Below are 288,358 nucleotides of genomic sequence, written 5' to 3' on the forward strand. Positions count from 1 at the left end.
CAGTGTTTCTCTCATGTATTTTGTGGCACCTTGATTGGGTGCATAGACATTTACGATTGTTATTTCTTCTTGCTGAATTGCCCCTTTTATTAGTATGTAGTGGCCTTCTTTGTCTCTCAAAACATCCCTGCATTTGAAGTCTATTTTATCTGAGATTAATATTGCTACACCTGCTTTCTTTTGGCTGTAGCTTGCATGAAATATTTTTTTCCATCCTTTCACTTTTAGTTTCTTTGTGTCCCTGTGTCTAAGATGAGTCTCTTGTATGCAACATATTGATGGTTCATTTTTTTTGATCCATTCTGCGAATCTATATCCTTTAACTGGGGAGTTTAATCCATTTACATTCAACGTTATAACCGTGAAGGCATTTCTTGAATCAGCCATCTTATCCTTTGGTTTATGTTTGTCATATTTTTCCCCTCTGTCTATTAATATCCTTTATTGTACCCATACCAAATCTCTTTAGTACTGAACCTTTCTCCAAGTCTCTCTGTCCTTTCTTTGTTTCTCTGTCTGTAGGGCTCCCTTTAGTATCTCCAGTAGGGCAGGTCTCTTGTTAGCAAATTCTCTCAGCATTTGTTTGTCTGTGAAAAATTTAAGCTCTCCCTCAAATTTGAAGGAGAGCTTTGCTGGATAAAGTATTCTTGGTTGGAAATTTTTCTCACTCAGAATTTTAAATATATCGTGCCACTGCCTTCTCGCCTCCATGGTGGCTGCTGAGTAGTCACTACTTAGTCTTATGCTGTTTCCTTTGTATGTGGTGAATTGCTTTTCTCTTGCTGCTTTCAGAACTTGCTCCTTCTCTTCTGTGTTTGACAGTGTGATCAGTATATGTCTCGGAGTGGGTTTATTTGGATTTATTCTATTTGGAGTTCGCTGAGCATTTATGATTTGTATATTTATGTTGTTTTGAAGATTTGGGAAGTTTTCCCCAACAATTTCTTTGAATACTCTTCCTAGACCTTTACCCTTTTCTTCCCCTTCTGGGACACCAATGAGTCTTATATTTGGACGTTTCATATTATCTATCATATCCCTGAGGTCCATTTAGATTTTTTCAATTTTTTTCCCCATTCTTTCTTTTATGCTTTCATTTTCCATTCTGTCATCTTCGAGGTCACTGATTCGTTGTTCAACTTCCTCTAGTCTTGTACTATGAGTGTCCAGAATCTTTTTAATTTGGTCAACAGTTTCTTTAATTTCCATAAGATCATCCATTTTGTTATTTAGTCTTGCAATGTCTTCTTTATGCTCTTCTAGAGTCTTCTTGATTTCCTTCATATCCCGTACTATGGTCTCATTGTTCATCTTTAGTTCTTTGAGTAGCTGCTCTAGGTGCTGTGTCTCTTTTGTTCTTTTGATTTGGGTGCTTGGGCTTGGGTTATCCATATCGTCTGGTTTTTTCATATGCTTTATAATTTTCTGTTGTTTTTGGCTTCGTGGCATTTGCTGAACTTGATAGGGTTCTTTTAGGGTTTGTAGACCTATTGAAGTCCTTATCTCTAATTTATCAGAGCTATAGCTTCGTGGAGTACACTTTCTCTAACTAACCAACAGGTGGCATCCACGAGCCACCTGTTCTCCACAAGCCAGTTCTCCCCTGCTTAGCCTTTTTGGTGAGTGGGGGAGTGAGTCTTGTGGGGTCCAATTGGTGTACCAAGCTTGCGTGTGTAGTTGGTGTTGCCTGCCCTGTATGTGGGGCGTGTTTCTGGGCATTCGGGGAGGGGGGGTGGCCCTAACAATCAAATCTCCCTGATGATCCTAGAGTTTTAAAGCTGCTGCAATAGTCTAATCCTTCAGTTCAGTCCTGCCACAGTTTGTCTCTGCCACTGACCCACAAGTCTTTGGTATTGGCATATGGCTCCTGAGACTTGCAAGTGGGCCCCTCTTCCAGGCTGTGCACCCCGGGTCCTCTGTTGAGGGATGACTGTGCTATGTCACAGGTGAGTGCCGTCCCCCCAGGGCAGTTCTGGGCTGCTGGGCTGTGTAGGGAGGCTCCCAGTCTGCTCAAATGATGGCTGAATGGGGCTTTGTTAATTCACACTGCTCCACCTTCCCAGCTCTGGGACAATCAGCTGAGGTTGCAGGGAAGGCTAATGCCCACGCCCAGTTTTGTGGTGTGTGCCTGTTATTTGAAGCACTTCCGTCACACTGGGTTGTCTGGGGCAGCTCTGGGCTATGGGGCTGGCAATGGGCAGGAGTGTTTCCTGTCCACCAGGATGGTGGCTGTGAGCGGACACCCCCCTTTTCTTGGGAAGTTGTGGTGTTTAGTGAATTTTCTCAGCCACTGGATTATTGCCTTTTGTCTCAGAGCTCTCTTAGTTCTGCTCTTGACTTGATGTGCCCAAATTGAAAGTCTTTGAAGCTTTCTGTATTGGGCTTCTTAGAGTAATTGTTTTAGAAAAAGAAAAAAGGATTTAAAAAAAAAAAAAAAAAAGAGCCCTCCTCAGAGATCTAATGGGTTATTGAAATGCTAAGAGACAACGCAACCAGGGCCATTAAGGAAAGGTCCACAGGGCAGAGAGATCAGCTTTTCTTCTGGATTTGCATATGCGCCTCAAGGCCTGAGCTCCACCCTTCCCCTTTCTGTGTTCACCAGAACTCCAAAAATCCTCCGTTTTTATTTTGGAGTTTTTCGTGTTATTTTTTTTTTTCTATGCCTGTCTCCTCTCTCCTGGGCTGGCAGCTCTCAGATTCTCTGGTGTCTGGTCTCAGTCTATCTATGGTTGGAGTTTGGATCAGTAGAATGAGTTTCTGATAAGGGCTGCCACTGCAGTTCTCCCTTCTCCTTCCCGGAGCTGGCAGCCCCTCCTCCCACGGGACTGAGCCTGGCAGGGAGGGGGCGGGTCCCCTGGCCACAAAAACTTACAGATTTCGCTGATCTCAGCAGTTCCACGTTTTCATGAATGTTGTATGAAGTATGCCCAAAGACAGATTGCTCTGTGGTGTCCAGTCCACGCAGTTCCTGGCTTTTTACCTACTTTCCTGGAGGAGTAACTAAAACTTACAGCTCACCAGTCTCCAATGCTGATTTAATAGTCAGTCTTAATCTTTTAAACTTTTAAATCAGAATTGGTCTGGGCTGATTTGCTTAAAACTCTTGCTTATTGTAATGAGAAAATATCACAATTATCACAATTACAGCTGCTCATTGTAATGAGAAAGCATCCCAACTCCTCAGCATGGTCTATAAGGCCCTGCCTCTTTTTCCAACCATTCTTTCTGGTGACTACTACATTGGCCTCCCTTTAGATCCCTGAATACCAAGATTTTCTGTTTTCAGGGCTTTTGTTTGTACTTGCTTCCACCTCTGCCTGCAACACTCCTACCTGGGATCTTAAATGGCTGCCTTCTCCACAGCCTTCAGGGCAGCTCCTGAACTCACACTTTCCACATCCAGTCACCCAGAGTTCAGCTGCCCTCTCAATTCAGTCTGGGGAAGGGACTCTGATTGGCTTAGCTTGTGTCACATGCCCAGCCGTTTCCAATGATCTGGGACCAGAAGGTAGGTCATGTGGCAGAAACATGACTGCTAGAAGCACCTGTTCCTTTAGGGATTGGAGAGCCAAGGAGGGGGAGCAGGTCTTAAACAAGGACGGCTAGGCAGTGGACCCCAACATGCTTTCCCTACATCTCTGCTGGGTCTTCAGGGTGCTCGACTTTTCTGCAGTTAACCTATTGATAACGGCCCCTTTTATTTTTCCAATAAAGGTTTTTTTGTTGTTGTTTTTTGAGTTCTTTTTATTTTTATTTTTATTTTTTTTTATATTGCTTGAATTTTTTATTTTATTTTTTATTTTTTTATTTTTTATCTTCATTTTATTGAGATATATTCACATACCATGCAGTCATACAAAACAAATCGTACATTCGATTGTTCACAGTACCATTACATAGTTGTACATTCATCACCTAAATCAATCCCTGACACCTTCATTAGCACACACACAAAAATAACAAGAATAATAATTAAAGTGAAAAACAGCAATTGAAGTAAAAAAGAACACTGGGTACCTTTGTCTGTTTGTTTGTTTCCTTCCCCTATTTTTCTACTCATCCATCCATAAACTAGACAAAGGGGAATGTGGTCCTTATGGCTTTCCCAATCCCATTGTCACCCCTCATAAGCTCCATTTTTATACAATTGCCTTCGAGATTCATGGGTTCTGGGTTGTAGTTTGATAGTTTCAGGTATCCACCACCAGGTATCCCAATTCTTTAGAACCTAAAAAGGGTTGTCTAAATTGTGCGTAAGAGTGCCCACCAGAGTGCCCTCTCGGCTCGTTTTGGAATCTCTCTGCCACTGAAGCTTATTTCATTTCCTTTCACATCCCCCTTTTGGAGTTCTTTTTAAAATGAGAAAAAAAGCAATATATAGTTACTTATGAGTTAAAAATATGGAAAATAAAGGGAAAACCCCCCACAATTCCACCACCTGATGGCAATCACTGTTAATCCTTTCAGAACTTTTTAAGACTCTTTCCTTGATTTTGACAGTGTCTCTACTGGTCCTGATATTCCCTCTGTTCAATCTCCACCATTACCCTTGAAGGGCTCCTCTCCTACCACTCCTTCCTTCAAGGTTAGTTCTGGATTCTTTTTCCCCTTTTCAACTCTCATTCAGATTTCATCCATTACAGAGGCTTCACTCAGCATTTTCAGGGGGTGATTCCTTTACTGGGCTCTCCTGCCAATTTCTTAGCTTCAAATGTGTATCTCTGGCTGCCGGGTCTCTCTCCATGGATGACTTGTGGGTGGCTCGAACTGTGAAGCTCATGAGTTCCCTCCACACCCTTGAATCTCTTCCTTCTTCTCCTGGTTGAAGCCCTTATTATGGCACCATCTCCCCCATTGTTAATACTAGAAACCTGGAGGTTGTTCTCAGTTTCTTTCACCCCATCTCCCTCAGGCCCATCACCAGTCCTGTCCATTGTGCCTTAAATGTGTTGTCACTCTGTTCTTGTCTTTCTGTCCCCAATTCCACAACTTTAGTTCATCCTGTCTTGTTATAACTATTGTAACCTTCTCCTCACTGACCTCCCTCCTCTGGTCCTGTCACCTACCACCCACTCCTTCATCCCCTGTAATTATCTCTCTGCATTGCTACTATGGGTAACTTTCTTAAATGCCCAGGTAATTATTCTGTTTTCCTGTTTTCACATTCTACAATGACTCTCTGCTGCCTGCAGGATAACACCCCAACTCCTCAGCATGACCTTTGAGGCCTCCACAAACAGTCTGGAAGATCAGACTGGAAAAGATATTTCTAATTCTCACTAGGCACACCCAGAGCTGCACCCCCACCCCCACCATCCTTACGCAACAATCATGCCTGTCCACTGGCTGCTCATCCATGTAAATGGACCTTTGCACAAGTCTATTCCTTTGGCCAGGCACCTTCACCCCAATCTCCATCCGCCTCAAAAATTCCTCATCCTCCAACTCTGTTCAACGATTACCTGTTCTGTTGCATCATCCCCAAGAAGTTGCTCTTTTCTGTGCTCCAGGAAAAGGCAATTTATAGGGAGAAACATAAATAGAGATTATTTCCGTAAGAATAAATGTAAAAGGCTGGATTTGCTCCTTGGTACTCTGGATGCCACTGTTCAAAACCACTTACCTAGTTACTGATCCTCCTCCCAAACAGACAGCCCTGCACACAGAAATGCTAAAGCCTTTATCCAACAATCCTTTCCATAAAAGTGTTTGCTTGAGATGACATGAGTTGGGCAGAAGGGGAAGGCGGAGTCAAAGTTTCAGCCACATCTACACATCTCTGTCCCCCCATGTGACAGGTTGATGCCAACATTAGGGCCACATTAGGACCTTCATGGGCCGTAGTCACTTTTGCCTTTGTGGGCTCCTTCCTTTATATAAAAAAATATATAAATAAATTTTTACAACTGCATTGGTATAAAGATGAATGTAATCCAGCCTGTTTTCACTCTCACATATTCCTTATTATTATTAAATTTAAATTAAAATGTTTTTATAGACCTATAAAAGGATTGTGATCCTGAGATACTGCACCTGCTGTGCCTACTGGATAAACTGACCCTCACTGAGGACAACAAAACTGCAATTCATCGAAAGCTGGAAGTTCTTGGCTCTTCTTCACTGCACTTTGAGACGGTGAAGAAGAAATGTAGGGTAGTGCTTTCTGCTCCAAATCTTATCAAGAATCACTCAATAACACATGTTGATTCTCTCCTGGCAAATGTTGCTGAGGGACTTACCATCAATATAACTGCAAACATCCAACATATAACGAAGTGTGTCTTGTTCAAATGAGTCTTGTAAATACATAATAGCCCATAGAGGTTGGCATTCGACCTTGCCTTCTGCAAGGAGTTAGGATTGTATTATAGGGGCCAGAGGGGCTGCTGGATTATATATATTCTATTGTTTATACCCGATTTACAGTTAAGGAGACTGAGAATCAGAAAAATTCAGCAACTTAGCCCAGGTGACATAGAGAACAAATGGAGAATTTGAGAATTCAACCCATCTTATGAGTTGTCTTGTAAAGAATGAGTTTGAGATGCCTGAGGTCTAACCAGGGGAGAGAGATGTCTCACAGGTACTTGGATAAACTAGTTCAAGGCTCAGGTGAGAGCTTTAGCTCATGACATAGATTTGGGTGGTATTCAAAGTGCAAAGTGGATCAGCTCCTTCACTCCTTTGCAAAGTCTCTGTACCATGGGGCCCAGGCCAGCAGGCATCTCCAGAATTGTTCCTGTGCCTTTCAAACATTCTGATCCAGCTTCAGGCCCCTGAGACCTCCCTTGCTGGTTCCCACTTCCTACTTTCTTCCAGTTATGCAAAGCTTTTGACTAACATTTATGGAACTTCTTTCCACAGGTCCACTGGGCTTGGGCTCCTGTTTCAAACCCACTGTTACTCACTGGATTAGGTGACAAAACTTGGCTTTCCTCACCTTGACACATGATGTGCTCTCAAGACCCAACTCCTGGATGACATGATACTCACTCACTCATACACTAAGTATTTGCTGAACACCTACAACATGCCCAGGCTCTTTCCTCAGTACTGGGGATACAACTGTGAGCAGAGTAGACACAGTCCCTGACTCCAAGGAGCTTATACTCAAAGGGGCAGGAGACAGACAATAAACAAGTAACAAAACAAATAATAATAGTGATACACATCATGAAGAAGATAAAGCAAGTACTGTGGTGTGACGGAAGGCATGGAAAGGGCTGGGCAGGAGAGTAACTTAGGTCAGGGGAGTCAGGGAAGGACTCTCAGGGGGTAACATTTGAGCTAAGACCTGGATGAGAAGGCACCAGCCATGAGAAGATCAAAGTAGGACTTTCAGGCAGGATCAGCAAGTCCTGTGGGGAAACTGGGCTTTTGTCTGTCTGAGGGCAGGGAGGGTTGCAAAGAGAGCCCAAGGTGAGGGTGGCAGGATTCCTACACTGGGTGAGAAGGCCCAACCCAGAGGATCCCATCCAGGGTGGCCGTTGAGTCAGCTGATGCTGTGGGAAAATTTGGGGAAGACAGGTCTTCTCTAAGAAAGGAGTAGCAGCAGAACCAGGTACATAATTTGTGGGGCCCCAGTCCAAAACAAAAACATGCAGCCCTGTGATGCTTAAGTTCTTGTGTCAACTTGGATAGGTTATAGTGTCCAGTTGTTTGGTCAAGTAACTGGCCTGACTATTACTGTGAGGGCATTTTCTGGATTTAAATCATCAGTAAGTTAGATGCAATCAACTTGCATCTATGGCTGATTACATCTACAATCAACAAAGGAGATGACCTTCAGCAATTAGAGAAGTCTCATCCAATCAGTTGAGGACCTTAAAGTTCTCATGATTTTAGGAGTCAGAAAGAAGAATTTCTATCTCTACTTCTTCCGGCCAGCTTCTGACAATCTGGGGAAATCACTGAAATCTTCATTGGAGTTTCCAACTTGTAGCCTGGTCTGCCCTATGGAATTCAGATTTGCCAATCTCCATGGTCGTGTGAGCCAATTCTTATAATAAATCTCATATATATTCTGCCAGTTCTGTTTCTCTGGAGCATCCTGACTAATACAGGCCCCTGTTAAAAAACTATTAAGAATGTCAAGACAGTGACAGCAGAGCATTAAGCCAAGCCCCATCCCTCAGAGCCCTGGGCTGTACATGACTGTGACACTGTGAAAACCCTGGAGAAGATGAGGCATCAGAATCCAGGCCCTCCTTTCATACACAGGCTGAGCTGGGCCCCACAGCCTTGGCCTGCTTGAAACACAGTAGCAGGCCATGGTTTTACATTTTCTGTCTTGATGAAATTATTGCCATTTTTACTCTGTAGCAAAGCAAACATACTTTATGTAGCTGATTTCATGGACTTTTGTTAATTCTATTACATTTCTGACAGTTGCAGTGTTTGCTGTTTTTTGCCTTGGAACATTTGGGGTGAGTACTTTCTCCTCCTCCCCTCTGGTTAACATCATGTCAGATATTTATATCAACTACCCCTCCTTAATCTGAGGCTAATTCCCCAGCCACTCATGACTTTGGTAAACCATTTACCTTCCCTGAACTGCAGACTTCCTCTTCTGTAAAATGGGCATAATCATACTTAGACTTCATAGGGGTACTGTGAGGACTGAATACAGGAAAAGTTTTGCAAGAGCATCAGGTCTGAACAAAGCCAGCTCGTGTTACCACAGATCCACCTGGCATTGCTTCGTGGGTGCGGATGGGGGATCTTGGGTGGCCAGACCTGCCGGAACCTCTCGCGCGGTACCCTCCAACTCCCTGGGCTCTGATGCTGTTTTTAACAATCAACTTCTGAGCTTAATTCAGTTTCTCAAGCAGCTTTCCTTCCTGGGGAGATCCCCTCTGCTTCTCAGTTACGTTCCAGATCACAGATCAATAATCGGGGTTTACAACCTGTCTCTTGTGAGTTGGGTGGGCTTCACAGTCTCCCTGGGGTCCAAGAGTCCCTAGATGACCTAGGAATCCAGACCCTGGGCTGAGGGTCACCTGGAAACAGGTGATCACTCTTGTTTCTTGTTACATAATATACTTGAATAATACTTTTATTCTTAAAATGTGCTCAAGGCAGATACATTCACTGCAAGAGTGACAAATGATACCATAAGCTTATATTGGTGCTATGCAGGGAATCCACAATGAATTCATGCCTCATTCCTTTGCAGTGGCTGTTCCTTCTGCCTGGAAGCTCCCACATGGGATGTCACCTTCTCTGGGGGGACTTCTCTGCCCACCCCATCTCAGAGGGCACCTTTCCACTGTCCCCAACCCCAACCTCTCTGGCCTTCTTACCCTGCTCAATTCTTCTTAGAATATAACACCCAATACATTATTTATTTATTACTGGAATCTTCCAATCCAAATGTTAGCTTCAAGGAAGCTGTGACATTACTGTGTTCACTGCTGTGTCCCCAGGCCTAATGCTCAGAGCCTTTGGCAGGCAATGGTGTCCAGCTAGAACTTAAGAATACTGTTTTGCTTTCATTGCATTCATTAAAAGGAAACACCTTCTATGACAAATGATATTCATTTATGGTTGTGATATAAAGTTTCCTTTAAAAATAAAGTTAAAAGTCTAAGTAATTAAAAAATATTAAGAAAATACAGTGGTACTCAAGATGTCAATATTTGGGACGATGAAACAAACAACTGATGGCTGGGAGCTGTGCTCGTGTGGCTGCCTTCCCAGGAGTCTGCCTGGCCTGTAAACACATTCTTGTTTTCTCTGGGAGCTGCCCACCTCCTAATTTACAATCAAACCTCAGGTGTGGGGATCTAGTTGCTTCCTCCAGGTGGACTAAGAGGCAGCGAGAGCCAGTCCCAGAACCCAGGACCCAGTGTGGATGGTGGGTGAGCTCTTCCTGGCTCGCCCAGGGCTCTCCTCTGTCCACATTACTGAGGCCCCTCCACATTTCTGCCCCAGGGGTCCGTGAGATGCTCTGTGTCCTTCTCTGTATGTTTTATTATGTAAGTTAGGTTGAGCTGCTGATACAACCATAGTCCTGAATTTGAATGGAAGTTGTGTGTCAGTGTGTGTGCGTGGGATGCGGGCAGAGCTGGGGGAGGCCAATTAGACACTCTCCACATCTATGGTGCACTCACCAGGGGTCAGGTGCTTTGCCATTCGGCCAAGTGTTGAGAATACAAAGCTGCCCCAAGGAACTCATAATTTAATGAGCTCGATTGAGTGTCAGCCTTAACTCCCCAATAAACTACTGACTGCCTACCTGACTGGTGCGCTGCTATGGGGTGGTGGGGAGCAAGGCTGAAGGGAGTTTATGGGGCTTGCTGACAGCAGGATACTCCAGGGCTTCCACCATTCCTGCTTATCCCCTTGGAAGTATGTCTCTGATGTGCTTTTACTAGTAAGTGTTTAAAGTATGGGCTCTTCTGAGGATATTTAAATTCTGATGGGGAAATTCAATTTCAGAGAAAAGCAGGGAATGAATAAATGAATGAATGAAATTTAGAACTCACCTCAGGGCAAAGATGCCATGCTTGAGCCTTTGGTCAAGGCTACTGGCTCCTGTATCCCAGTGTCCCCCACTGAAGCATGGAATCAGACTGTGGTTATTTGTTCCCAAACTTGGTCATGCAGTGCATTCCGCTGACTGTAGCCAAGAGAAAACATCCAACCTTGAATCCAGAAATTGAAATAAATGAGGCAGCTGTAATGCATCATATTAGTGTTTTTTCACCTGGGAAATTCACCATCAGCATTCCTTTCAACTCTCCACTAAGGAACTCAAATCATAATCTGCAGACCAAATTAAGAAGCATATAAAAATCCGCAATGCATCAATGCAGCCAGGCTCTGAAAATAGCAGCTGCAGCCACAAACCAAAGAACAGGTCTTTGTGAACAGAGTGAAAGAAACTGTTTGTCCTATGCTCATCTTTTAAGCCACAGATAGAAGTCCCCATTATTACTAAAGTAATGTCTTTAAGCAAGGAGAGGAATAAGCTATATGAAAAATGTTCTAGTATGCTCTTTTTTTTTTTCCTTAGTAGTTTTCAAGCACTAATTTTTCAATCAGAGTCCAGGATAGTATAAACTTACATGGAGTGATGTAGCAGATTCATCACAAAGTACAGGTTTAACAGCATGAGCAGATGCTGATGAACCATACAAAACCAGGTGAATCAATTTCGTGTCTGTGGTGTGGGAAACCCATCTCTTTGGTGATCGTGTTACACCCCAGCCTGGGCACTGCCTTCAGGAACATGGCTTCACTCCATTTAAGACAGTGCATCTATCTCAAATTAAACTGTCTCTCATTTTCCAAACAACACAGAATTTATCACCTCAGCCAAATTAACACTACTTAGGAAGTTAAGTCAGTTTCAAAAACACTTCTATATTAGACTTGCATCTAAACCACACAACTTCCTGAACAACTTCACACCTGGAGCTTTCGTGCATTAAGAATATCAAGAGATACTGTTTGGAGTCAGACTAATAGTTCAATTGGTATGTAGTTCTGAGTAGTACCAAAGTTATACTTTACTAAACCCTGAATATCTTTGTCCTCTGCCCCACCGTTAGTGAGTCCAAGGCTGAAAAATTATGTATAGTCCCTTGCAAAGCACAACTTGGTCTGACATAAAAAGTCAGAAGGCAGAGGATGATTGCTAAACAGATGGCAGGGAATAAAAGGGAGCAGGGGGCAGGAAGAGGCTCATCTTTTATATCTAAGCTCAATGCTCAAGCCAGGTGCCAGGAAGATGGAATAAAAATTGTTGCTTTTGCTTTGAAATTCTTCAAGGATGCCAAAAGGTCATTAATGGGGCATTTAATCTTATGTATTCTTCATTTCGAGAGAATGCAACACTATTACAGTGATATAATCTTTTTCAATTTTAACTAAATTGAGAATAATGTCAAAAAGGAGCTCCCTTTTTCCCTTCCCTCCCATCCTTCCATCTAAAACCCATTAGGTGGAACCAAGTAAGAAAGGCAATGTCAGCAAAAGGGCAGGGAGGCCAGTGGCTCCATGCTGGGCCCTGGACTCAAGGCAGGTTGAGGAGGGTGTTGAGAAAGGTGGCCTGGAGTGTGGTGTCAGAGCCCAAGAGAAGTAAGGAGAGCATCCATGTGTGGGTGATGGAGAAAGGAGATTTCTATGTGAGGTGGTTGATGCAACAGATAAATATACTGAAGATCATCGGAGCCAGGCTTCTCACTGTTGGAAAAGGGAGTTACAAACACAGAAGGGGAGAAAACTAGAATATATCCTATGGTGTTTGGAATTAAAGGTAACGATCTGAACTCATGGCTTTTTCTATAGTTCTGTAAACATGTATGTGTGTGTATGAATGTATCTGTTTAAACATATAGTCCCTCGTCCACGGAGAGGACCTGGAAAAAGCAACACCTCAACAACACCTAGTGCCTAGCTCTTGGTTTCTAAATACCTTTCTCCACTAAAAGGACTCAGAATTCCTTGAAAAAATGGCTGATTTGACTGGGGTAAAGAAAGTATAAGATGAGCCTGGTAGATCTTGTGCTTGAAAGAAGTGCTGCAAGAATAATGGGGGCATGTCAAAAGGTCAGAGAAAACAGTTTGAATTCCCACTGGTCAAATCTGGGCAATATGAGCATCAAAATGATAATAACGGATGTAACCACTGAATAAAATAGAAATCCATGAGTGTACATTGAGATAAGTAAATGGAAAAAAGAGATTTTCCTTACACTAGAATAACTAATAAAGTAGATGAAATTAGAAAATCACTACTTAGCAACCATCATAATTCAGCCAAGAAACAGCAATAGATGCTGAAACCAGGAGATAAAAGTTTAAGGAAGGCAATATTTATATAATCTCAAACCACTTCCTTAAAATACTAATTACTAACTTCACAGTGGAAAAACCTGGCAGGCACCACCCTAATTAAGTGATCAAGGTTAATGTCACCCAAAGTGGGGAAATTCAGTCTGACACGATGCAATGGGAAGAACACAGCAACACTTCTGATATCCCCACCAAAAATGCATAATCTGAATCAAACCACAAGGAAACATCAACTTGACAGAGTCTACAAGTGTCAAGGTCATGAAAGCAAGCCAGAGAATGTTTCATATTGAAGGAGATAGACAACAACTAAATGTAGAACAAGAGATTTTTTTTTTTTTTTTTTTTTTACAATAGAGAACATTATTGGGACAATTGGGGAAATGGAATAGTGTCTGTGGACCATAGCAATGTTTCAACGTTAATTCCTAATTTTGATGAACCTATTTTGGTGATAGAGCAGAACGTCCTTGGTTACAGGATTACACAAAAAACAGGTATTGGATCATCATCTTGCAACCTATTCTTAAATGGTTCAGAAAAAACTGAATTCTTTGACTACTGCAATCGTCCTGTACTATAATTTTCTGTAAATTTATTTTAAAAAAAATAAAAGAAAAAAAGGGGAGGAACCAGGCATTATTTTGAGGCTTGAGGTTATTTTTCTTTTCCATGTGGAAAATAAACCTATTTCCTGATTTTTAGGTTATTACAGAGAAAAACTGCTATGTCTTGCTGCATTTTCATAACAATACATGAAATAATGAGTATTTAATTTGAATTGAAAATCCAAAATGCAGGAATGTAGAAGTGAAAATTTCTTAACTGCTAAAATTAAGAATACGTTATATAAGTGTATGTACCATCAAGAGAAAAACAAGTAAAAGTGTTAATTGAAAAAAAAAAGAATATAAAGTTTCCAACACTCATGACAATCACACACAAAATGAAGTGATATAGCTAAAATTAAGAAGTTCTCTCCATTCTTTATGTTTCAAATATTTAAGGGCACAATTAAAAAGAAAAACAGACGACTTTGCTAAAAGTAAAGAAGATCCTTTCACTTAAAGGGGAAGTGCTTACAAATCCATGGAACTAAGATTAAAGTGGAGACCATAATCAAATCCTTAACAAGTATACCACATTTTGATACTCTTTATAAGGTTATTTTTGAGTCAGGAAAATATCCAAAGACAGATGATTCTTCCCTGTGTGCTTCCCCCACCACTTAATAAGAGGTTTATCCATCTCTTTGTACCATCAAATGCAGCTGACTACCCCAGGTATTTGAATTCCCAAATAATTTAATGCAATGTTTAGTCAAGGAACACTTTATCACATATAACATAACATCACATGGAAATAAATTCTTGGTATTTTTAAAATTCAAGTTTTCCACAAATAAAATTTCAGTTACTAGTTACGAAATGGCAAGACTGATTCCTTGAGATATCAAAGAAAGAACATGAGAAAAGTATAGATTAAAGGGCTTCACAAATATAAAGCACAATTAAATTGTTAGACTCTTGATAAAAAGTAATTTTTCCTAGGTTCAAGGCTCAAGTCTGTTTGAATTCTTGAACTGTCCAACATCAACAAAACACTAATTACGAATATGCTTTTTAAAAAGCCAGAAAAACAATGAGCTGTCATCGTGTCAGGAGAAGATGCCCCCTCAGCTGGTGCTGGACAAAAGAGGCTTCCGGTATTTGCATTGAATCCAAACTCGGTACATAGTCAGCTGTTTCCCCCGGTTCACTTGCAATCGATGATCCACCAGGTTCTGAATTTTTTCCAGCCCAGCAGTAGTGAAAAGTGTGTCCAATTCCTCTAGTTTGGAAAAGAGAAGATGTTTATTTTTTTCCTCTGAAGAAAAAGCATTTTGTCTACCACTTAGCACATTAAATGAGGCTCCCATGAGATTGCTGTCATTATTTATATATTTTAAGTGGCCTGAGCAGAGCATTTTGTTATAAATGTAGTGTTTGGTAACAGCAAGTTCATCTTTAGATAGGGGAAGCCAAACTACCCGGAAAGAGAAACCTGGCACTCCTAGAGAGATCTCAGTGTCAGCTGAATGGGGAGGAAATTTTTAAGAAGATGAAAGCTGATGGGCTTCAGGCCAGGGGGTTTTAAACTTCTGGTCTGTTTTTCTTTTAGGGCTATGTGGACACTTTAAAGTTATATGCAAAAATCTGCATACACATATGTCAAATCAACTTTTTAGGGAGAGAGATTCGGTAGCTTCAACCAAAGGCTTAAAATGTGAGCTAACAGAGAAGTCAGGGGCCCAGGAATGGAGAAATCATAAGGCACTTGGGGGAGGAGGGGAAGGAAGCAGAAATAACAGAGGACAGAGTTGTATGGATTATACCTGGAACCCAGTGAGAAATGCGTTCACCTTCATGCACAACCCCACTTAGAAGGTAAAACAGGCTGGACTGGAAAGGAATCTTGCAAAACAGGTTGGTTTCCCATTTTGGACAAGGTGGAAGAGAGGGACGAGAAGACAGTGGAAGAGCAAAGGCAGAGGACTGCAGGCACACACAACCCGAGAACAGCTTGGGTTGGCCTGAGGGTGGGCAACTGCAGGAAAAGGCTGCAAAAGGTAGGAGGGGCTAGATAACTATTTCTGAATGTACACTGAGGACCATATAATCTGGTATTTGGGGGCTCTTTAGCCTAAATAAAGATGAGTTTTCATACCTTGTGTGAAGAAGTAAACTCTAGTGCCATCACCTCTTACATAGAAATTTTCAGACAGACATTGACCTGCAGAGTGACATTGAATTCCATCGATATCAAATGTGCATTAAAATATCAATTTCTTAGGCAAAGAACACAAACCTTTCTTGGTTAGACTTGGTATTTTGGAGGAGTTTGCAATTTCTCTCCTACAAAGTAATGGTGCTTTGAAGAACAGCAGCCCAATGGAAATAACAATACTTCAAAAAAGAAAAAAATCAAGCAATAGAGCTAAGTTTGAGGAAATAGCCACCATTACCACTCTGACAATCCCTTGACCTGTCTCTTCAGGTGTCTACACATACATTCACAAGCACCACACACACACCATTTTTATCACGGACACTCCTCTTTTGCTGCTAACCTCCCAACCTTACCTCGATTTAACAACTAACTGTGTAATACTTCTATGCTTTTTTGAATGTCAATATAGTCATATACATATACACCCACACACATATGTATACGTATGTATTTTATATATATTTTTCCTTTTCTTTTCAGTAACTGTCATACAAATAAGGGATTGAGTTTAAAACACTCATCTGTATACCTCTTTGCTCACTTAGCAACAAAATGGAAATCCCTCTAAGCCTAGTAGTGCAGGTCTACCCACAAAATTTCATGATCCAGAAGCATTCATTTTGTTTCCAGTTTTTGCTTGTACATGTTAGGTACTGCTTCTTTGATCTCTACAGAGAATTCCCAAAAGGACCACTGGGTTAGATAGTGCCAGGGTGCTTAAAAGAAGGCCAGGCCTTCTTCATATCTCTACTAATAATGGAGAAGCAAATCTCTTTTTTAGTGTTATTTTTAATTCATTTCATTGCCTATGAGTGAAGATGAGCACATTTTGTTTATTGGTTGCTTGGACATGCTCGTCTATAAACTGACTCTAAGTATTTTTTGCCTATTTTTCAGTTGGGCTGTTGATATTTTCCTTCTCAATTTGCTGACAGCCCCATGAACAGCACAGATATTAACTCTTTTATCTGTTAAATGCACTGAAAATATTTCTCCTCAATCTATTGTGTCTTTTAACTTTTTTTTTTTAATTAGAAAAGTTGTGGGTTTAAAGAAAAATCATGCATTAAATACAGGGTTCTCATTTACCACCCTATTATTAACACCTTGCATTTGTTACAACTGATGAAAGCCCACTTTTATAACTATACTATAACTATACTCCATGGCTTAACTTAGGGTTGTACTGTTCCACGAACTATTTTTAAAACTTTTTATTCTAGTACCTTTTAATGGTAACTTTTGCCATACCACATTTAAAATTAATTAGGTAATCAAATGTCTTTTAAAAAAGATAATTCTTGGGTTTTACAGCTGTCTTGGTTAAAGAGACCTTTACAATGCCTAGATGTACAATGGTCTCAAGTTTTCTCCAAAAATATACCAGCCTTGTCATATATTACATTTATTTATGTAGAGAGATCTAAGTCTAGATTCTTTATTCTGTTCCACTGATCTGTATGTCTATTCTGATGGTGGTGAAATACCTTTTTTAAACCGGAGCTGAGCCATGTCATAGCGGCCATAATCTCGCAGAAGCATCAACCCTCCAGGCCTCAGAAGGCTGCTCAGTCTGTCAATCGCCTTCTGCATCCTGGGGGGCAGCAGGGAGGGAAGATCAGGACTCCATAAGGACAGGGTTCCATTCCACCTTGACACACTAAGCTCCCTGAAATCTTGGCTTCTTTGCCCTGAGTACAAATCCAAACCTCTGACGTGCTTTTGCTTCCCGCTTACAACTGTGGGCCCCCACCCACCCCTGTCAGTATGAAGAGGCCTGAGGACTACTTGTCTTTGCTGCTGAGCCCCACCACGGGGAAAAAGGTTATGCGCCCTCCGCCGGGCTCACTTCCTACTCATCCTGGCACAGCCTCCATGGGAAGCTGTCCCTGCCCTGTACTCACAGGGCTCTCTGAGCGGAAACTTGACCACCCACTACAGGGACTACTAGTTGACTCATCTGCCTGCCACACCAGGTGTGACCTCTTTGAATGCAGACTGTGTCTTTCACCTTTATATTCTTAGCACATACAATGCTTAACAAACATTTGTTACATGGAAACTTCAGGAACCGACAATCTACATGGTGAGACAATAAGCACGCAAAGGAGTACTATGGACAGAGTGCTTTACACTCATATCTGCACTTTCCATAAACAGGGTATCCTGAAAGTCTTGGTGCAGGTTTAAGCTTTAATAATTCAGAAGTACAAATGCTACTAATGTATAAAAATCATCATTTGAAAGTTTAATTATTTACATTTTGAATGAAATTTTAATTCAGTGTTTTGTTTCAGTCCATGTTAGTTTTTAAAATGTGTAGCATTTAAACCTGTGAAGTCATTAAAGCTTAGAAGCGTGCCAGGCTATCCTCTACATGCCTTTATTTCACCCTCGTAACATCCCTGTGAGGTCCAGGGAGTAAGTCTATTCTAGAGGTGTTCACTCACTCGCCTGCAGTCTCACAGCTCCTGCCTGGTGGAGCCAGCACAGGGTCCTTGGCCCACCATGAGTCCCACCAGGTTCTAGGCACACCAGAGATGTTTCCCTCTGGCTGACACCTGCTAACCTTGACCTTTAACACTGACTTGACTTCATCATCCTTCCCACTATCCTAATCCCATGGTTCTGGGGGTGTGGTTTGCCCAGACCACAGGTCCCTGACAAGCCCCTGGCCTCAGTCCTGACTCACTGGTGCCTGGCAGTGACCAGGACTAATTTGGTGTCAGCTGATGGTGCCTGAATATCTTAGTCCCCATATCTGTTACCAGCTCTGCTTCCTTGAAATAGGAGTTTCACTGGAATTAGTGCCTGCCTGATGTGTATGAGGTTTTAATCGTATATTTTAAGAGACAGCATTTAACTTTCTACCTAATCCTGACTTTATGGAATTCCCCTGTTCTGCAGTTTACAAAGAACATAAACATAAGAGAACAGGGTTACCTTAGTTAATCGTCAATGCAATCTCTGTGTTCTGTTAATAAGCTTGATTTATTTAATGCATTTAAAAGGCCAACAATGCAGTGTTATCTAAGAACTGTGGCACCCACAGCTCTAAAACAACATGCTATGAGATTATCAACAGTGGGGAATTTCTTCACACACCTCTCCATTCTTTGTGACTGTTAAACAGTAAAATGAAAAGAAGAACCAACCATTATGGTCAATGAGCAGAGGTTTGGAAGCCAAAACAGAAGGTGGACTTAAATGTGGCAAATGGTTGAGACACTCATGTTATATTGCTATGGATGTGTCCTCTAGTAAATCTAACAGACCCAAATAAAGTCTTTTTAATGTAGTGCCTGACTTTGATATACCAAAGTCCCTGACCAAAGCTTTGTTTTGTTACACTACTGGTATAGAGACCAAAAACTTACTTGTCTGGAACAATTGATGAAAGAACAAATATGAGAATGATGATATCAAGACTGCCTTTTGGCATTGGGTAATTCTTATCTTCATCACAGAGATCATGAACAAAGGCAAAACACCGAGAAGGCTCATACTCTGAATTTGTCTGCAGTTAGCAGATGGAAAAGAGACAAATTGGTTAGAAAAAGTTACTGTGGCCTCAAGACAAGCTTATCTTATTTGAAATATAATTACTGCTACTGTTTCCTGAGGGATATAGTTCTAATGCTTATAATCTGTGCCTTTTAAGGGCAAATCCAAAAGGTGACAATCAGAAATAACTGGAAGGAACCCCTTTTCCTTTAATCGGTGAAAATACTGACAGGAGCCACAGCACTCACCTGGACCAGCTCCACAGCTGTGGAAGAAAAATCACAACAGTAAACAAAGAGTCCTGGGTCACTGAAACGGACAGGAAAAAACATAGAACAATCAGTTTACAAACTGGACTATATGTACTCCCTTTCCTGTGTTAACAGGGTTAACATATCAAATGGCAGAAATGGCAGAGTACCAGTCGTCCAAAGAAATCACACCTATCAGTTACAACGTACTTCATTCTGGTTAAAATCTTTTTTGATTAATATCCTCTTTCACGCCCTATGGATATAGCTAATACAAGGTCTCATTAAACAATCAGTGAGTTCCAAAACAATGTCTTCCTCTCTTGCTCTATCTACAGAAACCTTTTCTTTCAAATCAACCCTTGCCTGATGGCACCATGAGAATTCTTGCATCTTCTCTCCAAGCTACCTCAGTACTTTCTCCATGCCAGGAACACATGTGTACCCATCTGACTCACCTCCACCACACTGTGAATGCTATGACAGCAGAGATCACATCTTTCATTTATTCATTCACCAAACATTTACTAAGGGTCTACTATGTATTAGATGTTATCCTAGATGTTTAGGGAGACAAAGATAAATAAGACAAAATCCTTGTGCTTATGGTTCTCATTATCCCCAATGTCTTGCACAAGTCTTGGCACATGGTAGCAACACAATAAATGTTAAATTAAACCAATATTAATAATTACCAAAATTACTTTCAATTATGAAATGTAATACATATTTCATCTGAAGAGACTACATAAATCGTGTTGAAAATATAAAACAATCTGTAATTCCAGAATTTTTTTGAGGGGGAGGGGGGGCAGGTCAGCAGAGACAAGGACATAACAAATATTATTGTAACAGTGATTTAAAAAAATATATTTTATTTATTTAATTTTATTTTATTTTTCCACAGTGGTTATCTTTGGATGGTGGGATGACTGGTGATGCTTGTTTCTTCTGTGTTTATCTATATTTTCCAAGTTTTCTATTCTGAGCATGTACTACTTTTGAAATCAGAAAAATATGGTGAAGATTTATGAGAAAAAACACATGCAAAGAACTACATACACTGAGGTCCTTAATTGGGCTTTGTGGATAAAACTGCATTTCAAAATAAGTGGTTTCCTCTATTTTATTTTATACATTTAAAAAAACATTAGGCTGAGAAAATCTATAGAAAGGAAATAAATTAGTGGTGGCCTAGGGCTTGGGGCGCGGGGAGGCAGGAAAAAGGGAGTGATTGCTAATGGGTATGGTGTATCTTTTGTGGGTAATAAAAATGTTCTAAAATTGATTGTAGTGCTGGCTGCACAACTCTGTGTATATACTAAAAACCACTGAATTGTACACTTCAAATTATAACAAAGCTGTTATATATAAAAACAAACAAAAAAACACATCAGCCTAAAAAGGGATCCAAAGGTTTAACCAGATATGGCACAAAAAAATGTTACAAACCTCTTCTATAAATGGTGTGCATTAAGGCAACACAAGAAACATATTAGAGGGCTAGAGACTACAGAGCTGGATTATATTAATTAGGGAAGTTTTCTGGACATTTACAACAAAATTTGAGGAAGGAAGGAAAGATAGTCTAGTAGAAAAGGTAGAAGACATTTGGGGAAATTTGGGGAGTTAGGGAATCAGTGTGTCACCAGTTAGAATGAGGGATAAGAAAAGGACATTCTTCAAATTTAAATAAAGGATGAATGAAAGCATTTTTTTGAAAGGAACAGTTTATGGCTCAAAGAAACACAAAATGAGTGTTTTTAAAAAACGGCATACGTTGTGGAAAACAGTTTGGCGGTCCTCAGAAAGTTAACTACAGAACTGTCACATGATTTGGCAATCCTACTTCTAGATATATACCCAAAAGAATTGAAATCAGAGACTTGAACAGATATTTGCACACCAATGTTCACAGCAGCATTATTCACAATGGCCAAAAGGCAGAAGCAACCAAGTTCCACTGACAGATGAATGAATAAACAAAATATGGTATATACATATGATGGAATACCATTTGGCTGTAAAAACGAATGAAGTTCTGATGAACATCGTGGATAAACTGTGAAGACATCATGTTGACTGCTATAAGCTAGACACAAAAGGACAAATAGTGCATGATTTCACTTATTTAATATAATTAGAATACGGAAATTCACAAAGCTAGAAACTAGAATGCAGGTTACCAGGGGATGGGTAGAGACGGGGAATGGGAAGTTAATGCCTAATTGGTATGGAGTTTCTCTTTGGGGTGATGGAAAAGTTTTTGTAATGGATGGTGACAACGGTGGCACAACATTGTGGATGTAAATTACCACCACTGAATTGTATAATTGAAAGAGGATAAAATGGGAAATTTTAGGTTGTATGTACATTATCAGAATTAAAAACAAAAAATGATAGAACTGTATAACACCAACAGTGAGCCCTAATGTAAAAGTCCTAGTTTACATTAATAAGTCATAATTATGAGTTAATAGTATATTTATAACATTGTTTTATCAAGTGTAACAAAGTCACCACACTAATGCGAAATGCTAATAATAGGGAAAGTATGTGTGTGGGGGCAGTATATGGAAATTCTGTAGTTCTTGCATTTTTCTGTAAACCCACAACTTCTCTAATAAAAACAAAAATCTCTGATAAACAAAACAAAACAAATATAGGGCATAAACTTGTATAGAATTTTGAAAGCCATACAACTGATTCCTAGGTAGTAGAGAGCCTTTCAATCCCAAGTAACCAAATTATATGAACAAGCAGTTTCTAGCAAGACACCGAACACATCAAGAGCAGAACAATCTCTTCTTCATCTTAAGCTACTACAAACTTGTCAAGTTTTCTTATAAATTTCTAACAACAAAATGTGTATTTTTAATCAGGCTGTCTCACTAAATCCAATTAATAAGTATTGTAGGCTAAACTAACAAAATTATTTATGTGGAACCTTTTCTATGAGTAGCTTGAAAAGAGACAACCATCATGTACGTCAACTTCCTTAACTCCAACAGGGGTAACGACAGCCTCGCTACAGGATGTTCCTCAGATATCATGAGTGGAGAAACCAAACATGTACCTTACAGAAAGGCACTATAAACATTGTAAGAGACTTCAAATTTTACTGATTTCCCTGATGACAAAGGTAACTTATACCTCAAATTAAAACAACCCACAAATGGTTATTGTAGAAATTTAAATCCCCTGTAAACCATATGTGCTGGTTTGAATCTATTATGTACCCCACAAAAACCATGTTCTGTTAATCCATCTTGCGGGGGCAGATTTATTGTGGGTGGGACCTTTGATTAGGTTGTTTCCATGGAGTTAAGAACCATTCAATTGTGAGTGGGGACTTTGATTAGATTATTTCCATTGAGATGTGACCCCACCCATTCAAGGTGGGTCTTAATTAGTTTACTGGTGTCTTCTCTGAGACCATAAAAGTCAGAGACATTTTGAAGAGACCAGAGAGACACTAGAGAGAAAACGCCCAGAGACATTTTGGAGAAAGCCATTTTGAAACCAGAACCCAAGAGGACAAGCAGATGTTGCCATGTGCCTTCCCATGTGACAGAGGAACCCTAGATATCATTGGCCTTTCCTCAGAGGAGGTATCTAAATCTTGATGCCTTAATTTATACATTTTCATGAGCTTAGAACTGTAAATTTGCAACCAAATAAATCCCCTTTGTTAAAAGCCAGTCCATTTCTGATATATATTGCATTTTGGCAGCTTTAGCAAACCGAACACCATGCTTCTCCCAAACTATGCCAATAGTTTTCAGAAATAACAACCTCTCCACTTTTCACCTCTTCACTGTCATGTAGTTCAACTTTACAACATACTTACTTGTTAGTTTGTAAAATTGGAAAGACTGTGTTTCCCACACCACAACCAACCTGCAGATAGAAATGAACTATTACTCACAGAACTTTTCAAAGTTTTAATTTCCCTGAAACTGGGTAACCAATAATAATTTTGTCTCATTATTTTAGGGAAGGTATAGTGTTCAGACCTGAATAATACCCAGCATATTCCCTGATCTTGACCTTAGGAATGGAAGAGGTGGTTATAAAAGACAAGACTATGGGCTACCACTAGCAAAAGGGAGCTGGTCTAGAAAAAAAGGGCATGGTTTTCTTCTACTTTTTGAGTTCTATCAAACGGTCCTAAAGATGCAATATTTTTTTCACTAAGCTCCACAATATTTGTGGGAAAAAGTTTCTAGTAGAATGGGCTGAAAATATTCTTGAGAAGGGGCCCATGGTAACCTTATCCATATGGTGTTGTGTGTGGTAATAATAAAAACAGTGACCATTTCCTAAAGGATTATTTTGTGCCAGCCAGTGTTCTTAGCCATTTTACATACATTATCTCAATTAATTCTCTAATAACTATGACACAGAGAGACAGCAGCCCCACTCTGCCGGAAGGCGGTAAGGGACTTTCCGAGGTCACGCCGCCCAGTGGAGTGTAGAGCCTCCATCTGTGAATTTACATTATAGTATTTATCTAGACACTTTTCCCATTCTGGGCTCACCTTTACAATACCATCTATTCTCAGAAAACAGGAATTCACCCAGGCCTTAAAAACAGGCACCATTCATGTACCTCTGCTCATCTAACTGTATTATAAATGACACAAGTTGTCATGTGACTTGGCATTCTCTTCCAGGGTATCAGCTCTTTTGCCTATATAAGACAGTAGCAAAGTGGCCAACACAGCATGTCACTACAACATTTGGATGCAAAATGGGCATTCCCAGATAGTTATGGTCCACCTTTGTCTGCCATGATCACCAGATACCTGGTCTATATTTAGGACATTTCATTAGATAAAAAAAAATGGAGGTGTTTCCAGGCCAACCCAAGAGTCAAATCTAGTCAGGTTCATCATCAGACAGAAGACACATTTTTGTGGTTACCCTGAGTCACCCCATGCACACAAAGATTAATAACTCAACTAGGGTAATGAAGGAAGGTTACCTCAAGTATTCGGTAGGTAGCTGAGGATCCAGGAAACTCTTCAGCACAAATATCAAGATGTCCAAGTTTCTGAGTTATATTCTCCCCAGGAGGCATCTGTGTTTTATGTCCAAGGCTGTTTGAAGAACACTGGTGCTGTTCTATTAAACCAGGTCTGTCCTCATTGCATCTGCATTCAGGTATTTCACTCTTATTTTCTGAGAGCAAATCCTTCAGGTGATTTTGGTTTTGGCTGGGTGCTAGTTCTGGGAATTCAGTAAAAAGCCAATGTCTATCCTTGAAAAATCCATTTTCATGGATTTTGTAGAAGTCATTCCAGTATTTGTGGGCATTGATCTCATAATCAACTGTGAATATTTTAAAAAGAATCTTATGAACCATCTCTCAAATATTTTATTTGTATCTAATATCAATTATCATTTTGCTTTACCAAAAGCATCTTGAAGTAGAGCCTGGAATCTCAGGGCTGGAGACACTTGAGACACTTGAGATAATTTAAAGGCAACAGATTTCAGTTTTCTGCTCTTTGTTAATACAGTAGTAGTGTAGTAGAAAGAATAAAAATCTATGAAATTGGATTTTAGTTCCACCACTGCTACTACTAACTGCTTACCTCTGGGCAAGGCACTTAATGCTCTGAGGTCCAAGTTTCTTTAACTGTAAAGAGATCCCTTCCAACTTGCTTTGATCTAGTCTCTGTTTCTCAAACTAGGTTGAGAATGTTTTGTAACTAGACTCTTCTAACTGTTGTACACAACTCTTTCAGTAGTCCTACCCTCAATTGTCTCTTGGAATACAGCACTACCTAATCTTAGTTTTAGTGTCCAAGGATATTTTGCAGTGAAATCAACCACCTCTGAAGGAGAAACCTTCTTCTCTGGCCTGATTTATCCACCTTTCCTTGGCAGAAGTCCTAAATCTTTACAACAATCACATAAGGAAAAGACATAATTCACCAGTCATTAACCCCCTCCCCCAATGATGTAGAGAATCTGATCACTTGCATCTAGCTTCAAAGGAAACATTTCCTCAGCTCAAGTGTGAACACGGAGAAAACTCAAGGTCTAGGATGATCACGTGACCACAAGGGTGACATGAGATAACCACATTATTATGGACTAGTCAACTTAATTTAGGAAATAAGATCAAGTCACAAAAAGTACCTTCCCCAAATAAAAACAAAGAAGAAGAAAAAACACAAACTTAAACCCCCCTCTATTTCCTAACAAGATTTGCTAAGGTACAGCCCTTCCTTTCTTGTCTCTCCCCTCCCCCTCCCGTCCTACTCCTGAGTTCCAGATAAGGCTAGAAACAAAGGCTCTTGGCGGCCCCGGTTCTCTGGCCTCTCCGGGAAGACGCGTCCCGCAGTACACTGGCAGTCGATGACACGGAGGACCACCTGGGCGCACCTTGCTTCTCCTGGGGCACCCGCTGGGCACTGTTCTCGCAGACTTTCCTCTCCGCCGCCGCGGCTTGCTCTTCTGACCACTCCACATTGTCCCTGAGCAAATCAAATGGGCAGCTTAGGGGCTTCCCGTCCCAGTTGAGGGCAGCGTGAGTCGCTGGCCCGAGAGCGCTTTTCCCCTGGGAGAAGAGCGTCTCGGGTAGGGCAATGGGACTCACAGCCGGCGGGGGCCGCTCACGGGCTTCTAGCAGCGCTGCGGGGCAGCGGGACAGAGAGCGAGCCGCCGACTGGGCGGAGGGGCAGGCGGTTACCAGGCATTATGGTGGAAGATGCGCGCCGGATCGCTCAGGAACCGGCTTCCGAACTTTTGCCTCTTCCCGCTGGGGTCTGCAGGCCAGTCCTCAGGACAGGAGGCTGCCATGATGCCGGAACCGGAAATACATACCTTTCCGTAACACGCGAGCTTCCAACGAGGCCACGCCCCCTTCCAGAAGGTGTGTGGTCCGGGCGGGAAAAGACGGGGCGGAGGGAGTCGGAGGGAGACCGGGCGGGACGGCTGCGGCACCTAGCGTCTGGGTCGTGCAGATTTCCCAGGAGGGGCTGGCAGTGAGTTGGGGAAGAGCTATGTGGGTAAAGGTCCTGAGCAGGTGAAATTTCGCCTCGGAGTCGTTTCGATAGCTAGCGAAAGTGCAGGTCGGGAAGAAAATGGGAAACATTCCACCGAGTTCAAGGCTGGGGTCTTATAACAGGTTCTCCAATTTATCTCAAGTTGTAGGGAAAATTTTTGAATTAGTTAAGAGTTAAGTGTACCTTTTCCCACTTGGAGCTGGTGGCCAGAATTAAAGGCAACGGGGTGAGGAAATGGCACTTTTCCGGGTTCTATAGTCAGCTCCTTTTTTTTTTTTTTTTTTTTTTTTTTTTTGTATGAAATGAATTCCTAGAACCACGGGGCTTACCCGTTAAATAAATGGAATATCCAAGGACAAGTTAAAAAATGTTTATAATCATCTACCTTTTAGAATTATCCATTCTATATTAGCACAATCAAAATTGTAATATGTAGTTTTATTGAGCTTATTAGTTTATTATATTAATAATTCTCTATTTTCATAATTACTGCATATTGATTCTCATAATAATTTAGAAAAATTGATTTTCATAATAGTTTACAAGAAAGTATGTCTTCAGTGTAACACAAGGTTAGCTGAGAAGACTTCCAAGAGGAGACATATGACTACCCCTTGGAAGAGAAGAAGGAGAGTTTTTTAGTTAATGTAGTGCTGGACTACATAGTCATTGTTTATTCTACTGCGGATTCTTTCCCTAGGAAAACTGAAGGAACATTGAGAGTGTGGGAACCCAGGGCCCAGGGCATTCCCCAGGGGCCTTGAAGACTGCACACAGCAGCTTGTGAGACCTAGGTCAGTTAAGGTTTGACCTATTCTTGTAAAATCAGGCCTCCGGTGCTAAATGTAATCTATACTCGAAACTACCTCCTCCCTGAGACTCCTTGAGATACTGTTATCTACAAGATAATCTATAATCCTCCTCTCCTCCCTGTTGATTACAAGCAATCCCTACCTACTTTGCAAGACACCCCCACTGCCACTTTATGCTTTCATACCCCTTATAACCAGCTTATTTAACCCCCCCGCCCCCCCAGAAGTGCAAAGTAGCTTCACATTGAGCTCTGAACTCGCCAACATTCAGAGCAGCTCCTGAATTCAGGGCAATGTGACTTGACTTCCCACCTTGTAGGTAAGCTCCACAATAAAAGCTCATGTCTCAGAACTGTCCCGTGTTTTCTTTAGTCCTTTGGCTACAAAAGCCCTCTTGGGCTGTAACAGAGAGATTCTGTACTTTACTCACCAAAGAAGTGGGAACAGGTCCTACACCCTCTTTAATCACAGCAAAAACAAAACAAAAAACACCAAAAACAAAAACAAAAACAAAAACGTGAGTTAAAAAGATAAGATAGTAAAGAACTTGTACTTTATTTGAACACAAAATACTTTTGCCATTCTCAAGGTCTTTTGAAACATCTCGAACAAAAGCTCTTTTCCTAAAAGCATGTACAAGGATTATCTTTTCTCAAGGCCAGCTGTTTACAGATATGGTGGTTGATTCCTATTTATTCTTGGTGCGGGATACTGATTACGTGCTTCGACTTGGCGGGCCTGGGCTGGGGGACCTGATCAGCCCCTGGGGAGGGTGGTGGGCACGGGCGACAGCGCCCTCCACAGCCCCCCAGGCCTGGGAAAGTGAGGCCGGAGGCAGGCCCCATTTCCTCACCCAAAATACCACCGTTAGGGGAGGCTTGCCGGAGGGAACCGCCTTTTCCCCACCCCCTTATCTTGCCCGGACACTCCCTGTTGCCAGTGTAACTCCCATCACCACCAGTGCGCATACATTGTTGCCAGACACCGTTGCCAGAGCAACTCCCGCCCCTTTTCAAACAACCTCCGTGCTCTCTCAGAACCAATCCTAACCTCCGCACCCTCTCAGAACCAATCCTAGCCTTTATCCCCTCAGCATTGGCTTGTAACAACCCCCACCCTCTATGCCAGCCTATATAACCTGTGCTCACCCCTAATAAACTCTCTTGGCTTCTTCACCCTCAAAGAACCATGTCCCGCCTGTTCCTTCTCGCCGCCCTCCACACCTTGCACGCCTCCGCCGGGGACCGGGCCCAGTCCCCCGCCTCGCCCTCGCCTCCGGGAAAGAGCCCCCGCCGCCGGTACCCTCCGAGCAACGCCGAGAGCCGAGGGTTCAGCAACCGGCCGCCCCCCCCCCCCAGATAAATCAACTGCGACCGCAACTGGCGCCCAACGTGGGGCGCGACCTCTCCACGCAGCGATCCAGTACACCGCCCGCTCGCCCGGACGCCTCTCCAGCTCCCCTTCTCCTCGCCTGCAAGGTAAGGGCCGCCTCTCCTTCGCCGCTCCCGGAGCCGCCTCTCCCTCGCCGCTCCGCGTTAGGGGCCGCCTCTCCCTCGCTGCTCCGGAGCCGCTCCTCTCTTCCCCAATTATCCCGGCTGCCTCTCCTTCTTTTCTTCTATAACCCCCATTCCTCCTAACGCTCTCCCTCTTTCCCTCCATTACTTTGCTGTAGTCCTTTGTATGTTTCTTTCTTTGTTTGGCGCCGTGTACCTCTTTGCAACTGCCCCCCCAGACTGCTCCAAAATGGCGAACTTCCTCCTTCTTCTTCTACTGAGGGGAGGAAGTGCTCTAGTGATGACGTCAGCCCTAAGCCGGGCCAGAAACCGCATGCGCTTTACCCCGCCCTTTCACAGGGCGGAGCTAGTCCGCCATCTTATGCCTTCGGCCCCGCCCTTTCACAGGGCGGAGCTAGTCCGCCATCTTATGCCTTCGGCCCCGCCCTTTCACAGGGCGGAGCTAGTCCGCCATCTTATGCCTTAGACCCCGCCCTTTCACAGGGCGGAGCTAGTCCGCCATCTTGTGTCTTAGCCACGCCCACAGCGCCGCCATCTTGCGACGCTTGGGGCCTCCCACTTCCGCCTCCCCCTTCGACAAGCTCCCCCTCGGAGCCGCTACCGGCAGTTGCCGCTACTCCTCCCACCCTGCCGACTGACAACCCCTGGCTGCCTTCTACACCTCAAGGCAACCCTTAGGACAGCGCTGCCCCTACCCCCACTCCCGTGCCAGGCCCTCTACTTTGAGTGCACCCTGCTAAAAGCCGGCTTAGGAAAATTTGCCCCGCAGTGCGGCTCTGGATCAGCCTAGCTTCAGATCTAGTCACCCTGGCTGTTCATGTATTTGGAGAGCCGCCAGAAAAAATTGTTTGGCCCCTGGACGCAGGCCAAACCCGCCTGCTTATACGTGATAACCCGGACATGCAAATCCTCTTGGAAGGATTTCAGGGGGAATTCAGCTGCCACTATCCTAGCCATCGGCTGTTACAGGGGCTCGCCAAGCTTCCCTTCCATAGCCCCTTCCATCCTTTCCCCTCCTCTGCACCCATCCCGGGTGCCACTACCGTCTTCACTGACGCCTCCAAAACCCGTTTCGCCTTCCTCTCTTATTCTCAGGACCACCCAAAACCCCGCCTATTCAGTTATGTCAACCTTCATTCAGTCCAAGTGGGGGAAATTCTGGCAGTGTCATACGCGCTAAACGCCCACTGCAGCCACCCAGTAAACATTTTCACTGACAGCCTCTACACGTATCAGGTCTGCCGAGTCCTCGCATTTTCCACCTTTTTCCCCGGGAACTCGGCCATCGATAAAGCACTTTCTGACCTCAGAAGCATCTTAGAGCATAGACAGGATCCTTGGTTCGTTAGCCACATTCGTAGTCACTCAGGCCTTCCGGGGCCCTTGGCTAATGGCAACAGTATAGTAGACCAAGTGGTCTCAGCTCAAAATATCCAAGCTATGCTAACCCACACGGCAGCCCCTCCGGGGGATGCTGTTAACCAGGCCAAGTTATTGCATTCCAGGTTTCACTTTTCGGCTACGTCGTTACATCATCTATGTAGCCTCCCCCTAGATACCTGTAAACATCTTGTCCGCAATTGTGCAACTTGTGCGCCCTTTGCGCCGCTTGGCCCCCTGCAACCTCAGGGAGTCAACCCACGAGGCCTAAAACCCAATTCTAGATGGCAAATGGACGTAACTCACGTTCCGTCCTTTGGACGCCTCAAATATGTGCATGTAATAATTGACACCTTCTCGGCCATGTGTTATGCAGTCCCCCTTGCCGGGGAAACGGCCAAACACTGTATCAAGGCCCTAAGACAAGGAATTCTCTTCATGGGAGTCCCCTGGGACCTAAAAACAGACAATGGGCCTGCCTATCGCAGTGCCTCCTTTGCGGCCTTCCTTCAGTTATATAACATCACCCATCATTTCGGCATCCCCTATAATCCTCAGGGTCAAGCCATTGTGGAAGCCGTCCATCGCCGCTTAAAAACACAAATTGAAAAAGAAAGGGCAATGCTCCCCCAGGCAACTCCAGGGGACCTTATCATAGCAGCCCTTATTCACCTTAATCTACTCACATTCAATAAGGATGGGCTTTCGCCCCTACATAAACATTGGGGGCCCTCGTATAGGCCCACCCAGGCCCCGATGGTCTACTGGAAGGACCCAGAGAATAATGCCTGGAAGGGTCCCTCCCCACTCCTCGCCCAGGGGCGCGGGTTTGCTTGTGTTTTCCCAGATGATGCAGCACAACCAATCTGGATCCCAGGAAGGGCAATCCAGCCCGCCACCAGCAACCACGCGTCTAACGAGACGAGAATGCCGTCGTCTCCGCAACCTGGTGCACCGGATGACAACAGTACACCTGGGCCTGGACCCCAGTCTGAGTGAACCCCCTTTTTCCACAGCCCTCCAGCCGCACCTCAGCTCCAACCAGCCGCACCTCAGCTGCAAACAATGCATCGCCAACCCCACCACCCCGACCTCCTCTACCCCCCTCTCGCTACTCCTCTCGCTACTCCTCTCCCCTCCTCGGCCTTATCCAAGCAGCCTTCACCTCGGTGAATTTCTCCAGCCCTAATCTTACCTCTTCTTGTTGGCTTTGCCTTTCCACCTCCTTCCCCCTATATGAGCCAGTTGCCTCCAACCTCTCCTTTTCGGAAAACATAGAGGACAGCCCTTCGAAATGCAATTGGAATACCTCTGCCGTCCCCCTAACCTTTCATTCAGTCTCCTTTACAGGAAAGTGCATCCACCCTCGCTCAAGCAACTCTCCCAGCCTCACAGCTTGTGCCAACTACTCCTCTCCCAGCAGCTCTGCCAAGTTTCTTATTCCCCACAACTCCTCCCAATGGCTGTGCTCCTCTACAGGACTTACCCCCTGCCTTAATGTGCAAACCCTCAATACCACTAATGAAACTTGCCTCCTAATTGTCCTTATCCCTAGGGTCTTATACCACAGCGAGGAAGACTTCTTCCTCCGCCTAGAAAGGACTGCAGATCCTGCCCTTCTACAAAAGCGAGAGCCCATCACCGCCCTCACAATTGCCTCCCTCCTAGGTCTTGCAGGCGCTGGCACCGGAATCGCTGCATTAGCCAGTCAAAGCTCCGCCCTAACTCACCTCCGGGCGGCTGTTGACGAGGACATTCGTCACCTACAAAACGCTATTTCCCATCTTAAAAATTCTGTTAACTCCCTCTCTGAGTTAGTGCTCCAAAACCGCCGAGGTCTTGACCTTCTTCTCCTCAAAGAAGGAGGCCTTTGCGCCGCTCTAGGAGAAGAATGCTGTGTCTATGCCAATTCCACAGGTCTCGCCGAAGACAGCCTAAAAAAAGTCCGAGAGGGACTAAAACAGCGCAAAAAGAACCGTGAAGCTGCCAACTATTGGTCCCACATCTTTACCTCCCTCCTCCCTTACCTCCTCCCCCTCATAGGCCCCCTACTAATAATTATTCTAGCTCTCACCCTAGGACCCTGGGTTATCCGCAGACTTCACCAACTTGCTAAAAGCCAGGCCAATACCAATGCTGTCCTCTCATCATTTGTGCAAGTCCAGTATCAACAACTTGCCTCCACTGAAGAAGCTAACCCTCCTCAGCGTCGCCACCCTCGTCCATCCCGCAAGCAGCAAGGCCCCTGTCGAGCGCCCGGGCGCCACACCAACGCCGAGCTCCAGCCTCGCTGAGCCACCGTCAATCCCTTTTCCCCTCCCCGGCCTCCCCCTTCCCTCATCCCTTAGCGGACCTCTCCGGTAAGCTTCTTCCTTTAATTAGAAAAGAAGGGGGAAATGCGGGATACTGATTACGTGCTTCGACTTGGCGGGCCTGGGCTGGGGGACCTGATCAGCCCCTGGGGAGGGTGGTGGGCACGGGCGACAGCGCCCTCCACAGCCCCCCAGGCCTGGGAAAGTGAGGCCGGAGGCAGGCCCCATTTCCTCACCCAAAATACCACCGTTAGGGGAGGCTTGCCGGAGGGAACCGCCTTTTCCCCACCCCCTTATCTTGCCCGGACACTCCCTGTTGCCAGTGTAACTCCCATCACCACCAGTGCGCATACATTGTTGCCAGACACCGTTGCCAGAGCAACTCCCGCCCCTTTTCAAACAACCTCCGTGCTCTCTCAGAACCAATCCTAACCTCCGCACCCTCTCAGAACCAATCCTAGCCTTTATCCCCTCAGCATTGGCTTGTAACAACCCCCACCCTCTATGCCAGCCTATATAACCTGTGCTCACCCCTAATAAACTCTCTTGGCTTCTTCACCCTCAAAGAACCATGTCCCGCCTGTTCCTTCTCGCCGCCCTCCACACCTTGCACGCCTCCGCCGGGGACCGGGCCCAGTCCCCCGCCTCGCCCTCGCCTCCGGGAAAGAGCCCCCGCCGCCGGTACCCTCCGAGCAACGCCGAGAGCCGAGGGTTCAGCAACCGGCCGCCCCCCCCCCCCAGATAAATCAACTGCGACCGCACTTGGCATTTGGTTCTCTCATCTAGTGGCTTTTCCTCTCCTCACTCTGAAAACTTTAGTGCTCCCAATCAACAGTCTCACTGAGTATTTTCTTGAAGATAGCTCACTTTTTGTCTTTACTTGAAAAGTTTACTGTATTAATTCCAATAATTAGAGCCATTTAAAAGGTCAAAATATGCCCTTTTTGTGAAATGTGATGAAGTATCACAAACAATTCCTTATGGAACTTTGGTTGGCCTATACAGCTCATTTTTCTTCATTTTTTACAGCACCTACAATAAGTTTTTTGGGAATAAGTTTGGAAGATTTGACTGTGAGGTCTGTGTAAACAGCTATCAGACTTTTTCATTGGGTTGTAGCTTCAGGAAGTGCTGTTTTAGAGGAGCTAAGAGTCCCCCTGCTGGTGAGTTATGGGAACTCATCTAGCTCACTGGATGGCGTTGGTTCACAGTATGCAAAGGTTAAACACTTAAATTCCAGATTAGAGCCTTGAGTGTTAGCCGAGGTCAAGGGTAGCTAATTGCTTCATGCTTTTTCATTTGGTTCTGGTCAGTGGACATTTGGGGCTGTGTAAGTGTGTGTTCTGGAACTGAAGGGCTGGGGAAAATATCCTGGAGTCCTAATATGCTCTCTGTTCTAGTCTGCGAATGCTGCCGGGATGCAAAACACCAGAGATGGATTGGCTTTTATAAAGGGGGTTTATTTGGTTACACAGTTACAGTCTTAAGGCCATAAAGTGTCCAAGGTGACACATCAGCAATCGGGTACCTTCACTGGAGGATGGCCAATGGTGTCCAGAAAACCTCTGTTAGCTGGGAAGGCACGTGGCTGGCATCTGCTCCAAAGTTATGGTTTCAGAATGGCTTTCTCCCAGGACGTTCCTCTCTAGGCTGCAGTTCCTCAAAAATGTCACTCTTAGTTGCTCTTGGGGTGTTTGTCCTCTCTTAGCTTCTCCGGAGCAAGAGGCTGCTTTCAATAGCTGTCTTCAAACTGTCTCTCATCTGCAGCTACTCTCTCAGCTTCTGTGCTTTCTTCAAAGTGTCCCTCTTGGCTGTAGCAAGCTTGCTCCTTCTGTCTTGAGCTTATATAGTGTTCTAATAAACTAATCAAGGCCCACGCTGAATGGGCAGGGCCACACCTCCATGGAAATTATCCAATTAGAGTCATTACCCACAGTTGGGTGGGGCACATCTCTATGGAAACACTCAAAGAATTACAATGGAAACACTCAAAGAATTACAATCTAATCAACACTGATACATCTGCCCACACAATATTACATCAAAGATAATGGCATTTTGCGGGACATAATACATTCAAACCGGCATACTCTCCTTAAGGTTTTACAGAACCTGGACAGCCTTTGTAGCAGCTCTAGAAAATTGTGCAAACCGGTTTAACAGCTTTAATTTTAAAACAATTTATTTCTCTTATTGCAAAGTAAGTATATGTTTATTGTATAACATTTAGAAGATATAGATAAGGCAAAAGAAAAAATAAAAGACCCTGTTCCCACTGATCAATTAGCCCATTAAAGTTTTAGTTTATATCCTTTAAGTCTTTTTTTTCTAATTTATTTATATAAATAACTTGTAAATAAAAAAATTGTAGACCAAACTATTTTGCACTTTGTTTTATTTTTTTTACAGCTTAATTGAGATATAATTTATTTTCATCTAATTGTATGTTAACTATTAGATTTAATTGTAACCATCTACCTTAAATGTACAGTTCAGTGAGCTTTTATAAAACTTTATATTCATGCAACCACCACCATAATCAAGTTTTAGAAACCCATCAAGTCCCTCATGCCTCTTAGCAGTTAGTTGTAGCCTACTTTTTAACTTAATAATGGAGTATGAAATTATTCCTTTGTTTTAAGTATTCCTTTACAACATCATTTTAGTGACCTTTGGTATTGTTTTGTATAGATGTACCATGATTTTTTTTGGACAAATAGGCTACTTTAGGTTTCTTACTATTAAAAATTCAACATGATAAACATCCTATAACTACATCTTTTTTTTTTCTTTTTTTGCATTCCTGATTATTTCTTTAGAATTACTTTCCAGAGGTGGAATTGCTGAGTCAATGGATATAATTTGCTTCATTTATAAGTAATGTGAGGTCAAGGCATTTAATCTTTTTTTGTTCACTGTTCCATCTCCAGGAACTTGTAGAGGGTCTGGCATGTAGTATGCAACTCAATAAATACTTGGTGGTGAAAGAATGGAAGTGTATTGTTATACTGTCCTCCAGCAGATAGGTATTGTCATCAATAGTGTGCGAGAATTTAATAGAAGGAATCTATGACTGTACATTTTAGATTTTCCATGCCAGACCTACCTAAAAATATTCATCCTGTTATTCCATTGATCCAAAGAAATATTCCAGGAAGTCTAATATTTTGGCATCCAAATTACATCTCCTATATTGCCTATCATATCCAGAAGCCATAGGGAAAAAAAATCTGTCAAACCATAGATCTTGTTTTTTTTTGGCTATAAAATATACTTAACTATAAGGTTAGTTCTTTTACTCAACATTGTAATTTTATAAAGAATAGCAAATGCATTTAGACTCTTGAATATTCAAGGTAACCCTCACAAAATTACTTCAAGCCTATTTCAGTAAGTAGTTTTGGGGATCTTCACTATCTTCATTGCTTTTTCCTGACTCTTTAATTTTATATTATAAGCCACTGTCACCATCAAAAGTGAACATGTCTTTTCCTTTTTCTGGGGCATATTTTTCTAGAATAATGATTAAAAAGCATTAGTTCTATATGTTGATTGTGTTGAATTTAATCACACATCTGCAAATCTCTCTCTTTTATAACTTTTACAAATAGCCGATCTCATCCATTACATTTTTTTTATTAGAGAAGTTGTGGGTTTATAGAGCAATCATGCATAAAATACAAGACTCCCACATACCACCCCACCACCAACACCTTGCATTGGTGTGGAACATTGATACAATTTATGATAGCACATTTTTATAATTGTACTATTAATTCAAGTCCATGGTTTAAGTTAGAGTTCACTGTTTGTGTTGTGTAGTTCCAGGGATTTTTAAAAAGAACTTCTATTCTATTTCAACATACATTTCTCCCTTCAGTCATATTCAGATTATATTTTAGTGCTGTTAATTGTATTCACAATGTTGTACTACCATCACCACCATCCATTACTAAAACATTTCTATCATTCCAAATAGGAACCCTGTACATTTTAAGCCTTAACTTCACATTCTCTATCCCCACCCTGTCCCCTGGTAACTTATATTCTAGATTCTGACTCTATGACTTTGCTTATTCTAATTGTTTTAAAACAGTGATATCATGCAATATTTGTCCTTTGTGTCTGGCTTATTTCACTCAACATGATGTCTTCAAGGCTCATCCATGTTGTCATGTGTCTGGATTTCATTCCTTTTTATGGCTGAATAATATTCCATTGTATGTACAAACCACCTTTTATTTATCCATTCATTGGTCAATGGACACTTGGGTTGCTTCCATCTTTTGGCAGTTATGAATAATGCTACTATGGACATAGGTATGCAAATATCTGTTTGAGTCCCTACTTTCAGTTCTTTTAGGTATATACCTAGAAGTGGGATTGCTGAGTCATATAGTAGTTCTATACGTACCTTTCTGAGGAACCGCCAAACTGTCTTCCACAGCAGCTACACCATTTGACATTGCCACTGGCAATGAATGAGTGGTCCTATTTCTAATTGTTTCAAGACAATGAAATCATACAATATTTATCCTTTTGTGTCTGGCTAATTTCAATCAACATGGTGTCTTCAAGGGTCATCCATGTTGTGGCATGTCCAATACCTATTTTCCATTTTTTTAAATAGCAACCATTCTAATGGGTGTGAAGTGAGTATCTCGTGTGTGTGTGTGTGTGTGTGTTTGCAAATGCTGTGTTTTTTCTTTATTTAAGTTTACTAAATACATGCTTATAGAAAATTAAAACATTATAGAAATATATAAAGTAGATCATTAAAATTCTTCCACAATTTCTCTTGCAAAGCCATTGATAACAAGGGGGTGTAATTTTTCCAGTTTTTTTAAGAGCATCAACAAGTTATTTTACAAAAACGCTTGTGCAACTTTTTTAACATGACTGTAAAGTTAGATATCTTGCCATCATAGCCCAGAGCATTCCTGTCTCTCTTAATGGATACTTAGAAATAAATTTTTGTGTGAAGGTACCATAATCTATTAAATTAATCATTTAATGATGGACTATCTGGGTTAGTTGTAATTATTAAAGAACAAAGGTGCAATGAACTTCCTTGTGTACAACTGTCAGATTATTCCTATTAGGCAGTTTCCTAGAAATGGAATTACTGGACCAAAGGGTTCAAGCGTTTTCAATAAATCCCATAAAACTACATGTAACAATTATACTCCCCCATATAGCATGCAAAGTGGGATATGTATAATTTGGAAATGCTCCCAAAATCATGGTGCAATATTTTAATTTGGAAAATTTTTAAAGATTGTTTTTTTGACTGTGTTTTTTTAAACTACAGAAAGAGAGGTGTGACACAATCTTTTGACTGATGGGGAATCAGGATCCCAAGGGCAGGATTTGTAAGCCTTGCATTAGCAGAAGGTGGCATCAATATTAGAAACTTAAATAACACTTTTCCATAAAATTTCCAACTATTGGTATCCTACTGCCTGTGGAATAAAATCCAAACTCAAAATGTGAGCTTTCCCCATTACAAATCAGTCTTATTTCCCATTACCAACTAGAGCAGAAAACTGCTTGTTCCAAGAGCACACCACACACTTTCCCATCTCTGGTTTCATTCACTTTACACCTCATCTTACAAAACCCTTTTCCTTCTCCATGCTCTCTCACTTCAAGGTTCAGTTCAAATGTCACCTACGCAGTGAAGTCTTCCATAATCCTCCTTGTGAAAAATTAATGGTCTTTTCCTATACCCCCCCTTCACTTGCACCTCTATTATAGTGTTTCTATAATAAGCTACTACACTGGAAGTCTTGGAGGACAGGTACATCTGTCTATTTCTCGAACAGTATCCAGTGCAGAACTCTGAAGAACACGCACACAAAAACTGTTTGTGGAATACATATATATAAGTTAAATTAAGACTTCAAATCCTTTAATTCCAAATTATCAAAGATATTAGTTTTTAAAGGATTAAAAAGAAACTTGTGCTCCTCTCAAAACATGGCCTATTATAATAATCACTTTGTAAATTTAAAAAGGGTCTTCCAATAAAACTGACAAAATATTCTATCTTTAGAATAGTTATGATCAATGAACCTGCATATTCTGGCTAGCTGCCATCTTCTTAGGAGTGCAAATTGTTTATCTCAGAAATGAAAACATGGGAGGGATAGAGATGGGGGAATGTGGGGGCAGTTTATTATAAAATATAATGAAACAGCAGTGATTAGAGCAGGGGAGTTTCTGCTTTATATTCCTAGCCAGAGTACAAAGTGACAGTATATCCTTATCAAAGCCAAGCGTAAAAAAAAAAAAAAAAAAGAAAGAAAAAAGAAAAGCAAAAAGAGAAGAAAAGACCGTGAACACATTAAAATTTCTGGTTTCCAACTAACTGGATGAGTTTTTTCTGTCACTGTATCATCCTCTCTGTATGCTTTAATGGTTTTATAAGCTTAGGTTGTTAGTAACTGACTTTCCAAATGATCAAAAGCACAAGTGAATATTCCTGATTCACTGTTCAAAAACCCAAGTTGCAGAGCTGCATGAACTCTCTGGAAATTATAGCCAGTCCTCCAGTCCGAAAGACACATAGTGCCATTGTCAGCTCCAGATACCAGCACTCCATCAGAATTCACTGTCAATATATTAATAATAGCATTGTGACCAGAAAGATTTTGAATGAAACTTCCATCAGGGAATTTCCACTGTTTTATGTTATCTAGAGAACCAGATGCAAACATGTAATGTCTTGGATGTAAAATCACAGCCCTCACTGACTTTGTGATTTGTTAATGTGACTCTTATTTTTCCAGCCACCAAATCCTATAATCATAATGTAGTGACATGGCTTCCAGTAATAATTTGTGGTTCTGCAGCTTGACACCTCACTGTAGCAACTGCATTTGTATGTCCAGATAATAAGTGTACACTGACTTTAGTTCTCACATCCCAAAACCGTGCAATTGAATCTTGACTACAGGTTACCAGCGCATCAATTGTTGGGTGCAAATCCAAACCATACACTGCATTTAGATGTCCATGACAGTGCCTTATAACCTCATTATGTTACAATCCCAGCATTTTACTTGTTTGTCTTCTCCACAAGAGAATGGGTATGGGCTCCTCGTGCTCACTATTACCCCATGCACTGTACTAATGTGCCCAGTCCATGACAGTTTTAATTTGCAGCTAGCAAAGTCCTAGATCTTTATAGTTCTTTCAGCATAATTAGTAATAAACCACTGATTTCCAGGTTCCACAAGCAATACAATGAACCCAGCCAAGATACCCACTAATAACCCTGTAGAGTTTTCAAGGTGGGTGCCATTGGGGTATTGGCATTGTGGGGGCTTTTTTGGCCATCAGTGCAGAGTTCTCCATAATAACTGAAGTCATCACTGCAGGCTGTGAAAGATCAGAAGCCCCAGGATGGCAGTATTCACTTCCACCAGGTACAATACTATTTCCATCAGCACTGGCCTGAGAAGAAGGTAATGCCACAGCTAAGGACTATACAGCTGATCCACTCGGCATCCTTTGGATTTTAGTATCCACTGTCAAAGCAACCCCAGGCCCTGGTGGATACTGAAGTGCACCCATCGCCGAATAGTCAACCTCTTGTCTTTGATTGGCAGGATATTGTTTATGAAACATATGAATCTGCTGCACTGAGGGCCCACCTCTTTAAAATTTTCTTTCGAAGTAGGCGTTATGCAACACAGGATCATATTCATTACAAAGCTTGATTGACATTTTTCGTTTATGATTTTCTTCATCCAAAGGCACAGGTTTCCCAATATCTGCTACAAACATGTCATGTGTCCTCTTCAATGACCTAAACACAAGTGAGTGCACAGAATGTTTCTGCCCCTCCTCGACCATGATGCAACCCTGTATCCCAACCCTCAGGCAGGAAAGAAACACAAAACACCAATGCAGAAACCACTGCCACAACTGAGCAGCCCCTTCTGTAGTCTGGCACCCTGATGCTAGATGTCTCATTGTGGCTTTGATTTGCATTTTCCTGATGGCTGATGATGTTGAGCATCTTTTCATATGCTTTCTGGCCATTTGTATATCTTCTTTGAGAACTGTCTGTTCTTTTGCCCAATCTGAAATTGGGTTGTTTGTCTTTTTGTTAAGTTGAAGGATTTCTTTATATATTGTTCTGGTTTGCTAGAGCTGCTGTTATGCAAAATACCAGAAATGGATTGGCTTTTATAAAGGGGATTTATTAAGTTAAAAATTTAAAGTTCTAAGGCCATAAAAGTGTCCAAACTAAGGCATCAACAAGAGGATACCGTCATTGAAGGAAGGCTGGATGGCATCTGGAACACCTCTGTCAGCTGGAAAGGCATGTGGCTGGCATCTGCTGGTCCTTTGCTCCTGGATTGTGTTTCAAAATGGCTTTCTCCAAAATGTCTCTGAGCTTCTGTCTTCACTCCTCTCTCTCAGCTCCTGTGTGTTCTTGCTTCTTTCTCTCAGGGCATTTCTCTCTAAGCAACTGGGGGTCCTCTCTTAGCCTCTCCAGGGCAAACTCTGGACTTCATTTCTTAGCTTAGTACCTCCAAATGTCCTTCTGTCTGCATCTTCAAAGTGTCTGGTTCTGTGTTGGCTCTTAGTTTCGCTCCAAAATGTCTCTCTCAGCTTCTCAGGGCATTTTGTCTTCTCTGCTTCTCTCTGTCAGTTCCTCTGAACTCCTTCTCTCTGTGACTCTCTCAAAGTACTACAGTGAACTAATCAAGATCCACCCTGAATGGGCAGGGTCCACACCTCCAAGGAAATAATTTAATCAAAGGTCTTGTTCACAGTTGATTGAGTCACATCTCCGTGGAAACACTCAATCAAAAGTTCCACCCAAGAAGATTCGATTGAAAGATCATGGCTCTTCTGGGGTCCATAACAGTTTCAAATTGGTACATATATTCTGGATATTAATCTTTTATCAGATATGTGGTTTCCAGATATTTTCTCCCATTGTGTAGGTTGTCATTTTGCCTTCATAATAAAGTCCTTTGGGGCCCCAAAGTTTTAAATTTTGATGAGGTCCCTTTTGTCTGTTTTTTCTTTTGTTGTTTGTGCTTTGGGTATAAAGTCTAAAAAAACACTGCCTAACACAAGGTCCTAAAGATGCTTCCCTATATTTTCTTCTAAGAGTTTGATAGTTCTAGCACTATTTAAAGATATTTGATCTCTTTTAAGTTGATTTTTGCATATGGAGTTAGGTAGTGGTCTTTCTTCTTTTTTTGTAAATGGAGATGTAGTTTTCTGTTGAAGAGGTTATTCTTTCCCAATTGAGTGGTTTTTGCCATCTTGTCAAAAATCAGTTGGTTATGCATTATATAGAAATCCCTTTTTAGTTTTTAGTGTATTAGAATAGCTAGAAGGAAATACCTGAAACTGTATCCAGTAGCCTTGATTCTTGAAGATGATTGTATAACTATACAGCTTTTATGGTGTGTCTGTGTAATTATGAGAACCTTGCAACTGACACTCCCTTTATTGAGTATATGGACAGATGGGTAAGAAAATAAAGACAAAAAAATAAATAATGTGGGGAAATAGGGGGAATGGGATGTTCCGGTGTTCTTTTTTATTTTTATTTTTATTCTTATTTTTATTTATTTATTTATTTTTTGGAGTAATGAAAATGTTCAAAAAGTGATTGTGGTGATGAATGCACAACTATATGATGATACCAGGAACCACTCATTATACACTTTGAATAATTATCTGGTATGTGAATATATCTCAATAAAGTTGCATTAAAAAATCCGTTGACCATAAATGTGAGGGTTGATTTCTGAGCTCTCATTTATATTCTATTTATCTATATCCCTGTACTTGTGCCAGTACCATGCTGTTTTGATTACTGTGGCTTTGTAATAAGGTTTAAGATTGGAAAGTATGAGTCCTCTAACTTCATTCTTCTATCCAAGATGGCTTTAGCTATTTGGGGCCATTTACCCTTCCATATAAATTTGATGATTGGCTTTTCCATTTCCAGAGAAGGTTGTTGGAATTTTGATTGGTATTGCATGAAATCTATAAATTGCTTTGGGTAGTATTGATATCTTAATGATTTTTAATCTTCCAATCAATGAACACAGACTATCCTTCCATTTATTTAGGTCTTCTTTAATTTCTTTTAGCAATGTTTTGTAGTTTTCTGAGTACAAGGCCTTTACATCCTTGGTTAGTTTTATTCCTAGATATTTGATTCTTTTAGTTGCTATTGTAAATGGAATTTTTTTCTTGATTTCTTCTTCTGATTGTTCATTGCTTGTGTACAGAAACTGCTGATTTGGGGGTATAGAACTTGTACCCCACTACTTTATTGAATTTATTTGTTAGCTCTAGGAACACAGTGTGTTTTTCAGGATTTTCTATATATAGGATCATATTGTCTGCAAATAGGGAAAGTTTTACTTCTTTCTTTCCAATTTGGATGACTTTTATTTCTTTTTCTTGCCTAATTGCTCTGGCAAGAACTTCCAGTATAATGTTGAATAACAGTGGTGACAGTGGGCATCCATGTCTTGTTCCTGATCTCAGAAGGAAAGTTTCAGTCTTTCACCATTATGTAGGATGTTAGCTGGATGCTTTTCATATATGCCTTTTATCATGTTGAGGAAATTGCCTTCTATTCCCAGCGCCTATATCACAAAAGGGTGCTGTATTTTGTTGAATGCCTTTTTTTTTGCATCAATTGAGATGATCATGTGATTTTTTTCCTTCATTCTGTTAATATGGTGTGTTACATTAATTGATTTTCTTATGTTGAACCCACCTTGCATATCAGGGATAAATCCCAATTGATCGTGGTATGTAATTCTTTTACATGCTGTTGGATTTGGTTTGCTGGTATTTTGTTGTGGATTTTGCATCTATATTCATAAGAGATCTGTAGTTTTCTTTTCTTGTGGTATCTTTATCCATCTTTGGTATGAAGATGATGTTGGCCTCATAGAAAGAGTCAGGGAGTATTCCCTCTTCAATTTTTTGGAGAATCTGAGCAGAACTGGAGCTGAGTACTCCTGGAATGCTTTCATCCATTACATTTTTAGGTCAGATTTAGGCAAAATAAAACAGGTTTGCCATCCTGACATTAGATCAAAGTTTAATATAGATTTGGTCCTGGTAGATCTAAATTTCCTGAGTCCAAAAGTGGTCTGTCTCTCTGTGGTCAATCCTTGAGAACCACAGTAAAATTTCCTGGGAACTTCAAAACTTGAACTAGGAAGGATAAACATGTAATGGGTGAGATCAGCTATTTGTAAGATTTGTCAAGAGATGGGTTTTTAGATGTATGGCTAAGGAGCCTTAGGAACACCCACATTTTTTTCCTATAATACTTTTTTTAAATTCAATTTTATTGGATATATATTCACATACCATACAATCATCCAAAGTGTCCAATCAATTGTTCACAGTACCTTCATATAATTGTGCATTCATCACCACAATCACTTTTTAAACATTTTCATTATGCCAAAAAATAAAAGTTAGAATAAAAATAAAAGTAAAAAGAACACCCAAAACATCTCATCCTCCCCATCCCCCCTATTATTCATTTAATTTTTGTCTCCATTTTTCTACTCATCTGTCCATACACTGGATAAAGGGAGTGTGAGCCACAAGGTTTTCACAATTACATGGTCATATTGTGTAAGCTACATAGTTATACAATTGTCTTCAAGAATCAAGGCTACTGGTTTGCAGTTCAACAGTTTCAGGTATTTCCTTCTAGCTATTCTAATACACTAAAAACTAAAAAGGGATATCTATATAATGCATAAGAATAACCTCTAGAATGACCTCTCAACTCCATTTGAAATCTCTTGGCAACTGAAAATTTATTTTGTTTCATTTCTCTTCCCCTTTTTGGTCAAGAAGGCTTTCCCAATCCCATGATGCTGGGTCCAGGCTCATCCCTGGGAGTCATGTCCCATGTTATCAGGGAGATTTACACCCCTGGGAGTCATGTCTCATGGCAGAGGGCAGTGAGTTTACCTGCAGAGTTGGCTTAGAGAGAGACAGGTGACATCTGAGCAACAAAAGAGTTTCTCTGGGGATGACTCTTAGGCACAACTGTAAATAGCCTTAGCCTCTCCTTTGCAGTAACAAGCTTCATAAGGGCAAGCCCCAAGATTGAGGGCTCAGCCTTCTAAACTGGTAGTTCCCAATGCTTGTGAGAATATCAGTAATTCTCCAGGTGGGGAAGTTTAATAATTTCCACATTTTCCCCCAGTCCCTCAAGGGAGCTTTGCAAATACATTTCTTTTCTCTGCCCAAATTACTCTGGGATATATCGGGACTTCACACTAACCTGTACTAACCAACCAATCTCACTCCTGATTCAAAGGAGGAACACCCAAATTTAATCAAGTTTTCCCAGGGGTTGGTGCTATTGTTCCCTGAAACTGAAAGGCCATTGTCATCCCCTGCCTCTGCCTCTTTCACGAACAGCTGAAACCTTAATGCCACGTGTAGCCACTTTAACTCGGAGTCTTATTGCTTGGAGGGCTGTTAAGAGCTCAGAAGAGCAGCCTAGTGCTTAGGTAACTGCCTGCTTGCGGCTTTTCTCCTTGCTGAGACTCAGGCAGTTTTGAGCCAAGTAGGGGCAGCAGAGCGCATCTGGTTGCTAAGGAAATAGCATTTATTTACTAGAAAAGAATTAGGAGAGGGAAACCATTTTATGACTTAACTTTTTTACTGGTCAGAATCCAGAAGATGGCAACATTTCAAACGCAAGACACCATATTTTTGATTGCTATGTAAAAGTAGTTTACGATGAGCTGTTTAGAAAATGTAAAAATTTCATTGTCGAGATATTTTGTAACCTTTCCATTTTCTTTTTCTTCCTGTATCTGTGTCACATTCACTGACATCTGAAGAGGAAGAGAATCTTGCATTGTGAAAGAAATTTCTATTCATGCAGGCATCATATAGCCTTAAGTCTTTAGGGGAGAGTAATTCTTGGCAAACATTCCAGGACCATGTATATGTAGAAAAGGTGTCATAAAAGGACTCATTTTTAGTGTCTATTCCAATCAAATCCCCTCGGATCTTCCTCCAGAGGTTTAGCATTTCTTTCCGATGCTCAAGGGCAATTCCTAAGTTATAGTTATCTGTAGCTCTCTTCACCTGCAGTAAGAGAGCACAAAGAGAGTGTTTGAGAGAGAGAGTGAGAATTTACTGTAGTCACCTTAAAATGTCATGGATTTAGGGGCCACAATTATGGATATCCCAAGAGTTATATTCCAAGGCTTTTTGAAAATCACTGAGTTTATACATTGGGAAGTGCCTCCTGAAGACCTGTAAGCTAGGAGTAGATGGACAATGAAAATGTACTATTTGGGAATAATGAGATAAGAAATTTTATAAGAATATTAAAAATACAGCTGAACTTAAAATAAGGAGGACATGTGGAATGGATATAGGATCTGGATATAATAGGAATGCCAAAGATGGCATCCAGTCCAGCCTAGCATGGGAGGGAGGACTGTCTGGGAGAAGACGCTGAGCTGAGGAGGTCCTCAAAGATGTGATGAAATTGAGGGAATGGGTGGTGACGGGAAGGTGTTTCGGGAGAGAGGACAGCATAAACAAAGGCACAAAGGCAATAAACATCCTGAAATGGGAAAGAGGATTCAGACACTTCGGTACTGTTTAAAGTGGGAAGGAAGGAGTGATGATGGAGGAGAGGCAGGCAACTCATTGTCTGCCCTACTCAGGCTCTTAGACTTAATCTCCCAAGTCAGAGATCTCAGTGAGGTTAGGGAGAGCCCTTTCCTCACTGAAAATCGTGCTGTAGTGAGTCACTGTTTGTGATAGAAGTGAGATAAATGCCTCAATTAAGTGGAGCAAAAAATAAAGTTGAAAAACCCTGCCATTGTTGAGAAGGAAGCATCATTTTTAAGCAGGACAGTGGCATGTTTGGACCTTCATGTTGGATCACTAGCAATTGTGGTGAATAGTTGGAGGGGAGCAGCTACAGGGGTAAGGGTACCAGGTTGGAGACTATTGTCCAGGCAAGAACTATTGAGAGCCTCAAATAAGTGGTGGTAATAGAGATGGAGTGGAGGGCACAGATCTGAACACTAGGAGAATCAGAGTGGCTGGATTTGGTGATTGATGGATGTCAGGAGTGAAGCAAAAGCATAAGTTAAGGATGGCTCCTGGCTTTCTAGATTCAGTGACTGGGTGGATGGTGGTGTGAACTGAGATACAGAATCCCCAAGGAAGAGAGAGTTTGATGCAGAAGATGAGGAATCTGGTTTTGAATATGTGAAGTTTATGCTGTGAGACAGCGAGGTGACAATGTTCCTCATGGCTGGTGAGGTAAGACAGAAGTATAGGAAAGAAGTCTAGACTAGGGACAGATATAAGAGTTATCACTACATGGCAGCTGACGCAAAGAGAGCAGATTGAAAGCCCAGAAAATACTCTCTCTCCCTCATGGTTCCTTCCCCCAATGCATGGATCCCCAATGTCATCCGTGACTGGGTTACAGGGAGGCCAAATTATTGATAGTCTCAAACTTAGCCCTTGAGGCAGTTGGCCTCTCGCCATGAGCAGCTTTCATTTACTCCCATGGAATATATGCCATGACGAGACTTTTAGAAGTTGGTAGCCCACTCTGTGTTCTTGTGGCTTGTAGCATTTAACACCTGTAGTTCCCTTTATCCCAATGTATTACTATAGCCTGCTTCCTTCTCACTTAAAGCACATTGAGGGTAGCAACCGTGTTTTACTATGTGGTAGCTCCTAATCCCAGAACTTTGTTAACACAGTATAAACATTACTGAACAAATGAATGGATGAGTGTATATAATGAGAAAAATAGTAGGATGAAGTTAAAAACTAGGAATTATCAAATTCTTAAGGGATGAACATTCAGGAAAGAGAAGAGGAAGGAAAGAAAACAGAGCCATAAGGAGAAGTGAAGATGCAGTATCATAGAGGCCAAGGAAGTAGAAAGTGTCAAATAGAACCTGATCACTCATGTGAAAGGCAGATAGGAGGTGGAATAAAATAAATACATCCCAGTCTGTCTCTGTAACAGTGCAAAAGCTAGACTGGCAGCATAGAGTTGTAAATGTGTGTATTCTGGAGCCAAGTTACCCATGTTTATACTCCTGGCTGTAATATACTTAATGGCTGTGTACCTTTGGGCAAGTCACTTAACCTCTCTGTACATATCTATAAAATAACAAAGAATGAAAACAGTGCCTACCTCAAAGGGTTGTTGTGATGATTAAAGGAATTAATAACTGTAGAGCACTTAGCACAGTGCCTGGCACTTAGGAAGCACACTTAAGCTATTATTATTCTTTTAACTGCTATAGTAAAGATGCTTTCACAAGTCATGATTCTCTGAGTACATGACTACTGTGACTATTGGTTTACTACCTTAACTAATTGTTATTTCCAGCAGTAAAAAATGACAGTCTCAGAAATGATGCTGGGTATGGCTACATAGATGATTGGCAGGATGAATTATAATAGTTAACATTTAAATCCATTTGATTTTAGAGCAAGAAACATTGTCATTACAATGGGTAAAAATGCGAACAATCCTGTCTTACGTTAATGACATAGAGCAGAAAAAGTTCTTTTTGCTTTAAGGCGTATTATTGAAATGGAAAGTATTTTTGTCAATGATTTCTGGGAAAGCATTCAACAGTGATTACTCACGTGTTGTTTAAGAGCAGCTGCCTCAGTCACTGTCCAATTCTGTTTTCTCTTGAGCATATGGTCAATGGCGAAGATGTCATTTGGATAGCCTGAGACAGGGTCGATAGGCTTTATATTTGCTGCCTTTATGCATGTTTTAAAAAGAAGGTTAGTGATACGTTTTAGTTTGACTCATAGAGCAAAGATCTAATAAACAGAAGTGTATTTTATTATGAAAGATTGTAAATTATTTATAAAGTTATTAATAACCCATTTATCAGTTGTTTTGGAGCATCTAGCATAATGCCATGTATAAGGAATTGGGCATATAGGAAATTCTCTTTAATAATGATGAAGGCTACTCATAAAAGAAGGATGGGCCAGAAGGTGGCTTATCTGTGGAATGGATATGGAGGGTATAGAGGAGCCAGCTCCGTCCTTGACAAACTTCCTACACCATCACAATCCACTTGATGTGTCCTCCACAGGCCACAACCTTCTAAACTTCTCATGAGGAACTAGCCATCTGTTTTCCTTGTTTTTCGGCTGCTGAACAATGCTGGTGGAAATCACATAATATGCTGATTTCTTTCTTTGACTGTGTGTATTACCCGTTCTCATTTAGGTCGTCAGTGCTGCTGACATTCCTTTTCCTCATTCTGACTAACTCTAACATGGTCCTCATAGTGGGACTGAGAAACCAGACCTTCAAACTCCCTCAGCTGATGATCTTATCTCTTCAAGGCTATCCAACATGAATTCTCTTAACTCTTCTTTCCTTCTTAAGATTTTTTCATCTTCTAACTCAGCTTTTCCTCCTTCCCTCTTACATGTGAGTTCCTCAGATTTTCAAGGCTATATTCTTTATTTATTCCTCTCCTGGATCTTATCCTTCAATTTCTCCCCTTCTCCAGGGACTGTTTCGTGGTTGTGCTACCTGTGCTCTTACACAGGGCCCTGTGCTTCGAAGGGCCCCATGTTTGGTTGAATGCTCTGCTGCTGCCATCATGAAATTCCGTGTTTTTGAAGAAGGTGCCCTATATTTTCACTTTGCACTGGGGCCTGCAAACTGTGTAGGTGATCCTGCCCCTTTCCTACATCTTCAATTTCTCTATCCCTTTGAGAAGTGCTTTTCAGCCTTGGCTGAAACAAATATTGGAACAAATACTGAGGCCTAGTTCTATCCATAGAGGTTGATTTAATTGCTGTTAGGGCTGTGGCTTGGTGATGGAGATTTTTAAAGCTCCCCCAGATGATTCTATTGTGCAGCCAAGATTGAGAACCACTGTTCTAAGGGGTCCTTCCTTCTGGCTACAAAGCTACAAATGTGCTCAAGTCTCCCATGCCCTGAACCAACTTTTTCTAGACTCATTCTATAACAAGCTATAGTATAGTTCTACTTCTGTCTTCCTTAATAATTAAATTTTTTGTGAGAGGAAATAATTTGCCTTTTCTTTTTTTTTTTTTTTTTGTCTGTTTTATGAGTTTTGGGTGAGATACGATAAGATCTGCTGTGATCATGGATTTGCCTATTCATTTAGCAATCATCCTTACATTTTTTAACATATAATATCTGAAGAAGTATAAAGCTAATCCTTATAATTCTCTTAGTTGTCATCTTATCTGTCAATTTACTGGGTGCATACAGGTTCAGGATAGGTATATCTTCTTGGCGATTTTTAAAAATCTTGAAACACCCTCTTTATCCTTAGTTATCTCTTCCTTAGAATTTACTACCCTCCCCCCCCCCATACTAATATGTTCATACCAGCTTATTTTGATTTGTTATTTGCCTGGTAACTCTCTTTTTGTCCTTTTACCTTCAAGCTTTCTCTTGTGGTTTAGATGTGTCTTCTTTAAACAACATATATTTGAAATTAAAAAAAAAAATCTCAGAATTCCTTTTTCGGTCTTACTTGAAAGAAGATCTATTGTCTTTTTTTTATCCTTGTTTTTAACCTTTATTGTGATTATTGATATATTTGGATTTTTCCACCTGTCTTGTGTGCAGTTTCTATGTATTCATGTTTTCTCTTTTTTCTTATTCTTTTATTTTTTCTCCTTTGACTGGTTTGGCAGTTATTCATTTTAGTTTTTAGAGATTATCCTTACACTTTTAACACTCATAATGTAACAAATTACAGATTTAACCAATATCATAAGCCTCAGCCCAGACAATAAAAAGCAACTTGGAAAGCTTTATCTTTCCCCTGCACCCCCACTCTCACCATCTTCCATGTTATTGTGTTATAGTATTTTAGTTCCTCATGTCTAATATTCCCCAAACCAGTAATTATTATGTTTTTTGATTAATATTTTATCAAATATTATGTGCACGTGGTTCAAAATTTAAAAAGTGTGATGAGTAGAAACTGCAACCTCCCTGCAACTTCTTTCTCCAACCCACTAGTTTCCCTTTGTAAAGGCAATCAAGATTATGATTTTCTTGGGTCTCCTTCCAGAGATATTTTACAAGAGAAAAAAGTACACACATATAGAAATATTTAATTTTTCCTCCTGTTTACGCAAATGGTAGAATACTATACATACTGATTTGTATCTTGATTTTCCATTTAGAGATCTTTCCACATCATCATACAAAGAGTTTCTTCAGTCATTAAAATGGGTACATTTATTATTTCCTCAGTATTCACTGTATGGATGAAACATAACTTAATGAACTAGTCTCCTATTAGTGGTTTTTAGTTTTTTCCCAATCTTTTGCTAGTATAAATAATGAATTGTTCTGTATGAGTGGCATTTGGAATATATGCAAGGATATCTGTATATCCTGTTTGGTACCCTAGGAGTAGACTTGTTAGGTTGAAGAGCATGAGGTCTATCATTTTGGTATAATGCCAAATTTGCTCCATAGAGATTGAACCAATTTATACTCCTACCAGCAATTTATGAGTGTACTCATGTGTTTTTAAGCTTTTTGATATTGGTCAATTTAATATGGAAAGAATAATATCTCAGGATAGTTTTGATTTGTATCTTTTATGAAGAGCGAGATTGAATATTTTTCATATGTTTCTGAGAACTGTCTGCCCATATCTTTTGTCCATTTTTCTATAGGTTGTTAGTCTTTTTCTAATCAATTTGAAGCTCTTTGATGTATTTTGGAAATTAGCTCTTTGTCTTATGAATTGCAAATATGATATTTATTTTGGTCATGAAGAAATTTTGGACTTTTAAGTAATAGAATTAATATCTTTATAATTTTATCTATGGAGTCTGATGGTCTCATTAGTATGTGTCTTGGAGAGGGTCTATTTGGATTTATTCTGTTTGGAGTACGTTGCATTTCTTGGATATGCATGTTTATGTTTTTTATGAGTTGGGAAATTTTCGGCCATTATTTCCTCAACTATTCTTTCTGCCCCTTTTCCCTTCTCTTTCTGTGACATCCATGATGCATATGTTAGTGTGCTTCATGTTGTCAATAATTTCCCTCAGATCTTGCTCAAATTTTTCCATTCTTTTTTCTATTAGTTCTTTTGTCAAATTCAGACATTCTGTCTTCTAGCTCACTGATCCCTTCTTCCGCCTCTTCAATTCTGCTGTTGTATGCCTCTAGCGTATTTTAAATTTCATCTATTGTGTCTTGCATTCCCATAAATTCTGTTATTTTTCTTTGCATGCTTTCAAATTCTTCTTTATTCTCACCCAGTGTCTTTTTAAATTCAATCTTATTGAGATATATTCACATATCATGCAGTCATACACAGCATACATTCAATTGTTCACAATACCATTAGTTGTGTGTTCATCACCAAAATCAATTTTTGAACATTTTTATTACCACACACACAAAAGTAATAAGAACAGAAATTAAAGAAGTGAAAAAGAACAATTAAAGTAAAAAAGAACACTTCACTCAGTGTCTTCTTAATATCCTTTATCTCTCTAGCCAAATTGAATTGACTTAGGAGATCTGTTTGAACATCTTTGATTAGTTGTTCCAAATTCTGTATCTCCTCCGAATTTTTAATTTGTTCCTTTGACTGGGCCATACCTTTCTGTGTCTTAGGGTAGCTTGTTATTTTTTGCTGATATCAGGGCATCTGATTATCTTGCTGGGTTTATTCTGAAGGTCAGTTTCTTTTCCTTGTCTAGGATTTTGTTGTTAATTGGATTTCTGTTAAAGCTCTTCTTTGACAGTTGGTTCATCAGTATTTCCCAGCCAAAAAGGGCCAGGTACCCATGCAGGAGGCACAGACCAGAATCAAAGGACCCTGGGGAGAGGTGCAGGAAAGACTCGAAGAAGCCTTTTTTTTCTTCCACTTCCCAAGGTTGTACTTCCCTGGCCTGTCTAGAGGTGGCACTCATTGGCAACCTAGTCCCCTCAGCCCTAGGAAGGCAGGCATTTTTGGCCCTTTGACAGTTCTGCCCCTGATGTGATCAAAATAATGGCACAGCAGCGCCTGACCAGGGTGGCTAGAACAGTAGGATTCAGTGATCTAAGTTTGCCAGCCAATAGCTGGATCAGTACTTGACTGTGTCCCCCTCTGCATTTGAGGTGGAGGACCCCCATGGCCGTCCTGGTCTGCAGCAGCCTGCCACGCAGGATCGCCTGATGCCTCTTGCCTCGAGGGTGGGGGATAGGTGCCAGTTGACACAGACAGAATCACTCAGTCTCTGACCAAGGTTTCTTCTCAGTCTCTACATCCTGCACTTCCCTGGATGCTACATGGAACTTCCCTGATCTCTGGAGCCCCAGAACAGTTGATTTGGGTAGTTTCTGCCTGTCTATTTGCTGCTTTTGAGGGAGGAGTGGGCCCTGCAACACCTCCCTATTCCTCCATTTCCCTGGAAGTGTTAAGTATCTTTCTAATTTAAAAAATGATGTCTGGCTTTTATGTCATATTTAGGTAGGCCTTCCCAGTATTTCTTTCAGTATTTTTAAGGTTCCTTTTCTTTTCTTTTCTTTCCTTCTCTCTTCTCCCTTTCTTCCTTATACATTTATATCTTTGATCCATTCAGAATTTGTGTAAGTATGAGGTATGGATCTCATTATTTTTCCTAGATAGCTACCCAATACTCTATTTTTAGAAAAATCTATCTTTTCCGCATTGAGTTAAAATGCCACATTTTTCCTAAATTAAAATTTTATATATATCTTTATCTATTTTTGGACTAGTTTGTTCCTTTGATCTGTCTATTAATTTGCCAATATGATACTGTTTTAATTATGGAGACTTTAAATATACTTTAATATTTAGTAATGCTCACCCCTGTCTTCATCTCATTTTTCTTTAAGTTTATTCTGTCTGTTATTGCTTATTTATTTTTCTATATGAACCGAATGTTTAGTTATAAAAATCCTTTGGGTAAATTTAAAAAAATCACAATGAATTGATAGCTCAAACAAGAAAGAACAACATCTTTGTGATGTGAGATATTCTTGAGGACATGGTCTGCCTTTGTTCATATTTTCTTTTGGGTCCCACAATAGCATCTTGACATTTTCTTTATATATAGATGTTTCACATTTCTAAATAATCTCTATGTATTTTTTTGTTACTATTATAAATGGAGTTATTTTATCTATTATAGCTTCTAACTGGTTGTTGTTTTGTGTCATTATTATTCAGTCAATTCTTATTGAACTAAACCACATGTTTTCTATTTCCTTTGTTCACCATTCATTAATTCATGTAAAAATATTTTTTGAGTACCTCTTCTGTTCCAGGGGCTATTCTAAGTATCTGAGATGCATCACTGAACAATACAGAGTCCCTGCCCTCATGGTGCTTAAATTCCAGTGGAGAGATAGACAATAAGTAGATGGATATACAACAGTGAATGATGATACATGCTGCGCAGAAAAATGAAGCAGGATAAGGGGAGAGGAAGTGATGGAAGGTGTTATTTTAGAGGGTGGTAACAAGAAGGCCTCTCTGAGGAGATATCATTTGAGCGGGGGTCTGAACTGAAGGAATAAAACATGCAAAATACGGAGAAAGAACATTTTAGGCAGAGGGAGCAGCAAATGCAAAGCTCCTGAGTTGGGAAGTATTTTACTTTGTCTATTCAAGAAACAGTAAGATCAGTGTGTTTAACTCCTTGCATTCCCCCTTTTCCTTTTGAGTTTAGTCTCCTCCTTAATAAAATGTATACTTTAATAGGATCTACTTTCTTTGAAAATGAAAGTGTTTTTTATTGTGCCTTCATTTTTTTTTTTTTTTTTTTTTTTTTTTTTTTTTCCATTGACAATTTTTAATGTTTTACTTGCGTGGAACTGAAATTCTTATTTAAAGGCACAGAAGGAAAGGCAGTTATCGCAGCATGAATTCACAGATAAAGCACAGTGGATAAATAAAATCATAGGACTGCTCCTCTTTAGCCTTAGGAAATAAATAATGTAGTACTAAACTAGATTTTTATTATATTTCCATGTAAAGACATCACCCAAATGTCAGCTGAGCAAAAGGCTTATGAGCAGACACCAAGGGTGCACAGTCAATCCCACTTTGGAATAAATGCAGAGGAAGTATACATTATCAGTGTATCAGTGAGTAAGAGCTCTAGGCACAAAGTTTTTTTTCAGAGTGGAGAGAGACTTGAAGCAGTCAAAAGTACACCTTTTACAATTGGAAAAGAAATCTTTCATGCCAATTTGTTTTGAAATTAATTATCTGCATAGTAAGAATTATAATTTTTTAAAGTAGAATTAGGACTGATTAAATAGTACTTATAACTTGCTGATAAAAGTTACAAAAATAAAAACTGAAACTTTTCTGTCTTTGAAAGAGATAGAAAACTATACTTTTCCTGTAATATTAAGAGAATCATTAACATTTCACCCTTACATCTCTTAAAATATCATTTCTTCTTCTTTCCATGTTTTGTCACTTTTAAAATAGCAGAACCTGTTCAATATGCCAATTTCTGCTAACTGGAAGAATGCACTACTTATCGAATAAGAGAATATGAATGAGAAAAAGTTGAAAATTTTGAAAAATAATAGTTTACCCAGTGGGACCATACCTATTGGGTGGAAAGAAAGGAAAAGACTGAGATCTTCTTAAAAACAACAGTGATTTAAAACATTCTATACATAATTTCTAATTTCAAAGCACTACAAAAACTCCTGATCAGTGTGTAGTAAGAGAGGAAACAGAGAAATCTGGTAAAACGATATATTTCTAACTAGTTTCATTTTAATAAAATCAGCCTTGCCAACTATCTTTCTTCCTTATTTAAAACACTGATTGGCCAGGTTAAATCGTAACAGTATGAAAAGTAAAAATAATCTTCAACTTATGTATGCACACAATGATTTGGAACCACTGCTTCTGCATTACAGAGAGGACTCAGAGGTGGTACCTCTCTTTCAGACATATGCACTCAAACACCTTGTATGCAGATTCTATATAAATTTGTAAATAAAACAAGTTCTGTATTTTCTCAAATAATTTTACAAGTTGATGGTAAAGTAGATGTCAAAGATAAAGAAAATTATACCTTTAAAAACATTAAGTCTCAAAATTGCATCCAGTGTTTTCTCTAAGAAATGGATTATTAAAATCATTTTTAAAATGAGATATTAAATGTATTTAATCTGGGCTTTTCTGTACTTAATAATTTTTCTTAAAAAAAAAAATTAAAAATATCAAGAGCTGGATCATGCTGCCAGGACAAAAATAATCAGAAATGTCTTCAGTTGCAGACTTTGGGCATCTCAGTCTTGTTTTGTGTTTTTCAAAGCTTGGAGTCTCTCTAGTAGCGGAGGATGAGAATAATGCCACATTGAAAACAACCAGTCAGAAACAGGGAATCCCAGGTTATCTTTGTTTAGTTTGATTAAAGCAGAATATAAGTCTTTAGCCTTCCCAAGTTTCTTGGCAAATGCATCAGCTTGAAACTCAAATCTGCGACTTAGGACTGTTAGGCAAAAAGAAAGAACCTCATTGTAAGGTGAAAAAATAAACTGGAAGATGATCAGTAGTCCAATTAGAGTGGGTTGGCTGTCAGAAAAACCAAATGCAACAAAAAGTTCCTTTCGACCAATTAATACAGCAAACAAGAAAAAACACAAGAAAGAATTCATCTGACTAATAATGATATTTTTGACTGTGTGTCCCAACTTCCAGTGTCCCAGTTCATGGCCTAGTACAGCAAGCACCTCTTCATTTTTACACCCTTGTTTCTTATTTTTAACTTTTGCTTTTATTTCTTCACTGTCCCCTTCTCCATCATTGTGGGATTCCACTCCAGACTCCTGGATGTCTTTGTTTAGTACAGAGTACTCTTCTAGTAGAGTGTCAAACAAAACTATTCGCTTGTTCTTGAAGAAGCCATAAAAATAAGCATTGCTGTGGGAAGAGCGTTTAGATCCTTCAACAACATACACCTTAGTCAAAGGAAAGTCAATACTCTTTGCCATTACTTCAATTTCTTGTTTAAGCTTTCCCTCTGGCAAAGGTGTGAATTTGTCAAATAAAGGGGCAATATAATCAGCATAGATTGTGACAAGCACCAGAGAAACAACTAATGTGAACAGCCAGGCATATATAAAAAAATAGTCACCCCCAATTTTAATAATGTAAAGTAGAAGGGAAGACACAGGCAATAAAATACACTGAGTCACAATAAATTTCTTGATTGCATCTTTCATGAAAAATCCCAAGGTCTGTTGATTAAAACCATGTTTTTCTTCTATTACAAAGGTATTATAAAGACTCCATGGCAAACCAGTTAATGCACTGAAAAGTGTAGCCAATAGCAGAAACACCAAGGACTGGGTGATCTCATACTCTGGTCCAAAGCCAGCATATCCACAGACCCGTCCAGAAAGTCTCCAGAGATAAGGTATTCCTCCAAAGAGAAGAATAAGAGTGCCTTCAATCTCTGAATAGAGTCCTGACCAGAAACTGAAAGTACTTTTATCCAGCTGATACAGTCGAGATTTCTCAAATGTTTCTGAATCCATGATCTGTCCTAACTCCAGTGGCACATGAGTTGTTGTTTTATATATCCTTCTCTGCCGCTGTGCTAGGTAGGTCTCCCAAAGACACACTGTCCAAGAGAACAGCAGCACGGCCCCGAAGATACGCTTCTCGGCCGGCATCTCCCACATCGCGTCCTGCGACACCCACGTCCCCATGGCCACCCAGTTCTGCCCGCTCCTTCAGCGTGCCTGTGCCTTCATTCTTAAATGAGAGTTTAGGTAGGAATTCTATTCTAAGTTGGGAATTATTTTCTCTCCAGAATTTGGAAATATTTCATTGTCATCTGGCCTGTATTTTTGTGGGCATGAAGTAATCTCTTTTTTTCTTTCTGGTTGCATTTAATATGTTTTGGGCTCTTTGATTTCACTGAAATGTTTCAATCAAGTTGGATTTGTTTGTATATATTTTAGCTCCAGAATGTTTTCTTCAATATCTTTCATCAGTTTAGGAAAATTCTCAGCTGTTATCTATTTGAATTCTGCCTCTCTCCCTCTCTCTCTATTCTTTCCTTCTAGACCTCTTTTTATATTTGTTGGAACTGTTGATTCTACCCTCCATAGTTGTTAACTTTTCCTTTAGTTTTTCTGTCTCTGTGTTGCATTCTAGGTAAGTTCCTCAGCTCTGTTTTCCAGTTCACTAATTATTTTCCCAGCTGTGTCAAATTTGTTTTTTAATCAGTTTCTTTTTTTTTTTTTTTTAATTTCAGTCAGTATATTTTGCATCTCTAGAAAGTCCATTTGGTTCTTTTCAAATCAGCCTGTCCCCTCATAATACATAACTTTCTTATTATGATTGCTATTCCTTTTCAAAAACTTCTTTTATCATTTTAAATGTATTTATTGTCACTTTTAGATTATTCTATTACATCACATTATTGTGATGATACTCCTCCTGTGTTTTTTGTGTACTGACTTTTCTTCATAGTGAACTCATTTTCAAAGGAGATTTTGTTTTTTGTATGAGTTGTGTGAACCCTAAGATTTGCATGTGCTTGTGTTTGTGTCTGGCAGAGCTCTGGTCTGAAACCAGTTTTTAGGGTGATTTCATTGCTTAAAGATTTTAACCTACATGGAAATTATAAATTCAGATACCTTATCCATGCATTCCACAACATGGAGTTTTAAATTTGTCACACGTTACTTTCTTTTCCATTCAGAGCTTTGGGCAGGTCAAGCTTGGGCCTATTGACAGAGTTCTGTATGTCTCCTTTCAGTAAGAGGCAGCCCTTCCAGATTCTGTTTTTGTATAGGCTTCTATTCCAGTTTCTCACCTCAGGGGTCTGTGTCTCCTGACCCTGAATGCTCATCAAAAACCCAAGCCCTAGCCATCAAGGCCTAGATCCATGTGCTCTACCTCCTACTCCTTCCCTGGCCACTTCTAGGGTCATTTTATGAGGCTATCGTTCTGGCTTGAGGTTCTCCCTTGCTTTCTGAACATTGCGATTTCCCTTTCTTTTGAATACATGTATTGAAAATTAGTCATTGTTTAATTTCATCCAGAGTGTTTCTGTGGTCATGGGGAGTCTGTGTGGGGGGTGGGGCATGGGGAGTGGGTAGATGAGTAGGGTAAGGGTCATGTTTGCTCAGTCACTTTGATTATGAAACTTGGAAGCCCCATTTCTTGGTTTCTAATTAACATTTATAAATAGAATAATGGATTCGATGTTGTAGTATATTAGATTAGATATAATATACTATTATATTATATATAATATATAATATACTATGTAGTATATCTAATATATCAAACATTTATATATATTGTATAATTATTAATATAAACATGTAATTTAATAGTACAGCATGTTATACATATTTATAGCATATTAGATTAGTATATTATACACATTTATAAATGTAGTACATGTATTAAATGCAGTAGATAGACTAGATATACATATGTACATATGTAATATGTATGTGTAATATGTGATAATAAATATAAATAAAAATGTTGGGTTTTCACATGATGTTAACAACACATGGTTGCCTGGAATCCCACAGGGCAAGCTTGTTCCAGTTCAATCTTGATCCTGTTTCTCAGACTAGGACAGCTGAGTCAGTCCTGGGGTAAGGCTAAAGCTTCCTGACAGAATATCCAGTATCCAGCACCTTGAACACACTTGCCTAAGATCATAAAACTCATGATGACAAAGGTATCTTGAGAAGGGCACAAATAGATTAGAGGCAACAGAGCTTGAAAGAGGGCTGGCAGGGCAGCAGGGACCATAAATGGGGGCCTGGTCCGAGGGCAGGATGGCCCCTTCATCACAGCCTTGCTCTACTGGGTTATGGACCTGGTCCTCTCATCCCATGATGGCTGAGGGCTGGCCCAGCCATGATCCAAAGCTGGTTGAAGGAGTACAAAATGCAGCATCTGGTCCCTGAGTGGATGGGAGAGCAGTTGGAGCGAGGATTTGAGGTCCTTTTTATAGCCATTATTCTTATATTTTCCACCCCCAATCCCAAGCCTATAAAAGTATTTTTCAGTAAATCAAACTATTTGTTGAAATTAAATGAAATATTTACACTTGGGCTTAAATTTAGACAAATGGCTATGGAATCAAGTTTGAAATATAATGACTGAAAATATGTTATAAAAAGCAACTATTTAAATTAAACCTGAGTATTTAAATTAATAGTTGTGACATAATCTAAATCTCACCTGTGTTCTCCACTCTCTTTTATGGAAAAAATAGTCCTCAAAGAAATTCAGAGGCTCCTTTCTCCTTAGCATCTCTAATTTCTGCATATCTCTGAATGGCTTCCCCATCACCACACCATCCACATCAGGAAACAACGGAAAGATGGGTATTTTTGAATATGGGCTATCTGAAGGGGGATTGCATCCTAAAAAGGTAAAAACAAAAGTGATTTCACAAACAATATAAGAAGAAATTCACATATAAGACCTATACATGATGCCTATTTTTCTGTTTCTTCTCCCCCTTAGTGGCCAGGCCCCCCATCTCCTAATCTCCTATGCCCATTCCCCACCCATCCACAGACTCTGGGCTTCATCCAGATGCCTGAGGATTTAGGTAAGATGTACATTTGCTTTCAAATGAAATCTGTATCACAGAGATCAGTCACTCAGAATAGGCTGTGGTTCTACTTTTAAGGCATTTGGCCCCTAGGATTTATTTCTGACCAGTCATATATAAATAAATCCTTTTAAAACAGTGGGGAAAGAATAAGTGGCTCTTACTCTTGAGCTCTTCAAGAAATTTAAATAAATCCTTTTCCTTCATTATTGCAACCCGGGAAGCATTAGCAAAGGCTGCCGTGCTTGAACTTGGAGGCGTGCATATGTCTGGTTTGAATCTCCGTTTTCCATAACCCATGGCATAGGGATTCCATAATATTCCTGCAGCAGTTTCCTGGAATTTTCTTCGGAAATAGCTAAAAAGAAAATCCAGAAATGGATAAAAAGTTCCATAGTACTACTGAAAGTTGCCCACATGTTGGACCAAAAAAAAAAAAAAGTCAAGTTGTAAATTATGTATGCTAAATTAATTTATTTTAAATTTAATTTGTGTATTGTTTATTCATTCAACAATAGATATTGTGTGCCTATTTCTGTGACATTTGTGACATTTATGGAATATATACTGAAATGTACCACAGGCCATTTGACTATTTTATATCTGTAGTCCCTGGGCTTTGGTTTTCCTCCTCTTCCCTAAGACCTTCCAGTCTTGTCTAGAAAAATCTCACGATCCTAAACAAACCCTAAAGACAAACCCTAAGGTCCTATCGTCTACTATTATATTACTTTGTGTTTTTTTTTTCAATTTAGTTTTATTGAGATATATTCACATACCATATAATCATCCATGGTGTACAATCAACTGTTCACAGTACCATCTTATAGTTGTGCATTAATCACCCCGATCTATTTTTGAACATTTTCCTTACACCAGAAAGAATCAGAATAAGGATAAAAAAAATAAAAGAGAACACCCAAATCACCACCCCTCATCCCATCCTACTTTACATTTAGGTTTTGTCCCCATTTTTCTACTCATCCATCCATACACTGGATAAAGGGAGTACAATCCACAGGGTTTTCACAATCACACTGTCACCCCTTGTAAGCTACCTTGTTATACAATCATCTTCAAGAGTCAAGGCTACTGGGTTGGAGTTTGGTAGTTTGAGGTATTTACTTCTTGCTATTCCAATATATTAAAACCTAAAAAGTGTTATCCATATAATGTGTAAGAATGTCCACCAGAGTGACCTCTCGACTCCATTTGAAATCTCTCAGCCACTGAAGCTTTATTTCATTTCATTTCGCATCCCCTCTTTGGTCAAAAAGATATTCTCAATCCCACGATGCCGGGTCCAGATTCATCCCTGGGAGTCATATTCCACTTTTCCAGGGAGATTTACACCCCTGGGAGTCAGGTCTCATGTAGCGGGGAGGGCAGCGAGATCACCCACCAAAGTGGCTTAGTTAGAGAGAGAGGGCCACATCTGAGCAACAAAGAGCCACTCAGGGGGAGACTCCTAGGCACAATTATAAACAGGTTTAGCCTCTCCTTGCAGCAAGAAGCTTCACAGGGGCCAGCCCCAAGACAGAGGGCTCAGCACATTAAGCTGTCAGTCCCCAATGTTTGTGAGAACATCAGCATGTGTTGGGTTTTAAAACGCAACTTTTTTTTTTTCAACTAAAAGAAATCCTTATTGCAGAGAATTTGGAAAACATACAAAATATTACCAGTAATCTTACTCTCCAGAGCAAATAATTTTTGATTGCATTTCTTTCCAATCTTTTTTTTTTTTTTTTTTTGAGTTTGGGTGTGCATGTGCACATGTGTATGAACAGATTTAGGAAATACGTTACTGTGCATTTTAGGTTATACATTCTTTTAGAATAAGTACAACAGGATAAGGGATTCTAATTCACAGTACAAACATCTTCAAAGGTAAAAATGTCTGATTTATAAACATTCATGCCTTAAATATCAGTGACTGTAGTGGTAAGAAATCAGATTCCTTCTTGCTACTGGAATGGTGAACTTCTCTTTGCAACTGTTGTAGGGATCCAGTTGATCACTGCTGCTGAGGTGGCAGGATTTGTTTCTCTCTACCTTGGTAATGGGGGCTTCAGTGTCAATGTAGAAGACCTCACTTCTCAGTATATTGAGCAGAGTGTCATCACTTCTTGCTGTCCCAGAGGACAAGGTGCAGGATCTTGTTTCCCATGATTATTCAGGCAGGCTTCTTTCTATTACAGCAATGAAAGGCTTTATCTCTTTCTGGGGTGGTGACATACAACCTTTCTTTTCCTCTCAGGAAGAGGGAAAGAACCCATGCTAAATGATGGAGCTGCAGCAGTGGTTAGGTAGATGTGCTAATAGTGTTCTGATTGGAGTCTAATCTATAATCAGATACTTCCTTCCCTAGTCATGAGCCCAACCATCTACAATTTTTTCCATTTCTCCTCTGAAAATACTTTAATGCTAGTTTCTCCTAATTAATTTAATTCCTACCAGATCCTTTCCCTCAGCGTATTCTTTCTATACTCTATGGTTCTCAAGGTGTGGCCCCCAGAGCAGCATCAGCATCACTGGGAACTTATTAGAAATACAAATTTTCAGTCCTCACCATATAAATCTACTGAATTAGAAATCCTGGGGCCAGCAATGTGTCTTAACAATCACTCCAGATAATTCTGATGCACACTCAAGTTTGAGAACTGCTTCTCTAGAGACTTCCTCAAAGTCTCTCAAATTCTAATCTTTGCTTGATGATTATGTACCATATTATATTTCTAGCTAATTGTTTCATGTATGTTTAATACTGGAGCCAGTGTCTTAATTTTGTTTTTATTTGATCTAAGTAATTATACAATTTTGCTAGATCTGCATATACCTGTTTCCCAGAATTTCTGGGCATATCTAAAAATACAGAAGACACATTCTTTAGTAAAAAATACTAAGTTTAATAAATTAAAATATTATTTAACATATTAAAAATCTAGGCTGAACAGAGGTCCTGTGATAGACTGGACAAGCCCAGTCTTTCATTCATAATCAGTGATTCTCTGTCTTGGAAGTGGGCTTTTTCTTTGTTCAGGTTTCACTTCCCTGAAATTCCAGTGAATTCGCTGATACCATGCTAGCTGTATGACCCTGGGCATATTATTCAAATTTTCTGTGCCATAATTCCCTTATCTAGAAATGGGGATAATAATAGCATCTACTTCTTAATGTTGTTGTGAGGATTAAACAAAATAACACATGAAAAGACTTTAGGACAGTGTCTGGAACACAGTAAGCATTCAAAAAATATAAGCTTTTGTTTTTTCAGTCCCTTGTAAGGTCCATTTTCTTGAATATATCTCTCCTGAAGTCCTCCATCCCTTCCACCTGGAATGGTTTCTTACTAGACAATGCACGGCTATTAACCCAGACTTTTCTTCACCATGATCCTGGGGAGGAAGTCCCTTTGTCTCTCTCCTGTTTGGATTTTGTATTTTCTGTATCCTGTGTCTTCCTATTTATTATGTGTGCTCCCTCCTCTTAGTCAGGCATATCCTGGAGAAAGAATGCATGAGATAGCCGGGCAAGATGGTGGCATAGGGAGGTATGGAATTTAGTTAGGCCTCTGGAAAAACTAGCATATTGCCAGAAACAACCAATAAATAGTCTGGAACAACTGTTGAGGGACATCTGTGACCGGTCACACATCATACATCAGTCTGGAATGGGTGGAATGGCTGGGATCACAGCATAAGAACTGTAAGTAAAGCTCCCCAAACTGTGGAGCTGGCGCCCCTCCCCACTGGCATGGCAGGCTGAGCTGAAACACTTCCCTACGGGAAAAAGAAAAAATCTACTAGGAGGAAGAGAAGATAGCTCAACCAAGCTCCAACTGTCATTTTAGTTAATGAATTTGGACTACTGAATACAAACTACGGGCACAGATAAACCTGGAGCAAGTAGGAAAGGAACTTGAGGTTTCTGCTGGCAGAGAGGAGGCAGGGCTGATGGAAAAAAAAAATGTGTAAATAAATAAAAACAGAGGCTGTTGGAGTAAGCAGAACTCAGAATACTGAAAAAGGGGTGTATGCCAAGAAAAGGGGCACACAGAACTAGGCACCAACTCTAGTTCTTGACTGGTAACTGGGGAGCTGGGGACTGGCTCTAAAGAGGGGATTTCTTTCATTTTTTTTTTCCTTTTTTTCTTCTCATTCTAAGTAGCTCATTAGAGAAAGCCTCATGCATTTTCAATTGTCAGTGCTGACCCAGGCAAGGGTGGAGTTAAGATAGTTAGAGAGACAAAGGAAGTAGTCAAATGTAAGAGATAAATCCCTAAAGGGCTTATCTTCCCTGAAAAAAGGGGGAAGTGGGGCCCAGCTCAAGTGGCTGCCCCTCCTCAAAGAACTCAGACCCTAGGGCCTGGGGAAAAAAACACAAATAGAAAGAGCTTAAGCTTGGCTTCTGACACTCTCAGCCCCTGGCAGGGACAGGGTCTACTGAGAATTAAAGGCAATACACCTCTTTACACCAGTGGGGAGCTGTGGGCTGACAAGCACCATCTGCTGGGCAGGAGAGGAAAAGCACAGATCTAGAGGCCTCACAAGGAGAGTCTGACAATCTGCAGGGTCTCATCCTCAGGGAAACCTGATACAGATTATACCCTCCTGAGACCAGGACCCATCAGGCTTGGGAAAATATGTTTGAGGTAATCAAGGAAATCAGATGCCTAGACAACAAAAAATTATGAATCACACTAGAAAAAACAAAGATATGGCCCAGTGTAAGGAACAAACTTACACTTCAAATGAGATATAGGAGTTGAAACAACTAATTAAAGATCGTCAAACAAATATGGTAGATTCATTCAAAAAGCAAATTAATGAGTTGAGGGAAGATATGGCAAAAAAGAGGAAGGACATAAAGAAGACATTGGGCAAACATAAGGATGAACTTGAAAGTTTGGAAAAACAATTGGCAGAACTTACGGGAATGAAAGACACAACAGAAGAGTTGAAAAACACAATGGAGACATACAACACCAGATCTGAAGAGGAAGAATAAATGATTCAGGAACTAAAAGACAAGACATCTGAAATCCTACATACAAAAGAACAGATATGACAAAGAATGGAAAAATATGACCAGGGTCTTAGGGAATTGAATGACAACATGTAGCACATGAAAATCCATGTCATGGGTTTCCCAGAAGGAGAAGAGAAGGGAAAAGGGGCAGAAACAATTATGGAGGAAAAAAATCACTGAAAATTTCCCATTCTTATGAAAGACATAAAATTGCAGATCCAAGAAATGCAGCATACCACAAACAGAATAGATCTGAATAGACCTACTCCAAGACACTTACTAATTAGATTTTCAAAAGACAAAGAGAGAATTCTGAAAGCAGCAAAAGAAAAGCAATCCATCACATACAAAAGAAGCTCAATAAGACTATGTGCAGATTTTTCTGTAGAAACCATGGAGGCAAGAAGGCAGTGACATGATATATTTAAGATACAGAAAGATAAAAACTGCCAACCAAGAATTCTATATCCAGCAAAACTGTCCTTCAAAAATGAGGGAGAGTTTAAAATACTTTCAGACAAACAGACATTGAGAGAGTTTGTTAACAAGAGATGTGCTCCACAAGAAATAGTAAAGGGAGCACTACAGGCAGATAGAAAAAGACAGGAGAGAGAGGTCTGAAGAAGAGAGTAGAAATGAAGACTATCAGCAAGAGTAAAAAGGGAGAGAGACAGAATATAAAATATGACATATAAAATCCAAAAGTCAAAATTGTAGACAGTAGACATTACATTGAGTGAAATTAGCCAGAAGCCAAAGGATGGGTACTCTATGGATTGACTAATATGAACTAACATTGATGAGTGAAATTTTAGAGTTAAAGTTGAGAACACAGGTTATCAGGAGATAGAAAGACGTTAGAAATTAGGCATCTGATGCTGAAGGAATACATAAGGGTAAACAGGAATAATTGTATAGATCCAGAAATGGATAGCATAATACTGTGTGATGGTAGCATAATATTGTAAGTAGTCTGAACAAAGATGAGTGTGAGTACGGTTGAAAGAGGAATGCTAGGGGCATGTATGACACCAGAAGGGAAGACAGAAAATAAAGACTGAGATTGTGTAACTTAGTGAAACCTAGAGTGGTAAACAATGGTGATTAAATGTACAAATATAAGAATGTTTTTTTAAAGAGGGAAAACAAATGACTGTCAACATTGCAAAGTGTTGAAAATTAGATGGTACAAGGGAAAAAATACAATCAATGCAAACTAGAGTCTATAGTTAATGGTAATATTGTAAGATGCTCCCATTAATTGTAAAAAAGGCAATATACCAAAGCTAAACAACTATAAGAGGGGGTTATAAGGCAGTGATACGGGATTCTTGGTGGTGGTGGTGTCTGACCTTTTCATTGTATTTTACTTTATTTTTATTTTTCTTCAATCTTTCATATTTTTATTCTTCTCCCCCCCCCCCCTTTCCTCTTTCTTTGCAGAAGAAATGGAAATGTCCTCATATAGGTTGTGGAGATGAATGCATAACTATGCAACTATACCAGGAATCATTGTTTACTTAGACTGGTGTGAGAATAAAACTGTTTAAAAATAAACAGAAGGATACAAGTGCTAGAGAAAATGTGGAGAGAGGGATGTACCTATTCACTGTTGGTAGGGAAGTAGAATGGTGCAGCCCATGTGGGGGCAGTGTGTTGATTCCACAGGAAGCTAAACATGGTGTTGCCATATGGTCCTGCAACCCTGTTATTGGGTATATACTTGGAGGAACTGAGAGCAGGGACATGAATGGACATTCCACACTGGTGTTTATGGTGGCTGTATTCACGATTCACAACAGATGGAGTTAACCTAAAGGTATGTCGACCAATAAATGGAATGGTGAACTGTGGTGTATACATTCAATGGAATATTGAGCAGTGGCAAGTAGAAATGAAGTTATGAAGTATGCTACTAGTTGAATGGACCTTGAGGACAGTATGTTGAGTGAAATAAGCCAGAATCAAAAAGATAAACATTATAACGCATCACTAATATGGACAAATTATAATGAGCAAACTCTGAGAATTGAATCTGAGAGCATAGGTTATCAGGGGAAGGCTTATGGTAAAGGTTCCTAGATTGTAAGCTCTTACAGCATCACATCTATTCATGAGTTGTAATGATTATTTCTAAATTCTGAGATGATGAGCTGTTTGTGTAAAAACTGGTCAGTCGGGAGGCGGGGCAAGATGGCAGACTGGTGAGCTGTATGTTTTAGTTACTCCTCCAGGAAAGTAGGTAAAAAGCCAGGAACTGCGTGGACTGGACACCACAGAGCAATCTGTCTTTGGGCATACTTCATACAACACTCATGAAAACGTGGAACTGCTGAGATCAGCGAAATCTGTAAGTTTTTGCGGCCAGGGGACCCGCGCCCCTCCCTGCCAGGCTCAGTCCCGGGGGAGGAGGGGCTGTCAGCTCCAGGAAGGAGAAGGGAGAATTGCAGTGGCTGCTCTTACCGGAAACTCATTCTACTGATTCAAACTCCAACCATAGATAGACTGAGGCCAGACACCAGAGACTCTGAGAGCAGCCAGCCCAGCAGAGAGGAGACAGGCATAGAAAAAAAACAACACGAAAAACTCCAAAATAAAAGCAGAGGATTTTTGGAGTTCTGGTGAACACAGAAAGGGGAAGGGCGGAGATCAGGCCTTGAGGCGCATATGCAAATCCCGAAGCAAGGCTGATCTCTCTGCCCTGGGCACTTTTCCTTAATGGCCCTGGTTGCTTTGTCTATTAGCATTTCAATAACCCATTAGATCTCTGAGGAGGGCCGTTTTTTTTTTTTTTTTTTTTTTTTTTTTTTAAATCCTTTTTGCTTTTTCTAAAACAATTACTCTAAGAAGTTCAATACAGAAAGCTTCAAAGAATTGAAATTTGGGCACGTCAAGTCAAGAGCAGAACTAAGAGAGCTCTGAGACAAAAGGCAATAATCCAGTGGCTGAGAAAATTCACTAAACAACACAACTTCCCAAGAAAAGGGGGGTGTCCGCTCACAGCCACCATCCTGGTGGACAGGAAACACTCCTGCCCATCGCCAGCCCCATAGCCCAGAGCTGCCCCAGACAACCCAGTGTGACGGAAGTGCTTCAAATAACAGGCACACACCACAAAACTGGGCGTGGACATTAGCCTTCCCTGCAACCTCAGCTGAATGTCCCACAGCTGGGAAGGGGGAGCAGTGTGAATTAACAGAGCCCCATTCAGCCATCATTTGAGCAGACTGGGAGCCTCCCAACACAGCCCAGCAGCCCAGAACTGCCCTGGGGGGACGGCACTCACCTGCGACATAGCACAGTCATCCCTCAACAGAGGACCCGGGGTGCACAGCCTGGAAGAGGGGCCCACTTGCAAGTCTCAGGAGCCATACGCCAATACCAAAGACTTGTGGGTCAGTGGCAGAGACAAACTGTGGCAGGACTGAACTGAAGGATTAGACTATTGCAGTAGCTTTAAAACTCTAGGATCATCAGGGAGATTTGATTGTTAGGGCCACCCCCCCTCCCCGACTGCCCAGAAACACGCCCCACATACAGAGCAGGCAACACCAACTACACACGCAAGCTTGGGACACCAATTAGGCCCCACAAGACTCACTCCCCCACTCACCAAAAAGGCTAAGCAGGGGAGATCTGGCTTGTGGAGAACAGGTGGCTCGTGGATGCCACCTGCTGGTTAGTTAGAGAAAGTGTACTCCACGAAGCTGTAGATCTGATAAATTACAGATAAGGACTTCAACTGGTCTACAAACCCTAAAAGAACCCTATCAAGGTCAGCAAATGCCACGAGGCCAAAAACAACAGAAAATTATAAAGCATATGAAAAAACCAGACGATATGGATAACCCAAGCCCAAGCACCCAAATCAAAAGACCAGAAGAGACACACCTAGAGCAGCTACTCAAAGAACTAAAGATGAACAATGAGACCCTAGTACGGGATATGAAGGAAATCAAGAAGACCCTAGAAGAGCATAAAGAAGACATTGCAAGACTAAATAAAAAAATGGATGATCTTATGGAAATTAAAGAAACTGTTGACCAAATTAAAAAGATTCTGGACACTCATAGTACAAGACTAGAGGAAGTTGAACAACGAATCAGTGACCTGGAAGATGACAGAATGGAAAATGAAAGCATAAAAGAAAGAATGGGGAAAAAAATTGAAAAACTCGAAATGGACCTCAGGGATATGATAGATAATATGAAACGTCCGAATATAAGACTCATTGGTGTCCCAGAAGGGGAAGAAAAGGGTAAAGGTCTAGGAAGAGTATTCAAAGAAATTGTTGGGGAAAACTTCCCAAATCTTCTAAACAACATAAATACACAAATCATAAATGCTCAGCGAACTCCAAATAGAATAAATCCAAAAAAACCCACTCCGAGACATATACTGATCACACTGTCAAACATAGAAGAGAAGGAGCAAGTTCTGAAAGCAGCAAGAGAAAAGCAATTCACCACATACAAAGGAAACAGCATAAGACTAAGTAGTGACTACTCAGCAGCCACCATGGAGGCAAGAAGGCAGTGGCACGATATATTTAAAATTCTGAGTGAGAGGAATTTCCAGCCAAGAATACTTTATCAAGCAAAGCTCTCCTTCAAACTTGAGGGAGAGCTTAAATTTCTCACAGACAAAGAAATGCTGAGAGAATTTGCTAACAAGAGACCTGCCCTACTGGAGATACTAAAGGGAGCCCTACAGACAGAGAAACAAAGACAGGACAGAGAGACTTGGAGAAAGGTTCAGTACTAAAGAGATTCGGTATGGGTACAATAAAGGATATTAATAGAGAGAGGGAAAAATATGGCAAACATAATCCAAAGGATAAGATGGCCGATTCAAGAAATGCCTTCACGGTTTTAACGTTGAATGTAAATGGATTAAACTCCCCAATTAAAAGATATAGATTCGCAGAATGGATCAAAAAAAATGAACCATCAATATGTTGCATACAAGACACTCATCTTAGACACAGGGACACAAAGAAACTAAAAGTGAAAGGATGGAAAAAAATATTTCATGCAAGCTACAGCCAAAAGAAAGCAGGTGTAGCAATATTAATCTCAGATAAAATAGACTTCAAATGCAGGGATGTTTTGAGAGACAAAGAAGGCCACTACATACTAATAAAAGGGGCAATTCAGCAAGAAGAAATAACAATCGTAAATGTCTATGCACCCAATCAAGGTGCCACAAAATACATGAGAGAAACATTGGCAAAACTAAAGGAAGCAATTGATGTTTCCACAATAATTGTGGGAGACTTCAACACATCACTCTCTCCTATAGATAGATCAACCAGACAGAAGACCAATAAGGAAATTGAAAACCTAAACAATCTGATAAATGAATTAGATTTAACAGACATCTACAGGACATTACATCCCAAATCAACAGGATACACATACTTTTCTAGTGCTCACGGAACTTTCTCCAGAATAGATCATATGCTGGGACATAAAACAAGCCTCAATAAATTTAAAAAGATTGAAATTATTCAAAGCACATTCTCTGACCACAATGGAATACAATTAGAAGTCAATAACCATCAGAGACTTAGAAAATTCACAAATACCTGGAGGTTAAACAACACACTCCTAAACAATCAGTGGGTTAAAGAAGAAATAGCAAGAGAAATTGCTAAATATATAGAGACGAATGAAAATGAGAACACAACATACCAAAACCTATGGGATGCAGCAAAAGCAGTGCTAAGGGGGAAATTTATAGCACTAAACGCATATATTAAAAAGGAAGAAAGAGCCAAAATCAAAGAACTAATGGATCAACTGAAGAAGCTAGAAAATGAACAGCAAACCAATCCTAAACCAAGTACAAGAAAAGAAATAACAAGGATTAAAGCAGAAATAAATGACATAGAGAACAAAAAAACAATAGAAAGGATAAATATCACCAAAAGTTGGTTCTTTGAGAAGATCAACAAGATTGACAAGCCCCTAGCTAGACTGACAAAATCAAAAAGAGAGAAGACCCATATAAACAAAATAATGAATGAAAAAGGTGACATAACTGCAGATCCTGAAGAAATTAAAAAAATTATAAGAGGATATTATGAACAACTGTATGGCAACAAACTGGATAATGTAGAAGAAATGGACAATTTCCTGGAAACATATGAACAACCTAGACTGACCAGAGAAGAAATAGAAGACCTCAACCAACCCATCACAAGCAAAGAGATCCAATCAGTCATCAAAAATCTTCCCACAAATAAATGCCCAGGGCCAGATGGCTTCACAGGGGAATTCTACCAAACTTTCCAGAAAGAACTGACACCAATCTTACTCAAACTCTTTCAAAACATTGAAAAAAATGGAACACTACCTAATTCATTTTATGAAGCTAACATCAATCTAATACCAAAACCAGGCAAAGATGCTACAAAAAAGGAAAACTACCGGCCAATCTCCCTAATGAATATAGATGCAAAAATCCTCAACAAAATACTTGCAAATCGAATCCAAAGACACATTAAAAAAATCATACACCATGACCAAGTGGGGTTCATTCCAGGCATGCAAGGATGGTTCAACATAAGAAAAACAATCAATGTATTACAACACATTAAAAACTCGAAAGGGAAAAATCAATTGATCATCTCAATAGATGCTGAAAAAGCATTTGACAAAATCCAACATCCCTTTTTGATAAAAAACACTTCAAAAGGTAGGAATTGAAGGAAACTTCCTCAACATGATAAAGAGCATATATGAAAAACCCACAGCCAGCATAGTACTCAATGGTGAGAGACTGAAAGCCTTCCCTCTAAGATCAGGAACAAGACAAGGATGCCCGCTGTCACCACTGTTATTCAACATTGTGCTGGAAGTGCTAGCCAGGGCAATCCGGCAAGACAAAGAAATAAAATGCATCCAAATTGGAAAAGAAGCAGTAAAACTGTCATTGTTTGCAGATGATATGATCTTATATCTAGAAAACCCTGAGAAATCAACGATACACCTACTAGAGCTAATAAACAAATTTAGCAAAGTAGCGGGATACAAGATTAATGCACATAAGTCAGTAATGTTTCTATATGCTAGAAATGAACAAACTGAAGAGACACTCAAGAAAAAGATACCATTTTCAATAGCAACTAAAAAAATCAAGTACCTAGGAATAAACTTAACCAAAGATGTAAAAGACCTATACAAAGAAAACTACATAACTCTACTAAAAGAAATAGAAGGGGACCTTAAAAGATGGAAAAATATTCCATGTTCATGGATAGGAAGGCTAAATGTCATTAAGATGTCAATTCTACCCAAACTCATCTACAGATTCAATGCAATCCCAATCAAAATTCCAACAACCTACTTTGCAGACTTGGAAAAGCTAGTTATCAAATTTATTTGGAAAGGGAAGATGCCTCGAATTGCTAAAGACACTCTAAAAAAGAAAAACGAAGTGGGAGGACTTACACTCCCTGACTTTGAAGCTTATTATAAAGCCACAGTTGCCAAAACAGCATGGTACTGGCACAAAGATAGACATATAGATCAATGGAATCGAATTGAGAATTCAGAGATAGACCCTCAGATCTATGGCCGACTGATCTTTGATAAGGCCCCCAAAGTCACCGAACTGAGCCATAATGGTCTTTTCAACAAATGGGGCTGGGAGAGTTGGATATCCATATCCAAAAGAATGAAAGAGGACCCCCTACCTCACCCCCTACACAAAAATTAACTCAAAATGGACCAAAGATCTCAATATAAAAGAAAGTACCATTAAACTCCTAGAAGATAATGTAGGAAAACATCTTCAAGACCTTGTATTAGGAGGCCACTTCCTAGACTTTACACCCAAAGCACAAGCTACAAAAGAGAAAATAGATAAATGGGAACTCCTCAAGCTTAGAAGTTTCTGCACCTCAAAGGAATTTCTCAAAAAGGTAAAGAGGCAGCCAACTCAATGGGAAAAAATTTTTGGAAACCATGTATCTGACAAAAGACTGATATCTTGCATATACAAAGAAATCCTACAACTCAATGACAATAGTACAGACAGCCCAATTATAAAATGGGCAAAAGATATGAAAAGACAGTTCTCTGAAGAGGAAATACAAATGGCCAAGAAACACATGAAAAAATGTTCAGCTTCACTAGCTATTAGAGAGATGCAAATTAAGACCACAATGAGATACCATCTAACACCGGTTAGAATGGCTGCCATTAAACAAACAGGAAACTACAAATGCTGGAGGGGATGTGGAGAAATTGGAACTCTTATTCATTGTTGGTGGGACTGTATAATGGTTCAGCCACTCTGGAAGTCAGTCTGGCAGTTCCTTAGAAAACTAGAGATAGAGCTACCATTCGATCCAGCGATTGCACTTCTCGGGATATACCCGGAAGATCGGAAAGCAGTGACACGAACAGATATCTGCACGCCAATGTTCATAGCAGCATTATTCACAATTGCCAAGAGATGGAAACAACCCAAATGTCCATCAACAGATGAGTGGATAAATAAAATGTGGTATATACACACGATGGAATACTACGCAGCAGTAAGAAGGAATGATCTGGTGAAACATATGACAACATGGATGAACCTTGAAGACATAATGCTGAGCGAAATAAGCCAGGCACAAAAAGAGAAATATTATATGCTACCACTAATGTGAACTTTGAAAAATGTAAAACAAATGGTTTATAATGTAGAATGTAGGGGAACTAGCAGTAGAGAGCAATTAAGGAAGGGGGAACAATAATCCAAGAAGAACAGATAAGCTATTTAACGTTCTGGGGATGCCCAGAAATGACTATGGTCTGTTAATTTCTGATGGATGTAGTAGGAACAAGTTCACTGAAATGTTGCTATAGTATGTAACTTTCTTGGGGTAAAGTACGAACATGTTGGAAGTTAAGCAGTTATCTTAGGTTAGTTGTCTTTTTCTTACTCCCTTGCTATGGTCTCTTTGAAATGTTCTTTTATTGTATGTTTGTTTTCTTTTTAACTTTTTTTTTCATCCAGTTGATTTGAAAAAAGAAGGGAAAGTTAAAAAAAAAAAAAAGAAAAAAGACAAACAAGGAAAAAAAAAAAAACAAAAAAAAAAAACGATGTAGTGCCCCCTTGAGGAGCCTGTGGAGAATGCAGGGGTATTCGCCTACCCCACCTCCATGGTTGCTAACATGACCACAGACATAGGGGACTGGTGGTTTGATGGGTTGAGCCCTCTACCATAAGTTTTACCCTTGGGAAGACGGTTGCTGCAAAGGAGAGGCTAGGCCTCCCTGTATTTGTGCCTAAGAGTCTCCTCCTGAATGCCTCTTTGTTGCTCAGATGTGGCCCTCTCTCTCTGGCTAAGCCAACTTGAAAGGTGAAATCACTGCCCTCCCCCCTACGTGGGATCAGACACCCAGGGAAGTGAATCTCCCTGGCAACGTGGAATATGACTCCCGGGGAGGAATGTAGACCCGGCATCGTGGGATGGAGAACATCTTCTTGACCAAAAGGGGGATGTGAAAGGAAATGAAATAAGCTTCAGTGGCAGAGAGATTCCAAAAGGAGCCGAGAGATCACTCTGGTGGGCACTCTTACGCACACTTTAGACAACCTTTTTTAGGTTCTAAAGAATTGGGGTAGCTGGTGGTGGATACCTGAAACTATTAAACTGCAACCCAGAACCCATGAATCTCGAAGACAGTTGTATAAAAATGTAGCTTATGAGGGGTGACAGTGGGATTGGGAATGCCATAAGGACCAAACTCCACTTTGTCTAGTTTATGGATCGATGTGTAGAAAAGTAGGGGAAGCAAACAAACAGACAAAGGTACCTAGTGTTCTTTTTTACTTCAATTGCTCTTTTTCTCTCTAATTATTATTCTTGTTATTTTTGTGTGTGTGCTAATGAAGGTGTCAGGGATTGATTTAGGTGATGAATGTACAACTATGTAATGGTACTGTAAACAATCGAAAGTACAATTTGTTTTGTATGACTGCGTGGTATGTGAATATATCTCAATAAAATGATGATAAAAAAAAAAAAAAAAAAACTGGTCAGTCCCTGGAATTTTGGGTATCCATGTGACACCTGAGACTCAGAGCCAGAGTTTGGCAGCTATGAATGTCAGCATTACCCCATACAGCAAATGTTAAAGAAGTGGAAAAAGAGATCAGACTTCAATTAGAGACATGAACAAAATGGACTTGGTTAAGATTAATATAAACCAGGCTAAAGGGAAAAGATTGATGTTGACTGGTTTTTTTTTTTTTATCATCATTTTATTGAGATATATTCACATACCACGCAGTCATACAAAACAAATCGTACTTTCGATTGTTTACAGTACCATTACATAGTTGTACATTCATCACCCAAATCAATCCCTGACACCTTCATTAGCACACACACAAAAATAACAAGAATAATAATTAGAGTGAAAAAGAGCAATTGAAGTAAAAAAGAACACTGGGTACCTTTGTCTGTTTGTTTCCTTCCCCTATTTTTCTACTCATCCATCCATAAACTAGACAAAGTGGAGTGTGGTCCTTATGGCTTTCCCAATTCCATTGTCACCCCTCATAAGCTATATTTTTATACAACTGTCTTCGAGATTCATGGGTTCTGGGTTGTAGTTTGATAGTTTCAGGTATCCACCACCAGCTACCCCAATTCTTTAGAACCTAAAAAGGGTTGTCTAAAGTGTGCGTAAGAGTGCCCACCAGAGTGACCTCTCGGCTCGTTTTGGAATCTCTCTGCCACTGAAGCTTATTTCATTTCCTTTCACATCCCCCTTTTGGTCAAGAAGATGTTCTCCGTCCCACGATGCCGGGTCTACATTCCTCCCCGGGATTGACTGGGTTTTAAAACTTTAACTTCTATGTGAGACCAAAGAATTGGTGTTTATTTGGTGGAAAATCTATATTTTCTGTAGCACGCTATACAATTTAAATTGTATGGTCAGTTTATTCAAACACCATAATTTCATGGAACCTTGAATAGGGGGTGAGATCTGGTTGGTTTGTACAGGTTAGCATGAAGCCTCAATACATCCCAGAGTATTTGGGCAGAGAATAAAAATATATTTGCAAGGCCCTCTTGAGGGACTGGGGAAAAACTGGAAATATTAAACTTCCCCACCTGGGGAACTCTTGAAACTCTCGCAAGCATTGGGGACTACCATTATAGTAGGCCAAGCCCTCCAATCTTAGGGCTTGCCCTTATGAAGCTTGTTACTGCAAAGGAGAGGCCAAGCCTACTTATAATTGTGTCTAAGAGTCACTCCTAGAAAACTTCTTTTGTTGTTCAGATGTGGTCTCTCTCTAAGCCAACTCTGCAGGTAAACTCACTGCCCTCCCCACTACAGGGGACATGACTCCCAGAGGTGCAAATCTCTCTGGCAAAGTGGGACATGACTCCCAGGGATGAGCCTACACCCAGCATCATGGGATTGAGAAAGCCTTCCTGACAAAAAGGGGGAAGAGAATTGAAACAAAATAAAGTTTCAGTGGCTGAGAGATTTCAAATGGAGTAAGGAAGTCATTCTGTAGTTTAGTCTTAAGCATTTTATAAATATCCCTTTTTAATTATTAGTGTATTACAATAGCTAGAAAGAAATACCTGAAATTGTTGAACTGCAATCCAGTATCCTTGATTCTTGAAGACAATTGTATAACTATATTGCTTATACGATGTAACTGTGTGATTGTGAAAACATGTGGCTCACACTCTCTTTATGCAGTGTATGGACAGATGAGTAGTAAAAAGGGGGACAAAAAAATAAATGAATAATGGGGGGGGGAGTATGAGATATTTTGGGTGTTCTTTCATACTTTTATTTTTATTTTTATTTTTATTTTCATTTTTTATTTCTTGGAGTAATGAAAATGTTCAAAAAATTGATTGTGGTGATGAATGCATAACTATATGATGATACTGTGGACAGTTCATTGTACACTTTGGATGACGGTATGGTATGTGAATATATCTCAATAACATTGCATTTTAAAAAGTCCACTGCTAAAATACAAATTCCATCCAAGGTTTAGGAAGTTCTTTTATTTAGTAGACTGTGAATGGATGTTTCTGCCAGAATTTAGTATTCTAAATATCCAGAATTTCTTTGGGAAATATTTGGGTATATTTTCACTAAAGTAAATTAATAAAATGCTGATGGATATAAAAAAAAGAATGCATGAGAAGTAAATTTTTTTGGTTCTTGCTAGTTTGAAAATGTATATTCAACCTTCATACTTGTTCATTTGGCTGGGTAGGTTGGAAGTCATTTTTCCTGAGGCACTGGGCAATTGTCTTCCTGCTTTCAATGCTGCAGCTGAGAAGTCTTTTATAACTTTTTTGTGTGCAAACAATTTTTTTCTCTTATTGGAAGATTTTAGGGTCTTCTTTTTTTCTCCCAGTGTAGTGAAATATCATAGTGATGTGCCGTGATGTGAGTATGGGGGTTTTATCATTCATTGTGCTGGACATTCAGCAGATGCTTTAAACCTGTAAACTCATGTCTGTGAGTTATGGGAAGTTTTCTAGTATTATTTCTTTGATGGTTTTCTCCCTACATTTGTTTATCCTGTTCATTGTCTAGAATGCTGATTATGTGGATTTTAGACAGACTTTCTTGGCTTTTCTAATTTTTTTTCTCTCTTTCTGTTTAATTTTCTGAGAGAGTTCTTCAATTGAAATTTGCTATCATATTTTTAATTCCCAAGTGTGTCAACTTTTTTTTGTTCTTCTGAATATTTATTTTATTTATTGTCCTCATTTCATGAATGCAAAGTCTGATCTCTGGGAGAATAGTATATTATTTTTCTGTATCATGCATTATCCCTGGTTCCTGAGTCCCTTTCCTTGCCCTTCCTGTTTTAGTTTCTAGGCTGCTTAAACAAATACCATGAGATGGTTCAGCTTAAACATTGAGAATTTATTTGCTCATGGCTTTGAGGCTGGGAAAATGTCAAGCTGTCATCAAGGCAGGATGCTTTCCTCCCAAAAATCAGCTGCTGGTGATCCTGGCTTGTCTGTCACATGGCAAGGCATGTGGCAGTGTCTCTTGATCTCTCCCCTCTCTTCCAGGTTTCATTGATTTCAGCTTCTTGCTTCTGTGGCTTTCTCTCTAATACCTGAATTCATTCCATTTATAAAGGACTTCAGTAATAAGATTAAGACCCATCTTGATTGAGGTGGGTGACAGCTTAACTGAAGTAGCCTCATGAAAATCTTCTACTTAAAATAGTTGACACCCACAGGAATGGATTAAATGTAAGAAAATGTTTTTCTGGGGTACATCCAACTTCAAACCATCAAACTTCTCTTTTCTTCCTTTCCATCCCCCTCCCTTCCCTTCCCTTCCCCTTTCTTTTCTTATTCCCTTCCTTTCCTCTTTTTTTAAAAATTTCTTTTTCTTTTTGTTTTAATCTTTCTTTAGTGACATAGGTTTTCCTTAAATGTCTCTTGATCTTTGGATGTCTATTCACATTTAAGAATGAGAGTAAGCTCTCTTTAAGGCTAATTGGAATCTCTTTGGTGTGGTGGGTCTTATTTGAGTGAGGCTTCCCTGTCAGACAATTGGTCAGAACCTAGTTGTTTCATTGAGAAACCTTTTAACTGTGAGTACCTGTGAGGTTTTTTGTTGTTGTTGTTGTTTGTTTGTTTTACTTTTTGGGAGAGTCAATATCCCTGGAGAGGAATCTTCTAATATTTTACTGGGGTAGTATAAGTCTAGGTGTCAATATGTTGGGAACTAGGAAGGAAAGGGGACTGGGAAAGAGTCTCACTATTCAATAAGTTGAGTGTAATCCCCTATTTTAAGTGTGATACTCTCCTCCTCAGTTGTGTATGATATCCCTGAGTCCAGAGAACCCTTCTGGTACAATCTCTTCAGAGAGTAAACAGCCAGGACAGTCACCTGGCCTTAAGGGGTTGGGGAGGGTGATCTAAGGGCTACTGTTAACTAGCCTTTCTGCTTTGGGCCCCCTATTCCCCTGCCTTCAGAGATTCCTGATGCCTCAGTTCCTGAGACTTTCAAATGTTCTACAGTGAGAACTACCTTGCTTCTTGACTTTCTCCACTGCAGGCACTCAAGTTTAGGCATTCTCTGATCTCATTAGCCAGTAAACAGTCATCTATTTGCTTTCTGGCTTCCAGAATGGTGTTGACATGGGGCATGGGAAAGCAGCAGCCCAGGATGATGCTGGAACTTGGGTTTAGGCAATTGGGGTAATGTAGTAAGATGGTAGAGCCATTCACTGAGATTTGGAATTAGGAGTGAGGAGAAGAAATGAATTAAGATTTGACATTTTGGGTTTGAGGTGACTGTGGGACTTCCAAATGAAGATGCCCAGTAGGCAGATGGAAACTTTAGAGAGGGATCTGGGCTGAAGATACAGAAGGATCTTCTTTAAACCTCATTCTCCTTGCCTGTAAATGTGGATATTGGAACCTAGCTTACGGGGTTGATTTGGGATTAAGTGAGATCAATAAACTAATATTTACTGAGTGCCTAGTATGTGTTAGGCATTTTTCTAGACCCTGGAGATACAGCAGTAAATGAGAAAGACAAAAAAAAAAAAAAAAAAAAAAAAAAAAAAAAATCCCTGCTTTCATGAGCTTACATTCTAGCATGAGAAAACCAATAATAAACAAAATAAAAAGTAAATTATATAGTATATTGGAAGATGATAAATAGTATGAAGAAAAATAAAGCAGAGAAGGGAAGACAGGGAGTGACAGAAGGGTTGTGATTTTAAATAGGATGGTTGGAGAAGGCCTTCCTGAGAAGACGATATTTGAACAAAAACCTGAAGGTGGTGAGAGAGTGAGTCAAGTGGATATCTGGGGGAAGAGTACTCTAGATGGAAGGAATAGCATTCCAGGTACAGGGAACAGCCAATGCAAGGGCCTTGAGGTAGGAGCATATCTGAGGTATTCGAGGAACAGCAGAGAAACAGGAGATAAAGTCAAAGAGGTCAGAGGGGAGTACAGATCATGTTGAAGACCCAGTAAGTCATTGTAAAGACTTTGCTTTTCTCTGAGGGAAATGGGAGTGTTTTGAGTGTTTTGAGTGATTTGACTGTTTTAAAAGGATCATTTGGCTCCTAGAGGTCAGGAGTCAGCTAGGCATAGAGAGGGTTGCTAACAGACTATGGAGCACGGAGGGGAAGTCAAACATGGAAGCAGGAAAACCAGTTAGGATAAAATAATATAGGCAAAAGTAAATGTATATTCCTACCCATGGGTATAGCCAATTCCTGAAAGGGTGAGAATGTCAGAGAGAAATGTTGATTAGCCCTAATGGAATGAACTTAGGAAAACAAGGAGAGCCAGATATTAATCACATTAACTATGGAATGAGTAATACAGAATTTGGAGAGAAAAAGTCAGCAAACGAGGGTGTTGCAGATAATCTCTCTCCTGAGGAATCTAATAAGGATTCTGACTCCTCTCTATGCTGCTCTCATAGACCACCTGATGTCTTCTGTTCTGATAGTGAAGAACCAGTTATTCCTTCTGATATAGAAGCATATTTAACAAAACTTTCACCTAAAAACACTCAAGTACAATTTCCAGATTATAAAAAGTGGAAAGGCCTTAGTATCATAACTGGAACAGATGATTCATATCCTTCAATTCCCTTATTAGAAGACTATACTAAAGGAGAAGCCAAATAGTTGAAAGAACTATGAATATTTTCAAGAAAGCAAAAAGGCCCTGTTAACCTTCTTAGATATACAAAACATGTAATCATCTAGTTCTCTGTGAAAACAGGATAGGCTGCAGCTGTTACTTTAATCATAAATAAGTCATAAATAATGTAACAAAGCTGAATACAATCCTAATCAAATGTATGTTTGTCAATATAATGTAATGGCTATACTAATCATAGAATAAAATGAAAAAACTATATTAACAAGTTAGAGACAAGTAATAGTAACCTTTTTCTAATTTTTATACAAGTAAAAGTATGTTAAATTGCTCTTACAGAAATCATAGCTTAATTAGTAAAAAGACTTTTAGTAGAGTTTTACAGGCATTCAAGGCTAAAGTCTTAGATAACGCTGTGGATACCCTCCTTTGATCTTAAACCACTCGTGTTCACAACACATCATTTACACTCATAGTTTAAATGTAAACATAGAATATGACTTAAATATAAATCAAGATGCTATAAATTCTCTGTAACTGAAACAAGAGGGCACCCTCTGATCTCCCTGTTATCTTTAGTGATCCTTTAATAAAAATGTGTTAAAGGTAAAAAAAAAAAAGCAAATGTATATTAAGCACTTGCTGGGGAAGTCACAGATACACCTATCTGCCATCTCCCAGCCCCTCCTTTTCTATTGTGTGCAGATATTTCAATAGGTTTTCACTCTGCAGCCCACGGTGGGGTGGCAGTGGGATGTTAGATCTAACAAAATGGCCTCATCTTACCTTAAATGGGGAAACAAGTAACAAGCAGCCCAAACTGCTTATAAGGGCAGGAACTCTCAGTGGCAGGGCCCCTATCCCTAGGCTGTATAAATACCCCACCCTTGGGTGGCACAGATTTGTCTCTCCCTTCCCACTTGGAGCTGCCTTCCACCGACCCTGTCCCAAGTAGTTGGTGTCCCTGGGAGACTGGCCATGATGGAATCTCTTCCCCTGTTTTTTCGGGCCCTTTGTGCTGTGTAAGTAATAAGGAAGTCATTTGCTGAAAGCCTTTGTTGTGCCTGAGCCTGCGTCCCCACAACTCATCGTACAGCAACTCACTCCAGTGTTTGCTCAGAGCTTTGCACCCAGTAAATGCTCAATGAATGGCGAAACTAATGATACTAATATCTATCAAATTCTACCATATCCAGCTCTAGACCTACTTTCTCAGGAAGCTAAAATTGCCACTTATTTGACAATTAGTTATGTAATATAGTTTGTATCATTTCAATTCTGTATATTTATTTAGTTATCTACATATTTATGGCTTTTCTATCCATTTAGAGTTTAAGCCCCTCAAATGCAAATACCATGTCTTACACCCTTTTTATCTCTCTAGGAACCAGTTTCTATGATAAATAACAACCACAACTACAAAAACAAGAAAAACAACAATAACAGCTAATATTTCTTAAGTATTTCCTGGGTATAAGAGGCAGTACAGAGTAGTAGATTAGAGCATGGGTTCTAGAATCAAACTGTGCTAAAATCTAGGCACCACTAGCCCTTGAACAAGTTACTTAACTGACCTTTGCTTTGATTTTTTTCATCTGTGAAATGGGAATGATAATAGTACTATTAGGGAGGTGAGGATTAAATTAGATAATATGAGTATTTCATGCTTATTCTAGTCATTTCTATGTAATAATAACAGCTCTTATGATATGCTAAGCACTTCACATGCATTATTGCATATAATTCCCACAATTGCCCTATAAAGTTGATAGTCTTCTCATTTTATAGATGAGGAAACTGAAGTTGAGCGATTAAGAAGTTTGCCAAGTTTGTGGACTGAGAGCAGGCATTTAATAAATGTCCTTGAATTAGAATGAAGAATATAATTTTATGCACTCTTTATTCCACATCTGACAGAGATGTAGTAGAGTGTAAAGGGACTACCTACAGAGGAGCAGAAGGATATTTTTATATTTTTGGTGGTATTCTGTAATTTTAAGTCCCCCTAAGTAGAGTAACATAATGCTTTGAAAGAGTGTGAATTGAAGATTGATAATGGCAACATTAACTTATATCATACAATGATAAAATAGATGTATTTTGATATGTTTGAGGAAATTTATCTTTTGTGATGTTTGCTGGAATAAATAAAAACTTGGGTGTTAGAATGCTTCTTTATCCTCTATTCTGAAGTCTAATTCTGGCTCTGCTCCAGTCCAAAGGTTACCTTGGAGGTCTGGATTTGCTTTACCTCATACCAGCGGCAGAAGCCCTATTGAAAGCACCTGGTATTTCCAGCATGAATGGATTTCAAATTCTATTCCAAACCAGATTTCCAAGCCCACCTAAAATCATCTCTGGAAGAGCCTCATTCCCTAGGATTCTCTGGCCTGGGGTAGGAAAGGCTGAACTTTCTTGGCTGTCTTAGGCAAATGGAGCCTTGAAACGATCTTGCAATTTCAGAGCAGAGTAGCACCGTGAGGATGGAGGAATAAGGTCTCAAGTTATGGCCTGTGAGCATCTGCCCAGACACCTTCTCCTCTGTTTTGGACCAGATCCTGTTGAGTGGGATGTTAGTGAGAGATGTTTATCCTGTTAATATTCTCATAAGTGCTTCTCAGAAGGCTGTTTTTGCCCTTTTCCTTGCCACTTACCTTACTATTTCCATTATAGCCTTTCTGGGTAGGGCTGAAGTCTCTACAAGCTTTGATAGGATTTCGAACAATAGGATCCCAGAGCTGCCAGCTAAATCTCTACTGGTCTCCTTTTCTGAAGCTATGGAGGGATTAGAAGACAGATTTCAAAATGCCTTCTCAACAAATTATCTAAAAAAAAGCAATCAACTAATAGTCTTTTTACTGAGAATTTACAATATTAATAACAAATTAGGGATTATGAAATCATAGTAAAACATTTAAAATCTCTACTTCATAGAAAGTTCATTTTGATTTACTGAGCAAACAAAATAATTATGGAATATAAAAATAATTTTAGTTCAATGACTTCTAAGTAAATATAGTAATAATTTTAACATGAACATGAGTTATATGTTAACTATTCTGCTCTTCTAGGTAAGGAATTGTTGGTGAACATTATCTCTGGTTTGCAGGCCAACCCTTGTTACTATAGCGGCATTTGTAAGCAGTAACTTCTATTTATCCTAAGGATAGTTCATAGTTTATGAATGGATGTGGTTTCAAAACTTTAGACAGTATTTGGAATTTTTTATGTATTTATCATAGAAAACATGATATGAATAGTGGCTAGATTTTTTTCGAGACAGCCTATTAAACTTACAAACAAACAATTAGTAATAGCAATATTTCAAGCATACCCAGGCATCTTTTAAAAGCTTTTGTGAGAGCATGCTCTCTTTAATCTCCAATAGACTCTTCAGCCCCGGCATTGAGAGTAGTTGCTTCATCCAGGAGAGGAAAGCATTTCTCAGGACCAATGAATTATCTATACCTCAAATTTGCATAAGAGATAACATTTTTCTTTCTAAAAATATTTTTTTTTCTTTTGTAAAAGGAATACCTCCTCGAAGTAACACATGCACTTGGTAATTCAAACACCATAAAAGTAGACCACACTTTTCTAGGCCAGTCACTCCCTGAATATACTCATTGGTGACCAAAAACAAACCTCCTGCAGAAGGATTATAGGCAACTCTAGTGCCTGTTGGATGTGTTTAAGTTAAAATTCTAAAGCTGCCTGTATCAATTTGCTTAGTGAATATCTTTTTGGAGAAGCAGTACAAAAATAAATTACAGCCCAGACTATATCTTCCTGATTTGTTTCCTGCTTAGAGGCCTAAATGAGTAATGTTTACTACGCAGTGAATCGCAGCTAACCTACTGCCATATATTTGGTAACATCTCTACTCACCCACAGCCTTGAGGAAGCGGTTCTTATCTGTTAACACCTTTATAAAGTCTGAGAAGTTCACTTTTCCATCTCCTGCAACAGAAAGCTAAGGCTCAGAACAAGGATAAGATGTATTTTAATTATCAGAATAAATATGTTAAACATAAAAATTTAGATCTTAGATCATTTAATACTTAAAATCAGAGCATTTTAGGGCTAAAGAGATGTACAGGTAAGCACTGGTCTTCTTAAAGTGGTAACCAAAAATAAACAACATTGCACTTAGCAGCATTACACTCATCACCCACAGTCAGCAGGAGGTGATTTTTATGAACTTCAAGCCAGGAGGCTTTCAGTCACTGCAGTCCTGTTCACCCACTACTTTCCTAGAGACTTGCCACTTTTGCAAGGAATCTACCCGGGCCTTTGTACTCCATAACAATCCTTATTATTCCTATTATAAACTTCCCAAGTTATATCCCTTTCTTCTAAAATTAAAGAATAGTGAGTGTTAGTAGAAAAGTGTGCTGTGTATGTGTGTGTGTGAATAGAAAAATTGGGGAGGGTTAATGGAAACAAGTGACATCTTAGTTAATTGGTGACTAGTGACATTGAATCTCACGTGAAACAGATGCTGAATAACTGAGGCACTGGTAATTGGGTGGAGAGAGGCAAGAGGAGATAATGTGCTAATTATATATTCTATACATACAAAAAATCAGCTTGGGCGACTAATCACTAGGTCTGAATATTCAATAAAAACTTTATCTATATGCTTTAAAAATATCAACAAAAACACTCTGACATTTAAAATTCAATAAAGGTAGGCCCTAATGATGGAGAGAAGAGTGTACCATTATGATTCAAACAGAAACAAAAGGTTTGGATTTTCTTGGTAACGTCATTTTTGAAATTGTCAATGCCTTGCATCTGTCATTTCAATGAACCCTTCAAAATAGTACAACATGACAGGTAACCTATACACTTTTGGCAAATAATAAGTGAGATTTATTTCTCATGTTTATGCAACCACTAACAGCAAAACTATATATATATATATATTCCCCCAAAACTTTTATGATAAAAAGAGAAATCAAAGTACTCACGATCAATATCAGCACATCTTAATTCATTATAGACATCATGCTTGGTTAGATTCATTCCCAGTTTAGCTAAAGTGCACAACATTCCATGTAAATCAATACAGCCAGTTTTATCCTTGTTAAAGAAGTTGTAGGCATTTTGGAAGGCTGGGGAAATGGGATTGTTAGCCATTAGTCAGTACAGTTATTCAAGAAGAAATTCATATGCTAATGAAGGTAAGGCAGACAATATTATTGATTGCAGACTGTGTTCTGAAAAAGTGTTGAGAAAAATGAGTACTTAAAAGACATTTCTTATAACGGAGAGCGTCCTTTCATAGGATTTGAATTAGAATAAACTAATTAGTGACAAATGTGGTAGAGAGAATGGCCTCCCAAAGATGTCCACACCCTAATCCCTGGGACTTGTGAATACACTAAATTACATGGCAAAAGGGGCCTGGCAGATGTAATTAAAATAGATTATCCTGGATTCTCTGAGTGGGCCGGTTTAATCACAGGAGCCCTTAAACACAGATTTTCTCTGACTGGAAATGAGAGATGTGGCACAAGAGGAGGTTAGAAAAGATTAGAAGCATGAAAAGGACTTGACCCACAATTGCTGATGTAACTTAGAAATTAGGATTTAGGGGATGATTATTATTACCGAATCATTATGTAGATGTTTTCTTTCTATATTGTAGAATAGACAAAAGTTAATACCTGAAATTACGGAAACTCAACTAGTCTCAACCTTGTTTATATTTTCTACTGTAATGGTCATTCTAGCCTGGTTTCAGCCCTGTGTATACTTACTATTGTAATGGTAACAACTCCATTCCCCCTTGTTTGAATCCATAAAAACCCTGAACTCCTTAGATTCTGGGAGACAGATTTTTAGGCCAATATGCCATCTGATCTCCTGCTTTGTGCCTAGCAATAAACTCTTTCTCTCTTTGAAACCCTGGTGCCTCAGGAATTGTTCATTTGGGCACAATGGGCAAAGAATCCACCACTTTTGATCGGTGTCAATTGCTTGAACATGGAATGCAGGTGGCCTTAAGCTTAGGGCTGAGAGAGAGAGAGAGAGAGGCTCCTGGCTAACAGCCAGCAAGAAAAAGGGGACCTCAGTCTTACATCTGCAAGGAAGTGAATTCTGCCAACAACCCGAATGAGCCTGGAAGCAGATTCTCCCCAAGAGCCTCCAGGCCAGCAGACACCTTGATTTTGGCTTTTTAAGAACTGGAGAAGAGGAACCAGCCAAGCCCAAAGGGACTTCTGACCTAACAAACTGTGAAATCATAAATTTGTGTTTTCAAGCCTCTAAGTTTGTGGCAATTAGAAAACAAATACACCACAACAGAACCAAATTTATGTGTATATATATTTTGTATAGACCCAAAGTTTTTTCAAAGAAATACTCAAGGATTCCTGGAGCCAAAATTATACATATGCATTTTCTAAAATTAGTAAATGTGGAAAAAACCCCAAACAAAGTATACCCTAAATGGCATAAAAATAAAACATTTCATATTATGTTCAAGTGTCAGCATTTCTGTGTACTACAAGAGAGTGATTAATCCTATAACAGTAATATTGATACTGATCAAAAGTGGAGTTCTCTGAGACACCAAGGTTTCAAAGAGAGTTTATTGCTAGATGCGAAGCAGAAGATCAGACAGCCTATCAGCCTAAAAATCTGTCTCCCCGAACTGCAGTAACTCTGATAGTTTCACAGTATCAAAAGATGGGAAGGTTTTAGGATAAGGAGCACAATGGCTCAAGATGATGAGGTTAGAGATGCTCTACTTATTGAGCATGTACAGATTGATTACATGCTTAGTCACAGAATGTATGTAAGAAAATGGCAGCCTTAATATGATGATGGGCATGATTTTTAGTATTATAAGTCACTTACAGGTTAAAGTTTAAGTTACTGTGCATGACAGGCCGGCCCATTTGGGTTAGATCCAGTTAATAAAACTAACTATTAAGATAGTTTTGGAATTGGGATGGGTGAGTTCTGGGCTAATTCATTAATAATTTTATTGTGGTGACATGTATAAAATATGAAATTTCCCATTTTAACCATTTTCATGTATATAATTCAGTGATATTAATTACATTCACAACATTGTGCTACCATCATATCCTTTTGTTTTTGTTTTTTTCTTTTCTTGAGCACCACTTTTCTTTCTTGTAGTACAAGATGCTCTAGGCTCATCTTGTATATTTTCTACCCTAGCCCTAGAATCAGGCATTTATCCAAGGATCCCTGGTTCTTTTATTGGAGAATGGCATTAGATTTCAAGGTCTGTTTACTGGATATGCTTGTTTCTACTGGAATGTCAATGCTTCTAGACCTTTTCATCAGACAGAGCTAGGAAACATATGTATGTATACTAACCCATGTATATGTACATATGTATAATTATTTCTGTATCTATGCAACTGTAGCTTTATTAAACTAAACATGTTTAATAAACATTTATTAAACTAAACTACTGGTGTCCCTGACTCTAATCTACTACTACATGGTTCACTCTAACCTTCCCCCAGTTGCCTATCTGTAACTGCCCTCTCCAACAGTGAGAAAGCTGGCTCCCCCCACCCACTATCCATTTACTTATTTGTTCAAGGCCAGTGTATATGTACACCAGTTTCAGACTTGTTAATCCATACCCTTTGACAACTTGACCAACCAGAGCATGTTACTTATATACAGTTCCTTTTGTCTTTAGGCTTACAGTTTCCAGTCAAAATATCATTTTCAAAGTTACTTAGGTCAGACCCCTCCCCCTTTTATCCCACACTTGACTTATGTTTTAGGAAGATCACTCTGGCTGCTGTTATAATAGTGGAATATTGTGAGGGTTTTGGCAGACATAGGGAGACTAGTGTCAGTTAGGAGGCTATTGCAGGTGAGAGATGATAGTGCCTCACACAAAGGTTGTGGCAATGGAGAATATAAACGTGGTTGACTTCTAGATATACATTAAGGGTTGAGCCAGTAAGATTTCCCAATGGATTTGGAGGTGGGGTGAGGGAGAGGAGTTAAGAGTGATTCAAGATTTTGTCCAGAACAATAGGAAGGAAGAAATATCATCAACTGAGATGGGAAAACTGTAGGCAGAACAGGTTTTTTTTTTTTTTTTTTTTTTTTTTTTAATTTAAACTTTTTAAATTGAGAAATATAACATATATACAGAAAAGTGACAAATTTCCTAATACAGTTTAACAGGTAGTTATAGAGCAAATTTCAAAGTATACTATAGGTTACAGTTCCAGAATTTCAGGTATTCCCTTCTGGCTGTTCTAAAACACTAGAAATGAAACACAAATATCCATATAATGATTCAGTAGTTATAATCATTTTTTTAAATCCTAACTTCTCTGTTACAACTCCTCCCTCTCATTTGATCATTTTCTTAGTCTTCAGGGATATTTGGGCAATGACCATTCTAACTTCTTCATGTTGTAAAGGGGTGTCAACATTATGGGGTAGGGGATTGCAAACGGTTGGTGTAGGAGAGAGTAGTACCTCTAAGTTTCAGGGCATAGGAATAACCTGGAGGTTTTAAGTTTCTGGAATATAAACTTAAGAAGTAAAACTTTTATAAAGTCTTAGATAGAGCCTTGGGTTTGCAGAACAGTTTTAAGGGTAGGAAGAAATATCAGGAGTTCTGCTTTGGACATGTTGAATTTAAGGTGTCTATTAGACATCCAATTAGAGATGTTGAATAGGCAGTTAGATATATGAGCCTGGAGTTGAGGAGAGAAACCAGGGATGGACAGATACATTGGGAATTGTTGGCATATAGATGGCATTTAAAGCTTGGGACCTAGAAGACGTCACCGCATGTGTGAATGGGATAAGGAAGAGAAGAGAACCAGGGAATGAGCTCTGGGGCACTCTAGCATTAAGAGGAATCAGAAGAGGAAAAACTAGCAAAGAAGACTAAGAAGGAGTGATTAGTGAGGTAGGAAAACAAAGAGTGTGGATATCCAGGATGGGAGAAGAGGATTTGGAGATAAGTATAGACATCTTTTTTGAAGAACTTTCCTGAAAAAGGGAGCAAAGAAATGTTCTGGTAGCAGGAGGAAGAAATGGAGCCAGGATACTTTTTTTTTTTTAAAGGGAGAAATAATAGCATTATATGATAATAGGAAAGATATAATAGAGAGTGACAAAAACTGATGTCGAACAGAGAGGGGACACTTGCTTGGGTAATTGCTTTGGATATGTGAGAGGGGATAGGTTCTTATCCACAATAGAGGGATTGGCTTTAGATAAGAGTATAAACGTCAGCTTTAAATACATGACTTTTATGGTATGTGAATAATATATCCATAAAATAAATAAATAACACTGGGAACAATCTGAAAAAAGAGTATAAAGCTCATTTATGGAACAGGGGCATGAGTATGTGGGTACAGATTTTGATAAGGGGTTAGATAGGAGACAGGAGTCTGTGGAAATTATTCTGATTGCTTCAGTTTTCTCTCAGGGAAGTAGAAAGCAAGGATATCAATTCAGAGTAATGATGTGGAGGAGATGCTGGAGATCTGGAGGTGTTCAATGAATAATTGTAGGTAAACAAATTAACAACTTATAGGAAAGTTGTGAGGATTAAGCACCAATGTATATTAAGGCAATTTAGAAACCTAAAAGTTAGAAACTTTAAACATTTATAAAACTATAAACTATTATTATTAAGGCATTTATCTCAGTTTTACATTTGAAAATGCAAATCTGATCTTTACACTTCTTTGTGTTTTCCAAACCAGTTCTCCCAGCAATAAAGGTGCTTGTTTGATTCTTCTTTCCTGGGTCCATTTCTCAAATGGTTCTAAATTTGCAGCGGTGAGGCATTAGCCTCCCTGGAACCCAAACACAGTCATGCTTAACTTCTTTTAGTTTTTCTCAGGCATTATCCTTGCCCTTTACTCTGGGCCTTTGTAGATTCTGCTCTTTTGCCTGAACGTTCCTTCCTGCTCTGTTGGCATGCTTCGCTCCTGCTCTCCGAGAAGGGGACTCTTCTCCTCTCCCCACAAGACGAAGTTAGGAGACTTTCATGTTCCTACAATACTCTAGACTTTCCCTATCGTAACACATGTCATATTGCAATTTAAACGATTCATTCAACAAATTCATGGTCTACCTATCTGTCTTCCTTGATAGACTTCCTATCAGGGACCATGTCTGACTTGTTAGTAGTTCTGTTTCTGATTCCTGCTACACTGCTGGCTTTAAATAAATATTTGCTGTTTAGATGAATGCACTTAGCCACTTGAGCTCATTTTACCATTATAACTTTTTCCTCTGAGAAATCCTGGGATTTCAGATGTGTTTATATTGTTCCATTACTTGATTTCCATTTGACATTGCATTTGTTCTTTTACAGACCCATACTTTCTTCTCTTAATAAAAATACTTGGCCAGGACTGCTTAAATTCTAGGACAATGTCCATTTGAAAGAAATCCCTTTTCTTTTCTACAAATTGGACATTGAATTAAAAAAAATTTTTTTCTCTCTCAAATAACAGGGTAGACACCTCTTGAGATCCCAGATCCCTTTTATTTATTTATTTTTTTAATATTCATTTTATTGAGATATATTCACGTACCACACAGTCATATAAAACAAATCATACATTCGATTGTTCACAGTACTGTTACATAGTTGTACATTCATCACCAAAATCAATCCCCAACACCGTCATTACCACAAGCACAAAAATAACCAGAATAATAATTAAAGTGAAAAAATGTGCTTCAGGTTTTAAAGCAGGGAAGGATAGTGAGGCATTTACCTTGTGCCCCAAATTTAAGGGGCACCAAAAAACTCAGGAAATAGTATTTGAATGCAAGGTTTTAAAAAATCAAAAGTAATGCAAAAAGTCCATGGCCAGATCCCTTTTAGAGAAAAAAAATGATCAGATATATCAAGGCGCTTTTTTTTTTTTTTTTTTTTTTTTTTGCATTAATTTGGGAATGATTTTTGTTACCTTCCATTTGTGACATGGTCAACTTCTTTTCTTTGCATTCTAATTGGTTTTGGAAAATTTCTGGTAAATCTTTATCCCTGGGAAGAGATATGAAAAGATTCAATACATATGTGAAACAAGCAAATATGAGACCCATTTATCAGTTTCTGCTGACTGGAATGACTGTAAGCATCACAATATTTCTGGAGTCATACCACCTAAGGGACCTGTCCTATACTTGCCAATCACACTTACTCCATTTAAAAAACCTGACCATCTGATTTCCCCCATTTTACAAAAGAGGAAACTGAGGCTCAGAGGGATCAAATAACTTGTTCTAAGTCACACAGATAATAAATGGAAGTCCTGGCATTCAAACCCAGGTTTGTCTGACTCCAAAACTAAAGGCCATAAGCCTTAAACTATTCTTATTAGAAATATAAGTTGTTTCATATTTTTAACTAGTATAAATAATGTTGTGGCGAATATCCTTATAGAGAAACCTTTGTATCCATGATTATTTTAAGATTTTGAAACATATATGACCAAATTGTATTTCTACCAGCGGGAGGGAGATGGAGGAGGAGGGAGGGAGGAAGGGGAGAGCATGAGGGAGAAAATGAACTGCTGGAAAGTTCGGAGTTTGGAACCCTGAATGACCTTTCAATTTCTTCAGGAAAATAAATTCTGGCAAAAAAGGGAAAATAATAATAACTATGGGGATACTTTGTATAGATATGTATTAACTTATTAATTTAGGGACATAAAAATATATCATATAAAACTGGGTTTATAATATGGTAATTTGAAAGTTACACAAAATTTGAAAATTATACAAATAATGATCATAATTTTATAAATTTATTTTATTTAAAATACCTTCAATTTTCATACCAGTAAAACTAACAGTTTTAAGGAATACAGTGTCTCTTAGTTTTTGTTTTTTAAAGAAGTAGTTAAAGAACTGAAACTAGAAGAACTACTAAACCTTGTATCAAAAGCAAAAAATTATTATGGTTTATGAGTTTAATAAACTATAGAATCCGTAGGTTCAAATTCTTTTTCAAAGAAGAACCTGGGAAAAAAGGAGGTGATAATCTCTCAAAATGCATAGTTTTCTACTTTTTTGATATGGACTTTTTATCTAATTATTCTTATTTTCTCAGCTTTCACTAACAGTGATTTCTTCTGGCATTTCCTTTTCATCAGTTACTTGAACTTCTGAAAATTCAGGTTTGCCCTTACTCAGATAGGTTATTATATATTTACTACTTTTCTAAATATGAATAAATTTCTTTTGCAGGATGTAAAGGATGCAGTAGATGAAGCAAAATGAAGTTCTCAAGAAGGAAGAGGAAAATGGAAGGCGAAGCGGTGTAAAATCTTTATTGGCTACATTAAAAGAAGGATAATCTTGGCATAAGTTCAAAGTTAGCCAGTATTGAAAATTGGAAAAAGCCTTTTTATTTTACAATATTTCAAAGAATCAAAGAATCTGAGACTTAGAATGAACCCAGTCTAGCCTCTCATCCAATGTAGGAATTCCCTCTATTTATGGTATTATCTAGTCTTTGCTTGACTACTTTCAGTGACAAGGAACTCACTACTTCAAAAGTCAGCTTGTTACATGCCCACATTTTCACATTGAGAATCATTACTTTATGTGTAATAAACTGTAGTATTTGGAACTAAATAAAATAAAATAAAATAAAATAAAGACCCAAACAGCACAGCTTGTGATGCAGGGAAAGGGAACAATGTGATTAAGCGATTTAGTTGCTAGAAGGTTTTCTTACCCACCTCTCTCTAAAAGTCAGTAATACATTCCTTTAGCCATGGCATAAACAAGGACACGAGGAGAAGTGCTCTCCAAGTGGCAAAGAAAATGGATAATTGTGGGAGATGAGAGAGGCTTTATAATCTGATAAAATATAGATTGAGGTCTCATATTCAGTCATTAGTAGTTGTTGGGATTGTTATCTGACTGAGAAAATCTATGGTTAATGTCATAGGCAAACCTCCCTACCCAATTTAATTTTTCCAAAAGTCTAATTTATTACACAATTTATTTCATAATCATAAAAATTCTAGGAAATCCAAATGCCTCACATATATTTCTCTTTTTTTTTGACTTTTTAATTCAGTTTTATTGAGCTATAGTCACATACCATACAGTCATCCACAGTGTACAATTGTTCATGGTATCATCATATAGTTGTACATCCATCATCACAATCAATTTTGAACATTTTCATTAACCCAAACAAATAAATAAATAATAAAGAACACCCAAAACATCCCACCCCTCCCCCCACCCCATTATTCACTTAATTTTTGTCCCCATTTTTTTACTCATCTGTCCATATACTGGATAAAGGGAGTGTGAGCCACAAGGTTTTCATAATCACACAGTCACACCATGTAAAGTATACAGTTATACCATCATCTTCAAGAATCAAGGTTACTGGGTTGCAGTTCTACAATTTCAGATATTTCCTTCTGGTTATTCCAGTACACTAAATACTAAACAGAGATATCTACATAATGCATAAGAATAACTTCCAGAATGACCTCTCGACTCCACTTGAAAATCTCTCAGCCACTGAAACTTTATTTTGTTTCATTTCTCTTCTCCCTTTTGGTCAAGATCCCACAATGCCAGGACCAGGCTCATCCCCAAGAGTCATGTCCCACGTTCTCTAACCAATTTTAACCCAGGGTTAGTCATGGACAATTTACCCAATTTCATCTTACTGGCCAAATTTGAGCTACAGACCCTTTCTCCATACTCTGACTGACTTAGGGGTTTAAGTCTTCTTTATGATCTTCTAAATTTATTCTTCTTTAAACTGGTACACAAAATATCTCAATATATAACTGACAACTTCTTGAGCTGTTTAGGGTATTCTCTGCTCTAACCACAAGAATCTCTCATTTGGGAGAATGGGAAGGAGAGCCCTTTATTTCTCCAGTCAGAAAAGATATATATCTTTTTCTTTTTAAAAAAATTTTGATATTCAATTCAGATATTGTGTTTTATAACTAAACTTATCACCGAATAGATATTTGAAGAGCATTCTAATTTGTTACATCATAGCCTTTATAGGTATCTAATATATATTCATCAGTTTAATAATTTATTATTATAATATATTTATCAGATTTAATACATCCATTACCTACCTCCTGCCATGGGAAATGGGTACTTTTGTTAGAGGATTCAGCTTAAGTTTTGATTTAATGTCAGCAACTGCCATGTGGCCAGTGACTCTGTCTGGAATTCAGAAGATACAATTAAGGATCAGTTTTTTGCAATTTTCCCAGCTCAAGGTTCTCTGGAGTTTGCAGTCCAGAGCCTCAAGGAATGGTAACACAAATTCAAGTTAGAGGTATATGCAAAGCTGGAAGGCCATGTGGAAGGGCCCCTTTATTGACCCAAATCTCTAAGCAAAATTGTTGCAATTGTTCCCTCTTCAAATAGCATCATGTCACTCTGATCCTGTATAAAAATAAACGACATCCAACAACACAGATAAAGCATTATGGAAATATGTGAAAAAAGTTATATAGAGACAAAATTTATTTATGAAATCAGTAGAACAATCTATCATAATTGACAGGGAATAAAATGTTTTCGTATTTCCAAATACTTACCTGCTTGTTTACATCTTGAGCACCTGCCAGGTAGTAAGTAGATTTCCCAAGGGGCTTCCTTATGGTAGGTCCATCTCTGCCTTGTCAGTTCCTATGAACCCACTGCTCTTTCTTAAATGTAGGAATGGGGGTGGGACACAATTCTATTTCGCTACACCAGACCCTCTTGAGTGGACTCTTTAAACACCATGGCCTCCCTATATTCCTCCCTTTCCAATTCTGCATAGAGTTTGAGAAACAGGGTTTAGGGACGAGAAGCTGAGTTGGTAGGGCTTCCCCTTTGTTTTTTGTTGGTTTTATCTCCAATATTTTTCTGAAATGTAGGGTGTATTAGGTAGTTCACTGTCAAGAAAACTGGGTCGATAACCAGGAAAGTGTATACAATCAAATACTATTAAATTGTAAAGAAAAATGGCTGTGAATGTTTGGTTAGAATTTGATCAATTTTCCCAGGTCTTCATCGCAGAGCCTGGAAAGCAGTTTTTTCTAATCAACTCGATTACATGTGCTCAAAATCTGGAAACCTATCACAGAGCCAGAAACTCTGGAGAGGCTCAACAATTTAGGCAATTGAAAAGTGCTGTCAAATCAATCTCATGGCTCAAAATAATCATTACTTTTAAAACCTTCAATCTCTCATAGAGATCAAAGATTTTAAAAAAGGACTCAGCACAGAGTCCAACAAAATCCTGATATTTACCTATTTAAGCCGTGTTACTTACCACTTCAGGCTTCACTTGGATCAAGAATCCAATAAAGGGTTTGTTCCATCATACAACTGTGACCTCATTCACTGCTGAGGCTCAGGCCCAGGGACAGAATGACCCGCAAGCTCCATCCAGCCTTAGAACAGCTGTTTTCAATGTGGTTCATTCAGAACCACTGGGGTATTTGTGGGAGTGAATTATAGAATCAGAATGTTTTGACACTGTTGGGATTTCAGAGAAGGGGAAGTTTTTTCTTTATTAATTTTGTATTAATATATTTTCATGTTAAACATAGTGAGTTGAAAGTTGTTCAAGTAAAGCATTTTACCCAGCTGCCTTGATTGGATGGTAAGAATAATTTTGTTTAAGCATAGAAAGATGGGCAAAAAATTGAGCTCTCATAGGCTTGTAGACTTTAGTATTATTGGAAAAAGTTATTTAAAAAGAGCAATTAAAGGATTATGATTGTTCTAATCAGAAACCATGGTATTCAAGCTCTGACATGTCTCATAGCAAGGTAAATTTTCTAGTACAGGAGTTAGGGATATCTTTAGTCCTCATTGTGGCTAAGCACAGATACCAATGGCAGAGTCCCAAGGCTTGGCTATTTAGGTGTGTCAGGCCCCCCAAATTGCTTCAGGCTTCACTTTGTGGCAATAATTTTAGAGGTTGCTTATTTCTGCTCTGGGAAGTCATTATAACTATAATTTGACTTTATCCTTGTCTTGTCCAACTTGGAACATTATGGCCAGGGGCACAAAGAAAGAAAAAGGAAGTTTAATTTTAAAAATAATTCATCAAATATTTTTTAAAGACCTACTATGTTAGGGGATACCAATAATTAAAATAGGGATAATAACAGTTCCTACTGGATGGGGTTGATGTGAAGTAGAATTTTAAAATGTAGTATGTAACACTGAGGAAGGGGTAGCCAGGTTGGAAAAAGAACAAAGGCATGTAGAGTAATCACAGGAGATTAGGACATAAGGAACAGTACAACTACATTAGAGGATAGGTTTGCATGATGTAAGATATGGGGGCAAAAAAGATTAGTTAACTTATATAACAACAAGTGAAAACATGGATAAATTTGATTTACTAATTTTTGACTTTGTGAAAAATCAAGAGATGAGAGAAAACAGAGTCTGTCTTCCTGCTTAGCAATAATTGGCTAGGACAGAACAACTGTTGACCCTTTTCCTGATTGCCACAGACCCCATCATTTTTCCTAGTCGCTTATTCCAAGCCATGTCAGTCATTTACCTGTCTTTGTTGACATGTTTACATCTGGATTGTTAAGCTAAGGGAGTCGAGACTTTATTAACATTGGAGAGCCCTTGAAGATTTTTGAGGAGGTGAGTTGCATGAATATAGCTGTGTTTTATAAGGGAATTAATTCAACCATATCAATCCAAGAATCACCTTGACCCTTCTGACTTTATGGAGAACAAAAAGGAAGTGAATACTAGATGGGGCAGAATATCTGGATCTGTTTGACAGAGGAGCAAAAGGAGCATAATGGCAAAAGTTTATGTCTCAATGTGATTTATAATTTGTGATCGCTGAAAATCTAATATCCTAGGGAATTATTCTAATTCATCTCAGACAGCTGAGGATTTTGAGCCTTGAGAAGAGAATTTCACCAGTTCTTTCAGTTACCAGATTGATGGAAACTGGATTTTTAAGAAAGAAAGAGAAAAAGAAAATTGTAGCTACTTCACTATAAGAGATACTGCCGCTGAAAGTACCAGTCAACTCTTTACAGGCAGATTCCCTCCAGGGCTGTTTTTTTGTTTGCTTTTTTTTCCCCCATTGAAAATAAGCACCTTGAGGACAGAAGCCAAATGTTACCTCTATTTCTCTAACATTGGTTTTGCTCACAGGTTTGCAATGAATGAAGGGGCAGAGACATTGTGTTTCTACTGCCTCTTAGGATTTTCTCAACTGCCATCACCTGGAAATCATCAGAGTGTGGTGACATGAACGAACTATTATTATTTCCTACCACACCTTTAGTGATCTGGTAGGCAAATCCTCTGGGATCGCCCAATACCGAGGAGCCCCCATTCCTCTTTTGCTCCCTCCTGATCTATTAGTCTGGACTAGTGATAATGGAAATATTTGCAGAACTTAAAAGACTTCCCTTCATACAATATCATTTTAGTTGTTAATACTCAAGTAAACCAACTAATTATAATTTTAAAATTAAGTATATCTCAACATGAGTGGTTCTTTGGAGCAGCAACAGTGAAAATGCACAGCAATGAACTTTTATCACCTTAACATCCTGATAAGTTATAGAGTGCAAGAATGTGAGGGGATTACAAGAATCAAAATACATAAGTAAAATATTAAGAAATATGTGACAACCACTTGCTAATTGTCATTGATTTACTCTTTTTTTAATAAATGTAATTTTATTGAAATATATTCACATATTACACAATCATTCAAAGTGTACAACTGTTCACAGTATCATCATATAGTTGTGCATTCAATACCACAATCAACCTTTGAAAATTTTTATTACTCCAAAAAATAAAAATGAAAATAAGAATAAAAATAAAAGTGAAAAAGAACACCCAAAACATCCCACCCTCCTCCCCCATCATTTACTTTTTAAAAAATTTTATGTAATTTTATTGAAATGTATTTACATACCATTCAATCTTCTAAAGTGTACAACAGTTGTTCACAGTTTCATCATATAGTTGTGCATTCAACACCACAGTCAATTTTTGAACATTTTCATTACTCCAAAAAGTAAACATAAAAATAAGAATAAAATAAAAGTAACAACACCCAAAACATCCCATACCCCCATCCTCCATATTGTTCATTTACTCATTGTCCTCGTTTTCCTACTCATTTGTCCATACACTGGGTAAAGGGAGTGTGAGCATAAGGTTTTCACATTCACATGGTCACACCATCTGAACTATATAGTTATACGATCACCTTCAAGAAACAAGGATGCTGGATTGCAGTTCAACAATTTCAGATATTTCCTTCTAACTATTCTAATAAACTAAAAACTAAAAAAGGATATCTATATAAAGCATAAGAGTTACCTCCAGAATGACCTCTCTACTCCATTTGAAATCTCTCAGCCACTGAAACTTTATTTTGTTTCAATTCTCTTCCCCCTTTTGGTCCAGAAGGCTTTCTCAATCACACAATGCAGGGCCAAGGCTCATCCCCGGGAGTCACTGCTGGGGAGATTTATACCCCTGGGAGTCATGTTCCATGTAGCGGGGAGGCTTAGAGACAGAGGTCACATCTGAGCAACAAAAGAGGCCCTCTGGGGTTGACTCTTAGGCACAATTATGAGTACGCTTAGCCTCTCCTTTGCAGTAACAAGCTTCACAAGGGCAAGCCCCAAGATTGAGGGCTCGGCCCATCAAGCTGGTGATCCCCATTGCTTGCGAGAATATTAGGAATTCCCCAGCTGGAGAAGTTCAATATTTCCACATTTTTCCACAGTATCTCAAGGGGGCTTTGCAAACACTTTTTATTCTTTGCCCAAATTACTCTGGGTTGTATCGGGGCTTCACCCTAACCTGCACAAACCAACAAGGTCTCACTCCCCAGTCAAGGCTCCATGCAGAAATGGCATTTGAGTAAATTGACCATACAAGTTAAATTATATAGTGTGCTACATAAAACATAGATTCTGCCACCATATAACCATCTCTTACTTTGGTCCCACACAGAAGCCAAAGTTTTTTTTTTTTTAACTTTTTTTTAAAATTCAGTTTTATTGAGATACATTCACATATCATACAATCATCCATGGTGTACAATCAACTGTTCACAGTACCATCTTACAGTTGTGCATTCATCACCCCAATCTATTTTTTTTTAATCTTCATTTTATTGAGATATATTCACATACCACGCAGTCATATAAAACAAATCGTACTTTCGATTGTTTACAGTACCATTACATAGTGGTACATTCATCACCCAAATCAATCCCTGACACCTTCATTAGCACACACACAAGAATAACAATAATAATAATTAGAGTGAAAAAGAGCAATTGAAGTAAAAAAGAACACTGGGTACCTTTGTCTGTTTGTTTCCTTCCCCTATTTTTCTACTCATCCATCCATAAACCAGACAAAGTGGAGTGTGGTCCTTATGGCTTTCCAATCCCCTTGTCACCCCTCATAAGCTACATTTTTATACAACTGTCTTCAAGATTCATGGGTTCTGGGTTGTAGTTTGATAGTTTCAGGTATCCACCACCAGCTACCCCAATTCTTTAGAACCTAAAAAGGGTTGTCTAAAGTGTGCGTAAGAGTGCCCACCAGAGTGACCTCTCGGCTCCTTTTGGATTCTCTCTGCCACTGAAGCTTATTTCATTTCCTTTCACATCCCCCTTTTGGTCAAGAAGATGTTCTCCGTCCCACGATGCCAGGTCTACATTCCTCCCCGGGAGTCATATTGCACGTTGCCAGGGAGATTCACTCCCCTGGGTGTCTGATCCCACGTAGGGGGGAGGGCAGTGATTTCACCTTTCAAGTTGGCTTAGCTAGAGAGACAGGGCCACATCTGAGCAACAAAGAGGCATTCGGGAGGAGGCTCTTAGGCACAACCATAGGGAGGCCTAGCCTCTCCTTTGCAGCAACCGTCTTCCCAAGGGTAAAACCTGTGGTAGAGGGCTCAACCCATCAAACCACCAGTCCCCTATGTCTGTGGTCATGTTAGCAACCATGGAGGTGGGGTAGGCGAATAACCCTGCATTCTCCACAGGCTCCTCAAGGGGGCACTACATCTTTTTTTTTTCCCTTGTTTTTCTTTTTTCTTTTTTTTTTTTTTAACTTTCCCTTCCTTTTTTTCTTTGCATTTTGTTGCCATTTATTTTTTTTTTAATTTACTTTTTTTAATTCAGTTTTATTGAAATATATTCACAAACCATATAGTCATCCATGGTATACAATCAACTGTTCACAGTATGATCATATAGTTATGCGTTCATCACCACAATCTATTTCTGAACATTTTCCTTACATCAGAAAGAATCAGAATAAGAATAAAAAATAAAAGTGAAAAGAGAATACCCAAACCATCCCCCATCCCACCCTATTTGTCATTTAGTTTTTACTCCCATTTTTCTACTGATTTTTTTTCAATTTTTAAACTTTGTTTATCAAAAAATTAAAAAGAAACAGGCAAACAACAACCAAAAAAACCCCACAACATTTCAAACAAAGCAATGGATTAAGGAAAACAAATAACCTAAAATAACTACTTTGCTTCCAATATGTTCCTACCATACCCCAAGAAAATTAATAAACCATGTCCAAACACAGGAGTAAGAAAAACAAATAATCTAAAATAACTACATTGCTTCCAACATGTTCCTACCATACCCCAAGAAAATTAACAACCCCTAAGAAAACAAAGGAATAAGAGAAAAAAAAAACCTAAAATAACTCTATTGCTTCCAACATGATCTTACTATATCCAAGAAAGTTTACAAACCATAATCATTCCTGAGCATTCCCATAACATTGAGATTACCCTCCATAGTTTATCTATTCTTATTAGATTATCATTCCCCCTCCACTAATTGGTATCTCTAGGTCCCCTACATTCTACAGTATAAAACATTGTACATTTTTCACAGAATTCACATTAGTGGTAACATACAATATCTCTCTTTTTGTGCCTGGCTTATTTTGCTCAGCATTATGTCTTTTTTTTTTTTTTAATCTTCATTTTATTGAGATATATTCATATACCACGCAGTCATACAAAACAAATCATACTTTCGATTGTTCACAGTACCATTACATAGTTGTACATTCATCACCCAAATCAATCCCTGACACCTTCATTAGCACACACACAAGAATAACAATAATAATAATTAGAGTGAAAAAGAGCAATTGAAGTAAAAAAGAACACTGGGTACCTTTGTCTGTTTGTTTCCTTCCCCTATTTTTCTACTCATCCATCCATAAACCAGACAAAGTGGAGTGTGGTCCTTATGGCTTTCCCAATCCCCTTGTCACCCCTCATAAGCTACATTTTTATACAACTGTCTTCGAGATTCATGGGTTCTGGGTTGTAGTTTGATAGTTTCAGGTATCCACCACCAGCTACCCTAATTCTTTAGAACCTAAAAAGGGTTGTCTAAAGTGTGCGTAAGAGTGCCCACCAGAGTGACCTCTCGGCTCCTTTTGGATTCTCTCTGCCACTGAAGCTTATTTCATTTCCTTTCACATCCCCCTTTTGGTCAAGAAGATGTTCTCCGTCCCACGATGCCAGGTCTACATTCCTCCCCGGGAGTCATATTCCAGGTTGCCAGGGAGATTCACTCCCCTGGGTGTCTGATCCCACGTAGGGGGGAGGGCAGTGATTTCACCTTTCAAGTTGGCTTAGCTAGAGAGACAGGGCCACATCTGAGCAACAAAGAGGCATTCGGGAGGAGGCTCTTAGGCACAACCATAGGGAGGCCTAGCCTCTCCTTTGCAGCAACCGTCTTCCCAAGGGTAAAACCTGTGGTAGAGGGCTCAACCCATCAAACCACCAGTCCCCTACGTCTGTGGTCATGTTAGCAACCATGGAGGTGGGGTAGGCGAATACCCCTGCATTCTCCACCGGCTCCTCAAGGGGGCAATACATCTTTTTTTTCCTTTATTTCTTTTTTTTTTTTTTTTAACTTTCCCTTCTTTTTTAAATCAACTGTATGAAAAAAAAGTTAAAAAGAAAACAAACATACAATAAAAGAACATTTCAAAGAGACCATAACAAGGGAGTAAGAAAAAGACAACTAACCTAAGATAACTGCTTAACTTCCAACATGTTCCTACTTTATCCCAAGAAAGTTACCTAATATAGCAACATTTCTGTGAACTTGCTTCTACTATATCCATCAGAAATTAACAGACCATAGTCATTCCTGGGCATCCCCAGAACGTTAAATAGCTTATCTGTTCTTCTTGGATTATTGTTTCCCCTTCCTTAATTGCTCTCTATTGCTAGTTCCCCTACATTCTACATTATAAGCCATTTGTTTTACATTTTTCAAAGTTCACATTAGTGGTAGCATATAATATTTCTCTTTTTGTGCCTGGCTTATTTCGCTCAGCATTATGTCTTCAAGGTTCATCCATGTTGTCATATGTTTCACGAGATCGTTCCTTCTTACTGCCGCGTAGTATTCCATCGTGTGTATATACCACATTTTATTTATCCACTCATCTGTTGAAGGACATTTGGGTTGTTTCCATCTTTTGGCAATTGTGAATAATGCTGCTATGAACATTGGCGTGCAGATATCTGTTCGTGTCACTGCTTTCCGATCTTCCGGGTATATACCGAGAAGTGCGATCGCTGGATCGAATGGTAGCTCTATATCTAGTTTTCTAAGGAACTGCCAGACTAACTTCCAGAGTGGCTGAACCATTATACAGTCCCACCAACAATGAATAAGAGTTCCAATTTCTCCACATCCCCTCCAGCATTTGTAGTTTCCTGTTTGTTTAATGGCAGCCATTCTAACCGGTGTTAGATGGTATCTCATTGTGGTCTTCATTTGCATCTCTCTAATAGCTAGTGAAGCTGAACATTTTTTCATGTGTTTCTTGGCCATTTGTATTTCCTCTTCAGAGAACTGTCTTTTCATATCTTTTGCCCATTTTATAATTGGGCCGACTGTACTATTGTCATTGAGTTGTAGGATTTCTTTATATATGCAAGATATCAGTCTTTTGTCAGATACATGGTTTCCAAAAATTTTTTCCCATTGAGTTGGCTGCCTCTTTACCTTTTTGAGAAATTCCTTTGAGGTGCAGAAACTTCTAAGCTTGAGGAGTTCCCATTTATCTATTTTCTCTTTTGTTGCTTGTGCTTTGGGTGTAAAGTCTGGGAAGTGGCCGCCTAACACAAGGTCTTGAAGATGTTTTCCTACATTATCTTCTAGGAGTTTTATGGTACTTTCTTTTATATTGAGATCTTTGGTCCATTTTGAGTTAATTTTTGTGTAGGGGGTGAGGTAGGGGTCCTCTTTCATTCTTTTGGATATGGATATCCAACTCTCCCAGCCCCATTTGTTGAAAAGACCATTATGGCTCAGTTCAGTGACTTTGGGGGCCTTATCAAAGATCAGTCGGCCATAGATCTGAGGGTCTATCTCTGAATTCTCAATTCGATTCCATTGATCTATATGTCTATCTTTGTGCCAGTACCATGCTGTTTTGGCAACTGTGGCTTTATAATAAGCTTCAAAGTCCGGGAGTGTAAGTCCTCCCACTTCGTTTTTCTTTTTTAGAGTGTCTTTAGCAATTCGAGGCATCTTCCCTTTCCAAATAAATTTGATAACTAGCTTTTCCAAGTCTGCAAAGTAGGTTGTTGGAATTTTGATTGGGATTGCATTGAATCTGTAGATGAGTTTGGGTAGAATTGACATCTTAATGACTTTTAGCCTTCCTATCCATGAACATGGAATATTTTTCCATCTTTTAAGGTCCCCTTCTATTTTTTTTAGTAGTGTTATGTAGTTTTCTTTGTATAGATCTTTTACATCTTTGGTTAAGTTTATTCCTAGGTACTTGATTTTTTTAGTTGCTATTGAAAACGGTATCTTTTTCTTGAATGTCTCTTCAGTTTGTTCATTTCTAGCATATAGAAACATTACTGACTTATGTGCATTAACCTTGTATCCCGCTACTTTGCTAAATTTGTTTATTAGCTCTAGTAGCTGTCTCATCGATTTCTCAGGGTTTTCTAGATATAAGATCATATCATATGCAAACAATGACAGTTTTACTTCTTCTTTTCCAATTTGGATGCCTTTTATTTCTTTGTCTTGCCAGATTGCCCTGGCTAGCACTTTCAGCACAATGTTGAATAACAGTGGTGACAGCGGGCATCCTTGTCTTGTTCCTGATCTTAGAGGGAAGGCTTTCAGTCTCTCACCATTGAGTACTATGCTGGCTGTGGGTTTTTCATATATGCTCTTTATCATGTTGAGGAAGTTTCCTTCAATTCCTACCTTTTGAAGTGTTTTTATCAAAAAGGGATGTTGGATTTTGTCAAATGCTTTTTCAGCATCTATTGAGATGATCAATTGATTTTTCCCTTTTGACTTGTTAATGTGTTGTAATACATTGATTGATTTTCTTATGTTGAACCATCCTTGCATGCCTGGAATGAACCCCACTTGGTCATGGTGTATGATTTTTTTAATGTGTCTTTGGATTCAATTTGCAAGTATTTTGCTGAGGATTTTTGCATCTATATTCATTAGGGAGATTGGCCGGTAGTTTTCCTTTTTTGTAGCATCTTTGCCTGGTTTTGGTATTAGATTGATGTTAGCTTCATAAAATGAGTTAGGTAGTGTTCCATTTTCTTCAATGTTTTGAAAGAGTTTGAGTAAGATTGGTGTCAGTTCTTTCTGGAAAGTTTGGTAGAATTCCCCTGTGAAGCCATCTGGCCCTGGGCATTTATTTGTGGGAAGATTTTTGATGACTGATTGGATCTCTTTGCTTGTGATGGGTTGGTTGAGGTCTTCTATTTCTTCTCTGGTCAGTCTAGGTTGTTCATATGTTTCCAGGAAATTGTCCATTTCCTCTACATTATCCAGTTTGTTGGCATACAGTTGTTCATAGTATCCTCTTATAATTTTTTTAATTTCTTCAGGATCTGCAGTTATGTCACCTTTTTCATTCATTATTTTCTTTATATGGGTCTTCTGTCTTTTTGATTTTGTCAGTCTATCTAGGGGCTTGTCAATCTTGTTGATCTTCTCAAAGAACCAACTTTTGGTGATATTTATCCTCTCTATTGTTTTTTTGTTCTCTATGTCATTTATTTCTGCTTTAATCCTTGTTACTTCTTTTCTTCTACTTGGTTTAGGATTGGTTTGCTGTTCATTTTCTAGCTTCTTCAGTTGATCCATTAGTTCTTTGATTTTGGTTCTTTCTTCCTTTTTAATATATGCGTTTAGTGCTATAAATTTCCTCCTTAGCACTGCTTTTGCTGCATCCCATAGGTTTTGGTATGTTGTGTTCTCATTTTCATTCGTCTCTATATATTTAGCAATTTCTCTTGCTATTTCTTCTTTAACCCACTGATCGTTTAGGAGTGTGTTGTTTAACCTCCAGGTATTTGTGAATTTTCTAAGTCTCTGATGGTTATTGACTTCTAATTGTATTCCATTGTGGTCAGAGAATGTGCTTTGAATAATTTCAATCTTTTTAAATTTATTGAGGCTTGTTTTATGTCCCAGCATATGATCTATTCTGGAGAAAGTTCCATGAGCACTAGAAAAGTATGTGTATCCTGGTGATTTGGGATGTAATGTCCTGTATATGTCCGTTAAATCTAATTCATTTATCAGATTGTTTAGGTTTTCAATTTCCTTATTGGTCTTCTGTCTGGTTGATCTATCTATAGGAGAGAGTGATGTGTTGAAGTCTCCCATAATTATTGTGGAAACATCAATTGCTTCCTTTAGTTTTGCCAGTGTTTCTCTCATGTATTTTGTGGCACCTTGGTTGGGTGCATAGACATTTACGATTGTTATTTCTTCTTGCTGAATTGCCCCTTTTATTAGTATGTACTGGCCTTCTTTGTCTCTCAAAACATCCCTGCATTTGAAGTCTATTTTATCTGAGATTAATATTGCTACACCTGCTTTCTTTTGGCTGTAGCTTGCATGAAATATTTTTTTCCATCCTTTCACTTTCAGTTTCTTTGTGTCTCTGTGTCTAAGATGAGTCTCTTGTATGCAACATATTGATGGTTCATTTTTTTTGATCCATTCTGCGAATCTATATCTTTTAATTGGGGAGTTTAATCCATTTACATTCAACATTATAACCGTGAAGACATTTCTTGAATCGGCCATCTTATCCTTTGGTTTATGTTTGTCATATTTTTCCCCTCTGTCTATTAATATCCTTTATTGTACCGATACCGAATCTCTTTAGTACTGAACCTTTCTCCAAGTCTCTCTGTCCTTTCTTTGTTTCTCTGTCTGTAGCGCTCCCTTGAGTATCTCCAGTAGGGCAGGTCTCTTGTTAGCAAATTCTCTCAGCATTTGTTTGTCTGTGAAAAATTTAAGCTCTCCCTCAAATTTGAAGGAGAGCTTTACTGGATAAAGTATTCTTGGCTGGAAATTTTTCTCACTCAGAATTTTAAATATATCGTGCCACCGCCTTCTCGCCTCCATGGTGGCTGCTGAGTAGTCACTACTTAGTCTTATGCTGTTTCCTTTGTATGTGGTGAATTGCTTTTCTCTTGCTGCTTTCAGAACTTGCTCCTTCTCTTCCGTGTTTGACAGTGTGATCAGAATATGTCTCGGAGTGGGTTTATTTGGATTTATTCTCTTTGGAGTTCGCTGAGCATTTATGATTTGTGTATTTATGTTGTTTAGAAGATTTGGGAAGTTTTCCCCAACAATTTCTTTGAATACTCTTCCTAGACCTTTACCCTTTTCTTCCCCTTCTGGGACACCAATGAGTCTTATATTCGGACGTTTCATATTATCTATCATATCCCTGAGGTCCATTTTGATTTTTTCAAATTTTTTCCCCATTCTTTCTTTTATGCTTTCAGTTTCCATTCTGTCATCTTCGAGGTCACTGATTCGTTGTTCAACTTCCTCTAGTCTTGTACTATGAGTGTCCAGAATCTTTTTAATTTGGTCAACAGTTTCTTTAATTTCCATAAGATCATCCATTTTTTTATTTAGTCTTGCAATGTCTTCTTTATGCTCTTCTAGGGTTTTCTTGATTTCCTTTATCTCCCGTACTATGGTCTCATTGTTCATCTTTAGTTCTTTGAGTAGCTGCTCTAGGTGCTGTGTCTCTTCTGGTCTTTTGATTTGGGTGCTTGGGCTTGGGTTATCCATATCGTCTGGTTTTTTCATATGCTTTATAATTTTCTGTTGTTTTTGGCCTCGTGGCATTTGCTGAACTTGATAGGGTTCTTTTAGGATTTGTAGACCAATTGAAGTCCTTATGTCTAATTTATCAGATCTACAGCTTTGTGGAGTACACTTTCTCTAACTAACCAGCAGGTGGCATCCACGAGCCACCTGTTCTCCACAAGCCAGTTCTCCCCTGCTTAGCCTTTTTGGTGAGTGGGGGAGTGAGTCTTGTGGGGTCCAATTGGTGTACCAAGCTTGCGTGTGTAGTTGGTGTTGCCTGCTGTGTATATGGGGTGTGTTTCTGGGCAGTCAGGGAGGGGGAGGTGGCTCTAACAATCAAATCTCCCTGGTGATCCTAGAGTTTTAAAGCTGCTGCAATAGTCTAATCCTTCAGTTCAGTCCTGCCACAGTTTGTCTCTGCTACTGACCCACAAGTCCTTGGTATTGGCGTATGGCTCCTGAGACTTGCAAGTGGGCCCCTCTTCCAGGCCGTGCACCCCGGGTCCTCTGTTGAGGGATGACTGTGCTATGTCACAGGTGAGTGCCGTCCCCCCAGGGCAGTTCTGGGCTGCTGGGCTGTGTAGGGAGGCTCCCAGTCTGCTCAAATGATGGCTGAATGGGGCTTTGTTAATTCACACTGCTCTACCTTCCCAACTCTGGAACAGTCAGCTGAGGTTGCAGGGAAGGCTAATGTCCACGCCCAGTTTTGTGGTGTGTGCCTGTTATTTGAAGCACTTCCGTCACACTGGGTTGTCTGGGGCAGTTCTGGGCTATGGGGCTGGCGATGGGCAGGAGTGTTTCCTGTCCACCAGGATGATGGCTGTGAGCGGACACCCCCCTTTTCTTGGGAAGTTGTGGTGTTTAGTGAATTTTCTCAGCCACTGGATTATTGCGTTTTGTCTCAGAGCTCTCCTAGTTCTGCTCTTGACTTGACCTGCCCAAATAGCAAGTCTTTGAAGCTTTCTGTATTGGGCTTCTTAGAGTAATTGTTTTAGAAAAAGAAAAAAGGATTGAAAACAAAACAAAACAAAACAAAACAAAAAAAAAAATAAAAAAATTAAAAAAAAAATGGGCCCTCCTCAGAGATCTAATGGGTTATTGAAATGCTAAGAGACAAAGCAACCAGGGCCATTAAGGAAAGGTCCACAGGGCAGAGAGATCAGCTTTTCTTCGGGATTTGCATATGCGCCTCAGGGCCCTTCCCCTTTCTATGTTCACCAGAACTCCAAAAATCCTCCACTTTTATTTTGGAGTTTTTCGTGTTGTTTTTTTTCTATGCCTGTCTCCTCTCTGCTGGGCTGGCTGCTCTCAGATTCTCTGGTGTCTGGTCTCCGTCTATAGATTTCGCTGATCTCAGCAGTTCCACGTTTTCATGAGTGTTGTATGAAGTATGCCCAAAGTCAGATTGCTCTGTGGTGTCCAGTCCACGCAGTTCCTGGCTTTCTACCTACTTTCCTGGAGGAGTAACTAAAACATACAGCTCACCAGTCTGCCATCTTGCCCCGCCTCCCACTCATTTTTGAGCCCTCTTCAAAGCAATCCAGGCTTCTTCTATCAAGCATTTCACAATTCTTCCAGCCTCTCCCTATTTCCCAATTTCAAAGCCATTTCCACATCTTTAAATAATTGTAATAGCAACTTCCTACCTTTTGGTACCAAAACTGTTTTAGTTTCCTGCTAAAGCAAATACCATACAATGGGTTGGCTTAATCAAAGGAGATTTATTGACCCATGTTTTTTGTTTTTTTTTCTTCTATTGTTAGAAGACATTTAATGCTCAATGTTGGAAAGATTTCAGTGAAATGGCTACATTTTAAAGACTGAAGATAGAATAAATTGATATCTCTTATACAAAAAAATTTGGAAATATGTATTAGGCCATGAAAATGTACATGCCCTTTGTTTGACCTAGTAAATCCCACTGCTGGGAATTTATGCAAATAAAATTAAAAAAAAAAAAGGAGAAAGTTCTATGTACATAATGATGTTGCAGTACTAGCAACAAATTGAAAACAACCTAAATGTCCAGTAAAATAGGAATAGGTAAGTAAATTATGGTTTAGCTATATAGTCTACCCTATAATTTTTTAGATTGGCAATTGAGCAACTTTATAGCAGCACTTAAAAAACTAAAAGGCAAATTACAACACTGTATTTTTATAATTATTAAAATTTTATAGAAATAATGCTTTTGGAAACAAGATAAAGTGAATATATAATTGTTCACAGTGGTAAAATTATAGATATTTTCCCTCATATTTTATGTCATATTTTCATGCATCAAAAGATGCATTCATATTTTTTTCAGTAGTTAAGATTTTTATAAAGTTTAAATTCAAAAACTCCAACAATGATTCCAATTGGTATTTGTTAAAAGTAATATATTTGCAGCCCAAATAGTTCTTAAATTCTACATTTTAGGTTTTATCAACTTCATAAAAATACTTTGGGGACAGCTGTATCCACATTTCAATTACATGATTATTTCTTTGCCCATTCTTCTCTCTCTTTCATTTCCTGAATAACTTCTTTCAGATATGGTTCAAAATAGAATTTATCCTCCTCATATTTTGTCCACTGCTCTTCAGGCAAGATCTGCTGTCTCATGCTCAGGTCCAGTGCTCTCTTAATGTGAAACACCCTGTCATTATAAAGGTTCTCAGGAAGCCTTCTTATGGCCTCTTTTACATCTTCATTCTCAGCTATTATATCATCTCTCATTAACCCCAGTTTATTGAACCCTGCAGCATTGGAATACCATTTTCGAATACCATCCAGCCACCGGCCTGATGCTGCAACAGCAGGGTGGCCTGCAATTTTGACCCATACGTTTATATTATGAGACATATATCTCAAGTTCAAAAAAATTTGATACAGATGCCCCCCAATTTTTTGTTGAATGATAAACATATCTAAAGGATCTTGTTTTGCAATTCCTTTTATCCTTCTAAACACAGTGCTTTGCTAACAGTACATGCACAATGTAGGCTGTGTAAGGTAAAGAATTTCTAGTCAACTCAATACCCCATGTGCTCATTTGTTTCCATGCCAGGCAAAGCAGAGGGGGGAGCAGTGAAGCCTTTTGCTCCTACTGGAACACTCATTTTTTCCCCCACAAACTATGTATTTATCCACACAATAGTAAATAAATATATATATATGGTGCTAGATATTTGTTCAAGGCAATAACTCAATGCAAAAATTAGAACTGCAAATAAATAAATATTTTCTAAGTTTTAATTGTGTTATTCACAAAACTCATGACCCTGGAATATTTTCCTCATCTGAAACAACTTTACCTATCGAATGAGTGGTTTTGTCTAACATAAAGAACCAGTTATCACTTCAAATAGTATTTTCTCATTTTTACATCATTATTTGTTAGTGCTCTTAAGGTTGAAAACTAATTAAATCTGCTCTCTGCATTCTGTTGCAGAGTTTTGGAACCAAGTCCTTTAGAATGCTCTAACAGCTTGACAGCCTTGTCAGAGTTTTCAACATTTATAAGTAGAGTCTCTAAACTTCTTACTTTTCTTCTTATCTTCAACAGTACAGCCAATTACCATGGATTGAAATTTCTGATCAGTGGGCCCAGGTGGTACCTCAGATGAAATGCAGTATACAGCAACATTAAATGACTCTTCCCAGACCATCCAGAAACTTACTGACCACCTCATTGATAATCCTGGTGCATGTTTTAGAGATTCTTGCTGCCGGGGGGTTCTAATTATCTCTTCTGAACTTCAATGGTGAGAATTCATCCCATCAAATGATTTGCAGTTAGATTTAATTCTTCTCTTTCTTCATCGCTGATCTCTCTCATGTCCTGGCTATTTTGGATACTGTGGATCATCTACAAGAGGATTTCTTTCTCTTTCTCAACACTAGTTGCTGCTTCTCTCAAAGCTTCAACCATGAGTTCCAGCTGGTCCAAGCTCTCCAGCAGGTGGCTGAAGTGGTTGGCCATGGAGGAGGAGTGGCAGAAGCGCCCCTCATTGGCTTTCGTGTTGATCTTCACTTGAGCCATCTCTAATATGTGGTTTTGAGGCTAGAAGTCTAAAATCAAAGCATCAGCAAGATGATGCTCTCCCTGACGACTATGGTGTTGTAGAACTGGCTGCTGGTGATCCTTGGTCTGTCACATGGCAATACACATGATGGGATCTTCTTCTTTCTCTTCCCACTTCTGTTGACTTCCAGCACCTGGCTACTCCCTGTGGCTTCCTCTTTCATTTTCAATTTCCTTTGCTTATCAGGATTCAGCCATGTTGGATTAAGGCCACCCTCATTCTGCTGGGCACACCTTAACTAATAACATCTTCAAAGGTCCTATTTACAAATGGGTTCACACCCACAGGACCAGGTCTTTGGACCTGAACATGCCTTTTGCGGGGGACATGATTTGCTCCCCAACATGCATGTTTAACTGTCAATATGGTATTCAGAAATAAAATCTGCTCCCTTAAGACATATGTCTATAAAGAAAACTTTCTAAGTGGAAATCAAGAATTATTTGATGAATCTGTAGAACAGATACTAGTGTTTGAAATTTCTCAAGTTGTGAGACATATTTTTTTTTCTGAGATTGTTCACATACCATACAATTATCCAAAGATCCAAAGTGTACAATCAGTTGCCCATGGTACCATCATACAGCTGTGCATCCTTCACCACAATTAATTGTTTTTTCAATTTTTAGAACATTTTCATTACTCCAGAAAAGAAATAAGACAAAAAAGGAAACTCAAATCCTCCCATACCCCTAACCACCCCTCCATTATTGATTCATATTGTTGGTATAGTACATTTGTTACTGCTGATGAAACAATGTTAAAATACTACTAACTGTAGTATATAGTTTGCAACAGGTATATATTTTTTCCTATATGCCCCTCTATTACTAACTTCTAGTTATAGTTTCATACATTTATTCTACTTCATGAGAGAGATTTCTAATATTTGTGCAGTTAATCATGGACATTGTCCACCACAAGATACATTGTTTTATACATTCCCATCTTTTAACCTCCAACTTTCCTTCTGGTGACATACGTGACTCTGAGCTTACCCTTTCCACCACCTTCACACACCATTCAGCACTGTGTTATTGTCACAGTAATGTGCTACTGTCACCTCTGTCCACTTCCAAACATTTAAGTTCACCCTAGTTACATTCTGCTCATAATAACCATCCACTCCCCATTCTTTAGCCTCATTCTATATCTTGGTAACTTATATTGCATGTCTATGAGTTTACATATTATAACTAGTTCATATCAGTGAGACCCTGCAATATTTGTCCTTATGTGTCTGTCTTATTTCATTCAATATAGTGCCCTCAAGGTTTCTTCATCAACCCATTTTTTTAAGATGGTTTTGTTCACACCCCATACATGCTGTCCTAAGTAAAAAATCGAAGGTTCCCTGTATATGTATTAACATATTCACCACCATCACCACTATCCATATAAGGACATCTCCATTTCTTCCGCAAAGAAAGAGGAAGAGTCAAAGAAGGTAGAGAGACAAAAGAAGAAAAAACATGACAGCTAGGTATCAACAAAAGGAAAGATAGCATTAAACCAAAGTAGAATAAAGACTCAGACAACATCAGCAATGCCAAGAGTCCCATACCCCTCCCCTATGTTCCACCCCCCCAATATGCATTTAGCTTTGGTATATTGCCTTTGTTACATTAAAGGAAGCATAAAACAATGTTTCTATTAATTATAGTCTCTAGTTTGCATTGATTATATTTTTCCCCCAATCCCACTCTATTTTTAACATGTTGCATTGCTGACATTCATTTGTTCTCCCTCACATAAAAACATATTTGTACCTTTTATCACAGTTGTTGAGCACCCTAGGTTTCACTGAGTTATACAGTCCCAGTTTTTATCTTTCCTCTTTCCTCTGGTGTTCACATGCTCCTAACCGTCCTCTTTCAACCATACTCACAATCATCTTTGTTCAGTGTACTTACATTGCTGTGCTACTTTCTCCCAAAACTGTGTTCCAAACCTCTCACTCCTGTCTTTTCCTTTCTGTCTGTAATGCTCCCTTTAATGTTTCCTGTAGAGCAGGTATCTCATTCACAAACTGTCTCATTGTCTGTTTGCCAGAGAATATTTTAAGCTCTTTCTCATATTTGAAGGACAGTTTTGCCGGATATAGGATTCTTGGTTGGTGGTTTTTCTCTTTTTGCATCTTTAATATATCACACCACTTCCTTCTTGCCTCCATGGTTTCTTTTGAGAAATCTACACATAGTCTTATCAAGCTTCCTTTGTATGTGACAGATTGCTTTTCTCTTGATGCTTTTAGGATTCTCTCTTTATCTTTGATGTTTGATAATCTGATTATTAAGTGTTTTGGTGTAGGCCTATTCAGATCTATTCTGTTTGGGGTATGCTGTGCTTCTTGGAGCTGTAATTTTATGTCTTTCATAAGAGATGGGAAATTTTCAGTGATTATTTCCTCTATTATTGCTCCTGCACCTTTTCCCTTCTCTTCTCCTTCTGGGATACTCATGACACATACATTCCTACATTTTGTGTTGTCATTCAATTCCTGGAGACATTGCTCATATTTTTCCATTCTTTTCTCTATCAGTTCTTTTTTGTGTAAGCTTTCAGATGTCTTGTTCTCCAGTTCCTGAGTGTTTTCTTCTGCCTCTTGACATCTGCTGTTGTATGTCTCCATTGTGTCTTTCATCTCTTGTGTTGTACCTTTCATTTCCATAGATTCTGCTAGTTGTTTTTTCGAACTTTCAATTTCTACCTTATGTATGCCCAGTGTTTTCATTATATGCGTCATCTCTTTTGCCATATCTTTCCTAAACTTTTTGAATTGATTTAGCATTAGTTGTTTCAATTCCTGTATCTCAGTTGAAGTGTAAGTTTGTTCCTTTGACTGGGCCATCAGTTTTTCTTACTGCAGGTTGTAGATCTCTGTTGTCTAGGCATCTGGTTTCCTTGGTTACCCCAATTGGGTTTTCCCAGACCAGAATGGGCTCAGGTTTAAGAAGGAGGCAACAGTATCAGGTCTCCTTGAGGGTGTGTCTTAGAAGACTGATACACCCTTTGAGGTCTCAAACCACTGTGCTCTTCTGCCCAGCAGGTGGCACCTGTCATCCTGTCACTCCAGACTGGTGTAAGGAGATGTGTCCCATGGCTGTTTTCCCCCAGGCCCTGGGGTCTGGTTCTGAATGGAAGGTGGGTAGTAGAGCTTGGCTTCACTTCTTTCCTCTTAGGGAAGGTACACCTCCTGGGGAGAGGTCATTTGCATTCGAATAGTCTCTCTGACTGCTATCTTCACCCTTGTCTGGGTCAGAGTGCTGGGAACTGAAAATGGCTGAGGCTTTCTCCACTGAGCCAAAAAACGGACAGAAACCCCTCCTTCAGGGCCAGTCCATGGTCACCCTCAGTTTCACCTGTTGGCCAGAAATAGTATCTGGTCCTCTGGGCTCCCCCTCCCTCCCAGAGAGGACCTCTGGCTCTCCAAGGTCAGTTGTCACCAAAGGCCTCTGTCTGCTTGTTGGGGATTCATAGCTTGTATTGAGCAGTCAACATTTGTTAATTAAAACCTCAACTGGAGCTGGGCTGAGGTATATTCACTTGTTCAGAGAGTGCTGCTCTCTAGCACAGCAAGGCTTTGCTGTTTGGGCTGCCATGGGGGAGGGGCACTCAGCTCGGGTCTGCAGTTTTTACTTACAGATTTTATGCTGTGATCTCAGGCATTCCTCCCAATTCAGGTTAGTGTATTATGTGTGGACAGTCACGGTTGTCCCCCAGCAGTTATTCCAGATTATTAACTAGTTGTTCCTGGTTGTTTATTGGTTGTTCCAGGGGGACTAACTAGCTTCTACTCCTCTCTATGCTGCCATCTTCTTCTGACCCCTTGTGAGACTTACTTTTAAATGTCTGAATTTTCTTTAATGCTTTGTAGACTTCACAGAATAAAATATATTTTGGTGGCAGCAACTGGAATGAATATGAGGTAGTGAAGAAAGCAAGTGGGTAAGCAGTAATTTCTATTGTTCATCATTGAACTTTCTTGAATAGTGCCTGAGTGCTTAATAAACACTTTCAGATGAACACTGGGCTTATCACACATGATCATGGAGAATTGCTTCCAGTATCCCTAAGTTCAATGGCATGAGTTTAAATTCTGGGGCTAAAAACTACCTAGCAAACATTTCTGAAAGTTTTCAGGTACCAGTAACAGAAGCATCAATAGATGGAAAAGAATGGACCTATTCAAAGAGGTTTTTTCCCCCTTTTACAAATAACAAAATGTAACAGAACTCTCTTGGAAACATTAAGTGTGGGCGTGTAGAATTTAAATTTATCCTCTTTTATTAAGATCCATTTTGTGGATACTTGCATAAAGTACTTAAAATTATTTTCAAATCCTTCTTTTTGAAACTCACTCAGGTTTTCAGAGACACACCAAAGTTTTTGTTTTTGTCACACTTGCTAGGAAACACAGACACAGAGAACAAATCAAAATTACTTAACAGTGAAGTACAGATGGAGACTGTGTGTGAGAGGAGCACAGAAGACAAGTTTGATCTTGCCTGTACTGATCAATTTCACAGCATACTTTTCAGAACTTCCATTCATGCTTTTCTTTGTAAGCAGAGTATTTGGAATTTTTGGCACTAGAAAACTTATTTTAGATATAATTAAAGATGATAAGGGGATGCAAACAGAGTACTGAGATTATCTATTAAATTTCAGAGGCATCCAAAAAGGTATTTTAGGCCATTAGACATACCTATGAATAGGTAAGATATTAAAATTAGTAAGGAAATGGAAAAATACCTTGGAAGTGAGAATTTAAAACTAAATGTCCTCAAATTATATATATATATAAGGAAAAAATTGGGGGTGATAAAATTATGGATTATCATTGGGCGAGAGAATTAAGGATTACTAAAATTATTCCTTTTCCATTCTTTCATTTTCTGGATACAGAAATTTTCTACAATGAACATGCATAACTTTTATAACCAAGAAATGCATATGAAAATAAATGCATAGCATTCAATTAGCAATTATATATTTTATCACAAATTTTTACTTACGTTTAAGCTTCTTCAGGCCATCCATTATTGAATTCACATTAATTTTCCCATTCCCTATAAAACAAATTTGATTCAGATATGGAGGCAGTGATAAAAACTCATAAAAACAATAAAAATTGTGAAATTATTAAAAATAATGGCAGACTGGAACTTTTATGTTTTAGGAGAACTAGAGACATGGTTTGCTTTGGAATTTGGATTCATTTTTTTCTTAGGTGAATATGATGGAAGAAAGGATGAAGCTTTCACTGAGAAAACTATCTCTACTTCCTTAATGCAGTTTCTCTTTTCTGTATTTGAAGGTATTAAACTTAATAGGTCACAAATGTGAAAGGGATACTATAGACAGAACCAGGGCCCAAATATAGCAGCATTTTTCCCAAACTCAGACTGATGATATTTAAAAAATTAAAAAGATATGAAGAGCAATATGTTGACAAATGCTCAGAATTGGAATGGGGAGAGAAGGACCCACTCCATTTTTTGTTCTAACAAGTATTTATTGGGAACCAACATGTTTGTGGTGGTGTGCTTGTCACTATTGAGGATACAGAGTATGTTTCTCTGATTGAATGATTTTCCCACACTTGTTCAGCCTGGGGTTTTCTCCAGGAAACCCTGGTCTGGGCTAAATGTTCCCTTAGCAACCTCTGCATATGTTTATAACATTATGTCAAAATTATTTTATGTGCCGATCCCCTGTATTGGACTATAACTCTGTGAGGACAGGGGTTGAGGCTCAATTATTTTTGGGTCCTTAGCATTTAGCACAGAGCCTCACACATAGATAGGATCCCTTCTTTTAATGAATTTACAGTCTGTTGGGAAATAGTACGGGTTTAACATAAGGAAGACAGTAAAAGGAGTTCAGTCTGAGTATTAGAGGAGACTGATGAGATTGTGGAGAGAACCAGACAAGAAAAATAGGAAGAGAGTGGTTGATATCTGAGAACTTAATGCTAAGGCATGAGAAACCCAAGGGTTTAAATACTGTATCCAGGCCAGAATGGTACCTCAAAAGAAATAACTGTAGAGGAAGCTAGGAGAAGAGCAACCATAGGACAAGTGGGAAAGAATGCTTCTTCCACAATGCCACCAAGGAGGAGAAGGGACAGAAAGAGACCCTGAGTGGCACCCTCAAGAATTCCGATAAGGAAGTTATGTTTTATTGCTACAAAACAGTATACACTTTTGTTTTGAAACTAACAGCATATATTTCTTTGTTCCTCTATCCAGAACTCTAATACATATTTCTCTAACATTTCCTCCCTGGCAACAAAATGGGAGCCTGGAGTTTAATGAAAAATGAAACAAAACAAAAACAAAATTAAAATTCCCCTGAAAAAGGAATGGCTGCAAAATCTTAAATTTTAAGTAGTTTCAGTAAAATCTGCTACCCACCCAGCCTTGAGTTGGGAAGTGATAGGATTATGTGCAGTGGAATAACAGAATGTAAAATGATAGCAGTGTAATAGGAAAGAACGCCAAGTTGAGATTAAGAATTCAAAGCAGAAAATCTGAACCATTAGTGAATAATACCTAATCTACCCAAGGGTCTCTAGAGATAAGAGAGATACTGGCTTTCCCCCATACATGGGTTGAGGTCATTCCATTAAGCTGGAGGGTTCCATTAAATGAAGGAATCATAGCTCAAGAGAAGATATTTGCAATGCCTCCAAACAACAAGAAATTAATATTTTGAATATACAAAGTTTTTCTACAAAGCAGCAAGAAAAAGACAGGGTACAGTAGAAAAATGGGAAAGGGTATAAATAAGAAATTTCTAGGAGACAAATAACTGCATGGCTAGTAAGCATAGGAGAGATGCCCCACATTATCGGTAACCAAAGGAATGCAAACATCATAAGCAATGAAATAAATAAATACAAATTAGAATGAGATACTATTTTGTACCTATCAGAATTGAAAAAATTAGAAAGTTAGATAATATCAAGAATGTGGGTTAATAGGAACCTTCATGTACTGCTGCTGGAATTGTAAATGAATACAGCCATTCTGAGAACAAATTGGCAATTCTTAGTTAAAAATTTAAGTTATATATACCTTATGTCCAACAATGCCACTTTTTGATATATATATATATTTCCGAGAGAAATTGTTGAGTTCCATAAGGAGACATGTACATGGACGTTTACTGCAGCATTGTGATAAGTTGGTGGCCACTTTGGTATCTATCACTGGGGTAGTGGAGGGTAAATTGTGTTGGTTGTATTGCAGAGAAATTATTCAGCAACCATAATTAGATTGATTTATAGAAACATGGGTAAATCTCAAACAAACAAACAAACACAAACCAGTGTTGATTCACACCCACTAGGCTGGCTAGAATAAAAAAGTCAGATAATAATTGTTGGAGAGGATGTGGAGGAATTAGAACTCTCACGCATTGCTGGTGGGAATGTAAAATGTTGCAGCTACTTTGGTCCCCCTTCAAATGATTAAACAGTTAATTAAACAATTCCCACCAATTCTATTCCTAAGTATATACCTAAGAGAAATGAAAACATATCTTCATAAAAAACGTGTACATGAATGTTTATAGTGGTGTTATTCATAATAGCCAAAAGGTGGAAACAACCCAAATGTCTGGGAGCTGATAAACGGATAAACAAAATGTGGTATATTCATACAATGGAATATTATTAGGCCATAAAGTAGAAGGAAGTACTGATACATGTCACAATGTGAATGAATCTTGAAACACTTGACTAAATGATAGAAGCCAGTCTCAAAAGACCACATAATATAGGATTCCATTTATACAAAATGCTTAGAATAGACAAATCTATAGAGACAGAACGTATGTTACTGGGTGCTTAGGGCTGGTAAGGGTGGGGAATTGGAGGAGGATGGATTTCTTTTTGAGATCATGACAATGTTTTAGAATTGACTGTGGTGATGGTTGCACATATCTATGAATATACCAAAAATATTGAATTGTACACTTTAAGTAGGTGAATCTGTGGTCTGTGAATTGTATCTCAGTAAAGCTGTTAAAAATATAATATTGAGTGAAAAATGGAAAAAACGAATTTTACAGCACAATGCCACACACTGAACTTTTAAAGGGATACAACAAAACACACATATATAAACAAGCATAAGGAAGGTGGTTTGGAAAGACATATATTAAATACAACATAGAAGGTACTTATGATCAGTGGAAAGAAATGGGAGCCAAATAGGAAAAAATAACAAAATAAAACAGAGTCCTTGCATTGACCAATGAGGATAATGTGCTACAACTGAGGAATTTGGTTAACTCAACTCTGTGCATCTGATGTTAAAAAAAAAAAAAAGTTTGCTCTGCTCCCCCAAAAAGAGGTGCTGGTGAGATATGAAGGAAGAAATATCTAGCAGGCAGCTGGAAACACAGTAGTGACAAAGAATAATCTGAAGAGCAAAGGTTCTCAAGCTTGTTGGTCTCAGGACACCTTTACATTCCTAAAAATTTTTGAGGACCTTCAGGAGGATTATGTAGGTTATAGTTATGGATAGTTGCCATATTAGATACTGAATTTAGAGATTAAAAATATTTATTTATTCATTCATTAAAAAATAGCAATAGTAAATCCATTATGTGTTAATGTACTTTTTAATTGAAAATGCATTTTCCAAAAACATTTGGTGAGAAGGGTGGCATTGCTTTACATTTTGCAAATTTCTTTAATGTCTGATTCTTAGTCTGTTTACATTCAATTTGCTGCAATATGTTTTTTTGGTTGAAGAAAATTTGATCTCATAGAGCTACATAGTTGGAAAAGAGGAGTATTTTAATAGCTTTTTGAGATAATTATGGATATGTCATGCAGCTTATGAAAAACTACACTACATTTATGAGTGAATGAAAGTGAAAAAAGCAAATTATGTCTTAGTGTGATTTTAAAAATAGTTTTAACCTCAGGGGCCTTCTGAAAGGAAGGGGTGTGCCTGGACTGTGTTTTGAGAACTGCTGCTGTAGAGAGTTGATAGTTGAAGCAATGGTCAGGAAGTGATATAATCAAGGGAGGGAAGGAGTTAAAACAGAAAACTGAGAAATAACCCTGGATTGTTTCCACATATAGGAAGCCAGAGGTAGTGAAATGGCAACAAGGATCATTGGTGACTTCTGGCTCTGGAAGCTATTTCAGTAGGGTCAGGAAGGATGTGAGAGGGAAGAAACCCTATAGCCATGCTTCAAGAAGAGAATGTATGGTGAGGAAGCAGAAGCAGCACATACAGACTAATTAAAAAGAGGGCTGTCTGGGTCCTGGTGCCTGTACCCCACCTTTGAGGGAAATAGCAGCGGGAGGCCTGATCCTTGCCCAAGGGGCAGCTGCACACTGGGGCAGTTGGGGAATCCTCCATCCCAGGTAGAGGATGACACAGTCCAGCATTGAGCCAGATTTTGGGCAGCTAAGTGGGGGCACAGGAACCTCACAGTTTTAGCCCCGCCTGGTCAGACACTGCTGGGGCTCCATGAGGTAAACGGTTTCTGAGGACTGAGCCACTGAGTAGTGCCATCTGCTGGGCAGGCTGGAAAGTGCAGCAGAACTGCAAGGCTTTTCAGAGTCTCTCCAGACCCAGTCCCAGGCCCAGTGGTCTATACCACCTGAATGGGTACCCAGCCCTGTTTTGGATGAGAAATAAGGATGAACCAACTGTCAAAGCAGTGCCCTAAAATACACCCAGGTCTTGCTGGCCAGTGAAAAGCAGAGAATGCCTGGAATGGTTGTTGCCTGGGGAAGTTGAACCTCTCAGTCCTGCAGCCCGAGGTCTTTCCATGCAGGAGCCTGGGAATCATCAGTAATATTGTGCTCACAGGCAGGGTCTCAGCCAAGGTGTACAGTGCCCACCCCCCACCCTCAGAGTCAGCGGCTTCCAGAGACTGCAGAGACCTGCAGCCTTGACTGGATTGTTGTCTGGTCGGGTCTCAGCCCAGTGGGCTGCCTCATTCAGAGAGAGGTGAGGTTGTGGGGAAGAGGTGGCCCAAGAGCACCATCTGCTGGGAAGACAGGGGAAGTACAGTCTGTTAAACTGCTTTTCTGTCCAGTCTCTAACGGACTTCTGAAAACAGCTGCACCTCCTGCATGAGGCCCTGGCCCTAGTTTTGCTGTGAATTACTGACAAAGGAGACCTTCAATGCAAACCCAAGCAACAACAAAATCTTAGATGACTGAGGGAAATCAACAAAGTAACCTTATCAAGATAATCAAGTGCCAAGAAATCAGCAAAAAATCACAAAGCACATGAAGAAGCAAGAAGATATTAAAAAGCCAGAGAAGACACAGAATATGGGACAACTAATCATAGATGTTCAAACAAATCTCTTAAATAACTTCAGTGAGATGACTAAAGAGATAAACGATTATCAAGAAGTCACTAAAAGAGCATAAAAAAGAATTTGCAACAATAAACAGAAAAATAGCAGATCTTACAGAAATGAAAGGTACTGTATATCAAATTAAAAGTATACTAGAGACACACAATAGCAGATTTGAAAAGGCAAAAGAAAGATAAACTAGAAGGCAAAGCAACTGAATTCAAATGCACAAAAGAACAAATGGTGAAAAAAGTGGAAAAATCTCTAAATGCTTACATTGAAAAGAAAGAAAGAGCTAAAATCAAAGACTTAATTGAACAACTGAAGAAACTGGAGAAAGAGCAGCAAACGAACCCTAAAGCAAATAGAAGAGAAATAACAAAGATTAAAGCAGAAAAAGATGGCTGGGAAAGAAGGGAGGAATGAAAAGATAGTTATAAAGTAGAAAAACCAAGTGAAGATTGTTTAAAAAGGGGAGGGGCAGATGTGCCTGTTTATAGGCAGAGTAGAGAGAGAGAGGGATGAAACTCAGTATATGGAAAAGGAATTATTACAGGAGCAATTTTTGAAGAGATGGGAGATGATGAGTTCGATAGCAGTGGATGTGGAATGATTGCAAAGTATCTCTTAAAACTGAAGAGAGGTGAGAGTATAGGTAAGTAGAAAGAGATGATAAACTGGAGAGAACTGAAAATGGAGATGTTGCAATGAGTTTCAAATTTATTGCTTTAAAACTATGATTTGAAAAACATGATTGGTCAGTGTTTTATCTTCTACTTTCAGTTGGCCTTAGTAGAGAAAGCCAAGTATGTTCTTGCTTTCATTTTTGTATCCCTTATGCCTATGCAGGGCCTAGACATAATAATTGAGCAATAAATGTCTGTTCATTGAATATGTCAATAAACGGTCTTTTTAATTCAAGACCAGAGCTGCACAGAAGCTATTTGGAAACATCATGAAGCATTATCAAGAGAAATACTCCCCTTAATGTGCCTAGATCTTTTTGTTTTGTTTTTGTGTCAGAACAATTGCAAATGAAAGAAACTAATAGAAATAAAAAATTAGTCTAAAGTAGTTCTATAACACACAGGCCAGTGGATAAGTCAGGTAATCAGACTATACATCGCAATTAACAAGGAAATATTTGGAAGGATTGTATGGTGTGTGAATATGTCTCAATAAAACTGCTTAAAAAAATAAACAAATGAATCAACCTACCCCAAACTCTCCCTGCTTTCCCTGTGTGTCTCTCTCTAATACATATTTTTATTTTAATTTCAATTATTCTAATATTTTTCCTTCATTTTCTTGGGCTGGAATCATGCCTGCTGCACAAATAGCATATTGTTTGTATCTGTGATTTAAGAAATGAAAGACCAGACACAATCTTAAAGTATCATCTCTTTCCTTCATCTTCTAGATCCTTGATAGGCAAAGTGTGACCCACAGATCAGCAGCATTGGCATCATCTGGGACTTGTAGCAATGCAGAATCTCAGGCTCCACCCCAGATCTTCTGAATCAAAATCTGCATTTTAACAAGATGCGTGGATGATTCATATGCACAATCAAATTTGAGAAGCAAAATAAGGATAATTTTCTAAGGATTTTCCATACAGGCAAAAAAGGCGTACTCCTAGGAAGACACTGATTATAAAAAATACCTCACCATTAAATGTCAGTTGAGGCATCAGCTCCTTTATTTCTCTTTCTGTGAGTTGAATCCCTTTGCTTGCCAGAAAATTGTCTAAGTCCTGGACATCAATCACCTCTCCTTAGAAAAGATAAGAAATAGGTTGCACAAATATTAGAACTACCAGGTTATTACAAAGGGTGAAAAACATTATCTTTGCTTATATATACCATCACCCATGTATAACCAGAATTAATGGAAGCATCAGAAAAAAGTCCAATGTCTTTAATTCTGGTTCAGGAAATCAGAAGGTGTCTATAAAGAAGAGTACACCAAGGGGTGAAGAATTGACTGGTGGGTTATTGCAAAATCCACAACGAATCAAGCTAGGACTTGATTTTATTTCTCTCTTACTCTTTCCCTACTTGAAGATTCAGTATTTTCTACAGACAAGTTTTTAAATATTTATTTTAATTTACTTTGCTTCTCTTGACACTATGCATTTCAAGAATTTTATTCATCTCAACACAATCAAAAAAGAAGTAAATTTTCTTCATTGTAAAAATAATATAACAAGATTAAAGATTAATGTAAAAGGGGAAATATAGAATTCTATCACCCAACCACAAAACAAGCAAACATTTTTTTTTTTCCTATTTCATCCTAGTCTTTGACAATGAGACTATACTTTTACAATGTGGCAATCTAAAGGACATATATTTCTGTATTCTACTTTTCCAATCTAATATCACTGCTTCATAAACATGCTTCCAAGTTGCCACATAATCTTCACAGCATTTCAACACAAAATATTCCATTAAACTGACATAGCATGATTTATGAATTAATTCCCACACTGTTAGATATTTAGGCTGTTTCAAATTTCTCAATATTTTGAGAATGAAAGTCTTTAAAGATTTTTTCTTTTATTCTGTCAAACTATTTCCACAGGATAAATTTCTAGGAGTGGAATTAGTTGGGGGGAAAAGGTAGTACTGACATTCTTGATATATGTTACTACACTGAAGTACTTTTCTAGGGAAAATTTCAGAGAATATTATGGGCATTGATCTATAAACACAGATTAGTTATTGTTTATCCAAGTTCAGCATCATCCACAAAAATGGAACATATGTTACATGAAAGAATTTTAAACATTCATGAAGGGGAAATATTTTTCTTCACCATTAATTACAAAGTATTAAGATGTTATTTCTAACATCTTTTCAACATCTCTTGCAACTCACCCTTGATGTAACTGATAGCATCCAACAAATCCTTCAGATCAACAGTTCCATCAACTATAAGGGAAGAAAAATATATCTCAGAGTCAGATATGTTATTATTACTGGACTCACAAAGCTATGCTGTATCAGTTCTGAAATTATAAACTACCATAAGCAATAATTTTTTAAAATTTACTGAGAATTTTATGGACTTTTATGCAGAAATAAGTGTTATCTTAGAAACAAAGAAGCTTTCAATCTATAACAAATCATTCTTGTATCTTCTTTTTTTCTTTGCCTAAGAGACCATCACAGTGAAATTAAGTGACTGGTTACAGTTAAGTGTAGGGAAAGAGGATAAATAAACCTGATATAGGTATTTTTATTTAGTCCAGTTAATCACCAAATATTTATGGAGTACCATCTATGTGCCAGGCACTTTGCTAGTAATACAAAAGCAAACAAGGTGATAGAGCTTTTGCCCTCAAGGTGTGTACAGTCCAGGGGAGGGAGACAGGCAAAATAACCATGCAAACAAATAAACACAAAGGATAACATAAGGTACTGATAAGACGCTATCAAAAATAAAATAGGGCAATATAATAAGAAGTAATAGAGTGTGGGGTTGCTTTAGAAAGGGAGGTCAGGACAGGCCTCTCTGAGGAAGTCTATTTGATTTGATATCTGAATGATGAAAAGAGAGTAGCCATGTGAAGAACTGGGGGAAGAACATGACAAGCAGAATAGTATGTGTGATAGCCTTAGTATCAGAATGAATTTGACATGATTGAGAGACAAGACCAGAGGGGCAGGGGCCAAATCTTGCATGATCAGTGACATGATCTGATTTCATCTTTAAAAAGATCACTCTGGCTGGTAGGTGCAGGGTTGGGAAAATGGATGAATGGAGACTAGATTGAAGGCTGATTCAGGGGTCCACATGAGGGATGATGATGCCTTCTGCCATGGTTGTAACAGTGGAGATGGTGACAAGTGCATGGATTCAGGACATATTTTTCAAGTAGAGTCTAGGTTTAAATGTGGGATATGAGGGCAAGTAGAAAACAAGGATGAAGTCTAGTTTTAATTCTTCATTTTTTTCCTTTCCTAATCAACAGGGTGGTTAGGGTGTCAATATTGAGATGGGGAGGGCTTGAGACTTTTTAAGGGAGTTAATAATTCCATTAAATTGGTGATGCCTTTTAAACACCCAAGTGGAGATATCAAATAGCTAGTTTTTTTTTTAATTCAGTTTTATTGAAATATATTCATAAACCATACAGTCATCCATTGTATACAATCAACTGTTCACAGTATGATCATATAGTTATGCGTTCATCACCACAATCTATTTCTGAACATTTTCCTTACATCAGAAAGAATCAGAATAAGAATAAAAAATAAAAGTGAAAAGAGAATACCCAAACCATCCCCCCATCCCACCCTATTTGTCATTTAGTTTTTACTCCCATTTTTCTACTGATTTTTTTTCAATTTTTTAACTTTGTTTATCAAAAAATTAAAAACAAACAGGAAAACAACAACCAAAAAAACCCCACAACATTTCAAACAAAGCAATGGATTAAGGAAAACAAATAACCTAAAATAACTACTTTGCTTCCAATATGTTCCTACCATACCCCAAGAAAATTAATAAACCATGTCCAAACAGAGGAGTAAGAAAAGCAAATAATCTAAAATAACTACATTGCTTCCAACATGTTCCTACCATACCCCAAGAAAATTAACAACCCCTAAGAAAACAAAGGAATAAGAGAAAAAAAAAACCTAAAATAACTCTATTGCTTCCAACATGATCTTACTATATCCAAGAAAGTTTACAAACCATAATCATTCCTGAGCATTCCCATAACCTTGAGATTACCTTCCATAGTTTATCTGTTCTTATTAGATTATCATTCCCCCTCCACTAATTGGTATCTCTAGGTCCCCTACATTCTACAGTATAAAACATTGTACATTTTTCACAGAATTCACATTAGTGGTAACATACAGTATCTCTCTTTCTGTGCCTGGCTTATTTTGCTCAGCATTATGTCTTTTTTTTTTTTTTTAATCTTCATTTTATTGAGATATATTCATATACCACGCAGTCATACAAAACAAATCGTACTTTTGATTGTTCACAGTACCATTACATAGTTGTACATTCATCACCCAAATCAATCCCTGACACCTTCATTAGCACACACACAAGAATAACAAGAATAATAATTAGAGTGAAAAAGAGCAATTGAAGTAAAAAAGAACACTGGGTACCTCTGTCTGTTTGTTTCCTTCCCCTATTTTTCTACTCATCCATCCATAAACTAGACAAAGTGGAGTGTGGTCCTTATGGCTTTCCCAATCCCCTTGTCACCCCTCATAAGCTACATTTTTATACAACTGTCTTCGAGATTCATGGGTTCTGGGTTGTAGTTTGATAGTTTCAGGTATCCACCACCAGCTACCCCAATTCTTTAGAACCTAAAAAGGGTTGTCTAAAGTGTGCGTAAGAGTGCCCACCAGAGTGACCTCTCGGCTCCTTCTGGATTCTCTCTGCCACTGAAGCTTATTTCATTTCCTTTCACATCCCCCTTTTGGTCAAGAAGATGTTCTCCGTCCCACGATGCCAGGTCTACATTCCTCCCCGGGAGTCATATTCCAGGTTGCCAGGGAGATTCACTCCCCTGGGTGTCTGATCCCACGTAGGGGGGAGGGCAGTGATTTCACCTTTCAAGTTGGCTTAGCTAGAGAGACAGGGCCACATCTGAGCAACAAAGAGGCATTCGGGAGGAGGCTCTTAGGCACAACCATAGGGAGGCCTAGCCTCTCCTTTGCAGCAACCGTCTTCCCAAGGGTAAAACCTGTGGTAGAGGGCTCAACCCATCAAACCACCAGTCCCCTACGTCTGTGGTCATGTTAGCAACCATGGAGGTGGGGTAGGCGAATACCCCTGCATTCTCCACAGGCTCCTCAAGGGGGCACTACATCTTTTTTTTTTTTTTTTTTTAACTTTCCCTTCTTTTTTAAATCAACTGTATGAAAAAAAAGTTAAAAAGAAAACAAACATACAATAAAAGAACATTTCAAAGAGACCATAACAAGGGAGTAAGAAAAAGACAACTAACCTAAGATAACTGCTTAACTTCCAACATGTTCCTACTTTACCCCAAGAAAGTTACCTAATATAGCAACATTTCAGTGAACTTGCTCCTACTATATCCATCAGAAATTAACAGACCATAGTCATTCCTGGGCATCCCCAGAACGTTAAATAGCTTATCTGTTCTTCTTGGATTATTGTTCCCCCTTCCTTAATTGCTCTCTATTGCTAGTTCCCCTACATTCTACATTATAAGCCATTTGTTTTACATTTTTCAAAGTTCACATTAGTGGTAGCATATAATATTTCTCTTTTTGTGCCTGGCTTATTTCGCTTAGCATTATGACCTCAAGGTTCATCCATGTTGTCATATGTTTCACGAGATCGTTCCTTCTTACTGCCGCGTAGTATTCCATCGTGTGTATATACCACATTTTATTTATCCACTCATCTGTTGAAGGACATTTGGGTTGTTTCCATCTTTTGGCAATTGTGAATAATGCTGCTATGAACATTGGCGTGCAGATATCTGTTCGTGTCACTGCTTTCCGATCTTCCGGGTATATACCGAGAAGTGCAATCGCTGGATCGAATGGTAACTCTATATCTAGTTTTCTAAGGAACTGCCAGACTGACTTCCAGAGTGGCTGAACCATTATACAGTCCCACCAACAGTGAATAAGAGTTCCAATTTCTCCACATCCCCTCCAGCATTTGTAGTTTCCTTTTTGTTTAATGGCAGTCATTCTAACCGGTGTTAGATGGTATCTCATTGTGGTCTTAATTTGCATCTCTCTAATAGCTAGTGAAGCTGAACATTTTTTCATGTGTTTCTTGGCCATTTGTATTTCCTCTTCAGAGAACTGTCTTTTCATATCTTTTGCCCATTTTATAATTGGGCCGACTGTACTATTGTCATTGAGTTGTAGGATTTCTTTATATATGCAAGATATCAGTCTTTTGTCAGATACATGGTTTCCAAAAATTTTTTTCCCATTGAGTTGGCTGCCTCTTTACCTTTTTGAGAAATTCCTTTGAGGTGCAGAAACTTCTAAGCTTGAGGAGTTCCCATTTATCTATTTTCTCTTCTGTTGCTTGTGCTTTGGGTGTAAAGTCTAGGAAGTGGCCGCCTAATACAAGGTCTTGAAGATGTTTTCCTACATTATCTTCTAGGAGTTTTATGGTACTTTCTTTTATATTGAGATCTTTGGTCCATTTTGAGTTAATTTTTGTGTAGGGGGTGAGGTAGGGGTCCTCTTTCATTCTTTTGGATATGGATATCCAACTCTCCCAGCCCCATTTGTTGAAAAGACCATTATGGCTCAGTTCAGTGACTTTGGGGGCCTTATCAAAGATCAGTCGGCCATAGATCTGAGGGTCTGTCTCTGAATTCTCAATTCGATTCCATTGATCTATATGTCTATCTTTGTGCCAGTACCATGCTGTTTTGGCAACTGTCGCTTTATAATAAGCTTCAAAGTCAGGGAGTGTAAGTCCTCCCACTTCGTTTTTCTTTTTTAGAGTGTCTTTAGCAATTCGAGGCATCTTCCCTTTCCAAATAAATTTGATAACTAGCTTTTCCAAGTCTGCAAAGTAGGTTGTTGGAATTTTGATTGGGATTGCATTGAATCTGTAGATGAGTTTGGGTAGAATTGACATCTTAATGACATTTAGTCTTCCTATCCATGAACATGGAATATTTTTCCATCTTTTAAGGTCGCCTTCTATTTCTTTTAGTAGAGTTATGTAGTTTTCTTTGTATAGGTCTTTTACATCTTTGGTTAAGTTTATTCCTAGGTACTTGATTTTTTTAGTTGCTAGTGAAAATGGTATCTTTTTCTTGAGTGTCTCTTCAGTTTGTTCATTTCTAGCATATAGAAACATTACTGACTTATGTGCATTAACCTTGTATCCCGCTACTTTGCTAAATTTGTTTATTAGCTCTATTAGCTGTATCGTCGATTTCTCAGGGTTTTCTAGATATAAGATCATATCATCTGCAAACAATGACAGTTTTACTTCTTCTTTTCCAATTTGGATGCCTTTTATTTCTTTGTCTTGCCAGATTGCCCTGGCTAGCACTTCCAGCACAATGTTGAATAACAGTGGTGACAGCGGGCATCCTTGTCTTGTTCCTGATCTTAGAGGGAAGGCTTTCAGTCTCTCACCATTGAGTACTATGCTAGCTGTGGGTTTTTCATATATGCTCTTTATCATGTTGAGGAAGTTTCCTTCAATTCCTACCTTTTGAAGTGTTTTTATCAAAAAGGGATGTTGGGAGGGAGGCGGGGCAAGATGGCAGACTGGTGAGCTGTATGTTTTAGTTACTCCTCCAGGAAAGTAGGTAAAAAGCCAGGAACTGCGTGGACTGGATACCACAGAGCAATCTGTCTTTGGGCATACTTCATACAACACTCATGAAAATGTGGAACTGCTGAGATCAGCGAAATCTGTAAGTTTTTGTGGCCAGGGGACCCGCGCCCCTCCCTGCCAGGCTCAGTCCCGGGGGAGGAGGGGCTGTCAGCTCCAGGAAGGAGAAGGGAGAATTGCAGTGGCTGCTCTTATCGGAAACTGATTCTACTGATTCAAACTCCAACCATAGATAGACTGAGACCAGACACCAGAGACTCTGAGAGCAGCCAGCCCAGCAGAGAGGAGACAGGCATAGAAAAAAAACAACACGAAAAACTCCAAAATAAAAGCAGAGGATTTTTGGAGTTCTGGTGAACACAGAAAGGGGAAGGGCGGAGATCAGGCCTTGAGGCGCATATGCAAATCCCGAAGCAAGGCTGATCTCTCTGCCCTGTGCACCCTTCCTTAATGGCCCTGGTTGCTTTGTCTATTAGCATTTCAATAACCCATTAGATCTCTGAGGAGGGCCATTTTTTTTTTTTTTTTTAAATCCTTTTTGCTTTTTCTAAAACAATTACTCTAAGAAGCTCAATACAGAAAGCTTCAAAGAATTGAAATTTGGGCACGTCAAGTCAAGAGCAGAACTAAGAGAGCTCTGAGACAAAAGGCAATAATCCAGTGGCTGAGAAAATTCACTAAACAACACAACTTCCCAAGAAAAGGGGGGGTGTCCGCTCACAGCCACCATCCTGGTGGACAGGAAACACTCCTGCCCATCGCCAGCCCCATAGCCCAGAGCTGCCCCAGACAACCCAGTGTGACGGAAGTGCTTCAAATAACAGGCACACACCACAAAACTGGGCGTGGACATTAGCCTTCCCTGCAACCTCAGCTGAATGTCCCAGAGCTGGGAAGGGGGAGCAGTGTGAATTAACAGAGCCCCATTCAGCCATCATTTGAGCAGACTGGGAGCCTCCCAACACAGCCCAGCAACCCAGAAGTGCCCTGGGGGGACGGCACTCACCTGTGACATAGCACAGTCATCCCTCAACAGAGGACCCGGGGTGCACAGCCTGGAAGAGGGGCCCACTTGCAAGTCTCAGGAGCCATACGCCAATACCAAAGACTTGTGGGTCAGTGGCAGAGACAAACTGTGGCAGGACTGAACTGAAGGATTAGACTATTGCAGTAGCTTTAAAACTCTAGGATCATCAGGGAGATTTGATTGTTAGGGCCACCCCCCCTCCCCGACTGCCCAGAAACACGCCCCACATACAGGGCAGGCAACACCAACTACACATGCAAGCTTGGGACACCAATTGGGCCCCACAAGACTCACTCCCCCACTCACCAAAAAGGCTAAGCAGGGGAGATCTGGCTTGTGGAGAACAGGTGGCTCGTGGACGCCACCTGCTGGTTAGTTAGAGAAAGTGTACTCCACGAAGCTGTAGATCTGATAAATTAGAGATAAGGACTTCAACTGGTCTACAAACCCTAAAAGAACCCTATCAAGGTCAGCAAATGCCACGAGGCCAAAAACAACAGAAAATTATAAAGCATATGAAAAAACCAGACGATATGGATAACCCAAGCCCAAGCACCCAAATCAAAAGACCAGAAGAGACACACCTAGAGCAGCTACTCAAAGAACTAAAGATGAACAATGAGACCATAGTACGGGATATGAAGGAAATCAAGAAGACCCTAGAAGAGCATAAAGAAGACATTGCAAGACTAAATAAAAAAATGGATGATCTTATGGAAATTAAAGAAACTGTTGACCAAATTAAAAAGATTCTGGACACTCATAGTACAAGACTAGAGGAAGTTGAACAACGAATCAGTGACCTGGAAGATGACAGAATGGAAAATGAAAGCATAAAAGAAAGAATGGGGAAAAAAATTGAAAAACTCGAAACGGACCTCAGGGATATGATAGATAATATGAAACGTCCGAATATAAGACTCATTGGTGTCCCAGAAGGGGAAGAAAAGGGTAAAGGTCTAGGAAGAGTATTCAAAGAAATTGTTGGGGAAAACTTCCCAAATCTTCTAAACAACATAAATACACAAATCATAAATGCTCCGCGAACTCCAAATAGAATAAATCCAAAAAAACCCTCTCCGAGACATATACTGATCACACTGTCAAACATAGAAGAGAAGGAGCAAGTTCTGAAAGCAGCAAGAGAAAAGCAATTCACCACATACAAAGGAAACAGCATAAGACTAAGTAGTGACTACTCAGCAGCCACCATGGAGGCGAGAAGGCAGTGGCACGATATATTTAAAATTCTGAGTGAGAGGAATTTCCAGCCAAGAATACTTTATCCAGCAAAGCTCTCCTTCAAATTTGAGGGAGAGCTTAAATTTTTCACAGACAAACAAATGCTGAGAGAATTTGCTAACAAGAGACCTGCCCTACTGGAGATACTAAAGGGAGCCCTACAGACAGAGAAACAAAGACAGGACAGAGAGACTTGGAGAAAGGTTCAGTACTAAAGAGATTCGGTATGGGTACAATAAAGGATATTAATAGAGAGAGGGAAAAATATGGCAAACATAATCCAAAGGATAAGATGGCCGATTCAAGAAATGCCTTCACGGTTTTAACATTGAATGTAAATGGATTAAACTCCCAAATTAAAAGATATAGATTCGCAGAATGGATCAAAAAAAATGAACCATCAATATGTTGCATACAAGAGACTCATCTTAGACACAGGGACACAAAGAAAATGAAAGTGAAAGGATGGAAAAAAATATTTCATGCAAGCTACAGCCAAAAGAAAGCAGGTGTAGCAATATTAATCTCAGATAAAATAGACTTCAAATGCAGGGATGTTTTGAGAGACAAAGAAGGCCAGTACATACTAATAAAAGGGGCAATTCAGCAAGAAGAAATAACAATCGTAAATGTCTATGCACCCAATCAAGGTGCCACAAAATACATGAGAGAAACACTGGCAAAACTAAAGGAAGCAATTGATGTTTCCACAATAATTGCGGGAGACTTCAACACATCACTCTCTCCTATAGATAGATCAACCAGACAGAAGACCAATAAGGAAATTGAAAACCTAAACAATCTGATAAATGAATTAGATTTAACAGACATATACAGGACATTACATCCCAAATCACCAGGATACACATACTTTTCTAGTGCTCACGGAACTTTCTCCAGAATAGATCATATGCTGGGACATAAAACAAGCCTCAATAAATTTAAAAAGATTGAAATTATTCAAAGCACATTCTCTGACCACAATGGAATACAATTAGAAGTCAATAACCATCAGAGACTTAGAAAATTCACAAACACCTGGAGGTTAAACAACACACTCCTAAACAATCAGTGGGTTAAAGAAGAAATAGCAAGAGAAATTGCTAAATATATAGAGACGAATGAAAATGAGAACCCAACATACCAAAACCTATGGGATGCAGCAAAAGCAGTGCTAAGGGGGAAATTTATAGCACTAAACGCATATATTAAAAAGGAAGAAAGAGCCAAAATCAAAGAACTAATGGATCAACTGAAGAAGCTAGAAAATGAACAGCAAACCAATCCTAAACCAAGTACAAGAAAAGAAATAACAAGGATTAAAGCAGAAATAAATGACATAGAGAACAAAAAAACAATAGAAAGGATAAATATCACCAAAAGTTGGTTCTTTGAGAAGATCAACAAGATTGACAAGCCCCTAGCTAGACTGACAAAATCAAAAAGACAGAAGACCCATATAAACAAAATAATGAATGAAAAAGGTGACATAACTGCAGATCCTGAAGAAATTAAAAAAATTATAAGAGGATATTATGAACAACTGTATGGCAACAAACTGGATAATGTAGAAGAAATGGACAATTTCCTGGAAACATATGAACAACCTAGACTGACCAGAGAAGAAATAGAAGACCTCAACCAACCCATCACAAGCAAAGAGATCCAATCAGTCATCAAAAATCTTCCCACAAATAAATGCCCAGGGCCAGATGGCTTCACAGGGGAATTCTACCAAACTTTCCAGAAAGAACTGACACCAATCTTACTTAAACTCTTTCAAAACATTGAAGAAAATGGAACACTACCTAACTCATTTTATGAAGCTAACATCAATCTAATACCAAAACCAGGCAAAGATGCTACAAAAAAGGAAAACTACCGGCCAATCTCCCTAATGAATATAGATGCAAAAATCCTCAACAAAATACTTGCAAATCGAATCCAAAGACACATTAAAAAAATCATACACCATGACCAAGTGGGGTTCATTCCAGGCATGCAAGGATGGTTCAACATAAGAAAAACAATCAATGTATTACAACACATTAAAAACTCGAAAGGGAAAAATCAATTGATCATCTCAATAGATGCTGAAAAAGCATTTGACAAAATCCAACATCCCTTTTTGATAAAAACACTTCAAAAGGTAGGAATTGAAGGAAACTTCCTCAACATGATAAAGAGCATATATGAAAAACCCACAGCCAGCATAGTACTCAATGGTGAGAGACTGAAAGCCTTCCCTCTAAGATCAGGAACAAGACAAGGATGCCCGCTGTCACCACTGTTATTCAACATTGTGCTGGAAGTGCTAGCCGGGGCAATCCGGCAAGACAAGGAAATAAAAGGCATCCAAATTGGAAAAGAAGAAGTAAAACTGTCATTGTTTGCAGATGATATGATCTTATATCTAGAAAACCCTGAGAAATCAACGATACACCTACTAGAGCTAATAAACAAATTTAGCAAAGTAGCGGGATACAAGATTAATGCACATAAGTCAGTAATGTTTCTATATGCTAGAAATGAACAAACTGAAGAGACACTCAAGAAAAAGATACCATTTTCAATAGCAACTAAAAAAATCAAGTACCTAGGAATAAACTTAACCAAAGATGTAAAAGACCTATACAAAGAAAACTACATAACTCTACTAAAAGAAATAGAAGGGGACCTTAAAAGATGGAAAAATATTCCATGTTCATGGATAGGAAGGCTAAAAGTCATTAAGATGTCAATTCTACCCAAACTCATCTACAGATTCAATGCAATCCCAATCAAAATTCCAACAACCTACTTTGCAGACTTGGAAAAGCTAGTTATCAAATTTATTTGGAAAGGGAAGATGCCTCGAATTGCTAAAGACACTCTAAAAAAGAAAAACGAAGTGGGAGGACTTACACTCCCTGACTTTGAAGCTTATTATAAAGCGACAGTTGCCAAAACAGCATGGTACTGGCACAAAGATAGACATATAGATCAATGGAATCGAATTGAGAATTCAGAGATAGACCCTCAGATCTATGGCCGACTGATCTTTGATAAGGCCCCCAAAGTCACCGAACTGAGCCATAATGGTCTTTTCAACAAATGGGGCTGGGAGAGTTGGATATCCATATCCAAAAGAATGAAAGAGGACCCCTACCTCACCCCCTACACAAAAATTAACTCAAAATGGACCAAAGATCTCAATATAAAAGAAAGTACCATAAAACTCCTAGAAGATAATGTAGGAAAACATCTTCAAGACCTTGTATTAGGAGGCCACTTCCTAGACTTTACACCCAAAGCACAAGCAACAAAAGAGAAAATAGATAAATGGGAACTCCTCAAGCTTAGAAGTTTCTGCACCTCAAAGGAATTTCTCAAAAAGGTAAAGAGGCACCCAACTCAATGGGAAAAAATTTTTGGAAACCATGTATCTGACAAAAGACTGATATCTTGCATATACAGAGAAATCCTACAACTCAATGACAATAGTACAGACAGCCCAATTATAAAATGGGCAAAAGATATGAAAAGACAGTTCTCTGAAGAGGAAATACAAATGGCCAAGAAACACATGAAAAAATGTTCAGCTTCACTAGCTATTAGAGAGATGCAAATTAAGACCACAATGAGATACCATCTAACACCGGTTAGAATGGCTGCCATTAAACAAACAGGAAACTACAAATGCTGGAGGGGATGTGGAGAAATTGGAACTCTTATTCATTGTTGGTGGGACTGTATAATGGTTCAGCCACTCTGGAAGTCAGTCTAGCAGTTCCTTAGAAAACTAGATATAGAGCTACCATTCGATCCAGCGATTGCACTTCTCGGTATATACCCGGAAGATCGGAAAGCAGTGACACGAACAGATATCTGCACGCCAATGTTCATAGCAGCATTATTCACAATTGCCAAGAGATGGAAACAACCCAAATGTCCTTCAACAGATGAGTGGATAAATAAAATGTGGTATATACACACGATGGAATACTACGCGGCAGTAAGAAGGAACGATCTGGTGAAACATATGACAACATGGATGAACCTTGAAGACATAATGCTGAGCGAAATAAGCCAGGCACAAAAAGAGAAATATTATATGCTACCACTAATGTGAACTTTGAAAAATGTAAAACAAATGGTTTATAATGTAGAATGTAGGGGAACTAGCAGTAGAGAGCAATTAAGGAAGGGGGAACAATAATCCAAGAAGAACAGATAAGCTATTTAACGTTCTGGGGATGCCCAGAAATGACTATGGTCTGTTAATTTCTGATGGATATAGTAGGAACAAGTTCACTGAAATGTTGCTATATTATGTAACTTTCTTGGGGTAAAGTAGGAACATGTTGGAAGTTAAGCAGTTATCTTAGGTTAGTTGTCTTTTTCTTACTCCCTTGCTATGGTCTCTTTGAAATGTTCTTTTATTGTATGTTTGTTTTCTTTTTAACTTTTTTTTTCATACAGTTGATTTGAAAAAAGAAGGGAAAGTTAAAAAAAAAAAAAAAAAGAAAAAAGACAAACAAGGAAAAAAAAAAAAAGATGTAGTGCCCCCTTGAGGAGCCTGTGGAGAATGCAGGGGTATTCGCCTACCCCACCTCCATGGTTGCTAACATGACCACAGACCTAGGGGACTGGTGGTTTGATGGGTTGAGCCCTCTAACATAAGTTTTACCCTTGGGAAGACGGTTGCTGCAAAGGAGAGGCTAGGCCTCCCTGTATTTGTGCCTAAGAGTCTCCTCCTGAATGCCTCTTTGTTGCTCAGATGTGGCCCTCTCTCTCTGGGTAAGCCAACTTGAAAGGTGAAATCACTGCCCTCCCCCCTACGTGGGATCAGACACCCAGGGAAGTGAATCTCCCTGGCAACGTGGAATATGACTCCCGGGGAGGAATGTAGACCCGGCATCGTGGGATGGAGAACATCTTCTTTATCAAAAGGGGGATGCGAAAGGAAATGAAATAAGCTTCAGTGGCAGAGAGATTCCAAAACGAGCCGAGAGTTCACTCTGGTGGGCACTCTTACGCACACTTTAGACAACCTTTTTTAGGTTCTAAAGAATTGGGGTAGCTGGTGGTGGATACCTGAAACTATTAAACTACAACCCAGAACCCATGAATCTCGAAGACAGTTGTATAAAAATGTAGCTTATGAGGGGTGACAGTGGGATTGGGAATGCCATAAGGACCAAACTCCACTTTGTCTAGTTTATGGATGGATGTGTAGAAAAGTAGGGGAAGCAAACAAACAGACAAAGGTACCTAGTGTTCTTTTTTACTTCAATTGCTCTTTTTCACTCTAATTATTATTCTTGTTATTTTTGTGTGTGTGCTAATGAAGGTGTCAGGGATTGATTTAGGTGATGAATGTACAACTATGTAATGGTACTGTAAACAATCGAAAGTACAATTTGTTTTGTATGACTGCGTGGTATGTGAATATATCTCAATAAAATGATGATAAAAAAAAAAAAAAAGGAGTAAAGCCCACAAATTATATTATATTAAATAAACCTTCAAATACTGATTTTCTTCAGTTACAGTTAAGGGGCTTGAGGTAGAATAGAGCAGTTAGAACACTTTCTAAATATTGTTCAAGGCAAATTTTTACTCAAGTATTTCTGTTGCTATGCGAATTAGTATATTTAACAATGTGTTTTATTATGCTATTATCTTCTTTATTTTTATCAATGTTTTTCTACTTAGCATATGTATATTAAAATAATGTTTTTTCTTAAAAAAAAAAAAGGGATGTTGGATTTTGTCAAATGCTTTTTCAGCATCTATTGAGATGATCAATTGATTTTTCCCTTTTGACTTGTTAATGTGTTGTAATACATTGATTGATTTTCTTATGTTGAACCATCCTTGCATGCCTGGAATAAACCCCACTTGGTCATGGTGTATGATTTTTTTAATGTGTCTTTGGATTCGATTTGCAAGTATTTTGTTGAGGATTTTTGCATCTATATTCATTAGGGAGATTGGCCAGTAGTTTTCCTTTTTTGTAACATTTTTGCCTGGTTTTGGTATTAGATTGATGTTGGCTTCATAAAATGAGTTAGGTAGTGTTCCATTTTCTTCAATGTTTTGAAAGAGTTTGAGTAAGATTGGTGTCAGTTCTTTCTGGAAAGTTTGGTAGAATTCCCCTGTGAAGCCATCTGGCCCTGGGCATTTATTTGTGGGAAGATTTTTGATGACTGATTGGATCTCTTTGCTTGTGATGGGTTGGTTGAGGTCTTCTATTTCTTCTCTGGTCAGTCTAGGTTGTTCATATGTTTCCAGGAAATTGTCCATTTCCTCTACATTATCCAGTTTGTTGCCATACAGTTGTTCATAGTATCCTCTTATAATTTTTTTAATTTCTTCAGGATCTGCAGTTATGTCACCTTTTTCATTCATTATTTTGTTTATATGGGTCTTCTCTCTTTTTGATTTTTTCAGTCTGTCTAGGGGCTTGTCAATCTTGTTGATCTTCTCAAAGAACCAACTTTTGGTGATATTTATCCTCTCTATTGTTTTTGTTCTCTATGTCATTTATTTCTGCTTTAATCCTTGTTATTTCCTTTCTTCTACTTGGTTTAGGATTGGTTTGCTGTTCATTTTCTAGCTTCTTCAGTTGATCCATTAGTTCTTTGATTTTGGCTCTTTCTTCCTTTTTAATATATGCATTTAGTGCTATAAATTTCCCCCTTAGCACTGCTTTTGCTGCATCCCATAGGTTTTGGTATGTTGTGTTCTCATTTTCATTCATCTCTATATATTTAGCAATTTCTCTTGCTATTTCTTCTTTAACCCACTGATTGTTTAGGAGTGTGTTGTTTAACCTCCAGGTATTTGTGAATTTTCTAAGTCTCTGATGGTTATTTACTTCTAGTTGTATTCCATTGTGGTCAGAGAATGTGCTTTGAATAATTTCAATCTTTTTAAATTAATTGAGGCTTGTTTTATGTCCCAGCATATGATCTATTCTGGAGAAAGTTCCATGAGCACTAGAAAAGTATGTGTATCCTGGTGATTTGGGATGTAATGTCCTGTATATGTCTGTTAAATCTAATTCATTTATCAGATTGTTTAGGTTTTCAATTTCCTTATTGGTCTTCTGTCTGGTTGATCTATCTATAGGAGAGAGTGATGTGTTGAAGTCTCCCACAATTATTGTGGAAACATCAATTGCTTCCTTTAGTTTGGCCAGTGTTTCTCTCATGTATTTTGTGGCACCTTGATTGGGTGCATAGACATTTACGATTGTTATTTCTTCTTGCTGAATTGCCCCTTTTATTAGTATGTAGTGGCCTTCTTTGTCTCTCAAAACGTCCCTGCATTTGAAGCCTATTTTATCTGAGATTAATATTGCTACACCTGCTTTCTTTTGGCTGTAGCTTGCATGAAATATTTTTTTCCATCCTTTCACTTTCAGTTTCTTTGTGTCCCTGTGTCTAAGATGAGTCTCTTGTATGCAACATATTGATGGTTCATTTTTTTTGATCCATTCTGTGAATCTATATCTTTTAATTGGGGAGTTTAATCCATTTACATTCAACGTTATAACCGTGAAGGCATTTCGTGAATCAGTCATCTTATCCTTTGGTTTATGTTTGTCATATTTTTCCCTTCTGTCTATTAATATCCTTTATTGTACCCATACCGAATCTCTTTAGTACTGAACCTTTCTCCAAGTCTCTCTGTCCTTTCTTTGTTTCTCTGTCTGTAGGGCTCCCTTGAGTATCTCCAGTAGGGCAGGTCTCTTGTTAGCAAATTCTGTCAGCATTTGTTTGTCTGTGAAAAATTTAAGCTCTCCCTCAAATTTGAAGGAGAGCTTTGCTGGATAAAGTATTCTTGGCTGGAAATTTTTCTCACTCAGAATTTTAAATATATCGTGCCACTGCCTTCTCGCCTCCATGGTGGCTGCTGAGTAGTCACTACTTAGTCTTATGCTGTTTCCTTTGTATGTGGTGAATTGCTTTTCTCTTGCTGCTTTCAGAACTTGCTCCTTCTCTTCTGTGTTTGACAGTGTGATCAGTATATGTCTTGGAGTGGGTTTATTTGGATTTATTCTATTTGGAGTTCGCTGAGCATTTATGATTTGTGTATTTATGTTGTTTAGAAGATTTGGGAAGTTTTCCCCAACAATTTCTTTGAATACTCTTCCTAGACCTTTACCCTTTTCTTCCCCTTCTGGGACACCAATGAGTCTTACATTTGGACGTGTCATATTATCTATCATATCCCTGAGGTCCATTTCGATTTTTTCAAATTTTTTCCCCATTCTTTCTTTTATGCTTTCAGTTTCCATTCTGTCATCTTCCAGGTCACTGATTCATTGTTCAACTTCCTCTAGTCTTGTACTATGAGTATCCAGAATCTTTTTAATTTGGTCAACAGTTTCTTTAATTTCCATAAGATCATCCATTTTTTTATTTAGTCTTGCAATGTCTTCTTTATGCTCTTCTAGGGTCTTCTTGATTTCCTTTATCTCCCGTACTATGGTCTCATTGTTCATCTTTAGTTCTTTGAGTAGTTGCTCTAGGTGCTGTGTCTCTTCTGGTCTTTTGATTTGGGTGCTTGGGCTTGGGTTATCCATATCGTCTGGTTTTTTCATATGCTTTATAATTTTCTGTTGTTTTTGGCCTCGTGACATTTGCTGAACTTGATAGGGTTCTTTTAGGATTTGTAGACCAATTGAAGTCCTTATCTCTAATTTATCAGATCTACAGCTTCGTGGAGTACACTTTCTCTAACTAACCAGCAGGTGGCGTCCACGAGCCACGTGTTCTCCACAAGCCAGTTCTCCCCTGCTTAGCCTTTTTGGTGAGTTGGGGAGTGAGTCTTGTGGGGTCCAATTGGTGTACCAAGCTTGCGTGTGTAGTTGGTGTTGCTTGCCCTGTATATGGGGCGTGTTTCGGGGCAGTCAGGGAGGGGGGGGTGGCTCTAGCAATCAAATCTTCCTGGTGATCCTAGAGTTTTAAAGCTGCTGCAATAGTCTAATCCTTCAGTTCAGTCCTGCCACAGTTTGTCTCTGCCACTGACCCACATGTCCTTGGTATTGGCGTATGGCTCCTGCGACTTGCAAGTGGGCCCCTCTTCCAGGCCGTGCACCCTGGGTCCTCTGTTGAGGGATGACTGTGCTATGTCAGGTGAGGGCAGTTCTGGGCTGCTGGGCTGTGTAGGGAGGCTCCCAGTCTGCTGAAATGATGGCTGAATGGGGCTTTGTTAATTCACACTGCTCTACCTTCCCAACTCTGGGACAATCAGCTGAGGTTGCAGGGAAGGCTAAGGTCCATGCCCAGTTTTGTGGTGTGTGCCTGTTATTTGAAGCACTTCCGTCACACTGGGTTGTCTGGGGAAGTTCTGGGCTATGGGGCTGGCGATGGGCAGGAGTGTTTCCTGTCCACCAGGATGATGGCTGTGAGTGGACACCCCCCCTTTTCTTGGGAAGTTGTGGTGTTTAGTGAATTTTCTCAGCCACTGGATTATTGCGTTTTGTCTCAGAGCTCTCCTAGTTCTGCTCTTGACTTGACCTGCCCAAATAGCAAGTCTTTGAAGCTTTCTGTATTGGGCTTCTTAGAGTAATTGTTTTAGAAAAAGAAAAAAGGATTAAAAAAACAAAAAAAAACAACAACAAAAAAAAAACGGGCCCTCCTCAGAGATCTAATGGGTTATTGAAATGCTAAGAGAGAAAGCAACCTGGGCCATTAAGGAAAGGTCCACAGGGCAGAGAGATCAGCTTTTCTTCAGGATTTGCATATGCGCCTCAGGGCCCTTCCCCTTTCTATGTTCACCAGAACTCCAAAAATCCTCCGCTTTTATTTTGGAGTTTTTCGTGTTGTTTTTTTTTCTCTGTGCCTGTCTCCTCTCTGCTGGGCTGGCTGCTCTCAGATTCTCTGGTGTCTGGTCTCAGTCTATCTATTGTTGGAGTTTGAATCAGTAGAATGAGTTTCCGATAAGGGCTGCCACTGCAGTTCTGCCTTCTCCTTCCCGGAGATGACAGCCCCTCCTCCCCCGGGACTGAGCCTGGCAGGGAGGGGCGCGGGTCCCCTGGCCGCAAAAACTTACAGATTTCGCTGATCTCAGCAGTTCCACATTTTCATGAGTGTTGTATGAAGTATGCCCAAAGTCAGATTGCTCTGTGGTGTCCAGTCCACGCAGTTCCTGGCTTTCTACCTACTTTCCTGGAGGAGTAACTAAAACATACAGCTCACCAGTCTGCCATCTTGCCCCGCCTCTGGAAATAGCTAGTTTAATATACCATTCTGGATTTAGGGAGCTTGAGCTAGACATATAAATTTACTCCATCAGCTTAGAAAAGATTTTTGACACAATGAGATTGGATGCAATCTCCTAGGAAAAGGGTATAGATAGAAAAGACAGCTAAGGGTCAAGCCCTGGGGACACTTCATTATTTAGAGACCTTGCAGGGGAGGAAGAGTCAGAAGAGTAAATGGAGAAGAATCTGTGAGTGAGGAAAGAAGAAAACTGGGTTGGTATGGGACTTCATATTCTGGTGAAAAAAAATGTTTTAACAAAGAGAGGGTGGTCACTTTAAACAAATGCTGCTGAGACATCAAGTAAAGTAAGAACAGATATTGACCATGAGCCTTGGCAAGAGGGCATTGATGATCTTATTGAGAGCTGGTTCAGTACTTGATTAGAGAGAGCTGAAGAGTCAATGGGAGGTGAGGAAGGAGGGACAATGAGCAATGACAATTTTTTGAGAGGTTATGCTGTGAAGAGGAATTAACAGATGGAGTGGTAGCTGGCAGGGGACCAAAGCAATAGAAAAGCATATCTGTATATATGTGTGTGTGTGTGTGTGTGTGTGTGTGTGTGTGTGTGTGTGTATGTGTGTGTGTATGTGTATATATATACACACATACATACATACATACATACATACATACATACAGTAGAGAGAGAGAGAGATTGATGATGTAGGAAAGAAAGGTTTTATTGCAGGAGTTGTCTTTGAGAAGGCAAAAGGAAATGGAATCCAGGGCGCAAGTGGAAGGGCTGGCTCAAGAGAGTAGGGCTGTAATAGGACGGAAGGAAGGGCGTATGTTCACAGGTACAGGGAGGCACATAGATACGGAGATAGGAAAATGAGGCCTTTCTCTTCTAATTGCCTCTATTTTCTCCATAAAGTCTGAGGTGGGGTCATGATTGGTGAGGTGGGGTGAAGAGGTATTGGAAATTTGAAGAGAGAAGGTATGGAATTGTCTCAGAGAGTTAGAAGGCAAATTTACATGGAAAATGTGGCAGAAGCTTCTCTGGCAGTGTTAAGAGCTGATTTGAAATTTGTGGCCATTATGGGGAAGTGAGTCCTATTATCATGGAAGTGTAATTTTCTCCAGCAACATTAAGCTCTTCAGGGGCAGGCATGGAGTGAGGAGATGGCTGGTTTTTTGCCAAGCAGGTTTGACAGGTGTTCTGAGAGTTAGCAAGGTTATATGTTGTTGAAGCAACTTAATCCAATTAAAATAAGGAAAGAAATGAGGACATGGGGGTGGGGGGTAAGTACAAAGGAACAGTAGAGTCAAAGGAATGAAGGTTTCCATGTAGTGGGAGAGTAACTGGAGTTAGTTCTACACTCTGTTCTGCTATAGCACATTTCAATAGCATCAGTTCCTCATATTCAATTGGAAAATAGAATAATGTCAGAGTAATGTGGAAAGTGTGTTGGTTCATGCAAAAATTTTTCCTAAGCAAGGGAAGTAGTATTATAAATCCAGCAAGGAAAGGAAAAGACCCTTGGTTGGCTATAGTAAGCCCCCTTTAACTCTATTTTAATAAAATTAAAAATAAGTGCCTGTGACGGGAAACCAGATTCACTGGCTCAGAGCTTTATTTCCATCTGCATAATCTCAGAGCTGCAAGTCAGTTTTTCAAGTCTTTTTTTTTGGGGGTGGGGAGGAGGTGGTGCATTTTTTTGATAGCTTCCAGCCACTGTGAGCTATTTGTCTCACTGTCCAAGTTTCCTCCCAGGGTCTGATTTGCTGCTTTTATTAGTGCTCTGGTTACAAAGTGGCACTGATTGTAAGTGAGCAAGCTTCCCCAATTTTCCTCATTAGCCCGGTTACTTTAGTGGATAATTTTACACAATGGTTTTTTTTCCCCCAGGAAATTCCAATGAAGTAATTGTAGAGTATACATAGTCTACAGAAATGCCTGCACAGTATGTGAACTGGAAGGATAAAAGGTCTAGGTCATTACTATGCCAGTGGCAGTTAAGGTGGAGGGAAAGAAAGATGAATGAAGCTAAGGGTCAAGGAACAGGTGGTCATGATGTTAGCTGGATAATCTATTATCAGGAGTTTTTAAGCTGGGTCCATGGTCCCCATTCAGGGTTCCTTAAACTTGAAAGGGAAAAAATAACATCTTTATTTTTACTACCACTAACTTAAAATTTAGCATTTTCTTCAATTATTAATGTAGGCAACAAACCACAGTAGTAATAGCAGAACCTGTGACTTTGTTATTAATATAAATAACTGAAATTTTTATCATATTACAGTTGCAGATAAATTGAACTGTTGCTGAGGCCCATCACTACTTCAAAATTATAACAGTTATTAGATCTGCTACTAGAACTTGTTAAATGTGTTAATAAGTACTACTACTAATAAGTACTAATAATTTAAAATTTTAATTTTTTGATAAATTATATTTTAATGTAACTAGTTTCTGTGCAATCCTATGCATTTTATTTTCTGCATTTTAAAACATTATTTTCAGAAGTGGTGCATAAGTGTCATTAGACTGTCAAAGGGAACCATGGCACAGTAAAGTAAGAAAATCCCTGATTTATATGGAAGATACTGAAGTTGCCAGGAATAAGCACAGGAGTAGTAAAGGAGGAAGATAGTGAACCCAATGCTTTTTCCTGTAAAATGCTGTAAATTGTATCTTTCCTTATTTATTTATAAAAGTCATAATTGGTAAACAAATATTTATTTGGTTAGGGCATATTTTTATAGCAAAGGTGAACTTGATTCATAGATCATAGAATTTCCTTTTCTTCTTTCTTCTATTCTTTTTCAACATCTTCTCCATCTTTCCCATCATCATCACCACCACCATCATCATCACCATCATCATCAGCAGCAGCAGCACCCATCAACATCTTTGCTAATATTTACTGAGTATTCTAGACACTTTACATTAATAAAAAATTAATATTATCTATATTAATTTTAGAGCAAGAAGTGATCATAGAGAACATTTAGTTCAACTACCCATTTTATAGAGGAATAAACTAAGATTCAGTAGAGTAAGTTGTGTAAGTTATTTGTCAGCAAGTTAGTAGCAGAAAAGGGACTAGTATTCAGCAGAAAGAAATACTATACAGTAGGCTGGAATCACCAGGGAAAAAGGCAGATTTTTTGCCCCCATAGATACCGTCAGATGACTTTTTCAAGAGGATATAAAGCAACAGCGATTCTTACCTGAAATGTATCAGTGAGTTCTTTTTCCCCATACTCTCCCAGAACTGAACTAGATGTTATCAATCTTGTTAATTTTTGCCAAAACAATGAGTGAAAAAACCATTCTGTATCTTGTTTTATTTTGTATTTTCTTGATGATTGGTGAAGTCAAACATTTTTCATATGTTATTGGGCTTTTACATTTCTTTCCTATAAATTACCTATTTATATATTTGCCTACTTTTGTACTCTCATCATGTTTCTTATTAATGTACAAGGGCTTTTTCAACCTTAAGGATATTAACTCTTAGTCTTGCAGCCATTCCCTCCTAGTTCAGCATTAACTTGACTTTCTTCATTTTTCTCTTAAATGTTCTCTTCCATTCACTTTTCTTTCAGCTTCTTAAGTGTGTGGCATTTCCAGGTATGGCTGAGTTCTACAAGTGGCATCGCTGACATGTCTTTTAAAAAGTAACTTTGGAGATAATATTTCTTCATGGGTCAGGAATAGGTCTTTCTTTGTACATGTATTTCATTATGATACCAAAAAGGCTACTTTCAGCAGTTCTGATAGAAGAGTTCAATGTCTAATACTCACTGTTAGGTGTTAGTTGGGTTATTAGTTCCTCAAGTTCCTCATCCTTGAGCATAATTCCCATGTTTTCCATAAGGGGTTCCACTTTGTTGATTTTGACTCTTGGCTCTTAGGAAAAAAGGTCATAGAATAAGAACATGAGTATTGATGCTGAAGAGTGAAAAATGCTAATGATGGTCACGCATCTTAGACCCCAAATGGAAGGTAAAGAACAAGGGCCCAAAGAAACTATTACCATGGATATACATTAATATTTATAGATGGATATTCTTAGATGAAGTTATGTCTGTTAAAAATAGGAAAAAATTGAGAAAGATAATCACTGAATTGTTAACAGTATTTACCTTTATGGGAAGGGATTAGATTGCAGAGGATGGGGGTTGGGCACTTTCACTTCTTTATACAATTTAAGTGGTAGAATTGGATATTTTTTGAAATAGTATTTTTGTGTTTTCTTTATAGTTTTCTAATAAAAGATTTAAAAAGAATTGTTTATACAGAGTTAGTATGGAACATGGGAATAGAATATTTTCCTTAATACTGATCCAGGCACTCTGCTTCACTTTCCCATGAGAGATCAGTCAAGAGGGGTAGGCAAATCTGATGATTCATGGTGGAAACAACAACCAGTCTAGACAATTAGCAAGAAAACAGTGTTTGAAACTTCCTACACTAATATGATACTCTAACTCATATCCCAAAAGGTCAGCACACCTAAGGAATGGTAAGTTATGAGCCATAAAACTGGATCAATAAATTGGAAACAAAGTTGGAACATTTAAAGGAAAATGCTAAACCTAAGGTTTTATTTTTACTTGTTATTTCATCATGCTTCTCACTCACCTTTGAGGCCCTTCACAGCTTTTAGCAATCTATTCTTATACACATTTCCATCAGCTGTAAAATAAGACACAAGTCAGAATATAGGCTAAATGATGTGAAGATTTATAAAGGCAGCAACATCCTACATTAAAACCTTCAATTTGTTTGGAAGTTTATTTAATTTTACCCTTAAGAATGGCATGAAAGATGAAAGAAAGTTTTCACTGCTATAAATCTATCCATTAGTTGAAATAAATTATTTCCTAGTTTTTCTTTTTCTTTCCTTTGCTTACTCCCTTGGTTTCCTTCTTCTAATCGTGGTTTAAATTAGGCAGTGCTCCCTGGGTGACAGGATAATTTAGCTTTGATGGTGGGAGACTAGTGAAAGAAGTTGCCAACTCCCAGGATTGCAATGTAAATGTCAAAAACAGGATGGTTTCTAATGTAAGAATTGTGTTTTCTAAATGGGTTTTATAGGACATACACATGTATAATTTTAGAAGTTCTTTCACACAAGCCCATACATCCAAGCTAACTACTCACTGTGCCTTGGCAGAGTTTTCAGCAGTTCCTTCTGCTTCTCATCAGTGATTACTAGCCCCATTTTCCTTAACACATTTTTCAAGTTACTGACATCAACCTTCTCTCCTTTAGAAAGATGGGAATTGTTAAAATGTAAGAATTTTAGGAATGGACTAATGATTTCAAATTACGAAAAAGATTACCTATGTGGTATCATTCTTAATTAGAATGGCACATTTACAGTGAAACTTGTTAAACTACATGGATTCCAAGGACACATGGGTGTGTGGTTTAAGTTGAAAGAAAATAAATGTAATCCAAGCAAAAGAAAAGCTTACATAATTCCAGATACAAGTCAAATACCATCATTTTATTTGAATCATGGGGTCTTTTGACACAGTGACCATATTTCTTGGCTCTACTACAAAAGCTTCACACATGGATTGAACAATGTTGATTTATATTTTGGTTGTTTAAACAATGGTGAAAAATATTATTGGTCAAAACTCCATAGAGTGTAACTCTATACCAGAAAAATCCCAAAGCAAAGAGTAAGATTATGAAATGAACACTTAACCTCTACATTTATAGGGGAGTCAATTTAACATGTCAATAATCACCTGAAGAGAAAAATAATGTTTAAAAAAAAGTCTTTTTTTTTTCTATAAAGCATTAAGGTCTTTTAATGAATGCCCTTACACCATAACTTCTTACTCACCTGTAAAAGTTTTCACATCATCCATCACTACATTCAAATCAACCCTTTCATTCTCTGTAAACAAAAAGAAAATTCAGGCATAGAGATCAAATCTTGGACTTAGAAAAATAATATGAAAAGTTTAACTTGAAAGATAAAAGTAGTAAAAATCTTAGCCTTGGGCTCATCTTTTAACAATTTTTCCTAATGAATTACCCTAGTGTGCCAGTTTGTATATTTAAGTCCCCCAGAAAAAGCCATATTCTTTAGTACATTCTTGTGGGGGCAGACGTATTAGTGTGGATTGGGTTGGAACTATTGGTTTAGTGTCCATGGAGATGTGACCCACCCAACTGGAGGTGATAACTTGCATTGGATAATTCCCATGGAGATGTGGCCCCACCCATTCAGCTTGGGCCTTGTTTAGTTTACTGGAGCACTATATAAGCTCAGACAGAAGGCACTCAGAGCTAGCTGGAGCTGAGACAGACATTTTGAAGATGGCTGTTGGATGCTGATGCAGACATTTTGGAAAATGCCATTTTGAAATGCAACCTAGGAGCAAGCAGACACCAGCCACGTGCCTTCCCAGCTAATAGAGGTTTTCCGGATGCCAATGGCCTTTCTCCAGTGAAGGTACCCTTTGTTGATGGACACTTTATGGCCTTAAGACTGTAACTGTGTAACCAAATAATCCCCCTTTTATAAAAGCCAATCCATTTCTGGTGTTTTGCAGTCCAGCAGTATTAGCAAACTAGAACAGATTTTGGTACCAGAAGTAGGGTGCTGGTGCTGCTGAGTTTGCAAACACTAAACATGTTGGAATGGCTTTTTAAATGGATAAAGGGAAGATTCTGGAAGAGTTCTGAAGAGCTTGATAGAAAAGACCTAAATTGCTTTGAAGAGACTGTTGGTAGAAATATGGACTCTAAGGATACTTCTGATGAGGTCTTGAGCAGAAATGATGAATGTGTTGTTGCAAACTGGAAGAAAGGCAATCCTTGTGTTAAAGTGGCAAAGAATTTGGCAAAATTGAGTCCTGGTGTCATAGGGAAGGAAGAATTTGATTGTGACGAGCTGGGATACTTGGCTGATGAGATTTCAAAACTAAAAGTTGTGGATATAGCATGGCTTTTCCTTGCAGCTTATAGTAAAATGCAAGCAGAGAGAGATAAGCTGAGAACTGAACTCTTGGTTTCAAAGAAACCAGAAATTGATGGTCTGAAAAACTCTGGGCTTCCAAGGGGTGGAACCCCAGAAGTGACAGCCACATGTAACCAAACATGGAACCCAGCTGCCATTTCAGTACAAGCCAAGATTGGAGAAGGAGTTAAGCAGAAAGGATTTGTGGAAAGTCCTATAGTCTGACGGCTTTGACCCCTGTGTGCTTCATGTGAAGCCAATAGAATTTTTGTGAGATCTTTACAGATGGAGATGTTGCCAGTCTGGATTGGAGGAGACAGACAAGGAACAAATTGAAGGAAAAATTTCTTCAAAGACAGAGCCATGGAGGTTGATGTCTGGAGTCAAGAGGTCTCAGGCTGGGAGAGTGGAGTGGCCCACACACATGGAAAGGGTAAGTTTGCCCCAGAGGTCGAGGGTGGGCCTTCCACCTCAATGCTCAGGAAGAATTTTGCCACCCCAAGCCCCAAGGAGGGTGGAGCACATTCTCAGGGAATTAGGGAGAGCCTGGCTGCCACCCCACACTTCAGAAAGGGTAGAGCTTTTGCCCCAGAAAGGCAGAATCTGGGTGGCACCCCAATGTTTGAGGAGGTTGGGGCACTCACTCCAGTGTTTGGAGAGAAAAGGGCTGCAGCAAAGGCCCTTGGAAAGGTTTAGACTCCCGCTCTCTCAAGCCCCAAGGATAAAATGTCATTCTGTAAATGACTCTCAGACTTTGAAATCTAATGGAGTTTGCCCTGCGGGTTTTAGAACTGTTTTGGCCCCTTAAACCCTATTTTCCTTTCAGTTTCTCTTTACGGCAATGGGAATGCTTATCCTATGACTGTCCCTCCTTTGTATATTGGAAGCAGATAACTTGTTCTAAGTTTCACAGGTACAGAGCCAGAGGGTAATTTCGCTTTTGGACAGACCATGCTTGTAACTGATTTTGATGGGATCTTGTACTTACCTATTGTTAATGAAATGATTTAAGTTTTTGTGATATTGTGATGGGATGAATGCATTTTGTATTTGGAAAGAATATGTTTTTCTGGTGTCCAGGGGGTGGAATGTGCCGATTTGTATATTTATGCCCCCAGAAAAAGCCATATTCTTTAATGCATTCTTGTGGGGGCAGACATATTAGTGTGGATTGGGTTGGAACCTATTGGTTCAGTGTCCATGGAGATGTGACCCACCCAACTGTAGGTGAGAACTCAGAATGGATAATTCCCATGGAGGCATGGCTCCACCCACTCAGCTTGGGCTTTGTTTAGTTTACTGGAGCACTATATAAGCTCACACAGAAGGCACTCAGAGCTAGTTGGAGCTGAGACAGACATTTTGAAGATGGCCACTGGAAGCTGATGCAGACATTTTGGAGAACGCCATTTTGAAATGCAAGCAGACACCAGCCATGTGCCTTCCCAGCTAACAGAGGTTTTCCAGATGCCAATGGCCTTTCTCCAGTGAAGGTACCCTTTGTACCTTCTTAAGGACACCTTATGGCCTTAAGACTGTACTGTGTAACCAAATGAACCCCCTTTTATAAAAGCCAATCCATTTCTGGTGTTTTGCATTCTGGCAGCATTATCAAACTAGAACACCTAGCTTTGCCTCTTGAGCTTTTGGTCCAGCTAAATTGGTCTTATTGAGTCATTAGTGAAACTACTTTCTTATCAAACAAACAAAAGGGTATACTTGTGAAGGAAGGAAGGAAGACATATGAAGTAAATATGGCAAATGCTAACATTTGTTAACTTTAGCCAGTGGGCACACAAGTATTTGTTACATGGTTATATGCTTGAAATATTTCATAATAAGCTTTCTAAGAGAGACTGAAAACTAGGTTTCCTTTCAGAAGCCCTTGTGCAGATGTCCTAAGATTCTGTTGGGTTACAGTGGTATCTGAAATACTTACCATCAACTGGCAGATGATTCACTAGGTCCTCACATTCCTCTTTCCCAAGCTCAATATCCATGTTCTTCAGAAGGGTTTGCAAGTTATTGACATTAACTTTTTTTCCTTAGGAAAGAAGGTGGGGGGGGGTGTGTAATAAGAAATACATATAATTCTAAGAAGGCGAAAGCGCTACCTTTGAGCATGCATCCCCCCATCTGGGGAGTGAAATGTATTGGCTGTTTACTTAAATGTACCCAGACAGTCAGTGTAGGAGCCAGGAAGAGAAAACGCTCCTACAGTACTAGACCACAACTTTCACATGAAGTCATCATGGATGAAAAAGAAGAATTAGACAAGCCCGAGGAATTGTGATTATGATATCCAGTACCTAAATGAAGGCAGAATTTCAAACTTGCTATAGTGACATATTACTAACAATGATTTCCTCAAATATAGTTATACCCAAAAAAGAATGGCAGATTATGAGGCATAAATTCAGAATCAATAAACCAGTGGAATAGTGGAACGGCGAGTTTCTAATCAGTGAGAAAGAACAAGGATTTTAAAAAGCAAATGCAAAGCACAATAGATTTTAGGTGTCATTCTCCTGATTCTTACCTTTGAGAGGCTTCACACTTTCTAGTAATCTATTCTTATACACCTTCCCATCTCCTGAAAGATATGGTAAAATTCAAGTCAAAAGAAAAAGGATAAAAATTCTGTAATTTCATAAATAAAGACTAAAAATGATTCACCTAAAAATTTATTTTATTTCACCGGCACATAATGAAAGATAATGACTACTCTCAATCTGTCTCCTAGTTGGAAAAAATGGCAGTAGTTGATGCATAAGCATACACACACATGTGCTTCTTTCTACTGTTTTCTTCTTGTTCTCTTCTTTTATTACACTTTGACACTTCTGCCTTTCCCTTTTATCCCTGCATATACTCTAGGCCCATGAGGTCTTCCAAACTGTATGTGTTCAGCCCTAATTATGGATCTTATAAGGGGATGATACTAAAATAGTTAACCTAAATAATAACATAAAACAATATTTACTTAACAATTAAAAAATAAATATTTTTCTCTAAACAATTTTTTTCCATAAATGGAGGTGAAAGTCAACGGGGGCAGAGAACAGGGGACATCCACCAGCCCAATCTATCCCCATGGGTCCTATCCGTCTCCAGAGGCCTCTATCCTGTGGCAGTAGTGTCTGCAGTGTTGAAAAGAACCCTCAGCACAGAAAAATTCCTGCAGTGGTCTGCATTACACTCCCTTTGCAGCTTTCTGCATCTCTAACCTGCTTTCTCGGAGCTAAAGTCCTAAGAGGGTTGTAGTTCTCATAATTCTCCCCTTGAGAGCAGTCTTGGGAAGAGCCAGACATAGTGAGTGGCCCAGTTTTAGATGTATGTGGGAAAAATTTAGATGGGAACTGGGCATTTGCTGTCCAGGGGGCTACTTCTGCCACCAAGGCACTAGATCCCTTGGCATTGTGCAGGACTGCTCTTGCCTAGGGGACATTCGGGACTGGAGTTATGCAGGGAAAGGAAGTCTACCTGGGTTTCCCTGGGCCTGGGCAGGGGGCACAGATGAAACACAGGCTGACCGCTAGGGTTTTTGGGGGTGAGCCTATCTATGCAGGTGCCCAAGAGGTGACTCTTTTGAGGGGCTGACTGGTTAGGGCACTGACCAATCAGAATGGATATCGACAGTAAGAGTACAGGGTCCTGTAGTCCCCCTGCCCTCAGGTGTCTAGCTTTTAGTGTGGATTATGAGGATATGGGAGAGCTACCATGGGAAGGCCACAGAAGAATTTAGCTGTGTAGCTGTTAAAATATTTAGCAGGGGTCCACTGACTGAAAGAGAAGAGAGAAGTTTCTCACCTATAAGAGAAGTTTCTCACTTCCAATTAAAATACAAGTGCAAGAACACAGTTTCTATGCCAAAAATTGTGGCTTACTTAGATTTCTCAGGGCACTGGACAGTTCTCACCAAGAAGCCTACAATACTGTACTTCCCTGAAAACCACGATGGCATGTTAAATACTCACCACAGATTGGCAGAGTTTTTGACAGCATTAACTGTTCTTTTTTGGTGACCTCAATTCCCATGTTTCCCAACACATTTTTTAAGTCACTTGCATCAACCTTTTCTCCTTTGAATAAATGGAATTGTTTCAGGTGACAATATTAAGAGAGATTTAATTATTCCAAATTATGAAAAATATAATACAGTATAGCACTATTTTCAACTGCAGGATGAAGTACATATACACAAACAGACCTCAATTACATAGAGTTTTTGTGAAATTCAGTATCTGAAAGGATTCTTTAATCCAAACAATAAGATAACAATTCTGTTTTATACACAGGTTAAAATAGAATGGAGTAACATGGGGGTCATATAACTGTCCAGTGACTTATGACTGTATTTACACAATTGTAGGCTCTACATCATTCCACCTGCATGTAATATCTCTGCTATTACTTTATAACCTGAATTTTGAGACTGTTGTTCATAGTGACTATATTTCGTGATATAAAACTTCATGAAAAATTGAGATTCATTGTGTTCTCTTGTATTTTGCTTCTTTAAACTCTAGTGAAGTGAATAGATTACTGGCCAAAATATTGGACAATTAACACCTACTTTTTTAGAGTGGCTACACTTTTCCTAACACTCTAATGATGGAAACTATTATCAATAAAAGATAATTATCAATCAATAAATAAAAGAGCAGAATGAACATATCAATGATGGTCAGAGGGGTAAACTACCTCTTTAAAAAGGTAATTCTCTACAAAGCATCAAGATTTCAGTTTTTAGTGTTTTATACAAATGCTCACTCACCTGTAAAAGCTTTCACTGCATCCATCAACACACCCAAACCAACTTTCTCATCTTCTATAAAGAAATTCAGAATTCAGACTCAGAGATGAAGGTACTGAGACTTGAAAAATTATATAAAATTCTTAAATTAAGATATGGTATGTGGAATTCCAGTAATTTTTCATGCTTTATTCCAGAATTTTTACTATCTTTTCAATCCACAAGAACATATATGATAGAGGAAAGAAAATATAAGCAAATTCAATTAGTCCAGCCTTTCAGTTGACCAAAATGGCAGTTTAAGATGCTCCAGGGTGCCATTCCCCCACAGAATATTTGAACAACTAGCAAACACTGGGTGAAGGTGGAATCAAGAAATGCAGCTTTAAAAATGGTAGGAGAATTTCATGGTGCTCTTGCTGGCCATTCTCCCACCCCTCCTCAGTGCAGTGTGGAGCCAGCCTGTGCTACCATTGTGGATCCCTGGCCTTGTTCTGGAGGAGCATACTAGGGAGCCATATGCCTGTGCCAATCAATCAGGTGACAATTTGAAAGACTGAACCAGGAAACTCATCTTGGACTCACCCTCCCAGAACTTGCCCTGCAGGCAGAAACAATTTGCAGACAGATAAAGCAGTGTAAGAAACCATTAAATCAAAGTGGCTTGGGGCAAGGAGTTACCTGCTTTAAGTCATACAATAGAACACCTGGGAGGTAAAGAAAGTCTATTTCATAGGGAATGGAGGGGGCATTCAAATTCCTGCAAACAGGGGAATTCCTAAGGTCATAAGCAAGCATCTGCCCAGGACAACATGCAGGCTCAGTAAAGACAGAGAAGACTCTGCACTTTGCATTTAACTTGGGCCAATATTATTGAAAACAGGGCTAAAATCTGAGGGAGAGCATCAGCCAATGCAGAAGCAATTTGCAAAGACTGTGAAAGGAGTATTTTGCATTATTTGTTTGATTTTGTTAGCTCCTGGCACACAAAGAAATATTTTTCATATCACTAGCTGGATATAAACCTAAGGAACAGACAGATCAGGAACTAAATCCCAGAGATAACACTTTAAAATATTAAAATGTACAGTGTGCAAAAAAAGATTACAAGACAAACAATGAAACAGAAAATAATGGCCCATCCAAAAGACAACATAAATATCCAGAAACCACCAACAAAGAAGATCAGACTTTGGATGTACCCAAGTCTTTAAAAAATTGATCCTCATTATGCTCAAGGAGAAAAGGAAAACACAGAGAAAGAACTGAAGGACATCAGGAAAACAATGAATGAACAGTATCAGAATCTCAATAAGGAGATAGAAACATTAAAAAGGAACCAAACAGAAATACTGGAGTTGAAGACCACAATAAATGAAAGGAAAAATTTCCAAAGGGTTTCAACAGCAGATTGGAACTGACAGAAGAAAGAATCAGTGAACTCAAAATTAAGACAATATAAATGACCCTGGCTATTTGCTCTATAGCTGCTCATAGAATTATGCTTTGATGGTCTCCACCTTTCCTATATATACCTTGTATTGCATAATAAGGAAAGAACTGAAATTGTGGAACTGTAACCCATAATAATTTTTGAAATTACTTATATGACTGCTTGTTGAGCTGTACATTGAGAGATGACACCTTTCTGTATGTATGTTATATTTTACAATAATGGAAATGGCTGAAGTTGTGGAACTATGACCTATGACATTCTTTGAGATTTGCTCTCTAACTACTTGGGAAATCACACATTGAAAGATATCACTGTTATGTATATATGTTAAAGATCACAATAAAAAATGGAAAAAAACAAACAAGAAACAACAAATAAACAAACAACAACAACAACAAAAAACCATGCATCAGGGCAACTTCTATATGGAATTCTTATTCTGGTTGTGTGAGTTTAAAAGTCTAGGATCAAATAAAAATTTTTCAAAGAGTGAAAAACAAATGACCCTGGCTGAGGAACAGAAAGAAACAAGAATTTTAAAAAAGTGAACAAAGCCTAAGAGATCTGCAGGTCACCATTAAATATACCAATATACATATTATGGGAGTCCCTTCTCTTCAGAAGGAGAAGAAAGAAAGGGGCAGAAGAAATATTCAAAGAAATAATGGCAGAAAACTTTCCAAATTATAGAAAGACATGAATATGCATTTCAAGAAGCCCAGTGAACCCCAAACAGGACAAACTTGAAGAGAATCACACCCAGACACATAGTAGTCAAACTGTCAAATGCCAAGAACAAGGAGAGAGCTTTGAAACTGCAAGAGAAAAGTTACATGCTATATAGAAGGGAGTCTCAATAAGATTAAGTTCCAATTTCTCAACAGAAATCATGGATGCAAGAAGGCAATGGGATGAAATATTTAAAGTGCTGAAAGAAAACAATTGCCAACCAAAAGTTTTATATGTGGTGAGACTGTGTTTCAAAAGCGAGGGAGAGATTAAGTCATTTCCACATAAACAAAAGCTAACAGAGTTTGTCACCATTAAACTTGCCCTATAAGCAACGCTAAAGGGAGTTCTTCAGACTGGAAGGAAAACACACCAGACAGTGAACTGAGGTAGTATAAAGAAATAAAGACCTCTGGTAAAGGTAACCATATTAGTAATTATAAATGCCAATATTATTGCATTGTATTATTTGGTATGTAACTCCACTTTTTACTTCTTATGGAAACTAAATTACAAATGCATGAACAGTAATAATAAATCTATGGTTTTGGACATACAATATATGAAGGTATAATTTGTAAGAAGTACAACTAAAGGTTGGGGAATGGAGGAGTATCAAAGTTAAATTAGTATCAAATCAAACATAATTGTTATAGATATAGGATGGTAAATTTTAGCCCCATGGTAACCAAATATATGAAAAATATAATGCAGAAAGAAATTAGAAGGGACTCAAAATGGTATGATACCAACAAGCCCAATAAATATGAAAGCAGGCATTAATGGAAGAACTGAGGGTCAGAAAAGGATAAGTCTTGTGAAGACAAAATTGGAAAATGGCATGGAAACTCCTGCATTATCAGTAGTTACTTTAAATGCAAATGGATTAAACTCTCCTGTCAAAAGACAGAGATTGGCAGAATGTATAAGAAAAGCATGACCCTGTATCCCACAGATTAGCACTACAAATATAAATAAGTGTTTGCATGATGTACTTCTAAGGTATGACACTGGTACAAAGAGTTAACAACAGAATGGTATATGGAAAAACTACCCATTACATATTATAGACTATATTTAATAGGAAGACCTTACCAGTACTACACATTTTAATACTAGGGATGAATAATTAGGGGCTAATAAGAGCTTTGCGATGTTTTGTATTATAATTGTTTAAAATTTAGAATGATGATAATTGTAAAACTAAGTGAAGATAATGTGAGATACTGATTATTTACCTTGGACAGAATATATACTGTGTGAAATTAGAAACCCCCTACTTAATAAATCAAGCCCTCAATCTTAGAGTCTTGCTCTTGTGAAACTTATGGCTGTAAAAGGGAGGCTAAGCCTTCCTATAATTATGTCTAAAAGACACCTCCAGGGAACCTCTTTTGTTGCTCAGATGTGGCCTTTCTCTCTCTAAGCCCAACTCTGCAAATAAATTCATTAACCTCCCCTCTATGTGGGAAAAGGAGTCTCCCTGGCAATGTGGGCTACAACTCTCAGGAATGAGCCTGGCTCTGGCATTGAGGTATTGAAAATGCCTTCTTGACCAAAAGGGGGAAAAGAAAGGTAACAAAATAAAGTTACAGAAGCTAAGAGATTGCAAATAGAGTCAAGAGGCTATCATGGAGGTTTCTCTTAAGCAAGCTCCAGCTAGATATCCCAAATGGCCACAGTATGCCAAGCCCTAACAGTAGTTTCAAAATACCTAGGTCCCTATTTGAGACTCTATAAAAGTTTCACTCACTAAGTTTATTTTTCAGAATCTTAAATCCACTAGAGTGTTCCTATGCCAGACTAGTCCCAAAACTGAGAGGCAACAGCCTCTTTAAGAACATCAACCAGATGCATCCCCCTTCCCCATAATGTCAAAACCCAGCATGTCTTCTTGTTAAAAACACTTACAAAACTAGGAATAGAAAGAAACATCCTTAGCAAGATAAAGGGCATATATGAAAAACCCATAGCTAAACCCATAGCTTCAGCCCTACTCAATGCTGAAAAGACTGAAAACTTTCCCTGTAAGATCAAGAACAAGACAAGTGTACCCACTATCATCATTGTTATTCAACATTGTATTGGAAGTTCTAGCCAGAGCAATTAGGCAAGAAAAAGAATTAGAAGGCATCCAGTTCGAGAAGGAAAGAATAGGACTTTCCCTTTTGCAGATCCTATAGATATAGAAAATCCTGAAAAATCTACAATAAAGCTACTAGGGCTAATAAGCAAATTCAGCCACATGGCAGGGTACAAGATCAACATGCAAAAATCAGTAGTGTTTTTATATACTAGTAATGAACAAGCTGAAGAGGAAATCAAGAAAAATCTATTTAGAATCTAAATAAAATATCTAGGAATAAATTTAACCTAGAATGTAAAGAAGTTCTACACAGACCACAAAACATTGCTAAAAGAAATAAAAGAACATCTTAATAAATGGAAGGACATTTCATGTTTGTGCTGGTTTGGATATTCTATGTCTCCCTGTTCCAGTTTTGCTAACACTGCCATTATACAAAATACCAGAAATGATTGGCTTTCATAAAAGGGATTTATTAAGTTATAAATTTAAAGTTCAAAGGCCATAAAAGTGTCCAAACTAAGGCATCAACAAGAGGATACCTTCACTGAAGAATGGCCAATGGTGTCCAGAACACCTCTGTCAGCTGGGATGCCACGTGGCTGGCATCTGCTGATCCTTTGCTCCTGGGTTTTGGTTTCAAAATGGCTTTCTCTAAAATGTCTCTGGGTTTGTGTCTCTTAGATTCTTCAGCTTTGTGCATCTAACCATGTGAGGGTCCTCTCTTAGTTTCTCCAGAGCAAACTCTGGACTAGCATCTCCAAACATCTCCAAGCATCGCCAAGTGTCAGTATCAGTGTTAGCTCTTAGCTTCTCTCCAAAATGTTCCTCTCAGTTGCTCTTGGTGTGTTTTGTCCTCTCTGAGATTCTCCAGAGCAAACTCTGGGCAAGCATCTCAAAGCATCAGCAAGTGTCTCTCCAAATTCTCTCTCAGCTGCTCTGAGCTCCTTCTGTCTGTGAGCTCTTATAGGACTCCAGTGATCTAATTTAGACCCACCCTGAATGAGCAAGGTAACACCTCCATGGAAATAATCTAATCAAAGGTATCACCCACAGTTGATTGAGTCACATCCCCATGGAAACACTCAACCAAAAGATTAATGTCTGCCCTCACAAGAATACATTAAAGAACATGGGTTTTGGGGGGACATAATATATCCAAACTGGCCCCTCCCCATAAAAGCCATATTTTTTAATGCAATCTTGTGGGGGCAGATTTATTAATCTTGTTTATTAGGTTAGTGTATTAGTTAGGGTTCTCTAGGGAAACAGAATCAATGAGAGGTGTCTATGACTATAAAATTTATAAAAGTGACTCGCAACTGTGGGTATGCATGAGTCCAAATTCTGTAGAGCAGTCAGCAAACTGTCAACTCCAAGGAGGATGTCTGATGAACTCAGGAAATGAACCGGCAACTTTGACGAACTCCTCAGGAAATGAACTGGGATCTTCAACGAACGTGTTTGATGAACTCCTCAGGAAACGAACTGGCAACTTTGATGAACTCCTCAGGAAATGCTTCACTGGGCAGCTGAAGAAGAAGTGAAGGTCCTCTATCTGTCTCGTTTATAAGTCTTCAAATGATTAATTGGATTAAATCCAGCCAATTGCATTCTCTCATTGTGGAAGACATGCCCTTTGGTGAGTCATCAGTCACAGCTGCAGTCAATTGACTGATGATTTAATAAACCAGCCTGTTGGTTTATTAACCAGCCACAAACGTCCTTGCAGCAATTGTTAGGCCAGTGCTTGCTTGACCAGACAGCTGGGTACTATCACCTGGTCAAGTTGACACATGAACCTCACAGGTAGAAACATTTAATTACATTATTTCCATGGTGATGTGGACCCTGTCCATTCAGGGTGGGTCTTAATTAAATCACTGGAGCCTTATAAGAGAGCTACAGACAGAAGGAGCTCAGAGCAGCTGAGAGAGACTTTTGGAGAGACGCCTGGGAGCTGACAGAGATGCTCAAAGATGCTTGGAGTTGCAGACAGAAGGATGTTTGGACATGATAAGCTAAGGGAACACAGGAACTGAGAGAGGAACTTAAACACAACCTGGGACCAGCAGACACCAGCCATGTGCCTTCCCAGCTGACAGAGGTGTTCTCGATGTCATTGACCTTTCTTCATTGAAGGTATCCTCTTCTTGATGCCTTAGTTTGGACATTTTTATGGCCATAGAACTGTAAATTTGTAGCCAAATAACCCCCCTTTATAAAAGCCAATCCATTCCTGGTATTTTGCATAACAGCAGCATTAGCAAATTGGAACAATGTACATGGATTAGAAGACTAAATATTATCAAGATATCAATTCAAAGGAATTTATAAATTCAATGCTATCCCAATGAAAATTCCAACTGCCTTCTTTGCAGAAACAGAAGAGCCAATCATCAAATTTACATGGAAGAGAAAGGGGCCCTGAAGCAAAAATCACACTGAAAAAGAACGAAGTTGGCAGATTCACACTTATACTGATTTAAAAACTTACTACAAAGCTACAGTAATCAAAATGGTATGGTAATGGCACAAAGACCAATGTATTGACCAATGGAATTGAACTGAGAGTTCAGAAACAAACCCTCGGAGAAACTACGATGGCGGCTAGGTGAGACAGGGCAAAAAAACACCTCCGTGAAAAACACTAGATAAAAACCAGAAAGTGACCCAGAATACCTGTTACAGCGATGCGCCAGCTGGACGAGGTCTGCTAGTACCACAGGGGCCGTATACTTGGTGAAACCGGGAGTCTGCATTCTGAAAAGAGTGAGTAAGCTGGCTGGAAGACCCACAGCCACGCGGTGGTGTGGGGAAGCCAGGGGCTGGCATTTGGAGACTGACTACTTCTTTTTTTTAAAAAAAAAAAAAAGGGAAAAACCCAGGAGCGGCTGCAGTTGTGACAGTGGGAACCATGCAGTAAAACACAGCAAGAGGGGGCTGGGCCAACCTCTCGGTGTTTGGCCTGGAGGATAGCCCACTGCAGATACCCTTGGAGCTGGGGGAATGGAGGGGAGAGCCGGAAGCTGAAAGAAACCCTGCGGCTAGCAGCTGGCTCCCTGGAGGGCTGGATAAACTCCTGCGTGGGGCTGTGCCCACAGCCCAGAGCCCCGCCAGTTGTCCTGGAGCTGGGAAGGAGGAACTGTGTGAGGAGGGGGGGGGTTGAGACGCCCCGTTCGGCCATCTTTGCATCAGGCTGAGAGTGCCCCTGCACGGCCCGACGGCCTGGGCTTCCCTTGAGGGACGGCGCGCACTGGTGATATAGCACAGCATTCCTTCGGCAGAGGTCCTGGAGGATCATGGCTGGGAGGGGGGGCCCGCTCAGAGAACCCAGGGATGCTATGCCAAGTCCGGTGGTTTGTGGGACAGCGAGAGAGAGGGTCTGGGGCTGAACTGAAATGAAGGCTTAGACTCTTGCTGCGGCCTTGAATCTCTGGGAACCTGGGGGATTTGAATATTAAAGCTGCCCTTCCTCCCTGGCCACCCAGACACACGCCCCATATTTAGAGTGGATGGCTCCAGCAACACACCCAAACTGAGTTCTCCAACTGAACCCCACAAGAATCATTTCCCCACACACCACAGGGACAAGGTTGAGAACTGACTTGAGGGGTATAGGTGACTCACAGACACCATCTGCTGGTTAGTTAGAGAAAGTGTACGCCACCAAACTGTGTTTCTGAAAAATTAGATTGGTATCTTTTTTTAACAACTTGAAAGAACCCTATCAAGCAAAGCAAATGCCAAGAGGCCAAAAACAACAGAAAATCTTAATGCATATGATAAAATCAGACGATATGGAGAATCCAATTCCAAACACACAAATCAAAATATCAGAAGAGACACAGTACTTGGCAAAACTAATCAAAGATCTACAATCGAGGAATGAAAACATGGCAAAGGATTTAAAGGACATCAAGAAGACCATGGCCCAGGATATAAGCAACATAAAGAAGACCCTAGAAGAGCATAAAGAAGACATTGCAAGAGTAAATTAAAAAATAGAAGATCTTATGGAAATAAAAGAAACTGTTGGCCAAATTAAAAAGACTCTGGGTATTCACAATACAAGATTAGAGGAAGTTGAACAATGTCTCAGTGTCCTAGAAGTCCACAGAACAGAAAATGAAAGAACAAAAGAAAGAATGGAGAAAAAAATTGAAAAATCGAAATGAATCTCAGGGATATGACAGATAAAATAAAATGTCCAAACTTAAGACTCATTGGTGTCCCAGAAGGGGAAGAGAAGGGTAAAGGTCTAGAAAGAATATTCAAAGAAATTGTTGGGGAAAACTTCCCCAACCTTCTACACAATATAAATACACAAAGTATAAATGCCCAGCGAACTCCAAATAGAATAAATCCAAATAAACCCACTCCGAGACATATTCTGATCAGACTGTCAAATACTGAAGAGAAGGAGCAAGTTCTGAAAGCAGCAAGAGAAAAGCAATTTACCACATACAAAGGAAACAACATAAGACTAAGTTGCGACTACTCAGTGGCCACCAAGGAGGCGAGAAGGCAGTGGCATGACATATTTAAAATTCTGAGAGAGAAAAATTTCCAACCAAGAGTACTTTATCCAGCAAAACTCTCTTTCAAATTTGAGGGAGAGCTTAAATTTTTCATAGACAAACAAATGCTGAGAGATTTTGCTAATAAAAGACCTGCCCTACTTCAGATACTAAAGGGAGCCCTACCGACAGAGAAACAAGGAAAGGAGAAAGAGATACAGAGAATTTTAACAGACATATATAGAACCTTACATCCCAAATCACCAGGACACTCACTTTTCTCTAGTGATCACGGATCTTTCTCCAGAAGGGACCATAAGATACACATAGTTTGAAAGTGAAAGGATAGAAAAAGACATTTCATGCAAGTGGTAACAAAAAAAAAAAAAGCTGGAGTAGTTATAATAATATCAGATAAAATAGACTTTAAATGCAAAAATGTTATAAGATGCAAAGAAGGACACAATATATTAATAAAAGGGACAATTCACCAAGAAGTAATAACAATCATAAGTATTTATGCACTTAATCAAGATGCCCCAAAGTACATGAGGCAAACACTGGCAAATCTGAAGAGAGAAATAGAGACTTCTACAACAATAGTTGGAGACTTTAATACCCCACTCACATCAATAGACAGAATGTCTAGACAGGATCACTAAGGTAACAGAGAAGATTAATGATATGATAAATGAAGTAAACCTAAAAGACATATACAGAACACTGCCCCCCAGAACAGCAGGATATACATTCTTCTCAAGTGCCTCATGGATCATTCCCCAGTATAGACTACATGCTGGGTCACAAAACATGTCTGAATAAATTTAATAAGACTGAAATTATATAACGCATCATCTCTGACCATAATGGAATGTAGCTGGAAATCAATGATAGGCAGAGAACTGGAAAATCCGCAAAAAAAATAATGGAAGCTAAATAGCACACTCTTAAACAATCAGTGGGACAAAGAGGAAATTGCAAGAAAAATCAGTAAATATCTTGAGGTGAATGAAAATGAGAGTACAACATATCAAAACTTATGGGATACAGCAAAGGCAGTGCTGAAAGGGAAATTTAAAGGCTTATGTTAAAAAGAAGAAAGAACTAAAATCAAAGACCTAATTTCACACCTGGAGGAAATAGAAAAAGAACAGCAAACTAAACCCAAAGCAAGCAGAAGGAAAGAAATAACAAAGATTAGAGCAGTAATAAATGAAATTGAGAATAAGAAAATGATACAGCATTTACAATACTAAAAGTTGATTCTTTGAAAAGATCAATAAAACCTTTATTTAGGCTGGCAAAGAAAAAAAGAGAGAAGGCGAAAATAAAATTAGAAACTAGAGAGGGGATATTACTATTGATCTCACAGAAATAAAAAGGATCATGAGGATACTATGAACAACTGTATGCCAACAAATTAGACAACTTAGATGAAATGGACAAATTCCTAGCAACACATGAAAAACCTAAGCTGGCTTTAGAAGAAACAGAAGACCTCAGGAGACCAATCACAAGTAAAGAGATTGAATCAGTCATCAAAAACCTTCCAAGAAAGAAATGCTTAGGACCCAATGGCTTCATAGGTCTAGGCTGCAGTTCCTCAAAAATTTCACTTAGTTGCACTCGGGGTATTTGTCCTCTCTTAGCTTCTCTGGAGCAAGAGTCTGCTTTCAACAGCCGTCTTCAAACTGTCTCTCATCTGCAGCTCCTGTGCTTCTTCAAAGTGTCCCTCTTGGCTGTAGCAGCTTGCTTCTTCTGTCTGATCTTATATAGTGCTCCAGTAATTTAATTCAGACCCACCCTGAATGGGCGGGCCAACACCTCCATGGAAATTATCCACTCAGAGTCATCAACCACAGTTGGGTGGGGTGCATCTCCATGGAAACACTCAAAGAATTACAATCTAATTAACACTGATAGGTCTGCCCACACAAGATTACATCAAAGATAACGGCATTTGGGGGGACATAATAAATTCAAACTGGCACAGCGTATATGAAAAACCCACAGCTAATATCATACTCCATGGTGAAAAACTGAAAGATTCATTTCTAAGATCTGGAATGAGACAAGGATGCTCACTATTACCACTGTTTTACAGCATTGAACTGGAAGTTCTAGTCAGAGCATTCAGGCAAGAAAAAGAAATAAAAGGCATCCAAATTGGAAAGGAGGAAGTAAAACTTTCAGTATATGCAGATGACATGATCTTCTAGATCGAACAACCCTAAAAATCTATAACAAAGCTACTAGAGCCAATAAATGAATTTAGGAAAGTGGTGGTATACAAGATCAACACATAAAAATCAGTATTGTTTCCATACAAAAAATCAGTATTGTTTCTATACACCAGTAATGAGCAATCTGAGGAGGAAATCAAGAAAAAAATTCTTAAAAAATTCTAAAAGAATCATATATCTGGGAATAAATTTAAGCAAGAATGCAAAGTACTTTTACACAGAAATCTTCAAACCACTGCTAAAAAGAAATCAAACAAGACCTAAATAAATGGAAGGACATTCCATGTTCATGAATTGGAAGACTGAATATTGTTAAGCTGTCAATCATACCCAAAATGATTTACAGATTCAATGCAATCCCAATCAAAATTCCAACATTCTACTTTGCAGAAATGGAAAACCCTATTATCATATTTGTTTAGAAGGCTGAGGGACCCAAATAGCCAAAAACATCTTGAAAAAAAAAGAATGAAGTTCGAGGATTCACACTTCTTCACTTTAAAGTTTATTACAAAACTACAGTGGTCAAAACAGCATGGTACTGGCACAAGGATAGATATATTGAAAAATGGAATCCAAGACAGAGTTCAGAAATAGGTCATCACATTTATGGCCAATTGATTTTTGACAAAGCTAAGTTCAACTCAATTGATAAATAATAGACTCTTCAACAGATGGTCCTGGGAAAACTGGATATCCATATGCAAAAGAATGAAAGAGGGCCCCTAAATTACACCATATACAAACATTAACTCAAAATGGATCAAAGACCTAAATATAAGAATCAGGACTCACAGAAGAAAGTATAGAATTAAAAATGTAGAATTGAAAACATAAAATTGCTGTAAGAATGCAAAATGGTACAGCTGCTGTAGAAAACTGTTTGACAATTCTTCGGGAAGCTAAGTATATATGACCTGACAATCCCGTTACTAGGTGTATACCTAAAGAATTGAAAGCAGAGCCTGGAACAGATATTTGCATACTGATGTTCATAGTGGCATTATTCAAAATTGTAAAAAATGGAAGCAACCCAAGTGTCCATCAACCAATGAATGGATAAACAAAATGTGGTATATACATACAATGAAATATTATCCAGCCATAAAAAGGAATGAAGTCCTGATGCATGTGACAATATGGATGAACCCTGAAGACATTATACTGAGTGAAAAAAGCCAGACACAAAAGTACAAGTATTGTATGATCTTACTGGTATGAAATCATTTGAATAAGCAAACTCTTAGAGTTAGAATCTAGAATATAGGCTACCAGGGGCTGGGGTGGGGGTAGAGAATAGGGAGTTAATGCATAATTTGTGCAGAATTTTTATTTAGGTTCATTGTAAAGGTTTGAAGGTGGTGATGGTAGCAAATTATTGTGAGTGTAACTAACAGCACTGAATTATATATGTGAATGAGGTTAAAAGAGGAAAATTTAGGTTGTTTATATTTTATTAGAAGAAAAACTGAAGGATAAGACTTAGGAATGTATAACACAAGTGAGCCATATTGTAAACAATGGACTAATAACTTTAATAGTTAATAGTACAAGTATAAAAATGTTCTTTCATGAATTATAACAAATGGACCACACTAATACAAGATGTTAATAATAGGGTGGTATTAGGGAAAAAATGTACCTCATGTAAACTATGAATTATGGTTAATAGTACAATTTTAATCTTTCATCAATTTTAACAAGTTATTACACTAATGCAAATGTCAACAATAGGGGGTATTTGGGAATGCTTTAATTTTTATGTGATTTTTCTGTAAACCTACAACTTCTCTAAACAAAAAAAATTAAATAAAAAAATAAAGCTGACTCCCTGCAAAAATTTCCACCTTGAGTGAGTTCATATAATTATACTGTAAGCTTTTAGAGGGCAGGGATCATGTCTTTTTCTCAAAATTTAGCCTGGCACAAAGCCAATATCAAATAGATGTTTGCTGATGAGTTAATTATTTAAATTACTTAAATATCAGTGACACAAAACCATTATTGATCAAAACTTCAGGGAGTTCATTTACTTGATAATTACTGAATGTTTACCATGTGAAGTTTTAGAGGGAGAGAAAACAGACAGTAAAACTGTTCAAGATATAAAAACAATATGAAAACATTAACAAGCATGACTAGGGCTCTTTTTACAAATATTGCAGCATTTACTGAAATTGACCATGCTTTAGAACAAAAATGAAAATCTCAATAAATTTCCCAAAGACAAAAGTATACAACTCACATTTTATAATAACAATTAAATAAAATTTGAAATTGACTTCATAAAGATGTAAGAAAGTCTTTCCACTTGGAAATTACAACAAAACAAACAAACAAACAAACAAAAACCAAACCACTCTAAATAACTGCTGGTTTGAGGGGATGTTGAAACAGATTGTAAACTATTTAGAAATGATGGCTACAACTTCTGTTGCCACCAAAACAACAGAGTAAGAAGTGCTGGAATACTCCAGCCACAAATACCTAAAATGGATTTAAAAGTGATAAAAAATAATTGTAGATATATGGCTGAGTTTGCAAGGAAGAGAAATCTTTGGTTTCAAGAGGTGGAAGGAGAATTAAGAGCCTGACTGATATGCAATCAATTTGATGTGGAGACAACCCTGGTGAGTTGTCTAACCAGATCTGGTAGCAGCTTTGGTTTAATGCCCAAAGAGGAACATGAGATAGGAAGAAAGATTTGAAACATTGGATATTTAAAATTCATTAAAGAGAAAAGAAAGCACAGGAGCCATACGACCAAGAAATCATGAAAAAGAACAGGCTAATTTGAAAAAAGAATTTAAACAATATCCAGAAATAAAAATATAGTTATTGAAATTTAAATCTTTGCCTACAATTGTGCAGCTGAAGTGAACTATGCTGATTATTCTCACTTTAAATTGATGATCATGAACCTCCAGTCGGTCCTTAATGCTCTTAGGCAATCATACTATATTTTTCTAGTCCATTAACTGTCCCACTCTTCTTGATGATACTTGAACTCTTTCTCTTCTATTTTCAAACCACCATCTCCTCTTGTACCATTTTCCACTACTTCTTTTATTTAATTTAAAAAGCCTTCTTTTAACATCACTTTCAGCAATTTCTTCATCCCTGTTATTCCACTTCTTTGTTCCTTTTGCAGCAGAACTCCTTGAATAGACACATTGTTTCTAAATTCCATCCTCCCATTCTCTCTCAAAGTCACTGCACCATCATTACCTGAAACTTCTCTTTTGGTATAACCAATGACCTCCATGTTGCTATATCCAATGGTAAATTCTCATTTTTTTAAAATCTTATTTAACCTATCAGCAGCATTCAACTCTGTTGATTTACCCTCCTGTCTGATACTAGTATTAGATGCTATAGATGTCCCGCTCATTTCCCTTTTACCCTTATGATTTCAGTGCATACTAGTCCAACTTTTAATTGCTAGTATCTCTGTTTGAGATATTTCTTTGACTGCCAGAGCCCACTTTGTCTATACTCTGCTGGCTGAAAATGCCAGGGAATTAATACTTCCTCCCCCTCCCTTGAACAGTTCTCAAATAATGTCTGATGGGAGTTAGTATAAAAATAACCCACCTTGTGTTCTTTATTATTTTCCAGATACTCCCCAATAGGATGAAGTTCCAGTTACTTTCAATGGTAGCTTGTTTGATAAAAACACACTTTATTATTGGCTGCCTACATCCATGCTCATTTCTCCACTCTCCTATCTGTGTTTCCTGGGCTTACCTACCAAGTAAACTACCTGCATATGTAATCCTTCTCTCAGGGTTTGCATCCAGGGGAACCCAACCTAAGATAACCTTTATTTGGCTTTTGGGACATAACATATTCTCTTGGTTTTTCACCCACATCATTGACCACTCCCTCTTGGTCTTCTTTGTTGAGTCTTCTTAAGACCTCTCAATGTTGAAGTGCTCCAGGATTCATTCCTTACTCCTCTGTTCTTCTCCACCTATACTCACTCCTTGGGTGAATTCATCCATTGGCTTTAAATACCATCTATTTGCTGATGACTTTCAATTTTATATTTTTAGCCAAAATATATTTATTGAATTTGAGACTGTCTAGTAACTTTGTACTTTATATCTCCATTTGGGGCCTATTAGATATCTCAATATGTTCAAAACTGAATAATCTTCATCTTCTATCCAAACTTGTACTACTTGCAATTTTCTCCATCTCAATTAATGGCAAGTCTATCCTTTCATTTGTTAGGGACAAAAGTCTTAGAATCATTCTTGATGTCTCTCTTGTCTAGTACTTTACATCAAATTCACCAGGAATTCTGTTGACTCTACTTTTAAAGTATACCAAGAATCCAACTAATTTCCATCATCTCCATCATTTAACACCTTGGTTTTAGTCACCGTCATCTCTAACAAGGATTACTTCAAAGGATCCTTAATGTTTTCCCTGTTTCTACCTGTATCTGCCCCACTCCCCAATCTATTCACAACACAGAATCCAGAAAGATCCAATTAAAACATAATCCAGGTGACATTGTGCCTCTGCTCTAAACTCTGCATTTCTCTCAGGAAACTTCATTTCTAAACTTCATTTCTCTAAGGAAAAAAAAAAAAAAAGGCCCAAGCCCTTGCAGAGCTTTTATGACCCTGGCTGATTTTGTCCCCATTATGTTTTTCTTCTCATTTCCTTGTACTTTTCTTCTTTCTTACTCAGTATTATGGATTGAATTGTGTTCCGCTAAAAGATATGTTGAAGTCCTAACCCCTTATACCACAAATGTGACCTTATTTGGAAATAGGTTCATTGCACATGGAATTAATTAAGATGATCTCATACAGGAGTAGTCCAATATGACTGTTGTCCTTATAAGAAGAGAGAAACAGACAGACAAGAGACAAAGAGAACGCGGCCATGAGAAGATGAAGGGAAAGACGAGTTATGCTGCACAAGCCAAATGTCTGGAGCCACCAGAAGCCGTAAGAAAGGCATGGAACAGATTAGATTCTTTCCTAGAGACTTCAGAGGGAGCAAGGTCCTGCCAACATCTTGATTTTGGACTTTCAGCCTCCAGGACTGAGAGAATAAATTTCTGTTGTTTTAAGTTACCCACTTCGTAGTACTTTGTTATGGCAGGCCTACAAAATGAAGGCATTCAGCTTCAGTTATACTGGCTTTCTTGCTATTCCTTGAATACTCCAGGGATGCTCCCACCTTTGAGTCTTTGTCCTTGTTTTCTCCGCTTGCAGCACTCTTTCCAGAAACTCCACATGGCCCAAACCTTCACCTCCTTCAAGTATTTGCTTAAATGTCTCCTTCTCAATGAAGCCCAATTATCCACTTCACTAACACCATGCTCTCCGAATCCCCTTTATTCTACTCAACCTTTCTTTCTTTTCATAGAATTTATCATCTAACATTCTATGTAATGAACTTATTTATTATGTTATTGTTTATTGTTTATTTCCTTTGCTTAGAATGTAAGCTCCATGGGGTCAGAGATCTTTGTTCTGTTCACTGAGGTATCTAAGTGCCAGAACAATGCCTGCATGTAGTAAATCCTGAATAAAAAGTTGTTAAGTGACTGGAGGAAAAAATATGTGCAAAATATAGTTCCATTTAAGACCACATAATATAATCCTCATTTAACATCTCACTCACCTGTAACATTTTTTACTTCATCCATCAATACATTGAAATCAGTCTTCCCATGATCTTCAAAACAAAAAAAGCATCACAAAGATTTTTAGAAAAATGATATAAAATCCTTAAACTGTGAAATAGAAACCTGAATTTCAATTACTTCAAAGCGTTTCTCTAGAAGTTGATTAATTTTTCACATCAGAGAGTCATCAATTTAATTAATACAGCTTCTTTGCTATCTACTCTATATACCATCAAAATCCACACAGCACAATGCAAGAGCAAGATTTAAAAGCACCTTCAGGACAATCTTATTATTTAACAGGTTAGTCTTTCTCAAACAGGGGGTATGAAATTCTTTGAGAATTAAAAATTTTTGTTTAAATATGGTGGTTCCATTTTGTTAGGGTTGATTTACCTTCAGGCTTATAATCACTTTGGCAGCAAGTGATCCACTAAAAGGTTAGTGTGGCAGCTCTTTGATTGCCAAATGATAATCATATTGATATATTCAGTTAAATACTCAGTTATGATGACAAAACTTTTGTTTTGCAGTGAACTTTCTCAATGGAAAGATGTTTTCATAGACCATAGACTTAACTTCTTTAGTCAGTGTTTCTCAAAGATTGAAGCCACTGGAAATCCATGGATATATTTTAAAGAGTTTGTAAAATTCAAACTTTGAGAAACACTGGATTAGGAGGTTAAGATAGTCATTAAAATCTGCTGTTACTCTATTAATAGGCAAGATTCAGTTTGAAACCCTAAAACTGCCTATGGACCTATTCATGCTTCATTGACGACTTGGTCAAGGGTACCAGTTCATTGTACAAATATATTCACACTCGTATTATTTGTAATACTCACGGGATTCCCGTTTCCCTGAGAGTGAGATACAAAGAATCTCTTTGTACTCCCATTACCTAGCCCTTAGTTTAATGGATTGATGCTCCATAAATGTTTACCAAATAATAAAATTCCAGCAAAATGCAAACATATTTTAGAGAATGAATTAGTTTAAAATCAGTGTATATTCCAGGGTCCTTGCTTGTTCTTTTTCGTTCCTTTTTACTTATGACAATCGTTAATTGGTATTCCTTTATATTTTTCCTTTTTAAATATTTATTATTGTTATTAATAGGATTATTGTTATAACTTTTAAATTGGATAAGAAAAAACCTTTATTGCATTAAAGTCTGTGCCTGTAAAGGACAGAAGCCATAATGTCCTTCACTTTTGTTGTCTCTAATTAGTTCCACTGGGGCCCTTTGGGCCCCTGATACAGATTTCCATTCTATCTGCAAATTATTCCACAAATGTACAAAGTAGTCCAAGGTTTAAGTTGATTGCCTCACTTAAAATCACTGTGCCAGTATCTTTTCTCATGTTGTAGTATACCAGGAAAAGAGAGCAACCAGAAGTATATACATCTATTACATTGGTAGATTAAAAGAGCTAAGAAACAGATTTAAAAAACTGAGGAAATAGTCATTTTTGGGAAAATTGTTTACCTTTTATTAGGGCGATGGTCCCAGGGGCCTAGAACAGTGTCTGACATATTATAGACATCTAATTAAAGTTTATGGAATTAAAGAACGAAGGATATTTCTGATTTAGAAAAACACATATTCATTGACTAAGATTAATCTTATATTTTTACTAACTCCTCAAGGAGGCAGATGCTCCCCGACTGCAACAACCAAAATTTCCTGAAGAACATTTCTCAGTTCTATTAGCATGACACCAGTCTTGTATATAGCAAGTTTAATTAATTCCATTGGAAACATTACTACATACCTTAAATTTGTAAATTCTAGTAGTCTTATGGCAATATAGTATAGTGGCTCTACCATTTATTGGATGTCTGACTTTGGGCAAGCCACTTGACTTCTCTTATTTTCCTTTCATTTAAAATGAAGGTAAAAATAGAACCTACCTTATAGAGTTTTTGGAAGATTAAATAATAAATTGATTTATATAAAGTGCTTAGAAAAGTACCTTGCACACGTAAAAACTATGTAAGTGTTAGTCATTGATATTTAATGCTAGATTAGCAGGAGGGACTCAAAGATTACTACCCCAAGTATTCTCACTAAACCTTGGTGTTTCCTGTGGTGTTATAGAAAGTGACACTTTCCATTTATGTTGGAGAGCATTCTTGCTGACCTTCTAAAGTGGCAGTGATTGGGCTTAGTTTTGTAGCTATGGTGAAGGTCTTATTCTTTCCTTTTTTCCTTTTTGTATACAGCCCATCTTAAGTTATTCCAGACTTGATACTAGCCTAATGCTCAAAGTTTTCCTAAGTGGTACAATGATATTCAAAACTCTCACCATCAGTTGGTAGGTGGTCCTTCAGTTCCTGGATTTCATTCTCCTCAAGATCAATTCCCATGCTTCTCAAGAAGGTTCCCACCTTATCTGAAGACACCTTCATTCCTTGGGAAAGAAGGGAATGGGTATGAGAAATATTTGTAATGGGATGAAGAGTGGATCATTACGGCTCATGCCAAGGAATCAATACTATTAGAGAATGAAGAACAAAGAACAATTAAACTATTCAAGTAAACACGGTTTTGGTGTCTAAATTGGTGGTTTGTAAATCCTGATCAATGGGATTCTTTGTGGCTTTTATAACTTTCAAGGGAAGAAAGTGAGGAGTTGGGAATGTCTTATAAGCCATGGCAAAGATCAAAATCGACCTTTATAAATAATGTGTCTAGATGGTAGGATTTGAAACTTGCTAAATTAATGGAGAACTATAAATTGGTGTTTTCCAAATGCTGGTTCATGGATTTACTCCATCATATCCCACAGGAAACTTTTTGATAAAATATGTTTTTAGGTACTATCTCTGGAGATTCAAGATCAATATAACTGGAAATGATTAGTGACCTGAATCCTAAAAAATTTTTTCTTGGTAATTGTGATGCACAATTTTATTTGGTAACCATCACAGTAAACCATCTTGGTGACTGTGGTATACCTAAAGTGTATAGAGAATATACACTGAGTTAACAAACAGGTGGGATGGCAGGATTAATAATCTAAAAACTATAAAATAGAAAGAGTTTTTGAAAATAGGAAAAGTTTATTGACCTCAGTTGTACCTGTCTTTTTTTTATCATGCTTCTCACTCACCATTGAAGGAACTCACTTCTTTCGTCAGTCTGTTCTGATACACCTTTCCTTTGGCTGTAAGACAGGGCAAAATTCAAGTCTCAGGAAGCAATGCGTTATTTTAAAATAACATAAAACATTCATGATTTTAGAAAAAGACTTTTAACTGTTGCATCCTAGAAATTGTTATTTCACTTTCAAGAATAAAACTCAGGAATGGAAACTGTTATGAGTGTGATGAATCTATCATTCTAGTGGTGTGGGCGGTGAGGGATACACAGGAGTATAAGTCAAAAAAGTCCATTTGCTCAACCTTCTTTGAAGGATAGTTTGATATTTTTAAGACTCACCATCAACTGGCAGTTTATTCAGTAGTTCTGTGACTTCATCTTCTGAGAGCTCTATTCCTACATTTTCCAGAAGTTTTTTCAGGTTACTAGTATCAACCTTCTTACCTTTAAAAAATAGAAAGCAGTAATTATTGAAAATTTGAAGAATGATGAGTCTATGTTAAGAAAAATATTACCTATGCTTATGTGGCATCATGCTCAATCCAAAGATGAAAATAATAAAGTTCCCCCAGTTAAACAGAAGCAATCTGAGATTCAATAATAAAAATTGTTCATTTAAATTAAATATAAGAGAAGTTTCTAAAGGTCTCAGTCAGCTCAAAATAGCGCATAGTAAATTAGGGAGGTGGTGGTTCATAATTGTCTACTAATTACAGCTAGTATTCTTAGATGAATGAATAATTGTAAGCAGAATGCCCTCGTCACTGTTAAGCTGTCTGTATGGTTTGTATACAATACCCATGTTACCTGAGTATCTGCAAAAACTTTACCTTAAGATTTACTATATTGAGTTATATAATCTGTTTCTCCCATTATAATGTAAACTCCATGGGGGTATCCCAGCACCTAGTCCAGTGCCAGACACATGACAGGTGTTCAATAAACATAAGTTTATTGTATTAATAGTTGATTAATCATCAATGAAGTAAATCTGGCAGGAGTGCTAGCAATTGCTAAGACATAATCCTAGAGTTTTTGGCCAAAACAATAATGATCAAAGTTAATCATTAGATGCAAATATTCACCAATAAACATGTAGAATGAGAGAATGTATGATCAAGGGAAACACTGCTATCAAGTTATAATTTTGTGTGAACATTAGGATTTTGGTTTTGCAGAGTATTCCTAATCACATGTCATGACATTAAGGAGGACCTTTCTTAACACAGCCTGGTTCTCTACTATGCCTCAGGGATTTGGTGTATGTTCTTTCCTTTCTTCTTGGCAGCTATCACTACCCAGCATTCTTGGACTCCTCTAATGGTGGCTAGGAAGTCAGATACAGTCCCTCAAGCTTGTCTCTTTTTTGTGTTCCAGGAAAACTAGAGATTTTTTTACACTTGGGAATTTTATGTAAAGTGCTTGAGGGAAAAAGATTGGGGATCACCAAACTATCAAAAGCATGAGTAAGATACAAAGCAACGAAGTTGGTTTGGTAATAGGCCCTGGTTTTAGTTTCTGGTTATAAGGGTGGTGTTCTAGTTTGCTAATGCTGCCAGAATGCAAAACACCAGAAATGGATTAGCTTTTATAAAGGGGTTTATTTAGTTACACAGTTACAGTCTTAAGGCCACAAAGTGTCCAAGGTAAGTCATCAACAATCAGGTACCTTCACTGGAGGATGGCCAATGATGTCTAGAAAACCTCTGTTAGCTGGGAAGGCATGTGGCTGGTGTCTGCTCCAAAATTGTGGTTTCAAAATGGCTTTCTCCCAGGACGTTGCTCTCTAGGCTGCAGTTCCTCAAAAATGCCACTCTTAGTTGCTCTTGGAGTGTTTGTCCTCTCTTAGCTTCTCTGGAGCAAGAGTCTGCTTTCAACGGCTGTCTTCAAAATGTGTCTCATCTGCAGCTTCTCTCTCATCTTCTGTGCATTCTTCAAAGTGTCCCTCTTGGCTGTAGCAGCTTGCTCTTTCTGTTTGATCTTACATAGTGCACCAGTAATTTAATTCAGATGCACCCAAAGGGCGGGCCAACACCTCCATGGAAATTATCCAATCAGAGTCATCACCCACAGTTGGGTGGGGCGCATCTCCATGGAAACACTCAAAGAATTACAATCTAATTAACACTGATAGTCTGCCCATACAAGATTCCATCAAAGATAATGGTGTTTGGGGGACATAATACATTCAAACTGGCACAGGTGGAAATCACTTTCCCTTGCTCTGGGCAGACCGTTTCCTTGTAGGATGGCTATGTGAAACTTTCATTCATGATGACTCTTCTCTCTAGCTTGAAGATACAGTTTAGGCAGACTATTTGGATGCCCTAATGATTTCCAATTCCAGTATAATAAAACTCTTGCTTTTAGTCCTCTGGAAATGCAGTGTGGTGCTTCTGTTGGGAGGGGAACATCTGGGCAGTTAGTCTTCTGCACAAGTGTCTGGGAGTGCAAGGGAAGTTGTTTTCCCCAAGCTGTTTCAGACTTTGCTTGTGAAATCTTACAACTGGAGCTTATAATATTTCCCTATAACCAGCCAAGGAAATAAGTCTTCAGATATGACAGAAAGGCATTCCAGTTTGCTAACTTGATCAGGCTTTTGACAGACATGAACCTTCTGCCTTAAGGACATACTCCTAAGTATATCTTTTATCCCTATCTTCACTAGTCTATTTTTCTTCATCACTCTGAATTTTTCTTTCTATTGCCAGCTTCCTTTTCAACCCTTCCTACAGTGACCTCTGGAACTCCTGTTTCATTAAACATGAACTTCCCTATATCTTCAGTTCCTTTTTTAGACTCATCTTTCCTAACTGAACTTGACTCTTCTGAGTTGACTTTTCTTCTCAATTCTCTTTTGAGAGAAAGTTACTCTTTTTTCTATATCCCATTTTTCTTAGGACTTGGCACTATTCTAGATCTCCACTGCTGCTTTCCAGTCACACCCAAACTTCTGTTCTTTTGATGTTTACAAAATGTGGCCTTTTTCTTGTTGTCACTTCAAGAGTTTGTTGCATGACTCACACAATCTTCCTCTGCACCCCAACTCCTGGCATCATTTCAGGGAATTTCAGCATTTTTATGGATGACTCATCCAACAGATTGGCCTCCAAGTTTTTTGATCTCCTCATTCTCAGTGATTACTCCTAAATTCTATACTAGTTAACCCTCATAGATACATCCTGAACCTTCTCATCACCTGGAAATGCTTTTCCTCTAAAATCTAAAATTCTAACGTGGGAACTTCTGGCCAGAACCTCATATTCTCTCACTTCTTTTACTTCCTTAATTCTACCACACCTATTATAGTTTTTTATAGAGACTTTTATTCTCTTTCTCCCTCATTTTTTTTTTCCACCATAACTTCACTATCCATGTTAAACCACATAACCACTATCTTGACTACACCTTTCATGTCTTTATACTTCCATTCTTTTGGCACATCAGCCCTGAAAATCTCCTACCTTGGTACAACTGAAGAATATCATATAATCATGTGAAAAAGTGCCATTACTTATTTATGATTCTGATTATGGTTAGACTCTTGGCAATTCTCAGCAATGTCTTTATGCATTCTTTGTCAAATCTAGTTCTTATTCTCTACCATAGCTATCTGAAATCATCAAGACTTTCCTTGAAGACCCTTATCCCGCCCCTGTGCTCTTTCTTTTAGTATGTTCTATTTTCTACTTTACAGAGAAAAGTGAAGCTTTCAGGTAAACTCCTTTGAATTTTATTTCTATGTCTATCTAAATTATATCTGCTTGTCTCAGAAAAAGAGGTGGCCTCAGATTCAGACTCATATACTGAACTCCTAGTGTTCAATTCCCCTTAGTTGTCTCATAGGAACCCCAAACGCAATATGACCAAAGTGGAAACTATATCTTTTTTCCAAATCTTTTTTTTTTTACTGAGTTCCTTATTTTGGTGAATGTCACAATTACCTACCCAACTAGCCAGCTCAGAAACTAAGGAGTCATCCTTCACTCCTTCCTTTCTTCCAATCCCAAACCCTGATCAGTAATCAAACCTAAAAGTTTCTATGTCTGTAATATCTCTTATATATGTCCCATCGTCTCAATTCTCATAGTAATTGCTTGGCACTTCCTTTTATTATCTTTTGTTTTACTGGTTTCTCTGACTATTCTTGCATGCACACACAAACACACATTCATCCTCCATACTGCTACAAGTGTAATCATTCCAATTTGCAAATCTATTCACATTATTCTCCTGCCTAAAATTCTGGAATGACTCCCCACTCTACACAGAATAAAATTCATAATAATAATCCCGGATAATCCCCCATCTCAAAACATTTAATTTAATTTCACCTCCCAAATCCCTTTTACCATTAAGGTAACACTCACAGGGTCCAGGGATTCAGATGTGGATATTTTTGGTGGCTATTATTCAGCCTACCACATACCCTTCTTTCCTCCTTAAGTTTTTTTCTTGCCAAACTCCCAATAGCACTTTGTGCTCCAGCTATGCCAAATTAGTTCTAGTTCCTTAAAGCTCCATATTGTTTTTCATCTTGGTGATTTTTATATTTTTTTTCTCTATCAAGGATGTCTGTCCTATCCTGTCTGTTTATCAAATACTGACTCACCATTCAAGGATCAGCTCAGGTGTTGCTCCGTCTATTAAAGCTGTCAAATCTCTTTTCTCAGGTGGTAGTGACCATTCTACCTCTTCTCTACTTTGTATACACTTCTAACATTTTATCATACCTATGATATTTTATTGTATTTATTTGTCTGTTTCCTGTCCCTACTATATAAGCTCTGGAATACTGACTTTTATAGGTCCATATTTGGGCCATAGTAGGTGCTTGATAATGAGTGAATAAAAATAGAACCCACCTGTAAAAGACTTCCTTCATCCATTACCACACTCACTTCAACATACCCCTCATCTGTAAGACAAGTCAGAATTTTATGAATAAAGACAATGAGAGAAACAGAAGAAAGAAATAAAAGTCATGCACTGAAGGAAAACACAACATTTGGCAAATTTCTGATTTGCTCTTGAATTTTATCCTATGTTTGTTCCAAATGGAAAACATGGTAAAACAAAGCTCTGACTATAGAAAAGGATACTTATGTCACCCCACCCATCTAATATCTTTTTTTTATTCTGTTGAACTTTTAAACTTCACATAGTAAGATGCTGGGCTTTAAAACATAACCCTCTCTATCTTGCCTACTGCCTTACTTTCAGATCTAGGAGAACTCTGTTTTACTGACTATAAGGCTGGCAAACAACTTAAAAGGGGTGAATTCCCAACAGGAAAGATCTGACTTGGAATATTAACAATTCCTATTTTTGTACTCAGTTCACAAGTAACACTTAGCTGAGATGGTCTCCCATCATACACCCTCAATATTTTAAAAAGGACCTTTGGTTGACCTAATTACACTTAAACAATTTTTTTATTTAAAAAAATCTTTATTTTGTATTTTTCTTTTAAATGGAAGTGTTTAAAGGAGACAACCTGAGAAATGGTCAGTGTCTCACAGGAAGATATCTTATCCATTCCCATGTATTCCAATTAGTTCCATAGAAAACTTATAAAAAGCCTGAAACATGCAACTAATGCCTCTTTCTATGGGCTCATTGGCCTGAAAAGTAGTACTTGAGGAGATGGATGACACATCTACAATCAAAATCATTATTTTGGCATTCTATTCAAGTTTCAAGATATCTGGAAAATGGGCTAAAAAATGTACATCTTTTTATAGATAGATCAAAAGCATAGGGAAATATATTAAGTAATAAAGAAAAATATCTTGTGGATAATTTACTGATAAGAGCAAAGACATAACTAAGTGACACTGTGTTGAGATGATTGCATATTGATTGTTATCGTTATTATTAACAAAAGTTACTATTAAACACTTACTATGTGTTAAGCCCTATCCTAAGAACTTACAACAATTATGAAAGGTACCTATTATTTTCATTTTAATGGAAGGGAACTAAGAATTAGAGGGGTTAATTTGACCAGGCTTGCACAGCCAACAAGTTTTAAAGCTGATATTCAAATCTAGGTCTGGCTGATTTCAAATGCCAAATTCTTTCCACAATGCCATACTGGGACCAGTGAAATGAATCCCAGGTTTTTTCTGTTTTTCCTAAGAGGACTATTATCCTAGAAAATTTTTCTAGTGTATACTTGTAGGTCCCACTTTTATGAAGTCACACTAACAATATGTTAGGTGTGACTGATATACAGGCAAATTACCTTGCGAACTACTGATAAATTTGTTGTTTCTGGTAGTTCAGAATTTACTCTAGTTTAGCAATTAGAACTCCAAACTGAGAACCCTGCCTTTGGATAAAAAATTCCTAGAAAAAGTATTTTTGCCCAAATCTGTCATTCATGTCAGTCCTAGTGACTGGACTATAAGTAGTAACCACTGGGCTCAGTCAGTGAGCCAAATGAAGGGGGTGTAAACTTGTTTTTTTTCATATAGAGTGCAGTCTTTGAAATCTAGCTTTGATTGTCATTTCTCATTTGCTTTTTAAAATATGGATTTATACATATATATATGTACTAATGATATCTTTGCCAATTCCAACCATATATTTTCTTTATTCCCATTTTTCCTTCTTTCACTTTTTTCTTTCTCATAATACTGTTTTCCTCCTTATTCTACTTGTTTATTTTCTAATTTTTCTTATCAAATATTTCTTCATTTTATGCATTTATTTATTCTCTTCTTCTTTTGGTCTGCTAATATTCTCATCAGTGTTGTGAGACATTGCTAAGTTTTGCTAAATCTGAAGATAACTTCTGAGTTAAAGATAAATAAGGCAATCCATTAGTGTATCCATTTCCAATCATCTCCATACATATTTCTAACCGAATGTCCTATAGGCATCTCAAACTTCTCAAACTGAAACTACTGTCTTGAATTGTACATGAACTTTTCCCAAATTCTCTAATTGGTGTATGATATGATTGATGCCTTGTTCACCCACCGAGCAGTCTGTATCTTAAAATCTTTCTTCGTTTTCATAATTCACATTGTGGTGGCTTGGAGTTATGTGCCACAGAAAAACATGTTATTAATCTTAATCCATTCCTGTGGGTGTGAACCCATAGTAAACAGGACCTTTTAATGAGGTAATTTCAGTTAAGGTGTGGCCCAACCGAATCAGGATGGGTCTTAATCCCATTACTGCAGGCCTTACAGAGAAGGCCACAGAGAGAAAAGCCACGGAGAGCAGACAGAAACTGGAAGTCAGTGGAACCAAGAAGAGAAAGAGGAAGACACTGCCATGTGCATTGCCATGTGACAGAAAACTAAGGAACCCCTAGGATTGTTGGCCAGCTGGAAGATATGACCCCAGAAGGAAGCGAGCCTCTCGTTTCCGAAACTATGAGTCAAAAGATTCCTGTAGTTAAGCCAACCCATTGTATGGTATTTGTTTTAGCAGCTAAGAATCTAATATAAACATGTAATCAATTACCAAGTCCTGTTAATTTTAATTCTAAAATCTTCCCCAAATCAGTGTCTTATTCATCTTCAAGTTCATTCCCCTAGCCTAGGATCTCATCATCTCTTGTTGAACCATAGCAGTATCTTTCAAATTTGAGATTTTGCTTCCAATAATGCCTATTATGTTATCATCAGCACTGATTTTCCAAAACAAAATATTCTAGATATACCACTGTCTATAGCATGAAGGCTAAAATTGAATGGAGAAATAGTTCAACTATAATTGTTGGAGAAATCAATAATGTATAGAACTAAACAGAAAATCAGCAAGGATCAAGAATAACATTTTCAAGTTGGTTGAAGAATATATCAACCAACTTGACGTAACTGACATCTATAGAACTTGACCTATCCAACAATAGCAGAATATACATTCCTTTCAAGTGTTTATGGAACATTCTCCAGAACAGACCATATACCAAGCCCTAAAGCAAGTCTAGTTCAGTTTAAAAGTACTGAAATCATACAAAGTATGTTCTGTGACCACAATGGTATTAAATTCAAAATCAATAGCAGAAAGAGATTTGCGAAATCCATAAATATTTACAAATTAGCACATTGGGTTGTTAACACAATGGGTCAAGGAAGAAACCAAACAAGAAATTAGAGAGTATTTAGAACTGAATGGAAGTGAAAACACACATATCAAAATTTATGGGATGCAGCTAAAGTAGTGTTTAGAAGAAAATATATAGCTGTAAACGGCTCATACTAGAAAAGAAGAAAATTCAAGTCAGTAATCTAAGCTTTCACCTTAGAATTTCAGAAAAAGAAGAGCAAAATAAATCCACTGTATGCTGAAGGAAGGAAATAACAAAGATTAGAGCTGAAATCAATAAAATGGAAACCAGAAAAACAATAGAGAAACCTGATGTTGGTATTTTAAGTGGATCAAGAACATTGACAAATTTTTAGTTAGACTGACCAAGTAAAAAGAGAAAATATTCAGGTCGCCAAAATCAGGAGTGAAAGAGGGGAACTTACCACCAACTCTACAGAAATTAAAAGCATTATAAGGGAATACTATGAGCAATTTATGCCAAAAATTAGACAACTTAGATAAAATGGACAAATTTCTAGAAAGGCACAAATTACCAAAAGTGACCCAAGAGGATGAAGGCTAAACTCCATAGCATGAATATATTTAAAGAAATTCCACTCCTGGTAGTCTAGCTTTCCAGCCCTGTTCCTGCCACTTTATAATATGAAGAGTATATTTTAACATTCCGCTCTCCTAATATTCCATGATTTTGAGTGCTTTTATGTTTTGTGTACATTATTTTCCTCATCTGGAATGCTTTTTTTACTGGAGAATCTCTATATATTTCTGGCAAGCCTTTCCCTGATCCCCTTCCTGGCAAACTTAGCTCTTTCATCCTTTATAAACTCACTGAATACACTTTTGTGTTACAGCACTACTGTATAGTATTATGATGAGCTGTCAGCATGAAAGCCTCCCTTACTAGAACCTGCCATCTTCATTTTTATATTCCCGATACCTAGTGCATATTAGGTACTCAATAGAGTCTACTGAATGAATTGATGAATTCTTGAGGATTGAATCTTGCTCTATTTTTTAATGTTTCAACAGAACGCTAAACGTACTTTCAGAAATTCTCATAGGTGAATCCAGACTATCATTCAAGAAGCAGCAGTGTCTGCAGGACTCACGTCAACAGGCAGGCTGTATGTTAGGTCTTTGTATTCCTTTTCTTCAAGCTCAAAGCCCATATTTTTCATGAAGGCTTCTAACTTATCAATGCTAAGCCTTATTCCTTAGGAAAAAGGGGATGGGAATGAGAAAAGCAAACAATAATGACAAACTAAAAATGCTAGGCATATCCATGAATTAGTTAGAGGGGGAACAATCAAAGGGACAATAAAGTTGTGTAAATAAAAACAGCTATCATGGGAGTCTGTCCAAAACCTTTTCCCTCAGTTTTTTGACTATAGCTCCCATGATACATTTATAAGGAAGAAACTAAAAAATTTAGCAAGTCTGGTGAATTTTGGCAAGAAACTGTCTTTATAACTCTTTTCAGAAAATAGGACTTGAAATGCAGTGATAGAATAAGAAAAATAATTTCTTCAAAGGCACTTATGTACACAGAAAGAAATGATAAGACAAAAACAATGAATAAACAAACAGGTTAGACTGACAAATCCTCACTGAGAAATAAAAAAAGTAAGCGCAAAACATAGGGCATCTCAATTTTACCTGATTTCTTACCTTTGAGAGACCTTATGCCATCCAGTAACTTATGCTTATATAACTTTCCAGGAGCTGTAAGATAAGGTACAGTACAGGTAAATGATGAGGATACCAGCGGAAATGATTTAAAAATCAGCAATTTCAGAAGGAATGATTCTTATAATTATACTCAAAAATATTTTTTCTTTTTATATCTCAAGTAAGAATTAGACCAAGGATGGAAGAAAGCTCTTAAGATAATAAATCTATCCCCCATCTTTTTTTTGACAATGGAAATAATTATTACATCATAGTTTTTAAGTTACAGAATATCAAGAAGAAGAAGGAACATTACCAAAAGGCTTGCCTCTTCTGGAGAAAGGGTCATTTTCTTTTCAGTTGGACAACATGATTGTATCATGTTAGGTTTTGTTTTTGTCTCTATGTGGAAATTAAACACGGTTTAAGGAGATGTATTTAGGTGCCAAGTTGATAGGGGTGGAAGGTGGTGGTTAATTGTATATGTTAAGTTGACTAGGTTATGGTGTCCAGTTGTTTGGTTAAACAATGGTCTAGCTGTTGCTGTGGAGGTATTTCATGCATCTGGTTAGTATGTACAACCAGTTTGCTTCAAGTAAAGGAAATTATCTTCAATAATGTAGGTTGGCCTCATCCAATCCTTAAGAGCCAAGAACTCAGGGTTCCAAGAAGAAGAAATTTGGTCTCATGGCTTCAACAACAACTCTTACTGGAATTTCTAGCTTGCTGGTTCCCCTAAGAAATTTGGACTTAAGACTTAAACATCACTTTTACCACAATTTCCAGCCTGCCAGCCAGCTGTATAGGATTCAGACTTGCCAGCCCATACAAACAAATGAGACAAATCCTAATAATAAATCTCTTTATATATATTATACGTACACATACATTCTGTTGGTTGTTTTTATATGGAGGACCTTGACTTATACAGTTGGTTATTCTTCTGTGTCCTTTTTAACATGTTTTTGGGTAATCCTTGCAATCCCCCACTGTTATATCTTTCAGGTCCATTTGAAATAATATCCACTCTATGAAGCTTCAGAGTCTCGGGTTGGTTAATCTCTCCTCAGTACTTTCATAACAATTAACATTTATTAACATTATAGCACTTGTTACAGTATACAGTGATCTTTTTATATGTGCTCTCTGTCTTGACACTTAGTTCTTTTATGAACTGGACTTTGTGACTCAGAGCTTAACATAAGTAGTACCCAATGGCAACCAATGAACTTTTATTGGATAGATGAATATCTCATTAGTAAATTAAATGCTCACCATCAAGTGGCAAACTTTTCATCAACACAGAGTTTTCCTTCAGTCGAAGTCTTAACCCTATGTTTTCCAGAACATTTTCCAGGTCTTCATAGTTAATTTGATTTCCTTAAAAAAGAAAATAATGGTAAAAAGTAAATTTTAAGTTTTAAATAATAAAAGAATCATCTATGCTTGTGTAGCATCATCCTTAGTTATAGGATATAGAGCAACAGAAACATTGAACATTGAACAAGAAGTTCAGAAACAGAACTTCTTTCTGGTAAAAGGGAGCTGTTCAATGTTGGGAACAAGGAACAAACACAGCACACATGAAGTTAGGGATTCCGTAACAGTCCACTAAATTAGCTGGTGTAAATAATATTGCCCGCATTTAATATCTGCACTGCCATTTTATTTTTGCCTAAATTATGATCTTGTCCACAATATCATATTACATACATGTGCAATTTACCTTTCCATTTTGCTATTAAAACAGTAGAAAATGAAATTATATTATCAAAAAATTCCAGAGAATATATGGCTTGCTTTTTAGACATTATACTGTAGCTTTTAAAATAAGATATAGGTAACAACAGATTGTAATAATGAATAACACCTAGTTTATAAAATATGTCTCTTTAGTAATATATAGGTTACCAATAAAAAAAGTATAATGGCAGGATTAATATATCAAGGACAGAATGATAACAGGAAATACTTTAAAATACATTTTTTGTTAAGCATTCAAAGCTCATTTTTATTATGTAGTCTTGTCATTTCTTCTTACGCACCCAGTAGTTCATCTTCTTCATCCAGAAGTAATCTTAGTCTAAGTCTTCGGTCATCTATAAGACAAGGCACAGTTTAGATGTAGTTCCAATTATATAAAATTCTTAAACTACGAAGTGAAGTATAAGGATTTAGAAGTTGTCTAGAATTTTTTCTAATTAGATAACTTTATTTTCACCCCATTAAAGAATAGGCAGAGAAAAGAAAAAAGGATCTAAATATAAGCACACTAATTTTATTCATTCACCCGCCCCCCCTTTTTTGGTCTTCGCTCTTGGGCATGGAGAAGAAAAAGAAAAGATTTTTTTGTTTTAAATTAAAAGATTAATTTCATTTTTAAATTAATTACTATATTTCAGGCCTGTTTCAGGGCTGGGGATACAACAGCAAACAGCATGGCATCTCTGCTTCTGTGGCAGCTATCACTAATGTCAAAGGAACTACTGGGTTATGAATGTCAGACCCAACAATAGAGCACTGTAATGAAGCAAAGTTTTATTTCCTCCTAATTATTTAAAATATTTTAAATATCCCTCCCTTTAGTTTATTGCTTGTATCTTTGTTTCTTTGGTTGGGTTTTTGAAAGTCAGTTCTTCTCTTCACAAAGAAGAGGCAAATTCTAGTAGGTGAGGGGTCCTATTTCAGTTCCAACAGGAGCTTTACATAGTCCTGCTTAGCTCGTGTGTTACAAAGAGTTGTGAAAAAAGAATTAGAGGTTGAGCAAGAATTAGTAAGCTGTTTTTGACAAAGAGAAAGTCTTATGACTTCAAGCATGATCAGATCATATTAGATAAGCTTAGGCAAACCAGCACTTCCGGAATGCTTATCAAGCTATTAATCTACAGCATTGTCAACATAGTCACACAGTGCTTTGACCAACTCTGTTGCTAAAGATCACGCAAGGAGCAAATCATTCCAATTACATACATTATATATATTTTTCTCCATCTTGGGAAGGTTGGCTATTTCAGCAAAATTAAGTGTAGTGGAGGGTTGTTTATTTAAACAGAAGATTCACGGGCTCCACCCTAGACCTACTTGATCAAAATCTTGAGGGATGGGTGATTTCTCACAATCTAAATTTTGAGACCTCCAATTTATTAAATGTAATTGTTAGATATGTGTTGTATGTATTTTACATAGTACAAACCACAGTTAACAATTTCTACTCCTTTCTCTTTTCTTCCTCCTTTCTGTTTGTTTCTTTTGAATTCTTTCATAAATTTCTCCTTCCTTCCCTCAAATATGCATTTTTTCCTTACTTACCTACTTGATCCCAACACTGACTGTGATTTCACTGGTACTCTCTGGCATAGGAGCTCTGTTACCAGCAATCTGAATGATTGTTCTTTTGGACTGGGTCTCTATATACTTGTGGCTTTTTTGCATGAAATTAACAAGTACATTTGAGATGTTCTCATAAAGAAACAAAATTATTCCTTGCAGGGCACTATTGTACTTGAAATGCTCACCCTCAACTGGCAGGTTCTTGCACAGTTCCTCAAGTTATTACTCTTCAAGTGGGAGTCCCATATTTTCAACAGCATCATTTATTTTATCGAGATTAATCTTTCCTCCTTAAGAAAGAAGGGGTAAGAATTTAAAAAAATTGTATTTATGCCAAAGAGGGAAAAATGTTATCTCATTTCAATCAATCAACACAAATAGGAAGTAAAAAGCAATGGCACAATAAAGCACCTGAAGTGATCAAAAGAATTAGTTGGGGGTTAGGAATATAAAAATTGTCCCTTATCCCTGTTCCAGGAAACACTGTTTGTAGTACTTTCTAGGATGAGTTTATCCAGAAGAGGGAGGAGTGGGCAAGTCTGATGATTATGGCAAAGACAACAACCACTACACAAAGTTCTTACCAGTAAGTAAGATTTGCTACAGTGACAAAATAGTATAGAGTGTTTCCCCAAATGTGATTGTATACGAGGAAGACTGCTAGATCAAAATTAAAACAAAAACCAAAAACAGTAAAGTAACCCAATTAGTAATCTAATCATTAAGAAATAAGAGAAAGTTTAGAAAAGTAAATGCAAAAGCTTGAAGATCTCAGTTTTATCTTTCTCTGCATGGTTTTCACTTACCTCTGTAAGTCTTCACCCCCTCCATCAACCTATTCTTATACACCCTTTTATTATCTGTAAGATAAGGAACAATTCAGTTCACAAAGAAGTGGAAATTCAGAGAGACAATGATGTTTAATTATTTCATTTGTACATTTTTCCTATTTATAATCAAATGAAGGAAACAAAGAAATGAATCAGATTCTCAAGATTAGCTGTTCACTCTCTGGCATCTGATTATGTTAAAACATAAACAGATCTTTTTTCTTTTTTTTTCCTAAGGTATACCTTCCTTCCTTTCTGCAACTCTTCTGTTTAATACCTTTTCCTATCTTTAGTTTTAGGCCTGTTATAGGTGCTGGTTCCAACATTTAAAACTGTTTATTCAAACTAACAGGCCCCAAAAAAGAACATTAATTCCCAATATTTAAATGGTAAGGTCAGATTTTTTTAAATGTCAGAATTGGCTCTTTCTACATTTTTTTCCCTTTTAATTTTTAATGGAACTTTAAACAGTTGTAATTCTTGAATTTTATGCACACAAACTCACAAGCCCAAGATCTTCTGAAATTCACTACAATGTCTGAAATGCTTACCATCAAACGGCAGCAAATCCTGTAGCTCCTTGCTTTCTTTATTTGTAAGTTCTATACCTAAATTTCTCAGATGAAGTTGTATATCATTGGCATTAATCTTTCCACCTTCAAAAAGATGGGAAAAGTGATAAGCGAATATTTTTATATAAGAAAATTATAAAACAGCAGTATCTCAACTTGTAAGAGATGTAATTGCAAAAGTGCAAGGGCACAATGAGACATCTAATTAGAGGGCATCCCAAGAAAGAGCTAAAAATAGAACATGTTTCCTTTAATCCTAGGCAAAAGAACACATTTCATAATGCTGTAAAAACAATGGGGACAAGTTAACCAACCTATAATAAAATAGACTTCTTAATAAAAAATGGTACTTTTAAAAAGGTAGATAATCTTAAAAACAAACATATCATCAATGCATTGGTAAAATAAGGACTGTGTGTCATACTGGGATATGCAATTAAAATATTGTATATATATATTTACATATATATATCTCAAAAGATCTTATTTTATGTCTTTTCATCATTTCTCACTCACCAGAAAAAATACTTGTTTTATTCATCAAGGAATTGAGTGGAATGTTTCCAGTATCTGAAATACAAAACATAAATCAGACATAGACAAAATTTTTATTGCTAACTGGAAATGGGATTTTTTTTCCCATTAAATTTTCTAAGTTGTCATTGCTGATATGGAGGAAATTTGTTGATTTTTGAACATTTTTTCTTGTATCAAACTGCCTTATAGAATTCTAAAGAGGGTGTTTAAAAATGCTAAATTAGATCTTAAATTATTTTCCTAAATGGGTCTTTTGACTTAAAAGATACCCTCTTGGGCCAGATTAATGGTGTCAAGTAAGAAAATCACTGATCATCTCTTTCAACCCCACCCTGACATTCATCTCATATTTGCTAAATTAAAACATGGTCATCTCTATTTGTACATTACCTGTCAAACAATTTCAAACCCTTTTTATCTTTTCACTTGTTTTTGTTAGTCTCCGGCCTTTTTCCAACATCTGCTTCAATTGCTTCCTTTATATTTTTCTAATGTTTTTGTTTGTTTGTTTGTTTTTGCTAGCAGCTCTTCTAATATTATCAGCGCCCTAATTGGCCCTCTGACAATGTTGAGATTATAATAATCAGAAGTTACATTTTTCATCTTTGAAGATTATAATTCTACATGTACTTCTTTTTTTCTAAATGAACTGATCAAGGAGTACTCCCTGAGGTTCTATAAGAGGACTTCAAATATTCTCCTGTAAGGCAGTGGTAAGTGGTAAAAGAAATACCGTCAATTTTCAAACGCCTCCGCAGATCTTTCATTTCTTCTTTTTCAAGATCAAAGTTCAAGTTTTCCAGAACTGTTTCTAGTTTATTTTCAAAAGCCTTCCCTCCTTAAGAAAGAAAGAGATGAAATAAGAAAAATGGAAATTATGCCTTAAGATTAAAATTTATAATTACGTCTGTGCACCAAGCTCCCATGGGAGAGAGAAGAAAGTCACAATGCAGATGTTTAAGAAAAGCATAAAACCAAGGTGGAAGGGGATGGGGTGGCAATGTGAGGGAAAAAAACATCTCCATTATACATGTTCTAAGACACTTGTTAAAATTTTTAGTAGACATCGAAAATAAAGAAGATGAATAATGTTTATTATTCATTATTTATTATTCATAAGGGAGAAATAGGTTAGAAACAACGGCCATAATTCTGGTTAGCAAGCAGAGTTTGAAACCTGCCATTATAATAGTAAATTATCTCAATAGTAAAGTATCTGAACTTGAGCTATAAATCATAAAGGTGGATAAAAAGTATTAGTATAGCAGAGTAGTTAAGAATGTGGCTTCAAATGTTGGCTTTTCTCATGTTCAAGCTGTGTGACCTTGGGCAAGTTAATTAACATCTCTCATCTGTAAAATGGTGACAATAAAAGTAACTACCCCATAGGATTTAGTGAGAATTAAATAAGTTAATGTATGAAAAGTGCTTATAACAGTGCCTAGTACGGTACTCAATAGTGATAATGTTTAACTTTACCCAAGCCCTGTGTTTCTGGGAAACAGTGAAGTTTAAGAAATACACCCCACCTTTGTATTCTGGAAAATGACTTACACATATGACTTAGATTAAGATTCATGCATGACCCCTTGTTTACCTATGACATAGCCAGACACAGACCGTCCAAATCCCCATTTTTTTGCCTCAAAAATGATTAGCTGCACTACTTGTCCCCACTGATCATTTGGAACAAAACACTTGTTAATCTAACTTTGGTTAAGCTTCTCTTCTTCCTCCAGACCCCAGAACTTAAAGGGTGCCTCCCAGAAAATATGCTTCAGCCCAAAATATTCTCAGATCTACTATCTGATCTCATCGACCTTTCATCCTATGTCCCTACACCCTGTTCATTCTTCTCTATAAAAGAAAAACTTTTTTGCCTAACTCTTGAGATGCTTGCTGATCTTACGGTCAAGGCATTCTACCTAATGAAACTGTCCCTCCCTGTCCCTTTTCCCCTTTGTAATAATCCTTTTGAATAAAGCCTCTCCTTACCAAGTCCAGAAGAGTTTTTATTTAACAATAGAAATTCATACTGTTATATAATTTATTTAATTATAAATAATTAAAGGGACTTTCAAAAGCAAATAGAAAACAAAGATCTCAGTTTTACTTGTTATCTTCTTATGCTTACCACTCACCTCGGAAATTCTTTAAACTATCTATCAACCGATTTTGATATACCTTTCCATCAGCTGTAAGAGAAGACATAATTGATGTCATAGAGAAAATTACGTAGCCATTCATAACAACAGCACATAGACTATTCCTTATAAAGATAATAATCTTACATGATTTGCATTAAAGATTTATCCAATTTCTCCTGCACAACATCCTTCTCATCCGTGGCTTTAAAGTGAAGGGGTAGAGAAAGTTCTAAATTTACCCATTTTACTAGGCTGAAACTTTTTCTCTCTCTAACTTGGCCCTTTTTTCCTACTGTTATTATTTGACTTCCTCTCCTTTCCCCTCTTCTTTCTCCTTATGCATCAAGGACTCTCAGATATTCTAAGGTTAACATCCTAAATTAAAATTTTAATGGGGGTTTTTAGAATCTTAATTCACTTATGAAGTTTGTATACTCAAGCCCCACCCCCTACAATAGGCTCCATGAGGGTAAAGACTTTTTTCTTTAATTCCATCACCCAAGAAGCATTCAATACATATATGTCAAATAAATATTAATGATTCCCCTTCTCCCCCAACAATACATGCACTCAATCCAAGCTCCCTTGAAGACCCAAAGAGTATCCGAAATGCTCACAAGTAATTGGCAGAGTTTTCAGCAGCTCCCAGCATTCCTTCAGTGTGAGTTCTATCCCCATGTTTTCCAAAACACCTCTTACTTCATTAGCACTAACCTTATTTCCTTCAAAAAGATGAAAATAATGACTGATGAAAATTTAAGAGTGAGGAATGATTCTAAATTATCAATAATGTCATCCAAGCTTAATTGCAGGATTAAAAGGAGGATTAGTCAAAATGCTGAGCCAAGATTCTAAAGGGATGTCAGAAACAAAACTCATGCTCAGAATTCCAGAGAGAAAAATACTTTTTGAATGCTCTAGTAACAATGGGATAAATAAACACTCTGGAATGCAGGTTGTATAAAGCCCTAGGAGGACTATTGTATAATGATTATATAAATAATTCTGTGAGAAGATAGCATCTATCTATCTATCTGTCTGTCTATCTATCTATCTATCTATTGCTGAAAAAAGCTTCATTGTTTAAGGTTGGTTCACAGCCATATTACTTTTTTTTTTTTTTAATTCAGTTTTATTGAAATATATTCACAAACCATACAGTCATCCATGGTATACAATCAACTGTTCACAGTATGATCATATAGTTATGCGTTCATCACCACAATCTATTTCTGAACATTTTCCTTACATCAGAAAGAATCATATTACTTTTTATTTGCCTGTGTAATGTACGATTTATAAAGAAATTTATGCCAATGTTTTCTCTCACCCAGTATTCTGGCAACATAGATTTTTGGCTGTTTAAACAATGGAAAAGTGATGTGCATTACTGGAAAAAAGTCCAGGCAATACAGGATATTTTACCAAGATACAGTGTTTTTGATCAAAAGTATAAAATCCAAAACTAATCTGTATCACTGGATAAAAGATACCATCAATATACTAAAAGAATTAACAAGTCAATGATGGTAAGATAGGAATAAAATATTTAAGAGTACAACAGAAGAAACATTAGAATATTGCTATTAATACCTATTTTTCCCTATAGCCTCTTACTCACCTGTAAATGGCTTTAGATTTTTCATGAGGGCATTCATCTTAACCTTCCTGCCATCTGTAAGACAAGGTACAAATGAGAACAGCCATAATGACTCACACTCAGAAAACATGCTGTAAAAACCTTAAGTTTTGGAACAAAACACTAAAATTCAGAAGTTTACCCTGATTTGTTCTATAAATGTTTCCATTTTCATTCCCACTTGAGAATGGAATCAAAGAATGAAGTTCTAAATCTGATAAATATATAGCACAGAAGAATAAATTATAGCATAATATATCAAATTCCTTGACTTGCTTTCTACTTGGCCAGCTCCAATTTAGAAGCTGGGAATATCTTTATGTTTTACATTTTAAAGTAATGTATAGTATAATATCAATGTATTCACCAACCTAAAATATTGTAGCTGGCTATTTCCACATGTGACCTTTACTCAGTACTTTCTCCATGTTTCCAACTCCATGGCCACCAAGGGTTCCAATCTTTGATGATTCCCTTATTTTATTTGTGTACTTACTGGTTGAAAATTCTCATTTCCAGAGCCACATCACACAGACCCTTAAGGATACCATTCACATTATGTTCCATGTGGCCTTGCTTACCACTTTTATGTGAGGCCGTATTATTTGGTGCAAAGAGCAAAGTTTTGAAGTTATATAGAGACCTGGGTTCAAATCAGCACTCTGATCCTTAGCAGTCATGTGGCCTAGGACAAATCAGTTAATCTCAGTGACTGAGACTCAATCTGCACATTAGAGAAAGTAGAATAACAACTGTGTCCAGTTAGTTTGGTCAAGCATGTAACGGGTCTGATTTTTACTGTGAGGGTATTTCACAGATAGATTTGCATCTATAATCAGTTGATTACATTTATGGCTGATTGCATCTACAATCAACAAAGGAGAATGCCCTCAGCAATGTGGGGAGCCCCCTCATCCAGTCAGTTGAAGACCTTAAAAGTCAGAACTGAAGATTTCAGACATCAGAAATAACAATTTCTGCTTTGATTCAGCCAACCAGTTGCCCCTGAGGAACTTGGACTCAACTTCAAAATGACCTTTATCAGAGTTTTCAGCTTGAGGCCTGCCCTATGGAGTTTGGACTTGCCAGACTTTAGAATCACCTTTATTGGAGCTTCTAGCTTTTAGACTGTCCTATGGATTTGGTTCTGTTTCTCTGGAGAATCCTTACTAATACAACAACCTACTTTGCAGAGTTGTTTTGAGAACTACTGATAACATATGTCAAGTGACAAATATTGCTCTTGGCATATAGTTGGCATTTAATACTTGATAACTTTTATCTCTGATTATCTCAATAGAGGTGATTAGCTTATATGACTAGGCATGTGACATCAAGAGAATAAGAGAAAGAGGATTTGTCAGTTGCCTAGTTTGGCTATTTAATTAGTACACAATTGAGTTCTTGTTAATTAAATTTTCTTAATATTATTTTGTGCCAACAGTCTTGCAAGATATGTGTTTAAATGAGTAAGACTGACCTAATTTATATTAATAAACATTTCCATTGATAAGATATACTAAATAAAGCAAGACTATTGTGCTAGTTTGGTTGTATTATGTCCCACCAAAAGCCATATTCTTTAATGCAATCTTGTGGAGGCAGACTTACTAGTGTTGATTAGGTTGGAATCCTTTGGGTGTTTCCATGGAGATGTGACTCAGTCAACTGTGAGTGAACCATTTGATTGGATTATTTCCATGGAGGTATAAGCGCCGCCCATTTAGGGTGGGTCTTGATTTAATCACTAGAGTTCTATAAAAGTGCTCACAAACAGAAAGACCTCAGAGCAACTGAGAGGCACATTTTGGAGAGCAGCTCAGAGAGATATTTTGGAGACAGCAGCTGAAAACAGACTTTTGCTGACACTTTGGGGATGCCAGCCCAGTGTTTGCTCTGGAGAAGCTAAGAGAGGACAAAATGCCCCAAACAGCTGTAACACAACCCAGGATCAGCAGATGCCATTCACGTGCCTTCCCACCTAACAGAGGTTTTCTGGACACCACTGGCCTTCCTTTGGTGAAAGTATGTTCATGTTAATGTCTTAATTTGGACATTTCCATGACCTTCAGATTATAAATTTGGAACCAAATAAACCCCCTTTATAAAAGCCAATCCATTTCTGGTGTTTTGCATAATGGCAGCATTAGCAAACCAGAACTACTATTCATAAAATTCTGAATCTGTGTGCTTTGGATCAGAAAGAAGAGGGGTAGGTGTGATACATTTTTACAGTGCAGTGAGAATCTTAGAGAATTGGCTTTTAAATCAGTATGTATCATTCACAATCTTAGACCCACACACTACATTGTAATACCCAGGAAACCATGTTGGTTCAGGACAGAAGGATATGTTCTCTATTTCTTTTTCATAGGATTTTGGAAAAAAACCTGACTTTTTATATAATCAAAACAACATGCTTTAAAATGTTAACTTCGTATTATTGTCCCCTAGCTGAGAGGTGGGGATGACATGATTTAAAAGCATTTTTTTCCTGCTAGTTAGCTAACTAGCATCTATTCCTGTTTAGTAACAGTGCTTCCCCCTTTTTTTTTTTTTTTGAGGTATGACCTCTCACCCTCTATGTGTAGTCTTGTGGGGAATGGAAATCAAACTGCCTGCCCTATCCTGGCCAATTGGGCATGTGATTCACTAGGCTTGACCACCTCTAAGAGTGAGATGTAAGGACGATTCCTTCCAGCTTCATTGCCTTGATGAAACTGTTAATTAATTCTTTTTTTTTTTTAATATTCATTTTATTGAGATATATTCACATACCACACAGTCATATAAAACAAATCATACATTTGATTGTTCACAGTACTGTTACATAGTTGTACATTCATCACCAAAATCAATCCCCAATACCCTCATTAACACACACACAAAAATAACCAGAATAATAATTAAAGTGAAAAAGTGTGCTTCAGGTTTTAAAGCAGGGAAGGATAGTGAGGCATTTACCTTGGGTGTTAATTAATTCTTGTTGCCTGGACCCTCGATGCTGCCTTGGTTGTGCCCTTTCCCATCCTTGTTTTTCAGCTGCTTCTTTGATACTGTGAACCATTCCATGGCCTTGCAAAGATCTGCCTTTGTGCTTAAACTGGCCAGAGTTTGTTTCTTTTGCCTGAGTCAAAGAACCCTAGCTGATACAGACACTCATGCTGTTAACCAAGAAGAACCTTTGATATTCTCTTTTGGTTGGGCCTTTTTAAGCCAAGTGAGGAAAACACTATTTTTCTAAATTTTCTGAGCTAGCTATAGGTTCAGGTGTCATGGAACATGTAAGCTGACACATGTGGGTTGTCTTAACTATACCAGCCAATCTACAGAAAATGGGAACCATGAAATGGGAGACAGCTCTAGGTTCGCTTGCAGAGGCTTATTTTTAGTGCTGACAACTTAGCTTCCTCCCCATTGGGTATTAATGGAAAAGATTCTGATTTAAGGTTTGACTCCAAGGGTTCTCTCTCTGGGTCAGACTCAGTCTAGTCTGCGATCCAGTTCCTCAGGAAGCAGTTCAACTTTGTCTCAATTGCTCATGATAGCAAGCAGCTTTAAATAGTTTCAACCAGCAAAAGGATTTTTCTTGGTCCTTTATTAAGCAATCTCTATTAACCTTTAATTTAATTTTGTTATTTTATTTTAATTACTATTTTATAATTTATCCTTAAATTTATTTTTCTCTTTTTAAAATTTATTTTATTGCTTTAAAATGTATCAGTTTAAGGTAGACATCCTCGTGGAAGGTCAAAAGGCTAGAATTTTCTTCTTTCAATTCACCCTTCCTCTATTAGTTCCTTAGAGCTAAGAAAACCCAGTCCAAGGATACATTTTCCTCCTTGCTGTTGGTTTTCAATTCTTCTCCACAAGGGTAGAATATACCAGCTATGTCTTTCAACCCTGACTTCTTCATTTATATGTATGTATGTATGTATCTATCTATCTATCCATCTAATATTATTATTATATACAGTGGAGCTTCTTCATGTATTTAATTTATAAACTAATTTCAGAATCTAATCTTAAATAAAACTCCATTATCTCATTTATTCCACACAACTATAAACAAATCTATTATTTATTTATTATGGCTGAGGCTTCACATCAAAATAGAATGGAGTAAACCATTCTCCATTGTAGGCAAGCAGGAATACTTTTGAAATCTCCATCAGCATCTGTTTTCTATTAAGGATTTATTAGAATTTGCATATTGTCTCTCCTCTATGTTTCTTTCACTATTCTGGTTAAACTTTATGGTGATCTAAGCAACTTTCTCCTTGACTCTAATTTTTAAATTTCTCTAATTTAATTTTCCTTTGACATATTCCTTCATTTCATTTCCCTGTTTGTTTCATAGGTCTGTTAATTTCTTTAATGGGGTCTTGGCAAAGAGTTTAGCCTTGTAGGTGGGACTTACTGCGTAAGAGATCACTGATTTCTGATTTAAACATTAATAATCTGAGATAGTAAATTTTTCCATATGAATACATTTGGAAGTTTTATTAGAGGAGCTCAGAGTTGCCCTGAAGGCACAATGATAAGCTCACCATCATCTGACAGGTGGTTCCGCAGGTCCTCAATCTCCTCATCCTCCAGCTCATAACCGATATTTTCCAGGATGTTTTCCATTTTAGACACATTATACTTCCCACCTTAGGAAAGAAGGAAGTGATTAAAAAATAGGAAATGATATCTAATACTGAAAAATACTGGTTATATTTATGTATCAATTACAATGGGATGGAAAAAACCCACTGCACAATAATAATAAAACAAATTAGAATGTTCAGGGCTATATAGAGACTTATTGTGAAAGCCATAAATCTTATATGCTCTGCCAATTTTGTTTCATGGGATCCTTTCTATAGTTTACAGGAAAGGTATATTTAGAAGAAATATAATTATATATTACATAAATTATATACTTTTATTGATATATAGTGTGTAAATTATATTTTATTTATATATTAATTATATATTGTTTTTCTGTATATTATAAATTGCACATTTTGTTAGATGAACCTGATGAATTATGTTAGATAATAACTAGAGTTCTGGATAGTAAATAAAATTTAAAACTTTTTCAGTGTCAGAAAACTATAAATTATCACATTAGATATAGTTGCATCTGAAGTAGTACTATAGGCTAATGGGAAAATAAGATCAATAATCTAATTATTGTATAATGATAAGATCTTTTAAAAGTTAAGGTAAAGCCTACATATCATAGTTTTACTTGCTTTCTTATTTGGAGTTTCACTTACCAGGAAAAGATTTTATACAGTCAAGAAATACATTTTTCTCCACTTTTCCATCACCTGTAAAATAAAGCAAACTTAGGATCAAAGAAGTTATGTGAGAGTCAAAAAGAGCATAGGAAGAGCATAATTTCATACTTTAAAGATCTTTCTTTTAAATTTATACTCCTACATTTTCCATACCCACATATCTCTTCATTAATAAGACCAAAAATAAGACATGGGAAAGTTCTTGATGTGGACAGTCTATCTTCTACACTGAAACAGACACACCTTTTCACCACTGAGTTCTCCCTTTCAGTCTCTCTACTACTTGCCAATTCAGCCTCTTTTTCTCTTTGCCCTGCTTGATCTTTATTTACCTCAGGGTAATGATACTTTTAACAACAGGGCCCAGGTCTGAAGATATCATAGCCTCTCAAACTATAAAACTAAGTGTCAAAGGCACAATTTCTTTACAATTGAAGGTTGATCTTTTTTCTTTTCGATTTTTATAGAAAATCAGATGGGTCCATTTTTATAATGTTTTCACATTCAGGTCCACATTAGCACAGAGATACATAACATAGTAGAGTAGAAAATACCTACTGGTAATCGGCAACAATTTCAGCAGCTCCCAGAGTTCCCTACTTGTGAGTTCTATCCCCATGCTTCCCAGTACTTTTTGTAGATCTTTGGCTTCAACTTTTCCTCCTTGTAAAAGATGGGAATGGTTACAAGTGAGAATTGCCTACTGATTCCAGATGATGAAAAGTATCTAAATGCGTACAGCATTATCTAAAGCTTTCAAATGAAGACCCAGGAAATGGAAGTATTTCTTTAATGCTAAATAAAATACTTATATAAGTGCTCTTAATGACTACAGAGGGTTGACGTAGAAAGGAGGTCCAGTGATATAAATTTTGACAGGCAGCTAACTAATCTAAATCAAATTATGATTAGATAAAACCTGTGATACTCTTTTGCTTTGCCTGAATTATGATACTGATTATCTCATTAACCACATTATTTGGTTTTATCTTAACATTTACTGGGTTGCAGTAGGTGCTAAATAACTATTTTGAATGAATAAACAGATGTGTCGCCTAATTTAATTATGGTGAAATGAATGTCAAAATTAAAAAAAAAGGTTTAAGGGAATATAGAACTTGTTATACAGATACAGCACCACAACATTTCTGCTAAAACATAAATAATCCAATGTAATCTTTATGTCATTGGATCCAAATATTTAATCATTAAAAAAGTAGAGGTTAATACATTGATGATAGAATAAGAAAATATGCTATTAAATATGTGAGTATGAAGTATTTTCACTTTAATTTTACATCTTCTCACAAAATATCTTGCTCACCTGTGAATTTCTTCACTTATTCTAGCAGATTATGAAAATCAGCCATCCCAGAAGCTAAAAAATAAGCCACAATTCAGACAGACACCATTGTGCATTGATTCAGAAAGATTGCTAACTAGAGCACAGGAATTAATTTCTCTTTATGATTTGTTGTTGAATTATATCCTAACAACATACACAGATGAGAAGAAAACAGAGAAAAGGACTTTTTAAAAATTTTAACTGTTAATTTCATTATCCATTCTCCCATTTCTTTTAAGATCTCAACCTCTACACCTCATAGTTCATCTCCCTCCTCAGGTTTGTTCTCTTTACTTTACACTCTCTTACAGCACTAGGTCCTAGAAACAAGATTAAAAAGTTTTAGTTTGGAACTTTAAGCTCAACTATTATCCCATTTAACACTTTACCATATTAATATACTCCTGCTAGCTTAATCTATTGTATTTTTCCTAACAGATCTGTTCATTACATTCTCAAACAGTGTGAGTGTGTTTAAATGAAAAGAACATGTCTACTTATTCCGTGACCTATCCAGACATTCTACCTTGTAACTAGCATAAGGCTTTTTGCACATAGCAGTATTAAGCACTTTTAAAATTAAATGATGGATTGGACACATTACAATGGCAGAATTATCTCTCAAAACAGTACATATTTTCAGAATTGCAGAAGCAGTATATTTTAGGGCAAGAAAAAAACTAGAAACAATGTACATCATGGTATTTTCTTTAAAAATATGCTATTGATTATTATGGAATTCTGCTCTTCCTCTGGTGTAGTTTCTATTACACACTTTCCAAACATTCAGATAGCTGACTTGCACTTTGAGGGCTCTTGCTACACAGCACAAAAATAATTTCACATAAAACTTCCATAGAGTATGTTAGCACACAACTGGAGAGTCTTTGTTGAGAGCCTTGAATAGTGGCTAAACAAACATATCAATTCATTCATTCAATCTCTCATTTAATCAATGAATATTTACAGAATGTCAAAATATGTATGTATTGTGCTAGGGGCTGGGTGATACAAAGGTGAGGAACACAGACATGGTTCTATCTTCCCGGAGCTTTCATTTATTACTGATTTTACTAAACCTAGTATGAGAAGAAAATTTTGACCATTCTTTCCACTTTCTCTATCCAAACATGCTTCCAGACATCTTTTCGTAAAAAATATTTTATTCAATATCAAAGGTATAAGAGTTAATCATGTATATAATAAACATAATGCAAATCATTGAGGGAAATAGAGCACTATTTATTTGATCTCAGTCTATAAATACTCATCTTTGCTCCACAGATACTTAGAGAAGAAATCTCTAGCCTGAGGATTTAACTGAATAGCTTCTCACCTCTGAATTTTTAATTAGGGATCTGAGTCTGGGTTTCAGTTATTTAAAATATTTTTTTTCTCAGAAAAAAGTATAGTTTGATTAATTCATTAGCTGGGGCAATTTTTCAAAACATTTTTTACTATCCACAAATATTTCCTCTCCTTCTTGGAAACCTCACTAAAATGATAGGAAAAGAATAATAAATGCATACACACATAAAGACAAAATATGTGGGAGAAGAGATACAGTGAACAAGGGGTGCACAGATATTTATAGAAAGTAGGAGAACTGGTGGTAACTAATTTGTCAGAGATGAAGAAACTATAACATGAAAGCCTATTAAGAGGTTACTAATGAAAAGTGTGGCAATTTACACTGAAGAACCCTTAATGGTTAAAGATGTGGAGGGTACTGGGGTAAGGTACAGGTAGAACACAGGGAAAGTGGTTGGAAGTCTGTATACAGGGGAAAACAAACAACTCTCTCACATCTTGCCAGTTACTACCTCTTCTTTCATTCCCATTTCCTCCATACTCCACACCACCACTGTCCTCACTCCCAAGCCCCTAACAATCAGAAGTTTGTTCTATGGCAATATTGAAGCAGAGAGACTCTGGACCATGGGATACTAGGCACAGCAAATGTTAGGGAAGGGGATGAAAATGATTGATCAAGTGAATGTTTATAAACCAAAGTGGCATCCCCAGCCAACTTCCCCAACTACTCTGAGAGCACCAGTAACAAAGTGTGTATTCCTCAGGTAGGTAATTGGAAGATTTTTCTCTCGAGTGTCCACATGGCCCTCAGAGAAAAGACCTCTGATACTGACATTTGGATATTCTTCCACAAAAGTCTAGGTCCCTACCTTATCATTTTACTAAGAAACCCACCAGCTGGCTAGCCCCATCCATATATACAGAAACTTCAATAGGTATTTAATGCCACTATCTTAGTGATGAATAGCATCCAGGCAAAGTTCACCAGATATTTGAGGAAAGCTTCCAAAATGAAAGAGAGATCTAAATAAACAAATATATAAACACAAACAAAGAACATAGAAGGAGCAATGGCAATGCAAGTAGGACAAGAAAAAATCAAATAACACCCCACAGAAAATAGAGAAGATATTGGGTAAAACATAGGAATATGATGTTTTCAAAGGCAAATAATCAAATAGCAAAGTTAGTTTCTGGAAAGAAAACTACAATAGCAAAAATTAAGTAGTTCAACAGGATGGGGTGGGGGTCAGATAAATTTGAGGAAGTCTTCCAGAAACATTGCCTTGGCAGTGAGCAGAGCAGAGGGAAAGTTAAGAAACAAAACAAAACAACAAAAAACAAAACAATGGAAAATGTGTGGCATGGGGATGGTTTGCACAGATTTTCATTTTCATTTCCTGGGGGATTCAGTAAACTTCAGATCATGACTTTGGTTAAAAGTGGTCTCAGACAGATCATAAATTCAAGTGAATAGGAAGAAAAAGTAAATTCTCTTTGAAGGGATGCACCTTCATCTCAGGCCTCAAAGAGTCCTCATAAGTAATTTTTCAAAGACATTGAACTGTATACATTAAAAAACCTCTAAGAGACAGGGAAACAAGGACACCTAACTGAGAATCAGAAAAATCAGAGAGAGAAAAACAGAACAAAAAGCAATTTACTTATTGGAACTATGAAACAGAGAATATAAAATTACTAAGCAAAATTGAAAATATCTGCAGGGACAAGAAAACTAAAATAAATAAATAAATAAATAAATAAATAAATAAATAAATAAATAAATAAAATCATTTATCATATTTGAAAGTAAACTAAATAGAATTTCTAGAAATTAGGAATACAAAGCAAAATACAAAAAGAATATAAACAATAAAATCAAGAGGTCAGGGGATGAGTGCAATAGTGTGCTAGATAGAGCTGAAGAGTTAGTGTACTGGAAGCCATGTTAGATGAAATCAATCCAGAATGGAGCACAGAGTGGAAAATTATGGAAAATAATGAAGAGAGGTTAAGTGCCATGGAGGATAGCGCAAAAAGATTTAACATACATTTAATTGGAGTTCCCGAAGGAAAAAAATGTATGAGAGACAATATTAAAAGAAGAGATAATGGCTGAGAACATGTTCCAGATCTGATGAAAGATTCATATTGTCAGGCTCAAAAACTTCATCCCATGGAGGATAAATGAAAAATCCATTCCTATCCTCCATTTTATAGTGAAATATCAGAACCAAACACAAATGTCTTTAAGAGCAACCAAAAAACAAACAAAAAAGGTCAGATTACCCTGAAAGGATTCACACAATAGATAAGATTCACAGCCGACTTCTCATTAGTAACGGAAAGCTGAAGATAGTGGAATAATATCTTCAATGTGCTGAAAGAAAATGTCTACCTAGAATTCTAAATCCAGAGAAGCAAGAGTAAATTAAAGATATTTTTAGACCAAAAAAAAAAAAAAATTTGCCCACTAGCAGATCCTCAATAACGGAAATTATTTCAGGCAGAAGAAAAGTGATTTCCAATGGAAGGTCTGAGATGCAAGAAAGAATGAAGAGAAAAGAAGAGGCAATATGTGGGTAAATCTGAGGGAATATTGGCTTTATAAAATATTAATACTGACACTATTTTGCTGAGTTAAAAGGAAACAAGATTGCATTAAAAGACATGGACAGGGATTCAAACATATTTACACAGCGATGTTCACAGTGGCATTATTCACAATTGCCAAAAGATGGAAACAACCCAAGCGTCCATCTATTGACGAATGGATAAACAAAATGTGGTGTATATGTACAACAGAATATTATTCAGCCATCAAAAGGAATGGAGTTCCGATACATGCGACAACCTGGATGAAGCTTGAGAACATCATGTTGAGCGAAATCAACCAGACCAGACACAAAAGTCAAATATTGTATATTATCACTGATATGAAATAATTAGAATAAGAAAATTCATAAAGTAAGACTCTAGAATATAGATTACCAGGGGACAAGGTGGGAATAGGAAATGGGAAGTTAAGGCTTAAAATATATAGGGTTCTTTTTTTTTTATTATTATTCATTTTATTGAGACATATTCACATACCACGCAGTCATACAAAACAAATCGTACATTTGATTGTTCACAGTACCATTACGTAGTTGTACATTCATTACCAAAATCAATCCCCGACACCCTCATTACCACACACACAAAAATAACCAGAATAATAATTAAAGTGAAAAGGAGCAACTAAAGTAATAAAGAACACTGGGCGTCCTTGTCTGTTTGTTTGTTTCCTTCCCCCACCTTTCCACTCATCCATCCACAAACTAGACAAAGTGGAGTCTGATCCCTATGCCCCCCCCCCAATCCCACTGTCCCCCCTCATAAGCCACATTTTTATACAATTGTCTTCAAGATTCATGGGTTCTGGGTTGTAGTTTGATAGATTCAGGTATCCACCACCAGCTACCCCAATTCATTAGAACCTAAGAAGGGTTGTCTATATTGTGCGTCAGAGTGCCCACCAGAGTGACCTCTCAGCTCCTTTTGGAATCTCTCTGCCACTGAAGCTTATTTCATTTCCTTTCACATCCCCCTTTTGCTCAAGAAGATGTTCTCCATCCCACAATGCCGGGTCTACATTCCTCCCCGGGAGTCATATTCCACGTTGCCAGGGAGATTCACTCCCCTGGGTGTCTGATCCCACGTAGGGGAGAGGGCAGTGATTTCACCTTTCAAGTTGGCTTAGCTAGAGAGAGAGGGCCACATCTGAGCAACAAAGAGGCATTCGGAAGGAGGCTCTTAGGCACAATTATAGGGAGGCCTAGCCTCTCCTTTGCAGCAACCGTCTTCCCAAGGGCAAATTCCGTGGTAGAGGGCTCAATCCATCAAACCACCAATCCCCTATGTCTGTGGGTATGTTAGCAACCATCGAGGTAGGGCAGGCCAATACCCCTGCATTCTCCACCAGGTCCTCAAGGAGGCTCTGCATATTTTTTTCCTTGTTTTTTTTCTTTTTTTTTAACTTTTTTTTTCTAAATCAACTGTATGAAAAATAAAAAAAAAATAAAAAAAATAAAAAAAACATACAATAAAAGAACATTTCAAAGAGACCATAACAAGGGAGTAAGAAAAAGACAACTAACCTAAGATAACTACTTTACTTCCAACATTTTCTTACTCTACTCCAAGAAAGTTACCTAATATAGCAACATTTCTGTGAACTTGGTCCTACTATACCCATCAGAAATTAACAGACCATAGTCATTCCTGGGCATTCCCAGAACATTAAATTTACCCATGACAGCTTATCTGTTCTTCTTGGATTATTGTTCCCCCTTCCTTAATTGCTCTCTATTGCTAGTTCCCCTACATTCTACATTATAAACCATTCGTTTTACATTTTTCAAAGTTCACATTAGTGGTAGCATATAATATTTCTCTTTTTGTGCCTGGCTTATTTCGCTCAGCATTATGTCTTCAAGATTCATCCATGTTGTCATATGTTTCACAACATCGTTCCTTCTTACTGCCGTGTAGTATTCCATCGTGTGTATATACCACATTTTATTTATCCACTCATCTGTTGAAGGACATTTGGGTTGTTTCCATCTCTTGGCAATTGTGAATAATGCTGCTATGAACATTGGCGTGCAGATGTTCGTGTCACTGCTCTCCGATCTTCCAGGTATATACCGAGAAGTGCAATCGCTGGATTGAAGGGTATCTCTATATCTAGTTTTCTAAGGAACTGCCAGACTGACTTCCAGAGTGGCTGAACCATTATACAGTCCCACCAACAATGAATAAGAGTTCCAATTTCTCCACATTCCCTCCAGCATTTGTAGTTTCCTGTTTGTTTAATGGCAGCCATTCTAATCGGTGTGAGATGGTATCTCATTGTGGTCTTAATTTGCATCTCTCTAATAGCTAGTGAAGCTGAACATTTTTTCATGTGTTTCTTGGCCATTTGTATTTCCTCTTCAGAGAACTGTCTTTTCATATCTTTTGCCCACTTTATAATTGGGCTGTCTGTATTATTATTTTTTTTTTAAATTCAGTTTTATTGAAATATATTCACAAACCATACAGTCATCCATGATATACAATCAACTGTTCACAGTATGATCATATAGTTATGCGTTCATCACCACAATCTATTTCTGAACATTTTCCTTACATCAGAAAGAATCAGAATAAGAATAAAAAATAAAAGTGAAAAGAGAATACCCAAACCATCCCCCCATCCCACCCTATTTGTCATTTAGTTTTTACTCCCTTTTTTCTACTGATTTTTTTTCAATTTTTTAACTTTGTTTATCAAAAAATTAAAAACAAACAGGCAAACAACAACCAAAAAAAACCCCACAACATTTCAAACAAAGCAATGGATTAAGGAAAACAAATAACCTAAAATAACTACTTTGCTTCCAATATGTTCCTACCATACCCCAAGAAAATTAATAAACCATGTCCAAACAGAGGAGTAAGAAAAACAAATAATCTAAAATAACTAGATTGCTTCCAACATGTTCCTACCATACCCCAAGAAAATTAACAACCCCTAAGAAAACAAAGGAATAAGAGAAAAAAAAAACCTAAAATAACTCTATTGCTTCCAACATGATCTTACTATATCGAAGAAAGTTTACAAACCATAATCATTCCTGAGCATTCCCATAACATTGAGATTACCCTCCATAGTTTATCTGTTCTTATTAGATTATCATTCCCCCTCCACTAATTGGTATCTCTAGGTCCCCTACATTCTACAGTATAAAACATTGTACATTTTTCACAGAATTCACATTAGTGGTAACATACAATATCTCTCTTTTTGTGCCTGGCTTATTTTGCTCAGCATTATGTCTTTTATTTTTTTATTTTTTTTTTAATCTTCATTTTATTGAGATATATTCATATACCACACAGTCATACAAAACAAATCGTACATTCGATTGTTCACAGTACCATTACATAGTTGTACATTCATCACCCAAATCAATCCCTGACACCTTCATTAGCACACACACAAGAATAACAAGAATAATAATTAGAGTGAAAAAGAGCAATTGAAGTAAAAAAGAACACTGGGTACCTTTGTCTGTTTGTTTCCTTCCCCTATTTTTCTACTCATCCATCCATAAACTAGACAAAGTGGAGTGTGGTCCTTATGGCTTTCCCAATCCCCTTGTCACCCCTCATAAGCTACATTTTTCTACAACTGTCTTCGAGATTCATGGGTTCTGGGTTGTAGTTTGATAGTTTCAGGTATCCACCACCAGCTACCCCAATTCTTTAGAACCTAAAAAGGGTTGTCTAAAGTGTGCGTAAGAGTGCCCACCAGAGTGACCTCTCGGCTCCTTTTGGATTCTCTCTGCCACTGAAGCTTGTTTCATTTCCTTTCACATCCCCCTTTTGCTCAAGAAGATGTTCTCCGTCCCACGATGCCAGGTCTACATTCCTCCCCGGGAGTCATGTTCCACGTTGCCAGGGAGATTCACTCCCCTGGGTGTCTGATCCCACGTAGGGGGGAGGGCAGTGATTTCACCTTTCAAGTTGGCTTAGCTAGAGAGACAGGGCCACATCTGAGCAACAAAGAGGCATTCGGGAGGAGGCTCTTAGGCACAACCATAGGGAGGCCTAGCCTCTCCTTTGCAGCAACCGTCTTCCCAAGGGTAAAACCTGTGGTAGAGGGCTCAACCCATCAAACCACCAGTCCCCTATGTCTGTGGTCATGTTAGCAACCATGGAGGTGGGGTAGGCGAATACCCCTGCATTCTCCATAGGCTCCTCAAGGGGGCACTGCATCGTTTTTTTTTTTCCTTTTTTTTTTTTTTTTTAACTTTCCCTTCTTTTTTAAATCAACTGTATGAAAAAAAAGTTAAAAAGAAAACAAATATACAATAACAATAAAAGAACATTTCAAAGAGACCATAACAAGGGAGTAAGAAAAAGACAACTAACCTAAGATAACTGCTTAACTTCCAACATGTTCCTACTTTACCCCAAGAAAGTTACATAATATAGCAACATTTCTGTGAACTTGTTCCTACTATATCCATCAGAAATTAACAGACCATAGTCATTCCTGGGCATCCCCAGAACGTTAAATAGCTTATCTGTTCTTCTTGGATTATTGTTCCCCCTTCCTTAATTGCTCTCTACTGCTAGTTCCCCTACATTCTACATTATAAACCATTTGTTTTACATTTTTCAAAGTTCACATTAGTGGTAGCATATAATATTTCTCTTTTTGTGCCTGGCTTATTTCGCTCAGCATTATGTCTTCAAGGTTCATCCATGTTGTCATATGTTTCACGAGATCGTTCCTTCTTACTGCCGCGTAGTATTCCATCGTGTGTATATACCACATTTTATTTATCCACTCATCTGTTGAAGGACATTTGGGTTGTTTCCATCTCTTGGCAATTGTGAATAATGCTGCTATGAACATTGGCGTGCAGATATCTGTTCGTGTCACTGCTTTCCGACCTTCCGGGTATATACCGAGAAGTGCAATCGCTGGATCGAATGGTAACTCTATATCTACTTTTCTAAGGAACTGCCAGACTGACTTCCAGAGTGGCTGAACCATTATACAGTCCCACCAACAATGAATAAGAGTTCCAATTTCTCCACATCCCCTCCAGCATTTGTAGTTTCCTGTTTGTTTAATGGCAGCCATTCTAACCGGTGTTAGATGGTATCTCATTGTGGTCTTCATTTTCATCTCTCTAATAGCTAGTGAAGCTGAACATTTTTTCATGTGTTTCTTGGCCATTTGTATTTCCTCTTCAGAGAACTGTCTTTTCATATCTTTTGCCCATTTTATAATTGGGCCGACTGTACTATTGTCATTGAGTTGTAGGATTTCTTTGTATATGCAAGATATCAGTCTTTTGTCAGATACATGGTTTCCAAAGATTTTTTCCCATTGAGTTGGCTGCCTCTTTACCTTTTTGAGAAATTCCTTTGAGGTGCAGAAACTTCTAAGCTTGAGGAGTTCCCATTTATCTATTTTCTCTTTTGTTGCTTGTGCTTTGGGTGTAAAGTCTAGGAAGTGGCCGCCTAATACAAGGTCTTGAAGATGTTTTCCTACATTATCTTCTAGGAGTTTTATGGTACTTTCTTTTATATTGAGATCTTTGGTCCATTTTGAGTTAATTTTTGTGTAGGGGGTGAGGTAGGGGTCCTCTTTCATTCTTTTGGATATGGATATCCAACTCTCCCAGCCCCATTTGTTGAAAAGATCATTATGACTCACTTCAGTGACTTTGGAGGCCTTATCAAAGATCAGTCGGCCATAGATCTGAGGGTCTATCTCCGAATTCTCAATTCGATTCCATTGATCTATATGTCTATCTTTGTGCCAGTACCATGCTGTTTTGGCAACTGTGGCTTTATAATAAGCTTGAAAGTCAAGGAGTGTAAGTCCTCCCACTTCGTTTTTCTTTTTTAGAGTGTCTTTAGCAATTCGAGGCATCTTCCCTTTCCAAATAAATTTGATAACTAGCTTTTCCAAGTCTGCAAAGTAGGTTGTTGGAATTTTGATTGGGATTGCATTGAATCTGTAGATGAGTTTGGGTAGAATTGACATCTTAATGACATTTAGCCTTCCTATCCATGAACATGGAACATTTTTCCATCTTTTAAGGTCCCCTTCTATTTCTTTTAGTAGAGTTATGTAGTTTTCTTTGTATAGGTCTTTTACATCTTTGGTTAAGTTTATTCCTAGGTACTTGATTTTTTTAGTTGCTATTGAAAACGGTATCTTTTTCTTGAGTGTCTCTTCAGTTTGTTCATTTCTAGCATATAGAAACATTACTGACTTATGTGCATTAATCTTGTATCCCGCTACTTTGCTAAATTTGTTTATTAGCTCTAGTAGCTGTATCGTCGATTTCTCAGGGTTTTCTAGATATAAGATCATATCATCTGCAAACAATGACAGTTTTACTTCTTCTTTTCCAATTTGGATGCCTTTTATTTTTTTGTCTTGCCGGATTGCCCTGGCTAGCACTTCCAGCACAATGTTGAATAACAGTGGTGACAGCGGGCATCCTTGTCTTGTTCCTGATCTTAGAGGGAAGGCTTTCAGTCTCTCACCATTGAGTACTATGCTGGCTGTGGGTTTTTCATATATGCTCTTTATCATGTTGAGGAAGTTTCCTTCAATTCCTACCTTTTGAAGTGTTTTTATCAAAAAGGGATGTTGGATTTTGTCAAATGCTTTTTCAGCATCTATTGAGATGATCAATTGATTTTTCCCTTTTGACTTGTTAATGTGTTGTAATACATTGATTGATTTTCTTATGTTGAACCATCCTTGCATGCCTGGAATGAACCCCACTTGGTCATGGTGTATGATTTTTTTAATGTGTCTTTGGATTCGATTTGCAAGTATTTTGTTGAGGATTTTTGCATCTATATTCATTAGGGAGATTGGCCGGTAGTTTTCCTTTTTTGTAGCATCTTTGCCTGGTTTTGGTATTAGATTGATGTTAGCTTCATAAAATGAGTTAGGTAGTGTTCCATTTTCTTCAGTGTTTTGAAAGAGTTTAAGTAAGATTGGTGTCAGTTCTTTCTGGAAAGTTTGGTAGAATTCCCCTGTGAAGCCATCTGGCCCTGGGCATTTATTTGTGGGAAGATTTTTGATGACTGATTGGATCTCTTTGCTTGTGATGGGTTGGTTGAGGTCTTCTATTTCTTCTCTGGTCAGTCTAGGTTGTTCATATGTTTCCAGGAAATTGTCCATTTCTTCTACATTATCCAGTTTGTTGCCATACAGTTGTTCATAATGTCCTCTTATAATTTTTTTAATTTCTTCAGGATCTGCAGTTATGTCACCTTTTTCATTCATTATTTTGTTTATATGGGTCTTCTCTCTTTTTGATTTTGTCAGTCTAGCTAGGGGCTTGTCAATCTTGTTGATCTTCTCAAAGAACCAACTTTTGGTGATAGTTACCCTCTCTATTGTTTTTTTGTTCTCTATGTCATTTATTTCTGCTTTAATCCTTGTTATTTCTTTTCTTGTACTTGGTTTAGGATTGGTTTGCTGTTCATTTTCTAGCGTCTTCAGTTGATCCATTAGTTCTTTGATTTTGGCTCTTTCTTCCTTTTTAATATATGCGTTTAGTGCTATAAATTTCCCCCTTAGCACTGCTTTTGCTGCATCCCATAGGTTTTGGTATGTTGTGTTCTCATTTTCATTCGTCTCTATATATTTAGCAATTTCTCTTGCTATTTCTTCTTTAACCCACTGATTGTTTAGGAGTGTGTTGTTTAACCTCCAGGTATTTGTGAATTTTCTAAGTCTCTGATGGTTATTGACTTCTAATTGTATTCCATTGTGGTCAGAGAATGTGCTTTGAATAATTTCAATCTTTTTAAATTTATTGAGGCTTGTTTTATGTCCCAGCATACGATCTATTCTGGAGAAAGTTCCGTGAGCACTAGAAAAGTACGTGTATCCTGGTGATTTGGGATGTAATGTCCTGTATATGTCTGTTAAATCTAATTCATTTATCAGATTGTTTAGGTTTTCAATTTCCTTATTGGTCTTCTGTCTGGTTGATGTATCTATAGGAGAGAGTGATGTGTTGAAGTCTCCCACAATTATTGTGGAAACATCAATTGCTTCCTTTAGTTTTGCCAGTGTTTCTCTCATGTATTTTGTGGCACCTTGATTGGGTGCATAGACATTTACGATTGTTATTTCTTCTTGCTGAATTGCCCCTTTTATTAGTATGTAGTGGCCTTCTTTGTCTCTCAAAACATCCCTGCATTTGAAGTCTATTTATCTGAGATTAATATTGCTACACCTGCTTTCTTTTGGCTGTAGCTTGCATGAAATATTTTTTTCCATCCTTTCACTTTCAGTTTCTTTGTGTCCCTGGGTCTAAGATGAGTCTCTTGTATGCAACATATTGATGGTTCATTTTTTTTGATCCATTCTGCGAATCTATATCTTTTAATTGGGGAGTTTAATCCATTTACATTCAACGTTATAACCGTGAAGGCATTTCTTGAATCAGCCATCTCATCCTTTGGTTTATGTTTGTCATATTTTTCCCCTCTGTCTATTAATATCCTTTATTGAACCCATACCGAATCTCTGTAGTACTGAACCTTTCTCCAAGTCTCTCTGTCCTTTCTTTGTTTCTCTGTCTGTAGGGCTCCCTTTAGTATCTCCAGTAGGGCAGGTCTCTTGTTAGCAAATTCTCTCAGCATTTGTTTGTCTGTGAAAAATTTAAGCTCTCCCTCAAATTTGAAGGAGAGCTTTGCTGGATAAAGTATTCTTGGCTGGAAATTTTTCTCACTCAGAATTTTAAATATATCGTGCCACTGCCTTCTCACCTCCATGGTGGCTGCTGAGTAGTCACTACTTAGTCTTATGCTGTTTCCTTTGTATGTGGTGAATTGCTTTTCTCTTGCTGCTTTCAGAACTTGCTCCTTCTCTTCTGTTTGACAGTGTGATCAGTATATGTCTCGGAGTGGGTTTATTTGGATTTATTCTATTTGGAGTTTGCTGAGCATTTATGATTTGTGTATTTTTGTTGTTTAGAAGATTTGGGAAGTTTTCCCCAACAATTTCTTTGAATACTCTTCCTAGACCTTTACCCTTTTCTTCCCCTTCTGGGACACCAATGAGTCTTATATTCAGACATTTCATATTATCTATCATATCCCTGAGGTCCATTTCGATTTTTTCAATTTTTTTCCCCATTCTTTCTTTTATGCTTTCATTTTCCATTCTGTCATCTTCCAGGTCACTGATTCGTTGTTCAACTTCCTCTAGTCTTGTACTATGAGTGTCCAGAATGTTTTTAATTTGGTCAACAGTTTCTTTAATTTCCATACGATCATCCATTTTTTTATTTAGTCTTACAATGTCTTCTTTATGCTCTTCTAGGGTCTTCTTGATTTCCTTTGTATCCCATACTATGGTCTCATTGTTCATCTTTAGTTCTTTGAGTAGCTGCTCTAGGTGCTGTGTCTCTTCTGGTCTTTTGATTTGGGTGCTTGGGCTTGGGTTATCCATAACATCTGGTTTTTTCATATGCTTTATAATTTTCTGTTGTTTTTGGCCTCGTGGCATTTGCTGAACTTGATAGGGTTCTTTTAGAATTTGTAGACCAATTGAAGTCCTTATCTCTAATTTATCAGATCTACAGCTTCGTGGAGTACACTTTCTCTAACTAACCAGCAGGTGGCGTCCATGAGCCACCTGTTCTCCACAAGCCAGTTCTCCCCTGCTTAGCCTTTTTGGTGAGTGGGGGAGTGAGTCTTGTGGGGTCCAATTGGTGTACCAAGCTTGCGTGTGTAGTTGGTGTTGCCTGCCCTGTATGTGGGGCGTGTTTCTGGGCAGTCAGGGAGGCGGGGTGGCCCTAACAATCAAATCTTCCTGGTGATCCTATAGTTTTAAAGCTGCTGCAATAGTCTAATCCTTCAGTTCAGTCCTGCCACAGTTTGTCTCTGCCACTGACCCACAAGTCCTTGGTATTGGCGTATGGCTCCTGAGACTTGCAAGTGGGCCCCTCTTCCAGGCCGTGCACCCCGGGTCCTCTGTTGAGGGATGACTGTGCTATGTCACAGGTGAGTGCCGTCCCCCCAGGGCAGTTCTGGGCTGAAGAGCTGTGTAGGGAGGCTCCCAGCCTGCTGAAATGATGGCTGAATGGGGCTTTGTTAATTCACACCGCTCCACCTTCCCAACTCTGGGACAATCAGCTGAGGTTGCAGGGAAGGCTAATGTCCACGCCCAGGTTTGTGGTATGTGCCTGTTATTTGAAGCGCTTCCGTCACACTGGGTTGTCTGGGGCAGCTCTGGGCTATGGGGCTGGCGATGGGCAGGAGTGTTTCCTGTCCACCAGGATGATGGCTGTGAGAGGACACCCCCCTTTTCTTGGGAAGTTGTGGTGTTTAGTGAATTTTCTCAGCCACTGGATTATTGCCTTTTGTCTCAGAGCTCTCTTAGTTCTGCTCTTGACTTGACCTGCCCAAACTGCAAGTCTTTGAAGCTTTTTGTATTGGGCTTCTTAGAGTAATTGTTTTAGAAAAAGAAAAAAGGATTAAAAAAAAAAAAAGGGCCCTCCTCAGAGATCTAATGGGTTATTGAAATGCTAAGAGACAAAGGAACCAGGGCCATTAAGGAGAGGTCCACAGGGCAGAGAGATCAACTTTTCTTCGAGATTTGCATATGCACCTCAGGGCCTGAGCTCTGCCCTTCCCCTTTCTATGTTCACCAGAACTCCAAAAATCCTCCGCTTTTATTTTGGAGTTTTTTGTGTTGTTTTTTTTTCTATGCCTGTCTCCTCTCTGCTGGGCTGGCTGCTCTCAGATTCTCTGGTGTCTGGTCTCAGTCTATCTATGGTTGGAGTTTGGATCAGTAGAAGAGTTTCCGATAAGGGCTGCCACTGCAGTTCTCCCTTCTCCTTCCCGGAGCTGACAGCCCCTCCTCCCACGGGACTGAGCCTGGCAGGGAGGGGCGCGGGTCCCCTGGCCGCAAAAACTTACAGATTTCGCTGATCTCAGCAGTTCCACGTTTTCATGAGTGTTGTATGAAGTATGCCCAAAGTCAGATTGCTCTGCGGTGTCCAGTCCACGCAGTTCCTGGCTTTATACCTACTTTCCTGGAGGAGTAACTAAAACATACAGCTCACCAGTCCGCCATCTTGCCCCACCTCTAATTTTCATTATTAAAGTAGTTATTAATTTCAAAATATAAAAGGTTTTCCAACAATCTATTTTAATTTATTTATTTCAAGTATTTAATTTAATTAATTTCTTGCTTGATTGTAATGTGGTCATAAAACATGATGTCCATCATTTCAGTCCTTTAAATCTTATTGAGACTTGCTTGTGATTTATCATATGGTCAGAATGTTTTGGGTTTTTTTGCAATATACTCAGCACTTTTTAAATATATATTTTCTGAAGTTGTTGAGTTTGATGTTCTTTTTATGCCCATTAAGTTTGTTTGTGTTATTCAAATAAATCTCTATCCCTTACTGTTTATTTCTTTGTCTGCTTACTTCTTTAATTACTAAGAGGAGTATATTAAAATCTCCTGTGTTTTTTTATAATCCTCCTTATAATTGAATCATATTGTGTTTTATATATTTTGAGGCTATATAAGTTACTAATTTTTAAAAATTTTTGTGTCTTTCAGGTGAATTTAATTTTTGCCAAGTAACCTATTTATATCTGAATGTGTTTTGCCTTAAAGTCTGTTTTTCTGATTTAAAATAGTTATACAAGCTTTCTTCTGGTTAATATTTGTTAAGTATGTCCTTTTCTATCATTTTACTTTCAGCCTTTCTCTGCCCTTATGATTTGATATATATTTTCTAAATAGAATGTAGTTAGAATTTTTAAAAATCTAGGTCAACGATGTTTGTTTTGAACTGGAGCCCTTAGACCATTTGCAATTCATGTAATTACTGATATACTTCGGACTAAGTCCATTATTTTATACATTCTATTTGTCCTATTTGGTCAACGTTTCTTTTTCTCTCCTTTCTTTACTTCTTTTTTTTTTTTAATCTTCATTTTATTGAGATATATTCACATACCACGCAGTCATACAAAACAAATCGTACATTCGATTCTTCACAGTACCACCACACAGCTGTACATTCATCACCTAAATCAATCCCTGATACCTTCATTAGCACACACACAAAAATAATAAGAATAATAATTAAAGTGAAAAACAGCAATTGAATTAAAAAAGAACACTGGGTAACTTTGTCTGTTTGTTTGTTTGTTTCCTTCCCCTATTTTTCTACTCATCCATCTATAAACTAGACAAAGTGGAGTGTGGTCCTTATGGTTTTCCCAATCCCATTGTCACTCCTAATAAGCTACATTTTTATACAATTGTCTTCGAGATTCATGGGTTCTGGGTTGTAGTTTGATAGTTTCAGGTATCCACCACCAGCTACCCCAATTCTTTAGAACCTAAAAAGGGTTGTCTAAAGTGTGCATAAGAGTGCACACCAGAGTGACCTCTCGGCTACTTTTGGACTCTCTCTGCTACTGAAGCTTATTTCATTTCCTTTCACATCCCCCTTTTGCTCAAGAAGATGTTCTCCATCCCACGATGCCAGGTCTACATTCCTCCCCGGGAGTCATATTCCACGTTGCCAGGGAGATTCGCTCCCCTGGGTGTCTGATCCCACGTAGGGGGGGAGGGCAGTGATTTCACCTTTCAAGTTGGCTTAGCTAGAGAGAGAGGGCCACATCTGAGCAACAAAGAGGCATTCGGGAGGAGGCTCTTAGGCATAATTATAGGGAGGCCTAGCCTCTCCTTTGCAGCAACCGTCTTCCCAAGGGTAAAACCTACGGTAGAGGGCTCAACCTCTTAACTTCTTTTGTGTTACCTTTTTATTATTCCATTTTTCCCCTCTACTGGTTAAGAAATAACACACTATTTATGTTTTTTAAATGTTTGTCCTGTTACAACCTGCTTATAACTTATTTTGTCAAAAATCTCACTAAATCAATACCTTACCCTCCTCCTGGATAATATAAGACATGCAAAATGAATGTACCACAGTCACCACCATCCATTACGAAAACATTTCCATTCTCCAAAATAAGAACCCTATATATTTGAGGAGGCAGGGCAAGATGGTGGATTGGTGAGGTGTATGTTTTAGTTACTCCTCCAGGGAAGTAGGTACAAAGCCAGGAACTGCGTGGACTGGACACCACAGAGCAATCTGACTTTGGGCATACTTCATACAACACTCATGAAAACGTGGAACTGCTGAGATCAGCAAAATCTGTAAGTTTTTGTGGCCAGGGGACCCACACCCCTCCCTGCCAGGCTCAGTCCCTTGGGAGGAGGGGCTGTCAGCTCCGGAAAGGAGAAGGGAGAACTGCAGTGGCAGCCCTTATCGGAAACTCATTCTACTGATTCAAACTCCAACCACAGATAGACTGAGACCAGACACCAGAGAATCTGAGAGCAGCCAGCCCAGCAGAGAGGAGACAGGCATAGAAAAAAACAGCACGAAAGACTCCAAAATAAAAGCGGAGGATTTTTGGAGTTCTGGTGAACATAGAAAGGGGAAGGGCAGAGCTCAGGCCCTGAGGCTCATATGCAAATCCCGAAGAAAAGCTGATCTCTCTGCCCTGTGGACCTTTCCTTAATGGCCCTAACTGCTTTGTCTCTTAGCATTTCAATAACCCATTAGATCTGTGAGGAGGGCCCTTTTTTTTTTTTTTTGTAATCCTTTTTTCTTTTTCTAAAACAATTACTCTAAGAAGCCCAATACAGAAAGCCTCAAAGACTTGCAATTTGGGCAGGTCAAGACAAGAGCAGAAATGAGAGCTCTGAGACAAAAGGCAATAACCCAGTGGCTGATAAAATTCACTAAACACCACAACTTCCCAAGAAAAGGAGGGCATCCTCTCACAGCCATCATCCTGGTGGACAGGAAACACTCCTGCCTGTCACCGGTCCCATAGCCCAGAGCTGCCCCAGACAGCCCAGTGTGATGGAAGTGCTTCAGATAACATGTATACACCACAAAATTGGGTGTGGACATTAGCCTTCCCTGCACCCTCAGCTGGTTGTCCTACACTTGGGAAGGTGGAGCAATGGGAATTAACAAGCCCCATTCAGACATCATTTCAGCAGACTGGGAGCCTCTCTACACAGACCGGCAGGCCAGAACCACCCTGGGGGGACAGCACTCACCTGTGACATAGCAGAGTCATCCCTCAACAGAGGACCAGGGGGTGCAAGGCCTGGAAGAGGGACCCACTCACAAGTCTCAGGGGCCACACGCCAATACCAAGGACTTGTGGGTCAGTGGCAGAGACAAACTGTGGCAGGACTGAACTGAAGGATTAGACTATTGCAGCAGCTTTAAAACTCTAGGATCACCAGGAGGATTTGATTGTTAGGGCCACCCCGCCTCCCTGACTGCCCAGAAACACGCCCCACATACAGGGCAGGCAACACCAACTACACACGCAAGCTTGGTACACCAATTGGACCCCACAAGACTCACTCCCCCACTCACCAAAAAGGCTAAGCAGGGGAGAACTGGCTTGTGGAGACAGGTGGCTCGTGGACGCCACCTGCTGGTTAGTTAGAGAAAGTGTACTCCACGAAGCTGTAGATCTGATAAATTAGAGATAAGGACTTCAATTGGTCTACAAATCCTAAAAGAACCCTATCAAGTTCAGCAAATGCCACGAGGCCAAAAACAACAGAAAATTATAAAGCATATGAAAAAACCAGACGATGTGGATAACCCAAGCCCAAGCACCCAAATCAAAAGACCAGAAGAGACACAGCACCTAGAGCAGCTACTCAAAGAACTAAAGATGAACAATGAGACAATAGTACGGGAGATAAAGGAAATCAAGAAGACCCTAGAAGAGCATAAAGAAGACATTGTAAGACTAAATAAAAAAATGGATGATCGTATGGAAATTAAAGAAACTGTTGACCAAATTAAAAACATTCTGGACACTCATAGTACAAGACTAGAGGAAGTTGAACAACGAATCAGTGACCTGGAAGATGACAGAATGGAAAATGAAAGCATAAAAGAAAGAATGGGGAAAAAAATTGAAAAAATCGAAATGGACTTCAGGGATATGATAGATAATATGAAACTGTCTGAAATATAAGACTCATTGGTGTCCCAGAAGGGGAAGAAAAGGGTAAAGGTCTAGGAAGAGTATTCAAAGAAATTGTTGGGGAAAACTTCCCAAATCTTCTAAACAACAAAATACACAAATCATAAATGCTCAGCGAAACTCCAAATAGAATAAATCCAAATAAACCCACTCCGAGACATATACTGATCACACTATCAACACAGAAGAGAAGGAGCAAGTTCTGAAAGCAGCAAGAGAAAAGCAATTCACCACACACAAAGGAAACAGCATAAGACTAAGTAGTGACTACTCAGCAGCCACCATGGAGGTGAGAAGGCAGTGGCACGATATATTTAAAATTCTGAGTGAGAAAAATTTCCAGCCAAGAATACTTTATCCAGCAAAGCTCTCCTTCAAATTTGAGGGAGAGCTTAAATTTTTCACAGACAAACAAATGCTGAGAGAATTTGCTAACAAGAGACCTGCCCTACTGGAGATACTAAAGGGAGCCCTACAGACAGAGAAACAAAGAAAGGACAGAGAGACTTGGAGAAAGGTTCAGTACTACAGAGATTCGGTATGGGTTCAATAAAGGATATTAATAGACAGAGGGGAAAAATATGACAAACATAAACCAAAGGATGAGATGGCTGATTCAAGAAATGCCTTCACGGTTATAACGTTGAATGTAAATGGATTAAACTCCCCAATTAAAAGATATAGATTCGCAGAATGGATCAAAAAAATGAACCATCAATATGTTGCATACAAGAGACTCATCTTAGACCCAGGGACACAAAGAAACTGAAAGTGAAAGGATGGAAAAAAATATTTCATGCAAGCTACAGCCAAAAGAAAGCAGGTGTAGCAATATTAATCTCAGATAAAATAGACTTCAAATGCAGGGATGTTTTGAGAGACAAAGAAGGCCACTACATACTAAGAAAAGGGGCAATTCAACAAGAAGAAATAACAATCGTAAATGTCTATGCACCCAATCAAGGTGCCACAAAATACATGAGAGAAACACTGGCAAAACTAAAGGAAGCAATTGATGTTTCCACAATAATTGTGGGAGACTTCAACACATCACTCTCTCCTATAGATACATCAACCAGACAGAAGACCAATAAGGAAATTGAAAACCTAAACAATCTGATAAATGAATTAGATTTAACAGACATATACAGGACATTACATCCCAAATCACCAGGATACACGTACTTTTCTAGTGCTCACGGAACTTTCTCCAGAATAGATCATATGCTGGGACATAAACCAAGCCTCAATAAATTTAAAAAGATTGAAATTATTCAAAGCACATTCTCTGACCACAATGGAATACAATTAGAAGTCAATAACCATCAGAGACTTTGAAAATTCACAAATACCTGGAGGTTAAACAACACACTGCTAAACAATCAGTGGGTTAAAGAAGAAATAGCAAGAGAAATTGCTAAATATATAGAGACGAATGAAAATGAGAACACAGCATACCAAAACCTATGGGATGCAGCAAAAGCAGTGCTAAGGGGGAAATTTATAGCACTAAACGCATATATTAAAAAGGAAGAAAGAGCCAAAATCAAAGAACTAATGGATCAACTGAAGACGCTAGAAAATGAACAGCAAACCAATCCTAAACCAAGTACAAGAAAAGAAATAACAAGGATTAAAGCAGAAATAAATGACATAGAGAACAAAAAAACAATAGAGAGGGTAACTATCACCAAAAGTTGGTTCTTTGAGAAGATCAACAAGATTGACAAGCCCCTAGCTAGACTGACAAAATCAAAAAGAGAGAAGACCCATATAAACAAAATAATGAATGAAAAAGGTGACATAACTGCAGATCCTGAAGAAATTAAAAAAATTATAAGAGGACATTATGAACAACTGTATGGCAACAAACTGGATAATGTAGAAGAAATGGACAATTTCCTGGAAACATATGAACAACCTAGACTGACCAGAGAAGAAATAGAAGACCTCAACCAACCCATCACAAGCAAAGAGATCCAATCAGTCATCAAAAATCTTCCCACAAATAAATGCCCAGGGCCAGATGGCTTCACAGGGGAATTCTACCAAACTTTCCAGAAAGAACTGACACCAATCTTACTTAAACTCTTTCAAAACATTGAAGAAAATGGAACACTACCTAACTCATTTTATGAAGCTAACATCAATCTAATACCAAAACCAGGCAAAGATGCTACAAAAAAGGAAAACTACCGGCCAATCTCCCTAATGAATATAGATGCAAAAATCCTCAACAAAATACTTGCAAATCGAATCCAAAGACACATTAAAAAAATCATACACCATGACCAAGTGGGGTTCATTCCAGGCATGCAAGGATGGTTCAACATAAGAAAATCAATCAATGTATTACAACACATTAACAAGTCAAAAGGGAAAAATCAATTGATCATCTCAATAGATGCTGAAAAAGCATTTGACAAAATCCAACATCCCTTTTTGATAAAAACACTTCAAAAGGTAGGAATTGAAGGAAACTTCCTCAACATGATAAAGAGCATATATGAAAAACCCACAGCCAGCATAGTACTCAATGGTGAGAGACTGAAAGCCTTCCCTCTAAGATCAGGAACAAGACAAGGATGCCCGCTGTCACCACTGTTATTCAACATTGTGCTGGAAGTGCTAGCCAGGGCAATCCGGCAAGACAAAAAAATAAAAGGCATCCAAATTGGAAAAGAAGAAGTAAAACTGTCATTGTTTGCAGATGATATGATCTTATATCTAGAAAACCCTGAGAAATCGACGATACAGCTACTAGAGCTAATAAACAAATTTAGCAAAGTAGCGGGATACAAGATTAATGCACATAAGTCAGTAATGTTTCTATATGCTAGAAATGAACAAACTGAAGAGACACTCAAGAAAAAGATACCGTTTTCAATAGCAACTAAAAAAATCAAGTACCTAGGAATAAACTTAACCAAAGATGTAAAAGACCTATACAAAGAAAACTACATAACTCTACTAAAAGAAATAGAAGGGGACCTTAAAAGATGGAAAAATGTTCCATGTTCATGGATAGGAAGGCTAAATGTCATTAAGATGTCAATTCTACCCAAACTCATCTACAGATTCAATGCAATCCCAATCAAAATTCCAACAACCTACTTTGCAGACTTGGAAAAGCTAGTTATCAAATTTATTTGGAAAGGGAAGATGCCTCGAATTGCTAAAGACACTCTAAAAAAGAAAAACGAAGTGGGAGGACTTACACTCCTTGACTTTCAAGCTTATTATAAAGCCACAGTTGCCAAAACAGCATGGTACTGGCACAAAGATAGACATATAGATCAATGGAATCGAATTGAGAATTCGGAGATAGACCCTCAGATCTATGGCCGACTGATCTTTGATAAGGCCTCCAAAGTCACTGAAGTGAGTCATAATGATCTTTTCAACAAATGGGGCTGGGAGAGTTGGATATCCATATCCAAAAGAATGAAAGAGGACCCCTACCTCACCCCCTACACAAAAATTAACTCAAAATGGACCAAAGATCTCAATATAAAAGAAAGTACCATAAAACTCCTAGAAGATAATGTAGGAAAACATCTTCAAGACCTTGTATTAGGCGGCCACTTCCTAGACTTTACACCCAAAGCACAAGCAACAAAAGAGAAAATAGATAAATGGGAACTCCTCAAGCTTAGAAGTTTCTGCACCTCAAAGGAATTTCTCAAAAAGGTAAAGAGGCAGCCAACTCAATGGGAAAAAATTTTTGGAAACCATGTATCTGACAAAAGACTGATATCTTGCATATACAAAGAAATCCTACAACTCAATGACAATAGTACAGTCGGCCCAATTATAAAATGGGCAAAAGATATGAAAAGACAGTTCTCTGAAGAGGAAATACAAATGGCCAAGAAACACATGAAAAAATGTTCAGCTTCACTAGCTATTAGAGAGATGAAAATGAAGACCACAATGAGATACCATCTAACACCGGTTAGAATGGCTGCCATTAAACAAACAGGAAACTACAAATGCTGGAGGGGATGTGGAGAAATTGGAACTCTTATTCATTGTTGGTGGGACTGTATAATGGTTCAGCCACTCTGGAAGTCAGTCTGGCAGTTCCTTAGAAAAGTAGATATAGAGTTACCATTCGATCCAGCGATTGCACTTCTCGGTATATACCCGGAAGGTCGGAAAGCAGTGACACGAACAGATATCTGCACACCAATGTTCATAGCAGCATTATTCACAATTGCCAAGAGATGGAAACAACCCAAATGTCCTTCAACAGATGAGTGGATAAATAAAATGTGGTATATACACACGATGGAATACTACGCGGCAGTAAGAAGGAACGATCTCGTGAAACATATGACAACATGGATGAACCTTGAAGACATAATGCTGAGCGAAATAAGCCAGGCACAAAAAGAGAAATATTATATGCTACCACTAATGTGAACTTTGAAAAATGTAAAACAAATGGTTTATAATGTAGAATGTAGGGGAACTAGCAGTAGAGAGCAATTAAGGAAGGGGGAACAATAATCCAAGAAGAACAGATAAGCTATTTAACGTTCTGGGGATGCCCAGGAATGACTATGGTCTGTTAATTTCTGATGGATATAGTAGGAACAAGTTCACAGAAATGTTGCTATATTATGTAACTTTCTTGGGGTAAAGTAGGAACATGTTGGAAGTTAAGCAGTTATCTTAGGTTAGTTGTCTTTTTCTTACTCCCTTGTTATGGTCTCTTTGAAATGTTCTTTTATTGTTATTGTATATTTGTTTTCTTTTTAACTTTTTTTTCATACAGTTGATTTAAAAAAGAAGGGAAAGTTAAAAAAAAAAAAAAAAGGAAAAAAAAAACGATGCAGTGCCCCCTTGAGGAGCCTATGGAGAATGCAGGGGTATTCGCCTACCCCACCTCCATGGCTGCTAACATGACCACAGACATAGGGGACTGGTGGTTTGATGGGTTGAGCCCTCTACCACAGGTTTTACCCTTGGGAAGACGGTTGCTGCAAAGGAGAGGCTAGGCCTCCCTATGGTTGTGCCTAAGAGCCTCCTCCCGAATGCCTCTTTGTTGCTCAGATGTGGCCCTGTCTCTCTAGCTAAGCCAACTTGAAAGGTGAAATCACTGCCCTCCCCCCTACGTGGGATCAGACACCCAGGGGAGTGAATCTCCCTGGCAACGTGGAACATGACTCCCGGGGAGGAATGTAGACCTGGCATCGTGGGACGGAGAACATCTTCTTGAGCAAAAGGGGGATGTGAAAGGAAATGAAACAAGCTTCAGTGGCAGAGAGAATCCAAAAGGAGCCGAGAGGTCACTCTGGTGGGCACTCTTACACACACTTTAGACAACCCTTTTTAGGTTCTAAAGAATTGGGGTAGCTGGTGGTGGATACCTGAAACTATCAAACTACAACCCAGAACCCATGAATCTCGAAGACAGTTGTAGAAAAATGTAGCTTATGAGGGGTGACAAGGGGATTGGGAAAGCCATAAGGACCACACGCCACTTTGTCTAGTTTATGGATGGATGAGTAGAAAAATAGGGGAAGGAAACAAACAGACAAAGGTACCCAGTGTTCTTTTTTACTTCAATTGCTCTTTTTCACTCTAATTATTATTCTTGTTATTCTTGTGTGTGTGCTAATGAAGGTGTCAGGGATTGATTTGGGTGATGAATGTACAACTATGTAATGGTACTGTGAACAATCGAATGTACGATTTGTTTTGTATGACTGCGTGGTATGTGAATATATCTCAATAAAATGAAGATTAAAAAAAAAAATAAAAAAATAAAAGACATAATGCTGAGCAAAATAAGCCAGGCACAAAAAGAGAGATATTGTATGTTACCACTAATGTGAATTCTGTGAAAAATGTACAATGTTTTATACTGTAGAATGTAGGGGACCTAGAGATACCAATTAGTGGAGGGGGAATGATAATCTAATAAGAACAGATAAACTATGGAGGGTAATCTCAATGTTATGGGAATGCTCAGGAATGATTATGGTTTGTAAACTTTCTTCGATATAGTAAGATCATGTTGGAAGCAATAGAGTTATTTTAGGTTTTTTTTTTCTCTTATTCCTTTGTTTTCTTAGGGGTTGTTAATTTTCTTGGGGTATGGTAGGAACATGTTGGAAGCAATCTAGTTATTTTAGATTATTTGTTTTTCTTACTCCTCTGTTTGGACATGGTTTATTAATTTTCTTGGGGTATGGTAGGAACATATTGGAAGCAAAGTAGTTATTTTAGGTTATTTGTTTTCCTTAATCCATTGCTTTGTTTGAAATGTTGTGGGGTTTTTTTTTGGTTGTTGTTTGCCTGTTTGTTTTTAATTTTTTGATAAACAAAGTTAAAAAATTGAAAAAAAATCAGTAGAAAAAAGGGAGTAAAAACTAAATGACAAATAGGGTGGGATGGGGGGATGGTTTGGGTATTCTCTTTTCACTTTTATTTTTTATTCTTATTCTGATTCTTTCTGATGTAAGGAAAATGTTCAGAAATAGATTGTGGTGATGAACGCATAACTATATGATCATACTGTGAACAGTTGATTGTATATCATGGATGACTGACTGTATGGTTTGTGAATATATTTCAATAAAACTGAATTTAAAAAAAAATAATAATACAGACAGCCCAATTATAAAGTGGGCAAAAGATATGAAAAGACAGTTCTCTGAAGAGGAAATACAAATGGCCAAGAAACACATGAAAAAATGTTCAGCTTCACTAGCTATTAGAGAGATGCAAATTAAGACCACAATGAGATACCATCTCACACCGATTAGAATGGCTGCCATTAAACAAACAGGAAACTACAAATGCTGGAGGGAATGTGGAGAAATTGGAACTCTTATTCATTGTTGGTGGGACTGTATAATGGTTCAGCCACTCTGGAAGTCAGTCTGGCAGTTCCTTAGAAAACTAGATATAGAGATACCCTTCAATCCAGCGATTGCACTTCTCGGTATATACCCGGAAGATCGGAGAGCAGTGACACGCACATCTGCACGCCAATGTTCATAGCAGCATTATTCACAATTGCCAAGAGATGGAAACAACCCAAATGTCCTTCAACAGATGAGTGGATAAATAAAATGTGGTATATACACACGATGGAATACTACACGGCAGTAAGAAGGAACGATGTTGTGAAACATATGACAACATGGATGAATCTTGAAGACATAATGCTGAGCGAAATAAGCCAGGCACAAAAAGAGAAATATTATATGCTACCACTAATGTGAACTTTGAAAAATGTAAAACGAATGGTTTATAATGTAGAATGTAGGGGAACTAGCAATAGAGAGCAATTAAGGAAGGGGGAACAATAATCCAAGAAGAACAGATAAGCTGTCATGGGTAAATTTAATGTTCTGGGAATGCCCAGGAATGACTATGGTCTGTTAATTTCTGATGGGTATAGTAGGACCAAGTTCACAGAAATGTTGCTATATTAGGTAACTTTCTTGGAGTAGAGTAAGAAAATGTTGGAAGTAAAGTAGTTATCTTAGGTTAGTTGTCTTTTTCTTACTCCCTTGTTATGGTCTCTTTGAAATGTTCTTTTATTGTATGTTTTTTTTATTTTTTTTATTTTTTTTTTATTTTTCATACAGTTGATTTAGAAAAAAAAAGTTAAAAAAAAAGAAAAAAAACAAGGAAAAAAATATGCAGAGCCTCCTTGAGGACCTGGTGGAGAATGCAGGGGTATTGGCCTGCCCTACCTCGATGGTTGCTAACATGCCCACAGACATAGGGGATTGGTGGTTTGATGGATTGAGCCCTCTACCACGGAATTTGCCCTTGGGAAGACGGTTGCTGCAAAGGAGAGGCTAGGCCTCCCTATAATTGTGCCTAAGAGCCTCCTTCCGAATGCCTCTTTGTTGCTCAGATGTGGCCCTCTCTCTCTAGCTAAGCCAACTTGAAAGGTGAAATCACTGCCCTCCCCCCTACGTGGGATCAGACACCCAGGGGTGTGAATCTCCCTGGCAACGTGGAACATGACTCCCAGGGAGGAATGTAGACCTGGCATCGTGGGACGGAGAACATCTTCTTGAGCAAAAGGGGGATGTGAAAGGAAATGAAACAAGCTTCAGTGGCAGAGAGAATCCAAAAGGAGCCGAGAGGTCACTCTGGTGGGCACTCTTACGCACACTTTAGACAACCCTTTTTAGGTTCTAAAGAATTGGGGTAGCTGGTGGTGGATACCTGAAACTATCAAACTACAACCCAGAACCCATGAATCTCGAAGACAGTTGTAGAAAAATGTAGCTTATGAGGGGTGACAAGGGGATTGGGAAAGCCATAAGGACCACACTCCACTTTGTCTAGTTTATGGATGGATGAGTAGAAAAATAGGGGAAGGAAACAAACAGACAAAGGTACCCAGTGTTCTTTTTTACTTCAATTGCTCTTTTTCACTCTAATTATTATTCTTGTTATTCTTGTGTGTGTGCTAATGAAGGTGTCAGGGATTGATATGGGTGATGAATGTACAACTATGTAATGGTACTGTAAACAATCAAAAGTACGATTTGTTTTGTATGACTGCGTGGTATGTGAATGTATCTCAATAAAATGAAGATAAAAAAATGGATGTAAAAAAAAATGAAAAGTAAATCATAATGTAGACTATTAAATATTTTGAATTGAATGAAAACAATGATAAAAATTTGTGGCATACAGCTAAAGCAGTACTTAGAAGAAGACATTTTTTTTTTTCTGGATGGGAAATCACTTGTTTTTTTTTAGTTAAATTCAGTGTTATTGAAATACATTAACACACCATACAATCATCCATGGGTATACAATCAACTGTCCACAGTATGATAACATAGTTATGCATTCATCACCACAATCTATCTCTGAACATTTTTCTTACATCAGAAAGAACCAGAACAAGAATAAAAAATAAAAGTGAAAAAGAACACCCAAATCATCCCCCCATCCCACCCCATTTGTCCTTTAGTTTTTATCCCCATTTTTCTACTCGTCCATACACTAGATAAAGGGGGTGTGATCCACAAGGTCTTCACAATCACACTGTCACCCCTTATAATCTACACTATTATAAAATTGGAGAAGACATATTTTTAAATGCATTTATTAGATAAGTATAAAGTCCAAAAATTAATGAGCCAAATCTTCATCTCAATAAAGGAAAAAAGATAGAGTGAGGAAATAATAGTTAAAAAAATATAATAAAATTTCAATAGAGTGTATCCATGAAGCTAAATGCTAGTTCTTTGTAAAAACTAATATAATTAAAATCTAGCTGGGGAGATTAATAAAAAAGGAGAGAAGGCATAAATAACCAATACCAGGAAAAAAGAGTATCGCAATTGATCTTTAAGACATTAATGTAATAATAAATCGAACAATTTTATACTAATAATTTTTAAAATTTGTATAAAAGCAAAATTCTGAGACAATATAATTTTCTAAAATTGTCATTAGAAGAAAGATAAAACTTGAAGAATCATGTTAGTTTTAAAGAAATTACATTTGTAGTCAAAATTTTTCTCTCAAAGAAAACTTCAAGCCTAGGTATCTTCACTAATGATTTGTATTAAATATTCAAGTAAGAAATAATTCCAATCTTTAAAAAACTCTTCCAGGGAATTAAGAAAAAGAAGGTAAACTCTTCATTCCATGTTATGAGGCTAGCACAACCTTAATAACAAAACCCAATAAGGATAGTATTAAGAAAGGAAAATTACCGGCCAATCTTATTTATGAATGTGAATGCAAAAGTCCTAGACAAAATATTAGCAAATCAAATCCAGAAATAGATAAACCCCAAATTGGGTTTATTCCAGAATACAAGGTTGACTTAACATTAGAAAATCAATATAATCCCCACATTAACAGATTAAAGGAAAAAAATTACACGATCCTCTCCATATATGTAATAAAATAATTTTCCAAATTTGATTTCCATTCATGATAAAAGTTCTTAGCAAACTAGGTAAAAACTTCTTCAAACTCATAAAGGTTATTTATAAAAACTTATGGCAACACAACTATAATGAAATATTGAAAGTTTTACCTTTGAAAATGAACAGATCAAGGATTCCCATTATCCTACTCTCATAATTTCTATTCAACATTGTATTTGAAGTCCAAGTCAACACAGTAAGGAAGAAAAAAGAAATACAAAGCATAAGAATTGAAAGGGAAGAAATAAAACATTTACTATTTGCAGATGATATGATTACTTAGGGAGAAAATCCAAGAGAATCTACAAATTAGTTATTTGAATCAATATAAGAGGTTATCAAAATAGTGTGCATGAACCAGTAAGGAAAAGAAAACGAAGTTGGAGAGGCAAGGTATGTGCAAGTGTATTTGGAAGATGCAGGGTAGTAGGATAGGGATTTCCAGAAGAGGCAGAAATTTGGAATAAGCACTGAAGGAAACTAAAAGGGAGGTGTCTAAAGATTTCTAGAAAGGTAGCCCAGCAGCAAAAAGCTTCCAGCTGAAATTAAAGAGCATGAATTTGGAGTAGCACTAATCTGCAAGTTTACATGGTTTTCTTTAGCAAGGCTCAGCAAAAGAAGTGGAAATTTGAATGACTGGTTTGATCAAATGTCCAGAGTTTTATAGAGCAGCAGCTGTGACAGTGAAAAAGTAAAGTTAGAAGAGAGTCAACATACTGGGAAAAAATGGAGAAATCCAGGGATTAGTATTTTTGACGAATATAAGAGGTATATTTCTTGGGAATATGACTAAGAGAACTGGAAGGTGATTTAAAGAGAAGGTAAAGTATTGCTGTTTAACGTTCCTATTGTAGCGAAGGGATGAGACCAGGAAGGAGTAATGTAAGCCAGTGCCAAAACTGGGGAAGGTACCAGGAAGTTGGTATATCACAGAGATACTGAGGGATGTATAGCTAGGTGACATGAGCTTTAAAAGATATTTAAAAGATGTCAATAATCTGAAATTAGCAACCTCTTCTCTGTGGATAATAAGCTGCCCCTTCAACGTCTTTCAAGAAAAGATAACACCTATAATTCACCCCAGCACACGTACTTTGCATCCTGAGGTTAATGAAAATTATTTTAGCACTGGGTTTTTTCCTAAGATTTAAAAAGTAGTATTAGATCTAGCTCCAGGAATTCTCATCCATAAGCCCATATATGTCTAAATTTCTCTAAAGGATCTAAAAATATCAATGATGCTCACCATCAATCAGTAGGTTTTGTGACAAATCTTTAACTTTCTTATCTGGGAGCTTGATTTCCATGTTTTCCAGAATATTGCCCAAGTTACTAACATCAACCTTCCCACCTAAGGCAAGAATGAGAAACACAAGGAAATTTAATGACCTCCCTGAATGAGAAAATTTTAATCCCCATGTACCATGATTTTCAGCAAAAATATCAATGACCCAACATGTTCCAGTGTACAAAAGAGGACAAAATAGAATTGTACTCTCTTCAAGTTTGTTCTTGAAGACAGTCTTACAAAGCACAAATACATTCTCCAGTGAATTACAATGGTGGAGACAACCAATTGAAAATTTGTCCTGTAGGTGGGTCTAAATGCTTAGTTTAGTTCTTTCAATTACTGAACGACTATGAATTCTTTACTTCACGTTTTATATGTAGACCCAGGTTAAAATCTGCTTTTCAACTAAATTTGGCAAAAGTCAAAGTTAATAAGCAGCAAAATGAAAGACTATTTGGAAAACACAGCAAAATAAATATAGAATCAATTCATATGAGAGGTGGTAAGATTCACAAAAGAATAATGAAATAACAATACAAATGTGAGGCAGGAGAATCTTATTTATCTGCCTTCTCATCATGGTTTTTACTCACCTCTGAAAGACTTCACACCATCTAGCAATCTACTATGATATACATTTCCATCATCTGCAAAAAAAGGCAAAAGTCACATGTAGAAATTTAGAGACATTGTAGAAAGGTATCATTTCACAAAGATACTTTTAAATTATTTGCCTTGGAAATAACTTTCATTTTGCCCTCCAGTGAGAATGAAACCATGCAGTGGAGTGCTGTATCTAATTGAATGCAAAGGTGATAATTAGTGGCAAATAACAATAATGGAATGTGAACATAGTTCATTTTTCTCCTCTGACTTTCCCTACTTTCCTCTGCTTTCCTATTTTCCCTACTCTCACATTTTTTCTTACATATCTCAGATTAACTTTCAGTTTTGAGGGTAGAACCAAATATAATAATAGAAACTTTTATATCCAATGGCAGGATTCAAGAAAATAGAGTTGCTGACTCCCAAAGAAAGAACTAAATTTTATTTCCCAAAGGAAGAACAAGGCCATGTGAAAATTTCTTAGTTGTTCTCTGTTTTTGATTTTTAAATTAGGCTATCTAAAAGATACAATTTCTTTTAAAAATTTGTCTTGAATACACAGGGCAAAACTTCCTCAAAAGCTCTAGTAGTATTTGAAATTCTTACCATCAGTGTGCAGATTTTTTGCCAGTTCCAAGCATTCTTTAGATGTGAATTTTATCCCAGTGTTGTCCAGAACATTTTTCAGATCTTTGACGTCAATTTTTTCTCCTTTGAAAAACAGAAATGGCAAGTATAGTTGACAGTATTAAGAACTAAGTATTCAAAAATATGAAAGAAAATTGTTCATGTTCATACATTACTATCCCCAACTGCTAGATGTAAATAAATCTTTATTGAAATTCAGCCATGTTCATTTATGTATTGTTAATGGATGCCCTTGCACTACAACAGCAGAGTTGAGTGGTTGCATTAGTGAATGTGTGGACCGCATAGCCTGAAATACTTACTCTCTGGCACTTTACAGAAAAAATTTGCCGACCCCTGATCTAGATCAGCACAATAATAATCGGTAAAGTTATGATAATAGTCAAGTAATCTAATAATTTTTGGGAAAAACAGAGTTTTATTAGGTCAACCTTGACAATATTCTAATTTATTAGTCAGTAACCTAAATCCTGAATTTACTGAGAATTATATTGTCTTATGCCCAGCACTATGAAAGTCCCCCTCCCCCAAGGTCAAGAGAACAAATTCAAATTCTGTGTCCTGCCCTTTGCTCCAGTAGGTAAGTCTTATATAAACGAAATCATACACTACGTGTTATTTTCAGTGGTGTACTGGGAGGGTGGTGGTTGTGGAGTTGTTTACTACAGATGTAGACAATAAGGAATATATTATTTATAGAGAATTTAAAACACTATAATAAAGCCAACAAAAAGTAGGTCCGCCTTTTATTATTACCACATGCTGGCAATTCCAAAAAATGTCATTGATAAATACTCTTCTTGACTATGTTGCCACTCGTATGCCACTTATGTGTCTTGTTGCTTTTTTTTAACAATTGAAGTAAAATTCACAAGATTAACCATTTAAAAAGTTACAATTCAGTGGCATTTAGTACATTCAAAAAGTTATTAAACTACTATCTCTATCTAGTTCCAAAATATTTTCATCAGCCCAAAAAGAAACCCTGTACCCATTAAGCAGTCACTCCCCAATGTCCCTGTCCCCCAGCCCCTGGTAACCGCTAGTCTGCTTGCTGACTCTGTGGATTTATCTATTCTGGATGTTTTATATAAATGGAATCATATAATAATGTGACTTTTTGTATCTCACTTCTTTCACTAAGCATGTTTTCAAGGTTCATCTACATTGTAGAGTATATCAGTACTTCATTTTTTTTATGGCTAACATAATATTATATGAATATACTGTATTTTGTCTATCCATTCATCAGTTGATAGACATTGGCTTGTTTCCACCTCTTGACTGTAGTGAATAGTGCTGCTATGAACATACATATGCAAGTATTTCTTTGAATACCTGTTTTCAATTCCTTTGAATAAATACCCAGGACTGGAATTTCTGGGCTATATGGTAATTCTATGTTTAACTTTTTGAGGAACTGCCAAATGGTTTTCCACAGCAGCCAAACCATTTTTTTTAACATGCCTACCAACAATGTAGGAGGGTTCCAATTTATCCACATCTTCATCAACACATTATTACTTATTATTATTATTATTATTATTATTATTATTATTTGGTATAGCCATCGTAGTGGATGTGAAGTAGTATCTCATTGTGGTTTTGATTTGCATTTTTGTAATGACTAAAGATGTTGAGCATCTTTTCATGTTCTTTTTGGCCATTTATATAGCTTCTTTGGAGAAATGTCTACTCAAATAATTTGCCCATTTTTAAATTGGGTTGTGTGCCAGTTTGAATGTATTATGTCTCCCAAAATGCCATTATCTTTGATGCAAACTTTTGTGGGCAGATGTATGAGTGTTGATTAGATTGTAATTCTTTGATTGTTTCCATGGAGATGTAACCCACCCAACTGTAGGTGATAACTCTGATTGGATAATTGCTATGGAGGTGTGGCCCCACCCATTCAGCATGGGCCTTGATTAGCTTCCTAGAGCACTATATAAGCATTATTGAAGTTTATCCCCTTTACTTAAAGCCAACTGATTGTAGATGCTAATAACATCTATGAAATACATCCAAAGCAACATCTAGGCCAGTGTTTGACCAAACAACTGTAATCATAACCTAGCCAAGTTGACACATAAAATTAACCACTATAGTTACAATTATTCATAGATTTGCTTATAATTGTTTTTATTTCTGTAAGGTCTGTAGTAATGTCTCTACTACATTTCTGATGTTAGTAATTTCAGTCTTCTCTCTTTTTTTTCTTGGTCAGCCTAGCTAAAGGTTTGACAATTTTTTTTATCTTTTCAAAAAACAAACTTGGTTTCATTGATTTTCAGTTCTCTATTTCTCTCCACTCTAATTTCCTTCCTTCTGCTATATTTGTTTAGCTTGCTGTTCATTTTCTAATTCTTTGAGGACTAATGTTAGGTTTTTGGTTTGGGATCTTTCTTTTTTAATTTAAGAGTCCACAACTATAAATTTCTTTCTGAGCAATGCCTTCGAGGCATCCCATAATTGTGGAATGTTATGTTTTTGGTTTTAATTCATCTCTAAGTATTTTCTAATTCCAATTGAAGTTTCTTCTTTGGAACATTTGGTTATTTAAGAGTGTGTTGTTTAATTTCCTTATATTTGTGAAATTTCCAGTTTTCCATCTGTTATTTATTTCCTCTTTTATCTTTTGTGGCATTGTGGCTGGAGAAGATACTTTGTGTTATTTCAATATTTAAAAATTTATTTTGACTTGCTTGTGACCCAACATACGGAGCATTATCCATTTGTACTTGAGAAAAATGCATATTCTGTTTTGTTGAGGGGAGTGTTCTATATATGTTTCTTAGGTGTAATTGGGTTATAGGGTTTATCAAGTCCTCTATTTCCATAAAGATCTCCTGTCTAGATGTCCTATCCATTGCTGAGAGTGTGGTATTGAAGTCTTAATTATTATTGTAGAATTGTCTATTTCTGTCTTCAATTCTATCAGTTTTTGTTTTGTATATGTTGGGGCTTTGTTGTTAGGCGTGTATATGCTTATAATTGTCATTTATTCTTAATGGGTTAAAATTCTGCCAATATATAATGTATTTCTTTGTGTCTTGTGCCTGAAGAGGAATTGTTTTTAGAATCTGATGATGAAACACTTGTCTCTTAACTAGTTTTGGTAGTTAACCCACTTGAAGCTGTCTCTGAACTAGGATTAGAAGACAATAGTGGCAACTCTATTTCCGAGCTTCCTGAGGAGCCCGACAAGGGCACCCGAACCTCTGAAGTGCTTTGAGAAACTGAGACTGAAGAGCCTTCCAAAGCTCTCTTTTTAGGTGAGCTACTTGGTTGTATGGAATCAGTGGACTGGGTCACATGACTGCTCACACTCAATTTCAACAAAGATACAAATGAGGCTGAACAATGCTTATCTGAAGCTTCTGATTCAGAAACTTTTCCAGACACTGCTGTTGTTACCTGAGAGGAAATGCTGCTGCTGCTGCTGCTTTGGCTGGGAACAGGTTGATCCCCATCTCTTGTAGAGCTATTCTGACTCGAAGTTGAGTTCCCACTACTCTCTGATTTGGTGGATGACCCCATACATGCTGAACTCTTTTCCTGCTTAGCTGATGCATGTTCTGTTTTGGCAGAAGTTTTTGTATGATCTTGCTCAACCGCAGAACTATTTTTTCCTTCTATGACTCATTGTTTGGATGGCTCTTTTATCCCTTCTTGGCAACCATCTCCTTCATTTCTGAAGGCTTTTTTTTTTTTCCTCTGGATGTGAAATTCTTGGTTGATAGTTTTTTGTTTTTTGTTTTTTTTTCCTTTTGGCACTTTAAATAATCTATCCACTGTCTTTTGGCCTCAATGGCTTCTGTAGAGATATTCACTCTTACTCTTACTGATGATGATTTGTACATGGCAAATTGCTTCTCTCTTGACATTTTCAGGGTTCACTTTTTGTCTTTGTCTTTCAATAAATTGACTGTGAAGTATCTTTTGAGGATCTCTTTGAGTTTAACTGCTTGGAGTCTGTTGAGTTTCTTGGAGAGTTAGATTCATATCTTTCATCAAATTTGATTTGGCCATTATCTCCTCAAATATTCTTTCTTCCTCTTTTTCTCTCTCTCCTTTCTTTCTGGGACTCCCATTATGGGTATGTTAATATGCGTGATGGTGTTCTACGATCTCTTCTGCTCCTTTAATTTTCTGTCATTCTTTTCTCTTCTTGCTCCTCATATTCAGTAATCTCAATTGATCTATTTTCAAGCTCACTGACTCCTTCTGCCTGCTCAAATCTGCTATTGAACCCTTCTTATATATTTTTTTCATTTCAGTTATGTACTTTTCAGCTTCAGAATTTCTATTTGGTTCCATTTTATAATTTCTATCTCTTTATTGATATTATCTATCTGATGAGACATCATTCTCCTAGTTTTCTTTATTTATTTGTTCATGGTTTCTTTTAGTTCTTTGAGCATATTTAAGACAGTTGATTTAAAAATCTTTGTTTAGTGAGTCCAAAGCCTGGGCTTCCTCATAGACAGCTTCCATTAATTTATTTTTTTTTCCTTTGAATTGGCCACAATTCATACTTTTTTGCTGCAAACTGGATATTTTGAATATTATAATGTGACAACTCTGGAAATAAAAATCCCTCCTCCCTGGGATTTATTGATGCTACTTATTGTAGTCTGTTGATGCTGTTTACTTGTTTAGCACCTTTTCTAAACTATTTTTTAAAGTCTGTAATTTTGGTTGTATGTGGCCACTGAAATCTTTATTCTGTTAGCTTAGTGTCAGCTGGTGTTTTGACAGAGTTACATTAAATGTCTATATCCAACAAAAGAAAAAAAGTAAAAAGGAGGAAAGAACCTCTCCTAGTGTTTGCAGATTAGCAACCCAATAGGAAAATAAGCAAAAACAGAACCAACATTTTACTGAAGAGAAAACACAAATGGCTAAGAGATATATGAAAAGATCCTCATTAGTAATGAGGGAAATGTATATTTAAACCTCAGGGAGATACTATTTTCTGTCCACTAGACTTGGAAACAAAGTTTGACAGTAATAAATATAAGCATAGGTATATGCTTATCATATACCTATGATCATCAGAAGTCCTTATAGTTTGCTAGTGGAGCAGTTGATAATACAACTACTTTGGTAAAAATTGGCACTACTTTAAAAAGTTGAAAGTTCACAAACATTATAATTGAAGAAATTCTATTCTTAAGTATAGCTTAGTCTTCAAGTTTAGTAGTGGAACTTTTGCAAATGTGAACCAGAGGTTGTAGCATTGTACATAACATTAAATCTGGAACAATGTAAATGTACATATACAGGAGACTGGATGAATAAATTATGGTATATTTACACAACACAGTATTATATGGTAGTGCAAATGAATAAAATACAACATCGAGGAACTTTAAAGGACATAATTAACTTTAAAAAAGCAAGTTATAGACTACACATTTATTATGGTAGCATTTTTATAATGTGATCAAAACAAAAAAAAAAGAAAAATTATTTTATCAATATATGATAAAACTTTTAAAAATGGAGAATAGGTAATATAAAATTCAGGATAGTGTTATCTCAAAAAGTAGGGAGGTGGAGTGATGGGCTATGGGAAGAACTATGAGTTGATGCAGCAATACTGGAAATATTCCAGTTATTTTGTTGATTTGTGGATTCATGGGTACTAGTACTATGCTAATGAATTTATGTATTAACTGAAAAGATAAGATGGGAAAATATCATTAAAGAATTATAATTTTAATCTTTACAATAACTTTTAACTTACCTACAATTGCTTTCACATCATCCATCACCTTTTTCAGAGGAACCTTTCCTTTAGCTGTAATACAAAGCATAAAAAAATTATGAACTATGCCCCAATGGAAGTCTACACATTTTACTAAATTATTTGCATTCACTGTAAATATATATTTCCTGGATTTGAATGCTTGGGTTTCTCATTAATAAGAGAGACCATGGTGTTGGCCTGTGTCCCCTGAACCCAAGATCTGACCAATGGCAAATATACTATGTCTCCAGTTCTTGGGCCTTCGATACTTTGTTATAAGGATGGTAAAAGATAACAATTCAAGAAGGTCAGGTGTTATTTTTTTGCTGTTGTTGTTTTGTTTTGTTTTGTGAACCTTACATCTGGTATGGAAACTGAGCTTGGGGCTTTATATTCCTCTAATGTTTTCAAGTTCTGTTTATCTCAGAATGGTGGTAACATGGTTGTTAGATGATTGAGGAAATATAATGATGCTCTACCTCTCTCTATAACGGATATTTTTCTTTGAATCATTTCTGGCTCCCTTTGTTATTCATTAATTAATTTTCCCCTCTGCTCCCTTGCTTGTTTCTTCCTACCATTCTCTGGCTTGAGAGCTATCATAAAATGTCATCTCAACATTAATCATAGTTGAACAGAATAACTTCAGATGAATAAAAATGACAAAAGACAAGATTTATTTTTAAGACCAATTTATTCTCTATGCTTATTAAAAATGTCTTAAAATTCTCAAATCATCTAGTTTTAGAAATTCTTACACATTATCCCCAAAACCTTAGATGTCCCAGAAAGGGCACAAAGGTTATTTACAATGCTCACCATCAATGGGTTGATTTTGTATCACACTTTTAAGTTCCTTATTTTTGAGCTTGATCCCCATGTTCTCCAGAACTGTGTTCAGGTTACTGACATCAACCTTTCCTCCTTAGGAAAGAGACAGATATGAGAAAAATCCAGTAAAGACACAATGTGAAAAATACTCCTCATGCTGATGAATTAAATGAACACTCTCAGTAGGCCTGGCTGCTGGTAAGTGTTAACTGGAATTACCTTTATTGGAAAGTGATTTGGTAATGACTATCAAAATCCTTTAAAATGTTCATAACTCTTGGCTCACTAATTCCACTTTTGTGGATACAGAGAAAGCTTGTTTCCCCACAAAAGGTTTTCATTATGGTTTTATTAATAAGTAAAAAAAAAAAGAAAAAAAAAACAGAAAAAATACTCCAAATTTAAAAATAGAAAAAGAGTTCAGTAAATTAATGTATTTTTGTTAGACAGAAAATTACATAGCCCTTAAAACAGATGGTTACCATAGGAAACAATTCTTTTTTATATATTGGAGTTATATCATATAGTCATTAACTTGTATGAATTAAAAGGATATGCCCAACTGAAAAATGTAAAAAATAATGCAAGTAATTCTCCCTGCCATCCCACAGATGGCAAGCACATAACTGGAGTAAACCTAGCATTTACAATATCAATTTATTACTCAGTCAGATGGACTCATTTCCCCTATACCTGTTATAATGTAGGCATATCAACTCAATCAGATCCTAGTATTAGATATATTTTTGTATAGCATGGCTCTTATGCAAGCCAATTATTTCATCTAACTGCTTAACTATAGAAATAATAATCTATTCCAACACTGGAGGGAAAAGTAACTACTAGACTTATCTAGACTAGTATGTTGATTTCTTTTATGGTCTCTTCCCATGGGATTTTCAGAGCAATTTTGACTTTGAGTCAAGAGTCTTTTTCTTTTTTCTTTTTTTAATTGAGATTGTTCACATACCATACAATTATCCAAAGATCCAAAGTGTACAATCAATTGCCTCTGGTACCATCATACAGCAGTGCATCCATCACCACAATTAATTTTTTTCTCAATTTTTAGAACATTTTCATTACTCCAGAAAAGAAATAAAGACAAAAAAAGGAAACTCAAATCCTCCCATACCCCTAACCAACCCCCCTCCATTGTTGACTCATAGTATTGGTATAGTGTATTTGTTACTGTTGTTGAAAGAACGTTAAAATACTAACTGTAGTATATAGTTTGCAATAGGTATATTTTTTCCCTATATGCCCCTCTATTATTTTTTTTATCTTCATTTTATTGAGATATATTCACATACCATGCAGTCATACAAAACAAATCGTACTTTCGATTGTTTACAGTACCATAACATAGTTGTACATTCATCACCTAAATCACTCCCTGACACCTTCATTAGCACACCTACAAAAATAACAATAATAATAATTAGAGTGAAAAAGAGCAGTTGAAGTAAAAAAGAACACTGGGTACCTTTGTCTGTTTGTTTCCTTCCCCTATTTTTCTACTCATCCATCCATAAACTAGACAAAGTGGAGTGTGGTCCTTATGGCTTTCCCAATACCATTGTCACCCTTCATAAGCTACATTTTTATACAACTGTCTTCGAGATTCATGGGTTCTGGGTTGTAGTTTGATAGTTTCAGGTATCCACTACCAGCTACCCCAATTCTTTAGAACCTAAAAAGGGTTGTCTAAAGTGTGCGTAAGAGTGCCCACCAGAGTGACCTCTCGGCTCCTTTTGGAATCTCTCTGCCACTGAAGCTTATTTCATTTCCTTTCACATCCCCCTTTTGGTCAAGAAGATGTTCTCCGTCCCACGATGCCGGGTCTACATTCCTCCCCGGGAGTCATATTCCACGTTGTCAGGGAGATTCACTCCCCTGGGTGTCTGATCCCACGTAGGGGGGGAGGGCAGTGATTTCACCTTTCAAGTTGGCTTAGCCAGAGAGAGAGGGCCACATCTGAGCAACAAAGAGGCATTCGGGAGGAGGCTCTTAGGCACAACCATAGGGAGGCCTAGCCTCTCCTTTGCAGCAACCGTCATCCCAAGGGTAAAACCTATGGTAGAGGGCTCAACCCACCAAACCACCAGTCCCCTATGTCTGTGGTCATGTTAGCAACCATGGAGGTGGGGTAGGCGAATACCCCTGCATTCTCCACAGGCTCCTCAAGGGGGCACTACATCTTTTTTTTTCCTTGTTTTCCTTTTTTTTTTTTTAACTTTCCCTTCTTTTTTAAATCAACTGTATGAAAAAAAAGTTAAAAAGAAAACAAACATACAATAAAAGAACATTTCAAAGAGACCATAACAAGGGAGTAAGAAAAAGACAACTAACCTAAGATAACTGCTTAACTTCCAACATGTTCCTACTTTACCCCAAGAAAGTTACATAATATAGCAACATTTCTGTGAACTTGTTCCTACTATATCCATCAGAAATTAACAGACCATAGTCATTCCTGGGCATCCCCAGAACGTTAAATAGCTTATCTGTTCTTCTTGGATTATTGTTCCCCCTTCCTTCATTGCTCTCTACTGCTAGTTCCCCTACATTCTACATTATAAACCATTTGTTTTACATTTTTCAAAGCTCACATTAGTGGTAGCATATAGCCCCTCTATTATTAACTTCTAGTTTTAGTGTCATACATTTGTTCTAGTTCATGAAAGAGATTTCTAATATTTGTACAGTTAATCACGGACATTGTCCATCACAAGATTCACTGTTTTATACATTCCCATCTTTTAACACTCAATTTTCCTTCTGGTGATATGCATGACTCTAAGCTTACCCTTTCCACAACATTCATGCACCATTCAGCACTGTTAGTTATTCTCACAACGTGCTACTGTCATCCTGTCCATTTCCAAACATTTAAGTTCAACCTTGTTGAACATTCTGCTCATAATAAGCAGCCTCTCCCCATTCTTTAGCCTCATTCTATATCCTGGTAACTTATATTTTGTGTCTATGGGCTTACATATTATAATTAGTTCATATCAGTGAGACCCTGAAATATTTGTCCTTATGTGTCTGATCTATTTCACTCAATAAAGTGCCCTCAAGGTTTCTTCATCAACCCATTTTTCAAAAGATAGTTTTGTTCACAAACCATACATTCCATCCTGAGTAAACAACTGATGGTTCCCTGTATAGTCACATATTTATATATTCACCACCATCACCACTATCTATACAAGGACATCTCCATTTCTTCCCAAAAATCATGAGGAAGAGTCAAAGAAGGTAGGGAGACAAAAGAAAAAGAAAAAAGAAAGAGAAGAAAAAAAACATGACAGCTGGGAAGCCACAAAAGGAAAGATAGTATTAAACTGAAGTAGAATAAAGAGTCAGACATCATTACCAATGCCAAGAGTCTCATACCCCTCCTTTACGTCCCCCTCTTATATGCATTTAGCTTTGGTATATTGCCTTTGTTACATTAAAGGAAGCATAATACAATGTTTCTGTTAATTATAGTCTCTAGTTTGCACTGATTATTTTTCCCCCAATTCCTATTTTTAACACTTTGCAATGTTGACATTCATTTGTTCTCCCGCATGAAAAAAGATATTTGTACATTTTATCACAATTGTTGAGCACTCTAGGTTTCACTGAGTTATACAGTCCCAGTCTTTATCTTTTGTCTTTCATTCTGGTGTCCCACATGCTCCTAACCTTCCTCTTTCAACCATACTCACAGTCATCTTTGTTCAGTGTACCTACATTCCTGTGCTACCATCATCCAAAACTGCACTCCAAACCTCGCACTTCTGTCTTTTCCTATCTGTCTGAAGTGCTCCCTTTAGTGTTTCCTGTAGAGCAGGTATCTTGTTCACAAACTCTGTCATTGTTTGTCAAGAATATTTTAAGCTCTCTCATATTTGAAGGACAGCTTTGCTGGATATAGGATTCTTGGCTGGCAGTTTTTCTCTTTCAGTATCTTAAATATATCACACCACTTCCTTCCTGCCTCCATGGTTTCTGCTGAGAAATCTGCACTTAGTCTTATCAAGCTTCATTTGTATGTGATGGATCACTTTTCTCTTGCTGCTTTCAGGATTTCTCTCTGTCTTTGAAGTTTGATAATCTGACTATTAAGTGTCTTATCATAGGCCTATTTAGATCTTTTCTGTTTGGGGTATGCTGTGTTTCTTGGATCTGCAACTTTATGTCTTTCATAAGAGATGGTAAATTTTCATTGATTATTTCCTCTATTATTGCTTCTACCCCTTTTCCCTTCTCTTCTCCCTCTGGGACACCCATGACACGTACATTCAAGTGTTTCATGTTGTCATTCAATTCCCTGAGATGCTGCTCATATTTTTCCCATTTTTTTCCTTCATCTGTTCTTCCATGTGTAGGATTTCAGGTGCCTTATTCTCCAGTTCCTGGGTATTATCTTTCTTTCTTCTTCTTTTTTTTTAATCTTCATTTTATTGATATATATTCACATACCACGCAGTCATACAAAACAAATTGTACATTTGATTGTTCACAGTACCATTACATAGTTGTACATTCATCATCTAAATCAATCCCTGACACCTTCATTAGCACACACACAAAAATAACAAGAATAATAATTAAAGTGAAAAAGAGCAATTGAAGTAAAAAAGAACATTGGGTACCTTTGTCTGTTTGTTTGTTTGTTTCCTTCCCCTATTTGTCTACTCATCCATCCATAAACTAGACAAAGTGGAGTTGTGGTCCCTTATGGCTTTCCCAATCCCATTGTCACCCCTCATAAGCTACATTTTTATACAATTGTCTTTGAGATTCATGGGTTCTGGGTTGTAGTTTGATAGTTTCAGGTATCCACCACCAGCTACCCCAATTCTTTAGAACCTAAAAAGGGTTTGTCTAAATTGTGCATAAGAGTGCCCACCAGAGTGACCGCTTTGGCTCCTTTTGGAATCTTTCTGCCACTGAAGCTTATTTCATTTCCTTTCACATCCCCCTTTTGGTCAAGAAGATGTTCTCCGTCCCACGATGCCAGGTCTACTTTCCTCCCCGGGAGTCATATTCTGGGTGTTTTCTTATGTCTCTTTGAGATCTGCTGTTGTATGTCTCATCATGTCTTTCATCTCTTGTGTTGTACCTTTCATTTCCATAGATTCTGCCAATTTTTTTTTTCAAACTTTCAATTTCTACCTTATGTACACCCAGATTTTCATTATACGCTTCCTCTCTTTTGCCATATCTTCCCTAAGCTTTTTGAATTGATTTAGCTTTAGTTGTTTCAGTTCCTAAATCTCAGGTGAAGTGTAAGTTTGTTGCTTTGGCTGGGCCTTAACTTCATTTTTCTTAGTGTAGGTTGTAGTTTTCTATTGTCTAGGCATCTGGTTTCCTTCGTTACCCCAATCAGGTTTTCCCAGACCAGAACTGGCTCAGGTCCCAAAAGGAGGAACTATTTAGCACCAGGTTTCTCTGAGGGTGTGTCTTAGAAGATTGACATACCCTGTCAGGCCTCAAGGCACTATGCTTTTCCTAACCTGCCCAGTAGGTGGCACCTGTTTGCCTGTTTGCTCCTGACTGGTGTAAGGAGGTGTGGCCCCTTTAATTCTCAGCTTAAGTTGTTTCTGGTTTGATTGTTTTCCCCCAGGCCTAGGGTCTGGTTCTGAATGGAAGGCAGGTAGCAGAGGTGGGCACCACCTCTTTCCTCTTAGGGCTGATATACCCCCTAGGGAATTTTCATTTGCATTTAAGTAGGCTCTTTGTCTCTCTGACTCTGCTGTCTCCACCCTTGTCTGGTTCAGAGTGCTGTGAACTGAAAATGGCTGAGCGTTTCTCCACTGTAGAGCACTGAGAACTGAAAATGGCTGAGGCTTTATCCACTGTGCCACTCAGGTTGAGAGAGAGAAAAAGGGACAGAAATCCCCCTTTCAGGGTCAGTCCATGTCCCCCCCGTTTCAACCCATCAGCCAGAGATAGCACCTGGTCCTCTGGTCTCCCCCTCCCAGGACAGAGAAGTCCCCCGGTTCTTCAAGGTCAGTCATCACTAAAAGCCTCCGTCCGCTTGTTGGGGATTTGCAGCTTGCATTGAGCAGTCCACATACATTTGCCAATTAAAACCCCACTTGCAGCTGGCCTGAGGTGTATTCGCTTGTTCAGAGAGTGCTGCTCTCTATCTCAGCCAGGCTTTGCAGTTTGTATTGCCATGGGGGGAGGCGGCTCCTGGCTTGTGTCTGCAGTTTCTACTCATAGATTCCATGCTGCGATCTCAGGCATTCCTCCCAATCCAGGTTGGTGCACGATGTATAGACAGTTCATGGTTTGTCCCCCAAGCAGTTATTCCAGATCATGTACTAGTTGTTCCTGGTTGTTTATTAGTTGCTCCAGGGGGACTAATTAACTTCTGCTCCTCTCTATGCTGCCATCTTCTTCCCAAGTTAAGAGTTTTTATATTTTAACTATAAAGGTCTTCAAATTGTTAAGATTGATTGTGATTGGACAGTAGAACTATGGTTGATTATATTTTCCCTAATTTAAATATTTTATATAATGAGTATGTGACATTTTTTATAATGAAAAAAATGAAGAAAACTAATAATTCACAGAGGAACATTATGATGATTATTTTCGGCATCCTGAATGCCAAAACTCTAATTAGACCTGTCCAAAACTATGCAGAAAGACAACCGTGGAGATGCTTAAGACTGGTTTGTGTGAAATAACATTCAGCAATGTTGTTTGAATTCCCAGATTAGTTTTCTCTACTAGTGACCAAATTCCCTGAATGACTTCATGACTAGTGCAGACTAAGATTTTGTTTTCTACTTTTTAAACATCTTAGAAAAACCTGAGAGATTTTGGGAATAAATTCCATGATACAAGATAAGAGAATATCTGATAAAATGCAGATACACCTAAAGAAAAAGAAATAACTTTAAGATAAATATATAGAAGGGGTGAAAGAGTAATCAGTGTTTAATAAATAATTAGGAAAAATATAAATGCTAAGTTTGAGAATCTCACTCTCATATACTTTCTTATCACAGTTATTACCCACCTTTGAAAGACTTCAAACCTGCTAGCAATCTATTCTGAAAAACTTTCTTATCACCTGTAAGAAAAGCACAGTTTGGGACAGAAAATGACTCACAAAAGAGAACATAAGGTTCAGAATTTCTTTTGTATGATTGACCACAGCAATCTATTCTTAGGCATTTATCCTTTTTCACTTTCAAACTGTGATAAAGTTAACCAACAAAGAAAGCTTTCATTATGGTATAGAAAGGTAATCTGGGGTAGAGCTTAAGGATCAAACTCTTGGTCCACTACTTACTAGCTTTGTGGACTTAGGCATTACTTACCCTTTCTGTGCCTCAGTTTCCTCTGCTATAAAATGGGTATAGTGTGCCATTATTGTATGTGGTAATTGGCACATTGTTAGGGCTCAATGAACTCCAGACCTACCAGCATAGATCTACTTACTCTTTGACACCCCAGGCAACTGTTGATTTATATGCTACAGAGTTGAAACTTACATACCCATCTTTTCCTTGTTCATTTTGGACTCCTATCCTTTATTTCTATCACATTTCCATTTTGTTTCCTTTACTTCTTCTCACTCCTAAAGTTTGATATGTCAGTGGCCTAATGGGTAACAGTAGGGATTTTCTTAGTCCTTGGCGGCAAGCTCATTATTGGAGGTTTTGCTAACTTCCAACTGGTATAACAATATGGGAAAAATTAATATCCTTGCAGCTAGTATTACAGTTACTTGTAGGGAGAGATAGGCCTTTGTTGAGAAGATGCTTTAATAAGCTCACTTTGGGTAGATGTTGAGATTTTGTGTTTAAAAGAAGAAGGAACAATATTTATAACAGAGAGAGGAGAAAAATTTAACATGCTTCCAGAAATTGAGGAGGACAGGGGGAGAAGTTTTCAGGATTTAGCACTGTGAGGGGGCAAGGATCAGGAAAAGAGAATTTCTAGTGGCAGTGTATGGAAAAAGGACTCTGGGAGGGATGGAATTTTTCATGAGGACTTTTGATATGTTTACTTGAGATAGAGATGTAAACCCCTCATTTTGTACTTCCTTGCAAAATCATCAGTAACATCTTTACTCTGCAAAAATGATTTTCGTGGAAGAGGATTTTTTGGGGGGGGTTTAATTTTGTGCCTGGGTTGGCAGAGAGGATTAGAGACACTATTCTTGTGGAAACAAGAGCTGGAGGATGGGTGCAGGTAAAACCTGAACATGGGTTACTTTAAAATATAAATTTAAAAATTAGAATCAAAGATTAAACTTCCTTAAGGTCACAGCAACATATGAAATGCACCATCAACTGGTAATAATTTTAGCAGTTCCAGGCATTCCTTATCATTGACTTCTATCCCCATGTCTCCAAGAACATTTTTCAGATCACTGGCATTAATCTTCTCTCCTTTGAAAATACAGAATGTTTACAGATGAGAATTTTAGAAATTAATAACAATATTTTGAAGAGGCTCATAACAGGTTATTAACCTATATGAGCTATGATGTTATGTATTATTTTTATACTTATACAATATCTTTTTTCCTCAAATTCCCAATTTGCGGTTAAAGAGCAAAGGCAAAATGGGATATGTGCAAATACAGTGGGTCAGTAGTGAATCAAAGCAAACCTTGTTCCTTTGACATTAATATAAGGAAGGCTCTCTTAATGTTGGGTATAAAGTGTGGAATGAAATCTAGTTATCAAATAGGATAATGACTTGCCAGTAGAAATCATTCTGGCAGGAGGTATCATACTAATTATATAATTGATTGTTCATAAAAATCACATTTTCTTGAGCTTTCCAAAATTTCACCTTATTTAGTAACATGCTTACCTAGAATTTAACTATTTACATGTAGGCAAAGAGACATACATAAGGGTACAAATATCTCTATAGTATTAGAGGATTTGTTTTCAAGATTAAGTACTGTGGCTTATTTTACATATATAATGTAAATATTATTATATAACTGGTTCATGTGATTGTGGGGATGGGCAAATTCAAATTCCATAGGGCAGGCCACTAGCTGGGAACCCCAATGAAGGTTCTCAAAGATCTCCCAAGGAGAAGTTGGATGGCTAAAGTAAAGATGGAAATTCTTCCTTCTGAATGCTGAAATCATCAGTTCTCCCTTTAATGCCTTCAACTGATTGGATGAGACCTCTCTCACTGTTGAAGGTAGTCTCCTAGGGTGATTGTAGATGTAATCAGCCAAAAATGTAGTCAACTTACTGATGATTTAAATCCATAAAATAGCCTCACAGTAACAATCAGGCCAGTGTTCAAAAAGCTGGCCAAGATGACTCATGAAATTAACCATCACACATCATCAAATAAATTTGGAAAATGCTGCATTAAACAAAGTCAATATACTTTGTTTTTTGTAGAACTTCTCAGAACTTCTAATACACTAACGTGCACTGAGCATCTCCAAGAAGGGGACATAAAACCTGGCATTTCTCAAATTGGATTAATTACAGAGAACCTTTTCTTTTAGCATGTATTAACATCTCACTCCCTGGGAAATACTTATGTAGGAGAAAGATTTAGAGCTAGGCAGGTCTGAGTTCATACCCTAGTTCTTTTACCAACTTCAGAAAAACCTTTAACTTTTCTGAGATCAAAAGTTTCTCATACACTCTTTTATGTAGAATATAGAAGATATTTAGAAAATAGTAGCCTTGATTTGATTGTGTAGTTGTTAATAGTAGCAGTAATAATAATATATAGGGACACAGGGAGGAACATAGAGCATCCTTATTCTTAGTAAGCCCAGAGTTGATAAAAGGTGAAGACATGGAAAATAGTCATGAATCAGTATAGGAATGAATGGAATAAAATTAAGTGTATGGCTCGGGGAAGGCTCCGCAAGTGGATGGTGCCTTCCTTCCTGTTAAGAAGAAAGAGAAGTGAATTCTGCCTAAGCCAAGAGTGCTGCAGAAATGTGCAAGACTGAGGGAAAGAAGCGGGAAGAGTTTTAATTCTCAGGCCATCGCTTATAAAAGATAAAAATTTTCAGAATATCCCTTATTTTAAAAACATGGAATTCCTGGCCTAATGAATTGGAAGCCAAGCATTCTAGTTCAATCAGTGAAAGGGAAGTAATGTGTGGCTTATTTTTAAAACATAGTAATCCAAGATCAGATGGATTTCATCAGGAAGGTAGCTTTGTCATGTTTTTTTCTTCCCCAGGATTTTCTAAATATGGGATCATGTCATCTGCAAATAGTGAAAAGTTTTACTTCTTCCTTTCCAATTTAGATGCCTTTTATTTCATTTTCTTGCCTAATGGCTCCAGCTAGAAATTCTAGCACAATGTTGAACAACAGGGTGACGATGGGCATCCTTGTCTTGTTCCCAATCTTAGAGGAAAGCTTTCAGTCTCTCACTGTTGAGTTTGATGTTAGCTGTGGATTTTTCATACACACCCTTTATCATGTTAAGGAAGTTTCCTTTGATTTCTACCTCTTGAAGTGTTTTATCATGAAAGGATGCTGAATTTTGTCAAATGCATTTTCTGCATCAATCAGGATGTCATGTGGTTTTTCCCTTTTGATTTGTTCATGTGGTGTATTACATTAATTGATTTTCTTGTGTTGAACCACCCTTGCATACCTGGAATAATACTCACTTGGTCATGGTGTATAATTCTTTTAATATGCTGTTGGATTTGATTTGCAAGTATTCTGTTGAGGATTTTTGCATCTATATTCATTCGAGAGATTGGTCTGTTGTTTTCTTTTCTTGCAGTATCTTTTCTCAGGCTTTGATATTAGGATGATGTTGGATTCATAGAACGAGTTAGGTAGTGTTCCCTCTTCTTCAATGTTTGGAAGAGTTTGAGCAGGAATGGTATTAATTCTTGTTGGAATACTTGGTAAAATTCACCTGTGAAGCCATCTGGCCCTGGGCTTTTCTTTGTTGGTAGGTTTTGATGACTGATTCAATCTCTACTTGTGATTGGTTTGTTGAGGTTTCTATTTCTTCTTGAGTCAAGTAGGTGGTTAGTTTGTTTCTAGGAAGCTGTCCATTTCATCTCAGTCGTCTAGTTTGTTGGCATACAGTTGTTCATAGTATCTACTTATGAACTCTTTTATTTCTTTGGGGCCCATGGTAATGACCCCCCTCTCATTTCTGATTTTATTAGGAAAGTCTCTCTTTTTGTCTTCATCAGTCTAGCTAAGAGTTTGTTGATTTTACTGGTTTTCTCAAAAAAAAAAACACAACTTTTGGTTTTGATTCTATTTTTTTTTAATTCTCTATTTCATTTATTTCCGCTTGAATCTTTGTTATTTCTTTCCTTTTGCTTGCTTTGGGATTAATTTGTTATTCTTTCTCTAGTTTCTTCAGTTGTTCAGTTAGGTCATTTGTTTTAGCTCTTTCTTCCTTTTTAATGTGGGCATATAGGGCTATAAATTTCCCTCTCAGTACTGCCTTTGCTGTATCCCAGAGGTTTTGATAAATTGTTCTTGTTTTCATTCATCTCAGGATACATACTGATTTCTCTTGCAATTTCTTCTTTGACCCACTGATTTTTTTAAGAGTTTGTTGTTTAACCTCCATACATTTGTGAAATTTCTGGTTCTCCAGTTGTTATTCATTTCCAGCTTCATTCCATTAAGATCAGAGAAAGTGCTTGGTATAATTTCAGTCTTTTAAACTTTATTAAGACCTGTTTTATACTCCAGCAAATGGTCTATCCTGGAGAATGTTCCATGAGTGCTTGAGAAGAATGTATAACCTGTTGTTTTGGGTGCAATGTTCTATATACATCTTTTAGGTCTAGTTCATTTATCAAATTATTTAGGTTCCCTGTTTCCTAATCAATCCTCTGTTTAGATATTCTATGTATTGAAGAGAGTGGTGTGTCGAAGTTTCCCACTATTACTGTACAGACATCTATTACTGCCTTCAGTTTTGCCAGTGTTTGCCTCCTGTACTTTGAGGCACCTTGATCAGGTGCATAAATATTTATGATTGGAATTTCTTATTGGTGAATTGCCCCTTTTATTAATATACCGTGTCCTTCTTTATCCCTTATAATAATTTTGCATTTAAAGTAAATTTTGTCTGATATTAGTATAGCTAACCCAGCACTTTTTTTTGTTACTGCTTACATCCTTTCACTTTCAACATATTTGTATCTTTGGGTCTAAAATGAGTCTCTTATAAATAGCATATAGATGGATCATATACATGGATCATACTTTTTAATCCATTCTGCCAATCTCTATTTTTTGATTGGGGAGTTTAATCCACTAACATTCAATGTTATTACTGTAAAGGCAGTACTTACTTCCTTTGGCTTTTATTTGTCAGATCTATTTTTTCCTCTCCTTTTATCCTTTTAGTTACCCTTATAATACTCTTTATTTCTGTACCCTCTTCCAGGCCTGCCTCTCTCTCCTGTTTTCTTCTTTTCAGCCAGCAGAGCTCCCTTGTAGTTCTTGTAGGGGTGGTCTCTTGTTTAAGTACTCTCTCAGTTTCTGTTTATCTGTGAATATTTTAAATGCTGCCTCATTTCTGAAGGACAGCTTTGCTGGATGGAGAATTCTTGGCTGGCAATTTTTCTCTTTCAGTATCTTAAATATATCATATCACTGCCTTCTCATCTCCATGGTGTCCAATGAAAAATCAGCACTTAGTCTTATTTGGCTTCCCTTGTATGTGGTGAATTACTTTTCTCTTGCTTGCTTTCAGAACTTTCTCCTTCTCTTTGGCATTTTACAGTCTGATTGGTCTGTGTCTTGGAGTGGGTCTATTTGGAATTTATTCTGTGTGGAGTACGTTGGGCTTCTTGGATTTGCGTATTTATGTCTTTTATAAGAGTTGGTAAATTTTCAGCTATTATTTCCTCAAATATTCTTCCTGGACCTTTTCCCTTCTCTGCTCCTTCTGTGACACCAATGATGAGTATGTTTGTGCACTTCGTGTTGTCGATCATTTCTCTGAGACCCTGCTTAAAATTTTTCCATTTTTTTCCTCTGTTCTTTTGTCTTTTTGAATTGGATTGCTCTGTCTTCTAATTCACTGATCATTTCTTTTGTCTCTTCAAATGTGCTGTTGTGTGTCTCTAGTATATATTTAATTTCATCTACAGTTCTTTTATTTTCATAATCTCTGTTATTTTTCTATGTATATTTTCAAATTATTCTTTATGTTTTCCTAGTGTCATCTTAATATGCTTTATCTCTTTATGCATATTTTCCTTCATTCTTTTGAATTGATTCAGGAGATTTGTTTCAACCTCTTTGATTAGTTGTTCCAGATTCTGTGTCTCCTCTGACTTTTTGATTTGTTCCTTTGGGCCCTTTCTTCCTCTGTTTTAGTATACCTTGTTATTATTTGCTGATATCTGGTCAACTGATTATCTTGATGGCTCTATTCTGAAGGTCAGCTTCTCTCTTGTCTAGGATTTAGTTGTTGCCTGGGTTTGTATCAGGGAACTTTCTTGGTAGGTCATCAGTATTTCTCAGCCCAAACAGGGCCAGGTACCTGTGCAGAGGGTCTAGACCAGTTTTTATAAGCCTGGGGTAGAGTCTGGATATGCTCTGAAAAGTCCTGTGGTTTCCCCTGCACTTTCTGGCCTGCCCAGAAGATAGCGCTCTTTGGTTACTTATTTGTCTTCAGAAGGTGTTTAACTCCTGGAGCCCAGCAGCATTTGACCAGTTGGGGCTGAAGCTGTCAGGTTCTTGTGCTCTCACTTCACTGGCCATTGTTGGGCTGCATCCTCCTCTGTGCTTGGGGTGGAGAATTCCCATAGCCACCCCAGTCTGCAACCATCTCCCAGGCAAAGATTGGGTCTCCTGCTGCTGCTCAAGGGTGGGGATGGGCATCAGGAGTTACAGTCTCTGTCCACATTTTCTCACACTCTTTGTCTCTTAATGACTGGGTCCCCAAACAGTTGATTTGGACAATTGCTTTCTGGCTACTTGATGCTTTTGGAGAAGAAGTAGATTTTGCCATTCCCTCTTCCATTCTGAAAGTTCCTTTTTGGTGCCCTTTTGTACTCCACCCTCCCCAGCAGCTTGAGTCCTGCCACGGGTCCCTGTAGACTCGGGTCTCTGTGTCTGGATATAGGTGGGGGTCTGTCTCAATGTTGTGAGAGAGTTTATAGCCTCTGTCCCTAGTGAGACGTGGAAGGGATCCCAGCTGCTGCTTCTGTGCACTTCCCGAGCTGGGACTGAGTGAGGGGGAGGGGAGAGGACTGGGTAGTCTGGGATGGAAATTTCCTAACTGATATTTTTCTCTTTCTTTGATTCAGCATTTGTGGGATCCTTGTCCAGTCTTTTCCTTCCTCCAGAGTTCTGAACAAGTGAGATTTGTCCTTTTCTTCATTGAATCTCTGGGGAGAGGTTTGCAATAGCTATCTTATGTCATCATGTTGATGACATCACCCCCTCACTTTTGTTTTGTCTTGGATTGTCTTAGTCCTGTTGAACATCTAAGTGAGGATTTCACAGGGGATGGATGGATGCATAGACCCAATTCAAATCAGTCTAAGGACTAATGGTTGTAAGTTTGTTAGAACAGCAACCAACTCTTGCAAAAGCAATTAGTCAAACTTACAAATCCTTCTTGGAAACATTTCCTATCTTTTAATTTGTGAAAGAAAGCCACTTTAAACATTCTGTATTCCATGGGTAGGGATGGTAAGGTTATTGATAGTACAGCATTTCCTAACCTCTGTTTGTCTGAGGAATCCAAAACACCATTTATAAGCACATACTTTTGACTAACTTTAGCAACTCTGTCTTGTTCATTATGGGCTCCTTCATGTTCATCTAAGTCAACTCTTGCATTTACCTTAGTAAATGCCAAAATTTTTGACTTAGAAAAGTAATGGTTTTTTGGGGTACTTTTGACCATAAAATCTTAACAAGTAATACATTTCAGAGGATTTGTAAAACTTAGGAAAAAAGAAACAAAATAGATTCTTTAATTGGTATACATACCAGCCTCAAAACAAAATGTTATCTCCAAGTTATTCTTTCTCAAAGGCTCTCTAAGCTTCTGAAATTACCACCTACCATCTTTTATTTAATTTCTCCCTCCCTCTCTCTCTCTCTCTCTTCCTCTCTCTCAGCTCTATCCACAATACTGATTTACTAATATTCCTTCTATCACTGTTCCTTCCCTGACCTCCTAAAAACAAGGAATTCTTTCCTCAGAAAAGGGTCAATGAATTGCCTAATATCCCCTTAAAAAATGTTACACTAGAAATCAGTTCTACAAAAGTTGAGTTCAAAGCTTGGTCTAGAGCTGAGTTAATTACAGTTAAGGATTTTCCTAAACTTCAGAATGTTAGACATAAGTTTATTGTACAATTCAGGTTTTGATTAGATACTTATTATCTTGGACTACCAGTTCTATATGCCAGTTAGTTTAGTTAATTAATCAATATCTCCTAGGATGGGGAAAATAGTTAAAAGCAGCAGAGTAAGGGGGATAAAGAGAATATTTAAGTAACCTAGCTATCTTAACTTAAAAATTGACCTTGAGAGAGTATTGCATAGAACCATTTCAGAAGCCCTTCCCCTTAAATATAGATTGGATAAACATTTAAATTTATAAACAAAATAAAGATTAAAAATAGACTTCAGGAAACTTTCAAACAATATTATCTGATAGGTCCAATAGCTGAAGTAAAGGGAGTCATTCTTCATTTGTGCAAATGGGGTCAAACCTGAATTAGTGACTTCTCTTGTTTGCTAATGCTGCCATTATGCAAAATACCAGAAATGGATTGGCTTTTATAAAGAGGATGTATTAAGTTACAAATTTACAGCTCTGAGGCTACAATAGTGTCCAAACTAAGGCATCAACAAGATGATACCTTTACTGAAGAATGGACGATGGTGTCCCGAACAGCTTTGTCAGCTGAGAGGGCCTGTGGCTGGTGTCTGTTTTTTCTTTGCTCCCAGGTTGCATTTCAAAATGGCTTTCTCTGAAATGTCTCTGGGTCTCTCTTAGCTTCTCCAACTCCTGTGCATCTAAGTGTTGGGGTATCTCTTAGTTTCTCCAGAGCAAACTGTGGGCTAACATCTCCAAATGTCTCCAAGCATCTCCAAGTGTCAGCATTCAGTGTCAGCTCTTAGCTTCTTTCCAAAATGTCCCTCTCAGCTGCTCTGAGTTACTTCTGTTTGTGAGCTCTTTTATAGGACTCCAGTGATTAAATCAAGACCCACCTGAATGGGCAGGGTCCATATCTCCATGGAAATAATTTAATCAAACATTTCACCCAAAGTTGATTGAGTCACATCTCCATGGAAACAATCAAAAGATTCCAACCTAATCAACACTAATATGTCTGCCCTCACACTGCATTAAAGAATATGGCTTTTGGGGGCACATAATATAGCCAAATAAGCACAGCAACATAGAAAAAAGAAATTGAAATGGAAAATTGCTCATTTAGAAAATATGCAATATGTGGCTGCACATCTTTGAGAGCCTTGGAAACAAAACAAGCCAGAAATGAAAAACAAACATATGACCGTTCATATAAGGCAACTGGCCTTCCAAATAGAAATAAGACCAAAAGGTCCTCTGTTCACAAAGAATTGAGAGCCTATGGATGAGGACAGCTGTGCCAAGCAGAAAGATCACTTAAAGAAGCATTGCTTAACCATATTGCCTAAGACAGAGGACAGCATTCCAAAATCTAACCTATGATGTTGCTTCAAAGGAGACACTGACATCCAAGAATTCCCCATCCTTCCTTTGTGTAATCAAAGAGCATAACATAGTTTTCTTGTTACAGGTACCACTATATTTGTCACTAATCGCACTACTATAAAACATCAAATCCCTTAGAGTAAAATTTTAAAGTTGTTTGAAAAACAAGAAGGAAGGCAAATTAACTGGTATAAAACACAGACACATGCACACATAGTGAGAGACAGAAGTTTCTCTTAAAATAATATCTGTGCTGGACGATGAAAGAAGCAGGCAGACTCGGGGCTACACAGCAAATTGCAAAACACTTGAGGAGAAATAAACTTCATTTACTAAACCACCAAAGTAGTGGGAGTTTCCAACAACAAGTCCTTTTTTTAAAATTCTAGCCTATATGTTACTCTGGGACAATTATCAGAAAGTAATCTTTTCTTTTCTGTGATACAATCCCTACAAATTTAACAGGTAAAAATCTACTTCTGACCTAGACATTAATAAATTTCAATTAACAAAGCTCAACTATGTATGATTCAAGAAATAACTAAAGAATTAGACATGATGCCAGAGTCCTTGAGGGCAAAAGTTTCAACTGACATAGGCAAAATAATAGAATCAGAGTCCATAAGAGTTCATACTGATTCTTTCCAGATTATCATATTTCTTTCTTTGTATCTGTGCATAGAATGCTAGGCCATACTTAAGGGGAGTCAACACAACACATCAATGGCATACATAAAAGAGCCATTGTCTTTTATAGCTTTCTTGCTTCAGAACAATTTAGATTCTAGAATTAGTCAAAGTTTTTTTTGTTTTTTTTTTGTTTTGTTTTGTTTATGTGTTTGTTTTTTGCTTACACAACAGGAATTTATTGGCTCATAGTTTGGGAAATTAGGAGTCCAAAACCAAGGTGTCAGTAATGCGGTCGCAATTGATTCGTCTGGGGGGGGGGTGGCGGCCGGTCGCTAAATCCTAGGCTCTCAGGATTGCTCGGAGGGTACCGGCGGCGGGGGCTCTTTCCCGGAGGCGAGGGCGAGGCAGGGGACTTGGCCAGGTCCCCGGCGGAGGCGTGCAAAGTATGGAGGGCGGCGAGAAAGGAACAGGCGGGACACGTTTCTTTTTAGGGTGAAGAAACCAAGAGAGTTTATTAGGGGAGAGTACAAGCTTATAACGGGCGGTCTAGAGGGCGGGGTAGCTGTAGAGGTTAAAGGCTTGGATTGGTTCTGAGAGGGCGCGGAGGTTGGTTGTTGGGTGTTGCACAATGATTGGTGCATGCGCACTGGCAGTAGGGGACATTGCATTGTAACGGAGGGGTTGAGTGGTAGACGAGGGAGGCGGTCTTACCCGGCAAGCTTCCTCCAACGGTTGGTTTTGGGTGAGGAATTGGGGCCTGCCTCCGGCCTCACCTTCTCAGGCCCGGGGGGCTGTGGAGGGCGCTGTCACCCGTACCCACTACCCTCCCCAGGGGTGGATCCGGTCCCCCGGCCCAGGCCCGCCAGGTTGAAGCACGTAATCAGTATCCCGCAAGTAAGGCCATGCTGTCTCCAAGGTCTGTAACATTTTGCTGATGGCAATCTTCCATTGCATGGTATCCTTTCTCTTTTCTCTCTGGCTTCTTCTACTTCTGGCAAAGCATCTTAAAGTCTATTAGAATCATTTTAAAATCTGATGGTACCATATGCAGTTACAAACTCTATTGATAACTAAAAGTATCCAGTATTTTGGACTGGTTAGTTAACTATGAAACAGTGTTGTTTTTTCCTCATATTACTGTTCATTGGTACAACACTCTCAATCCAATAACTTGATTACATTTACCCTATGAAGGAGAATTCTATTTTTGTAATTGTATTTCAGTAGTTCAGGAAATGTCTATGCCTTGAACAGATCTTATGGACACTTCAGTATCAAATTCTGACTTAATATTGTTGGTTGATGGATCTAATCTTAAAAATTAAAAAGGGACTATAGCAGGCTAAATGTGCAATTACTAGTCTAGTCTCTCTTGAAGGATACAATTCCTTACAGATACCATATTGATTCAAGTGACTAAACATTGATACTCCCTAGGGATGTCAAATTGGTAAAATTAAATAACGGAAGATATACTTTTGTTATCATTACTACTTGATGCTTTGATACTACTCAAAGAAATTGCTATCATAAAAGTAGAAGTCCACAGTAAAATAGATAATATAAAAGCTAGAGAAAACGCTTTAGGAGATTATCTTACTAAATGGACTGTGTGCAGAAAAGAGTTAACACAGCAGGAAGAAGCTGCTCTCTTTAGAAGAACCTACTTAGAAGGTTGGCACTTGGCTGGATCTGGGAACCTGGATTTCAGAAGTTCTTTCAATTACTAACTGATAAGGTTTGTTCACTGTGACTAGACGATTTATGTAAACAATGTGATTTATAGTGAATCCTAGCTTTTCTTCTGAGAGCCTGGGATTTTGGTTGTTGTAAGGCAGAGTATGCCTATTTGAATAGGCTTCAATTAAAAAAAAAATTCTTGGGCATTGAGTCTCTAATGGACTTTCCTGGGCATACATGTGTGACTGAAGTTTTGCTGCTGGAGGCATGGTATGTTCTGTGTAGCCCCTCAAGAGAGAGAGAACACAGGAATTCCTCCAGTCTCTACCTGCCTTTTTCCCTTACTGATCCAGCTGTATATCTTTGTGATGTCACTGTAATAAATCTTAGCTGTTAGTGTAACAATATCCTGAGTTCTGTGAGTCCTTCTAACAAAGGGACCCCTGAAATAGACTTTTCCCTTTTTAGAGACCTCTTTTAGATCAGAAAAGCAACTGTAGGAAGAGGTTCAATGATTCTATTAGAGAAGCACAAAATTTGATCCCAATTCTGTAAAGAAACACTTGGAGTGATCAGGTTGCAAGATCCTTGAGGACAAGATTGGCAAAGCCAGGATAGCTGACTGGTTACAACATATAAAACTTCAAATGGATACTTGTCAAACTACTATGTAAAACAGCCTATCACTGTAGGGACAAATTTGCCACATTAGTAAACACCAATGAGGACCTTTTTCTATGCTATCAGAGGACACGGCCAATTCATGCCTCATCTGAAACCAAAATAATCTGTAAACATGATGCCAGGATTGGAACCATCCCCTTTGTGCATCTACAAATGGATTTTTATTCAGTTGCTTCTCTCTGAGTTAAGAATATATACTAGTAATACTGCATTTATTTTTTGGATTGACTGAAGTATACCTTTGTCACACTGGTTAACAAACTTGTTTGTGTTCCCTCCCTAGGGCATTCCAACACATATATTCAGTAGTAGGGGAATACATTTTAATTATGCTTCTTATTCAGAAATGTCACTATCTTTGAACTCCAAACTTCTGGAAAAATGGAAGGTCCTTATCAGAATTGGAAAGCTCCTCTATTAGACACCTTGAATTGAAACTCTCCAAAGAACCCCAAGAAGTAGGTGGTCCACAGAAGTCTATATGAAGTAGAGAGCTTCCACTCAAGACCATCAGAACAAGAACACCTTGATTGTCAGTGTTTTATATATACTTCACATACTTTTCAATAAAAATTAATTACTATTTCAAATTTTCCAAAATTTACACTGTATACCTACCAAACAACAACTCCCCTTTCTCCCCTCCTCCATCCCCTGGTAACCTTTAATCTACTTTCTGTGTCTATGAATTTGTTATTTCTAGATATGTCATATAAATGAAATCATACAGTTTTTGTCCTTATGTGCCTTGCTTATATTACTTAGTATAAGCTTTTAAGGTTCATCCATGTTGCAGCATGTCTCAGAACTTCATTCTTTCTTTTGGCTGAATAATATTCCATTGTATGTATGTATTAGATTTTGTTTATCCATTCATCTGTTGATGGACACTGGCTTTGTTTCCATCTTCTGGCGATTGTGAATAACACTGCTATGAACATTGATAAACAAGTACCTGTTTGAGTTTCTTTTTACAATTTCTTTGGGTATATACATTGGAGTGAAATTTCTGGGTCATATAGTAATTCTATAATTATCTTTTTGAGGAATTGTCATATTGCTTTACATAGTGGCTAAATTATTTTATATCCCACTTTAACATACTTTTGTTCTTACTCTTTTTGGTTATATCTTTGCTTTTTATTGGTTTAAGATCATATACTTCTGACATAGCCTTTCATGATCTCCCTTACTACTAGTAATAACTTACTCAAGTTTAAGCTTTACTTGGGACAATCACTTTACTAGAGTTAGGACAACCTAACTCTATAACTCAGCTTTTTATTAGAAAACCAATTTAAAGAATTATTGGCTATGTTCTCTTGGGCTAATAATTCCAAGTATATGACTTTCAAACAGCCTCAATGGACCTTGTCTCCTTACAAAGAGTCTAAGGGGATAGAAATCTTTCTGGGGAAATAAACAATAACCAGTAGACCAAATTCCTAAGTATAATGAATCTACTCATAGGAATTATTTAATTCAAGATTGTCATAAAAATTTGCTTCTCACTTCAGCTGACCTAGTATATAATATTGTCATGCCCCACTGGGTATGATAAACCAGTTAAAATTATTTAAATAAATGACAGAATAGCCTCGGAGTTTCTTTTGTCCAACGAGGCAGGAATTTGCACACTAATACTTCACACTATACTTGGATTCATACTACAGGTGAAATTTATATCTAAGCTAAAAGAAGAGGCAAACTGGTTATCTAAGGTAGACTTAAGAAATTATTGGGACTAGTTTTCTTTCAGGCTTGGGAAATATTGTCCATGATTTCAGAGTACCTTCCAGTTCCTTCTTATAATACTTTCAGTTAGGTTGTTTATCTCACAGGTGTTTCAAGTCTTGTTTTTCAGAGCCTTAAATGCTTCCATGCAGCCACTGTACCAATGGATAGTTCAATAAATGATTCAAAGACAAAAATAGAATGAAATGATCCTGACTGACATTCAGACTTCAGCTCATCTTTAAGGAAATCATAATTGGGGATTAGAACCAAGACTGAAAACATTCCCACACTATTAAGAAAAGACTCTTATCTTGGCTACAGAACACTATCAAGTAAATCCAAATTATGGGGAAAAAATCCCATGTGTTTGCATCTTCTATTGCTAGATGAACAAAAAGTGAATGACACCAACTGTATTATGCAAATTCAGACTTAGAAACATAATATTGTCTCTTATTTATAATAAAAAGCATGTCCTCATAACATAGGAGAAAAATACTACATATAATAAGATGAGACTAATATAATTGCCAGAAAATCATGATATTGTTGATGATCTAGCCAAATAATTGTCTGTAGATGGTATCACGGTTGTTACCTAAAATTTGAAAATTTCTACGTCTTGTGCAAAGACATGTTTATTTCTAAAGCATAGGTAATCCAAATTAGTTAGGAAAAAATGTTTAATTAATGGAAGGTTAAAATGGTAAAATTAACAAGGGTATGAAGGAATGGTAGGAAAATCATAATATAGTGTAAAGAAGTAAGTAATTTCCCACTTACCTAAAATAGTATCTAATTCTTCCATCAACTTATTTAATTGGACCTTCCCTTTAGCTATAATAGAAAGCAAAACTTAGTCACTGATAATGCCAGACACAGAAAACTATAAAGTACTTAAATTAGGAAGTAGAACCTAATAGAAGGTTATTCCCTATATCTTGTCTTTTAAAATTTTTAAATTCTTGAATCTTAATGGGTAGTCCCCACTATCTGCAATAGCAACTAAGATTGCTTGGACCATAAAGTCCATCTTAGGGGTATTCTCTCTTGTCTTTTGGACTCATTCTGTTTCTAACTCCCTGTTTCTCTTGGAATGGATGATAATACATGACATGCATATTTAAGGCAATTATTACTGGTATTATATTATATTATTGGAAGAAAGAAAACTAAAGATAATTCCAGGAAAAGTTTCAGGAAAAAGAGTAACAAAGAACACAGAATATGGTAAGATGAAGTTTTAAAATCTTCTTTGTATGAATACTGAAATTTATATAATTATATATATATATGTATTTTATATATATATATTGGATGCTGGAGGGTTGGAATGGCTGAAAGGAGGTAAATGACATGGTCTAACTGTAGCCTATAGCATCCCTTGGGATTTGCTCTATAGCTGTTCATTGAATTGTGCTTTGAAGGTCTTCACCTTTCTGTATATACCTTGTATTGCATAATAAGGAAACAATTGAAATTGTGGAACTGTAATCCATAACAATTTTTGAAATTACCTATATGGCTGTTGAGCTGTGCATTGAGAGATGACACCTTCCTGTATGAATGTTATACTTAACAATAATGGAAATGGCTGAAGTTGAGGAACTGTGACCCATGACATTCTTTGAGATATGCTCTCTAACTACTTGTGAAATCATACATTGAAAGTTATCACTGTTATGTATAAATGTTAAAGTTCACAATAAAAAAAATGGAGGAAAAAAATCTTGCTTGAAGGAAAAATGCCATGTAAGCGGTGGAAACCTGAGGCAAAAAAGGCTAGTTGGAGTCAGAGTAGTGCCCTAGAATGGTTAACAGTTTGGACTCTGACATTGGACTGCCTGTGTTAAGTCCTGGACCTACTTACATGATAGTTGTATAACTTTGGTAGGTTATTTAACTTCTCTGACCCTCAAATTTCTCATCTGTAAAATTGGGATAATATTCACTTTCATTCAATTGATTGATTCATTCATCTGTCTGACAAATATTTATTGAATGCCTACTATATGTTGAGCACTTTTCTAGATTCTGGAAATAGAACCATGAAAAAGAGATTAAAGTCCTGCCTCCATAAAGTCTGCATTACTTTGTTTTGCTCATGGCTGTCTCTCTCAGGCTGAAACAGATACTGGTACATAATTCAGTGTTCAATAGATATCTGTTTCATGAATGAATAAATTAACTAAATGAGACAAATCATAAAAAATGATTAGCACCATGCTTAGCATATTGTAAGATTCAATGAATATAAGCTATTATTAAGCCATGCAGACATTGAAGGGTTTTAAGTTGAGGAATAACAAGGTCAGATTTTCATCTTAGCTAAATATCCTGTCTAGATTGTGTAAATTGAATTTAAGGCAATAATAAGACTGACAGACCAGTCAAGAGTCTACTGCAGTAGGCTGAACCAGAGGTAGAGTAGCAAATATAGATATAGATTTGGGATATTTTTTAAGAACATAAAAGCAACTGTTCTTACAGGGAATGGGAAACATGAAAGGTCATGGATAATTTCTGGATAATTCAATGGGTAACTGTAGGTGGATGATGGTGACATAGAAATAAAAAATAAAGAATTAGGAGTCAATTTAATAGGGAAAATAGTTTACTTTTATAAGTTGAGTTTAGACTGCCAGTAGAAAATCAAAGTGGTGATGTCTCAACAGGTACTTGTTGTTATAAGAGAAGATTTCTTCACTGACTTTCATTTAACCAACCTGCTGGTCTGAACTTCATTTCTTCTGTAAAACATTCAGACTTGGATGCCAAATTTTCACAGCTAGTAAGCTACACTTTTAATAAGCCAGTGCATTTATGTCCTTACGGGTTGAGTTGCTGTGTTTACCCCAGACTTGTTTATATATAGTTGTACTTGTGATTAAAGGTAACTTAATCTTTCTATACACAAATATAAAACTTAATTATTATATATACTGATGAACTAGAAAAGAGATTTTTTCCTACAAAAGTAAATTTGAATATGCAGGGCTTCCCTGAGGAGCTGGGGGAAAATGCAGAGGTGTTGGGCTCCCTTACCTGGATTGTTGCTGATGTTCTCACAAACATTGAAGACTGGCAGTTTGGTGTGCCAAGCCCTCTGTCATGGGACTTGCCCTTATGAAGCTCATCAATGCAAAGGAGAGGCTAAACCTGCTTATAATTGTGCCTAAGATTCTCCCCCTGAGTACCTCTTTGTTGCTCAGATGTGGTCTCTCTCTAGCTAAGCCAACTCGGCGGGTGAACTCACCGCCATTCCCCCATGTGGGATCTGACTCCCAGGGGTGTAAATCTCCCTGGAAATGTGGGCTATGACCCCTGGGGATGAATCTGGACCCGACATCATGGGATTGAGAAATCTTCTTGACCAAAAGGGAGATGCGAAATGAAACAAAATTAAGTTTCAGTGGCTGAGAAATTCCAAATGGAGTTGAGTGGTCACTCTGGTGGGCATTCTTATGCACTATATAGATAACCCTTTTTAGGTTTTAATACATTGGAATAGCTAGAAGTAAATGCCTGAAACTATCAAACTGCAACCCAGTAGCCTTGACTCTTGAAGACAATTGTATAGCAATGCAGCTTACAAGAGGTGACAGTGGGATTGTGAAAGCCTTGTGGATCATGCTCCCTTTATCCAGTATATGGACAGATGAGTAGAAAAACGGGGACAAAGAACTAAATGAAAAATAGGGTGGGAGGGGGGTGTTTTGGGTGTTCTTCTGTACTTTTATTTTTTATTCTTATTTTCACTTTTTCTGGTACAAGGAAAATGTTCAAAAAATAGATTGGGGTGATGGATGTACAACTATATGATGGCACTGTGAACAACTAATTGTACACTTTGGATGACTGTATGATACGTGACCATATATCAATAAAATTGAATTAAAAATAAATTTGAATCATTTCAAAAGTTGTGGTAAGGCAAATTGCTAAAAAATTCTGTTGATTTGCTGTGGATAAGATAACTATAAAAGACTGGAGAAATGATTAAAATATAAATGATTCTGACTGCTATTTCTGCTCAACTTTTTAAGAAGCACTTTGGTAAATTTAAAAGAAAACTAGCAGTCCAAACTGGTAGTCTGGATGATGAATGGGTATGTTTATGCAAGAAAATCTCCAAAGAGCATGCCTATACTAAATTCAGTGGCCTTTGCCCTTTTTTTCATTCAAGTAAAGTGTTCAAGGTATGTATGTGTGTGTGTGTGTGTGTATAATTTTTATTATTTCTTAATTTAAATGGATTTTTTCATTATTTGACCAACTACTTGTCCCAATCATTTTAGATAAAAGGACTTTACTATATTAGATTGAAACTTATGGGATAAGTCTAGATTTGAGATAAAATATTTTATATCTTAAACATACAGGGAAGGTAAACTAATCTAGGGGGAATGTGGTGGTGGGATGATCAACAGGCTGAGAATAGAACTGTAAAATTACTATCATTTATGGCAGTGTTCATCAAAATTTTTGATTGTTAGCCACACTAAGAACTCTGCACACATGTGTGCCAAACACACATATAAAAAACTGATCATAAGGTTTCATGAAATGTTATTTAGCCTTACTGTGTGACATATACTCTAACATTTTATATTCAATTCTATCCTATCCCATTCTATTTCATTAAAAATACTGTTTTTTCCTGAAGGAGTGATGTCATCAACATGGCAATGTAAACAAGCTTCTGAAAACTTCTCTCAGAGATTAAACAACAAGAAGGACAATTCAGAATTGTTTGAAACTCTGGAGGAGGATATAGACTGGAGAAAGTCCCTGCAAATGCCTATTAAAGAAAGAGAAGAATATTAGGTAGGAATCTTCCATCCCAGACCAGCCGATCCTCTCTTCTCCCCTTCACTCAGTCTCAGTGTGGGAAAGGCACAGAATCAGCAGGCAGAACCCCTCTCACCATGGACACAGTCTACAAAATCTCTCACAGTAGTGAGGCATACCCCTACCATTTGAAGACCTTGGGGGCAGGGGAGGACATCTCAAGGCCCAGGTCACTGAGTGACAAGAAAGACTGAGAAAACATGGAAGGAGAGTGTGTTTCCAGCCCTGGGTCTGAAAGCCTTTCCCCCTACCTTGAGGGAAGCAGCAGCTGGCAGCCTTTTCCTTGCCTGGGGGATGGCTGGAGTACTGGGTCAGATGAGGGAGTACTTTGGCATAGGAGGAGCCCCACTTCAAGCCAGATTTTTGGCCGGCAAAGTGAGGGCATAGGAATTCTGCAGTTTCAATTCACCTGTGTAGATGCAGCCTATGCTCAGAGGCAAAGCAGCATCTGAGGATGATTAAGTTACTGAACAGCACCATCTACTGGACAGTTTGGAAGATGTAAAGGAATTGAAAACCTTTTTAAAAAGATACCTCAGACCCTTTCTTAGCATGACAGGAGCTGGTCTACACACCCTGTATGGAAACCTGGCCCTGTTTTGACTGAGAAATACAGAAGACCCAACTGTTCAAGCAGGGCTCTACAACAAACCCAGGTCTTGCTGGCTGGCAGAAAGCAGAGCACCACTAGAAGCCAGCAGAGCTGTATTACCATACTGTTGTGCAAAGCAAATTGTGGGAGGAAGGAAGAGACACAAACTGATATAGTATAACTTTACAGAAGAAAATGTATTGAATTGCAAGACTACAAATATTTATCATTAATGATACGATAGTTGAAAGTAAAGTGGTCTGTCTAGCAGACAAAGGAAAGGAAAAGAAAAGAAAAACTCACCAAACCAGGGAAAGCCCCCACATCTGATATAACTGACTTGGGAAGTCCCAGGTCTTCAGCCAATCAGGGTCCCGATTGGCACATGGTCCCAGGCAGAGTGCTCCCTCCTGGGTGAGACCTTCAACTTTTCCTGGGACTCGGGCCAGTATTTATGGCAATTTGTCCAGGAGTAGGAGTATTTTGCTGTGCATCTTAAGGAAGAGTTAATTCCTTAAGATGATTACAAAGACTTTCTTATTTTAGTTTCACCAGCACGTCTGCAGTGGGGAGCCTACCCCTCAGCAGAGACACAGGTGATTTATTAACTGTTATTGAAACTCCCAGGTAAATTCTGTTAGGCTTCCGTGACTTCCTTTGTTATGCATATATTTGGTTCTCATTCCCTTGTAGACAGGCCGGCATCTGATAACATGCAGGGTAGCTGTCTGCTTATGGTTCATGTTGCTCTGATCCATACGTTACAACTTCTCATAATTTCTAACACACAAACACAGTGAACTTGCTGGGGTGCCCAGTGCCTACCTCCCATCCCTGTGACAGGCCATGATGGGTGCCTAATTTTGGGGGGAAGACTGGGGGGCAGAGCCAATCTGACAACTGGTCAGCAAAAGAAACAAAGAAAAGATACCGATCAAAGACAACCAACAAGAAAATCTAGGCAAAAGAGAGAAAACAACTTCCAGAATAAACTAATCAAGAAAATCAGACGCATAGACAGCAAAAAATCATAAGCCACACCAGGAAATCTGAAGATATGGCTCATTCAAAGGAACAAACTAACACTTCAACTGAGATTCAGGAGTTGAAACAACTAATTAAAGATGTTCAAACAAATCTTCTAAATCAAACCAAAGAGTTGAAAGAAAATGTGACAAAAAAGATGAAGGATATAAAGGAAACACTGGGTGACCATAAGGAAGAATTTGTAAATTTGAAGAAACAAATAGCACAACTTATGGGAATGAAAAGCCCAACAGAATAGATGAAAACTCAATAGAGACATACAACAGCGGACTTGGAGAGGCAGAAGAAAGGATCAGTGAACTAGAAGACAGGACATCTGAAATCCTACACATAAAAGAACAGATAGGGAAAAAAATGAAAAAATATCAGCAGGGTCTCAGGGAACTGAATGACAACATGAAATGCATGAATATATGTGTCATAGGTGTCCCAGAGGAAGAGAAGGGAAATGGGGCAGAAAGAATAATAGAGGAAATATTCAATAATAATCTCCCAACTCTTAAGAAAGACATAAAGCTACAATTCCAAGAAGTGCAGCACAACCCAAATAGAATTGATCCAAGTAGACCTACTCCAAGACACTTACTAATCAGATTTTCAAATGTCAAAGACAAAGAGAATTCTGAAAGCAGCAAGAGAAAAGCAATTCATTACATACAAGAGATGTTTGATAAAACTAACTGCAGATCTCTCAGCAGAAACCATGGAGACAAGAAGGCAGTGGTATGATATATTCAAGATACTGAAAAAGAAAAACTGCCAACCAAGAATCCTATATCTGGCAAAACTGACCTTCAAAAATGAGGGAGAGTTTAAAATATCTACAGATAAACAGACACTAAGAGAGTTCATGAACAGGAGACCTCCTCTATGAGAAATATTAAAGGGAGTGCTACAGACAGATATGAAAAGACAGGAGAGAGAGGCTTGGAGAAGGGTGTAGATATGAAGATATTAGGAGATAGAAAGAGGGTAGAGATCAGGCATTTGATGCTGAAGGAGTATAGAATGTTCAAGAGAACTGATTGTATGGATCCAAAAATGGATGACAATATTTTGTGATGGTAGCACAATATTGTAAGTAGACTGAACAAAGATGACTGTGAGTATGGTTGAAAGAGGAAGGTTAGGGGTATGTATGACACCAGAAGGAAAGATAGAAGATAAAGACTGACACTGTATTAAGTTAGTGAAACCTGGAATGATTAATGATTGTGATCAAATGTACAATATAAGAATGTTTTTACATGAGGGAGAACAAATGGATGTCAACTTTGCAAGGTGCTGAAAATAGGGTGATACTGGGGAAAAGATACAATCAATGCAAACCAGAGTCTACATTTAATAGTAACATTGTAATATGCCTCCATTAATTATAACAAAGGCAACATACCAAAGTTAAATGTCTATAAGAGGGGGATATAAGGGAGAGTTATGGGATTCTTGGCATTGGTGGTGTTGTCTGAACTTTTTACTGTATTTTGTTTTATTTTTTTATTTTTTATTTTTTTGTCATCATTTTTTTTTTCTTTTTTCTTTTTTCTCTTTGTCCTCTTTCTTTGTGGAAGACATGGAAATGTCCCCATACAGATTGTGGTGGTGAACATATAACTATGTGAGTATAGCAGGAATGTTGTTTTAAAACTTCAACTTCTGTGTGAGACCAAAGGAAGAGATGTTTATTTGGTGCAAAATCTATATTTTCTGTAGCACACTATATAATTTAACTTGTGTGGTCAGTTTATTCAAACACCATAATTACATGGAACTTTGAATAGGGAGTGAGATCTGTTTGGCTTGTACAGATTAGTGTGAAGCCCCGATATGTCCCAGACTAATTTGGGCAGAGAATAAAAATGTATTTGCAAAGCCCCCTTGAGGGACTGGGGAAAAATGTGGAGATATTCGACTTTCCCACCTGGGTAATTCCTGATACTCTCACAAGCATTTGGGACTACCAATTTAGACGGCCAAGCCCTCGATCTTGGAACTTGCCCTTATGAAGCTGTCACTGCAAAGGAGAGGCTAAGCCTACTTATATTTGTCCCTAAGAGTCACCCCAAGAGAACCTCTTTTGTTGCTCAGATGTGGCCTCTCTCTCTAAGCCAGCTCTGCTGGTAAACCCACTGCCCTCACTCCTATGTGGGATGTGACTCCTAGGGATGTAAATCTCCCTGGCAATGTGGGACATGACTCCCAGGGATGAACCTGGACCTCACATCAAGGAATTGAGAAAGCCTTCTTGACCAAAAGAGGGAAGAGAAATGAAACGAAATTAAGTTTCAATGGCTAAGAGATTTCAAATGGTGTGGAGAGGACATTCTGGAGGTTATTCTTACGCATTACATAGCTATCCATTTTTAGTTTTTAGTGTCTTGGAACAGCTGGAAGGAAATACCTGAACGTGTTGAACTGCAACCAGTAGCCTTGATTCTTGAAGACAACTGTATCACTATATAGCTTACATGGTATGACCATATGGTTGTGAAAACCTTGTGGCTCACACTCCCTTTATCCAATGTATGGACAGATTAATAGAAAAATGGGGACACAAGTAAATGAATAATAGGGAGGAATGGAGTGGATGGATATTTTGGGTCTTCTTTTTTACTTTAAGTTTCATTCTTATTCTTTTTTTTTTGCAGTAATGAAAATGCTAAAAAATTATTTGTGGTGAGGAATGCACAATTATATAATGGTGCTGTGAACAATTTATTGGACACTTTGGATGATTGTATGGTATGTGAATATATCTCAAAAAAACTGAATTTAAAAAAAAATACTGGTTTTCCCACTAACTTAACCCACTGATTTAAAGGGAGGAAGATATGCTCACAAAAAGATAGGCTTCAGGAAAAGCAGAGAAGAAGAAAATTCTGGAGAATATGAATTTTTGGTAGCTGAGAATACAGGCAGTTGCAACAAAAGAAAAAAAAACATTATTATTAAATGTATCAGAGAGTCCACATTGGATTTGTCTATTACAATGTCACTGGTCAGCTAAGTGAGAGCATATTTAGTAGTGTGGTGAATGTGGGAGCCAGATACTTTGGGATAAGTAAATATGAGGTGATCTCCTTTCATTGTAAACCCTCCTCTTACATTTTGAATTCTACTTCCTGATCATTCTCTGGATTAACAAAGTCTTGGCTTCATTTTATGCCATGCTTAGTATCCATTTGAGAATAAATTGAATTTTAGATTAATGGAAATAAAGAGAAATACATTTATTCTAAGACTGAGCTCTTATCTAAGATTTTGAAAAATCCTTGACATTTGGACAATCTGGCTTGAGAAATTCTCATTTTCAAGTCCATACGAATAAATACCCCTTAAAAAGTACAGGCGTGATTACAGTGCTCACCGTCAACTGGAAGTCTTTTGGTCAGATCCATGTATTCTTCTTCTGTGATTCTGATCCCCATGTTTTCTAAAAGAGTATCCAGCTTATTGACATCAGCCTTCCTTTCTAAGTAAGGGACAGAAAAGAAATATGAGAAAAAATGAATGATTATAAAGCTGGATGACACATTCATGCTGTTGTATTTTTCTACTTTTCTGGGCATGTGTTTCTATTACAATAAAAATTCATTCATTTCTTATTATTATTAGGATTTTCAAGACAAACACCAAAACTCCAGTCTGACCAGAGAAAGACAATAGGAGAATTAGAATTAAAATCTGTTCCCTCAAATCTTATGTTGGAAATAATCCTAAAATATTCTTAAAAAGGGTTGAAAAATTAGAGCTAGAGATGGCTGATGTAATATTCTGCAAATCAGAAGTTAGTTTTATTGCCTGTCCTTTCAAATTATTTTTGACTGAAATTCTCATCTGACAGCCTTCACACTTCACCTTTTGCTTTGCATTTCTAGATTTATTTTGTTTTTTTAGAGCTGAGTTAGGAAAAATCCAAGAAAGGCTAAAACTATCTGCTAAATAGTTTGAATACAAACCTACTGAAGGAAGCATAAATAAGAACTCAATTATATAGGAAAGGAGAAGGGGTTCATATTTTCACAGTACAAATAAGGTTCTTAGACTAAGCCTTTTTAATTTGCTTCTTACTCACGTTTGAGCGACATTATGCTCTTCATCAACCTTTTCTGATGCACTTTTCCATCAGCTATAAAATATGGGACATTTTGGAAACAGAGTCAGGGAAACAGTACACAACATTTAATTTCAGAAAGAAGGAATTTAAAAATCTTTGCCTTAGGAACATATCCAGTGCAAATAGACAATAGACATACAAAAATGTTTACTCTCTGTGGTATATCAAGGAAATGCAAATCACAGCAATGAAGAATGAACTGCTGTGTTTTTTTTTTTTTTTCCTGATTGGGAATGTGGGGAAAATTACATCCTCAAATACTGCTTGTAAGAGTTTAAATTACAATAAAGTTTCTGGAAAGAAATTTGGTAAAATAGATAAAATATCCAATTTTGCAACTCTACTTAAAGGAATTTAATCTTAAGAAATTCAAGGAGATTTATAAACATTTATCCACAGATTGACAAATTCAAAAGGACATATATCATAGATAAAGAACTGGAAATATACATCTCAAGTTTTTGACAGTAGTGTTCACTTGGAGATGCTCATCTGCATTATAAAGGTTTTCTATGATGAATGCACCCATTAACATTGTGAAGAGATGAGTTATACATGTAATAAAAAATGCTCTCTCTATATCTACATCTATCTATCTATCTATCTAATCTTAAAAGCATTAGAAGGAAATGCACCAAAACATTAACACTGGTTATCTTTCACTTATGGAATTATAACATTTTTTATTTTATTCAATTTCATTTGTTTTATTTCATCTAATAATAAAGTTAAGAAATGTAGCATTTTCTCAATGTAGAAAATTATACACTTTTTGGTAAACTATATATCTACTCTGCAGAAACACACACAGCTACATTATTTAGTTTCTTTTTATCTTCTCTTGACTCCTGCTTCTCTCCCTTCATCCCTCTCTTCTTTCCTGTCCCTTCTACTGTTTTAAAAATCTATTTTTAGAAATCCAGTTTAACAGCAAGATGAGGGGCAATGAACTTTGCCCTTGAGAGCAACAATAGCTGAAGGATTTGATGATTTTTAAATCGAAATCTAAATGATGACACTTTTTTTGTGTTGTAACATTAGCTTTTTAACATTTCTCATGCATTTTTAGTTTATTTGGGATTTTTCACATAGTTTTACCAAGCCAGACTTTCTAAAAGGCTCTGATGGCATCCATAAGACTTACCATTAACTGGCAGTGACTTCAGCAAATTCAAGTGTTCATTTTGCATGAGCTCAATCCCCAAGTTTCCTAAAACACTTTCAAGTTTACTGGTATCAACTTTCTCTCCTTTGAAAGAAAAAAGGAATGTTGACACATGGCAATTTTAGGACATTATAATGAAATGATCTGAAATAACAAAAAAGCTATCCATCAATGCCATCTTCACTTGCATATTCTCAAATGTTCCAAGAGTGTTTAAGGATGAGTGAGACAGAACTTATTCTTTGATTGTTCATTAAACAATAAAAGTATAAATATTTTAGCAAACAATCTCCTAAGCCTAGTAACAATACATGGTAGCACTGAAAACAATCAGATTATATAATTGTCAAGTAATTTAGGATTTTCTAGCCTTTTTATTGTTTTTTAAGTGCTTAGTCATATGATTATTATTTAAAGCAGTCCCATCAACTAAATTCTTTAAAACTTTTCACCTTCCTCTTCACGGTGCTTTCCTATTTTGACTATTTAAACCAGCAGTTATAAACTTAAACCTTCAAGAGCCTGGAGGTAGAGGAAATGAGTGAAACTGCTGATGGCAAAGTATAGAGGAGAAAGTTATCATCTCTTGTTGTGAGGGAGTGTAAAGCCAGTGTTACTACACCTTATAAAACCTGATTGTAGTTTGGATTCAACTCACTGGTGGCCAGTTGGTGACCTCTGATTTAAACACTGGTTAGGATAAGCATATTACTGTCAGAAACTATAGAATATATAATTTATTACTTAAACATGGCCATTTCTTTTTATGGCTAAAGCCTAGATTATTCAAAGTCTAAGGGAAAAAAAATGTTGGATGTAAAATTTCATTAAAGACACATAAAATACCAGCATCAATAAGTTTATGATGCAATACTGGGAAAACACAATGAAAAAATAACATGGGGTTAAAATTCAAGTATACATATTTTAGTAATATCTCACCTGTAAAAGGTTTCATTTCATTCATCACCTTTTTCAGATCGACCTTACCATTAGCTGTAAGACAAGGAGTAAATTGGACAGAAACATGACAATGAGACTAGGAAAATACACAAAGCTGAAGAATTTAGCAGTATTCATTTGCTCTAGAAAATTTAGCCTTTTTGCTACCCTCTTTCTGAGAAGATGGAAGAGGACAGACGGAAGTCGACATGATAACACAACTATTTCCTGAATACAATTAATATTCTAGAAGCTCTGACGTACTATGCTTTAGGGAGGGAAAGTAGCTAGTTCTGTAATTTAGTTTCTGAAAGGTAACTTTTTATTCTCCCTAACATTACTCCATGTTGATGAGAAGAGCTAGCTATAACCTAGGAATCATGGAAGAATGAATATGTAATTATCTCATGAATTCAACAAATTTTTCTTTTGGAATATATACTAAGTACCAGTAGAATGGCTAGAAATGTATTTCAATTGTTAATAATGTTGCAAACTCTGTGTTGAGAAGAACTTTTGGACTTTCAAACTGTCTATTAAAACATTCCTGGTTACTAATAATTTCTGTGTCAACACTAGCTACAGGTCAGAACAGCATAGAAAATGTGTATAGGTTCAGTTGGACTACTATAGCTAACAGCCTATCATGGAAAAAAGATGAGTTCTTTGAAGAGGGATTTTTTGTCTCATTTTTGTTGAGTTGCTGTGGTGAGGAGTCAGCTGTACCCTTTCTTCTTTTTTTTACGCACCTGGTTTATGACTGGGAAAATTCCCACCCAAGATTAAAAGGGCTTTCTGCCATAGGCCATTTAGTTGAGGATTTCAGTTGAAAATTAAGCCCTTAGGGAGACCTTTTTCATTAAAATATCCCTAATTCATCTCAACTGAGGAGGACTCTATTAGCAGGATTAAAACATTCTCAGTGACAAGGGAAAATTTTTAAACATAAATTGGTCATTTTACCTTACTTATGTTATTCCAATTCTTTTATATTTAGTTCAATCAAATTTTAGAAGGGCTTCTGTGAATACGGAGATCTGAATGTGGCTAAATCCCTTTTACCACCACCTCCAGGCTGTTGCCCACCCATACATGTCACTAGGGTTTTGTCAAGTCTTGAGCTCTGATTGTGTCCTGGAGGAAAGGACAGGCATGGGACTTTCCCCAAGGACTAGGAAAGCACCAGAGAAGTGTCAGAGCATGGGAACAGAACTGGAAAGCAGAAGATCTTGGGAATCTCTTGACACTTAGAACCCAGAAGACCCTGATGAAAGTTAACGAAGGCCAGCTTGAGTGTGTTAACAGGTTCCTCTGATCCCTAAAATGCCAAGAAGGATAAGATAGGCAGGTAGAACCATTCATGCTCGTGAGGTGGTGAAAGTACAGGGATGCCAGAACAGAAGCATCTTCCCTCTTTGGGTTCAAAAATAGTCTGTTTTGGAATGTGTTATGTAAGTGATAAATAAAAACTCTTAAAATAGAAGGGAGATGTAAGAGAAATTCAAATAAGTACTAAATTATCTTAGCAAAACTTGGGAGTTGGTTGGTTGTGAGAGTTGTGAATATATAGTTTGGGAAGTAAAGATATTCCAAAGATCTCATGGTGGGGAGTGGGGAAATTGGGGGAAGGAGTAAGAGTGTTTTTTTAAAAGTTTCTGTCTATTGGGATTGGGGATAGTGGTGGGGAGAGAGTGGTGACATTAAACATCTGATGGGGGAGGGCATTCTGATGGGGGAATAAAGCAGTATTTTGCTGCTAGAAATAGTTGACTTATATGTAAGTATGAGAATGAAAGAGAGAAAATGGATTATAAACATTAGTGAAATGAGTTTAACCCCTAGAACTTCAAAATTAAGTGGGAGGAAAACAAATATAATGAATAACAACTTGAAACCAGTAATAATAAGCAGAAGAAAAAACAATATTGGAAAAAAACAATAAACATAAAATAAGATGAAAAAATAAAATTAAGTATATCCAGTACTATACTAAATCTGAACAAACTGGAATTTCCCATTAAAAGGGAAAGATTGTCAGATGGGTTTTTAAAATTCCAGCTATATGCTGTTTTTAGGAAATGCACTTCAATCAAATGATAAAGAAGATTGAGAACAAAGGGGTAAACAAAGATATACAAGGCAAATGCAGTAGTACTGGCAATAGATCGGCAATAGTAATATCAAACAAGGTGGAATTTAGGGCTAATCGTCAAATAAATGTAGATAAAAAGGAACAACCAAAGGTGCAATTTATGAAGAATAACAGTATACCAGTCATAAACCACTAAAAACCAAGTAGCTAAACACACAAAACAAAGACTATTAATAATGCAAGAAGAAGTTTATAAAAATGCAGTAATAGCGGGGGACTTCATCCCATTTAGAACGGGATGATCTAATAAACAAAATAAAAGTAAAGACATAAAGGAATTGAATAATACAATCAATAAGCTTGTTTGTATAATACATATAAAACTCTACATGCAGCCTCTAGAGACTATACATTATTTTTTGTATGCCTACAGATTTATAAAAATTGATAAAGTACATGACTGTAATGAAAACTTTAACAAAATAGAGATTCTCTTTAACCCCTTAGTGGCCGCATTATCTGACCATAACTCCAAAATTTAGAGCAGTATAGTAAAAACTGAAAAATAATAAGAGGAAATTAAGAAACATACTCCTAAATAACCCTTGAATCAATTAAAAGCTATCTAGTAGAAACTAATGACTAAGAGAACTCTTTATATTGAAACCAAAAGGACTCGGTGAAGCTGTATTCAGAAAAAAATGCACAACCTTAAATGCCTTCATTAATAAAGCATTCTTCCCAAGAACAAAACCAACAACAAAGGAAATAAGCAAAAATGCTGATGTGGGAACTAATACAGATAAAAAGAAAGATTAATGAAATAGAAAACATAGTGAAAAGATAGTGAAAAGATCAACAATCCAGAAACCAGTTGTTTGAAAAACCAGTTAAATATTTAGATCTCATAGCCTGATTAAGAAAAAAGAGACCAAAAACATTTAAAATTAGGAAAAGAAGGGGACTACATCAGTCAGGGTCCTGGCAGGAAAAAGATGGTGTCTTAGTTTGCTAATGCTGGAGAATGCAAAACACCAGAGATGGATAGGCTTTTATAAAACGGGGGTTTATTTTACTAAACAATTACAGTCTTAAGGCCACAAAGCATCCAAGGTGACACCTCAGCAATCGGGTACCTTCACCGGAGGACGGCCAGTGGTGTCCGGAAAACCTCTGCTAGCTAGGAAGGCAGCTGGCGTCTGCTCCAAAGCTCCGGCCTCAAAATGGCTTTCTCCCAGGACATTCCTTTCTAGCTAGCTTGCTTCTCTTCAAAACATCACTCCCAGCTGCACTCTCTTTTTCTCTCTTTGAGTCAGCTCATTTATATCGCTCCACCGATCAGGGCCCACCCTAAATGGGCGGGGCCACACCTCCATGGGAACATCTCATCAGAGTCATCTCCCACAGCTGGGTGGGGCACATTCCAAGCAAATCCAACCAGCACCAAAAACATCTGCCCCACACAAGACCACAAAGATAATGGCATTTGGGGGACACAATACATTCAAACTGGCACATTCCACCCCCCTGGAACCCAAAATGACATTATCTTTCCAAATACAAAATACATTCATTTCATCACAATATCACAAAAACTTAAATCATTTCAGTAACAAAAGTTAAGTACAAAATCCCATCAAAATCAATTTAGGCTTGGTAAGTCCTAAGGCATAATTCCCCTCTAGCTGTGGATTTGTGAACTTAGAACAAGTTACATGCTTCCAATATACAAAGGAGAGACATTCATAGGATAAACATTTCCATTGCCATAAGGAGAAACAGTAAGGAAAACAGGGTTAACAGGACCAAAACAGTTCCTAAAACCTGCAGGACAAACTCCATTAGATTTCAAAGTCTGAGAGTCATTAACAGAACAACGTTGCATCCTTGGGGCTTGAGAGAGCGGGAGCCTAACCCTTCCTAAGGGCCTTTTCGGCAGCCCTTTCCTCTCCAAATGCTTAGGTGAGTGCTCCAACATTTCCACACATTGGGGAGACCACCTTCTCGGCTCCACCCTCCTCAAACCTCGGGGCAGCTCCCGGATTCCCTTCCATCTCCGGGGCACACGCTCAACCCCTTCAGAACAGTGTGGTGGCAGCCAGGCTCTCCCCAATTCCCTGGGAATGTGCTCCAACCTCTTTGGGACCTGAGGTGGCAAAACTCTTCCAGAGCATCGAGATGGAATGCCCGCCCTCGACCTCCAGGGCAAACTCACCCTTCCCATGCATGTGGGCTGCTCCGCTCTCTCAGCCCTAGACCTCCTGACTCCAGACCTCAACCTCCATGGCTCTGTCTTTGAAGAGATTTTTCCTTTAATTTTTTCCTTGTCTGTCTCCTCCAGTCCAGACCGGCAATGGCTCTGTCTATAAAGATCTCGCAAAAATTCTGTTGGCTTTGCATGAAGCATGCAGGGGTCAAAGCCATCAGACAACAGGAGTTTCCACAAATCCTTTCTGGATAATTCCATCTCCAATCTTGGCTTGTACTGAAATGGCAGCTGGATTCCATGTTTGGTTACATCCTCATGTTGGGCTGTATCTTCTGGGATTCCACCCCCTGGAAGCCTGTAATTTTCCAAGCCATCGACTTCTGGTTTCTTTGAACCCAAGAGTTCAGTTCTAAGTTTATCTCTCTCTGCTCGCATTTTACTATAAGCTGCAAGGAGAAGCCAGGATATGTCCTCCACATGTAGTCTGGAGATCTCCTCAGCTAAGTATTCCAGGTCGTTGCTTCCAGATTCTTCCTTCCATCTGAGACCAGGACTCAATTTTGCCAAATTTTGTGCCACTTTAAAACAAGGATCACCTTTCTTCCAGTTTGCAACAACACATTCATCATTTCTGCTCAAGTCCTCATCAGAAGTATCTTTAGAGTCCATATTTCCACAAACAGTCTCTTTAAAGCAGTTTTGGCCTTTTCTATCAAGCTCCTCACAATATTTCCAGAGTCTTCCCCTTATCCATTTGAAAAGCCGTTCCAACATGTTTGGTATTTGCAAACACAGCAGCAAAAGCACCCCACTTCTCTGGTACCAAAATCTGTCTTAGTTTGCTAATGCTGGAGAATGCAAAACACCAGAGATGGATAGGCTTTTATAAAACGGGGGTTTATTTTACTAAACAATTACAGTCTTAAGGCCACAAAGCATCCAAGGTGACACCTCAGCAATCGGGTACCTTCACCGGAGGACGGCCAGTGGTGTCCGGAAAACCTCTGCTAGCTAGGAAGGCAGCTGGCGTCTGCTCCAAAGCTCCGGCCTCAAAATGGCTTTCTCCCAGGACGTTCCTTTCTAGCTAGCTTGCTTCTCTTCAAAACATCACTCCCAGCTGCACTCTCTTTTTCTCTCTTTGAGTCAGCTCATTTATATCGCTCCACCGATCAGGGCCCACCCTAAATGGGCGGGGCCACACCTCCATGGGAACATCTCATCAGAGTCATCTCCCACAGCTGGGTGGGGCACATTCCAAGCAAATCCAACCAGCACCAAAAACATCTGCCCCACACAAGACCACAAAGATAATGGCATTTGGGGGACACAATACATTCAAACTGGCACAGATGGCAACTTCAAATGTGGTACTTCATGAATGAAGGATGTACTTACTAAGTATTATGGCCAGGGTAAAGGGGAACTAAGAGATGATGAAACTCTGACTGGGGTGGGGGTACTGGAACATTCCTGGGGAGCCATTAGCCCTGCCCCCAGGCCTGAAAGGGCAAAGAGAGGGAGTGTTCATTAGAACCTGGAGAGAGCTGTATGCAACAGTTCTGAAACTTTTTGGTCTCAGACACACTGTACATCCTTAAAAAAAAGAACTTTTTAAATGTGGGTTAACTGTATTGATGTTTATTGTATTAGAAATTAAAACTGAGAAATTTAGGAATACTTATTGATTCATCTAAAAACAATAAGAAATTCATTACATGTTAATCTAAGAACATTTTTTAATGAAAAAATAGGTATATTTTTCAAAATCAAAAAATTAGTGAAAAGAGTACAATTACATATCTCTTTAATGTCTGGCTTAATAAAAAAGAGCTGGATTCTCATATCTGCTTCTACATTCAATTTGTTGTAATATGATGTTTTGTTTGAAGTAAACAAAGAAAATCCAGCCTCACAAAAAATATGTAGTTGGAAATAGTCCTGTGTAAAGGAGTATTTTATAAAATAAACTTTTAAAATAATCGTGGATATGCTTCTTTGCTTCTATTTCAAAGCTGGACAAATAGTTTCATAAAAGTTAGTTACAATGTGGATACTGAAACCTTATCAATGAAATTTTTGTATCAGTTACATTAAAATCCATTGGTACATCTTGCACTTTGATTGAATCTTTACCCTTGCTTGGGTTTGTTACATCATGCATTGGTAATTTGGAAATCAGTGGTTCACCGAGCTATATAGATTTTACTGATATTGACAATTTTATTATATAAAATTAAAAATCATATTCTTTAATATCACTATCAATTTCATAAAAAAATTCCTTAAGTGTTGGGAAGTGTCAAGTGTTGGAAAACTTGTATCTGCCTTCAAAATTCTAACAGCTTTCTTTGCAGAAATGGAAAAGCCAATCATCAAATTGATTATGAAGGATAAGAAGCCCTGGATATCCAAAACTTTCTTAAAAAAGAAGAATGAAATCACACTTCCTGATTTTAAAACTTATTACAAAGCTACAGTAATCAAAACAGCATGATACTGGCACAAGGACAGACATATAGATACACAGACCAATGGAATGAATTAAGACCTCAGAAATAAACCTTCACATATATGGCCAATTGATTTTGACAAGGGTGCCATGTACACTCAATGGGGGAAAGAATAGTTCTTCAACAAATGGTCTTACAAAACTAGATGTCCATGTGCAAAAGAACCTACCTCAGACACAGAGAAATTAACTCAAAATGGACCAAAGACCTAAACATAAGAACCCAAACCATAAAACTCCTAGAAGAAACATAGGGAAGCATCCTCAGGACCTTGTATAAGGCAATGGTTTCTTCTTAGACTTGAAGCCAAAAGCATGAGTAACAAATGAAAAAATTTATAATAGGACTTTATCAAAATTAAAAACAATCAAGAATGTGAAAAGACAACCCACAAAATGGAAGAAAATATTTGGAAACCATATATCCAATAAGGGTTTATTATCCAGAATATTGAAAGAAGTCCTAGAACTCAACAACAAAAAGAAAAATAACCCAATTAAAAAATGGGCAAAACCTCCCCCCCTACATGGGACCTGACTCCCAGGGGTGTATATCTCCCTGATAATGTAGGATATAACTCCTGGGGATGAATCTGGACCTGGCATCGTGGGACTGAGAACGTCTTCTTGACCAAAAGGGGGATGCGAAATGAAACGAAATAAAGCTTCAGTGGCTGAGAGATTTCAAATGGAGTTGAGAGGTCACTCTGTGGACATTCTTATGCACTATATAGATAACACTTTTTAGGTTTTAATATATTGGAATAGCTAGAAGTAAATACCTGAAACTACCAAACTTCAACCCAGTAGCCTTGACTCTTGAAGATGATTGTATAACAATGTAGCTTACAAGGGGTGACAGTGTGATTGTGAAAACCTTGTGGATCGTACTCCCTTTATTCAGTGTATGGATGGATGAGTAGAAAAATGGGGACAAAAACTAAATGAAAAATAGGGTGGGATGGGGGGGTGATTTGGGTGTTCTTTTTTTATTTCTATTTTTTATTCTGATTCTGATTCTTTCTGGTGTAAGGAAAATGTTCAAAAATAGATTGGGGTGATGAATGCACAACTACAAGATGGTACTGTGAACAGCTGATTGTACACCATGGATGATTGTATGGTATGTGAATATATCTCAATAAAACTGAGTTTAAAAAAATGGGCAAAAGATTTGAATAGACATTTCTCCAAAGAGGATATATAAATGGCCAAAAAGCTCATGAAAAGTCATTCAACATCATTAGCCACTAAGGAAATGAAAATGAAAATCACAGTGTGATACCATTTCACACCCACTAGAATGGCTACTATTAAAAATTATATAAATAGTATGTGTTAGAGAGGATGTGGAGAAAGAGGATTACTTGTTCACTGTTTGTGGGCATGTAAAATGGCACAGCCTCTGTGGAAAGTGTTTGGCGGCTCCTCAGCAAGTTAAGTATAGAATTACCATATAACCCAGCAATCCCACTTCTAGGTATATACTAGGTATATACCATATAACCCAGCAATCCCACTTCTAGGTATATTATTTCCCTAAATAATGGAAAGCAGGGACTTGAGTAGATATTTGTACACTGATGTTCATAGCGGCATTATTCATAATTGCCACAAGATGAAAGCCACCCAAGAGTCCAACTATAGTTGAATGGAAAAAAAAAAATACGGTATTTAGCCATAAAAAGGAATAAAGTTCTTATATATGTGACAACATGGACGAACCTTGAAGACTATCATGCTGAGCGAAATAAGCCAGACAGAAAAGGGCAAATATTGTCTCTTCTCCCTGATATGAAATAATTAGAATGAGCAAATTCATAGAGTCAGAAACTAGAATACAAGTTATCATGGGCTGGGGTGGGAACTCAGCCATCATGCTATGAGGAAGCCATAACTAGCTCATGCAGTGAGACTACATAGAGACTATCAAAGACTATCTCCCCTTCAAATCCAACAACTATTATCAACTACCAGACACTAGTTAATGAGCCTTGAGATGATTCTAAAGCTCAAATTTATGTTCTCTAGCTGAGGCCCCAGACATCATGAATCAGAGACAAACCATGTCCACTGTGTCAAGTCTGAATTCTTGGTGTACAGAATCTCTGAGTATTATAATGACTGTATTATGCCACTAACTTTTGGAGTAATTATTATGCCACATTAGATAACTGAAAGAGAGGCATTACACAGAAAGTATACACTATATGATTCTATTTACATGATATTTTGGAATAGGTATGATTAATTTATGGTGGAAAAAATCAGAATACTGGTTGCCTCTGGCAGGTGGGTTAGGGATTTACTGAGATGGGGCATGTGGGGACTTTTTGGAATGAAGGTAATAGTCATATCTTGATAGGTGTTTGAGTTACTCAGGTATAATGCATTTATCAAAACTCAGCAATCACATACTTCAGTTATATGTATTCCATTTCATGTAAATTTTAATTAAATTAGAATTAATATGAATTTTGAAGTGTTCAGGGGGAAGGGTACTGATTTCTCCAATTTAGTTGAAATGCATTAAAAAAAAGATGGATTTATAAGTGGATAGAAGGATGGATAAATGGGCAGATATGTGATAAGACAAACATAGTAAAATGTTAATGGTAGACTCCAAGCTGTTCATTATAAAACTATTTAGATTTTTGCATGTTTGAAAATTTTCATACTGATCCATGCCACAACATGGATTAACCTTGAAAACATTGTGCTAAGTGAAAGAAGCCAGTCACAGTGAACACATTTTATATGATTCCATTTAATAAGAATAACATCCAGAATAAGTAAATTGCTAGAGATGGAAAGCAGCCTGGTGATTGCTTAGGGCTGGCTGGAGTGGGGAGAAATTGAGAGTGATTGATAATGGGTCTGAGGTTTCTTTTTGGGTGATGAAAATGTTGTAAAATTGATTGTGATGATGCTGGAACTTCCTTGTGGTTATTTTAAAAAACATTTAATTGTACAATTTAATTGGTTGAATTGCATGAAATGTGAATTACATCTGAATGAAGTTGTTACAAAAAACCTAACTATATAACTAATTACATTAAACATGCTAAACATGCCAATTAAATGATAGAGGTTGTTAAGACTCAATAAAAAAAAAAGAGTTCAACCTGTATGCTGTTTACAAAAGATATCCTTTAAATATATGGTCACAGATAGTTTGAAAATAAAAGAAGAGAAAAAGATATATCATGCAAATAGCAAAAATAAATAAAATAAATAAGCTAGTAAGGTTGGTAATATCAGTCTTTAAGACAAGAAATATTACTCAGAGGTACAGAGGAACATTTTATAATGATAAAAGGATCAATTCAAAAGACATAAAAATCCTAACTTGCATGCAGCTAAAATAGCTTGATTATACATAAAGCAAAAGTACATGTATAGATTTAACCCATTATTTTTACAAAAATTTCCCTATTCCATTTCTATTATTTGGAATGGCTTCAGGATAGTAACAGTCACTATCCCTATCAGATAATTGTTGGGGGCATTCCAATTATTGTCCGCCACTGGCATGTCTCTTTTTTTTTCTCTCCCTCTTACTTTTCTCTCTAACTTTCTTTCATTATATTCCTCCAGCCCCTTTTCCCAAACTCACACCCTTGCCAACTTAATTTTCCTCTCTCTGTCTATTTTTCTGGCCTATTAGTGGCCCTGATAACTCATTCATCAATTTTTAGCAATAGCAAAAGAAATTCCTTATGTGAGATTATTAAAAATACTTACAAAACAGGGCAAGATTTAGTTGCTATTAATGAGTTGATATGACATTTTGGCCAAGGGATCCAGGAATTCTGTCTATAATAAATCTCTTCTACCCCTAGATCCCCAAAAGAAATACAGTCCCAGGAAATGACTGGCAACTTTTATTTATTTATTTATTTATTTATTTATTTATTTATTTATTTGAGAAGAGGGGACTTTTGCTCCAAACTCATACTCATATGGTATATTTTTAATATATGCCAGTAGGACTTAAAAAGATTCAGGCCAAAGTAATTATGAGTATAGTCTATTTCATTGCTCCCAAACCCAAAACTAGGTGTCAACTTTTACAACTATTGTTTGAAAAACAGTTGATACAATGCACACATCCAGCATCAGAGGAAATGGAAAAGGAGAGAGCACCTACCCCCATACTAGCTAGAAATTTAGAGAGGATCTTGTTTAAGTTGTTTACAATAGGCTTTCCTCCATAGGACTCATGTGAAAGTGAGAGACAGATAGACAGACAGACAGACACTGGTATGACTGAGATGGCTGTCATGTAGAGCAGGTCTACTCTAGCTATACCGAAATGGGAAAAATAGGAAGGATAGCTATACTTGTATAGGTGACTGTATTAGTTAGGGATTTCCAGAGAAACAGGAACTAACAGGATAAATATAGAGAGAGGTGGGGAGGTGGAGTGGCGAGAGGAGGGAGAGGAGAGGGAGAGGGGAGGGAGAGCGGTTATTTTGAGGAATTGGCTCAGAGTTAAAAGGTTTGGCAAGTCTGAAATTTGTAGGGCAGGCTAGCAGGCTAGAGATTTTGGCAAGAGCTGATGTTGCAGTCTTGAGTCTGAAATCTGTAGGGGAGGACGGCAGGCTGGAAACAGACAAGAATTGATGTGGTACTCTTGAGGCAGAATTTCTTCTCTGGGAAACGTGATTTTTGCTTTAAGGTCTTCAACTGATTGGATGAGGCCCACCCACACTATTTAGGGCAATGTCCTTTACTTAAAGTCAACTGATTATAGATGCTAATCACATCTACAAAATAGCTTCACAGCAACATTTAGGCTAGTGTTTGATCAAACAATAGACACCATAGTTTAGCCAAGATGACATATAAAATTAACTATCAGAGTGATCTTTTTACAAATCGTGATGTCACCCATTAGCAAATATGGTCAAAGAAGTGGATTAGAATTTGAGCAATACCTATCAATTCTCCTTATCCTATCAGGAGAATAAGGAAAGTGTGAGTATAAAAGTAGAGAGAGAGAGATTTTGAAATCTTTTTTCAATTTGCACAAGAAGAGACAGGATGTATTCCTCCTTTAGACCTAATTTTTTTCCTCTAAGTTTTAAAAATGCCTTCTTGATGCCAAATAAGCATTGTTAACAATTCTTATAAATTGGCTTATGTGACTAAGCTTTTCTGCAGGGCTCAGTGATATCTAAAATGCTTACCATCAACTGGCAGGTTTTGTATTAGATCTTTAAGCTCCTTTTCAGTGAGGTTCATACCCATGTTTTCTAAAACTGTATCCATTTTACTGGCATCAATCTTCCCTCCTTATGAAAAGAGAGATGTATAAGCAAAAGTTAATGCCCCTAAAATGTGGGAGAACCGTCAATTCTTTAGGACTATGGTTATCATTTTCATGCAATGACAAAAGCCTAATGAGATCTTTACAAGAGTATGAAGAGAGTCAATAACGGAATTAGAATTAGAGCTTGTTGTTTTAGACTTAATCTTGTTTGGCATACCCAGTATAAAAATTTAAAGGTGACTGAAAAACTTCAAAGGCAATTACAGCAATGGTGACACTAAATCCAATGTTTCTATTTTGTTCCCATTCTGTTTATTTTTATAGTTAACTTTTAGTTATGTTAAGAGATACTGGTTTTCCATTCCGATTTCCTTTAAAAAAAAACACTTAAGTTAAAAAGTGAGTCAATTTAAATAAAAATATTAACAGTAGCACAGATGGTGTGTGGATATGGCAGATATCATGAGAGCATTAAGCATTGAGGAAGAGTGGGAACTCTGCCTGGACATGACTTCTCTTTTTGCCTGCTTCTTGCCCATCTCTCGTCTTATGTCCCTCTACTTCCTTGGAGCCTTTCTGGCTAATTTTTATTTCCTGCATATCAGCTTAGTAATCTCAAATGCTGAATAAATTAACTGAAGATGTGCTGATTTTCTCTTTACTTTTTGCTGTGCAACCTGGGCTCTAATCATTTCTTCCTGCCAAAGTTTGGAAAACCCCCAAAGAGCAAGGGAATTCTTTCCAAGATACAATAATAAGAAATGATCTCCTAAAACATAGACTGATCTATTTAAAAATCAAAAGTATTTAAGTGTTAGCTGGCAGAGTTCATAATTTAATTACAAGGAAATAGTACAAATGTCAAACATGGGGATCTCGGATTCATCTGTACTTTGTTAAGCTTCTCACTCACCTTTAAGAAACTTTATACCATCCATCAATCTTTTCTGATAGACCTTTTCATCTGTAAGAAAAAGCATTATTCATATCAAAGAGGAGGAGGAGGTTTGGGTTTACAGACAATGCAAAACCAGTAATTACAGATATTTTGTGAATTACTTTAGAAATTTTCTGATTTACTGAAAAATTAAAAAATTACATAGGATGAGGAAAGTTTTAACTTTTATAATATAGGCAGTTACCTTATTGGCACTCAACCACACTGAAATATCTCTTTTTCTTTTCTTTTGTGGTATTTCAATTTCCCCCCACCAAATTAATCCCTTCTCTTCTTCTCATTTATTCTGGTTTAAATTTTAGATTGCTCAGCAGGAGTGAGTAATAAACGACATAACTGAACCTTGATGATAGGTGATACGGTGACACAATTGTTGATTCTCAGGCTAAAAACCAAATAGCACAAGTAATCTTTTAAGATATAATAAGAGGATCATTTGAAATTATGTAACATAGGTCGTAAGATTATTTTTGGCAAACCATCAGAGATAATTTTAGAAGTTTTCACAATTAAACAATAAGCCTCCCTGGAAGACTACATTTTTATTTGAAATACTTACCATCAACTGGCAGATTATTCATCAATTCTGAGAGTTCTTTATCTGTGAGCTCTATGCCCATGTTTTCTAAAACTGTGTCCACGTCACTGACATCAACCTCCTCTCCTTCAAAAAGAAAAATGGTAAATATGTCAGACTTTAAATAACTATCTAATTATTATAAATAATAATACAATTTATTATTGTTTCATTATTAGCCACAATCACTCAGTGCATCATAAAATCAAATGCACAATCACTCAATAGAATCTTGCTTGAATGTAGTTATGGCAGTAAATGAAACTGTTTATTTCTTGAACACTACTAATAATAGATACAAAAATAACACAATACTTGGTAATGGATTTTAAAGTCTTTATTGGGGGAAGATTACCACAGGTAGTAAAACTTTAGTCCCTCTTTAATTCACTAACATATATTTTAGCACATATCTTTAGTAAATAATTTGTTTAATATGGAAGAAATTAAATTATAGGGCTTGTTAATAAAAACATGGCCCTTTTGCAAAGCCCCCCTGAGGGACTGGGGAAAAATGTGGAAATATTAAACTTCCCCACCTGGGAAATTCCTGATATTCTCACAGGCATTGGGTACCATCAACTTAATAGGCCAAGCCCTCAATCTTGGGACTTGAAATGTATTCCTGCAAAGGAGAAGCTAAGCCTGTGTATAATTATGCCTAAGAGTCACCCCCAGAAAACCTCTTTTGTGCTCACATGTGGCCTCTATCTCTAAGCCAACTCTGCAGGTAAACTCACTGCCCTCCCCGCTATGTGGGATATGACTCCCAGGGGATGAGCCTGGCCCTAGCATCATGGGATTGAGAAAGCCTTCTTGAATCAAAAGGGGAAAGAGAAATGAAACAAAATTAAGTTTCAGTGGCTGAGAGACTTCAAATAAAGTCGAGAGGTCATTTTGGAGGTTATTCTTATGTATTATATAGATATCCCATTTTAGTTTTTAGTGTATTGGAATAGCTAGAAGGAATTATCTGAAACTGTTGAGCTGTAATCCAGTAGCCTGGATTCTTGAAGATAATTGTATAACTATATAGCTCTTAAGGTATGACTGTGTAATTGCAAAAACTTGTGACTGACACTCCCTTTATCCAGTATATGGACAGATGAGTAAGAAAACAAAGACAAAAAATAAACAAACAATGGGGGGAGGGATAAGGGATATGGGATGTTTTGGGTATTCTTTTTAAATTTTTATTCTTATTTTTATTTTTTTTTTGAGTAATGAAAATGTTCAAAAATTGATTGTGGTAATGAATGCACAACTATATGATGATATTGTGAACCATTAATTGTACACTGTGGATGATTATCTGGTATGTGAATATATCTCAATAAAATTGCATTAAAAAAAAAAAAACATAGCCCTGTGTTCTTTTTGCTAAAACACTGATAAGTCAAAGAAAAAGCCTAGGAAACTGAACCACAATCATTTCATTATCAAATAGCAGAATTTAAAAAGGAATTAAAAAGCACCAGGAAAAAATATAAAATTTAAGCTTAAAAAATTAGCATCATATATATTTGGTTGCTTCTTCCTCACCTATAATAGCTTCTACTTTATCCATCAGTTTTTTCAGATCAATGTTCCCATAGGCTGTAAGACAAAGTTTAATCAGAGAGAAACAATAACATAGACTGGGGAAAAAGGATATAGGTGGGGCAGGAGGTCCTTTTTAAGATTTATTATTACTGGAAGACGACCACTGAAAATAAACCCACTTAAAATAAGGACAAAGATTTCATAGTAAATAATGGATAACAAACAATTTGAAAAGTTTTGATTGAATAATAAAATTGTAAATTATGAAAATCTTTAACTTATATTTAAGAAAATTCAGGTTAAAATAATAGCTATTCCATAATTCTTAGAACAAGCAATGAATCAAGTGCTGACTTTTAAAGGTGTGTTGGGGGTGTGAATTTCTGACAAAATAATATATTGCACACTACAACATTTTTTTGAATGTTGAAATAAGACATATAAAAATTCACTTTTGCAAAAATGTTTGACTTTTTCTCAAGGGTTCCTCTAAATCCTTTGAAATCCAAATCATTCCAGTTTGAATGGCTATCATGTCATCACTCATGTAGATTTTTTCTTCAATTATTAAATAGTCTTACTCTGCCTGGTCCACATTTGTCAAGTCCACATTTGTTAGTGGCTTTGCATGTGATTTGAGTGGTCTTTCATCTTTACTTTCACTTACTTCATGAACTCCTGCATCTTTCTCAATATTTGTAAAGATTATTATCCTGTATTATCACATGTTAATATAATGGGCTGAGAGAGACTAGTGTTAAATAGGAAGGAATGTTTGATTGGGACATAAGCAGTCAGTTTAGTGATCCCCTGAACCTAAATGGTGGGCAAGAACTCAGCTATAGTCCAATCATTTCACCATATCATTTGAATCCATCTTAAATTAAAAACATACTTTCTATAATAAATTTTAAAATAGAGGCATTTAAAGAAAGTGTAAATCATCCCCTCTTTTTACCTCTCCTCAGATTCATTACCACACTCCACCAC

The 288,358-nt window shown here is 37.8% G+C and overlaps 5 protein-coding genes, 2 long non-coding RNA genes and 2 pseudogenes across 9 annotated transcripts; all 9 read right to left on the reverse strand.

Annotated features, from left to right (window-relative positions):
• Positions 1-13,711: 13,711 nt before the first annotated feature.
• On the reverse strand, positions 13,712-26,148 carry METTL2A (methyltransferase like 2A). 3 transcript variants are annotated; one of them, XM_037809868.1, is made up of 9 exons: positions 26,029-26,148; positions 25,722-25,813; positions 24,313-24,659; positions 23,176-23,225; positions 19,323-19,383; positions 18,948-19,087; positions 17,058-17,164; positions 15,508-15,573; positions 13,715-14,631 (listed from the first exon to the last, which is right to left on the reverse strand). In XM_037809868.1, the coding sequence occupies exons 1-9, from the start codon at positions 26,136-26,138 to the stop codon at positions 14,477-14,479; spliced, it is 1,128 nt and encodes a 375-aa protein (XP_037665796.1). In that variant the 5' UTR covers positions 26,139-26,148; the 3' UTR covers positions 13,715-14,476. The 3 variants fall into 3 exon arrangements, with proteins under 3 accessions (XP_037665797.1, XP_037665796.1, XP_037665798.1); XM_037809870.1 differs by lacking the exon at positions 15,508-15,573 and adding an exon at positions 15,649-15,746 and having other exon boundaries at positions 14,497-14,631; XM_037809869.1 differs by lacking the exon at positions 15,508-15,573 and having other exon boundaries at positions 13,712-14,631.
• An 11,669-nt stretch (positions 26,149-37,817) lies between these two features.
• LOC119514795 lies at positions 37,818-40,222 on the reverse strand (annotated as a pseudogene).
• Positions 40,223-45,160: 4,938 nt separating this feature from the next.
• EFCAB3 (EF-hand calcium binding domain 3) lies at positions 45,161-125,176 on the reverse strand. The gene is made up of 12 exons (XM_037808971.1): positions 125,160-125,176; positions 123,949-124,053; positions 116,958-117,011; positions 94,805-94,895; positions 91,643-91,719; positions 85,658-85,801; positions 84,573-84,644; positions 83,339-83,459; positions 60,184-60,377; positions 59,641-59,825; positions 48,041-48,163; positions 45,161-45,487 (listed from the first exon to the last, which is right to left on the reverse strand). The coding sequence occupies exons 2-12, from the start codon at positions 123,968-123,970 to the stop codon at positions 45,161-45,163; spliced, it is 1,410 nt and encodes a 469-aa protein (XP_037664899.1). The 5' UTR covers positions 123,971-124,053; positions 125,160-125,176.
• Positions 54,463-57,151, reverse strand: LOC119513606 (CAAX prenyl protease 1 homolog). Its single transcript, XM_037808970.1, has one exon. The coding sequence runs from the start codon at positions 57,129-57,131 to the stop codon at positions 55,707-55,709; it is 1,425 nt and encodes a 474-aa protein (XP_037664898.1). The 5' UTR covers positions 57,132-57,151; the 3' UTR covers positions 54,463-55,706.
• On the reverse strand, positions 110,351-110,716 carry LOC119513786 (cytochrome b-c1 complex subunit 7-like). The gene has a single exon (XM_037809207.1). The coding sequence runs from the start codon at positions 110,714-110,716 to the stop codon at positions 110,351-110,353; it is 366 nt and encodes a 121-aa protein (XP_037665135.1).
• LOC119513608 lies at positions 111,273-111,896 on the reverse strand (annotated as a pseudogene).
• Positions 125,177-154,084: 28,908 nt separating the features above from the next.
• On the reverse strand, positions 154,085-171,569 carry LOC119513679. The gene is made up of 3 exons (XR_005212685.1): positions 171,511-171,569; positions 154,852-154,905; positions 154,085-154,156 (listed from the first exon to the last, which is right to left on the reverse strand). It is a non-coding gene; the product is annotated as an uncharacterized LOC119513679 (long non-coding RNA).
• A 2,255-nt stretch (positions 171,570-173,824) lies between these two features.
• LOC119513184 lies at positions 173,825-174,979 on the reverse strand. The gene is made up of 3 exons (XR_005212571.1): positions 174,960-174,979; positions 174,631-174,684; positions 173,825-173,928 (listed from the first exon to the last, which is right to left on the reverse strand). It is a non-coding gene; the product is annotated as an uncharacterized LOC119513184 (long non-coding RNA).
• A 12,931-nt stretch (positions 174,980-187,910) lies between these two features.
• Positions 187,911-230,223, reverse strand: LOC119514796. Its single transcript, XM_037810520.1, has 13 exons — positions 230,194-230,223; positions 229,058-229,107; positions 199,263-199,367; positions 198,681-198,734; positions 197,964-198,068; positions 193,396-193,449; positions 192,392-192,496; positions 191,769-191,822; positions 190,361-190,465; positions 189,607-189,660; positions 189,070-189,174; positions 188,495-188,548; positions 187,911-187,978 (listed from the first exon to the last, which is right to left on the reverse strand). Exons 2-13 carry the CDS (start codon positions 229,086-229,088, stop codon positions 187,911-187,913), a joined length of 894 nt encoding a protein of 297 aa, XP_037666448.1. The 5' UTR covers positions 229,089-229,107; positions 230,194-230,223.
• Positions 230,224-288,358: the final 58,135 nt, after the last annotated feature.

Source organism: Choloepus didactylus, chromosome 18, assembly GCF_015220235.1.
Source record: "Choloepus didactylus isolate mChoDid1 chromosome 18, mChoDid1.pri, whole genome shotgun sequence".
Lineage (NCBI taxonomy): Eukaryota > Metazoa > Chordata > Mammalia > Pilosa > Megalonychidae > Choloepus > Choloepus didactylus.

Excerpts from the sequence above, each read along its gene's own strand:
- METTL2A (XM_037809868.1), bottom strand. The coding sequence starts at position 26,138 with ATGGCAGCCTCCTGTCCTGAGGACTGGCCTGCAGACCCCAGCGGGAAG. Across the intron at positions 19,088-19,322 it reads CAGCTGTGGAGCTGGTCCAG|ACAAATTCAGAGTATGAGCC; the intron begins GTGAGTGCTGTG and ends TGCTAACTGCAG. Across the intron at positions 17,165-18,947 it reads TCATCAATTGTTCCAGACAA|GATGCAGAAGGCGATTGACA; the intron begins GTAAGTTTTTGG and ends GCTGCCCCCCAG.
- EFCAB3 (XM_037808971.1), bottom strand. The coding sequence starts at position 123,970 with ATGCCTCAACTGACATTTAATG. Across the intron at positions 83,460-84,572 it reads CCGCTTCCTCAAGGCTGTGG|CTTCAGAAAAGGAGACCAGT; the intron begins GTGAGTAGAGAT and ends ATCCCTCCATAG. Across the intron at positions 48,164-59,640 it reads AAAGAGAGTGGAGAACACAG|GCAGCAAATATAAAGCCTAT; the intron begins GTGAGATTTAGA and ends ACATGCATAAAG.
- LOC119513606 (XM_037808970.1), bottom strand. The coding sequence starts at position 57,131 with ATGGGGACGTGGGTGTCGCAGGACGCGATGTGGGAGATGCCGGCCGAG.
- LOC119514796 (XM_037810520.1), bottom strand. The coding sequence starts at position 229,088 with ATGGGAATCCTTGATCTGTTCATTTTCAAAG. Across the intron at positions 192,497-193,395 it reads AAATCTAAAGCCATTTACAG|GAAATAAGGTTAGTGCTAAT; the intron begins GTGAGTAAGAGG and ends ATCTTTTTGAAG. Across the intron at positions 187,979-188,494 it reads GGGGGTGAAGACTTACAGAG|GAGGAAAGATTAATCTCGAT; the intron begins GTAAGTGAAAAC and ends TTCTTTCTTAAG.
- LOC119513786 (XM_037809207.1), bottom strand. The coding sequence starts at position 110,716 with ATGTCTCATAATATAAACGTATGGGTCAAAATTGCAGGCCACCCTGCT.